This window comes from Homarus americanus, unplaced genomic scaffold (genome assembly GCF_018991925.1).
Source record: "Homarus americanus isolate GMGI-L3 unplaced genomic scaffold, GMGI_Hamer_2.0 scaffold59495, whole genome shotgun sequence".
NCBI classification, from domain to species: Eukaryota; Metazoa; Arthropoda; class Malacostraca; order Decapoda; family Nephropidae; genus Homarus; species Homarus americanus.
The window spans coordinates 419,416-644,734 of record NW_024732415.1 but is presented as its reverse complement, the minus strand read 5'-3'; the positions used below and the strand labels follow the sequence as shown (position 1 = coordinate 644,734).

General features: G+C 42.3%; 15 protein-coding genes and 1 long non-coding RNA gene across 29 annotated transcripts in view; 5 read left to right on the top strand and 11 right to left on the bottom strand.

Annotated features, from left to right (window-relative positions):
• Window positions 1-2,531, top strand: part of LOC121868534 (electron transfer flavoprotein subunit alpha, mitochondrial-like) — a 9,672-nt gene extending 7,141 nt beyond the window's left edge. The window contains exons 6-8 of the mRNA XM_042369229.1: window positions 976-1,113; window positions 1,472-1,612; window positions 1,803-2,531. Of these exons, the coding sequence (XP_042225163.1) occupies window positions 976-1,113; window positions 1,472-1,612; window positions 1,803-1,868 (345 nt within the window). The 3' untranslated portion in view covers window positions 1,869-2,531. The remainder of the gene's footprint in view (window positions 1-975; window positions 1,114-1,471; window positions 1,613-1,802) is intronic.
• Window positions 2,532-8,342: 5,811 nt separating this feature from the next.
• On the bottom strand, window positions 8,343-17,919 carry LOC121868533 (probable inactive 1-aminocyclopropane-1-carboxylate synthase-like protein 2). Its single transcript, XM_042369227.1, has 10 exons — window positions 17,611-17,919; window positions 15,517-15,717; window positions 14,920-15,084; window positions 14,336-14,496; window positions 13,878-14,013; window positions 13,356-13,497; window positions 12,610-12,786; window positions 11,173-11,292; window positions 10,491-10,589; window positions 8,343-10,342 (listed from the first exon to the last, which is right to left on the bottom strand). The coding sequence occupies exons 1-9, from the start codon at window positions 17,875-17,877 to the stop codon at window positions 10,525-10,527; spliced, it is 1,434 nt and encodes a 477-aa protein (XP_042225161.1). The 5' UTR covers window positions 17,878-17,919; the 3' UTR covers window positions 8,343-10,342; window positions 10,491-10,524.
• Window positions 17,920-20,648: 2,729 nt separating this feature from the next.
• Window positions 20,649-41,084, bottom strand: LOC121868532 (galactosylgalactosylxylosylprotein 3-beta-glucuronosyltransferase S-like). 8 transcript variants are annotated; one of them, XM_042369222.1, is made up of 10 exons: window positions 40,947-41,084; window positions 38,737-38,800; window positions 34,853-34,975; window positions 34,553-34,612; window positions 33,430-33,525; window positions 32,188-32,371; window positions 31,766-32,028; window positions 31,566-31,664; window positions 30,179-30,367; window positions 20,649-21,465 (listed from the first exon to the last, which is right to left on the bottom strand). In XM_042369222.1, exons 2-10 carry the CDS (start codon window positions 38,749-38,751, stop codon window positions 21,454-21,456), a joined length of 1,041 nt encoding a protein of 346 aa, XP_042225156.1. In that variant the 5' UTR covers window positions 38,752-38,800; window positions 40,947-41,084; the 3' UTR covers window positions 20,649-21,453. The 8 variants fall into 8 exon arrangements, with proteins under 8 accessions (XP_042225156.1, XP_042225153.1, XP_042225154.1 ...); XM_042369219.1 differs by lacking the exon at window positions 20,649-21,465 and having other exon boundaries at window positions 29,777-30,367; XM_042369220.1 differs by lacking the exon at window positions 20,649-21,465 and having other exon boundaries at window positions 29,777-30,367; window positions 32,188-32,368.
• A 148-nt stretch (window positions 41,085-41,232) lies between these two features.
• Window positions 41,233-47,981, top strand: LOC121868531. The gene is made up of 5 exons (XM_042369217.1): window positions 41,233-41,465; window positions 42,375-42,616; window positions 43,017-43,109; window positions 43,597-43,782; window positions 45,694-47,981. Exons 1-5 carry the CDS (start codon window positions 41,396-41,398, stop codon window positions 47,161-47,163), a joined length of 2,061 nt encoding a protein of 686 aa, XP_042225151.1. The 5' UTR covers window positions 41,233-41,395; the 3' UTR covers window positions 47,164-47,981.
• A 371-nt stretch (window positions 47,982-48,352) lies between these two features.
• Window positions 48,353-61,644, bottom strand: LOC121868530 (ribosomal RNA processing protein 1 homolog). 2 transcript variants are annotated; one of them, XM_042369216.1, is made up of 10 exons: window positions 61,482-61,644; window positions 60,148-60,227; window positions 59,540-59,683; window positions 59,055-59,300; window positions 58,407-58,549; window positions 57,897-57,982; window positions 57,168-57,367; window positions 55,246-56,380; window positions 54,677-55,215; window positions 48,353-51,516 (listed from the first exon to the last, which is right to left on the bottom strand). In XM_042369216.1, the coding sequence occupies exons 1-10, from the start codon at window positions 61,633-61,635 to the stop codon at window positions 51,241-51,243; spliced, it is 3,003 nt and encodes a 1,000-aa protein (XP_042225150.1). In that variant the 5' UTR covers window positions 61,636-61,644; the 3' UTR covers window positions 48,353-51,240. The 2 variants fall into 2 exon arrangements, with proteins under 2 accessions (XP_042225150.1, XP_042225149.1); XM_042369215.1 differs by having other exon boundaries at window positions 54,677-56,380.
• A 4,923-nt stretch (window positions 61,645-66,567) lies between these two features.
• On the bottom strand, window positions 66,568-72,553 carry LOC121868489. The gene is made up of 5 exons (XM_042369153.1): window positions 68,859-72,553; window positions 68,390-68,559; window positions 68,151-68,298; window positions 67,585-67,788; window positions 66,568-67,432 (listed from the first exon to the last, which is right to left on the bottom strand). Exons 1-5 carry the CDS (start codon window positions 71,993-71,995, stop codon window positions 66,568-66,570), a joined length of 4,524 nt encoding a protein of 1,507 aa, XP_042225087.1. The 5' UTR covers window positions 71,996-72,553.
• Window positions 72,554-74,208: 1,655 nt separating this feature from the next.
• Window positions 74,209-80,106, top strand: LOC121868528 (docking protein 5-like). 2 transcript variants are annotated; one of them, XM_042369214.1, is made up of 5 exons: window positions 74,209-74,262; window positions 78,075-78,201; window positions 78,596-78,840; window positions 79,455-79,619; window positions 79,699-80,106. In XM_042369214.1, exons 2-5 carry the CDS (start codon window positions 78,075-78,077, stop codon window positions 79,873-79,875), a joined length of 714 nt encoding a protein of 237 aa, XP_042225148.1. In that variant the 5' UTR covers window positions 74,209-74,262; the 3' UTR covers window positions 79,876-80,106. The 2 variants fall into 2 exon arrangements, with proteins under 2 accessions (XP_042225148.1, XP_042225147.1); XM_042369213.1 differs by lacking the exon at window positions 74,209-74,262 and adding an exon at window positions 75,014-75,272.
• On the top strand, window positions 75,446-76,162 carry LOC121868488 (basic proline-rich protein-like). Its single transcript, XM_042369152.1, has 2 exons — window positions 75,446-75,615; window positions 75,763-76,162. Exons 1-2 carry the CDS (start codon window positions 75,446-75,448, stop codon window positions 76,160-76,162), a joined length of 570 nt encoding a protein of 189 aa, XP_042225086.1.
• Window positions 80,107-82,320: 2,214 nt separating the features above from the next.
• LOC121868527 (trypsin-1-like) lies at window positions 82,321-83,940 on the bottom strand. Its single transcript, XM_042369212.1, has 3 exons — window positions 83,832-83,940; window positions 83,474-83,700; window positions 82,321-82,993 (listed from the first exon to the last, which is right to left on the bottom strand). Exons 1-3 carry the CDS (start codon window positions 83,920-83,922, stop codon window positions 82,460-82,462), a joined length of 852 nt encoding a protein of 283 aa, XP_042225146.1. The 5' UTR covers window positions 83,923-83,940; the 3' UTR covers window positions 82,321-82,459.
• Window positions 83,941-89,732: 5,792 nt separating this feature from the next.
• LOC121868523 (chitooligosaccharidolytic beta-N-acetylglucosaminidase-like) lies at window positions 89,733-94,012 on the bottom strand. Its single transcript, XM_042369204.1, has 9 exons — window positions 93,929-94,012; window positions 93,213-93,401; window positions 92,812-93,055; window positions 92,438-92,683; window positions 92,168-92,325; window positions 91,807-92,041; window positions 91,555-91,665; window positions 91,139-91,285; window positions 89,733-90,899 (listed from the first exon to the last, which is right to left on the bottom strand). The coding sequence occupies exons 2-9, from the start codon at window positions 93,380-93,382 to the stop codon at window positions 90,126-90,128; spliced, it is 2,085 nt and encodes a 694-aa protein (XP_042225138.1). The 5' UTR covers window positions 93,383-93,401; window positions 93,929-94,012; the 3' UTR covers window positions 89,733-90,125.
• A 591-nt stretch (window positions 94,013-94,603) lies between these two features.
• LOC121868487 (adhesive plaque matrix protein-like) lies at window positions 94,604-96,327 on the bottom strand. The gene is made up of 3 exons (XM_042369151.1): window positions 96,321-96,327; window positions 95,194-95,673; window positions 94,604-95,106 (listed from the first exon to the last, which is right to left on the bottom strand). Exons 1-3 carry the CDS (start codon window positions 96,325-96,327, stop codon window positions 94,604-94,606), a joined length of 990 nt encoding a protein of 329 aa, XP_042225085.1.
• A 944-nt stretch (window positions 96,328-97,271) lies between these two features.
• On the bottom strand, window positions 97,272-101,956 carry LOC121868524 (chitooligosaccharidolytic beta-N-acetylglucosaminidase-like). 2 transcript variants are annotated; one of them, XM_042369206.1, is made up of 9 exons: window positions 101,940-101,956; window positions 101,223-101,411; window positions 100,784-101,024; window positions 100,353-100,577; window positions 99,987-100,144; window positions 99,622-99,856; window positions 99,370-99,480; window positions 98,938-99,087; window positions 97,272-98,433 (listed from the first exon to the last, which is right to left on the bottom strand). In XM_042369206.1, the coding sequence occupies exons 2-9, from the start codon at window positions 101,390-101,392 to the stop codon at window positions 97,651-97,653; spliced, it is 2,073 nt and encodes a 690-aa protein (XP_042225140.1). In that variant the 5' UTR covers window positions 101,393-101,411; window positions 101,940-101,956; the 3' UTR covers window positions 97,272-97,650. The 2 variants fall into 2 exon arrangements, with proteins under 2 accessions (XP_042225140.1, XP_042225141.1); XM_042369207.1 differs by having other exon boundaries at window positions 98,938-99,084.
• Window positions 101,957-119,250: 17,294 nt separating this feature from the next.
• Window positions 119,251-125,687, bottom strand: LOC121868525 (venom carboxylesterase-6-like). 2 transcript variants are annotated; one of them, XM_042369208.1, is made up of 12 exons: window positions 125,623-125,684; window positions 124,423-124,669; window positions 123,967-124,119; window positions 123,418-123,559; window positions 122,841-123,026; window positions 122,323-122,534; window positions 121,939-122,089; window positions 121,410-121,585; window positions 121,032-121,188; window positions 120,627-120,756; window positions 120,236-120,350; window positions 119,251-119,893 (listed from the first exon to the last, which is right to left on the bottom strand). In XM_042369208.1, exons 2-12 carry the CDS (start codon window positions 124,666-124,668, stop codon window positions 119,684-119,686), a joined length of 1,878 nt encoding a protein of 625 aa, XP_042225142.1. In that variant the 5' UTR covers window position 124,669; window positions 125,623-125,684; the 3' UTR covers window positions 119,251-119,683. The 2 variants fall into 2 exon arrangements, 1 of the variants encoding a protein (XP_042225142.1); XR_006089413.1 differs by lacking the exon at window positions 119,251-119,893 and having other exon boundaries at window positions 120,564-120,756; window positions 125,623-125,687.
• Window positions 125,688-127,506: 1,819 nt separating this feature from the next.
• On the bottom strand, window positions 127,507-167,166 carry LOC121868526 (transmembrane protease serine 9-like). 3 transcript variants are annotated; one of them, XM_042369209.1, is made up of 12 exons: window positions 166,988-167,166; window positions 162,327-163,055; window positions 135,373-135,438; window positions 134,301-134,376; window positions 133,864-134,045; window positions 132,941-133,128; window positions 132,573-132,712; window positions 131,275-131,528; window positions 130,898-131,032; window positions 130,381-130,605; window positions 129,190-129,341; window positions 127,507-129,091 (listed from the first exon to the last, which is right to left on the bottom strand). In XM_042369209.1, the coding sequence occupies exons 2-12, from the start codon at window positions 162,444-162,446 to the stop codon at window positions 128,968-128,970; spliced, it is 1,662 nt and encodes a 553-aa protein (XP_042225143.1). In that variant the 5' UTR covers window positions 162,447-163,055; window positions 166,988-167,166; the 3' UTR covers window positions 127,507-128,967. The 3 variants fall into 3 exon arrangements, with proteins under 3 accessions (XP_042225143.1, XP_042225144.1, XP_042225145.1); XM_042369210.1 differs by having other exon boundaries at window positions 162,327-163,023; XM_042369211.1 differs by having other exon boundaries at window positions 162,327-162,930.
• Window positions 167,167-173,431: 6,265 nt separating this feature from the next.
• Window positions 173,432-182,370, bottom strand: LOC121868486. Its single transcript, XM_042369150.1, has 12 exons — window positions 182,168-182,370; window positions 179,255-179,423; window positions 178,198-178,309; window positions 177,746-177,893; window positions 176,384-176,726; window positions 175,963-176,114; window positions 175,732-175,868; window positions 175,203-175,346; window positions 174,762-174,902; window positions 174,375-174,498; window positions 174,085-174,267; window positions 173,432-173,925 (listed from the first exon to the last, which is right to left on the bottom strand). The coding sequence occupies exons 2-12, from the start codon at window positions 179,398-179,400 to the stop codon at window positions 173,432-173,434; spliced, it is 2,124 nt and encodes a 707-aa protein (XP_042225084.1). The 5' UTR covers window positions 179,401-179,423; window positions 182,168-182,370.
• A 24,337-nt stretch (window positions 182,371-206,707) lies between these two features.
• Window positions 206,708-217,015, top strand: LOC121868522. Its single transcript, XR_006089412.1, has 3 exons — window positions 206,708-206,992; window positions 215,299-215,359; window positions 216,858-217,015. It is a non-coding gene; the product is annotated as an uncharacterized LOC121868522 (long non-coding RNA).
• Window positions 217,016-225,319: the final 8,304 nt, after the last annotated feature.

Below are 225,319 nucleotides of genomic sequence, written 5' to 3'. Positions count from 1 at the left end.
CACCCAAGACTATAGTCTTGGTGTCATTTTACAGTCAAATTTGGGTGTTTCAAGCACCCAGGAGTATAGTCTTGGTGTTTTTCTACAGTAAAATTTGACTGTAAAAAGACACCAAGACTATAGTCTTGGGTGCTTGAAACACCCAAATTTGACTGTAAAAAGATACCAAGACTATAGTCTTGGGTGCCCATAACACCTAAATTTTGATGTTTTTGACACCCAAGACTATAGTCTTGGGTGTCTAAAACATCCAAATTTGGGTGTTTCAAGCACCCAAGACTATAGTCTTGGTGTCTTTTTACAGTCAAGTTTTACTGTAGAAAAACACCAAGACTATATACTCTTGGGTGCCCATAACACCTAAATTTGGATGTTTTAGACACCCAAGACTATAGTCTTGGGTGTCTAAAACACCCAAATTTGACTGTAAAAAGATACCAAGACTATAGTCTTGGGTGCCCATAACACCTAAATTTTGATGTTTTAGACACCCAAGACTATAGTCTTGGGTGTCTAAAACATCCAAATTTGGGTGTTTCAAGCACCCAAGACTATAGTCTTGGTGTCTTTTTACAGTCAAGTTTTACTGTAGAAAAACACCAAGACTATATACTCTTGGGTGCCCATAACACCTAAATTTGGATGTTTTAGACACCCAAGACTATAGTCTTGGGTGTCTAAAACATCAAAATTTAGGTGTTATGGGCACCCAAGACTATAGTCTTGGTATCTTTTTACAGTCAAATTTGGGTGTTTCAAGCACCCAAGACTATAGTCTTGGTGTCTTTTTACAGTAAAATTTTACTGTAGAAAAACACCAAGACTATAGTCTTGGGTGCTTGAAACACCCAAATTTGACTGTAAAATGACACCAAGACTATAGTCTTGGGTGTCTAAAACTCCCAAATTTGGGTGTTTTAAGCACCCAAGACTATAGTCTTGGGTGCTTAAAACACCTTTGGTTTATCATTGCAGACCGTTATCAGCGGAGGTCGGGGGATGAAGAATGGTGAAAACTTCCAACTCTTGTACACTCTTGCTGACAAACTTAATGCAGCTGTAGGAGCTTCCAGGGCAGCTGTTGATGCAGGTTTTGTTCCTAATGACATGCAGGTACAGTATAGTTAAAATGATGTTCTGTATGGTATACAGTAGGAAGATGTACAGATTAAATAGAAGAATCCTCCAATCGGCTTTTTATAATTTATCTTGTATCGATGGTAAAATTGTTAACTATGGCTTTTCATGCCAAAAACAAATATACAGTACATATTGCTATATATATTATAGTATAATTTGATAAGAATATGTGATGTAAAAGTGTGCATAAACACGATAAAACCAACAAGTTCAATGTATATATGAGCATTACTTTGTTATAGGTTACAAATTGCAGAGTTAATTTTGGAGCTACATACTCTTGCAGAATACAGAAATTAATATTTTTTTTGTCAATGTTTTTCCTTTAAAGGTTGGTCAAACTGGAAAAATAGTGGCCCCTGATATGTACATTGCTGTTGGCATCAGTGGAGCTATCCAACACTTGGCTGGAATGAAGGATTCAAAGACTATTGTTGCCATCAACAAAGACCCCGAGGCCCCCATTTTCCAGGTTTGTGCCATTTTATCCTGTCAATTGTGTGTTTACTAAGGCATGCTATGGATAACAAGAAAATTAGCACCCCAACTTATTTCACCAAATGATTAAATATCCAAATAATACCTGAGGGGTTAGGTTGACTTCAGTTAGGTAATGTTACCAGAAACTCTTTGTCAGCTAATAAAATGTTTATCTTTTAAAGGTTGCTGACTTTGGTCTTGTGGCAGACCTCTTCAAAGCTGTTCCAGAATTAACAGAGAAAGTTTAGATGCAGTATGATCGTGAATGCTCCATGCAATGACTAACAACAACAAGCCGTGAAGAAAATTTTTCCAAGATCAGCATTCTAGAACAGCAAAATGATGTTATAGAATGTTTTACAAAGTTACAATAATAATACCTACACATAACACACTCATTTTGGACAATTATGAGTTTTGTTATGAAAAGTGTACAGTACATATTTGTATATAGATTATTAAGTCTGGGAACCCCTGCCCTAGTATTGTGTTTGGGCAGTGAGGATAAGTAATTTATACAGAACAGCCTCCATTCTTTGTAATGATGACTAATAAACTTAATGGGAAATTATGTCTGTGATGGCAACCTTTCTTTGAGAAATTATTCTGCCATGAGAAGGTCCACATAATTTAACCACCAAATGCCTCTACACCTTCACATGTCAGACACTAAAGCAATAAATTAGGTCTAAAACCCCACATTATTTATTGCCTAACCTCTTAGAGGACAACTTGGATAATGCAAATTACATGTGGTATGAGGAGTTTGTCATTATGAAAGTTGCTGCTCTGATAATGGAAGCTGTTCATAATATTGTAAAGAAACCCTTTTCCATGTATGGTTTCAGTACCATGTGAATCAATGCAATACATTTATATTTATAGTTTACATAATAAATATAATCAACTTCCACACTGTCTTCCTGGACACTCCCACCTCACCAGCTATCTTTGCCATTGCTTTACCAGCCTGCCATACCCCAATGAGTATTGCTTGATTGGCAATGTATATATTATATGTATCACCCAAACACATCCACAATGATGAATGCCAAGCAGTAGAAATACTGTATGCAACTACAATTGTTAAGTCCCGGGCACTCCTTGGTAAAGCTTAACTCTGCAATATCCATATTATTTTATCAAATGTTTAGTCTCTTCTGCAAATATGAAAGTTTCTTACTATATTTCTTTAGTAAAGATGGACTTGAAAACATGCATCTAGTTTATTCATAGCATTCCAAGAATTACAAAGACATTCTATCAAATATTAATGTCCATCTTCTGAGGAAGCTTAGTAGAGGTCCACAAACATTTTAAGAAACATGACTACAGTACAAATTACAACATAATGAGAGCATGTGCCTGAGGTATTAAGGGGATAAATTAATTACAAAAACACCAAAATTGCACCTTGGAAACCCATAGTTGGCGAGTATTTAGTATTGAAAAATGTTATTTAGATATTCCAAGCATCCTTACAGCCACTAATTACCCCGCAATCGAATTGTGGACCATAGATTTGGAATCGGCATGCTCAGGAGTATCTATACTGTACTGAGATCTTCAATAAAATAAAATTTTGGCCAAAATTGCCAAGATCGAAATATACTTTCATCTTGGAATTGGAATTAAAGGAAGTTTAACTAATTAAGTACTTCCAGAATAACACATTAACACCAAAACCACACCTCGGAAACCCACAGTTAGCGAGTAATTAGCAATGGAAAATGTCATTAAAATCTTCCAAGCGTCAATACGGCCACAATCGAATCGTGGACCACAGATTTGGAATATAATCTTTTCTCTCAGAATTGAAATTTAAGTGATTAATGAATCATATGGCATTAGCAATAAAAATGTTAAAAGTAGTGCCCCTGTTGTGAAAGTATTAAATGGGTTACCGGCAATGATGGAAAGAACTATGACACTTCTAACAACTTACAATATAGATAATAGTGATTCTTTAGTATAATTATTTTACTTTACTATACTGTACAGTGATATCCCTTAAGCTGGAATAATTGATGCTAAGCTATTCTGGGTATGGAGATGAATTTCACATCCCTTGAATTTTTTCAGGTACTGGGTTAAGTTTTACATGTCTAAACCACTCATGTTGTACAGACAGACACTGAGCTGTATTAATTTATGCAAAACAATTGTACACATAAAATATATTGAAAATAAACAAAATATATTACTGTATACACTACAGTATACTGTCCTTACCAGCAGATGCTGTCGTCTTGGGCCTGTGATGCAGACAGACCAAGTGGTGATGATATGATGCCTTTGTCCTGTACCATCCACTAAGCAGGTGTTACTGTCACTCTTCTCTTGCTCCACGAAGGAGGGTTTGTACATGCACTGCATACAATACAGTACCCACACCTTTAAACACAAGCCTACAGTAGGCATACACTGTCCACTCTACTATATACAGGTATCCCTTTCTATAAGAATGGGTTAAGTTCCTGAAAAACTACTCGTTAGGTGAATTTTCATATACGTACTGTAATTAATACAAGAACGTATGAGAAAAATAGGGTTCAGTTCTCAAACAACCTACCTTACTGATACAAAGTACACAACTACTATAATTTACTACATAATACACTACACTAAAAACAATAATAAAATACTATTTAGATGAAAATATGCAGCTACAACCATTACGGAGAAGCTAAATGAAAGTTTAACGGCTACCATTTGGATAGACAATGGCTGTGACACGAGTGGCCACCCTCAAGCCTCGCCATAACAACCCAGCCCAGCTGGGGACACCGCCCCTCCCAACCCTTAGTAAGAAAAATAATTACTATACAGTACTTCAACATAAAAATAATCAATTGTTTATGAGAAAATGTTAGATAATTAATATGTAAAACTAAACTTGAAGTTATGAAGATGTGCAATTACAATGAGACTAATGATGGATGCAACCTATTTGAACCTTGACTAATCTACATATCCACATCATCTCCACTAAACATCCACATTATCTCCACTAAACATCCACACCATCTCCACTCCACAACCACATCATCTCACACTACACAACTTGGGAGTCACTCAAACAAATGTACGTCGGGACTTGAAAACCTTGAAGAAGTTTTGAGGGGAGACTTGTGGTTGTCCGAGCTTGCCCGTCCACTCGAGATTTTGTCTGTGATGGAATGAGAAAGTGTCCAGGACCGACCCTCTGTTCAAGAATTGCAGGGTTCAAGAGATAACAGGGGATGTGTTGGGGAGGGTTTACTGTACAACCTGCATTTCTTTTATATCTTTTGTTGGCCACACTATTATCAACCAACATTAACCAAGAATAGTCAGGCCAGATTATAACTTGAAATCATCCTGCTCTCTCACCTTCTACCGTGCCTCTCCCTCCCCCCCTTCACCTCACACGTCCTTCCTCCCTCCTACTTTACACTTTCCTACATCTTACGAACTTTCTAATAAATATAGTTCTATTTTAATGATAAGAAAAACAAAAACATTCACTTACCACCTCAGAGTAAACTGCCAGCAACGTTGATCAGGAATTAGCACCACCAACTGAGCAGATCAAGTCTCAGCACCAGCAACACACAGGCTTATCAGTGGCCACCAACATATAGAGTAGATCATAAGCTCAGCAACAGACACAGAAAGAAGATTTAAAAGACTCATAACCAATGTCCATAATCTGGAGAGGGAGTTTAGGAGTTAATTCACAGATAGAGGTATAATGATACAGGGGTCAGAGCCTAGATAGAGAGAGTTCGTCTAACCAGGTGTCATGTTATTACTCAGTGGGTGGGAAGTCTTCTCTGGCTGTCTTCCACTTACTTTGTAAACATGCTTGTCCAATTATAAACGTGTACAACAATTTTACTGAATAAACAACATCACCATCATCATCCTCTACAGTATGAGTGCAAATTTCTTCATCAGCTGAGTAACAATTTTTTTTTTTACGGGGATTAGCCCACCCGGGCACAGGTCACTGACCCACATCGGGGCCTGGGGGCGAAAATGTAATAATAATAATAATAATAATAATAATAATAATAATAATAATAATAATAATAATAATAATAATAATAATAATAATTCAGATAAGTAAAATAAACAAAATAAAAATAATAAATAATGATAAAAATAATAATAATAATACTGCAATAATAATAATAATAATAATAACACTGCAATAATAATAATAAAGAACCATAAAGAAAAAATAAAATAAGATCAAGAGTGAGAAGCAATATACTGTATATGTATGTTGTGTTGTCAATGTTAAGAGAAACAATTGAGACCCTGCAATTGTGTGTAAATGAGGCAGAAAGTCAGACCAGCAACCTGGGACTTGGTCACAATTTATGTGATGCCCTTTTGCAGCAGGGTCTACCATTAGACAACACATTATGCTTCCAATATCTTCCCAGGCGGTAGTACCTCCCTGTTTGGTAGCTGCCTGCTACCTACTACCTATTACATGGCGCCCAGTTGGCCGAACTCTCTCATCTATGGCTCTGACATGGGTCGAAACAGTGTTATATGGCAGTGAAACATTATAGGCAGTTAAAGAGGACGACTTAAGTAGACTCGAGTGAGCTGAAATGAGAATGGCGAGGTGGATGTGCAATGTGACACTGAAAGACAGAGGAAGCACTGTTCAGAGCTAAGAGGGTGGCTGGGTATGAATGTACAGTATAGTATTGACGAAGTTCTCCGTAAAGGGAGGCTGAGATGGCTTGGGCATGTGGAGAAAATGGTTGATTGATTGATTGGGTAAAATATCTGGCATAGCAGCCTGTGGCTATTTGATGCCAAAAATGAAAATCGTAATTTAAAACTATGATATAAATATTTAGATTAAAATAAAATAAAATAACGGTACTCATCTAAAAATCACACGCGGTTAAGTACCGTACGCCTATTGCGATTAAAAATGCAAAAAGTCCATAATCAGTGCTGAACTTCTTCCACTGAGCACCTTTGAGATGGAGAAGGAACCATCCCCATGCTGGCACTCGGCCTGAAAACGACTCTAGTCAAAATGACTGGGACACTACCAGCAAGTGTACCACATTCAGTGGCACCAGGCAGTCACCACAATAGGGCTGTGGTCCTCTGGCCATAAAGAAACTGTGGGTGAAGTAAGTGCGGCCAACATGTAGATGGATAAGGGCAGTCTCAGAGTGGCGGGGCAACCGAGGATATTTCCACGGATTGATTGATTACATCCTGGCTTATTCCCACAGACAGATCTTCGTCGTGATCGCTCACAACTTGTTGGGTATGGATAAATTATCTCACTGTAGCTGCCAGGAGGCCCAGATGGCTGACCTGACTGTGAGGAAGAAATCTCTGTGAGGAGGGGAGCACAAAGGAGAATGACAAGAGGCAGCAGAGGTGGTCACCTTATCAGCCCATTTGTTTCCTAGTACGCTTAGGATAATAATAAACAATAAAAGATATACAAATTTACTACATCATGATAACAATAACTTGAACAAAAAATCAAGTGAACAATCACCTGTTATTGAAATTGCAAACTATTATATTATAAAAATAACTCATCCCATCTTTTTTAGGATATAATTTCGTAAAAGCATGGAATTGAAGGGCTATCACACATTATATTTGGTCAATTACAGTTCCTCGGGGCGATGAGGACAGCGTGTATTGCTGTACTGTGCCTTGCTTCTTAGTCCCATCATCGTAAAGTTTTCATTAATTTTTTTAACTTATACTTTTACTGTGTTACTACCTTGATAAAATATCTCACTACCCATAGAAAAGCTCTAGTTATCTTTCAAGTGTTTACCCTCATAATACTGTCAGGTTTTAATTAGAGAGCACCTTGGCCTTCATTCTTTTTTATCTAGGTGAAACATTAACCCTTTTGACCCAGAAAATTGAAATAGAAACCATTTTTGTAGGTAAGACTGATCTCTCCTTATGTGACTCTTGATTATGTGGGATTTCCTATACAGTGACCCCTCGGTTAACAAACTCAATCCGTTCCAGAAGGTCGTTCGTTAACCGAAAAGGTCGTTAACAGAAACCATTGTTTCAATGGGTTTTTGGGTAATTGGTTCCAGCTCACCGAAAATTTCCTAAATTCAACAAAAATGGTAGAAAAGTTCATTTACTTTGAGGTGTGTATGTAGAAGGCTCCTGGATGATGATGATGGGAATTACAATGGGGGTGGAGGAGAAGGAAGAAGAGAAGGCATTGGGGTGGAAGAGAAGTCACCCCATGGCACCATTTCACCCATAAAATTTTAGTTCTCTTGGTGTATTTCAAGATTATTTTCTTTAAATCAACACTGTACTGCATTATATATTGTCAATATGTAAAATATATTTCAAAATGACCAATAATTTGCTTGGAAACACAGAAAAAAACGTTTAGTTGAAGAGAGTCTCAAGCAAGATGTTACCTCCAGTGAAAACAGAGAGACTAACGCCTGTTTGCTGTGTTAAGAGGCTGGATGCTGCGCTTTAAACTAGTCACTTTACCTTCAATTATGTTCAATAATTGTTAAAATGACTAAAAAATTGAATATTAAACTTTTAAAATTATTGAATAGAATAAACTTCTTGATATTTACTAAAATAGTTAGGAATTTAAGCCCTAGAACCGATTAATGTATTGGCGGACTGATACTAAAGCTGGTTGCCCGGCCAGTGCAAGCGAAAACATGTTGAGGTCGGTTCGTAAGAAATTCGTTAACCGAATTGAAGATCCTTATGGAAGGCAGTTCGTTAACCGAAATTTCGTTAACCGAGGCGTTCGTTAAACGAGGGGTCACTGTAGTGGGTTCTTGGAAATAGTGGTACTTTGTTATTGGTGGTTATGGCCTTAAAGTCCATCTAATTTAGGGGAGGATCTTACCTAAAAGTGGCTCCCCTATGTATGACCACCGCTTTTAATATAAAGAACCAGAATTTTTGAATGCGCACTTAATTTTGACCAAGGTCGGACATGTTGACACCACATGAAAAAAAAAAGATTGGGTCATGACAACAGCTCCTGGGTGTGCCGTGGAATGTTGGTAGGGGTGTTTGTTGGTGCACCATTTCTTTGTTAGCAAACCAGAACAATGCCAGGTACCACCAGTTAGTGCCTTATATTTTGAGTTCCTCACAAGGTCCATTTCATCCATGTTGCAGGTCAGTCTTTAGCTTGTAAAATAAATGAATTCATCACACGACTGGTCTCAAAGAATAAGTAGACTTAAAGATTCAAGTAGATTTCCTCTCTACTGTATTCTTCAGGTCAAAAGGGTTAAATTGCTTTCTGATACACATTCTTTGAAGCATTTTCTTTGATACAGAGACTTGCAATATCCCTGGGAGGTGGAGAGTGCTGGTGCAGAGTTTCAAAGCATTCTATTATGTCATCAGCGAGAAAAACTTGTTCACAAATGGATTTTGAGTTTTTTTAAATTCCAGATGATGTGCATTATTCCTTGGAGGTGGAGAGTGCTGGTGCAAGTTTCCAAAGCAAAAAAATGAGCCTTTTGACAGAGGCTGATGGACTTAGGAACAAAAGGAGGTGACAGTAGGTTCCATAAGCCCGACAGACTGTTGTGGCAGTAGGGATACAGCACACTGAATGTTAAGGCTTCAGTACACTAGGAAGCAGAGTGGCTGGCACTACACTCAATTTCATTAATCCAACTATAAAGTTGGGTACAGTACCTAGCCACAGATGGATGAATTGGGGCTGCCCTTGGTGTAAATCTGTAACTCTGACAGGAGTGTTGTATACACTTGGTTGCATGCAGCAAGACCTTGGCTTATTCACTCATAGTTTTATTCATATGGTAGATCATTATCTGCTATGAAAAACTTAGATGAACAGTACAGTACTGTACTTTTTAAAATCTGTCATACAGTATATACTGTATAGAGTCTTGTCTCTCATAAATTATTTAATCGTAGTTACTAGCCTTTTAATGAACTAACAGACCTTGGTTGTTGAAGCAGTCATAACATCATAACATCAATGTTCCAATGCAGATTGCATTAAACATAATAATACTCATTAGAATTAATCTTTTATAACTATATAAATATACAGCATTTTTGGGACCGAATGGACAGTTTTTCACTTGGTGGTGATGTACAAAGGCCAATAAGTGATATTTTGTAATCTGAATTGATAGTTGTAAAACATGAATTGAAAAATACAGCAACAGATGATGTAGGAGACATACTTTGAGTTTGAGCATTCACTTTGATGAGTGTCCGAGTGAGTGCTCGCACTCGAAGTATATGTCTCCTAAGTAATTTTTTGCTATACTTGTCACTTCATGTTTTACAACTATCAATTCATAATGCAAAATACCATTTGTTATCCTTTGTACACCCCCAAAAATGCTGTAGTGCAAGAAAAAACAAAAACAGTGAATAATTTGAATGAATTACATATTGTACCTGTAAAACATTTCAAACCCTTTTGATACAGTGTGCAATCAAATGTGTAAGAACCACAATGCAAAAAGACACTCAATACACTTTACATTTTTCAAACAAATAGAGACCATTCTGTCAATATGACCAACCAATATTCTTTACCTTTTACCATTTTAAAGATGTGCTCATGTAGGATTGACAGGCTGGCCATGCAGATTTTTTAACGTTGAACATTAACCCCCTTCCCGAAATGGCAGGACCATGGGATAGCACCGCCCACACCCCAGACAGTTCACTGGACCACCTGGGGAAAACTCATCTTTATCCTCAATAAGAAACACCGACAGATATCCAAATAACCTCCCTAGTACCCTACATAACTTAAAAGTGATCCTTGGGAGCTTATTCAGGATGTCAATCTACTTACCGGATATTGAAAATCAACTACGTACTTGTTATAGTAAATCATTCAGTTTGTGATGATTACTATGAAGAATCTGACTCGATATTCTTCTTCCAAACATATAAAACAACTTCAATCCTCGACAGTCCTGTAAGAAAGCACATATAAAATTATACATGTGCTGTACCTTAAAATACAGTAATTAGATTAGTTTCCCTTGTGTATAAACATAAATGGAAGCAGTTATGTAGCACCCAGCCTCCTATATTAAGTGCACAGGCACAAATGCAGTCAAATGTTAAAGAATTTGTTTCTATCACTGCCTTTTAGAACAACAGTATCTAAAACAGCTTCTGAAGTACAGTATAACGGAAGACCACAAATCAATGTTCCTCTGCTATCTTATACAAAACATCTACAGTAGGAAGCTAACTATATGAAGGTCATTTGGCTGCTCAAACAAAGTAGCTTAAGCAGATCACACACTTGTTCATACTAACTATTAATTCACATACACATTATTCTGGCATGGCATAGTGACTTTTCTTCATAATAACATTTGGTGTGTGTTCTTAATCTGGAGTGTGTCTTTTTAATCCAAGTTTTAGGCCAACATACAGATCCATCCATACACATTATAACTCTCCATCTAAAACTAAGTGGTATGGTAAACACGTCCTGAAAAATTACTTATACAGTCAATGAAGACCTATCATGTATGTTTGTCTCACCTTCTTCTAATTCTTCGTCAGGCACCGCAAATATAATCCTAAACCAGCCAGGGTTGACACAGTATAACTTCTTGCCTGGTAGTATACACACACCTCCATCTACCAGAGCCATGAACAGAGCTGTGGATGAAGATCAGTGACAAATAATGTTAACCTTGTAAACATATTTTTATATGGTGTATGATTTCCTTTTATAACTCATGAAATATAACAAGACTATAAACACCAAGACACTGACAAAAAAAATGAGTGTGATTCAAGAGCAAAGAACAAAATAACACTTATAAAATATACTAAATACAGATAAAATAACCAATATTCCTTATATACAGTGGTCCCTCGGTTAACAAGCGCCTCGGTTAACGAGATTTCGGTTAACGATTTACCTTCCATAAGATTCTTAACTTCGGTTAACGACCAATCCCTCGATTAACGAGTTTTTTACGAGCCGACTTCAACATGTTTTCGCTTGCATTTGGCGGTCCACCAGCTGTAGTATTAGTCCGCCAATACAGTACAGTAATCGGTTTTAGGGCTTAAATTCCTTACTATTTTAGTAAATATCAAGAAGTTTATACTATTCAATAATTTTAATAGTTAAATATAATTTTTTTAGTCATTTTAACAATTATTGAACATAATTGAAGGTAAAGAAACTAGTTTCTGGCGTGCCATCCAGCCTGTTAACACACCAGACAGGCGTTAGTCTCTCTCTGTTTTCAGTGGAGGTAACATCTTGCTTGAGACTCTCTTCAACTAAACGCTTTTTTTGTGTTTCGAAGCAAATTATTGGTCATTTTGAAATATATTTTACATATTGACAATATATAATGCAGTGCAGTGCTGATTTAAAGAGAATAATCTTGAAATACACCAAGAGAACTAAAATTTTATGGGTGAAATGGTGCCATGGGGTGACTTCTCTTCCACCCCAATGCCTTCTCCTCCACCCCCATTCTAATTCCCATCATCATCATCATCCAGGAGCCTTCTACATACACACCTCAAAGTAAGTGAACTTTTCTACCTTTTTTGTTGAATTTAGGCAATTTTCGGTGAGCTGGAACCAATTACCCAAAAACCCATTGAAACAATGGTTTCGGTTAACGAGTTTTCGGTTAACGAGCAACCTGCTGGAACGGATTGTGCTCGTTGACCAAGGGACCACTGTACAAACAATATATTGTATACCTCTCAGTAATATGAAAATAATGAATTCAGCTACAGTGTTTGTGTACTTCCTTTTATTACAATCCAATTTCTAGGAATTAACTGTTTTATAAAGTTTGGGACGGCATTACAAAGACCTTTAAAAGAATCTTGCAATACAGGCAATATTGTATACCGGTACTAGAGTTCATATACATAGAAATCATATCTTGAATAGTAAGCTCCCTTATCAAAATATAGGGCAGTACAGTATCAGTGTTAACTCACCCATCTCACGTTCTTCAGTACACGGCTGCAAGTAGGCCTGCAGGTTAGCCCAGACATAAAGGCCACCCTGACCTTTGCAGACCGCAATCTCCATCTCCTGTAGACGTTGGCAGATCTTGTGGTGTGCTTTAGCTAGCCTCTCCTGATTAGTAGGAAGGTAGAAACCATCACACCATTCTGTACATACAAATTATACCAGGATTTAGGTAGTGGCAAATGACCCTGTGGTATTGCTGGTTAAATTATATACAGTACAGTATATCATTCATCATAATGTCATAAACTAAAAATAATGATAGAATTATTATTTTTTTCTTAAATACTTTGAAATGTTTTTTATTAGCTGTTTGGAAGATGATCTTTTATTTATTAAATCCCGAAATCACTTTATTTACATGACTTCTATTGAGTGGAAAGGTAACACATCAGATGACAGTGTGTTTATAGATTAACAGATGCTAATTCCATTATGTTTACAAAGTCTGACTATCTCTGATTTCTATACCATCTCAGTCTTCAAGAAATGTACAGAAATCTGGCTTTTTCTATGTCTTTGTCAGCCTCCAGCCATTATATTCATTGAATTTAAAAGCATATAATTTTAGTCTTAATTATGGTATACTAACATAAACAATATTCATGACAGTTTTACTTATAATATACAGTATTTCATGAGTCTTGTACATTATTTCATGACAGTTACAGTATTTTCTAAACCTACAATATACAGCAAAATTATGTCTTACCTTCGTCATTAATGATAGTTGCTGCAGCATGCTGAATAACTTGAGGGCAGGAGTGGTAATGAGACAGAGTTGTGACACACGACAGAACCCATGGGTTGAGACTGTGAATTACTCCCAGACGGAACCCAGGAATTGAGAAGTCCTAAAGGAAAACCTAACTATTAATTATGACTACCATCTTTATCTAATGATTACACATAGATTAAACACCATGGCTTATTTCATTAAAGTTATCAGATAACAGTATTGCATTTTTTGTACAAGAGAGAGCATTTTTCCCCATACAGTACTTGCAAGCCATTTACTACTATGATGTAAGGTGGCCCATACACACACATTTAAACATCTCAGTCTTGCTTTCTGTTCATTCTTGTACTTAGTAAAGTATATAAATCCTCCATAAGGTGCCATGTTCTCTGACAATGGAAAGACCTAGTACCCAGTATGACAAATCCCCAGCAGGTGACCAACTCCCTAGCCTAACTAAGATCTATAAAAAATACAAATTGAGTTTTTGCTTACCTTACTGAACCCCCAAAGAACATGTGTACGTTGTGGATCAGGCAGAGACTCAAAGCCAAGGACACTGTTGAACTTTATCTCCTTGTTGTATATTGAAAAGGCATAAATCTCATCAATAATCACGTGGACCTCATGCCTGAAATATCACAAGACTAAATAACTGTTTGTACCTATTGAGAATGAAATTTGACGACTTATGGACCTTTATGAATAGAAATATGCTGTGAATTGATTATTTATTCTTCAGTTACCCAAGGCAAGACTAGTGAAATGACAATACTGATGAGCTGAACTTATAATGAAATCTCAAACCAAAACCTAATACAGTAAGCCCTCTCAATAGCAAACTTCTCAATTACAGATATTCTCAATACCAGAATCCTCCCAATAATGGACAGGACTTGTAAGGATTAAATCTGGTATTGGGAGGGTTTACCGTACTGGCAACAATGACTTACTGAGCACATATTTCCATGATGCTCCTTAATTGTGCAGTAGAGTAAATGTGGCCAAGAGGGTTGTGAGGATGAAGGAGGACACACGCACGCACACATCGGCCCTCACTCTCTGTCTTCTCGATCAGTTTTTCTAAGTCTTTAACATTCAGAGCAAAGTCGTCCTAATTAGAAAGAAGAGAATTTTTATCTATAGTGAAATAATGAAACAATATAAGAATGTGTCTGGTATCATTCATAAGTCTGTGGTTCGGTCTTTAGGTATTAACATTATGGGGTGATATCTTCTGCTTCATAATAATTTCTGATGGAACCTGACATCTAAGCTTTAAATGAGCTTGTGTGACCTGAACAGTGATTTTATGAGTTGATTGCCATACATAGAATAATTAATCTTTAGTACTTGGCTATATTTCAGTAAGATATCCTTGAGTTCCTGTATCCCATGATCAACTCTAAACAGACGATTGACAGAGAGGAACACAGGTCACGCAATAGACACACACTGTACTATATATCAGAACCTTGGCCTTAAATACCCCTGTATACCAACTTTATATAACCCAGGAAATAAATCATTAACTTACCTCTTGACTGCAGACAAGTGGTATTACAGTGGCTGCTGAACGGTCATGAAAGTTTGTATAGATGCGACCATACACAGGGGTAGGGGTAATGACCACATCGTCGGGATCACAAAGAGTGTGGGAGAGTGCGTCTAAACAGGCCGTTATCCCATTCATCACAATTAACTAGGGAGAGTTCGGTAATTAACAAAATAAAGGTGATATCGAATCCTTAAATAAATTACTGTGTCAATATTATCATTTAAGTACTCAATATTAAGTTCTTGTTCCCTTTATTGTGCCCTTTACACATACACACACACACAAACACCACTCATTGCAAACATTACAATCAAGTAAAATTCCTATAATATATATGAATTTTCAGAAACTATGATACCTGTATTATTATTATTGGAACACAAAGTGAGATAGGTACTGATTTTGTCTAGCTAAATTACCATGTTATAATCAATAGTAAAACTATATCACTTGACAATTGATATACAACTACAGTTATAATAGGTAGATTTAAATATGTAACGTACTTGTATATATTTGATGAAAATATATCCAACTCTTATTCCTCTCTATTAAATTATCACCTTTGTGTCTTACATTATCAGGGTTGATCGAATTCTGTGGTTTATGGTGGCGGGTTAGTAGTTTTGCTATGGCTGTCCGTAACTCAGGAATACCGTTAGTGTCGGAGTAGTATTGGTGTTTAGCTGTAAGAGTGAGTGCATCAGCCATGTTCAGCCTTGCTAATACTTCTTCTTCCATGAGCCGGTTGACAGCCTGGGCCAAGTTGATTATTCCCTGGAAAAAAAATGTTTCACATACAATATAGTTAATTTATGATAATAAACAATACCTTAAATGAAACTGAGCAAATTTTAATATACCTTGTATATACTGTGACACTAGGCCGCCACTCTCACACGTAAAGGAAGGCCAGAAAGACGTGACTGACATTCTCATTTGTCAACATCCATTTATTCAATTTATGCATTCAAGTTGTAAATGTTTAGTACTACGTTGCTCCCTTTCCACAAGTCCCAGGGATTTCTAGATTGGGATTACCCCCGTCTTATAATGCAAGTGGTAACATGCTTATCTACCATTACTGTGTCATGGGTTTGAGGAATGGTCCACCGGGCACACGTGAGATGGGCAGCAAATAACAAACAAACAAACAAAGAAAACGCCTGAAAGACTCGTAAGCTGATGTGATGAAATGATATAATTTATACAAACAGCATACGTATATCACGAATCATCAGCACGCCCACCCCAGCTAATCTATTTACGATGTTTATTTAGTCATTATCAACTACAGTAATCTATTTCAATATTATTTGTTTGAGGAGAGATTTATACATCGGTCAGCGGGGATGTGGGAGATAAGTGGTGGCGCGGACTTCCACCCCTAATATCACATCAGACTATAAATCTAGAGATAAGATGCTATGAAAACTATTCCCAGGCATGGAGTGACATGGCCACATCTGATACTACTGTCAGACCACTAACGCAAAAACTATAAAAAATAAGTTCAAATATCTACAGCGTTATAAATACAATATGGATAATTACAGTATCGATCTCCATGCCACACTACAGTATGTTTGATGTACAGTAAATCACCCTAGATATTAATGCGCGTTCCCTACTCTCTATAAGGATAATCTATATCTTGTTCTACGTAAGGTAAAGATGTGTGAATCCTACGTTATTACTTACTGTATAGCAAAGCATGCAAACACCGGTTATTTATCTCAAGAACGCTGCAACTAAGTCATGAATAACTTACATACAATAAATATTTATACAGGAAATATACCGTATACCAAGTAAGCACATTTTGTTTATTTTTGCTTTAAGAATAGTTAAGAGTTTATATTAATATTAAGGTAGTGTTATATTATTATTATTATTAATTACTGTACAGAACGCACTATCAGTTTATACCGAATTATCAGCCTGAGAATATGCGACTGAGACCTAAATACTTTTATACATCAAATTATCGAAACTAAAATAAAAGGTAAATTATTAATATTAGTTTACACGGTTATTATAATTAGACAAATATACCTTTGGGTTAAAAACGCAATTAAAACAATCTCTCGGGTGATTCTGTATATAGCAACAGGTAACAAGTCTAGAAACTGTAGAGAAGCGAGTTTGAATGTGTGTTGTATGTCAGTATAAAACAAACCCTCATAATATTGTTATCTGTAACGTGTGCTTGGGATGGGCTCATTAAAAATTGTAGTCATTTCATAAGATATCGGTTTAAGGAGTTACATGAATATTTAAACACGATTATACATCTTACCCAACATATAAAACACATCTCAGAAATATTAATAGTGATAGTGTTAAATGTAATGACAGGAACAATAGAAAAATAGACATACAATATACATGAGCAATTTCAAGAGGATATTATATCAAATATTTATATATATTTTTATTATTATACTCGACTTCTTCAAAAACAGCAAAAAAATCGACTTAATTATACCTAAAAAATAAGGCTAGCGCTTTATCATGCCATTGGCGGGAAAATATAATGCTCATAAAATTCTTGATGAAAAGCACTTGTGAAAAACGATACTGGAATACTTTCATCTACACTATAAATATCTCAGTTTCCAGAGAGCAATCAATATTTATGAGTAGTGGTGGTGACGGAAATTAACTCACCTTAGGGTTGGTAAGTTTATCGTATAAGTTGGCTTGAATCATCTTGGTGTAATTTGAGGAAAATGTCGGGAAGGCTAGCGTTTGATGAGCTCTCTGGGAAATCATCCTGGGTGGGGGAAGCTCGTTCATCTCACTGTGATTTTGGGAGTGTGTGTCAGTCTGGGTGGCCATGGTGGTAGTAGTGGTGTGTAGTGAGGTGTTCATTCCTTCCTCAGTGCTGGGTGTTGGTCCCTCACCACCACCACTACCACACATGTGACTCAACATCACATTTGACCACCTTATCCACCAAGGAAAATTTATTTCTTCATTTATACAGCTTTCTGTACAAATAAAATCCCGTCAATACTCACGTTAATTAAATTATATATTTCATTTTTATTGAAGGTGTTGTTATAAACTGCCTCTCTACGTGGGAATAAATGGCAAGAATAATAATTTTAGGCATCTCTGTCTCCATCGAGCTGACAGTCAGTTGCCGCCGTTCAGTTTTTATCACAATTATCGGGCCATTGACATTAATTTCCATGTACTCTAGGAGTTTTAGAAATATTTATCATTAATTGGTAATACATCATTTCAGAGTACATGTATATATAATGGTTAAATGATTGTTAATTCGAGCTGTGTGTTTTTTGTACTTGTATTTTCATAAGGTATTTTCCGCTGATGGCCAGCTGCAACAAGTCACACCAATTATTATTTGTTGTGATTCGTATAATTCCATTTTGTTCATAGGTGTTGTAATCCATCTAATGCTTCACACAATTTGATTATCACGTGGATCAAGTCTGAACACTGTATCATGTCCCAAACTCAAAATAAAAAGGAAATCAACGTGTTTCAAATATGATGCTTGCAGCTGAGAAAAACTCGCCCAGCCGCATTGTTGGGGGGTTAATATACTAACAAGGGAGTCCCTGCCCTCACCACCACACCTCTGGCATACGAGTCCCTGCCCTCACCACCACACCTCTGGCATACGAGTCCCTGCCCTCAGCACCACACCTCTAAGGGAGTGCATGAGAAGGCATACGAGTCCCTGCCCCCTGCACCACCACACCTCTGCATACGAGTACCCACACCTCTCATGAGAAGGCATACGAGTCCCTGCCCTCACCACCACACCTCTGCTAATACCTTCTCTATAAACTAATGAAAATGAACATAAATCGAAATCCACCATGAAACATTAATTTAAAGCAAATATTTAACCCAGCTGAATAAAATCGATTATCGTTTGTCTGAATAAAGTACCTAAATGCGACATTACTTTTAGGGTTAATTAGTTGACTGTTAATGCCACGAACACACACACATATATACACCTTTCATTTGACGTCTAAGTCACATACTATGACAAAATTCAACAGGACATAAGAATTGCGTATTTTTTTACTGATTAATTCAATTGTGAGAAACAGGCCCAGATTATGGGGAGGTCGTACCGGGCACACGCCCAGGGCCCCCCACATCTAGGGCTCCCCACAACATTGTAAAAAAAAAAAAAAGTTTTAAAAACCTTTACCACAGAGCGATAAACAAGTGGAGCAGAGTGCCTAACACTCGCTGTGCACCACTTACCTTAACTCCATCAGGCTGCCACAAATATTTCCTACTAAAACTCATGTTTGGTGAACTGATATAACTTATTTAACACAGAGATTTTAATAAAAAATAATAAAAACGCTGTATAAATAAGTGAACACTACACCACACAAACTCCAAGATCCAAAACTAATTCTTAAATCAGCAGTAAATTCGCTGGTTTCCTTGAAATGTTCCGTTGAAAGAAAGCGAGCCAGTTTTGACGCCTATGAGGAAAAAACAAAAGATCTGGCAAGAAGCACCGAGTTTGTCCATTCAGGTCGTAGAGGCGATCAAACGTACGGATCTCAGTCCAAGAGACAATTTCCAAACAAAATGCTTCCTCACAGTCATTGATCACCAACCCGGTAGTGGTGTCCCTAAACAAAAGGATTTCTTCATACACGTTTGTAAAGGATCGCTTCGGTTTTTTAAGCAATCTGGAAACCATGTCAGCCAATGCCATTCGTTCTGCTTCAGAAAATCTTCTGCAAACTTATGGAAAGATATTGATGAAAACATCTCCAATGAAATGATTCAATTCTCGTCTCTGGTAAAGTTGTATGCAAAAGCCGCGGATGAGTCTAATGAGCCGTTTTATTACAGAATTATAAAGGAAACTGATGGCTTACAATCAGCATTTCCAAATGTAGAAACGGTTTTGAGGATATATCTGGTGTTAATGGTCTCTACCGGGGAGCATTCCTTCACAAAAATGCATTTTTTGAGACACACTGTATATAGCATTGACAACATCATGCCACACATAAACGAACTTGTAGCTATGAAATGAACATCTCAAACCAAGTATAATGTGATAAAGGAGTGGAGTTTTATACACACGGTACTACACTACATATGTGAACAATATAAAGTACATTTAACCTATCTTGCAATTGGAAAGCTAGTATATTTTAGGTTAAATTTGGATGGGTTAGGATAGCTTTGGTCTGGGTAGGTTGTGTTAGGGTAAGTTTGGGTGGGATAAGACGGAGATAGGTGAAGTCTGCTTATGGTAACTTTGTTCTAATCATATTGGTGAGATCACCAACAATAACACATGGGCATATCCAGGAATTTTCTTGGTGTGTGTGTGTGTGTGTGTGTGTAGGGGGGGGGGCATGGGAAGAGGCAGTGGTCATGTGCGTGTTTGTGATCATTAATTTCACAGCGATTACATTACTACACTAACCTAACCCGACCCGACCCGACCTACCCTTATCTAAACTAATCTAACCTAGTATTGTTATGTGGAGAATTTGCACATAATTCTCACAAATACGAGACTGCTTTACATGTGTTGTAGTAGTTAGTGACATATATTGCATTTACATTTGAGTGTTTTGGGTGAAATGAATATTATATACACGTAACCATTTCCTACAGTTGTTATGAGAGTCAAAATACTTAAATTTTAGAAAAGAGGTTAACTTAATGTCTCTCAAGGAAAGTCTGTGAACTCAGGGTTTAATTGTAAGTACTGTACAGTGCTAATATCTACTGTGTATGTTGACAATGAACTGAATTTCTAGGACTATAGTGGTAAAGCAAGAAAATAAACAAGAAGGTCTTATAAGAAAGGCATTCACATACCTTTGTCCATCCCTCAAAACACTATTCAAAAGTGAGGTGCTTCCCTGTCTGGAGTACTGTCACCCTGTCTGGTCCCTGAGATATGCTGGAGACTGTCCATTGATTGAAGATGTTCAAAAGAAGGTCCAAAAAGTTAACAGACCAATCAGTGGTGAAGAGGACAAAGTAAAGACAAGATAAGTAAAGCTGTGAGTACCATCCAATTGAGGTGGGATGATATGTCTTTGCTCCAGGAAGCACAGAACACCTACCAAATCTCTCTAAGGCCTGAAGGGAAGAGAGATGATTTATCCCCACAATGTTTATGTATAAATATTTACCTGTACTGAATAACTACTGTATCATAATTATCTTCAGGTGTACACCGGGGGTTTAATTAACATTGATACAGTGAGAACACATGGTTAAGGTGGAAAAATTTACATTATCTACACAAAACTAAATAGTAAAAATGTTCTTCTTGTAAATTTCAATATGGAAAATGCCCACCTGTTAAAATCTCAAAACATCAATCTTCTCATTTAGTTATTAACACTAAAAGACTTGAAAAAGAGGATCTGGACGTTGATATACGTAAACAGCACAGGAAAATAATAGATGATTGCTGGAGGGTCCTACACCTGTGTGGGTATCCTTTCACATCATGACTCCAAGTTATGACCATCATGGCTCACACTGCCAAAGAAATAAGGGAGAAGGTTAACATTTGTTCAAACAGGAAAAGGAAAAATTTACAGAAATTTAAGTCAAGAATAGTTTTAAATACTCTACTACTGTACTACAATATGCCAACTATAACCTGTACTGTGTTAGATTGATATACTTGACCTCTCTGTGTGATTGTGGAATAACTACTCAAGAAGATAACATTAGAAAAAGATATCCTTATTTTGCATCAGTGAGAGAGACATTATTATTTCTGGTAAACATGTGTCCAGTTGCCTGTACTTATATACCTGGTACAGTGGCTGGCATGCTTTGTGAGATGTGACAACTCTGTAGGAATGCTTATCTAGTATCCTTAGTCTGGCTACTGTTGCGAGGTTCCTTAGGGCCATTCCGGGAGTTTTAATATGACATAAACAAACACAGAGTTGTCACATCTCACAAAACGTGCCAGCCACTGTACCAGATATAACCGCAGGTGACTGTACATATACATTTGATTTTCTAAACGATTCTACGTAAGGGCAAATAATTCTGACAGACCATTCAGTTCTGTATTTATCACTGAGGTTAATAGTATCAGAATATAGCTCACAGGTTCCTGGGCCACTTTGAGAGATCCAACACTACATCAGAGGTGTTCCCAAGAAAACTAACTTACCAACACCAGCACATAAAATTCAATTATTTTTGCGACCATTGTGATTTTTTTACCTACTCAAATCTGAATACAATATCAAGGAACACTATATCTTTAACAAACTTTACTGGTAGAAGTTTTACATGTAAGTACAGTATAAAAATATATATCTCAAAGGTATATTACAAGGACACAGTCATATACAAACCATTTATTTCTCATGAGTTACAAAGAATAAAGTTATACGAGGTCAATTGGAAAATATGACATAACAGCCTAATCAAGTACCAACTGATAACAAAAAATGAGTATATGTTTTCGGTAGTTGTCCTCATCCATACTAATGAAGGCGTAATGGATAATTTTCACCGATTAAAAAAACAACATCAGATGGTTACAGGAACCTCTTTAGGACAACATTCATTTATTAGTTATGTTTCACGTTTAAACATCTACTACAAATGAATGTGAATGAACACTATCTACACACAGGTAAAGAATGATAGAAAGATGAAGGGTAAGAAATATTCTATAAGGACATACATAAAGAATGAATTATACATAAACATTTCAGGATACATATTACAGGTAGTTGTAGATCATTTGATGTAATAAGTAGAAAGCAAGAGATACTCTTATACATACATATTTAATCAATCTTACACATATACATTAATACACACATACACAACAAGATGGCCTGATTATCTGCTCACAAATGAAAGCACAGAGTAACACCAAACCTACACACTCAACAACCACACACACACACACAGTGGTTTGAAATATTCTTAAAACGAACTTTCTTTTATTATATTCAAAATAATTAACATGTAACCAAAGTATTTTCTTCATTCATCGCTCATTTCCTTATTGTAGTGTTCACCTTAGCAATGGGTAACTGATTTAATATCTTATGTTTGTTTTTTGAATGGAATAGTTACAGTCTCTTCCTAATGTCTGTAGTGGAGAGGAGAGCAGAGTAATGCTTGATACAGTGGACTACAGTACAGTCTCTACTCGACTTACGATGGGGTTCAGTCCCGACGACCAGGTCATAAGCCGAAAAGGCAAAAATAATACATAGAAATTCTAAAATGGGTGTCTCTTTTTCTTCTCAGCACCACGAGAACTCTCACTTTTACGCTTGCCAGCCATTTTAAAGGGAATTACAAACGAAAATTTTGTCAGTACACAGAACGATTACTAACGTCGGAACTCGAAAATACATGTGAAAAATATTTTATACGACCATGGCCGTCGTATGTCCGGGTTGTCGTAAGTCGAGGAGACTTATGCTTGATGCAGTGCACTACAGTAATGCTTGATGCAGTGCACTACAGTAATGCTTGATACAGTGCACTACAGTAATGCTTGATATAGTGCACTACAGTAATGCTTGATATAGTGCATTACAGTGCATGTTCGCTACAGTGAAGTACTAAATGACTCATATTACAGTAATGACTAGTTTTCAATCATTAAATATAAATATATAATGTACGTCATCATTAATTTATCGATATTCAAGGATAAGATTTAAATTACTTTATACAAATCCTAATACAGTACTTATTCTTTTATATAGATGTACAAATATGATGATTTTTTAAGCCTTTAGTTTCATGTTTTATTTATTTTTCAACTCTGATCTTTATGAAGAATTATCACTATTGTATTGACTTGGTATGAATCAAATTTAATGCATTTATATAACAGACAGGATAATAATAGAGGAAAATACATAATACTATATCATGTATATAGTCTGCATCATACAGTTTCTGCCATGTATCATACAGTAATAGTGGTGTAGTTAAGGGGGTAAATCATAAGAGTCTTAGCACTACACTTTACTCCTTTTTTTTGTCTCTTCCTTGCACCAATATTTTTCCTTCTAATTTATACATGTAAAGTCCTTTTTCATAATAACAAAAGGTAACTGATTAACCCATTGAGTTGTGAAATGTTAAATTATTGTCCTTAAAGGGTTAAATCATCACCATAAAAGGGTTAAATTATCATCAAAGGGTTAAATCACTGTCGACAGTGTTGAACCATCATCATCAAAGGGTTAAATCATTTTTTGTCAAAGGGTTAAATCGTCATCATAAAAGGGTTAAATCACTGTCATCAAAGAGTTAAGAGCAGAACATATCCTTACAGTCCATTCATATACAGCACAGGATCCATAAAACTACACACCCAGACCTTAAATTCATCCTTGTACATAATAAAAACATTCCTATCTTGCTATGAGTATCAGAAACATAGAAACACTACAATATATACAAAATTCTTAACCTTCCTTTACACAAGTTCCATTGAGTTTGAAACCAGCTAATCTAGATAAGACTCAGAAGCATTTTAATGTTTAATGTATCTGGATATCATCATCACCGCCATCATTGCTTTGTGGCCATTTTCCACATTTAGGAGATTTGGTCTTTGGGAAAATAACTTTACAGCATTTAAAATATAACAAGATCTTCTAAAGCATACCGGTATGTATGGCCATCAAGTATACTGTATAATAAGTAACGTTCTCATCAATGGATGGAATGTTACCTATAAAAAGTAACAATCCGGTCAGCAAGTGAATGGAATGTTACCTACAGAAGTATGGCCATCAAGCATAAGTAACATTCTGGTCAGGAACTGGATGAAATGCTACCTACAATCACAATGAGATGAGATTGTGTGAAGGAGGGAGTGATAACTGATAAACTCGTACAATATACAATAAAATACTCATTCATAAATAAAAATCTACCGTAAACAATTGAGATATTAAGACTAAGGTGAAACCTCCATCTAATAAACTATATTGAGGGTCCAAGAGACATGAAACCCCTCATCTAATGGATTATATGGAGAGAAGTGCAATATATGAAGGTTTCACTGTACAAACAAAATATATCATGGCCATATCTAAGAATAGGTAGGTCAACAATACTGAAAACAATATAGATCTGAAAACAAAAATAATCTTCTAAAAGGAATTTGTAAAACATCAACAATAAAAACATAATGAGTTTGTGTTTTTATATTGTAGCTGGGATAAAATTTGACCCTGTTTTTATTCCCACAAGAGTATGTAACCAGAAAGAAATTAGTGATGGATAGGCTTTTAGTTTCTTTTTAAGTGCCTTTATGAAACACACTTATCCATCAATACAGCTGTTATAGTGTTAATCCATATTCTTACACACAAAATCATCACTGAAATATTTGAAAGATCCGCAATAAAAATCCTCCTTACAAAGCACACCGTATTTTTTTTTATTCGGGAACCCTAAAATAATTACCAGAGAGTAATTTCGGGAAGTGCGATGAACAGGCTCCTAATAATCGGTCGCAAGAAAGTCCGATCATATCCTCGTGAAGACTATCAATGTAAAATCCAAATATCAATACAAAATATAAGCTATAGGATGAACAACTAAATCCCAACACGATAATTTCCTTCCTAATCTATCAGTACCAACATAAGAAGGGAGGAAACTGCAGCGGGCAACATTCAAGTTTATTTCATCTTAAGGTGGAAATTTGAGCACCATGGAGTCTACTGGCCTATATCTCTCTATAAATGTCTTCAATCAACAGTTAAATTACCTAAGGACCTGACCTGACTTAGAGGGTGAAATAACTAAACTGTACAGTACTCATAATCAAGATCTGGGAGAAACATCTCACGCCCCATTGCTACATCTGGGACCCTTAATTAGCCGCCCTCTCTCAATTCCTAATATCTTCTTCCCCTTAAGATATTCCAGTTAATTGATCTGTTTTTATTAGCTTGAAAGCCACTTCAATATTGCCTTAATATCCGCTATACTGCACTGCCAATGCCCTTGTGTACGGGCTGCCCTCTGAGCTGAATAAAAGGAACTCACTTTTCTGGCTGCAAAAGAAACAATAATACATGTATTTCTTTCTCCATTAAAAATTCTTTTAAATATTTTTCAAGTTGATATATTTCGTATTATTATTTGTTTACTTAAAAGGAAGCATTGTTGGTATTGTGAGAGAGGGAAACATTTACTAGCACCTTATGAACACCTCCCTCCAGGGCTTTGGTCTCAGTATACAGCCATCTGACTCCTACACCTGTATACTGCATAATAACTAAGAGTACTGTACTGTATAAGAATATACAGTATATTCCAAAACAAATATATGGAGGGAAATACTACAGAATAAGATTCATATATTAATCTCATACGTTACATAACGGACATAAAAGAAATTCATCAATAACATAAACGTTAACATTTAAATAACGATACCTGATAGAATAAGCATAACCTTAGTACATATCATATATATTCTTGATTTAAAAACACAGTCAAAAGTAGTATTAACATTAGGTGATCTTGACTCAAGGGCCAATATGATAAGAGATAAAATAGTGAAAAGCTTTACAACGCTTCATCATAAGAGCCTTCGCGGTGAAGGATTCTCAAGCAACATTTATTGGTATAGACGAGGACAATGCAGTATTTATCGTCATTTGCAGTGAAGCTAAGATCAGGCATGTGCTCACTATGCCATCTAGTAACCAACTGTGTAACTAATCACTTGCTTACTTACACCCATCTTGAGCAGATACTCCTGTGCCTCATTTGCTTGACTGGTGACTTGAAGTTTTTACACAGTTCGTACAAGATTGGTAATCTTGTTTTAAAATAAGGATTTGTTGGACTAATTGGGTGTTTGAAGATCAGAAAATGGGTGAATGAAGGTGAATGACAGTACAGTAACACAATGGTCATATAAATCTATGGCACTATTTCCATAAAAGCTAAAAACACCGAGCTAAGACACACACATACTCACCCACCTACACACAGACACTAACATTCAAAGACTCATGTGAGAGAATTCCATAAAAAAATGAAGATATTACAATGGAAAAAGAGAGTTAATTGTCAGTCATCGCGCTCTAGAGTGGATACAAGAGTCATATGTTAGGTCACGGTCAAAAGTTCACTCCCCGCCGTGAAACTGAGTCAAGGGAATGAGTCTCCGAACTTAACTTATCCTGACTGTCATCTAGTGTGGTTGTGGCATTTTATCTCATTAGGGTTTCAACACTGCTTCAGTGTGGGAAGGAGTGAACCATTGACCCTGTGTGTACCTCTCTTACTACACCACACAGAAAAAGTAAATAAATAAGAAAGAAATCATCACTGAACATGTGATTTACCCACTACCTAGAAGGACTTGAGTAAATTGCTGAAATTATAACGTGTCTATAAACCCAGGATTCTAATATTTTATCCACATCCCCCTCTTACAAACACACGCACACACACCTGCAACACTATTTCCAACAGCTTCAGAGTATTCAATAAGATTCATAAATGGTTTTACTATTAAGTTAAGGAAGCAAAATACCTGTAGTTAGTACCTCTCTGGTAATGAAAGGGAGTTGGCTGTTGCAGGGGTGATGGGGAGGGTAACAGGAAGACTATGATATTTCTTGTGAAGTAAAAATTATACATTTCTGTTTCCCTCATTCTTACTACCTGTACAGGATGGTCAGAATAAAGAGGAGCTAAGTACAGTAGATAAGTGATTTAAATAAGACAAAATATTCATTTCATGCCTAACACTCTGTAAATTAAGATTATCACAAGAAATTAATTCTTTTCTACTAATGATGTTTTAAGAGTGGCTGCATCTCTGTGAAGTCTGTAATGCCTCTGCTATTCAATGATGGGAATCAGGTTCAATAAGGTTTTGTGATTAAAACAAGGTGGCACATACCCGTATATAAGACCTTGAAAACATGAAATTAATTATCCCAAATCTCTGGATAATAGTCAAGGGGTTTATGTTGAGTAATCAAAAAACAGAATTTTATGAACAATTCAAAATCAAAAGTTTGCCCAAAATACCCAGCCAATATTGTCTCCGTTCATAACACTTAGATGGCACTCTTTCCATCAATGTATGAAGGCACCGTCTTATTGCAACAAGATTGCAGGTGAACCGTTGATGATATGAACAGACACATAATGCTGGTTAGGGATTTTTTGGCAAACTTTTGATCTTGATTATCTTTGAATCTCTTGAGCTGTATCTGATTATTCAGGATATGACAAAAGGGTGGAAGGCTCAAGTGTTTGATGAGCGAGAGTCTTGGTCTGATAATTTGAGACTAATACATTTTAATAATTTGGAATTGGGAAGGACGCTGATTCAACAATGAAGGTGAACGATCTAATTCAGTTCTTAGATAGAACTCTTAAACCTCAGGAGTTTAACGCAACGGTGTAACTAACTTTAATACGCGCTTAAAGACCTTAGTTGTTGAAGCGCAGGTAATAACATTATACCAACAAACGACTTCAAAATCAAACGATGCCCAGTACTTAAAGACGCCTTACATTCCGAGCTTTTCACTATTATTGGATAAAAAAAAAAAATCTCTCTCTAAGAACAGTCAAACTTCCCACATGGTCTGGGGCTTATGGTACATGGAAGAACCTTGCCAGCCCTAAATTCTTAAAGTTTCTTCAATAATACTTCTTCATTAATGCCAGATGTCTTCTCGGTTAAGAGATCATCAAGATTTTCAATGTACGTGATACTCAAACTACTTGACTCATATATTTAGACTAAATATATTCGAGCTCATGTTGTTTTTACCATAGGCAGTAAATAATTTCAATCCAGGTATAAAATAAGACAGCCCATATGTCCGTTGAATAGGTCAGCTCGGACACTGGTTAGCTTAAGATATGGTTAGGTTAGGTTAGGTTAGGTTTGATTTGGTTTGGTTAGACATTTCGAGAATATATGACATTTTCTAAGTAGATATAATGGAAGTTCACAAAATGGACATAAACCGTAACATACATACCTTACCCTGACACACACAAGTACCAAATTTACCCCCACTTGTCGACTGTTTGAAAAATGGTTAAAATACAGAGCAAAAGACAACCGGTGTAATGAAGAAAATGAGAAAATAATAAATACCCAAAACAGCCCTTCTTCTTGGGGGGGGGGAGAAGAGCAATAAATTCAGGTGTTAAGAGAAGCTGAAAATGACCAATCTAACTCCAGACCTTAACAGCAAGTACTGATGTTATGTGTTCAATAATATCTAAGATGTTGAAATCTTAAGTAGATTATTTAATTCCACAATATATTATAAGAAAAATATAAGCTTTTTTGGTGGCCATATATCTGGAGAGAGAGAGAATCACAAAACATTTACACTGATGTGGATGTCAGCTTTACCTTAATAAATGCTTGTGTTTATTACAGTGAGTTCTGCTATAACGCGTGTTTTGATAACGTGAATTTGCTCTAACGCGATTTATGAATTAGGAACGATATTTGTATAACGCGAACGCTTGTTTGCTATAACGCGATTTTTGCTTACTATTTCTCCAATTTTGTGGTATTAATTGTGAATATGGTAAAGAAGAATATCTCCAAGAAGCGTTCTGGTGATAGAATTCCCGGTGATGATCGTAAAAGAAAGGATATAACACTTGAAGAGAAGCTCGATGTTATCAACCTCAAAATCACCCTTCTCTCCCATCAAGTAAAGTGTTACATTTACTGTATGATTTCATTATTAGATATGAATGTAACATTTATTTAGACTGTGCTATCCTTTGTGCTAGGCTAACTACTAAATTTTTTCGATTTCGAGTAATCTGCACCTAACCCTATTTTCTCCATAAGCCCTGTTATTTCTATTACGCGATTTTCTATAACACGATATTTTACAAGAACACAATTATCGCGTTATAGCAGAACTACCTGTACTCCTGTTTTGATTTTCATTTGCAACATATTTTTGGCAATTCAATGAGATCATCAGTATAGAAAGACCTTATTTTTTTCTTTAAATACAATACTACAATATGAGAAGAGACGTTAATAAACCCTACAATAAAAAATACATTACTGTATCAATAGAACTACAGTACTTATCGCTGATCTACCCCGGCAATACAATACTACTACAGACGACTACTGTAACTCTCTTTCAACTGTACAATATAACAGGTGAAGCTACTTAATCATCCCCAGGTGTCTCATGTTATCAGCCAGCACCTTGATATTGTCGTTCTGGTGGGTTTCCATGTTCAGGGTCCGTATAGGGTTCTTGGCCGTGCGGGTGTGCCAGACCAGGATGTTCGTGCACCTGTCTGCTTTTACCTCGATGTTGCTTATGCTCAGATTCAGAGACTTGAGAAAACCATCTTCCTCATGTCCAGCTATGTAAGGCATCGTTACTTTCCTCTGTAAAAAAAAAAAATAAATAAAAAAATAAAAAAAAAAATAAAAAAATAAAAAAAAAAAAAATATATACAGTACTTTCATATTATAAACTGAAATGATATGTTACATGGTTTGATTAAGAATCACTAATTAAGGAATATTATCATGATATTTACTCAGATATATGAAATCATTTGTAAGATAGAAATTCTCTCCCTCTCACACGAACAATGGATGGAACAGGTAGTGCAACGTAGATACAGTACAGGTATCCTCGTTATGTGAATGGGTAGGTTAGGTTAGGTTAGGTTAGCATAGGTTCCTTGGAAAGCAATCATCAAGTGTATATTTGTGTATCGAATAACACAACATAAAGGGAAAATAAAGTTTGATTCCCCAATGACAAGAAAACCATTATCATACAGTACTGTACCGTACCTTAAAAACTAAATTGGTTCACAAACAACAACAAAAAAAACTACTTAACTACTTTAAATTATTTCCAAATTAATGTAAGTTATTTCCTGACTATTGTATGGAAATTGGGGACACCATACTATCAGGTACTCCACAAAAGCATGCCTGGCTGTAAGGCGGTGAGGGTGACAAGACGGAAACAGCAGAAGTGTGATGATAATGGTCGTCCTTTAAGGGTGAATGAGTGGTAACCTGTGCACTCTCAGACTTCTTTTCTAAACCATCAATGTTTGGCCAACACAAGCAGCATAAATCTTCAGCTCTGGTGACTGAACTGCATAAAGTTACTATCAGTTAAATATTGTTAGGTTAGGTTTTAGGCTTGAGTGTTTGGGTTGAAATATTTTGGACTAGAATGCATATCAGTTTTTAACAAGAGTATTCTATAGGGAAATGAATTCCACTTAATAAAAATTCAATACACAAACATTTTCTCCAATACACAGGTCACTTGTTAGGTAAGATCTCACTGTACAAAGTATTTATAATGACAAAGAACATGAATGAAATAGTAGGTAAGACAACACACAAACTTCTCATTTTTCCTTACGGACAGTGAAGTGTAATCCTATTGCAAGCCCAAAGAATACATGTGACTTTCCTATGACCTCTTTAAGTTACCCCGCATGCAAAAGGCTTAAAATCCACCCTAGATGAACTCTTAATTGTAATAAGTTATAAAGCAGTTAGTGTTTCCCCTTCAAGGATAAACAAACAATAATATTACATTATTAATAGTCACCTGTTTCTTCATATAACCAACTCCAACAGCAAATCCAGCCATGTCTACCTGGAACTTTCTGCCAGCTGGCCACCCATCGTAAAACCCAACCACCTTTCCCTAAATAGAAATAGAAATCTCACATCTTGGTTTATCATTTATTTAAGCTATACCATATATCAAGATCACAGAGGCCAGATATACAAAGTCATAGGGTTTACCTCCTTGACTATAGGTGAACTGACAGTGTACTCTCCAATCAGCCCAACAGGCCACATTGAAACTGTTTTCGTTGATCTCATTTCTTCAAATAGTCTGATGTCCACGGCATTATCGTCGTCCAGGAAGAAGAGGACGCCCGTGTTCTCGCCATTCGCTTGCACCCACTGCAAGGCGGCTCTACGGTTGGAGACGCCACGCGGGACAAATTTCTCCCTCCGGTATATTTCTGGCATTGGTGTGGCCAAGTGCGTGTAGGGAAGACCTGTTAATAGTAATGACTAAATGAATTTATAATACCATTAGTTACAAATTCTGGAGAGGAAAGGCTTATAGCTTTAGCCAAAATGGATAATATATCACTTTAACCAACCTATAGGGAGATTGTAAGTGACATGTGAAGCAGGTGCAAAGGGTGTGTTACCTAATCTCTTGAGAAGACTAGTGATGGGAGCTGAGCAAGTTGCACTGTCTTCTGCTACAATCCAGTGTATCCTCTGTACCATAGTTAGAGTCTGACCCAGTCTAGTTAGTTCTGCCACCATCTCTGGTCTTTTATATGTAGGAGTCACTACATATATTACAGGAGAACTCTCATTTTCTGCCTGCTAAAGAAAGGTTTGTCAAACATGTATCACTATGTTAAAATGGAGGCAAACAAAGTACAAGAACATTAAGGAGAGTACACAATGAAGTACAGTACTTGCTACTTGCAATATATCATCGTCATCCTATGTGCCTGGACAAAAACAGATCAAAATCCTCCTTAGAGAAATAGTAGTAGGATGACACTGTTAAAACCCACAGTGCTTCCCCTCCCTCCCTCCCTCCCCACTGGATAAGAGAAGTCTAGTAACCATAAGTACACATTCCACACTACTCACAGTTCACACTCCACAGTAAAGGGGACAAATAGAGTACAGTATAACAACCAGGAAAATATAGCAGTGATATTGAATACAAAATGCAATACAGTGTGTGCAATAATAACAGGATCTAAAATTCAAACAACAACAACTAACACCATCTCTTCAACAATCAAAAGAAATGAGCATAAAAAATTAAAAATATTTTAAGCAAGTAATGAAATACATAACCAGAAATCAGTGAACCAGCACAAAGGCATAATTTACTTTACTTTAACCTCAAACAACTGCAAGGAACAACCCTCATTTTAAGGTCGTATTTCCACACTTGCTGATCTTTAGCAGCTTCTCTTGTCAGATTCTTATCTATGAGGTGAATATTCGTGTACAGGCACTGTTTATGTTCCAGTGTGAACCTGAAAGATGATTTTTACTACATCAATACCTATCTACTTATCTCTCTCTCTGTCTGTGTACTTATCTATCGTCATCACACTAATCTCTTTTTCATTTCTGTTTTCCTCCATTGTCAACCTTGTTTAATACAGTTCCTAAAGACCTACTGTACATACATACATGCATACATACATACATTACATACATACATACATAAGTTATAATCTTCACCATTCTGACAATCCAAAATGGAGACTACAGTATGTTCCTACATGCCTTTCTTCTGAACATAACCATATTCCTGGAAATAATCATCATTACACTGAAAGATATCACATGAATTCCATTAGGATAACATATTTTTTTTTTGCTAATGATGACAATTGTAAAACGTAACAACTTACCACGAGGTTGGGATTTTGCTTCGCCAGACCTGAGCAGAATTTCCGCACCTCTGGATGTGTGGGTTCACCAGGGACTCTGCCCAACATGTGTACAGCCTGCAATGACAATTTAGTGTTATAATTTATGATTTTCCTGTGAATTACATATATTCCTCCATTAACCTCTTCACTATGAGGACATCACTTGTAATATCTTATTTGGCTGAAACCAGACAATTTTATTCAGCTCAGAGGCGGCCCCGTATACAAAGGGTTAATGTATAATACTATATATGCATTCAAAACACAGAGCAATAGTATACTTTATGAATTTATTTTTTTACAAAGGATTATTCACTCAGAAATCTATTTGTTCATCAGTCTAAGTAAATATAAGTTATCCCAGTAACTGTTGAGAAAAATATTAATCTCAGGGAAATAAGATTGGATGAACAAACACACACTCAAGTGATGCCTACAGTACATGACAGCTAAGGCATATTGTATTACTGAAAATAATAATATGTTCTTCATGCACAAAATCTTCAACATTCTTAGTAGGCAATTTTAATAGTTAAGAAATAAGAAGACAAAATAAAAGTTTCATTAACGTGGCATTATCAACCACAATCCACAGTTAATGTACCACTCACAGGCAACACGAGAAATGTGGTGAGGAGATATTTGAGTTAAACACACACACACACACAACTGTAGCTGTGAGATAAAAAATATATATGGTAAATAAATAAATAAAAAATATGAACTCAACACACGTGGATTGGACCTGGAAAATGTAAGGGCAGTGAGGCCCCGACTAATGACAAGACAATGCAACTAAGTTGATAGTCCATTCTGGTTTGTATGACAGCAAAGGAAACACAGGGTCAGAGACGACTTTACTCCTGGTGTTTTGTCACAGAGTAATGAACACAAGGAGTACACCGTGCATTTATAAAGAGGATCCCGTGACTGTGTTCCTCCCCCTTTGGTCCATTCTCTATCACCCATAACCACACGGTGTACCTCTTACGCTCATTCCTTTGAAAAATTCCTTAATGATGAAACACCAGGAGTCAGGTAGTCTCTGTGTTAACCTTTCCTGCCATACAACCATCTGTCCAAATGAATACGTATTACTCACTCTTCGTTTTCGCAGTGCCAACTCAAATTCTGTTGGACCTTGAGTTCTCACCACTCTCTCCTATGAATATTAAATCATAAGCAATACCTGCCAAGTAATGATTGTCAGAAAATTTTCCATCAATTTCAATACACATTCTTTCGTATATATGAAGTAGAAAGACACATGCATTAGTTTCTTAAGCATATCAACAATGGAACAAATTTTTCCATCCCTTAAATCCTTCCTTCACTAAACCCAAAGATAGTACAGGGAGTCTGTTCAACAACCAATAACATGGTTGAACAAAAGATGCCTCACCTGTGTTAGGATGATATAAACAAAGGAGCCCAGTAAGAAGACCGCCATGATAACTCGCTGCCTTCGGCTCATCGCAAATTTATGGAAGTACTGCGGTGTGTGTTCCTTCCACCACTGCCACGACTGTTTATTCCAAAAACTTAGGCATCACACACAATTTATCACCATGTTGATAGATCACATAAATCACCTATAATGTACAGTAGCTAAAACAACTATCTGTGCACACTTTGTGGGAAACAATATGTGACCATGGATGATAAACTTTGGTATATGAGGGCTGTCACTAGTCACATGTAAAATTTTGGAGCATAACGACCCCCACCTGCACAGATGGGTATTTTAGCTACTGTACATGAAATATTTAAACATAATAAACTTTGAATCACAAAAAATTATGAGGGAAAAGACAGGAAAAATGTAACTTGTATTATATATTTTACTGTTTATCCAACTCAAAGTAAAAATTAAGTTTATACAAGATGTGAAAGCCATTTATGAAATGACTTAGAGTAAAAGTTTGAGAAAAATTACCTTAAAAATATTTTGTATTCATTTACAGGGGCTCATCAGGTATTGTGCAGTGTGGCAGCCCTGTGTTTGTTTACTCCCAATAATCTACATACTATGGAATTAAAGTAAAACCGTACTAAAACATATATCTCAATGTAATGATTTGTAGAATGTTTACATGATGATGAGCCTCAGTAAACACACTAGTGCAGGGGACTGTACATTGAAATTATTGTGTATGTAGAACTGCATTCCAGAATTCAATACTAATTATTTCCATTCTATAATTTTTCTCTCAAATGGTGCAGGGATACTTGTGTCAAGAGCAACATACACTCCCACCATTTGCTCTTATTCACTATACATGCTGTGGCGGTCAATACCTTCTTCATAGAGCGAGGATGTGTGTGTATGTCCTTTTCTCAATCTTTCAACCCCTCTGTCCAAAAATGTTAAGATTTTCAGAAACACAGAAGCACACACTGTACAAACATTTTTCCCAATACTCCCAGTAAATTATTCTGATTGCTGTAAAAGATGTGTTCTGCCTCCCTTCTGTAACAATGACTAAGTTCTAGCTTTCACAGTAACTCAGTACAGTACACAATAAGGACGAGATTAACAACCCCAAATTGAAGTCATTTCCTGCCAAGATAGTGAAGATAATTAACAGGATGCTTCTCTCATGACTGGTTTAGTTTACTGCTGGGTGAAAATAAAACTCATGAAATGCTAATGTAATGTAATGTAATGTATCCAAATAAAAACTGATTCTGTTACCACTTAATGTCTTTCTTATAATTTCCACCATTTATCAGCTTAGTAGTTGGTCGAGTAGTCAGACTGTTCTGTTCTCTCATCCAACCCAGGATTCAGCTTGAGAGGCAAACAAGCTTACCCCTGTACTGTGCCACCAATACCCCTAGATGTATTCTATTGTGATAAGCTATTAATATGGCCATTACAGAAACAGTAGCTTTGTAGCTTTCTATGTGAGACAATGAAAGATTTCAATAATATATTCTCTAACAAATGGAACTATGAGGTCAGGGGTCAAAAGTACGAGGAAAAAGCTTGCTGTGTGGTAAAGACAAAATCAAAATGGAGAAGACAGTAGACGGATATTGAGTAAAATGTACCTAATGACCCTAAACACTTAAAAGTCAAAAAAAAAAAAAAAAAATGTGATGAATGAAATCTTAGGAGAATATGCAAGGCACTAATATCCCATACTACTGAAATTAATCCCTGAATGCGAAACAACACCTAAATTTTCACAATAAAACTCCCGGGTTGGTCTGGCTAATTTTTTTTTTTGGGTAGGTTAACTTAGGTCAAGTTAGTTTGAGCTAAGTTAGGTTAGGTCAAGTTGGTTTATGTTTGGGTTAAATAAGCTTAGGTTAAAATTGGACAGGTTCCTGGTTTGGGGACATAAAACAGAGATAGTCTTTCAAGTTCCTGAAAGTAAATGACAATAAAACACACAGACAAGCAGATATGGACCCATAAAGACACACAAGCATGGAGCACCCCCAGATCCCCACACACATTGTCTATCACATTAGCATTAAGCATTTACAAAAGTGACATTGCTTTATTAATTTTTTTTTATGATAATCATCAATATGTATTACAATCACTATAAGTAGTAACTATGACAATTATCAATACAATACAGTATCATCATATACTGTACAGTAAGTGAATAGGTACAGTACTCAAAATTACAAATACAGGTTGAAGATTCTTTATCCAAAAGACTTGGGCCCAGTTATGTTCTAGTTTTCCTATATTTTCGCTTTTGTAATACTTGACTCACTGACTTTACAAAAGTCTACTATACAGACCCAGACCCAAGCTAAATAAACGACTGATGTAATTTTTCTACTTGCTTCACTGCTTCTCATTGATCATATTTGCGATATTTTTACAGTAAACATAATTTTCCTGAGGTAGTTTTCAATACTTCAATGTTTTAGTAATGTCTGGTTTGATCTACCTCTGTAACACTGTAGAAAAAACATTGAGTAAATTTTGACGATGACTATTTTCTCATCCACTAACACCACCCCTTCTCATCATCACACGCGTCAATTGCTGTTTTTTCGTATTTATAAACTTTGGATCATTTTTAAATATCATAAGTAAAAAAAAAAATTGCAGTGGCCAAGAGTGAGGACAGAAGTTTGTGGGATACATTTGCAGTCAGTTCAGATGACAGCCACAACCAGCTGCTCTGCGATTTCACCTGCATCTTCCTAGGTACACAGTAGTAGAGCATCTTATTGCACCAGGAATATGTTTTATTTCAATCTTGTTTATAGCTGTGAGTTTAAAATATAGAAGGGTGGGGGGGTAGGGGGGTTCAGACTCATCCCGTGATATAAAATAACGGTGAAAATGTAATCCCCAGTTTTATCAATCTTATCGGGTTTCAGAATTTCAACTTGTATTGTACTGAACTATAAAACTCAAAACTTAAAAAAAAAAAGTCCAACTGAAGTGAAAGTTATAACTGAAAAGGTCACGTGAAAATTTATCAGTTGAGAAAAAGTTCCAAGTGTAGTGAAACAAACTACAGGTAGTTCTGCTATAACGTGATAATTGTGTTCGTGTAAAATATTGTGTTATAGAAAATCGCGTAATAGAAATAACAGGGCTTATGGAGAAAATAGGGTTAGGTGCAGATTACTCGAAATCGAAAAAATTTAGAGTTGGCCTAACACAAAGGATAGCACAGTCTAAATAAATGTTACATTCATATCTAATAATGAAATCATACAGTAAATGTAACACTTTACTTGATGGGGGAGAAGGGTGATTTTGAGGTTGATAAAATCGAGCTTCTCTTCAAGTGTTATATCCTTTCTTTTACGATCATCACTGGGAATTCTATCACCAGAACGCTTCTTGTTGATATTCTTCTTTACTATATTCACAGTTAATATACCACAAAATTGGAGAAATAGTAAGCAAAAATCGCGTTATAGCAAACAAGCGTTCGCGTTATACAAATATCGTTCCTAATTCATAAATCGCGTTAGAGCAAATTCGCGTTATCAAAACACGCGTTATAGCAGAACTCACTGTATACTATAGGGTAAAATACAACATGTGCATGAATAAAGAATGTGTGAGTGGTAGTGAAAGTGTTCCAATACTATGGCATACAATTCAACATCAAATCAATGCACTAACTTTGATGAATACAAGAATTTTCACGAATGTATAAACTCCCGTGGATACAATGTATAAAACCCAATGAAAAAAAAAAAAAAAAAAACCTGATCCCATTGTGGCATTATACTGCGGCCATTGCTGGAACACATTCACTCACCAGTGTATAAATGTGTTAAAACAAAAAGCAATACTTTATCTGTCGCCATCTTTGTCTTTATTTGGATTCTTAAAACTCCGTGTTCATAACAGGTAAAACTGAAAAAAAGAAGAAAACTATGAAAAAAACGTTGGTTCATTAATCACATCTATAAGGTATAAACAATATTCTAAACACAACACCTGATATAAGAATTAAGTTATGAATTTTATAACTCATTAATTTATAACTACGATAGAATAAGGAAACAATCTATAACCTCAGATGAACTCCTGCAGAAACTTAAAATAAATATTATACAGTAACTACTATCTAGTCTATCACACACACAATGATTCACTAACATGACTGAACAAATCAATTCACAGTAGTTTAATAGCTGTTAGAGCGGTTGGCTAGTCTATCCAGTGTTAGTCAGGACACTGGGGTCTAGGAAACCTGTCATGCTTGATAGTGAGTCACACTGGATAACACCCTCCTCACGTGTGTCTGGGCCAAGCAGGACTTAAACCTTGAGAAATTTGTGAGATACACCTATTACTGCTGTACTGTATATAAATCACTGTCTGTCTGTCATCCACATCTACTGTTTTGAAGGCAGAACTGAAATTTGACAGGAAGATGCAAATGCACCTCGCAAGCACCTTTAAGTGAGGGAAGTGTAGGAATTTGGGGTTCTGGGAAGGGGGGGGGGGGTCAAAACGAGTGATTTGTGGTAGAAGCAAATTCCAAAATTGTCTGAATCGCAACAAGAACACATTACACAACAGAAATTCTGTTATTTATGAAAAAAAAAATAGTAGAAATAATAGTTCTATCGATTGTGTGTTCTGAATTCCCGGTACTCTGTACTTGATAACTTATACAATATAACCAAACTAAACCTTACCTAACCCCCCTAGCCAGGGGCTGCGCCGCCGGACCTCCGGTGGCCCTAGCATGGGGGCTTTGCCCCCGCTCCCCAAGACACTATGTAATAACCCAGAGTCGCGTGGTCAGCCTCCACGAGACTATAAATAGCCGTTACAGTACTTGTGCGACCCAAGTACGAACACAGAACACACACAATTTGAGAAACAGCGTAGGGGCAACAGGTGCTCTGATTTTATTCTTTTTTTAAAATTCAATAACTTCCTTATTATCAATTTGTGATTGAAGTGCAATATAAGAAAATTATCATAGAAAAACAGTTCTATCGATTTAGTGTAGGAAATTTCCAGAATTCTGTGGTTACTGTTTACTGCAATATTTACATGTAAAGTTGACTATTTGCTCTAATGAGGAAATATGAAGGCTTTAAAAATAAGTAAGAAAGCATTTATAACTAATTGAGAGTTTTTATTAGATGGCTGACTAACCAGGGCAACTGTCCTTAAATATTGCTAGTTAAAAACACAATAATTTTAACTCAAAATCATTCACTTAATTTAAAGTATTGTATATACATAGTATAAAGGACAGAAGGGTGAATTTTTCTTTATGCACCGGTTTTTCTCTTGCTGTTATTAATATGTATTTCTTAATGTTTAGACAATTCTAAGAAATCTGAGTTAATAGATCAAGTGTATGTACCTAATCTAATCTAATCTAATCTAATCTAATCTAATCTAACCTAACCTAACACAACACAACTCAGATTAAATTAAGTTTACCAATTTCTTTTTACTTTATGATACCAAATAATAATCGAGAAGTGATTCACAGCCCAAATTAAGCTTGTACGACCATCATTTGACTTCATTGCGGCTACATTTGGGTAATTAGTCGGACCGGTGCAACCCTGTTAGGTTAGATGATTCGTTAGATCCAGCCCCCAGCTTTAGGTTATATTGGGTTAATTAGGTTAGGTTTTGTTAGATTAGGTTTTGTGTTAGGTTAGATGATTCGTTTTTGGTTTCTCCACCACACAAAAAGCCCTAATTTCCCAGGCTTCCCCCCTATTATTATGGGGGAGGAATATAAAAAAAATAGTTAATTCCGCCGGTAATGAATATCAATTCGTTAGAAACTCACCAAATATCACCGGAAAAACATTGTTAATATCCAAACAGAGACCGGTGCATGAGTAACAACTGACCGAGAGAAGAACATTTATTCAACTAAGATTTATATTAGCATGGTGATGTTAGGGGCGTAAATAACAACAATGGCTGGTGGTACAGAAAACCTCCACCAAAACTTTACCTCAATATACATATACAATATATTATACATATCTGTGTAAATATAGCAATAGTGACTTACAATTAATAATGTAGATATACCGTAGACCAACTCTGAGGCCCAGGTAAGAGGTGAGAGGCGAGGGACTTCATATACACCTCCTGGCCATGGTGCTTGTGACAGCCTCTTCAACAATTAATCCAGATATACCAATTTGTCTTGTAATATTTCGTTATCTCTTCTTTTCTGTCTTATTTTAGTATACGTGGTGATTATATGTAGGTGTACTAGGATGATTACAGGTGATATTTATCCACGAAAAGCGAGTGGGTTGTTTAACTGTCCCCAACTACTGATGGTGATTGGTCGGTTAACTTCAGCAGCAGGGAGGACGTTTTCTTTTAAATTAATACCATACATACTGTAGTCAAGACTCATTTAAGATTTTATTTTTACTTTTTAATTAAACAATGTAATTAATCACCCCGGATAACTTATTGGGAGTGATAATTGTCTTTGAGAACTTGAAGATGGAGGATCAGATCATGGACTGGCTTTATGAACATGGTATCAAACATGAATTTAATAACTTGTGTAATAGTAAGTATAGTTAATGGGGTTATATTATGCAGAGTGGTAATAGGATGAACTTGTATTTAATGGATATGTGATGATGATTTTCTATAAAGTTGTTATTTAGTGTTGTTGGTTATTATTCCACCAACTCCAGCTTAGGGTAGGTTAGGTTATTTTAATTTATGGTCAGGTTAGAGTATTGAGTATGAAAAAACAAAATTATGCTTAAATTATATGCTAGTGTTTGTGTGATAATTATCATATTCTTAATTATATTCTTTGTAGTAATGACTATTGATACAGGTTATATGCAGGTAATTAATTTAAGGTGAAGTAATACTGTACCAGTAATAGTACAATCAAGGTAATATTTTACAACACTGACTCATGGTAACCAGCAACTTTAATTTGTCCTCTTCACTATTGGAATAATTGGAACTCTTAATGCTTTTGGTCGTTATTTATCTGGTCACGGACTTTTATTTCCGCCTTTTTCCGGCATTTGCCTCGTCGGTTGAAGCTGATGACGATGATCATAGATAACTGAATTGAATCACTTGCAAACCTAACTTAACCCAACTAAACTAACCTAACCCATCGTAACCCAACCCAACCCAACCTATCTTATTTCACCTTAAGAATCTCCACCCTAACACTAACTAAACATTACCTAACCTGACCCAACCTAACCTAACCCCCAAGTAACATTAGGGTGTTTAATCAAGTGAAATAAGCTAGGGTGGCTAATCTTCATCTGATCTTATATTTCTTTGGTGGTGTTCTCCGAGGTAGGTTGACATGAAGGATCTTTAACCCCTTCACTATGGGGACACCACTTTTTAAGATTTTATTTGGCTAACACTGGACAGTTTTATGTATTTGTGTATTTAAAAATTCATAATGCTAATATATATATTTTTTTTTTTTTTTTAGAGATTGAGGCAGATTTTCAGGATAGGAAGAGATTCCCAAGTATTCCACAAGCATCCTTTCTTTTGCTGCTAAGACATCTTCAGATTATCCTCTTCACCCTCACCACCACCAAAGTAATGAAGACATTTTATCTTGAGGAGATTATAGAAGTGTTGGAAGAGGTCTTGAAATTAAACAAGCTACACCGATCAACTGAGTTCCATACTTCTGTTATTAGATTATATATAACAGCCAAATTACTGGTAAGTTTATATTTTTTCACATCTAACTCCCCTTCATTACAGGGACACCACTTTTAATATTTTATTTTGCTTACGCGAGATGGTTTTATTCAGCTCAGAGGCGACCCCATACACAAGGGGTTAACACAATGAATACATAGCAGTTAGTAGACCCTCTTTTGATAGCAATACTCTTTATTATGTCCCCAGGAGATAAAACCAGTTCTCGAAGCAGCCATTTATCCATATTGATGCTCACTTTTGTGGGCCCAAATGGTTCATGGAACCAGGTACTGTACAGGGAACTTTATGTGTGTGACTGTGCCTACTTATTGAGGTTTTCCCTTGGTATCTTATTGCATATTGAGGTTTAATAGTATGTGAGTTTATATTGATGAGTTTTTCCTTCCTTTTCTCTTAGTTGGTTGACGATGAAGAGTTACAACCTGACAGTGTGCAGCGGCATCTGACGTATTCGAGTTGGGACGATGTGAAACAACGATTGAACTATCAGGTGACTAAGACAGGGTATATATATATATTCTACTGCTAGTTAACCTCTTCAATACATCATGGAAAGTGACCATAAAACATTGATGATGATGGATGGCAGCTTCCTTTTTGATATTATGTTGGATTAAGTCACTTACCTATAATTACTGTACACTGACATAATTTTACCATTGAATACAGTAGTTATGGTGAGTCTTGGTGTATAATGTTGATAAAGAACCACTAACTATGTCATACCACAAGATGGTCTTTTTCGGTGTATATAAGTCATTCATGAAAACCCACAATGCATTTATATTTACTTGTGCTGTATGCCGGGCAAATAGATATCTACTTTAATTCATACTGATAATTTATTCAGCATACATCATGTTTATTTAGAATTATGATAAGTTATTTGATTATCATATAGTGCTTCAAATTGCATGATTGTATTTACTGTAAAGTTTATTGATGGTACAGCTAACTTTACACTGTTGTTCCCTCAGGATGATAAATACAAGTTCGATCACGCCGAACTCTTGATTATTGCTCTTTGTGCCGTCGAGCAAAGAGATTCCCCCAAGCACTTGAATCAAGGTATTCATGATGATGCAGAGGAGTTCCTTCGTAGTCAACTCCCTTGGGTAAAGGATATGTTGATGCGAGAGCTTCCTCCCACGGCGCTGCACAAGGTGAGAGGAGGAAGATGTTTTTACACATGTTCCCATTTTCACTTGACCTTTGCCTGATTTCATTTTATAATCCCTTAACCCCTTGTGTATGGGTGTCTGTCTGAGCTGGATAAAATTGTCTTGTGTTAGTCAAATAAACTATTAAAAATGGCATCCCTGAAGTGAAGGAGTTACGGGTGTTATGTGCAATGAAAGGGTAAATGTGTGTGTGTATATTATAGTGTATAGTGTATTGTACAGTACTGTACTGTACAAGAAGAGGCTTGAGTAATTATCTAACATATCAAAAGACAGTGAGTTCTCATGAGATAATTATGCGGTACTATATACTTTCTGAATTACAGAATAACATATTTTATTTGCATGAGTCACCACTTTAAATGACTCTCATTCCTCCACCAGACAAGTATTCTGATTGGCTGTCTGCTTTTATTGTCAAGGCTAGCACATCAAGTTTTGTGGTGAAATATCTGCCACTGTTACATTCAGAAACAAGGACATGTAGAAACAATTATTTTGAAATGCATGAAAATATAGAGCATAAAATCTTTAATGAGCATTGAAGGTAAAAATATTAGAGGTGTGTGTTGTCTCATCAATAAGAATTACTGTACATAATTATCTGATCTCTCTAGTTCTGTAGTTATTGTTTTATATCTTTGCTTTATCCCCTTTGTCCTCACCCCCCCCTTCCCAACATACCAACTGCAGTACCCTTATAACCTCCCTTTCTCATCCTAATCTCTGGTCTCTTCCTTACTTTATTTACCCAATGGCCATGCTGAGTGAAGGAGACCTGTGTAAGGTCCCTCTGTTGAAAATTTAGTCAAGGGTTATTTTAAAGTTGGGTGCTGTTCTTGATTCCACAGTTTGGGCTGGTAGTAAGTTCCATAGGTCAACCACCCTGTGTGAGGATGTATTTCCTTATGTTCGTTCTGCATAACTTGACGAGCTTGTAGTTATATCCTCATGCGTTGGTGGTGTGTGACATCACAAAGAAATGATCTGGGGTCAGGTTTCCCATCCCTTTCAAGATTTAGAGTGTTTCAATGAGATCTGTCATATTGAATCCTGTATGAAGGGTTGTTAGTCTGCTTGGATAATGAAGTTGACTTAGTTCTGGAATCATCTTAGTTGCTCTGGGTTGCACCATTTTCTGGGCATGTTAGGTCTTTCTGGAGGTAGGGTTTCCGTGCCTGTATATAGTAAACCAGACTGTGATGTAGGTAAGATTTATATAGTTGAGGGAGAATTTTCATATCTTTGTATTCGAAGGTACGTTTCATTATTCTTAAATCTCAGTTTGCTTTTCTCACTGCTGCCCCCACTTGTTGTGCTGCCTTCGGTGAATGATCTATCACAATGCCTAGATCTTTCTCCTTATTGACAGTATCTAGGAAAGTATTATTAACTGAATAATGTAGTTGTGATTAGTGTTGTTGTGTCTGACATGTTCACACCATCTCAGAAAACCTGTCTTTAATCTTTTTACCTCTCTATTTCCTATCCTCTTTCTCCTTAAGCCATACCAAATCTACCTCACACATCATCATCCCTTCCATTCTATAAGCACGAGATGCACTTGAATTTTCAATCACTGTGGCTCACCCAAGTCCATCTTTCACTGCCATGTATCAATTTAGAAATAAAAAGGGACAAGCAGAGGAAAGAGTAAATGCCACAGGATGGAGCCATTGCATAAAAAAGGCTACATGAACGTTGAGATAACTGTCAATGGCAAATAACCGAGCAAGAGTGATCACAAACCATTGAAGATGGAGCAGTTACTATGTTGATGCTTCCACTTGTGACGGAGTCTGGTAGATAGGGTGCAGTACAGTACAGTACAGTAACACGACAGGTAGAAGATTATACCAATACTGTACTAATTCACTAAAATTTTTCTTTCAGTTGATAAATGCAAAAGATTTGCAAGAAATGCTTCCCATACCAGACATTGTGGACTTTAAAATTCTCTTAAGTAATTTCGGCAATAATGTACCAGTAAGCGAAAGTGACTTAATAAAGATAGTGGAAACACTTGTGATAGACAAAAGTAAGTATTTAGGACAATTGGTACAGGTAGATGATGTGAAAGAAGGGTCAACTACCGGTAATGCAAACGGCAACAAAGAAGAGAATAGTCATAAGGACTCGGTAATGGCCGAGCCCAAATTAAAGACTCGGGGAAAAAATAGAGCCACGTCACAGTTGCTAGATAAAGTGAGTGTTCCAAGCCAGAAGAGAAATATTTCCCCAGCACACACAAGCAAAAAGGATTCTCGTGACTTGGATTGTGAAGAAATAAGTGAAGCCGCGGTTGATTCGCAGAGATGTAAGGACGGACAGACGGGTCATTTAGATAGAAGCCATCCATTTAATAGTGAGACCAGTTTATTTATATTGAAGCCAGGTCAGTCCCAATCGTTTACTTATAAACCACAAGAGCCAAATACTTCTCAGAGCTTAGACCTCTCACAAAATATTGACTCGGAAAGTTCCTCAAGTGAAAACTGTCTGGAAACAGCTGTGCTACTTTCACCAGATTTTGAAACTTGTGAATGCAGAGAGAGTCGGTTACAAAATTTTATTACAGCTACAGAGTGTAACAGTGATGAAGACACTCCACGTTTGTATTTAAGCTGTTCTTCACCGGAGTTGCAGTTGATACCCAAACCTCAAGATAACCTCCCCAAAAAAACCCACAATAAGAAATTTGAAGATAAAATAGAGAGTTTGTGTCAGGGGAATACGGAAGAAAAGTCTGGAAATAATGTAGTTAGTAAGAAACCACCACAACAGGCTGTAAGTTCTCAAAAGACTGAAATTATTGAAATTACAAGCAGTGACTCTTCTCTAAGGTATTCTCCAAATGTAAACAATGAATCCTCCTCACCCACTTCCACAATTATTTTGTCCACAACACAAGACATAATTTCCACAACTGACAAAAGTAAAAAAACATCTGCAAGAAGAAGTAGCAAACACAAGCGCTTACGTTCAACTAGAATTAAAGAAGCTGTTAACGAAAGTCACAGCAGTAAAAGTTCGTTATCTTCTGGCCAAGATGAGATCCCAGGCAGGAAAAGAACCAGGGCAGTTCTTAAAAGTTTTGAAGAACAAATTAAAAAGAAAAGGGCACGATTGTCTTGTGATTATGATGACTTTGCATCTTCGACCAAATCAAGAGTTAAGGCTCAAGGAAAAAAACAAAAATCTACCGGAAAAAGACGATCTATAAGGTTGCAGAAGATGAACGTCTCCGAAGAAGATTTAGAAAGCGTGTTATCATCAAAACTTTCTACAATTAAGGTTAGTTCCTCTAATTCTGATGAGGACGAGGCATTCTTCACGCCATTGAACAGCCCGGAACCAAGGTGACCTATTCACATACAGTAACGACCTTTGCCAAAGGGACTTAACAGTTTTGAGCGCAGGAAATACTTGCCAGATGGACCTTGTTGAATAATATTTTTGATGTATTCAGACAACCAAAATAAACACTCAGGCTGTGACAAAGGTGCCAGGTTATATACAGGCTGTGACAAAGGTGCCAGGGTATATACAGGCTGTGACAAAGGTACCAGGGTATATTTTTATAGTCAAACTTTTACAGTCAGTCCTCCTCTTTTTACAGTTCCATTTGTATAGTCCAGTAATTATTGCCGTTTATATCCTTTACAAAGTCTGCTTTCACTCGTAAATGCTTCGGCTTGGTTGCCTCCATTGATGAAGTACTGTATTCAACTCTTAACTGACCGTAGCGACTGACATTATTGTAAATTAATTAACCCTTGTTTGTGGTACACCGTCGTTTATGTGGGTGACGATGTTAATAACTTTATCCTTATTTTCCTCTATTTTATACCTGTACAGCGATACTAATTAAGTTATATAAAATAAATGGATTCATAGGTAATGTGAGAAAATTGCCTCATAGATGAATATTTTAAATTTCTTTGAGTCTTTTGCTTCATGAATCTTGGTGGTTCACTGTTTGGGATCATTGTTGGTGTGTGGCTGCCCAGGTATGTTGAGTCACTTAGCCGGGAGCTACTCGTAAGTTTTTGTGCGTGTGGCAAGTCATTACCGTGTGGCTTATGTGTCGCCCTACCCCACTGCCAGCCTGTAACTAGGCCTATGAACTGTGTTGATAAACCATTGTTGTAAATTACTCAATATATGTATACATGTTTTAATTATTTTTTCATTATCATAGTGGAACCTGATGATAGTGTAAATCAGTTGAAAATATCTAACAGAAGTAACCAAGGAAACAGAATCTCTCGACTGATAATCTTCGACGACGACATAAAAAATAACTAGCCATTTAAAGTACTGTATATACATCAACTCTTGCCCATACAGTGGTACCAGATCACCTGCTTCATATCATACAGCTTGGGTCAAGACAAAGATCTGTTGTCTGTACCATACATGACAAAAGACTTGTTTGGGAGGGAGTAAGGTATGAATGGGCAGGGAGGACTTACCATGAGTTGGTGTGAATAATTGTATTAAAACAATTATATAAATACCATGCATGCAAAAATGTCAAATAAAAAAATCATTAATTACTCACATAATTATATTTAACAATTGTACAAAAATACTTACACCATTCACTCACGCAGCAATAATATTTTCCAACAAAGATGAATATTAAACATTGCCAAATTTCATGATTCTTTGTACTCTCCTAACCATGATTTTACTACATTGAAAAAAAATCTAGTATTTCTCGATTTATATTATGTACAAATGTAACAAATTATAACTAAGAAGTTTGCATTACATTGTGGTGGACAAATTAACCAAAGCCCAGTCTGAATCAAAAGCAGTTAGCACTAGTACATTACTGTAATGTTTATGGAAAATCAACAAATGTTTTCAGATATGGTTTTAAAGGCAGTTCTCCTTTATATAAGATACATAAAATAATGTACAGTGAAGGTGAATGTTGTTCCTAAAGGCTCATTAGGAACGGTGTATACCGTTCCTAACGAGCTTTCAGTACACAAGAACAGCCAGTATTATACTTGACTACCTTTATCTCCCTCAAAAGTAATGTTAGGTACACATTTACAGGTACAGTACACTCACCCCAATAGGTATCTTTACAGAAGGGCCCTATGAATATAAAAATGAACACTGTAAAGGCGGTGGCACACTGGCCACTTTCCTCCCAACATGTTGGCTGTTTTCACAGACCACTGACCTGACGGCCCAGCAAGCGGCAGGATTCCAGCGATGACCTTTGCTGGCCGGATTATTGCTGAATACTTATGTAAAAATTGAAATATGTAAATCATGAAACGATATTAATTTGAAATATATCACATAAAAGTGACACGTTTCTATTTATTCATTACTTTAAAACCTCTGTAGTATTATTAAATCATTATTCAGGGTCTTCTTTGACCAGCCAGCCACTGCCACTTTGTCTTCTAGGAAGGTTATGTAGAGTTGTGGAGAGCAGCACCAATTAATGGAGAGCTCTAGGGATTACCCTATTCTGTGGGACCACAGACATGAGCACTTCAGCAAAAACCCCTGAAGAAAGACAAAGTGGAAGGAACATCGCCCCAGAACCACAACAGGAATTCTCAGTGTGACGAAAATGTCTGTTTTGGTGGCCAGACTGTGTTGAGAGGAAAAGTGCCCAGTGTGCCGCCACCTTGACCCCTGTTGTCTCGGTAGGGTTGTCAAACCCCCTCGCCCATTGTGTTATGTTGTCTTGCACAAAATCATAAAGATGAATTAAGTTGGGAGTCAGTGACAGTACTTGGTCGTGCTTTTAAAGTGAACAAGTGAATTATTCATATAATTTAAAAGAAATGCAGAGAAAATTAAAGCCACCTTCACTGATAGCCAAGGCAATAAATGAAAAGCCTGCTAGAAAAAAGTGACGATATTTTAATGTTAATTCTTACCATTTTAAGTTTGAATCAATGAGAATTTTAAGGGTATAATTAGCTCTGGAACATATCCTCTCATCAAGTAGAAGAGAGTTTGTTTCATGGGGATTTAACATAAAGTAGTACAATACACACTTCCAGGAATGCATCCCTAGTTTAAATAGACGAACAAGTACTACAGGTAAACTGGTGGTCAATTTCCCAGAATATATACAAAATTGGTAAGACTAATTGAACGTTCATTTTATTTCAATATTATCAACAGAATATTGAATCACATTTACAAAGTTATTATGGATAATGAAAGTGGCTGGCACCGAAATTGGCAAAGTTTTCAACAAGCGCACACACGTACAAAATTAGTCTACCATCTCCTTATTTAACACTAATCGTTTTGAAATGTATCCATGACAAATACTCTAACATTTGGTATTACTTCAACTCTTCAGGATGAAAATAAATAAAAATTCACTTTAAAACAGATGAGGGACATAGAATAGCAAGAGCATATGTCTGAATATCTCAACTTGGCTCAATTTTTAGGCTATACTGCATGATTTCTGCCCCTTGAGTTGTTACGGGAATTGACTGCACCATGTTGGAAGCGTATCCACATTGCCTGCCATCTGATAGAGGAATGTTGGAGCTGTGGACTGACATGGGAAAATGAGAAACCTGGCGATACGTTCTTGCTATTGTAAACGCCTCGGATGCAAGTACAATGCCCTATATGAAGCTTAAACCTAGGACTGAAAGATGAATGTCAAGTTAAAATTATGTAAGTATATAGGTACAATACATCAGTTATTAAAATAATAATGTCAGTACTGTGCATATGCAAAGATACAATACTGTATGATGACGTATAATTGAGATTTTCTACGTTATGACGGAAATTTTCATTCAACGACATATGTACAGTCACCCACACTTATACCTGGTAAAGTGGTTGGTGCATATTACTGTATTATATGTGGCAACGCTGTGGAATGCTTATATAACATCATTAGTATGGCTACTATTGCGACGTTCCTGGAGTTTTAATACCATGTAAACAAATACAGAGTTGCCACATCTCACAAAATGCACCAGCCATTGTACCAGGTATAAAGTGCAGGCGACTTTACCTCCAGGACCTACAAAAGTGTGGTACTGTATCCTGGGGTTGTGACACTAGGAAGGTGGCCAGATTTAGAGGAAAAAAAAAAAAGGGGGAATGAAATAAGAATGAGGATCGACAATCATATGTCATTTTTTTTTTTTTTAAAATGAAGGTTATTAAATTATTTTGGACTCCAGGATGAATACCATTTTTCAGTTCCTGTGAATCTCAATAACACTATACACTTGATGCAAGATGACATAAATGATGCCTTGATACCTAAACATAAAAGTGACAAATTATAAGTGATGTCTCTATACCTACCATACCTACACAATCTGTGGAAGTAAACACAACTCCCCACAAGCCAGGGGTTTATGCTGGTAATGGTGGTGATCTTGTTTGGCCTGGGACAAAGTTAGTACTAATGATCATGAATTAGAAAAAGTCCATTGCTATTGGCCTCTTGCCTCGTCTAAACTTTGGGGATGCAGATGATGCCATTGACTTTATCTTCTTTAGTAGGGGCTTCCTCACTAAGATTGGGGATGGAGATGGCTTAAGTACCGGGGCCTTTGGCTGTAAGCTGGCATTAAAAGGAATGCTCGGACTGGCTTTCAGGGTACGCGCATAATCACTATAATCGTGTTCTTTATTCTCCCTCAGATTAATGCTTATTGTGCGCGCCTTCTCACAACCTTTTTTGGACAATTTCTGTAACGGAAAATAAAGTTCATTAAATGCGAATCACTGTTTAGAGAATCTGATGAACTTAAACTTATAATGAGAAATGGAAATATTAAGCATAAGCAAGTGACTCCAGATTCCACCTTGACTGTTAAATATTATTGTCTCGGTATACCTGACAGATGAAATACCTCGCTAAAAAGGTGCCCTTCTCTTACACACAAGGGATACCTGGTACAGTGGCTGGCATGTTTTGTGAGATGTGGCAACTCTGTGGAATGTTTATCTAGCATCCTTAGTCTGTCTACTATTGTGACATTCCTGAGGGCCATTCTGGGAATTTTAATATGACGTAAACAAACACAGAGTGGCCACATCTCTCAAAACATGCCAGCCACTGTACCAGGTATAAAGTGCAGGTGACTGTACTGTATCTTAAAGCATTGCAACATTAAGGGGAAATATTACTGTGGGAGTTTATAGTTTAATTCCTGATAAATAACTACAAGACCACAGGGCCAATTATCTTGATGTGTGAGCCTCTGCAGATTCAGCATTTATTATTGGAAGGTTGTAACCAACACATAGTTCCAGTCTAAGCAACTAGTAATGTCTATAAGAATGTTGATTTGGTTTTAATTAAAACATACAATAATATAATCAACTCAAAATCTTTATTAAATTACTTTATCTTTTATCCATAACTGAAAACTGTTGATGAAAAATAACCTTTGTCAGTGTACAGTCAAGAGCCAAAAGCTCGCTCCCTCCCAAACTGAAGCAGCATCGACTCCAAACACTAACTAGATGACAGTCAGGGTAAGTTTGGAGACTTGTTCCCGACTCGGTTTTCTTTATTGAGGAGAGCAAACTTTTGACCCAGACTGTACTGTACATCAAATGCATTTATAAATATCTTGAACTTGGTCCCCACCTGTCATATTCTCCTCCTAAACTTGTCAGAATGTAAGAAAGAAAAGACACAGTATTATGATTTACTATGGTGATTTATGTTCCAGTGAAGCCTCTTGTATAATGACTTCTCTATCCATATAAACCATTAGATGAGGGGTTTCATATCAAATGGACCCTCAATATAATGGACTTTCATCTCTATATAGTTCATTAGATGGAGGTGTCATATCTAATGGACCCTCGATATAATGGACTTTCATCTCTATATAGTTCATCAGATGGAGGTGTCATATCTAATGGACCCTCAATATAATGGACTTTCATCTCTAGACAGTTCATTAGATGGAGGTGTCATATCTAATGGACCCTCGATATAATGGACTTTCATCTCTATATAGTTCATTAGATGGAGGTGTCATATCTAATGGACCCTCAATAAAATGGACTTTCATCTCTTATAGTCCGTTAGATGGAGGCGTCATATCTAAAGGACCCCCGATATAATGGATTTCCCACTTTATAGTCCGTTAAATAGAGGTTTCACTGTAACACTCAGAAATACATCCAAGACACAAATAAAATACAGTACAGTACAGGTGATCAAGTACATTTTCAAGTCATCCCAGTCTTTCACAGTAACTTCTGATTTTACAATATCAACCAGATCAGGGGCCAGACTCGCTAACATGGCTGTAACTCTGATCGCACCTTTTCCCTTTATCTCAAGAGGCCACGGAGACTGCATGGTACATTGGTAATGGGTGATTCACCGATGGTTTGTAAGGTGCCCGAATGGAAGTTTAGTTCAGTAAGCTACCACCATAGAGTTTTGTGGTGCAGTTGTTTCAATTCTTCGCTAGACCAATCACTGTGCCCGGTACAAATACTCTGAAGGATATTAACCAATCACAGGTTACACACGGTAGCAGATGACGCATAAACAGTCCTACGTGAGAAGAATAATGGCTTGACATGTTTCAGAGGAAAAAGTGGCTTAATTTCTCTGATGAACAGATTTTTGTTAATGTTAAAAATATAATAATAATATAATAAAACTACTAATAATAATACTATGAATATTATTACCATTATTGTGAAGAAAATGTCACTTTATCATTCTTGACACCGCTGATTGGTTTAAGCTAGCAATGTCATCAACTACACTTTGGAAATTATCACTTGTGTAAAACTTCAAAGCTATAAACAGACATATCCGGTGGGACTACACAAGACCACCTCCTCACTCGACCAATATCTAGCCAGAGTACTGTATAACCTTATGTAAAATCTGTAGTACCAAAGCAGTAGGCGGTCATCAATTTGTAGAGGGGCCAAAGGATCCTTAAACACCCTTGCCCTCTGGAGTGCACGATCATGAGCTAAAGCATTCATTACTTTCATCCTCACAGCTTCACACTCATTGGTGATGCTTGAAGTACATTTACCAGCTGTGTGTGTTTTGGTATGGGTTGTATAGTAAAGAAAATGGGAGTTATGCGATCTGATTTCCACTACCGGGAAGCTTACGAGTGCTCAGGGGCCACCGTAGCGTTTGCTGTACGATAAGTTCGACTATGGGTGTCGTAAACTGTCAGTAAATCTGGCCCCCTATCTTTAACACTTGACATCAGGACTCACAGGTAAAAACATTTCGGTGGGCATTAAATGAAAGAGATTGTCAACAAAAACTCCTGACAAATTATTTCATTAACCAACATGACAACTGATAAAACACCAGTTAAAAATGAGAACTGGCTATTACCAAAACACAATCTGCAAAATGAAACATTACTGATTTTATAAAGCACAACAAACACGATACAGTACTTAAATACCAAGTGTGCCAGGTTATAGGTACTAGAATTCTACTTTAACAATACTGTACTTACTTTATCAGTGTCCTTTCCCCTTTAAATGTTAGATTAGTGTAACTATATACTAACCTTCTACAGCAAATTATTTATTAGCCACTTGATTACTGCCAAGCATAGCTAAACAGTGCATATTAATTTGATTTTTTAAGTAAGTGTCTTATCCAATGGGTTAACATACACATAGTCAAGATGTAAGTGTAAAAAATATGGATGAGGGGTGGGAAGGGTAATCTGGGGGGTAAACAAAACCATCATTTTCAATCTTACTTTTACAATTACATCAAACTAATTGGCTACAAGACTAAACAGTATTAATTTCCCCCACATTTCAGTAAGTTTTCACTAATGGAACTTGTCTCTTCGTGGCGATAATTCTGTAAAGTTTCACTCTATCTTACCTTTTTGGCCTTTTGGAGTTTCTCGTGTTTATCCCTCTTCATCTGTCTCTTGCTCCTGACGAAGATTTCAAATTCTCCGTCCTGCAAGGGTTCATCCCAAGGAGATTTCTGGCTGGATTTTGTATCGTCTTCAAATCCTTTCTGTTGGTTGGTGTCTGAAAAATTAAGCACTAGACTTGTGTCACCCGTCGAGTTACTTTCGGGCGACGACGCGTTGTTGGGTGCTGTGGCTTTGACGTCCATATCAGGTGTTGATGTTTGAGTCACCGTCTTCTTAGTCTTACCAGGTGTTGTTAATGTTTGAGTCACTGTCTTATTCTCACCAGGTGTTTGAGTCACTGTCTTCTTATTCTTACCACGTGTTGTTAAAATTTGAGTCACTGTCTTATTCTCACCAGGTGTTGGAGTCACTGTCTTCTTATTCTTACCACGTGTTGTTAAAATCTGAGTCACTGTCTTATTCTCACCAGGTGTTTGAGTCACTGTCTTGTTATTCTTACCAGGTGTTGTTAATGTTTGAGTCACTGTCTTATTCTCACCAGGTGTTTGAGTCACTGTCTTATTCTTACCAGGTGTTTGAGTCACTGTCTTCTTATTCTTACCAGGTGTTGTTAAAATTTGAGTCACTGTCTTATTCTCACCAGGTGTTTGAGTCACTGTCTTCTTATTCTTACCAGGTGTTGCTAATGTTTGAGTTCCTGTCTTATTCTTACCAGGTGTTACTAATGTTTGAGTCACAATCTTCTTATTCTTACCAGGTGTTCCTAATGTTTGAGTCACTGTCTTATTCTTACCAGGTGTTGCTATTCTTTCAGTCACTGTTTTGTCACTGCTAAGAAAAAGAGGTGATTCGCCATTAGTAGCACAGGGTATTGCAGGCACAGTATTTTTACCGACACTTTCTGAAAGTTCACTAGCAGATTTCTCACTAGCTTTGGGGTTCGTAGATATGCCGCCTTCTTTAGATGACGTGTTCTGGCCTAAATTCATGTTCTTGGAAGCGTTGTCATTGCTCATCCCTGTACTACACTTCTTCTCTTCACCTTGTGAGAATTTATTATCTGAATGTTTCTTTGTCTGTCCTGCATTGAATTTTCTAGCTTCTGTTTTTAATAAGGCCTCATTTGTTCCCTTGTCTATCGAGGATTTTTCACCACCGGTTCTGACTCTGGATGGCGATTTGAAATCAGTGACGGTGAATGAAGATTTTTTTTTCTTGAAGGGTTTAGTTATTATTTCTGTGTTCTTTCTTTTCTTTCCAGGATGTAACGATTTTGTGGATTCTACCTCGAAGCCATTTTCTTCAACCGAGGATGTGGCACTTGGTTGTTTAGCCTTCTGGGTTACGGGAGACACTGCAAAACCCTGCACAACTCCCCCTTTTGATATTTTTTCTACAGTGGCTGGACTACTGGCGGTGATGACATTCTTAGGTATACCAGCTGCTTTTGCCACAAGTTTCAGTTTGTCTTCTACAGCTTGTTTCCTCTTTAGGGCCAATCCTCTCTCACGCTTATCCAAAACCTTCCTCTCCTTTCTTGAGAGACGTTTTCTCCCCCGTTTCTCAGCTTTCTTGGCAGCCAGTAATTTCTTTTTCTTAGATAACTTTTTCTTTTTAGAGTAACTCTTCTTGGTGATTCTCAGGTCTATGTCTTCCTCATCATCTTCCACTTGATTAGATTTCCCCAAGTTTTCCTGAAATTTCTGAAAAGACAAATTAATACATATTAATTACAATAAATGAAAAAATTTGAGATTCAACCTCCTCACTGGAACCACAAACAGCTATGGCATAGACTTGAAGGAACTTTTTCGTTTGGTATCCGTTATGACACTGTGCAACTATCCTTTACAACAACACTAACACCTGTACGTAAAAGCTACCTACCTGGCTGTACTATTAAATCATTAACAAGATTGACGGCATCATCAGAGAAAAGAGGAGTTTTAGGATTTTTTTCTTTCAAAGGTCGAATATTCCAATATACAGTACATAGTAAACCTTCGCCAACTGTGGAATCCATGTATCCCCAATTTTCACTCTATACCATTTAACCAACCACGATATTAAGTTTTATGTACCTGCAGATTAGCACAGCGTATTTATCCCTCCACACAGTGTCCCATGGCCCACCACCTAGCCCCCTATTTCCCATAAGTCTTTAGTGAGGGACTACTGTATGTTACTATGATTATGACAACAAATTCCATATTGACATAAAGGTGCCAGTATATATTTTCACATGTCAGTGAAAAAACAAAAACAAACTGAAATGGATATTTTTCTGAATGAGACAACATTATTCTTTATGAAGTAACACACACATGGAGAACTATAAGTGTTTCCATGAAAAAGTTGGCAGTTTGATGTTCTGGGTTAAATACACAATTATAATTACTATGGGGTAAATGTGGGTGTAGTGTGTACTGTTGAAAGTTATCTTAGGGGGAGACGTCCTCATGGTTTTGACAAAGTTAAGGAGGAACACACCTGCAGCCTCTCCATTGCCTTCTCCACTTCACTATCAGGAACTTCGACGTTGTCATCTACAAATTCCGTTGGGACAGCCAGGGGATAAAACCCTTGTCCCACATCCCGGAGTTGACTTGCTAGTCTGTAGATTCGTTGACGATTCACCTTACGCACTTTTGCTACGGCTCCTACGCTCTGAAGTGCATCAGCTAATAAATCTGTATCAAAGGGAGACCAAATTAGTCAATGATAACTGTACACAAAAGTGACAAAAGTCAAAGTCATATTATTATTAAAGTTTCTTGTTTACCTACCCATGGGGGCATTCTTTCAGTCACCAAAGATTTTATGATGCAAACTGAAGCTCAAACCAGATAAAAATATGAAATTTGTAGTTTAGATTACAAGCTGAAGATATGAGAAAAAAGTGTGTGTGCAGGTATTCAATCAGCCCAAAACTGTGAAATAAAAATAGATTGATATGAAAAATAAGGTACAGATATAGAAGCTTAACTCTATACACTACACCCTACTGCTATTTATTAAAGCACCGCATAAAAAGATCTGATGCTAAGAGACTGCTATATGAAATGAATGATAAGACAAATACGAAGAAAAACTAGAAAATTATGTGAAACTATTATTGAGAAATGAGAAAACATGTGAAACTATCATCGAGAAATCACAGTATTATTGAGACAAAGCTACAGGCAACTGACAAGTTCTGAAACATTTGTGGACGCTTACTAAAATCAGGCTTGAGTTGAGGTATATAAGCGTCCACATGTCCTGCCCTTGGGTCCAGAACGACATCCTCCTCTTCCTCCTCACTCCTGTAACACACACGAGCGTTTCAACGATCAATAAATTCAAATGCACGAGTGACCCGGCCTCAATAGCGTGAAGCGAGTTATATAGGAGATTAAAAAACTCTTAATAATTTCATAACTCCACAGGCAAATATAAATTATGTACTGCATGCAAGAACTATGACTGGTTCCAAATTCCTGCACTGAATACCGTGTTTGTTGCCGACACATAGGACAGTAGACATCTCTTATGATAAGCCGTACAGTACATGCCAACACAAAAATAAAAAATAAATTCATAATGACGATAATTAAAAGTAAAAAAAATATATAAGAACTATTATATGGAGGTTTCATTGCCGTGAAGTCCTTCAACGGGAATCCAAAAACAACTCACTGCACAGAGATAAAGATGCACACTAAATACAGCCAAGAGCACAGTTCCTACCCATCATCAACCTCCATGTCTGCCTCTCCATCATCCAGACCCTCGTCGTGTTTAACTCCCACGATGCTTTGGCGCATCAGATGATGAATGATTCCCTCGGTGACGCGATTCAAATATACTTTCTGTTTGGACAAGGCCAAGACCTGGGGAAATAAGATAAAACAAAATACATCCATCTACTGGTACTGTACACATCTTTACTTGGGTTTAATTAAGGCCAAATCACAGGAAATAAATGTTCCATGACTACTGACTGAGGAACCTTGTCGGGGAAGTGAATCATACTTGTAGATTGGCGAAGAAATCCCACACACCAACTGGGCCCTATGGTCTGTCTTATATGAAGTGACAGTGGTTAAAAAATAAGTATTGTAGTGGTATATGAAGTGACAATGGTTAAAAATAAGTATTATAGTCCCATATAAAGTGACAATGGATAAAAAATTATTGTTTTAGTGGTATATGAAGTGACAGTGGTTAAAAATAAGTATTGTAGTGGTATATAAAGTGACAATGGTTAAAAATAAGTATTGTAGTGGTATATGAAGTGACAATGGTTAAAAATAAGTACCGGTATTGTAGTCCCAAGCGGCAATTTAAACAGATGGAATTCCCAGCACCAACGCACTTCAAGAAGCTCGGACTCACCTTGAAATATGGCTGTAAGAATATGAGGATAATCCGGTGCTCCAGCTTCTCTCCGCCGATCTTTGCCAGCTCCTCCAGAATGATGTCACACAGATGAAGCTTCAGTCCCATGGGAGTCTCATTGATCTCATCGTCGGGGCAGATCATAGTCGTCTCCAGAACTCTGACGAAGAAGGTCACGGCAATTAGAGACCATTTCCGATCGCGTAAATAAACGAACACTTGCCGCAGCACCTTCCGTATAAACTGCAAGAGAGAGAGGGAGAAATATCTTCAATTCTACATTTAATAAAGTATTCAAGAAAAAAAATGCAATGATTGTGGAATTTGTTTCCTGTAAGAATAATTGAAATAATGACTGACTAATGCCTGTCATACTATCTCTCATTGCTGTCATATTGTGTCTCATTTTTGTCTCATTACATCTTTCTCCTCAAATGCCTTATCTCGAATCACAGAGACAGACAGTGCTGTACTGTACTTACCATCAAAAATTTATCAATACGGAAAATGTCAATTCCATTCCATTCACGAGTAAACGTGACAAAAGACGCTTTAATGAAACACAGACAGTCCTTCTCGTTGTTGAAGACGTGGAAGAAGCTGCTTATGTCTTCGGCCAATTCCTCCTGCAAGGGGAAGGAATTTAGTTATTTTTAATTAGATATTTTCCCAATAACCCCTTGTGTATGGGTTTCCCTCAGAGATGAATAAAATTGTCTGGCTCTACCGGGTAACCAAATGAAATATTAAAGGTGACAAGAAACCCAACACCCAAATGTTTTAAAGTTATGATACTGTTTAGGTATCAGGTATTGACCTAAAAAAAAATGTTGATCTGACCAAACCTACATTATATATGTCCATGAGAGAAGTGGGACATCCTGGAACATCAGAAGATGATTAAAGAAGACAGTGATAAAGCATTCAACATCATACACGATCTCCGTGAATCCTGGTAAAATAGCCGATGGTTATTCGGACGGCTGACGCGGACAAAGAACCACTTCGTATTAAATTTCATGGAATACACATACTTGTTAATGACGTCAAAACTCCTTTATTAAATCTATCTCGAACAATAAGTAGTTACCTGGACGAGAGGTTTGTCTGCCATGTACATACAGTAGAAGAGGCCCTTCCATATCTTCAGTGCATCATCATCAGAAAAACCTGGAAAAAAAGGTTCAAAATCAGCATTAGTTATCGTAATAGCAAACATATCATAAAGGAAAACCGGGGGGGGGAAACAGGATATGAAGAGTTACCTTATTCTTACGCCTGATTTGGCTTATTCTTGAGGTAAAGAATAAGTTTTCTTAAGTTATATTTTGGGGTAATACAGTACTTTACAACAGTGTGTGGAAAAAGATTATTATAAAAAACTTGTTTCTTATCATTTCTATATCAATAAAACTTTGGAGGAAATACAACTTTTCTAATTTTTTTTTGAAGACACGACTTAGTGGAACAGCTACCTCGGTGTGGCCATCATTGTCATCTGTTTACATGATCATTAAAGACAAAAATCTCAATGACTGTTATTGTTTTCTTCCATATACGGTACAAGAAAAACTGGCTGCAATATCTTTTAAAAATTGTTTTATATACAGTACAGGTATTCCTCGGTTTACAAATGGGTTAGGTTTCTTAAAACCATTCGTTTGGTGAATTTTCATAGAGCGAATACTAAAACATACCATATGGGAGAAATAGGGTTCAGTTCCCCAATGACAAGAAATTGGTTCACCCAAAAACAAACAAACAATCTAACTGATGATAAAATGGACACAACTACTGTCATTTACTACCTAACATAATAAGAACATTAATACAATACTATAGAGAAGAAAATATGCAGCTAAACCCACCATGGAAGAGTTTAATGAAAGGTTAACACAGCTGCCACTTGGTGCCGACTGCATCACGCGTAGCCACCCTCAAACCTTACCCAACCTAACTCTTTTAGGATGGGAGTGTATGGGGTTAGGTTATGGTGTTATTTTGTTATTCACAGCTTATGTGGAATATTCGTTGGGAAAGACAGGTTAGGTTAGGTTCCCTTCTTCACTGGCAAGTTTACCAAAAGTTCATCCTTAAACATAACAACCAACACCAAATTTCCTCGTAAGAAATACTATAGAAATTTTTTTGTTTACAATTATTCCAAAATTTCTTGATATTTAAAAGGTATAAACAAACAACTATTTCTTCAATATTTTTCTTCTTAAAGTAACTTAAAATAACACGACCCTTCCATTAACCCCTGTCCTTAACTATTACTATTTACATTATTACTCGAGTACCGACTATCTGATAATGAAGTATATTATATGTAAGTTAATTGTATTTTACACTAGACAAAACAGCAAGAATTTTAAACATCAGTGACACATAACATTGAGACCTCATGGGTGATGTTCTTACCACGTCCAGAACTCGACCTCACTGATAAATATTTCTTTAGTTTCTTTAGTGTTTTGTCTCTAACTTTCTTCTCGTTGTCGGCAAGGCGTTGGGCAAATAATCTCTCCATCATGCTGCCCACGCTGGCCGGGCCTGCCATCGCTGCTGGAGCCATGCTGGGTGACCGTACACCTTCACCACCCAATAGTCTTTAATAATTTTAACGTATAAAGTAAATAAAAAAATACTTAATACTAATATAAAATATATTTTTAAACCAATGATTTATGTATATTTTGATTATAATGAGGAAATAAATAAAAATAAATTTATTATCAACTTTTTGAAAGATGTCTTGTTGTTTACAATATTGTTTCTAAAAGTGTTCTCAAGTTGCCGATATTCTTATATTATATCAATAACCTTCACAAGCCGCTAATATTTTAAGTCAGAAAGAATCGTACTTAATGAATAAATTATTAGGGATGACTAAATTCATAATTTAATTCATCTTTATTTTGTACAAAAATCCAATTATGTCCACTTTTAGTAATCTATAAATATAATAATAATAATAATAATATTAATAATACGGTGTATGCATGGGTTCAGGTTAATGTTATGTTACGTTAAGGTTGTTTGCTTAGGGTTATGTTAGGTTAATATTTTATAGTTTTATTACCAAACAAACCACTTATACGACCCAACACAAACACTTCCATACACCTGCCCGTTCCTCACATCTGAACTGGTTCCCGTTGTTGGTCCATGACGGTAACTCCAAATTAACTTTTACTTTTACTTTTATCCTCTTCGCCACTGATCGGCTTGTTAGCCGCTTGGGCGATCGGTCACGTCTCTGATTACTTTTCCTTTTCATTTATCTTCACCAAAAGATCGGCTCGCTAGCCACCCGGGCGATCGGTCACGTCTCTGTCACGCACTGTTGGCGAATACTGGGCATGCACCGGCTCCTGAATGTACCTGAACCCGCTCCAGTGTTGGTCAAGTCTTGTCTTGAAAGAGCTCACACTCAGTGCCGTCACAACACTCTCTGGTAGATTGTTCCAAGAGTTTACAACCCTCACGGTATTCTGGACTTGCGGCTTCTTCAATCTTGAGCTGTGACCCCTTGTGGGGCGAGCGTCCGCCAGCTCCAAGTAAGGACACTCAACTGAGTAGTGCCCCCTGAGATGCTTATACACCTCAACTAGGTCCCCCCTTGCCCGTCTGTAGTATAAGCTAGGCAAGTTCAGGCGCTCCAATCTCTCAGGGTAGCTGAGGTGCCGAAGTGCAGGCACCAGTCAGGTGGCCCTCCTTTGAACATTTTCAGCTTTTGACAAAACATTTTAAGAGTCTATTCATTACTAAGATTCGATATTACCACATATGTTAAAATAGAAGACGTCAATGGAGACTACACTACAACACTCCAATCAAATCAATTTACGCTTCCTTAAATTCAATAGTAGTTTAAACCAAAATAATGAAAGACAACGTCTGAGATGGAAAAAATATCCACTTTGGATGACAAGTGTCTGTTCATGGTCACAACTGTCGAATTTGTTTAGTTATTTGTCATTTTAACTGGTGAATTATTGAGTCAAATACTATATGCCGAAGGTTACCTTTAATATTTAAATAAAACTATTTTACGTCGTTTCAGGCAGTAACTCGTCTCAACGCGAGAAATCAAATTAAAAATATCGAAAAATTTTTCAACTTGGGGATGTTTAGTGAAAAAACGTCGATTCGGAGTGAAAACACAAAGATAGATGTACAGCACAGTGGTGATAATAAGAGTTTGAATGCTAAGTATAATTAATGTGTTATGACTCTTCCTACCCTGTCAACTTGAGGCTTAGAAGTAGAGGGAGAATGTGGAATAAAAACAAAAAATCCGGTAAATTTGTATAAGTGCACCCAACTCTGTTAGAAAGTCAAAAGCATATTTTTCTAGGGTATTATTGCGTTTTCACACCACACATTCCTACCACTAACCTATTATCATATTCGAATAAGACGTCTAAGTATAAGATAATTTTCTTCAATTATATTACCGTCGCAAATGTATAATAACGGAGATACGTATCCAAATTTTTCTCTATTTTCTTCCATTAATCTAACGCCATTATCGTCTACCTGACCTTCCACACTGCGCGTCTCCTTCATAAATCATCACGCGTATGCATTCCCGTACACGTCACGCGGCCAATCATAAGCGTTTTTTTTGCAACCAATTAAATGATTTTTTTTATATAATTCGCGGTATTTTTGGACCAATCAAATTCGATTTTTATTTTCGGTCTCGAATCAACATCAGCAACCTGTAAGAATTTCAGAATCCAACGACAAACAAGAACCAGGCTAATAAGGTAAGAAATAGGCGAGTCCATCATATGGCGAGCGTCAGATAGGTTAGGTTAGGTTAGGTTTGGTTTTTGTTTTTCTAGTGTTTTTTGGTGTATTTTTTATTCGCTTACTGTATGTAACTTTACCAAACTCCTACCCTACCCTACTTTTAATCCCAAATTAAACAGGCCAATGTACAAAATACACTAGTGAAATCTTGTATTTTGTTTAATTTTGTAATGTTTCAATATGTTAATAGTTGAGAAGCTTTTGTTAGTAGGGTTCGTTGGCTTAGAGGCTTCATAGGGCTTCGAGTATGTGTGTCTGAGCTAATCTAAAGTTTACACTACAGGGAAGAAACAAGAGAGTGGAGAGCAGGTGACGGTGGTTTAGTTGTGGTGTCTGTGATGGATGGTTGTGTTGTCTGAGTCCTCCGTCCTGTCTCTGCTGGTGATGAGTCGTGACCGAGGTTTGGGTGACTAGTGTGTATACCCCAAGGGAGATGCTCGTGTCTAAAGGCGGTGTGTGTGTGTGTAAAGCATTACTGTCGGGTTGTGTTGTAGAGGAGGACACCGCGGCTCCAAGCAGTGACCTCCATCGTGCCACACCGCAGCAGTCGGGTCCAAGCTGAGTACCAGACCATTCTCTTTTGTTAATTTTTTGGGGCAAATTATTAATATATTTCACTATTTAAACTATATTGGCCTATTATTCTGGAAACATCAGCCCACTAGCCTAAATCATATGCCAGCAAAATGTTAAGGTAGGGTAGGGTAGGATTTTTTGTTCTTTATTCCACATTTTCCCTCTGCCACAAGTTGACAGGGTAGGAAGGGTCATAACACAATAATTATACAGAGCATTAAACTTATATTATCGCCACTGTGCTGTACACCTTCTTTCACTCCGAATTGCTGACGACGAACAAGATAAAAAACCGAACACTCATTGTCTGAACTCCTGACACCTCGACTGTCATGTTCTTAACACTCGTACAATCTTCTTAATTAAAATGTTTATAGACATTCATTATTGCCACGATTATGGAATGTTACTGAATAAAATATACCAACTGCAGCATCTCTGGGAGGAGGAGGAGAAGGAGAGAGTTGAGGATCTAATGCCTGGCGCTGGCTGCCTTTGCATTTACGAACATATTTTTACCAAGACTCTGATTACCAAACATAGTTACTCCTAGAACGAAATATTACGTGTCTATGGTAACCTTCATGGGTGTTATGTTGAATATTAATAAATTACATCAGTATGATGCCTTGGTAAGCGTTAACCTGCACCCAGCCATAAGAGGAGAGGCTATCGCTACTGATCAACCTGTGAATGAGAGCAAGTGAAAACCAATGCATGAATAAACGATCATTTACTAAAGGGTCCATTACAATAACTAATACCATGAATTGAGAAGAAGTTGGACCTCACTATAAAGTCCAGGTACTGAGATCTGAGTTACTTATAGGGTTAAGGAAACACAGAAGGAAGCAGGTATTTTATTCCTATACATTTCGGTGTTATGACTTCCTGAGATTACACACACACACACACACCTCAGAAACCAAACTCATTTCTCATGCTCAAGTGGGTCCTGAATGCTTGCGAAAACACAGTTGCCTTTGTATTGGTTTTGACGGTCATGGGCGCGTTTTCGCTGACTGGCGCTGAGAGAGAGAGAGAGAGAGATCTGCATTTTCATTCTCTATATAATAGTACAACAAGAGAAATTAGACTCGTTGTCATTGGCTGGCGGGCAAAAGTACTCAGTGATGTCTTCATAATCTTCACCTGTACGTACGTTGTTATCACGGTTGGGACCCCTGAGGTAAATACTGTCTTCATTGTTACCACTGTTGGGACCCCTGAGATGAGGCCTATGGTCATTATCACGGTTGGGACCCCTGAGGTAAATACTGTCTTCATTGTTACCACTGTTGGGACCCCTGAGATGAGGCCTATGGTCATTATCACGGTTGGGACCCCTGAGGTAAATACTGTCTTCATTGTTACCACTGTTGGGACCCCTGAGATGAGGCCTATGGTCATTATCACGGTTGGGACCCCTGAGGTAAATACTGTCTTCATTGTTACCACTGTTGGGACCCCTGAGATGAGGCCTATGGTCATTATCACGGTTGGGACCCCTGAGGTAAATACTATCTTCATTGTTACCACGGTTGGGACCCTGGAGATGAGGCCTATGGTCATTATCACGGTTGGGAACCCTGAGGTAAATACTATCTTCATTGTTACCACTGTTGGGACCCCTGAGATGAGGCCTATGGTCATTATCACGGTTGGGACCATTGAGGTAAATACTATCTTTATTGTTACCACGGTTGGGACCCCTGAGATGAGGCCTATGGTCATTATCACGGTTGGGACCCCTGAGGTAAATACTATCTTCATTGTTACCACGGTTGGGACCCTGGAGATGAGGCCTATGGTCATTATCACGGTTGGGACCCCTGAGATGAGGCCTATGGTCCTTGTTAATAGACCTAGGGTGATTATGTTGACCTAAGGTTAGATAAGTGTAATCTGTAGGGAAGTTTTTTTCACACATGATACCGTGACAGTCATGCCTTGGACCGTGACAGTCATGCCTTGGACCGTGACAGTCATGCCTTGGACCGTGACAGTCATGCCTTGAACCGTGACAGTCATGCCTTGAACCGTGACCGTCATGCCTTGGACCGTGACAGCCATGCCTTGGATCGTGACAGTCATGCCTGGATTGTGACAGTCATGCCTTGACCGTGACAGTCTGCCTTTGGACCGTGATAGTCATGCCTTGGACTGTGACAGTCATGCCTTGACCGTGACAGTCATGCAGAACTGTGTGACAGTCATGCCATGGACCGTGACAGTCATGCCTTGAACCGTGACAGTCATGCCTTGAACCGTGACAGTCATGCCTTGGACCGTGACAGTCATGCCTTGGACCGTGACAGTCATGCCTTGGACCGTGACAGTCATGCCATGGACCGTGACAGTCAGGTCTAGAATCCCAGGAGTTAAACTGGCCATCAGTACCTCGTCGGCAACGCCAGTAGGAGGTTAATGATGGTTTTGGCTGCAGATATCCTCGTGACTTCCTGCTTGGTGGCGGGAGGACTGGTGGCGCCCGTGGTGGGTTGACTTGTGCCCTTCGTGGCGGGAAGGCTGGTGGCGCCCGTGGTGGGCTGACTTGTGCCCTTCGTGGCGGAAGGGCTGGAGGCGTCCGTGGTGGGCTGACTTGTGCCCTTGGTGGCGGGAGGGCTGGAGGCGTCCGTGGTGGGCTGACTGGTGGTCGTTGGTGCAAGGGGTGTACTGACTCTGAAGATACACGTTGTTGTCCCACTCTGTCGTTGTGGTCGCTTATAAACCCCTCCGACACCTTCACACCAGTACTAAGTGGAGCTCCTGGTAAGAGAGGAGGCAATTCTGTATAGGTTGAGTCAGGTACGGAAGAGGCGTTTCCTGGGTGGATATATTTCGTCAGTTTGTTATCGAATTCTTCCTCCGTTTCTGATATAGTTGCCGGTATGTCGAGTTGAACTGGTAGTTTGTCGTATTCATGTACCTGTTCATAAATGGATTCATCAAACCAAATATCGTCCTCATCGACCCTGTCAGTTGAGAGAGAAGAGAAAACAAAAACTCAAAATATAAAAGTTGTCCTTAAATTTCCTTTTGAATTTAAAATAAACATTGAGTCTCATAAACATTATTTTTTTTCCTCAATTATGACTACTTAATCACCAAGAGATGCAGAACTTACTTAGAGAATGGGCAGTTGAGGCGACTGAGGACGAGTTCGTTAAGTTGTAAGACTGGGGTATATGTTAGGGCTGACGACGCTACCATCAGACCACCGCTCCTCCCGCTGTACACACTCACACCCAGCTGCTGTAGCCCCTCCGTCAGTGCGTCTAGGCCTTCCTCGGTGACTGTACTGCGTGCCAGATTTATGCTTGCGAACTTACTGGTGAGAGACGGAAGACATATTAATTTATCTCTCTCTTTCTCTCGCTCTTTCGCGCACGTTCTCTCTCTTTCTCTCGCTCTTTCGCGCGCGTTCTCTCTCTTTCTCTCGCTCTTTCGCGCGCGTTCTCTCTTTCTCTCACTCTTTCCCGCGCGTTCTCTCTCTTTCTCTCGCTCTTTCGCGCGCGTTCTCTCTCTTTCTCTTGCTCTTTCGCGCGCGTTCTTTCTCTTGCTCTTTCGCGCGCGTTCTCTCTTTCTCCCACTCTTTCGCGCGCGTTCTCTCTCTCTCTCTCTCTCTTTCGTTTTCTATGTATGTGTCATTAAGTTGTGTTGAGTCAGTTCAGTTAACTCATAATGACTCACGATTCTTGGGGAAGGAGCGCCTGCGCGGCCTGGCACGCCCACTGGACGTCTTCGTCACCCACGCCCGACAAGTAGAGGCGCGGGCGGAAGTGAAGGCGCGGGAGGCGTGGCAATAACTCTGAACACACGCCCACCACCACGTGAACCCCTGCCAACACAAACACCTCTCGTTAAACTGACAGATGTAACTCGTGACTGACAGATGATGTTACTCATGACTGACAGATGATGTAACTCACACAAATGGCGCAGGTCAGGGAAGAGGGTGCACAATGCTCCAGTTATTTTCTGCCAGGCAAGGGCGTCATCATCGTCAGCCAGAGCAATGTGAAGGTCCGTCAGTGTGTTGGGTAGAAGGTCTCTGGTTGTCTGTGCCCCAAACCGACCCAACGCCTCCGTCAGGTAGCTCCTGCAACAGGATAAACCGCATTATATTATGTAGATCTCCTTAGCATTATATAAATCAATGGTATAAATTACATTATTTTTATCCAGTTATATACAATACGTATTCTGTATCACAGCTAATATTATTGTTTAATATGAAATGATATGAGAAATCTTTTGTTATATTATACCATTTAAATGATGAGTTAACTCTATGATTTAACCATTAAGGATTGTGGTTTAACCCGTTGAGGACGATGGTTTTAAATCGTCGAGGGTTAAAGAATGAACACCAATAACAAAAACAGATTGTTATCTTACCTTCCTTCTCTGAGTGTCGAAGCCCTGTCACACAGATCATAGTTCGAGTTAGTGTGGTTGACTGCCAGGTTATTGTGACCTAAGGGACCATCTCTTGTAGTGAGTAGATCTTCTGGTGACCCACTGAGTAGCTCTGTCTGTGACCCACTGAACAGGTGTTCCCGTGACCAGTGACCAGAGTAGAGGTCGTCTCTAAAGGTAGTCAGGTCTAGTGATCCGTGAGCTGATGGTGGGTCCTGTGTGTGGAGGTCGTCTTGTGACCTGTGATCTGAAGGTAGGTCCTGTGTGTGGAGGTCGTCTTGCGACCCGTGATCTGATGGTAGGTCCTGTGTGTGGAGGTCGTCTTGCGACCCGTGATCTGATGGTAGGTCCTGTGTGTGGAGGTCGTCTTGTGACCCGTGATCTGATGGTAGGTCTTGTGTGTGGAGGTCGTCTTGCGACCCGTGATCTGATGGTAGGTCCTGTGTGTGGAGGTCGTCTTGTGACCCGTGATCTGATGGTAGGTCCTGTGTGTGGAGGTCGTCTTGCGACCTGTGACCTGATGGGAGGTCCTGTGTGTGGAAGTCGTCTTGTGACCCGTGACCTGATGTGTTGACTGGACGTTTGCCGGTTACCAGTATGCTGAGGAAGGAGTCGGATGAGCCAGCGTTTGGGTATCGCCAGTGATGGTGAAGGTACAGCTGCACTACACAATTGCACCGTGATGTTGCCTCCATTAAGCTCTCCAAGTGCGCTATTTGGTTTGGGTCGTCCATTATGTCGATGATCAAACGACGGGGACTGTTGAAGCAAAGAAGACTGGCTGCTGCTTGAACGTGTTCGTTTGTGACCGTCCACTCCTTCTTTGGGAGAAATTTAGACACTTCCTTTGCCAGATCCATGTTACAGTCAGTTTCAGTGAGAATGTCCACTAGTTGTTCAAATGACATGTTCGTCGACTTCAAGAGTTCCACGGCTTCCTGGGCGTGTTGTTTTATGGCATCAGGACCGTCGACTTTGAGAAGTCCAACAAGGTGGTGCAAAACATTTCTGTATATGCTGATTTGAAAAGACTGTTGGTCATCTTTGTGAAGTTTATTTAGAATCTGGCGGATGGTACGTTGCTTTCTATGGTCCGCGGTGCTGTTGGGCATCTGTTGAATTTTATAATTTGACAAACCCACTTTTCTGAACAAACTTTTAAGTTCACCCAGAATGCTTCCATCTCCCTCGTAGAACGTATTTCTTATCAACTCTATCACATGGTTGGCGGCATAAAAGTCATGGATGCCCTTGTGAGGAAAGCTCAGCTGATTCACGTATCCGCCGGGTGTGTCGATCAACACAGACACCAGGAAGGTTGAAAGTACTTCCTCTGGAGGCAATTCTAGCCTCGAGCACTGATCTGAAAGCTTGTGCGTAATTTTCGGATCCAAAGAAATTGCTTTCCGCCACACTGAGTTTAAAGCTGCTTGATACAAGACACTAAGGAGCTGTTTACACTTCTCCTGTATTTGTGTAATGGGTAAGTGTTGTGTTATGGCGTTTTGCTTCAGTCTCTCGTACATCCTCTCCTTCAGAAGTTCGTGAATCTCGATATATAACATTGTGCTTGATGTTAACTGACTTATCTTTCCCTGCACTCTGACCCAAAGGAAGGACAACAGCACAAGGTTTAGGGGATGTGTCAAGAAGTCTTGTAAGTGTACTGGCGCCTCCCCCACGAACTGTACGAGGCGCTCCGTGTCCTGGTCACTCAAACGTTTTTGTCTCAGCTCCTCGTGATAAACTCTCACAAAGTCCTGCTTCTTCTCCCGTGGTATCCCCTGTATCTTTAAGCGCACGATGTTTACTTTGTCTGACACAATTGTTTTGATCTCTTTAATCTTCTCTGGTCTTGTTGTACAGATCAGGGTTATATTAGAAGAATTCATAACAGCGAGAATTTCTCTGAATATTTTCTCCGAGGATTGACTGAGCTCGTCCAGGCCATCCATTAAGACTAAAACTTTGAGGCTTAATAGAATCTGAAGTAAGTCATACTCACAAAACCTCGAGGCCGTCTCAGGCATCTCCAGCGTGAGCAGCTTGGTGAGGGAGTCTGTGGTGGAGTCGCTGCACTTCACGTAGAACAAGAGGTCGTAAACAGACAGACCTTTGACGGCTCCTGATCCTGTGATCCACTCTGACATGACCATCTTTAACAAAGTGGTCTTCCCACTCCCTACACGACCCTCGAGGAGAAGTACCGAAGCTTTTACTACATCATCAGGCACCTCTCTAATGCTGTCACCAACGTAGTCCTCGTCTACAGGAGTAACGCTGAATGACGGGTCACAGTAATCCAACAAGTCTTCAAAGTTAACCGATACGTGTCTTCTGTTAGCCCTGACGCTCTGAATGAGAAGGCCAGTGAAGATGGCCCTCACATGAAAGTGACACTGACTGTCATTTATGAGTGAGAGAGGGTTGAGGTAGACCTTTTTACTGTGTGTTCTCCCTAACTCTGTGGTTCCGTTGTCACACATGACAGATCTCAGGCTGTCGAACAACACGGCCTGGCGATACTGATTTATGTTGTCGTGTGTGAAGGGTTGGTCTCTTATATTGTTGAGGTTGGTGTTAATCTCAGACGTCAGGTCTTTTACTTCCACAGGATCAACACCATACAGTTCTCCGCCAATTTTCACGGTATTCTTCAGTAGGTCTCTCAGTTGTTCTATCCTTTCCACCATTTCCGTTTTATTGCACTGTGTGACGCCGTGTGCCAGATCGTTGCGGGAGTTTTTTATACAAGTTAACAGAAACTCCAGTCGTGTGGGGTCGTCATCAGTCCACTTACTGTCATAGAATGGAGCTAGTGAGTGACATGCAATTTGGATAATCTTATACAACAGAGTTATGTCAAATTTACTGCCAACAGGATTAGATTTAATGCTTTCTTTTTGTTTTCTGTCTAATCGTTTGTTGTATATGTTACGAGCAACACCCAAATCATTTATTATATAATCCTCAAAGGTCTGAGTTTGGCTCTTCTGACAGCCCCACCTGAGGATGTTGTGCATAACTAGACGAGCCTCAGTAACATGCGCCTTAAGTAAGCGAAAGATGTTGTGGTCGTTTACCTGGATCGCAGCTCGAGGGCGACTGAACGACATGGCTGCGACAGGGTACGACTATGGCTGCAACAGGGTTCAGTGTGGCAAGGAGTCGTGTTGAGGTTCAAAGGTCCTCGACTAAACCAATAGTATTTACGTGGGGACTTAGGTTATCAACATCAGGGCACTCACATCATAGTAACACCATAGCTTAAGTCATCATCCTCTTGCTCATCACACTTCACCACTATACTCATAAATACCGTAGCTTGTCATCATCCACTTGTTCATCGCACTTCACCACTACTCATAAACACCGTAGCTTGTCATCATCCACTTGTTCATCACACTTCACCACTACTCATAAACACCGTAGCTTGTCATCCACTTGTTCATGGCGAGTATGAGTTTCTCAGTTGGCCGCAAAAGAACTTTAAAATTCAGACCGACAGAGTACTGAAGTTTCCTTGCCTCGACTATAAGGGATCCATATTAGTTTTATCGCCCTGTAGATGATGAGTGGTGGGCCTGAAGTAACGAGGGCCATGATTGACGAAGCGTCCAGTAACTCTGTCTTGTAGGGAATGAGTGACGAGGTTAAGATAACGAAGGGGGGAGGAAAGAGGGGGATATATATCCTCTTCCAACCTGTGCCTTCCTCTCCTTTCTCCCCGGCCGTCCCCCCCTCACTCGCCTTCCACTGTGTTCGCTAGTGATGGTCTTCGTTCAGTCTCCTCTCTCCCTGAAAACATTCCACGTTCATTTAAGTGAGTAGTCTTAATGAGGTGTTTAATTAAATCCAAATATACATAATTAGTACTACATAATTCACGAACTAAAATATATTGAACGTAGATCTTGAAAAAACGTTTGTCGCGGGGTTGAGGTTTGGGACAAGTGTTAGGATATTAAATGTCACGGTTCAAGTAAGACACTCAAGATAACTCCAAAATAACGGGACAAAATAACATCGTAGCGTAACATGGAGTCTCAAGTGCAGTCTCCTTTTCATTTTCATTTTATCCTCTTCCACCACTGATCGGCTCGTTAGCCGCTGGGGCGATCGGTCACGTCTCTGTTACGCACTGTTGGCAAGTACTGGGCATGCACCGACTCCTGAATGTACCTGAACCTGCTCCAGTGTTGGTCAAGTCTGGTCTTGAAATAGCTCACACTCGGTGCCGTCACAACACTTTCTGGTAGATTGTTCCAACAGTTCACAACTCTCACTTCGAAAAAGTTTGCCCTCGCAGTTTTCTGGGCCTGCGACTTCTTTAACCTTGAGCTGTGACCCCCTTGTGGGGCGAGCGTTCGCCAGCTCTGTTCCGTCACCTGAATAAGCTAAATCAAAAGGAAATTTCGGAACTTTGAGAACTTGGGTTAAAGATTGTGACAAGTAATTTCAATCACTTGAGAATGATAATTTAATTCTGAGGACGATGGTTTAATTCTGAGGACGAGGATTTAACCTCTCTAGACAAAATGACATTGGGATTCTCACTTAGCTACGTTATATTAACATTAATTAGTGGACAAAATTAAGTACAGAATCTTTGTTTCAGTAATAAGGTAATGTATCTCTAAATAAGGTTATTTCTAGGCGTTTTCAGTTTACGTTAGTAGGACTTGCCAAGGATAGAAATGCGCCTTTAATGGCGAAATCAATTCTCATTATATAGTTGGTGCATATATTACTCATGAAAATACAAAATCGGAAGCGGTAATGAAATGGGATATTTAGTGTAGGATTTTATAATGAAATTTTTGCTTACACGAAAGTCTTATATGAGTATATGCTGTTAAGTAAAGTTTTCTATGAAAATGGAAAGTTTTCTGTGTTTATTTTCTGTATGGATATCAGCAATAACTTTTATTTTTTAATTTTTAATTTAAGCTAATGCTACCATCTTCAATACCGTAATGCTAACTTTTTCTTTCGGTTTTTCTTGAGGCATTTATTCAGGTGTTTCTTAAGGTCTTTTTTGCGGTGTTTGTTGTGGTGCTTGTTGTGTGCTTATTGCGGTCTTTTTATGGTATTTTTTGCCGTCTTTCTTACGGTATTTTTTGGCGGCCTTTTTTGCGGTCATCATGTTTAAGAATGTACCAGTTATATAGTGGGAAATATTCTTAGGACAGCAGAGCACCAAACCAAACCAAACCTTCTCTAATCCCTGTGGAATCCCTGATGTTTACTATCTCGTTTCCGACAACTTCATAGTTACATCCTGTGGGGGAAGCGTGTACACACATACACACATACACACACATACACACTCTGGTGGCTTGGTTGGACTACACTGGGACAAATCGACTTTCTCTTTATCATTGTTCGTATACCTACACTATCTTTGTATATTGATAACTGCGTTGTTTACATTAACCTGTTCAAAGTTAAACCCATTGCTCAAAGAGTTCAACTGTATTTTATCCAGTGATTGGTTTTAAGTGACCGTATCTAAGTTAAGGTGGAGTCCCTGTGTAGTTTTGTCCAGTGATTGGTGTTAAGAGAGCGTGTCTAGGAAGAAGATGCAGCTCTATAAATGTACTATTCTATCCTATTTGTCCACTGTCACATGCTTAATTAATATCAAACTGATTTCGAAGTGCAGTCAACCACAAAAGTCCAATCACCTCTCCTCCTGAACCCCGAACCCCGAGATTCAGACTCGTGACCCCAAAGTGATGTATTATTATATCCATAAATGCTTCAGCTTCATGAGTCTGAATCTCTGGGAGTTCGTGGTCCACGAGAGACGACAGAACTTTTGTGGGTAGTGACCCAAGTACTGTACATGTCCCATCCGGTGATATGCTTTCGTTTTTACAAGCACATAATATTATTTTGATGTGACTAGTTTTTACCTCATGACATTAATTTGGGTCATGATCTTAATTGTTATTTCATGAACTTCGTTTGTGTCATGACTTTAGTTTTTTCATGGGGTTAGTTTTTTTATTTCATAGGTTTTGTTTTGATTTAATGACGTTATTCAGAAATATAAGAAGAATCGTACGTCTGGCAGAAAGGCTCTCACACACACACAGTGACGCCAGTAACTTCCGATATAGTTCTCATACAGAGTGGACAATTTTGAGACAAGAAGAAAACGGCTATATAATCGACGAAAGCATAGATAGATGGAACTATATCAGTAACAAACCAGAGAGCGGATGTTTGATTTCCGGGGCTTCTGTCAGTCTTGAAATGGTAGATTGATTACTTGTGCTATGTGTTAGTTACGACAACTAGCGGACGTAGAGGCGGCACGGATGCAACCCCTGAAGTACAGCATTAGTTGGGGCTGTGTTAAGGCGTACAGTACCTTCAAGTCTTGTGGTAAGGAGACCCAACAGCAATGTTGTGGTGGTGTCATGTACTGTGTCTTATATAAACCAATGCAATGCTGTGTTTCGGTGTTCTCTGCTGTGTTCTGATGTGGATGTGGAGTGTTGTGATGTAACGTATTGTGGTGCTGACGGTGTGACGTGCTGTGTTGACGAGTGAAGTAAATGACTCGCTCGAAGACCATAGTTGAACGTGTAGGCTTATACAGACCACAGCTTCCACAGACCGAAGCTTCCACAGACCACAGCTTCCACAGACCGAAGCTTCCACAGACCACAGCTTCCACAGACCGAAGCTTCCACAGACCACAGCTTCCACAGACCGAAGCTTCACAGTAATTGTTTGATAGAGCAAACGAAACCACGGAAATGAACCGCCTACAACTACACAGGACCGCAAGACCACCGGTGACCACCTAAGACCTCTCAGGGGTGTTCAGGACCTTTCAGGATTGCTTAGGACGTTTCAAGGCTATATGCAGGAACGCTCAGGACCCCCCAGGACCTCTCAGGACCACCCAGGACCTCTCGGGATCCCCCAGGACCTCTCGGGATCCCCCAGGACCTCTCAGGACCTCTCGGGATCCCCCAGGACCTCCCAGGACCACCCAGGACCTCTCGGGATCCCCCAGGACCTCTCAGGACCTCTCGGGATCCCCCAGGACCTCCCAGGACCACCCAGGACCTCTCGGGATCCCCCAGGACCTCTCAGGACCTCTCGGGATCCCCCAGGACCTCCCAGGACCACCCAGGACCTCTCGGGATCCCCCAGGACCTCTCAGGACCTCTCGGGATCCCCCAGGACCTCCCAGGACCACCCAGGACCTCTCGGGATCCCCCAGGACCTCTAGGGATCCCTCAGGACCTCTCAGGACCACCTAGGACATCTCCGGGCGTATCCAGAACCTAGTTTTCACTTCCTGTTTTCCGTTTAATCTCGATATTTTTTTCCCACTTTGTTGTCTTTCATATATTGTATTTTTTCTACAGTAATTTGGATTTCGCTAGTTGTTGTTGCTTTGTTAGTGTTGTTATTGTTGCTTTGTTGTTGTTATCGTTGTTTCGTTGTTATTGTTGTTTTGTTATTAGGTTAGGGTAAGTTAGATTGGATTAAGGCTAGGGTAGGTTAGACTTGCGTAGGTTAGATTGGGTTGTGTTAGGTTAGGGTAAGTTAGATTGGATTAGGTTAGGTTGGAGTGTTGTAGCACCAGTGTGTATATGATGGGTAACAAAGATAATCTTTAAACTACTCAATAACCCTTAATTACAACATGGCCAGTGGTTGTTGTGTCTGAATTAATTAACAGATGTATGTGTTGTGACAGTATGGTGACTCCTTAGTGAACACGGGAACGTTAACATTGGTCAGAGAGAACAGTTCAGTACATCTCTCTCTCTCTTTTCTCTCTCTCTCTCTCTTTTCTCTTTCTCTCTCTCTCTCTCTCTCTCTCTCTCTCTCTCTCTCTCTTTCTGTGTGTGTGTGTGTGTGTCTGTCTGTATGTCTCGCTCAAATTAATATGTTACAAATAAAGTTAATATCAAAACGATTTAAACAGGAGTAGGTTAGGTTAGGTTAAATTAAGTTAAATTAGATTAGATTAGGTTAAAGGTAAGTTAAAACTGTACTACTTCAATACTGACTTTATCGTAATTGTTTTTTTCTCCCAGGAAGCACTATCATCTGGGACACGAATTCTTTCCTTCCGCGGATGGGAACGAACGGGTTTATCCTTTGAATTTATATATACATCTCCCATTTCCCGCGTTCTGTAGTGGTCTGTGATGTGTTGGGATGTTGGTGATGTGTTGGGGGTGTTTTGTGATGTGTTGGGATGTTGTGTGATGTGTTGGGGGTGTTGTACACGACTGCTGACAAAAGACTATATGCTTACGAACGCTGACAGACAAGATGGAAAGGTCACGCTGATTCCCAGCACTACAGGACAAAGGAAAGCGTTCACTTACTAAGATATATACAAACAATATCTCACTAGTCGGGAATCGAACCCTGGATCTCTGCGTGTGAACAGGGATCGCTACCGCTGCGCCACACGCAGAAGTCCAGGCTACGATTCCCGACTAGTGAGGTATTGATTGTATATGGAAGTCCGCGTGTTTATGGACTATTGAGATGTACTAAGATATATACTCAAACTTAGCGGCCTCGAGCAGGGTGATGATGTCGCCTACTCTCTCATGACCTCCCACCCCCTCTCCTTGTCGACTGTGATGGGTCTGTTGTCACGCTGGGCGGCGCTGGTGCAGCCGTGTGGATCCCTGAGCGCCAGGTCCGCAGGAAAAACCAGGGTCCATGATTGGGCCTCCTCCATTAACACTGAAAGCATAGCCATCCTTGCGGGCATTCGTGAAGGCGCGACCTATGTCTGCACTGAACGCCGGAATCCCCTTATCATCAGTGACAGCACTTTTGCGCTAGCAAGGATCAAATTACCCTCTCCCTCCTCCCCTGCCGCCCAAGTATGAACTATGCATGCTTCCCTGTTGGGCGCTGTAAACGCTTTTGTGCTTCGCCTTGCACAGGATGCAAGGGAGTGCTCAATAAACTTGCCCCCTTGTGGGGCAAGCCTGAAATCTGTTCAAGTACACACCAACACTCCCAGAGAAGGAAAAATATTCACGTACGCTGCACTTCTACCAGACGAGAGAAAAATCACGGTGACTCGATTGTCACCAATTACGAAAAAATCACGTACAGTACGCATGAACGTCATTTGAACATGATCAACATTGACAAAAAAAAATCTTAATTCAATATCAATGTTTTTTTTTCCAGATGCCTCAATACTGTTACACGAACGCGCCATGGAGTCGAGATGATTTCAGTGCCACGAACGAACACTCTAAAAGGTTCAGAAGAGGGTTGGAAATCTCTTTCAAACCATTCCCGATGCCAGAACAAGGTGTGTAGTGAAGATTAACCAGTTCCCAGAGTCTATAGAATAAATGTGGGGATATTTTTTGGTTAAGAATGAATGTGTTTCCAGACCTGACTATAGTTGAAATGGGTTTCTTGACTTTGTGTACAGTGTGTTTCAAACTAAACTAAACTAAACTAATGGAACTTTCTTGACCTTACACCTGTGTGAACTACCCTTGGTCGAATCGATTTAGCATTTACTGTTGTTTGTACACCTACACATTGTATACTTGAACAATAGACAATGTTTGTATACCTACACTGTATAAATACACTGTTTACCTGTACTCAGTATGACACAGGCTTAAGCAATGTGAACTTTTTTTGACGATTTTAACTGATTCTGTCTGTCTGTCTCTCTCTCTCTCTCTCCGTAGAAGAGTTGCAGTTACCTGTCACAGTAAGCCGAGACGGGGGAAAACGTCTAGGTCTGGATAAAGCTGAAGTGCTTACTCTACTGGTTAAAGATGGCCATATTAGCCTGCTGAAGGGTAACTGTTCATCGTACAAGTGGGCATTTACCGTCATTCGAAAGTTTGGCTTCACCGAAAAGTTATTCTACTTCGAGGCTGGACGCAGGGCCCCGACAGGAGAAGGAATGTTCATCTTTGGTACCGATAGGGTGAGTGGGGCCGACCTCGGGCGTGTCATAACAGTAGGAGCGTTTAGGTTAGGTTAAGATTTATAGTAGGGGGTTATAATATAGAAAGGGGTGGATCCAAACAGCGTGTGTGTGTGTGTGGGGTGTGTATGGTGGGGGGTGTGTGTGTGAGGTGTGTGTGTGTGTGTGTGTGTGTGTGTGTGTGTGTGTGTGTAAGGTGCGTGTGTGTGTGTGTGTGTGGTGTGTGTGGGTGTGTGTGTGTGGGTGGTGTGTGTGTGTGGGTGTGTGTGTGTGTGATGGGTGTGTGTGTGTGTGTAAGTATGTGGGGGGGTGTGTAGGTAAGATGCCACATTAGATAAATTAATTAACGCAGTAATCATAAACAGGTTGGGGGAGGGGGTGTGTTGGTGTATGAGCGAGGGTTCCAGGTATCTATTTTCTGAAAAGGGGGGTTTCCGGACCCCCTGAACCCCCTTACTGAACATCCCTGGATCCGCCCTTGCTTGAGCTCTGCGTTATTATTGTTATTTTTGTTATTATACTTTTTTTGTTATTATTATTGCTTTATTATTATTATTATTTTTGTTATCATTATGGTTGTTGTTGCTATTATTATTATTATCCTCTCTCAATAGGGTAAACGTCTTCACAGTTATATAATGGGTATAAAGGAACACATCCAGTTCGACTTGTTGTGCCAGAAGGGAGAGTCACCCGAGAGAATAACCCAATTGGCGCTTGGTACAGTGGAGGTTGACCATACTGCGTCACTCAGTCGAACTCGCAGCATCTATAACAAGGTCAGTGTGTGTGTGTGTGTGGATGTCTTATCTTACACAACTAACATAATAAAATACATATATATTTTTTCCCCTTCAGATTACCGTTGGCCACCGCACCTCCCTCCCAGAACTCGGAAGGGTAAGACACATCTCCCAGCCAGACCTCACAAAGACGAGCCAAACTTCATTACTGAATCCTATCAAGTCCAACCATTCCTCACAGCCAGACCTGACCAAGGGGTTAGCAGCTATGGATATACACAAGAAGAATTAGTTTCATGGTACTGTATAGTGTATTGGTATGTACAGTAGTACGATATACTGCATTAGAGAAGAGATCTGCTATTCACACATAAGGAAAACTCAAGTAGTGTCATCATCCTGTGAACCCAAGTAGTGACATCATCCTGTGAACCCAAGTAGTGTCATCATCCTATGAACCGAAGTAGTGTCATCATCCTGTGAACCCAAGTAGTGTCATCATCCTGTGAACCAAAGTAGTGACATCATCCCATCCCAAGTAGTGTCATCATCCTGTGAACCCAAGTAGTGACATCATCCTATGAACCCAAGTAGTGACATCATCCTGAAGTAGTGTCATCATCAACCCAAGTCGTGACATCATCCCAGAACCCAAGTAGTGTCATCATCCTGTGAACCGAAGTAGTGACATCATCCTGTGAACCTAAGTAGTGTCATCATCCTATGAACCGAAGTAGTGACATCATCCTGTGAACCCAAGTAGTGTCATCATCCTGTGAACCCAAGTAGTGACATCATCCTGTGAACCCAAGTAGTGTCATCATCCTATGAACCCAAGTAGTGACATCATCCTGTGAACCCAAGTAGTGACATCATCCTGTGAACCCAAGTAGTGTCATCACTTATGTTACTTGTATATTATTTGAAAATCGAAACCCATTCCCCCATTATGTAACTGTATATTTTCAGCCTTCTGGCTGCTATGCTCCTTCAATAAACCGTTAATTATTAATATTATTAGTGTAACTGAGAATTGGCCGACCGTCCCACTGGCTCGTGAGATGACCAGAAGCACAGGGGGATTAAGTAAGTCTTCGTCAGTGGATCTTACCATCGTCAGGAAGTTCTTGTCTTTAACTGAGGTGTCTGTGGCTCGTTGTATGCCCCCAGGTCCTCCCCTTTTATCCCAGCAACCATAGATAGTGTCACCTCAGTGTATTTCCAACCATCAACTTATTTACCGTAGCCATCTCGAATCATGGTGGTATTAAAGTGTGACAGAGTGAAAAATACATTTCCTTTATTTTCCTCGTCGGTGTTTTATCTAGTTCAGGGTTGTAGAATAAAGATATAGTTGTCAAGTTATTACTCTTCCCAGCAACGTATGGGACAGCTAGAGGTGAGAGGAACAACAGGTGTCTTTATCCCATAGTCTAATCACATGTTTTACCTTAATTTACGTCACCAGTCGTAGTTTTAGGCTTATTATCGACGCTCCGATGACTGAACCTTTATAGAAGACTTTAATGTATTATCCAAAAATATCAGTAAAAGATCAATGGTTTTAATAATGCTTTACGGGTACAACATGGCTTTAACTTTGTTTATTATTATTAATCCTGATAGAGGGCTGTAGTCTCCAACCCTCAGACATGAAAAATAACACTATGATTAATTGATAACCTAACCTAACCTATAGGAAAAATAGTTTAGGGATCTGTGAATAATAATGGATAAAAAAAAATAATCTCAAGTATGGTAACGTGTCCAACTCTCTCTCTCTCTCTCGGGCTGATGAAACAGTGGCAAGGTTTGATGTATCGAGGTAGTGACGCCAATAGGAGGGAGAGAGAGAGAGAGAGAGAGAGAGACGTGTTGCCATGGAGAGGAGTAATGTAACGTGTTGTCTTGCGGGGAAGGAGTGACGTGTTGCCCTGCGGGGAAGGAGTGACGTGTTGCCCTGCGGGGAAGGAGTGACGTGTTGCCATGCGGGGAAGGAGTGACGTATTGCCATGAGGGATTGGGGGAAGTGCAGTTACAGTATACGAATAGAGTCGATAGATAGATAGATAGATAGATATATTGAGTGATCGACATAGTGACTGCCTAACCTAACCAAATCAAGAGCCTTGCCAGTGACGTAAGAGTACCTAGCCTTAGGAGGAAATTATAGGATCTTATTTCATGGGTGAGAAAAGTACACTGAGAAAATGAAATAATTGACCCTTTTTCTGGGTGTTTAATGCATTGGTTGTGTGGTGAGGTTAGGTTTTAGTGTATCGAGTCTAATTTATCAAGAAATATAGCCGGGGTTTCATAGCTAACACTTTTTAGCTTAAGTAGCGTATTCCCACTGACACCTTCACTACTGGGATGCTACTTTTAATGTTTTATTTGGATAGGTTAGGTTAGATGAGGTTAAGTTAGGTTAGGTTAGGTTAGGTTAGGTTAGACGATGTTATTCAGCTCAGATGGGGTCCGGTACACAAGGGGTTAGTATATTTAGATGATCTTCACTAAACAACTTCATCTACAACTCACAGAATATTGATCTTCACTGAGAACTATTTCAAGGTCATGCTACATCTTATTAGCTGTTGTAGAAAGTAGTTTTTTTTTCTCTCAAGAGCTGACTATAGATGTTGAGTTGGGTGGATGAATGGTGAGCACTCTTTCCTCTTGTGTGTGGTCGTAGGGATGGTGTGTGAGGTCACATTCAGGTTAAATAAAAAACACGTTAGGTGTATTAATTAGAGACATTCTTGTTTCAGTATACCATAAAAGTCTCCTAAAAAGAGCACAGCAGACGGACTCTCTCTCTCTCTCTCACTCACACACACACACACACACAGACACACACAAAGAAGCAGGTCTCCTCACACGGCGTGACTGTTGATCCAATCCACGTAGTGTGATACCTTAGTGTACACGCCGGGGAAGCCTGGCTGGCCGCACCCATACCCCCACGACACTATACCGGCCAGGTACCTCTCGGGTAGGTCGTCACAGGCCAGGGGCCCGCCAGAGTCACCCCCACATGCGTCCTGGCCTCCGTCTGTCACCCCGGCACAGAACATACCCGCTTCGATTTCGTTCGGGTACGCATTACCACAGTCATGATCTGACCACACCGGGAGAGTGACCTTCTGCAGGATTTCTGAAGGATCGCCTCCCTCGGTCGTGGAGCCCCAGCCTGACACGACACAGTCTCCCTGGGAGTTGTGGTCAACGGGAGGCAGTGGGAGGGGCTGCACGAACTCGTTGAAGGTAAGAGAACTTGAGAGCTTCAGGAGGGCGATGTCGTTGATGATGGCAAATCCATCGTAATTCTCATGGATAATAATACGGGAGAGGATGATGACTTGCTCTGATGCTTCGTTGACTACCTGGTCCACCTCCCCCGCCACAGCCTGCAACACAACCCTGGTCAGTATACCACGAAGTTTCCCTCTTCCTCCTCCCTCACACAATGCTACTCGGATGTAATTTCTTGTGAGGAAAAATTACGAGGCTATGGAGCGATTAATTCATGACCCATCCATTCTTGGTGTATAGTTTGCCATAACATGATGTAGATGGTCATAGTGTGACGAGTGACTGTGTGGGTAGCGATGGTCTGATTGGTTGTTGTTGGGGTGGGTGGTGATGGGGATTGTGGTGTGTGTGAGTAATGATATGGGTGATGATGTAATTGATAGTGTTGTGAATGGTGATATATGGTTATGAGTATGAATGGTGTTATATGTTAAGAAAAACAACTAATTAGTGTGTAGAAGTGGGAATGTTTCTGTCTAACTACGTATAAGATTACCAACCCGTAATAATACATTCAAACCACCTTAACACATCATTAACGTTAACATCAAAACAGTAAAGCTAAAACACTTAACCTGGATAAAATCGGGATTGTTTGCATCAATATCGTCGACACAATGAGCCGCCGTCACCACCCAGAGCTCGGATTTGATAGATCCGCCGCAGAAGTGGTATGGAAACCCGTAGGAGATATCCTGAAGATTGACTTGGTATGGTAGCTCTCCCAGGGTCACGTTGTTTCCGCCTACGATCGTCAGGGGGTGGATGGGACGGTGTGGACGGGAACGAGTCGAAGGAGCCGCTGTGGAATATGTTAAAATAGTGTGTTAGAATGCCTGTCGTACCTAGCTCTGGCACCTTCAGCAGTACCATCCTGATAGCTCCATTACAGCAATACCCCAACTCTCAGGTAATTCCGAGACAGTTACTTACCAAGAGCTCCTCCAACCAGCAGGACAAACAACACATGGGTCTTCATGGCGGCGAGTGTGTGAACCGTAGCGTGTGATGGCCTCATATACATAGTTGTGCTGGCTGGGGGACTTGGACCCCCTCAACACACAGTCACCGCATCTCTCTCTCACTCTCATTCCGTTTTGTATGTTTACCCAAATTTACATCAAAATACTGAAATTATTATTGCCTTATTTTGGGCAATAGAAGCGTTTGATTATTGTAAGTTGATGAATGTGGTTAATTTAGTGTTGTGAGGTAGAGGTTATTGTTGATATGGCATCGCAGGTTAGTTTATCGCAGATGGGAATGATGCCACCTTGAAAGAATCAGATGAGTTTTCCCACTGTTCCTTCGATGATGTAACCTTTTCATGGTGCAGGGCGACTGTTGCTGTCTGTTGCTCAAAGGGAAAATAGAGAAGAAAGTTAGTCGTGGTTTCATAGACAACAATGAAAGCAAAAAAGAATAAAAAGTACCTCACATATATAGAAAACTTATTGTTATGTTTCCCCAGATTTGTAGTTGGTCAAAATCAGGCCTCTCTACATAAGACATAAGGTGACAACAATGTGCTTCTGATACGTTGATAACATGCCTGAACAGTTTCACTTTTCCAAACCTTATATTCTGTAATTTCAAGTAACTCCGTCTTGAAAAATGGAATAATTTACTATCAGTCTTGGTTCTCAGATATAAGCAGCTGCCACAGTGAACGTCTTCAGATTTTTGTGTTTGCTTAATTTTTATATCTGTCAAGGTTGTGGTCTAGACCTGAGATAAACACTGAAAATACCGCTGGGACAGTCCACATATGAGAGGTGATAAGACGTGATTATTTCTCAGTTTCTAACGACGATAATTATGGTGGTGGCGCTCTTGTCCACTGTTTACCAATATATCAAACTTCAGGAATGTTTGTTTGTGAAAAATTGAGTATCCAGGAAACAGCTGCTTGTTATGGTAGCCGAATAAAAAAAAATGCAATGAAATTTCTGTTGTAGTTTAATGAACACTGATGGGAAAGTACCACGAGTAGCCTTGATAAGTATACATATACTAATGTTGTGAAAATAGACGAAACACTATATACCAGTGTAAATCTACCCATATTAACTCTAGGGTCATAAGATTAGGTTTGATTGGGTTGCCTGAGGTTTGGTTAGGGTGGACCTAGTTCGGTGTGGTTAGGTTAGATTTCGTCAGGTTAGGTTAAGTTTTGTTAGTCTTAGTTCAGTTACTCAAAATCATTCCATTTAAGCGCAAACTTTAAAATTTCTCATATAGATACCACTATCTTTATCCTCTTCGCCATTTGTTAGCCAACTAGACGATTAGGTCAGTCTGTTTTTCTTTTATATATACTGTTAGCAAGTAGTGGACATATAAAGTATGGGCTCTTGCCTGCATCTAGTCATGTTCCAGTGTTGGTCAAGTTTGGACTAAAAATAATTCTTATTCGGTGCCTTTACAACATTCTCTGGAAGGTTACTGCAAGGGTTCACAATATTTACTGTACAGAAGTTAGTTCTGATCGCCAGTAGAATCTTCATCTCAGATTTCTGTACTCGTAACTTCTTTAATTTAAGGCTGTGACCTGTAGTGTGGTCTCCTATATATACGAATTAATTTTAAGAAAACGTGATTTTTCTACAAATGAATTTATTTTACTTCACACTGAATACAGAGAGCTATGTAAAGATTATCTATACGAAATATTTTACTTGATAAAACTATAAAATTATTGTTTTTATTTACCTTCTATTGTTTAAAGCCTTTAAATGTGATTAATCAGTTACCCTTATAATATTTTCTATGAGGTTATGGAAGAAAATGAAATAATTATAGGGTCAACTATATTACTATGGCTGCCGCAGTTTGTTTTATAGTTTACTTATTTTAAGTCCTTCTTCCCCTTACCTCATAATATCCTCGACTTTCCTTTGATTTGAATAATGAATTTATGAATAATTAATGGAATTTGGTAATAAAGTACTGCACTTGACGACACTTGCGCTCATGAACCTCATATGTTCTATAATAAATTGAAGCCAACTTATTATCTCAGGAAAATTACCGAGAGTTTTATTTGTGAAATATTCATAAATTTTCGGGGATTTTTATTATAGCTGGAGATGGAGAGTTGGTGTGGACACAGTATGTATAACACTCAATAGTGTACATGAGGACGAATAGTTGAACATGATCATCCTCCTTGAGTCCTCTGTGTGTAAACAGTGTTCGTGATACAGTGAAAACAATGCATTTAGATGCAAATATAGATATTTATTGTTATCAGGTGACTATAACTGAAAGTAGAACTTGGAATTGTACCAATAAAACTGAAAATTTGGTATATTAACTAGTCATGACTAAGTAAGTAATGGGACAAGCAAGAATGTTTAGGTGTACTCCAGGGAGAGTTGCCATTAAAAATGTCACTCATTTCCAAAGCAGAAAAAAATATAAGCATATATGAATGTAACCTTTGCCGTACAGCAGACTTGACAAATGTGAAGAATGTAGTGATATGTAAACAGAAAATTAGAAATGTAAAATATGAAATATTTGTGTGTGAGTCAGCCAAAATTACCGGGGTTTGATACCAGATGTCAGACTTGATATTTATCTACCAGTTACCATCGGCTGAAGGATTGTTGATACTGGAAGGAGTCTTAAAGGTTGGTGTTGGTAGGACTTAGAATTGTTGTTGATAACTCATATTGAAAAAAAGAGTTCAGGTTTTGGCTGCAACTTGGGTAAATGGTAATATTGCAATTTCAGCCAATATGCCTAAGTAGTTTATAAATTAGTTAATCCTGTTTATTTTGGTCTGATTTAATTGAAATTGACCTTTATTTCCGGGAGAAAGTACCCGTTTTAGAGTTATTCACCCCCCCCCCCCTCAAAAAAAAAAGGAATCCCATGGCTTGGAAGTTAGGTAAGGTTAAGTAGGTTTCTTTGGTTAGGATGGTGCAGTCTGCTAACAACTCTTTGGCTGCTTGTGTTTCTTATCAGCTAAGGTTAGTTTAACTGCCGAATGGTTCGACAGTTAGACAACGTCACATCTTAAGGGTGAGAGAAACCCACAACGTGAACTCACTCAACGTTTATTGATTGATATGGTCAAAACCTGTAAAAGTGAGACACTCGTTAATTACTGATTCCATTCCATTCCATTATACATTATACGTCAGTTAGTAAGTGCACTGTATGGTTATTATCCGAATTGCGTTACACTCTGCACGAATGTAGTTCACAACATTTCACCATAATACAAACAATCACTGTGTTAAAAGAGTCATGAAGGTAAAACTAGAGAGAGTTAGGTAATTCTTTGTCAGGAAGTAGTCTGGCAGTGTGGCTCCATGATAATCAGATATATTAGGTAGAAGATTGAAATAATAAAGCAGGAGAAAGATTATAATTATTTGGGAGTGATTTTAAGTAGAGATGGTATGATGGAGGATTAAATTGGTGAAAAAATAATACATAGGAGGAGGGAGAGTGGGCAGCTGGGAAGTACCGTTCAGCTTATAATGTTTGATCACAGAGGGCTCATGTCAGCCTTGTGAAGTATTATCATTGATGCTAAACGCCAACAGTTATTCACCAGCAAATTTACTATGATCAGTGTGTAATATGCGTCTTCAATTTTGTTAACATGTTATGGTGAAGAACTTGTGGGCTTATTAAGTATTAGTTCACATCACCCACTAGTTGTTTACATTATGAATTGAACTTAAAATTGTATATTTATTCATTACATCAACTAATAATAATATAATGCTTTGTTATATGGATATGAATAATGACTGCTACTAAACTAAAATGCTCTGTTATCCATATGAACATGTTATCAGTACCATGCATTTGTTTTCCTCTCATAAAAACAATAGCAGGTATCTCGTTAAGTTAGGTTAAGTAAGTTTGGGTAAAGTTATGTTAATATGTTATGCTATTATATTAGGTTAGGTTAGGTTAGGTTAAGTTAGTACAGGTAACTATAGATTAACAACAACAATAACAAAGTCAACTTGTAGAATAAATTGAAAACCAAAATACACGTAAACCTTAAAAAAAATGTATAGAATATTTTGAAGGGAATGTGAACAATGAAATAACACCTTTATCTATTCCTTAATTAATACATCCAGACAGGTGATAGAGAGAGGTACTGAGTGAGTGAGTGAGTGAGTAAGTGAGTGAGAGTTGATGAATACACTGACTCATCAATAACCACAAAGGAAAGCTGGCTAGGTTGGGTTAACAATATTGTATGACTGTAAGAATTATATTTCAGATGCAAGGAAAAAATAACCTGAACAATTTACGTTTTCATGGGAATAATTCCTAATATTATTCAGTATTCTCTTTTCATGTCTAAGAAAGTGATGTGAGGGCTGAGAAGACACGACACTCACGTCATCTCGTTATAATCACTTCTTTGTGTTCAGAACCCCCTAGTCCACCCAACTATACATATGTACAGTCGCCTGCACTTATACCTGGTACAGTGACTGGTGCCTTTTGTGAGATGTGGCATATTTGTCTTTGTTTACATCATATTAAAACTCCCGGAACGGCTCTAAGGAACCCCACAATTGTAGCAAGGCTTTGGGTGATACTGCTAGATAAGTACTGTATTCCACAGAGTTGCCACATCCCACAAAACACACCAGCCACTGTACTAGGTATAAGTGATGGCAACAGAACGCTCTCTCCAAAGGATGTCTTCTCGATTTTGCGTTAGATAATTACGACACAACGGACGATAGGTTTTGACAGCCCTACCTAGACAACAGGCCCCTCCGTGAAGATACTTTTTGGGGTGTGTGTACCTACGTAGCTTTACAGTTGGGGAAAGAAAGAAGTTCAAGTGCAGTGCTGACCGTAGTCAGTCCTTGGATGTGGATTTTTTTTTTACAATTGTTGAAAGAATTTGGCAATGCTAATAATTTATATATTAGGTGATAATATTGTTATAGGTTTAGAATAGAACTGGTTTATTGTTTATGCTGGAGTGCTCTATCCCTTATAAGAGGTACTAAAGAATGTCGAATCCCTTATAAGTAGTGTTTAAGAGTTTTGGATCCCTTGTAAGAGGGTTGAATATTATAAGTAGAGTTGTAGTGTTGAATCCCATATAAAAAGTGTTGTATAGTGCTGAATCCCTTTAAGTTTTATAGTCTTAAATTTCTTATAGTATTGTAGTATTAAATCCCTTATAAGAAGTAATGTAGAGTATTGAATCACTTATGAGAAATGCTGTAAATATTAAGTTCCTCATAAGAAGTATTATAGAGTGTTAAATCCTTTATAAGTAGTGCTGTAAAGGGTTCAATCTCCTACACTACCTTATAGTTTTATTGAATCCATTAAGTTATACAGAGTGGTCGATCCCTTACCAAAGTGTTATAGAGTATTTCATCCAATATAAAAAGTGTTACAAAGAAGTTATACCTAAAGTTGGGTTTCATACATGAATTCCTACAGTATTTGAGTCTTTTTAAAAGGTTTTTAGAGTGTTGGATCTCCTTGAAATATGTTCTATAGAGTGTTTGATCCCACTATGGAAAGTGTTAGTGTTGGGACTCTTATTGGAGGTGTTATGTAGTGTTTGATTCCATATAATAGGTGTTAGAGAGTGTTGGGTTACTCACTGATATTATTATGGTGTTATATTTATTATAGGAGTGCTATTTAGTATTGGATTCTTTGCTGGGGTTGTATGAGGTGTTGGGGAGAGGTTATAGATCAGAGGAAATGATTCAGTGTGGTGAAAATCATGGTCAGGAATTTCCCCTTTTCTAATTAATATCATATAAACCAAACACAGGCGTTTATTATATTCAAAGTTTTGATAATGAGAAAAATACGTAATTTTCAATCTTTTTATTATTGAAATTGCATCACATCAGATTCGATCTTTGGTGAGCAAATTGTTGATGAGTGATGTAGTGACCAGTGACCCATAAGAAGTGAGTTATTAAGCGACAATATTTTGTAATCCAGACAAGGTCATTTACTGCTGTGAGTGTAGAGGAAGGAGGACACACTGTATACTGATGCTCTACACAGACGTCAACAACAACATACATGTATTATTCCCTCGGTCACAAAGTAAACATTTTGTACCAGATTTTTGTTCATATGGCTGCTAACCTCAAGAGGCTAACCCACTCTGAGATAACTTACATTCGAGATCCAAAACTTGTTCTTGCATGGAGAATGGAATGTTAAAACAACGGATTAAGTTGCTTCAAGCGCCTATTAGGCGGGGATGGTTGAGCGGGCGAGGTACTGCTCCTGGCTGTAACAGGCACTCTCGTCTTGCATGCAGTACTCTGGCTGGATGGGGTCAACGTGAATGCCGCGGAACACCATACGCTGGCGGTGGGTGTTGAGACGCTTCTGGGTTGTGTCAAGACCTTGGACTGGCAGGGTTGGGTCAGACCACAGACGTTCAGCCATGGCGGAGACGCGGGGCCAAGTCTTGGCCTGAAGGCCATTAGCATCAGTCTCGGAGCTCCACAGTGTAGCTTCTCCTCCAAGTACCAAGTCTCGGGGGTTGACGTCACTGGTCTGTTGTTTAACATCACTGCGGGCGTTGGTCAGGCCCAGATTGTAAAGTATATCCAGTGGGCTGTTGTTGTAGAAGTGCTCCCAGGTGGGGATGTCTTGTGCACAGTTCTGAGTCTTGTCTCCAACCCAGATCGAGCCAGAGCAGTCCAGTCTCCACTGATCTTGGTTAGAAAGGATAATCCTGTGACCCTTATTGACGTAATCAGCAATTATTTTATCAGTGGCAGCCTCGTTGATCTGGATGATGTAGCTGTTCTTATCGATGTATTGGCTGGCGAAGGAGGAGGAGTGGATGATGGGAGTGATATTTTGTGCCTGACCAGCTGCCTCCTGCAGCTTGGAGAAAGCGTTGTTTTGGTACAGGTTCCACAGTTCCATGTATTGCTGAGTGCTTGGTTCACGGGCGTTGGAAGCCAAGTATTCCTTGATTTCGGTGGCACCTTCCCAGCACTTGAAGCTCACCTGAAATATGGAAAGAGAAAAAAAATTAACTTTGACTTTTTCATCGTTATTAGAAGCTAGTGTTAGTCAATCCCAAAACTAATAAGAAAGGCATTATGTATATAAACGCATTTATCCATTATTGTTTTCTGTATATTTCACCAAGTCCATTGTATTCTACTCCTGGGTAATCATACACACGCAACCCCTGTGTGTTCGGAGTGCGACATCACCGTTACATCGAACAAACTTATACTTACATCATCACCTCCCATGTGCACCATCTCGGGGTCGAAGTACTGGAGCATGTCACTGTACAGTTCTCCGAGGACGTTGTACACTTCGGGGTTGACGGGGTTGAGTTGACCGCTGGGTGGCTCCGTGCCCAGGTTGAACCATGGCTCCTCCTGCCACCACACAGACACATTAGGCTTTAGTAAACATATTTGATAAAGGACGTAACGTGATATGGCAACAGAGTAACTGACAAACAAAACAGTTATTGAAGAAGTTTATATCGCAGATTATCAAGTAAAGTAACAGAAGAATGGTATAGCTAAGGTAACAAATACAGTAGAACATTTATAGTGTAGTTATAAACAAGAGGTTTTCTATTTTGTATTGATTGATAATAAAAAATTCTACATTATGATGGTAATGACACAACACTCCTCACCTTGCCGGTACACAGGACCAGGTTGCCCTTGCCTTCCTTTTCGCCCCATTGCCAGCCAGCAGAGGTGTGGGCGGGACCGTCTAACTCAGGGATCACGCTGATACCGCGGAGCTGCAACACAACAACACAAGTTGCAACATATGGCGGCAGAGCTTAACACTTTAGTATTATTTTATTGAAAAGATGTTTAATAATACTGTTGGAGGTGAGTTAGTGGAACAGTAAAGTAATAATAATGTAGCGGAACCTGACCTTGGCGTACTGAACGATCTCGGTGATGTCTTCTGGGTAGTAGACCTTTCTTGGGGAGTAGGACCCGTAGTAAGCCATCTCTGGGCGACGGTTGGAGTACAAGGGGAAGGAAGCGGCGTCGGTGATGTGCCAGTGGAAGTAGTTCATCTTGTTGTAGGACATGGCGTCCATTAGACGCATCAGGTCCTCCTTCGGGTAGAAGTTACGACCAGTGTCCAACATAAAGCCGCGGTACCTGCCGGATGAAGGTCCCTGTCTTAACACTACTGCCTGGGCATCAACCTTATGTTATTAATTATTTCAGTTGATGTTTTATGAACAACTTCATGTATCACTAATGGTGTATAAACTAAAGTCTTACTTGAACTTGGGTTCGTCCTGGATTGTGGCCTTCTGGACGATCTGGAGAGCATTGTTGACATCGTCGTAGGCGATGAGCTGAGACACAGACTCCAGGGCGTGGCGGGCACCATAGTAGGTCGTTGCTTGAATCTTAACTTGTGTTTGTTCCCCAGCAGTCTATCAGTGATAGATTGTATTGTTTAGTAATGTAACACCATGATGATGGTGACATGTAACTCTGTTGACATTTATCAAATAATCCAATTAAAAGTAAATCACGATAACTCACCTGAATGTCCACAGTGTACTTCTCATCAGTGTCGAGTGTGAGTTTGTCTTCTGGGGATGTGACGGTGATCTCTATGTTGACTCTGTGGCGCTCTATCCTGGGGCTGCTCCTCTCCTTCAGGAAGGGAGAGAACTTCACGTACTCTTTTGGTGTATGTATTATGGCGGAAGCGGTGTTATGTTCGTTGATATCTCCGGGTTTGTTCTCCGTTTGTTGACTGAACTGCTGCTGCTGCTGCTGTTCATTCTGGAACAAGAGACAATATATTTACATGACGTAAGTGTCAACAACATCTAGAGAGTCTAGAATGGCTGATGATGGCAGACCAAACATCGTAGATTTAAGTGTGACAGAACTCACAGAAAGTTACGTACATAGCCACCAATGTTGATGTTAGCGAGGTGTTCCTTGGTGAGCGGCCTCTTCTTCTCCTCAGGGAAGTCTGGGTGGAGGAAGTGGATGTTGCGGGTGAAGTGTCGGGTGGCCTCTTCCAGCATCTCTGACACTTTCTGTCCAGACACCGTGAGCTTGGTCACCTTCATGTTCCTAGGGGTGAAGTGGACCGTCTCTGGCGACAGCTGGACCTCCCCTGTGGGCTGTGGCCACAGAGAGCCATACCTGATACCAAGGAACCACAGTTATATTTGGAGGCATTTCAATTGAGAAACAAAATTTGACATTTCTTTGCCAAGGTTTTAGATTAGCTGACGTTGTGTAGCATTCTTACAGAATAATTATTGGTGCAAGGCTCCTTTGTGAGGAATAAGGTACTCACTTGCCACAGGTCAGCTGGCATTGCTCCAGGGAACGCTGCTCCCTGGCGTGGCTGCGTTCCTCCTTGACGCAGCGGCTCTCCTTACAGGAGTAAGTGTAGGGGGAGGGGAGACGGTAGAAGTTCTCAGCCGCCGCCGCCACCACCAAGGTAGTTACCACAAGCACCCTCATCTTGACCACAGCCACTCACCTGCCGCCACCACACCTGGTTATTATTATTATTACACACACACACACCAACATATCCATAATAATGAGGAACTTCAACTAACAAAAGTCACCCTATACATAACCATAGGAACATTTAGTGCTGTACAAGGTGATATATATGTATGTGGAGTCGCTCTGAGCTGAATAAATTCGTCTGACATAAAGCGAATAAAATAATAAAAATGGCGTCCCTGTAGTGAAGGTGTTACGATGTTCTGGGACAAAGCAATCTGCCAATCACGTTGAAGAACCACATGAAATTAGTTCTAAGTCACCCACTAGGGCTAACTCGACACAAATATTTAACAGAAGATATTGCAGTGGATTTAAAAGTGAACACTGATTAAAAACAAAGGCTAGATTGCGTTTGTAGTTTCTGCAGAGAATATGGATAAAGGGATCATGTATGTATATATATAAATAGTGTATATCTATCAGAGAGTTACCTGAGCCAGTGGGCCTATGACAGACTGGCAACAGGTAGACAGGTGGGAGTACTGTACTCACCTGATACGGCCGGGAGACTGGTACCTGATACGCGCTGTTCGTGCCTTATATACCCACACAAAGACTCGGTGTCGTAGGGAGACATTTACTCCTCTAGTTTCTTGCCACAATCGCCTCAGAGAACGAATTTAATGAAAACCCTTTAAAGATATGATCAACAGACGTAAAGCAGTTATCAATACCACCTTGACTCCCTGACTGTAAATAAATTGATTCAAATCTCACAACAAAAACTTTTCAAGGTTTCAAAATCATTCTTTAGAGACGGAGGAAGTTGGAGTTGATAGTTGGGTCTAGTATTATGATTGGGTTTTAGTGCATATTCACCGGTCGCTTTACAATCCTGGAAAAAAAAATCTTGAACCTGCAACACTACCCCACCACCACCACCTCCACCACCACCACCACCACTACCACCACTACAACTACCACCTCCACCACCACCTCCACCTCCACCACAACTACCACCTCCACCACCACCACCCAGGTCAACCACCCACACCCTTGATGCCTCAGGCTATATGCTCACTCGATGGACCTTTTTGCCTAGTAACTGGACCTAGAACATTCACGCTAGCTGGGACATCATCTAGAACCTTCTTACTAGTTGGGCCATCATCTATAATCTTCACACTAGCTGGGCCATCTTCTGGAACCTTCAAACTAGCTGGGCCATCATCTAGAAACCTCCACACTAGCTGGATCATCATATAAAACCTTCCCACTAGCTGGTCCATCATCTAGAACCTTCACACTAGTTGGACCATCATCTAGAACCTTCTTACTAGCTGGGCCATCATTTAGAACCTTCTTACTAGCTGGGCCATCATTTTGAACCTTCTTACTAGCTGGGCCATTATCTAGAACCTTCTTACTAGCTGGACCATCATCTTTAACCTTCTTACTAGCTGGGCCATCATTTTGAACCGTCTTACTAGCTGGGCCATTATCTAGAACCTTCTTACTAGCTGGGCCATCATTTAGAACCTTCTTACTAGCTGGGCCATCATTTTGAACCTTCTTACTAGCTGGGCCATTATCTAGAACCTTCTTACTAGCTGGACCATCATCTTTAACCTTCTTACTAGCTGGGCCATCATTTTGAACCTTCTTACTAGCTGGGCCATTATCTAGAACCTTCTTACTAGCTGGACAATCATCTTTAACCTTCTTACTAGCTGGGCCATCATTTTGAACCTTCTTACTAGCTGGGCCATTATCTAGAACCTTCTTACTAGCTGGGCCATTATCTAGAACCTACTTACTAGCTGGACCATCATTTTGAACCTTCTTACTAGCTGGGCCATCATTTTGAACCTTCTTACTAGCTGGGCCATTATCTAGAACCTTCTTACTAGCTGGACCATCATCTTTAACCTTCTTACTAGCTGGGCCATTATCTAGAACCTTCTTACTAGCTGGACCATCATTTTTAACCTTCTTACTAGCTGGGCCATCATCTAGAACCTTCTTACTAGCTGGGCCATCATCTAGAACCTTCTTACTAACTGGTCCATCATCTAGAACCTTCACACTAGTTGGACCATCATCTAGAACCTTCTTACTAGCTGGGCCATCATTTTGAACCTTCTTACTAGTTGGACCATCATTTAGAACCTTCTTACTAGCTGGGCCATCATTTTGAACCTTCACACTAGCTGGGTAATCATCTAGAACCTTCACACTAGCTGGGTAATCATCTAGGACCTCCACATCACTAAGCTTATCCTCTATAGCCCCCACACCTTTCACCTTTAAGCTTCACAACTAGAGTCTTTACAGCTTTCATAAACAACTAAAACGTCCATCCTCGTCCAGGTAACAGTGGCTGGCGTAAAACAAGTGAAGAATGAAAGGAAAGGGTTGGAATACCTTATATAAGCATTCAGAGAGAGTGTTTTAGTGTCTATATCGATTTGTAATTCATATCAGTTATACTTGAGGTGATAGTTTGATGTATCTTGCCTGTTGTGTTCTATTGTTAAGTTCTCGTTCTCTGCGCCAGGTGATGCATCATATCTTACGTTTTAAGTTGTTGTTGTTCTTTGGTGCTAACCTAAACTAACCTAACCAAACCTAACCTAACCTATCCCAATAAGAGTTCAATACTTTAGCTGTACATAAGGCGCATCCGATGTATAAATTATTCCGAGTATCCACGGCGATCAGTTTATGTTAACAATAGTTCCTGGAACTTATTTAACATTCTGGAACACCTTGGGTTTGAAACCACTAAAAGTCGATCTTATAAAGGAGAGTACGACACGATGAATCAAAGAAGGTACAGTCGCCTGCACTTATACCTGGTACAGTGGCTCATGCGTTTTGTGAGATGTGGCAACTTTGTGTTTGTTTACATCATATTAAAACTCCTGGGATGGTCATATCTCACAAAGCATGCCAGTCACTGTACCAGGTGTAATGCAGGCGACTGTACATATACACCTCTCAAAACGCCATCTTTCACCTCATATTGGGACTATTACATTAGGTACGGCTGAAGTGAGTGAGGAAATGACTTATGTGTTGGTTGTCATGTAACGGAGAAGAAAAAAGAAAAAGACTCAGATGAAATTTCCGAGACAGTTGATGTAATTTGGTCTCTACTTATGACTGATAACTTGTATTTGGGTAACAGAATATTAATCATCAAGAAATTAATAGACGAAATGATGATATTTTAGTAGTGTATAGAAAAGGTAAGGCATTGACTATTACTGTATAAGAAGAGGACTTAATATTGTATTAGAATTAATGGATAAAATACCTGATCCTATGTAAACTACTTGACCATATGTACTGTATCTGGACTGCTGTTAACACGCACGTTTATATGTGATATTTATCTTTGGTGGTGTATAGAGTAATATTCAAGGTTAATAATGTGATAAGTATTAGTTCTCAATGATGATGTTATTTGTATTAGTTTTAAATAGTAGCGTCACACATACACTCGCGCCAAAAAGTATCTGTACGGAGGTGATCGATGAATTTCAAAATGAACACTGCGACGCCTGTTGTCTCGGTAGGGTTGTCAAAATCCTTCGTTCGTTGTGTCATATTGTCTCACATAAAATCGCCAAGATACTTTTTTGGAGTTATAACTGGTGTAATATGTACTATTTTTAATCGGTGGTGTGTACTTGTAATACCTCGTGTCGCAGTGTACTTGTAATACCTCGTGTGATGTGTGGTAGTGTACTTGTACTGTTTAGTGATGCAGACAATGCTAATCATTCAGTGTGGAACTCATTTTCATTGATTTTTCTTTTTTGTTAATTGGGGCAAATTAAGCATACAGAGGTTAATCTCTACAAGAAATACAGATTGGAGAAACAACATCTGGAGGTTTTTTATATTTTATTGAGTTAAAATGTTATAACTCGTAGGGTGAACAACAACGTCACCCAGGAATGGAGTGGTGCAGAGAGGTAAAGAGTCGCTCTGGGGGAAATACTGATCTCAGGTGAGGGATAATAACCCAGACCTGGATGTTTGTATTATCATGTAAGAGGACTTAATGATGATGTTGATGTTGGTGCAAAACATCCCCAGTACAGCAACAAGTACTATTATCTTGTACATGATTTGGGTTCAGAAAGATTACCTGTATGAACAAACTGTCACCTAAGGAGAGCCTGTAAACCTCTCCTCATGTTAACTTGCTAAGGGACAAGATGCAGTCATTTCTTCCATCACGGATGGGATGAGCGGTCAGGCGCCTACTGGGCGGGGATGGTTGAGCGGGCGAGGTACTGCTCCTGGCTGTAACAGGCACTCTCGTCATGCATGCAATACTCTGGCTGGATGGGGTCAGCGTGGATGCCGCGGAACACCATACGCTGGCGGTGGGTGTTGAGACGCTTCTGGGCTGTGTCATGACCTTGGACTGGCAGGATTGGGTCTGTCCATAGACGTTCAGCCATGGCGGAGACGCGGGGCCAAGTCTTGGCTTGGAGGCCATTACCATCAGTCTCAGAGCTCCACAGTGTAGCTTCTCCTCCAAGTACCAAGTCTCGGGGGTTGACGCCACTGGCCTGTTGACCAGCATCAGTGCGGGCGTTGGTCAGGCCCAGATTGTAGAGCATATCCAGTGGGCTGTTTTCATAGAAGTGTTGCCAAGTGGGAATTTCTCGTGCACAGTTCTTAGCCTTGTCACCAAACCAGGTAGAAGTAGAGCAGTCCAGTCTCCACTGATCCTGGTTAGAGAAAATTACCTTAAAATCTTGTTTGATGTATTCAGCAATTTCGGTAGAGTTAACGTCCTCGTTAACCTGAATGATGTAGGAGTTCTTATCGACGTAGTTACGAGCGAAAGAAGAGGAGTGGATGATAGGGGTGACCTTGCGTCCAACCAGCTGACCCGCTGCCTCCTGCAGTTGGGAGAAGGCTTTGTTCTGGTAGGTGTTCCACAGCTCGAAGTATTCTCGGCTAGTGGATTCACGTCCATTAGCAGCGAGGTGTTCACTGATCTCAACTGAGTTCTGCCAGCACTTAAAGCTTACCTGTCGAAGTAAGAGGTGCTTGTATGAGTTTGTGGGAGTTTTATATATAGCAGAAAAACATATAAGGAGTGAAACACTCAGATCAATATAACACGTCAATATTTCCCCAGAATAAATTGGTGTGTGCAGGATTCTGTAGGAAAATTTTAAAGAAAGTTAAGAGTATTCTGAGGTTCACAAGTTTAAGTTACAGTTTAAAATTATTACAGTAAATATAATTCCTCAAATGATGTTTCATTTTACTCAGTTCCTAATCTTTTATTTATGTTTGCAAATTATTTTCTAAGTAGACTGTGACCGACTGTTTATTTTCGTGCCATAGATAATGTTTACACAAACCCTCCCTTGACCCTATGTGTTTACCCAGGTCGCTTCTGTACGCTTTTCTACTGTACTATCAGCCTTGCTTATAACATACTAACATCGTGGTTTCTAAGTGTTCCAGTGTAGAGCATTGTGTATGTTTACCTGTCATGTGCACCAAGTTAACGATTATATACTTACATCATCACCTCCCATGTGCACCATCTCGGGGTCGAAGTACTGGAGCATGTCACTGTACAGTTCTCCGAGGACGTTGTACACTTCGGGGTTGACGGGGTTGAGTTGACCGCTGGGTGGCTCCTTGCCCAGGTTGAACCATGGCTCATCCTGCTGTCACCACCACGAGAGATAAAGCAATTAGTTTTCTCTCCACACTGACATCAAGAACTTAATGTATATAAGTGCTTAGTGACTTAGTGGATAGTGATATCATTGAACCCTGATGAAGCTGCCGTTTCTACGTGAAGAAATAGTAATTACCTCATTTAACTATACTGTATTATATAGATTCACTCGTAAAATTAATTCGTTTGTGTTTATTTTTCTCACTAGGAAAAGAGTTATGTTTAAAATAACAAAAAACGACTTCGAACAACACACAACACTCCTCACCTTGCCGGTACACAGGACCAGGTTGCCCTTGCCTTCCTTTTCGCCCCATTGCCAGCCAGCAGAGGTGTGGGCGGGACCGTCTAACTCAGGGATCACGCTGATACCGCGGAGCTGCAACACAACAACACAAGTTGCAACATATGGCGGCAGAGCTTAACACTTTAGTATTATTTTATTGAAAAGATGTTTAATAATACTCTTCGAGGTGAGTTAGTGGAACAGTAAAGTAATAATAATGTAGCGGAACCTGACCTTGGCGTACTGAACGATCTCGGTGATGTCTTCTGGGTAGTAGACCTTTCTTGGGGAGTAGGACCCGTAGTAAGCCATCTCTGGGCGACGGTTGGAGTACAAGGGGAAGGAAGCGGCGTCGGTGATGTGCCAGTGGAAGTAGTTCATCTTGTTGTAGGACATGGCGTCCATTAGACGCATCAGGTCCTCCTTCGGGTAGAAGTTACGACCAGTGTCCAACATAAAGCCGCGGTACCTGCCGGATGAAGGTCCCTGTCTTAACACTACTGCCTGGGCGTCAACCTTGCTTCGCTAACATTAAGGTCTGGCCACAATTAATTCATATCAATATATTCTACAGGAGGTACTTGGGCTAGAAATCTTACTTGAATTTGGGCTCATCCTGGATCTTGGCGGTCTTGACGATCTGGAGTGACTCGTTGGTGTCGTCGTAGGCGATGAGCTGAGACAGAGACTCGAGGGCGTGGCGGGCACCATAGTAGGTCGTGGCCAAGATGGTTGCGGTGGTTTGGTCATCAACAGTCTGCGGAAGATCAAGTCATATGTGAATAAAAAGAAAAATTTTATAAGAATTTTGGAATTTTTCAGACATCAAGCCCCCACCCCGCCATCTTTTAATAGTAATAATACTCAGTTGTATATTAATCTATTTATGACTTATTAATTTACTGCGTTGGTTAGTCTTTGTATCAATTTTTCCCTTTGTTATTATTATTGTGAGTGATTCCTACCTGGACCACCAGATTGTAGCTCTCGTCAGTGTTGATGGTGAATTTTTCATCTGGGGAGGTCACGGTGATCTCAATGTTAAAGTTCTGACGATCAGTAATGGGGTTGTTCCTCTCCTTCAGGAATGGGGAGTACTTCATGTATCCCTTGGCTGACTTCCTCTTGACGAAATTTGGACGCTGTTCGTCGAAGTTTTGTTGTTGATCAAACTTGTCGTATTGGTTGTTCTGTGGGGGAAGAAACATACTTTAGAGGGAAATACATTACTTATAAGACGCACGTGTGTTAGTTTATGATTCAAGTATTATTGGAATATTGGTTTGTAATTTGACGTCTTTTTATTAAATTAATCAAATATTCTTTATGGTTCATTAAATACCTTATTGTTAAGGTACACACATACACGTTTAGGAGGAGAGGCACAGGGACTCACAAAGAGGTAGTTATCGACGGGGTGCTCCTGCTCCGTGAAGGGCTTCTTCTCCTCCTCAGGGAACTCTGGGTGGAGGAAGTGGAGGTTACGGGTGAAGTAGCGGGTGGCTTCCTCCAGCATCTCTGACACCTTCTGGCCAGAGGCTGCGATCTTGGTCACCTTCATGTTCCTAGGGGTGAAGTGGACCGTCTCTGGCGACAGCTGGACGTCGCCTGTGGGCTGTGGCCACAGAGAGCCATACCTGATACCAAGGAACCACAGTTATATTTGGAGGAATATTGCTTAGAAATAAAATAAAAGCTGCTTTATGTTAAACTGAGTTATACGATGATTTTAAGACTGCTTCTGCCAGCTTAAGTTACAATATGAAACTTTGTTTTTACATTCTTATAGAATAATTATTGGTGCAAGGCTCCTTTGTGAGGAATAAGGTACTCACTTGCCACAGGTCAGCTGGCATTGCTCCAGGGAACGCTGCTCCCTGGCGTGGCTGCGTTCCTCCTTGACGCAGCGGCTCTCCTTACAGGAGTAAGTGTAGGGGGAGGGGAGACGGTAGAAGTTCTCAGCCGCCGCCGCCACCACCAAGGTAGTTACCACAAGCACCCTCATCTTGACCACAGCCACTCACCTGCCGCCACCACACCTGGTTATTATTATTATTACACACACACACACACACACACACCATACACACACACACACACACACACACACACACACACACCACACACACACACACACACTATTAAGATTCAGATGAAGACTTTAACCTGTGTGTGTGTGTGTGTGTGTGTGTGTGTGTGTGTGTGTGTGTCGTTATTGTTACGTCATACTCAGAAGTAAACAAACACACAAGATTCAGCAATACACAAATAAGTTAGGTTAGATTAGGTTATGCTCTGTTAATGCTCCCCCTCAATATAAGACCACACCATATGGGGGTAAACACCTTGATACTTAACCAAGGAAATAAAACTTAAAATAAACTTGAATCCTTATGTTAAGTTAAAGTCTCCATTTCTTTTTTACTTATACAATATATTTAAAGTTTTTACTGTGTACAAAGACGATGAATAATGTATAAAATCTAGTTATTCATACAAGTTTAAGTTAACACAATGATATATAGAGTCTCGTGAATAGCAGTATCACTCACCTGTGTCGGCTGCTAGACTGGTACCTGCCTCCTGTTCTCACCGCCTTATATACTCACACAATACCTGATGTCAAATGGTGATATTTACCTGAGGCAAAAGGTAGACACAACTAGTTATGACCGTACGAGGCTATACGTAGAGGCCATCGATCCGGTTTACGTAAGTGGGATAGTAAATACTATTCACATCTACAACAACACTGGACACGTTCTACAGCATTCTACAAGATCAGTTTACTTGATAATGAGTCTTTATCTTTAGTTGTAGCTTCCTCACACAAGGGGGCGCCACTTATGAGGTTAACATGAGCTGGTTTTATTGAGCAAAGAGTCTCCAGTACACAAGGGGTTAATAAACTAGAATTATATAAGACTAGTGAACGGGATGTAGTAACCCTAACCTAACCTAACCCAACTTAACCTAACCTAACCCAACTTAACCTAACCTAACCCAACTTAACCTTCTCTTAATACAATAACAATAACAACAACGATAACAACAAGAATAAAAATAACAACAACAACAATAAAAAAAAATCTTAGATAACTAGACAAAATAGATTAAATACATCTTGTGTACGTGTGTGTGTGTGTGTGTGTGTGTGTGTGTGTGTGTGTGTGTGTGTGTGTGTGTGTGTGTTGGCTAAATATTGAATGTAGTACAACAAATGGCAAGTTTTATATGACTATTTTAGAGATAAATAACATTACCTAATAGTGTATGAGATTCATTGCCCAAGACAGATGGAGTGTGAAATGTTTAATAAACCTCTGATAAAAAGTATGGATACCAGAATGCTAAATACCTCTCTTTCACTTGAGAATAGAATGATTTTGATAGAATGATAAAGAATGATTCAAGAAACTTCATCATTATCCTTTGGGAATAATTAAAAGATAAGGAAGTAATTACAAAAAAACCAAATACGAGTTTATTTGAGGATTTTTTCTTTTATTTATTTACCTTCTTTGAGACGGTGGTGGTAAGGGGTGACTAAATCAGCGATGTGGTGAGAATATATTAATAGACGTCTAGCATGGTGAACTTGTTGATGATTTTGTGTAATTTTTATCGTTAATCATCGACTCGACTAAATAAACTAAACCTTCTCACAGCAACTGGAGTATAGAGTAATGTTCCTGTTGTTATTTCTGGCTCTTGTTATTTCTCACTGTTGCAGATGTTCGTTTCCAGCTGCTTCTCTTAGGGTATCAGAGGACATATGGGTCTCCAGCTGCTCCCTCTAACAGCAGCTGGAAGAAGAAGATGATCTTGGAGGCTGTTTCTTCTCACACCACAAGACGCGACCTTCCAGCTGTTGTACTTCACACAGTAGAGAGGATGCTGTGGTCACCTCAAGTTGTCCTTCCACCATAGAGCCTCAGTTCCTGTCCCTCTGCCTCTCTCTCTCCCGGTCTTGGTGTGATGTTTGGTAACTTAGCATCGGGCGTCTGGTGTTAAGAGCGCCTGAAGTGATGTTAACCTGTAACTTACCCTGGTGATGTTTGTTACTCGGCGTCATTACCCACAACACGGCGCCACTCTGGGGGGAGGGGGCTCTAGTACCCAGCACACCTTAGGGAAAATTACGTCTGCTTCATTTACATATTTCGTGTTTGGTGGAGCGTAAAAAAAAATGTAATTTTAAGTTTCAAACGAAAGATACTCCATGTTGGAGAGGGACGCTGTTGTATAATCTCACCAGGTAATTACAGGTAGTGACAAAAAAAAAAAACCTGCCGGTTTATTTACCTTGTTAAGGCCTGAAGCGTTGGGACCAGCCCATAACTGACCATCTGAGCGTGTGGGATTCTTACCGCCACAACTCACTCACCTCCGCATTTTGCCCTACACAAACACACACACCTAGAGATATTTAATGCCGTGGATGACATGAATAAAACATGACTAAAGAGAATAATCATCTTTCTAGTGACTATTGTAAGTAAAGGCGACTATATAATGGAACAGAGGCGGTGAGTCACTGTATGAGCTATGGTGAAGGCTGAGTGTGGTGATGTTATTGTTGCTATGGTGGTGATCTGGCCTCCAAACTCCCTCCACTGCCCCTCCACCTCCCTCCCTCCCTCCCTCCCTCCCTCCCTCCCATCATTACATTTTTCTCACAAAGTAAACAATCCCATCCGAAATCATTACGACAAAAGATACGACCTGTTTACCCAAGGAAGTAGACAGGAACTTTGAACTAGACAATGAGAAACGTGTTATGTAACCTGATATCACGCCGCCTCTCTCTCTATCCTATTGATATACTCATGATAGCTTAATTACAGAATATCACGCCGTCTCTGATTCACCCTGACTTAATGTAATGTAATGTGTCGTCCCCTCCCTATGTGTTTTCCTCTCCCTGTGTCCTCCCTTCTTTTCCTGCTGCTCACACTTTTCCGTTTCCTCTCCCATACGTCCTCATCTGTACTTCCTCCCTTCCTTCTCTCTCTTTTTTGTCCTGTTCCCCACACGATCATCCAGCTTTGATACAATGATAAGAGTTATTGAAGATGTGACCTTCGTTGGTGAGTTCTGAGGTGACTAAAGAGGCCGATACCTGACCGGCAAAGTCGTTCATGGATGTTGCACATGTGGATGGCTCCATCTAGTGCGGGAGGGGCGGTGGTAGCGTCTTTCCGGCACTGGAGCTTGTCTGCCTCGGTTTGCAGTCGGGCTAACTCGAAAGTATTGACATTTTCTTGTGTGGTGATCCTCCAAGCGTTACAGTGTGGAGTAATTGTCTCCCAGGTGAGGGGGTCGATTTGGCACTTTTTCAGGTTTGTCTTAAGACTATCCTTATACCTTTTCAGTTGCCCGCCAGCGTTACGTTTACTATTCGTTAGGTGACTGTAAAGTAGCTGCTTTAGCGGTCTACTGTCCTCCATGCGGGTAACATGGCCAGTCCAACGTAGTTGTTCATGGATAATGGTAGCCTCGATGCTCCTACAGTTGGTGTCAGAGAGAATACTGACATTTGTTCTCTTGTCTTCCCAGCGAACTCTGAGGATGGAACGTAGACTACGTTGGCGAAAGTTTTCAAGTGCCTTGAGGTGCCTCCTGTATGTGGCCCATATCTCGCTGCCATATGGCAGGGTAGAAAGGACCACTGATCGATACACATAACGCACACACACACACACACACACACACACACACACACACACACTATTCTAATAACAAATAATTAATCACATAATCCCGTACGTTGTGTCTTGGCGGCCATTTTGTGTTCGCCAAGTTGAAGCGTTGAGACCAGTGTGTGCTTGAGACCTGTGTGTGCTTGGGACCAGTGTGTGCTTGAGACCTGTGTGTGCTTGGGACCAGTGTGTGCTTGAGACCTGTGTGTGCTTGGGACCAGTGTGTGCTTGGGACCAGTGTGTGCTTGAGACCTGTGTGTGCTTGGGACCAGTGTGTGCTTGAGACTGTTTACCTTTGCTTTCGTACGATTGAAAAAGTTATCGTTTGACGGTTCGATAATTTGTTGTGTTACTAAGGTTCATTTAGTGTCTTGTGTTGGTGGATTGTGTTGGTGGATTGTGTTGGTGGATTGTGTTGGTGGATTGTGTTGGTGGATTGTGTTGGTGGAGTAGTTGGAGATGTTTAATTGTTAGTCTCATTCTCTTCTTCCCCTGCCCAGCTAACAGTCCCTCCTCCCCTCCCCAGCTAACAGTACCCCCCCTCCCCTTCCTCTTCCTCCCTCTTTTCCTGCTCTCTCCCCCAACTAGCGGTGTCCCCTCTCTCTCTCCAGGCTGAGTGTGAACTGAAACTGGTGAGTTACATAAGTTGGGTTGACCAGAACTGACAAACCTGACCCCTCTCTCTCTCACTACCACGAGAGAGAGAGAGAGAGAGAGAGAGAGAGAGAGAGAGAGCACTGCATTTGGAAGACAGTAAGATGGAGTGAACGAGTAAAAAATAAAGCTAGAAAGAGAGAGAGACAGAGAGAGATAGAGATAGATTAAATTAGGTCAGGGTGGCTAATGTTCAGGTGATCCGCAGTGTCATCAAGGCTCTACACCTGTACTGAGGTTAGGACAGGATTAACACTATAAAAAGCTGCTGGACTGTTCTGGGAATATTCAGGAAGGTGTTACGGTACATCAAGGTGATGGGGTGTATGGTTGTCCTACGTCATGCTAGATCCTGTTCATAGGGACTAGGATCCACCACCCACTCACACGGACCAAGATCCACTACCCTCTCCTCCTCTCACATGGACTAAGATCCACTACCCTCTCCTCCTCTCACATGGACCACGATCCACTACCCTCTCCTCCTCCTCTCACACGGACCAAGATCCACCACTTACTCACTCATAGATCTCTGTAGTATGAAGAAAGTACTCGTGGAAAAGTACTCACAGAAGAAAGTACTCGTAGAGGGTTGTAATGTTAAAAAAGTACTTGTAAAAATTCATCCTAATAGTAAGAAGATGCTCGTAACTTCCCAATAAACATAATCAAACACATCAGTAGTAAAATCATCGAGGTGGCCAGTGCTTGAGATGAAAAAAAACCCAAACACCGATGACGGTAGATTCTTTGGGTACGAGAGGTGAACGACGTGGACTCAGCCAGATCGACGACTCCAACCATCAGGAGTTGCAGAAACAGACCTCCAGGGTGTTCATAAGGTATGCCACTTAGGTTTTAGGTACACAGAATGAGTTGGTAAAGCCAGAATGAGGCCTTGAGATGAGTTGGTGACTGTCAGTGAGTAAAATCTTATTGTCTTGCCTCTTGACTGTGACTGTACATACTTGGTCATACAGTCAGTCCCACCCAGTCTTGTACACTCTCTTTCCTTGCTTGTTTGCTTGTTTCCTGTCTAGAGTTAGTCTCACACAGTCTTGTACACTGTTCCCTTGTTTGTTTGCTTGTTTCCTGTCTACAGTCAGTCCCATACAGTCATGCACACCCTTTCTTCCTTGTGGGTCATTACAGGGATAGCAAAATTGTCCTCGGTGACCATAACCCGTAAAATACCCTACAATTTAAAGCTTAACTCTAATATCTTTTCTCTTTCCAGATAAGTGAGAGTTAATGGCTCCTTGAGGGATAATAACAGATACTTCAGGTGCGTTTGTGTTGTGTTTTATTATTATTATCAGTTGGTCTTAAGTTAATTCTGAATTCATGTGTCTCAAAGGTTGTAAACTGAGTCCTCCCCTTCATTTAGATGCTTGTGTTCAGTCTTTACCCATAAGCTATTGATAAACATGGTGCCCTTCCCTCATTCGTGTTCTTTGAGGATTATAAATTCTTCTATACTGATTTAATGCCTTCTTCAGTGTCTTCTTCAGTGCCTTCTTCAGTGTCTTCTTCAGTGCCTTCTTCAGTCTCTTCTTCAGTGTCTTCTTCAATGCTTTCTTCAGTGTCTTCTTCAATGCTTTCTTCAGTGTCTTCTTCAATGCTTTCTTCAGTGTCTTCTTATCCGTAAACTTTCTGTATCGTTTGGAAATGTCATGATGTGTTGCGGTATATTTTCGTTCTTATCGTCTAGACTTAAGATGACAAACAGATTAGGTTCTATGGTGGCTCCTTGTGGAACTCCTCCAGGTAGCGTTGGTGTTACGTGTTATGTGTAGGTGCTATGGCGTGTTAAGGGATTATTGAAGGTATTAAGGGTATTTACTTAAGTGTTCATGTGTGCTAAGGTTACAGTGTAGGTGTTAGGAAGTGTTAATGAGAGAGGACAGATGTTAAGAGGTGTTGAAGTCAGAGTACAATTGTTAAGGGGTGTTGAAACCGGTCTACAAGCGTTAAGTGGTGTTGGAGCCAGGGTACAAGTGTTAAGTGGTGTTGGAGCCAGGGTACAAGTGTTAAGTGGTGTTGGAGCCAGGGTACAAGTGTTAAAAAGTATTAAAGCCAGAGTACAAGTGCTAAGAAGTATTAAAGCCAGAGTACAGGTGCCGGAAAGTACTAAAGACAGAGTACAAGGGTTATTTTAGGTTCGTATAGGTAGGAGAGTGTCGTGACGCTGGGATAGGTAGAGCAGGTTCAGGGTGAGGACACTGGACAGGTACCCCAGCCACCTCTGATGATATCCAAGGTGACGGCTTCGTTCTGTAGTTTGATGTCAATCTGTAACATAAAACCCTTACCTAACCTAACTGTATCGATCCCTGTGGCGTTGTGGTGAGGACAACTCGACACACACACACACACACGAAGAGGTCCTCAGTTCAGATCTCAAGTGAAGTTTGGGTGTTTGGTCAAGTTCCATTGGAGATTAAGAGGTGTTGATATAAAGTGATTAGGGTATTGGGTTACGTGGTATAGAGTTAACATGAGGGAAAAGACGTGGTATAGAGTTGGCACGAAGGAAAAGACGTGGTACAGAGTTAACATGAAGGAAGAGACGTGGTATAGAGTTAACATGAAGGAAAATACGTGGGTACAGAGTTAACATGAAGGCAGCGTTATAGAGTTAACATGAGGGAAAAGACGTGGTATAGAGTTGGCACGAAGGAAAAGACGTGGTACAGAGTTAACATGAAGGAAGAGACGTGGTATAGAGTTAACATGAAGGCAGAGACGCGTTAGAGGGATGGCGTGAACAAAGGAACGTGGGATACGGATGGTGTGGTCACGAGAACATATTTTATGAGAGGAAATGTAATTGCTAAAGTACCTGTTGTGTGTGTGTGTGTGTGTGTGTGTGTGTGTGTGTGTGTGTCGTTATAAGGTCACGTGTTCTTTGTTTACCTTGCGCCAGTCACGTGTTCTTTGTTTAGAAAATAAGAACATAAGAAAATAAGGAGTCTGCAATAGACCGGTTGGCCTGTGCATGGCAGCTCCTGTCGAGAGTTACTACCACTCTCTATCGTCCATGAATCTATCTAGCCTCCTTTTAAAACTTTCCAGCGTTCCAGCACTAACTACAAAGTTGCTAAGCTTATTCCACTCGTCCACCACCCTATTTGTGAACCAGTTCCTTCCTATCTCCCTCCTAAACCTAAACTTATCCAACTTAAATCCGTTGCGACGAGTTCTATCCTGCTCGGATATTATAAGAACTTTAACATGTGCCAGTCACGTGTTCTTTGTTTACCTTGTGTCAGCTGATCACGTGGTGGTGCTGGGTATACCTCACCACTCAGGTAATCTTGACTCAGTACCTTGTCACCATATAATGTACCTGGTTATAGTGGAGATGTTCCTGTGTTTAGTGGTGATAATGGTGAGGGTCTGGGGTGAATGGTGAGGATCCTATGATGTTCTTTCTGTCACCCTATGAGGTATAAGGTCCCACGTCCGCCATATTGTCTTCAGTATGTGTGAGTAAGTAAGAATTCAATGGTTTTTGCTGGGTAGCTTCTGTCTAGTGGTCAGTCATCAGTGTGGAGGAGAGACGGGTAGACACACGGACGTACAGACAAAGCAGGAACCTAACATACATGGATACTGTTGTTCAGGAACACTTCACTTGACATTAGACAACAATAAAATAAACTACATGCAACATTTTCAATTTTATCGTCTCAACTTTTTTTCAGCAATCGAATTCCATAACTGATTTGAACCTCCATGGACGTCAGTTATATATTAGTCAAGAACTAATACATATATAAACATTCAATAAGGAAGTAAATCAGTGTTGGTCAAGCCTATAGGAAAGGAGCATCAAGATCGTCTGCCAGGAAGAGGATCGTGTGGACGTAATAAGGTGTTTTAACGCTCTATGTCCCTTTAAAATGAATGAGCATCGCATCAACACTCTCCCAGTCCACCATTCTCGCTTCAATCTCGATATTTTTTGCTGCATATTTAGGAAACATGACTTTATATCAGTATTAATTTGTAGTTCATTTACTTACCTGGAGTTGTTGTTCATAATGGTAATTGGTGCATTAATGTGAGGAAGGTGTGTACAGGTATAAGAGGGTGGGTGGGGGTAGTGGGTGCCGGGTTGGTTGGTAGGGTGGTTAGGAAGGATGTGTGGGTGGGTAGGGGGTGGGTAGGTAGGATGGGTGGGTTGGTAGGATGGGTGGGTGGGTGAGTGAGCGCAGCAACCAACTAAAAGCCTTCAGGCATAAGTTACGTAAGAGTTCCTATACGCCAAGGAGCCGGCCCCTCACCACTATCGCCGCCGCCGTTGCTACAGACGCTGCCGCTGACGTTCAAGTCACCGCCCCTTCCAGTGACAATGAGCCTGACTAAACACTCTATTGTCCGCTGTTACTAAGGTGACCGTCAGTAGGCCAGCTCTCCTACATCATCGTCAAGGGGCCTAAGGTGAACGTATGATTTGAATATAAACAAAAGAATCTGATGTTTACTGAATTATTCACGAATTACTTAATGTTTATGGTAGATTCGTGTGTATTGGACAACATAGCGCCGTCCAGGTGATAATGTTACCACCTTCACCACAACCACTCTCTTGCTTCGATAACGTAAATTTTCTTTGTGTATTTCATTGAATATACTACAGTAAATTCACCAAAGATCATCCATACATGTTTCTTATCTAATAAATCAGATTAATCGGGAATTAATTAATCACATTCAGGTAAATTTGATGGAAAGAAAGATTAGTGTGAGCCTCAGGTGTGGTATGGAAGGTGACTACTGAGTGCTGTTCGTTCTAGTACCTGCAGCAGATGTTGTTGTTCTCACTACACCTCCCCACCACCAGGGGTACACCAGGGCTTGACAGGTCTACAACATTCATTAGCCTACATCAACAACAGCAACAACAACACTAATAATAAATACAACAACAACAACAACATGCAAAAACAACAAACCTTTCCTCCCCCTCTACCCTTTCCTCCCCCTCTACCCTTTCCTCCCCCTCTACCCTTTCCTCCCCCTCTACCCTTTCCTTCTACCCTTTCCTTCCTCCTCTTTCCTCCCTCTCTACCCTTTCCTCCCTCTCTACCCTTCCCTCCCCACCCTTTCCTCCTCTACCCTTCCCTCCCCTCTACCCTTTCCTCCCCTCTACCCTTTCCCCCCTACTCTACCCTTCCTCCCCCCACCCTTTCCTTCCCCCACTTTAAGATATATTTTTTAATAATTTACCCGCGAGGAGGCTAGTTTATTATGCACTCCCTTACATCCTGTGCAAGGCGGCGCAAAGAGCTTTACAGCGCCCAACAGTGAATCATGCGGAGTTCATGCTTACCTAGTAGACTCATGCATTAAGGGACGTAAGTGCCTGGAGGACCATAGATTTCATCGACAAGTTACATAGCGACAGGATGAGTGTGTGTGGGGGTGGGGGGGTTACCGATACATTACATCTGTTTATGGCAAGGCGTGGCAGGTCCCTAATAAGCCAAATGCCTGGCCTCTCTGATTTACAAGAGAGTTTGCCCTTGACACGACCTGGAGATACGAGAGGCAACACACACAGCGTCCCCCCGGCAACACCCTCGCCTTCTCCCCAAGACCCTCCCCCCCACCTGACACCTTCCCGCCCCCTGACACGTGATGCAGACTCACGTACAGGCGAAGCTGGTCCATCATACTGAAGTTATACATGGCCACCTTACGTTATTAGGGTGCTATACAAGGGCCATTCAGGTTGTGTATGGCCATCTCAGGTAATACATGGCCATCTCGGGTTACTAGGATGTTATGCATGGGTCATTCAGGTTATACAGGGCCATCTCAGGTTAATTAGGGTGTTATACATTACCCTCATTAACCACTTAATATCTACCACCACCACTACCCATCTACCAGTACTAACCAACTACCACCACTAACCAACTACCACCACTACCCATCTACCAGCACTAACCAACTACCACCACTACCCATCTACCAGCACTAACCAACTACCACCACTTACCAACTACCACCACTAACCAACTACCACCACTACCCATCTACCAGCATTAACCAACTACCACCACTTACCAACTACCACCACTAACCAACTACCACCACTACCCATCTACCAGCACTAACCAACCACCAGCACCTACCATCTACCTGGACAGCAAGAGCATCACCGTACATGAGGGTGTTGGTGGTCACTACAGGAAGCAGGTTGTGTCGCTATCTGATCATCTCGACAAAAAACCTGAACTTAGTTACTCTCGATAGATTTCTACAACGATTCTCCACTGGGCAATACCGGGTGATAGGAGGAGGAGGAGTAATAGAAGGAGGAAGAGGAAGATTAGGAGAAGGAGGAGGAGTAGTAGTAGTAGTAGTAGGATAAAGAGGAAGAGTAGGAGAAGGAGTAGGAATAGTGGGAGTAGTAATAGTAGCAGTAGTAGGAGTTGTAGGAGGAGGAGGAGGAGGAGGAGGAGGAGGTGGTGATTAGTTAAGGGAGCCCCAGTTCTGATAGGCTCTAACCTAACCTAACCTAACCTCTGCAGGTAACTCTCACTATGTGTGGCTTGAATAGTTGTGACTCCAGAGGTCCTACGCCTGTCATGGTTGACTTACAGAGGTTCTACGCCTGTCATAGTCGACTTACAGAGGTCCTACGCCTGTCATGGTCGACTTACAGAGGTCCTACGTCTGTCATGGTCGACTTACAGAGGTCCTACGTCTGTCATGGTCGTCCTTTGAAGAATTAACATAGAATGACAATGCTATACCACCACTAAGATGATCCTGTGATTGGTCAAGAGGGTGAAAATCCTACCTGTGTGTAATGAGCGTCTCAACCCTTCCGGTCCTGAGGGAGGGTGAGGGGGCGGCGATGACCCAGGTCCAAAGGGGGTGGGTTAGGGGGTGTTGGGGGGGGGAGATGAAGGTCAGGGTTGGTGGAAGTTGTTGCTGGGCAGACATTTTGGAGGTGGCGAGGGGGTAGGAGGGGGGTGAGGGGGCAGGGAGGGAGGTAAGGGAGGAAGGGAGGGAAGGGGGTTGCAACTCTCCCACCATCACCGGCACAACACTCCATGGTGTAACTAACTCACTCACTCACATAAGAAAACTCGCTTAATGGGAGATGGAAATCAGGGCGGATATATATCATACTCGAATCCGAATCCCTAAATCACGAACCCATTACGGGGGTTCGTGATTGGGGGGGGGGGGCATTTGGATTAGGAGAGCATATGGATTGTTGGAACATCTGGATTGTTGAACCATATGGATAAGGGAAGCCTATGGATTGGGGGAGCATATGGATTAGGGTCCTCTACGATTGGACACCAAACTGAATTGATAAAATTGGAGCTAAGACGGAAAATGATTAAAACTGGGGCCAATTTAATCCACCATTCTTGGATATTAACAGAAAATCTATTTGTTGATATAGAACTGTATTAACATCTGAATGGGCTGACGTATAAAACAGACCCTGGAGGCCAAATAATGCATCTAAACAGCTGATTGTAACGACGACACAGGAACTGACGGCCTAAAGATCGTCAATGATGTTTTTTAGGCATTTGGAGGGACACTAGATGCGTTTTTTGTCCTCAGTCACGACAACAGAGGGAAATAAACGCAGGAACGCCTTGGAATGAGGAACCTGGTGTGTGTGTGTGTGTTAGTGAGAGACATATTACTGTATTCTGCAAAAATATCACTTGTATAATGTATTAACACGTGTGGTGTAAACAGGGATGGGAGGGGTGAAACACAAAGGAAGGAAAGGAATGGGTGGGACAAAGGAAGGAAAGGAATGGGTGGGACAAAGGGAAGGAGGATGGAAGGGAGAGAGGAAGGTAGGGAGGGAGGGAACAGGTGAGGGTATCAGGGATGAGGGATAAGAGAGACAGTTGTAAGGGTTAGGCTTAGTGCAGGTAGGAGGGCGGATCTTGCACGCCAGGGTGGAGTACAGGTATGTGCCAGGCGAAGGAAGAGGCTTAGTTTTAGTCTTCTGGTTCCTATATTTGTGGGGGTGGGGGGGGGGCACGCTGGGAAAGGAGGAGGTGAGGGGGGAGATGTGTGTTACGTAAGAGTGCGTTTGAGTATAACCTGCGGGCCACACACATACACACACACACACACAGACACACAAGCAAACACACATACACTCACACACACACACACACAGCAAACACACATACACTCCACACACACACACACACACACACACACACACACACACAAGCAAACACACACACACATACACTCACACACACATTGCGTTGCTTCGGTTTCTTCTTCAATAAATCCATCGCGACAAAAACAAAATTCGACTTTTCAGTTGTCCTGATCTAATTTGCCCTTTAGATAACCTAACCTAACCTAACCTAACCTAACCTAATCTAACCTAACCTAACCTAACCTAATCTAACCTAACCTAACCTAACCTAACCTAACCATTAAAAGGAGGACCTGGCCATCGAGACGAATTCTTCATTGTTTTTCTCAGGGTCTTGTGTCTCATAAAGGTTAAGGGAGACGACGGAGGCAACAGGTAAGAGGATAAAGTTAGCTGGTGATGCTCCGTGATGCTCCGTGATGCTCCGTGATGCTCCGTGATGCTCCGTGATGTCGACAAAACCTTAACTAAATGAACCTTCCATTTAACCAGGATTTTAGATTGAATGGTGAGATTAATGATCATGGAAGCTGTGAGGTTAACTCTGACTGACATTCACACTGTCAGCTACATTACCGCCACCGTTGCTGACTTTAAAAATGGCAAGAGGATATGATTAAATCTATCAACATGTGTAGCCATCATGAAACAAGTATGAACAAGGTAAAACACTCATTATTTTGTAACTAAACCACCAATTTTGGGCAAAGGTTCTAAACGTGGGAAGCAAAAACTTTGTGTTTACGACGACAGGTCCGGCAAAACCCTAATGGGATCCCGTGTTGCTAGGACGAGTTTTGGAGACCGTGACCCTCTGCCGGCAACGCTGACGTAACAACTAAGGAGAGGGAGGTAGAGAGGGAGAGAGACAGGGAGGAAGATAGTGAGGTAGGGAGGGAGGGAGGGAGGGAGGGAGGGGTTCGTTTGGCCTGGGGCGTTGAAGAACCTTGAACTTGGCAGCTCTTGATCACAAAGGCCCACGAGAGGTAAGGAAGTACGAGCATTTGTTTTCGATTTCCATTGTCCTTCTTGGCGAGGATGAGACAAAGGTGCTGGGGTGAGAGGGGAGGCCCACTCAGCTCACGCCTTCAAGAGCTGTAATGAGGAACAAGAGACAGGTTAATCCAGCTGTTAAATCTCTTGTTTATATACCAACTCTCTTATTGTTTACTTCTATTGTTGTTATTATCCATAGTCTCCCTTCATCATCTCCTTGTACCTTTCCTTTGGTAGTGGTTCATGATAGAGGAAAGAGCATTATTTCTGGAGGGCGTCTGAGGGGCGAGTCAGTGTTGTATATGAAGCTCTCTGTTGTGGCTTTTGTCCTCAGCTTCGTGCGATCTCAACAACCCGGCATCCTAACACCCCGAGGTAAGGACCTCTCTGGATGTAACTAGTAATGCTACACATGTACCTGCAATAATCTGTTGTTTTACACCTGTTATCATCCTCTAGCAGCGTTGGGAATCATAATTAGTTCTCCTATAAGCCTTGAAACTAATCAAATTAGTCTCATTAGGTTATATTCAATAGGGTTATTTGAAAAAAAAACCCCACAATCATTCCTTCATCAAATCATCACCAAGACGTTAATATTTTGTCCTGGTGAATGATTCTCCGGCGTCCTCAGTGGCCTTTGAGGAGGATACACGCCTCCCATTGGCTCGTCTGACCCACCACTATCCACCAATCACACACTCGCTACACCACCACCTTACGTAACCCTTATTTACCGTCACCCAAATATCGATGACGTTATTGTGTTAAATCATATAAGCGATCCAACCAACCGGAGTGAAGGACATTATGCTGGAGGGAAGATAAAACCACGTGATAGGAGTACTTGGACAGGCACGTGGTTAGGGAGGTGTAGATCTTCAGGTTTAAACACGTGGTGGTGGGAGACTGAGGCTAGGAAACACGTGACTAGTAGAAGGGAGTGTTAGAACGAGAGACAGGGATAGAGAGAGATAATAAATATAGAGATAATAGGAGATAGAGACAAGGAAGAAGACGCGCAAGAGATGTGAGATTAACACGAGGTCTGTGATACCATGTGGTCGCTTCAGGGGTTCTTATGGATGAATGACTGTAATCATCATCATGATCATCATCACCCACAACAACATCCTTTCTCTCCCCACAACCTCTCTTCTCCCCCACATCTTCTCTTCTCTCCCTCACAACTTCTGTCCTCTCCCACAGCCTTCCTTCTCCCTCACAACCCCCCCTTCCTCCTCTCTCCCTTTCCTTCTCTCTCCCAACTTTTCTTTAGGGTACAGTGTCTCTCATACACTCCACTGTTGTCGCCAGGTAAACATCTGTCAGAAACTCACAACAATAATATATATTACACAGTTCCTTTTAACCTCTGCTCTTGTTGTCTTGAAGTTCCTTGGGCAAACTTTACCTATGGAGAGTTGGGAACTTTTTATATGAGTTATGTGTGTTCCTAGATGGGATATAGGTGTCATCTGCTGTGCTGGGTGTGGTGTTGAAAGGCACTTGAAGGTTACTCGATTTGGTACACGTCAGGTTAGGTTAGGTTACGATTTAGGTCAGGAAAGTTAAGCGAGACTCGAGTTCTTCTCGTTGTGGTACAGAACTGTACTACTGAGTAACGCCTAACAACAAATGGATGCCTTCTCAAGTCTGCCGCCACACGAGACCTGAATAGTAGTAGGCCAGCAGTTGTCTCTGGACCCATTGTTGATGATTCAGGTTATTTGTTATATACAGTATCAAGGGGGAGTATCAAGGGGAGTTTCTAAAGGGAATGTTAAGGGGTAGTGTCAAGGGATAGTGTCAACGGGAGTGTATAGGGGAAGTGCCAAGGGAAAGTGCCTGATATAGTACCAAGGGAGAGAAAAGTGCCAAGGGACTGTACCAGGAGAAGTACTTGGGCCCCATCTCAAGGAGAGGGACACTGTCGCCGGCGGTACTTTCTATACTTACATAAGATTCGAGAAAGGCCGTCGACCCTGAGTGACGGAAGGGGGGGCAACTGTTGAACCTAACCTAACCTAACCTCAACTTTAACCTCTAGAGAGCTATAGGAGGTCAAGCAGGACCTCTAAAAAAACCAAGGAATTTTTCATCTTATAAATAATAGTTTCTCTTTTCGTTTCTTAATTTCATCTCATATAATTACTGTTATTATCTGAGTCATTTTGTGGTTATTAAGATGTGTCTGTAGTCTTAAACTCGATGGTACAACTTAAGGTAATTTCAGATACGTGGACTGGCTCGTTAAATACAACATTCATAGGTAGTAGATTTTAAGACCTTACATCTATTTTGTCTCTCTCTTTCTCGTTCTCTGTGTATCTTTTTCTTTGCCTCTCTCTCTCTCTCTCTCTCTCTCTCTCTCTCTCTCTCTCTCTCTCTCTCGCGCGCGCGCGCGCCTGCAAGCACCCGTACCCAGTGCTTACTCTCTAGTACGAGGCAGGAAGCACCAATGACGGCGGAGGTTATGTAACTGATCACAACATTGATCAGGTTTGGGTCATTGTCCTCTACGAAACGCCAGAGGCTACACGGGAGTTGATGCTGTTGTGGAGTTTGGTACCGGATAGCCGCATGGACAAGGGGCCCGTGAACCTAACCTAACCGAACCTAACACTGTTTTGGGGGATGAGGTTAGGTTAGGTTAGGTTAATTTAGTGTTAGGGTGGTTAATCTTTAGGTGAAATTGACGTACATAGTTGTTCTTTGTATTGTATCGTGAGAGGGATGAGTCTCGTGCACACACACACACACACACACACACACACATACACACACACCTCTTAAAGAACATAATGGCGTGGTTTTTAACCTTGACCATCAGCAGGTGTTGCTAAGGAGGTGCTGGAGAGAGAGAGAGAGAGAGAGAGAGAGAGAGACCATGAATAAAAATGATTGTGGGAGGGTGGAGTAGGAGGTAGGGAGGGTGGAGTAGGAGGTAGAGAGGTGGAGTAGGAGGTAGGGAGGGTGGAGTAGGGGGGTAGGGAGGGGTGGAGTATGGCGTAGGTTGATGACCCATACAAATTATATATCCAACGATTACGGTAGAGGAGGAGAGAGATGGGGGGGTATGCTTGGGGGAGGGAGGTGAGGATGTGACGCTGGGGAGGGAGGGATGTGGGGGATGAGGGGGAAGGGGTGAGATGGTGGGATAGGTGAGGTGAGGGGGAAGGGTGGTGGGATGGAAAATTAATGGGAAATGGTTGACTGAGGATGGGACAAAGAAGTATATATGGGAGGGGAGGGAAGGAAGGAGGGAGGGAGGGAGGGAGGGAGGGATGTGAGGGAGAAACAGTGCTGGAGAAATTGTATTGAAAAGGGCAACTATAACGAACAGAAACATACATACATGCATACGTACATACATATTCTCTAAAACATTTGAGGAATAAACATTTAACACATGGCCATATATCAATTAATATTCACTTCAGACTGTAAAATTCTTCGATCTATGTACCCTGTATACATGCATAGTCCACAAGCATGACTGTCCAATTGTAAACCTGTATTTAATATCTGTATGTAAAGCGTTGTCATAATATTGAAAAGTGTATCATAGTTATTCATCCAAATAGTAACGTTTTCTTTGGTCTGAGCGTCTAGAAGTATGGCAATGACTAACTCTTGTATTTTTGTATTCTCTGGCGTTTTCTGTTGAAATAATGTTAAACTGTGCTTACATTAAGATAATAACAATAATAATAATAATATTATTTAATTAATAAATTTACCATACAGATTTTAAATTGGATAGGCATGTATATGGACTTTGAAGGTATACAGTTCAGCATGTATATAGGCAACGCATGTATACGGAAGTTAAAACACCTGCCAAACCTGTAACACACAAACACCTTTAATGTAGTACAAGATATAACGAATTGTGTGAGAAACATCTGAGGAACACAGACATCTCATGCTAGCTCATCTGTAGTCGGAAGTGGGGAAGAAGGCGAGTCTAGCAACATGAGGAAGGGCAAACTGCGTCGTATTTTGGTTATTATGATACACAATTAACCCCTTTAGTGGTTAAGAATAAATAAATATATAATAGTTCATTAAATAAGTTGTTTTTTAATAAATTTATGGATTAAGATACCTATTATCGTTGGTGGTTGCTATCAGTGGGAGTTAGCTGGAAGGACGGTGGTTATCAGTGGATGTTTCATGTTCTTTGGGTAAAATATTTGCACGTATGGGGACAGAGTTGGGAATCCTCAGTTTAATATTAAGAAATGCGTCTTTCTCTCTGTCTCTCTCGCCAGGAAGAAGAATTTCCCAGGCAATTCCTTCACGTAATCATTTAGGATTTAGTGAAAAATTTATAAGTACCTGTAACAAAAATTATTTATTACCTGTGGATGCCGGTGCAGACACATTGAATAAGAAGTTGGTGCTGAGTGATGGGCAGTATCAGGTAACAAGGTCTGATAATATATACTCACTTTATGTATACAATGAGGGGGATACTCATAGTATCTTTGAACTAAGTGAAGGGAAGTGAATCTACAGTATATATTTGGAGTGTTTTAACGTGGGAGTGAAAGAAAAACAAGTTGATATTCTTTTCTGTGCTAATTCCTTGAGTAGTGAAGCAGGTAAGTGTAGGTAAGGGTAGGTAAGGGGATGTAAGGGACGGGTAAGGGGCAGGTAAGGGGCAAGTGTTCCATCGTTTCTGCATAAAGTACCCTGAGTGTTAATGACCATAGGTACAGCATGTGGAGGAAGACGTAGGAATCAATCGTCCAAGTTAACACAAGCACTATATCCACACTCCTTCTCCACGATAATGGTGATGATGGTGATGACTAGGAGGATATCTCAGGTTTGGGTAACGACGACGGAACCAGTTAATGAAGTCCCTCCTTGAAGGCTTGTTTGTGCGAGGTGGCTGCTGTTGGGAGGGTCTCAGTTGCTTGGTATAGAGGATGCGATTCTGTCTCGTTGGTAGACTTGACCAGAATTTCCTCACCTAGAGAGAGTTTAGAAGTAGTTGTAATAGTCTCTCACTCAAGTTTTTTTATATGTGATTGGCCAAGTTAATTGATATACGATCTTACAGGAAATATATAATGGAAAAGGGCGTTGACATGGAGAACGCTCTAGGACCCTCAGAAAATGTGGGTATAATTTTTTAATCAGAATGAAATGCTGAGATTACTTGCTGGAGTAGAGCTATTGTAGTGTTTAGTGAGGAAAGAAGGAAGATTTATCTGAATGAAGAGAGTGAACACCACAGAACACACCTACATGAGCACAGGGATGAATGATAGGTATAAGTAACACACAACACTGAACACCACAGAGCACCTACCTGAGCACGTGTGTCTGGCAGCATGGTCAGGTTAGGTCTGAGGGCCAAGTAAGAGAGACGATCGGGAGAGGATGACACCCACCTCACCCCTAGAGTCTTATCAGGGGTCGGGTTCCTGCGATAAAGGACTCAATAAAATACAAAACCAGACCCAATATGGTAACTTTAGACACGTAGCAGTTATATGGTTGTGTTTTGTGTTTTGCTGTAATATGTCAACAAGAACTTTAGTTAGTGTGTTGAGAGGATTTACGTACTGACAGACGGACATAAAGGATAACATAATACGCGGAGAAACACGAGAAACACAAATACAGACTCGAGTTACTATAGAATGAAGTTGGTGAAGAACGTGCGTGAAGTTTGTGTCGAAGTTGTCAAAAGATCTTACCCAGTGGCGGCGAAGTTGGTCCACATTGTAAGCATCAGCTGGCGGAGTTCGAGGTCCTGGGGGCGCTGTAGGGGCGGGAGAGACGCCGCTCCATCGAACAGGTACTGTAGGTCGTCAGCGTGGCTCACCCCTACAAGAACGTGACCCATCTTGACCGATTATAAAGTTTTCAAGAGCTACTGACTAGACCTAAGTTGTAGCATTATTACTGTAGGTTTGTTTACCTCTGTTGACTTGTCTTGGCTTGTGATTGGCCAGTTAAAAAAAAAACTTATGCTGTAGATTGACAAAAATAGTTGCTTCTATAGAGGATACTACCACATTATCCAATCACAAGCCCATACGTCATATTGGTGGGCGGGGCCGAGTGTGATATTTCCAGACGAAGTGAGAGTCGGGACTTACAGGTGAGGGCGAGAGGGCTGTTGTAGACGTCGGCGAGGCTGTGTTCTCCGCGGTGTACCAGGGCATAAGCGACCACATTCTTCCCTAACACGGTGTCTCGACTGTGTAAACTCGTCGTCTCTTCGTGAGGGACGTTAAACCATCGATCACCGAAGAGCTGCACAGACACATATGAATTATTATAGTGAATGTATTGACAGCTGAGTGGAATTGACTATGAGAAGCATATTAATTGGAATTTTCTGTCTGTTTTATTTTCTTATGGTTTAAATGATTAGTTTTCTCTGTCTGTCTCTCTGTCAACCTTTGTCTCTGTCTCTATTTATTTCTGTCTCTGTCTGTCTGTCTGTCTCTGGTTTAAACATGACCTGTCCTGACCTCGACTAGTTCTTTAGCAGAGGCTTCGGTGATGTTGAGGTCACCAAGGTAGTACTTGAAGACGCGGCGAGCCAAGGAGAGACCAGCATCCTCGTCCTCGAAGTTCACAGCGACGGGGCCGATCTCGCCGAAGTCCTGCGTCAGAGCTTCCTGTACCTCCCGGCTCGTCAAGATGGCTGTGTGGAGAAGACTCGAGTAAGGAGTCTTATCTCGGAACGTGTAAAGAACAAACTCGGTTCTATAATACATGTACTTTGAATTTGAGTCTTAATAGGCCCCAATGTTTATGTTTGAGGTTAAGACTGAAGCCTATTATGAGTAAGAACTCTTTCACATGAACGGAATTTCTTGTAGCGCTTCACGTCTCGCGCGACTTAGAAAACAATGAAGTTCAATGGACGTCCCTATGAAAGGTTCGATTGAAGTTTATTGATTTCTCAATTGCATCACGCGACAAAAACCACTCGTATGAAAGAGGCCAAAGGTTCATCATGGCCACCCACATAAGCAGTGTATAAAAGGTACTTACGTAAGGCAGCCAGGGCGCCCTCATGCTGAGTGACGCCAGAGATGAGGTCCACCTTATTGTACCTGTTGGACCTGAGCAGCCTGGCGGGGTGATCCGGCAGGAAGTCTCCGTCCACCCTCGGTGTCATCACCATCGGGGTGTTGAGCCACACCTGCGGGAAAAGCCACACCCCCCGTCAGTGATCTTGACCTGGAAGAACAACTCATGTCCTCTCGTATAAAGTTTCAGTTAATGTCATTACTGAGAGGAACATCTGAGCTTGTTTTAATTGTTTTCTTCAGGAATTGTCAACCAAACATTACCCGGAGGAGGAAGAGGAGGGGGAGGAGGAGGAGAAAGAGGAGGAGGAGGAGGAAGAGGGGGAGGAGGAGGAGTAGTACTAACTGCAAAGGCTGAGGGGATGGCCACCAGGTCTTCGAGGGGTAGTGTCTGGAGGCAGTAGAGGAGCGCCCTGCTGTTCAGACCTTGTGGCGTCGTCTTCACACCTGAGCAGTTGAACGCCTGGCCGATGGTAGTGGCCACCTGCCTATGGTCGGCCCGCGTGGCCCAGGGGCTGAGTGATGAGCCGGATTGAAGGATGGCCCTCTGAAACAACCCTGTGGAGGAATATAATACAATAAGTCAACTTTACCAGAAACACGTATGAAATGAAGTCCAGTGCTCCCCTCTCCCCCCCCCCCACCAAGTCCTAATGGATCCGTATTATTTGCCAGGTGGAGATTTGGTTAAATTACGACCTTTAAGGATTGACTGTAACAAAAGTTTTGAGAATGATGATTTAACCCTTTGCCTATGATGATTTAACCCTTTGAATATGATGATTTAACCCTTTGATGACGATGATTTAACTCTTTACGGACAATAATATATAAACCCTTTGAGAACGAATATCCAAAACCAACCTCTTGCATGTGGTGACAGAACTTGCAGGTGAACTGAGGCGGCTCCGGCACTCTGACCAAAGATAGTGACCTTATTGGGGTCACCACCGAGGTCACGAATGTTGTCTTGCACCCAACGTAGGGCCAAAGTCTGATCCTTTAGCCCCAGGTTACCAGGCAGTGTTGAGTCTTCCGTCGAGAGGAAGCCTGAGGAGGTGAACTGTGCTGAATACATATTTTTTTTTGGGGGGGGGGGGAAGAAAATTTGACCTTGACGCTTAAAAGAAGTTTGTAGATTTTGAGATGATATTTTATACAGTATAATTTATTCTTTAACTTCATGATGTTCAGAAATATCCTAAAATATCCTAAAATAAGGTCAAATATCCTAAAATAAGCTCAAGTATCCTTAAAACATCCTTAAATAAGCTCAAATATCCTTAAAATATCCTAAAATAAGCTGATATATCCTTGAATAAGCACAAATTCTCTTAACTTGTAAAACTTGTTGTCTAGCGTAAAAAAAAGACCCAGTAAACGGTGCTCAAAGACCTTGGAGATTCACGCATCTTAGATCCACCAAACAGCAGGGTCTTACCTAAAGTCCCTAAGCGGTACTGGATGGTGACGAGGACGATGTCTTTGGTGAGGAAGGGCAGCGGGGAGTAGTGATGGGCGGCACCGAGGATGAAGGCGCCCCCGTGGATCCACACCATCACAGGCAGGCCAGGGTGGAGGGGCTATGATGCCAGTGATTGGTTAAATGAGTTCATGTGCTAATATATCCTAACATAACCTAACCACACCATTAATGCTTGTCCAATCTTAATAGGCCTCCAGTTCCAATGGTTAGGTTAGGTTGTGTTGAATGAGGTGAGGTGAGTTTAGGTCAGGTTAGGTGAGATCAGGTTAGGTTGGATTTTATTATGACTGGAGACCATAGGACCGTCCAAATACCTGGACAAACACTCACAGATCCTGACGCCAAAGATGAACTCACTCAAACTCCTCTATGACATCTTATTCTACACATGACGATAGAGATTACGTTTAACTATACTTCTACTGTGACGTATTGATGACGTATATAACTGTGACGTATTGATGACGTATATAACTGTGACGTATTTATGACGTATATACTGACGTGTGGGGTGTAGACGTTGAGGTAGAGGCAGTCTTCTTGGCCCAGAACCTTCACCTCACCCTCCAGGAAGGCGTTAAACTCCAGCTGAGGGCATGCAGGAGACACCACACGTCCGTCCTTAGTGCCCCTCCATCCCCCTGCTGGCACTGGATCCTGTCAACACACACACCGATCCTTATTCTGTAGTCATACATATCTGCCACACACACACACACACACACACACACACACACACACACACACATTCTTACTCTATGCCATAAACATCTTCATATAGTAAGTATGCCAAGACACTTCCTAATAGAACATAAAAAAATAATACACGTGGACGCTGTCACAACCAATAAGTATCGGGACACTGATAGAAGCGTTTAGTATATTGAAAGTTAGGTAAGGTTAAGTGAATTGTTTTAGGATATTGATGGCATTTGTAAGTCACGTAAACACTCCACTTACCCTAAATCTGAGACCATCTACTGGAGGCTGAGCGAAGGGAATGCCAAGGAAGCTGTAGAAATACTTGTTGGCCACCCCAGTTTCTTCCCGGAGACCAATGATGGTACCTTGTTTGAGTCGAACTTCCAGGGTAACCTCATTCTGGGCCAGTGCCACCGTCCACGCCATCACCCATACCACTGCCCATATCCTCCACCCCACCCATTTCCCACACCCGACCCACAGCCTGCACACCTCCCAGGTCATCCTGTTAAATAAGAAAACTAGGGTAATTTTTCTTCAGTAGAGTTTAATTTAAAAATGGGTTGAGAAATGATTTATATAAACAAGGGAACAGGGAGTTAAGTTTCCGCCATGAGACACACACAGTAGTGAGGTAGGAGATGGGAGATGCAGTGTAGTGTTTGTGGTCTAGTTGATCAGTGATGCCAGAAGGGTGTAAATTTAGCTAAGTCGCCAAATCACATGCAGTATTACCAACTTCAGGGTCACATACAGTACACGTCAGCTCATTCACCTTCTACCTGCCTGTCTTTCTGTCTATTTGTCTGTCTGTTCCTGGCCGTTCTGGAGCTACAGGTTTAGACAATTGAGAGGAACCAGGATATGAAGGCCAGGTTATCAGGCAACATCACGGTGTATGGTCACTAGTACGCACACACGAGTACATGCTATACCTAACCTAACCCAACCCAACCCAACCCAACCCAACCTAACCCAACCCAACCCAACCCAACCTAACCCAACCCACGAGTAAATAATCTGAGTCTTGCTAGTCGTACATGTTCCTAAAAAGTATCGTATTCACAACCTAAAATATACACGATCGTATTAAAAGTGTAGTATGGAGTCAAAACAGCTCGCCACGACAACAAGGTCTAAGCCATGGGCGTCTCTTGGTGCCTAAACCGTGTAGTGGAAATAATAAGGTAATTTAACGATATTCATGACACTTATATATACACCGTGACCAAAGGTAATTCGATGAGTAATTCACATAAGTAATCCACATGATAGGTAATCCACATATAAGTAATCCACATAAGTAATCCACAAAAGTAATCCACCAAGACTATACACAAACATAATAAGTAATCCCCATAAGTAATCCATATAAGTAATCCAAATATAAGTAATCTATATAAGTAATCCAGCGAGACTTTAAACAGAATAAGTAATCTCTTGATAGATTTACTGTACCTGGAGGTGATGAGTAACTGGAGAATCACACAAGAGCAGGAGAGAGAACCTACCTGAGGGTCTCACCACCACGAGGGGAGGAACAACACTGACTGAGGGATTATTACCTTCGTCACCCAAGTGTAGGTTGGCTAGGTACCCTCCCACTCCCTCTCTACCTCACTTCCCTCTCCTCCCTTCCCTCTCTCCACCAACACCATTGTTGGTTTCCTCCCCCATCTCCCACTACCACTATCACCAATCTCCTCCATCACCAGCACCACCCATCACTCCACCACACCACCCACCACCATCACCAGCACCGCCCACCACTCCACCACCACCCACCACCATCACCAGCACCGCCCACCACTCCTACCACCCTGCCATCTTCCAGCACCGCCCCACCACTCCACCACCACCCACCACCATCACCAGCACCGCCCACCTCCACCACCACCCCACCATCACCATCACCTTACCACTCCACCACCACCTACCAACACCATCACCGCCCACCACTCCACCACCACCCACCACCATCACCATCACACTTTGCTCCACACACGCCCTGCTCTACACCACCCACCACCATCACCATCACCGCCCACACTCTACCACCTACCAACACCATCACCGCACCCTCCACCATAAACCGGTCATGTATGTAGCAGCAGTCATAACCTTGGGGTGAGTGGCCACACCCACACACCTCCCCCACACCGTTATATTAGTCACCAAAATTACAAGTTAATCCGAGTGTAATGTTACCAGCCATAGAGACGAGTATATATATAGTATACCAAATCTCTAAGGTACTTGTTTTACTTCTACTGGCTGTGGGACAGGTGAATATTAACAGGTAATTAGGTATTGAAATATGTCAAGTCATCGTGACGTGGCAGTTTTTACACTGGTATGGATCGCGTGTGATGAACAATTTTCATTTACTGTTTCAAATATTATGATGATTATCCACGACCGGATGTGAGGAGGGGGGGGGAGGGGGTGGGGTTTGAGGGGTGAGGGAAAGGGAGAGGTGAGGAGTGAGGGGGAGGATAAGGGGTGATACTGGTTACCTTTGTGTTATGGAACGTTGCAAGAGAAAACTTTATGGTCATTTCCTCCGTTCCCGACGATAAACGCTGACTCATCGTGACTCATCAGAATTGGCCAGTGTGACCCTATTATTATATAGGACAGGGGAAGCTATAGGACAGAGGAAGCTATAGGACAGAGGAAGCTATAGGACAGGGGAAGCTATAGGACAGGGGAAGCTATAGGACAGGGGAAGCCAGGTAGATGTAGCTTTTATAGGACAGGGAAGCTAGGACAGGGAAGGGGAAGCGATAGGGCAGAGGAAGCTATAGGACAGGGGAAGCTATAGGACAGGGGAAGCTATAGGACAGGGGAAGCGATAGGACAGGGGAAGCTATAGGACAGAGGAAGCTATAGGACAGGGGAAGCTATAGGACAGGGGAAGCTATGGGACAGGGGAAGCTATGGGACAGGGGAAGCTATAGGACACCTCATATAATACTGTATATCAGAAACAATGATAGACCTGTCACTGCCCACGGACCATATTTGATCAAGGACAGTACTTGATCAAGGACACTACTTGATCAAGCAGAGCATTTAACCAAGGACAGTACTTGATTTAGGAAAGTACTTGATCAAGGACAGTAATTGATCAAGCAGAGCATTTAACCAAGGGCACTATTTGACCAAGGACAGTACTTGATTTAGGAAAGTACATAACCAAGAACAGTACTTCACTTATATCAGTACATGAGGATGGAGGGTTACTTATTTCACATTATATAACTCATTATTATTATTATTATTATTATTATTATTATTATTATTATTATTATTATTATTAGGGTCAACAAAACACATTCGTAATTGATCAAAATTTTATTAAAAAAAGTACAAATGACGCAGATAACAATAAATACATTATCTCATTTTATATATGGCACTAAGTTATCAAGCTAAAATAATCACATTAGTATGTTTATTTATATAATATATATATATAACAGCAACACGTACCAAGAGTATTATCCTTCTAGTATATAATATATCACTATTATCCTATAAAATCTAATCAGGTCACATTGTCATGATAAACTTCAGAGAGTGGCAGATGTGTAGCAGATGTGTGGCAGATGTGTGGCAGATGTGTAGCAGATGTGTGGCAGATGTGTAGTAGATGTGTAGTAGATGTATTGGTTTGTAGACTGTCTCCACTAACATGGGACTTGTAACTTGTCCTCACTGTCAGCAACACCTTAACACAGTATAAATCATTTGTGTTCCACCACTTGATGAATGACAAAAGGTTAAGGTTCAGTTTTATCAGGTGGCCAAAGATAACCTGTCACTGTCACAAGCACTGAAGTTATCATGAAGTTTATAATATTGTTTGTATGTGTGTCTGTGTGTCTCTTCGTGTTCGTATTTACACCCATAAGACAGCCGCTACAGCTGTCTCCACTACCGCTGTTTTCTGAGATTTGGGGACATCTGTGTATGTTGGGACACCTCAATCTCCTCTGTGTCAGTCAACCAGGAAATTTAGGATATCACGACTGCTGTACACCACCTACCTCCTCTCTCTCACCCTCACCTACACCAACTACCTCTTCCTTGGTCGTGATAAGTTCCATCCCGTCTTAACTGAAGCTCAAGATCCACACACACTTATCCTGGCCATGAATTGAGAGTTCCAGCCTCGTGGTAATTCTTGAAGCTCTACCGCGTGTCACTAACTAAAAGTCTTGCACCGTATGACTTGATCCTGACCTTGAATAAAGTTCCAAACCCTCTGTAGTTTGGTCTGGCCCTTGACTAAAGTACCGAACCGTTGATCTATGGATACTTCCCCTCCCATCCTGGTGTGAGTGCCTCCCTGGTGTCTCCCTGAAGTACACACGACTAATCAGCCTTACATTCAGTGGCCTCAGACAGCAATCGGAGGTAGATGCTAGCGTTGAAGGGTAAGGGGCGACGTTGAAGTGTAGGAGGTAGCGTTGAAAGATTGGGAGAAGCTTACTATGGTAGGGATTTGTTGTTTAAGGGTGAAGGGGTGTTGTTTAGGGGTAAAGGGTGTTGTTTAAGGGGAAGGGAACGTTATTTTGAGCATGAGGTGTCGTTAAGGGGATAGAAGGCTTTGTATATAAGAGGGAACATCAGTCAAGGGGATAATGGTCATCAATCAGGGGAAGGGGATGGCATTCAGGGGGAAGAGGAAATTATACACGGGTAGGACACTTCATTCAGGGGGAAGTGGACATTATTCAGGGATAAGACACTTCATTCAGGGGGAAACGAATATTATACAGGGGTAGAGGACACCAATCAGGGGTAGGGCGAAGCAATAACACTCTGTATCCAGTTGCGGTAGTTGGAGACACGAGCATAGATACCGAATTTGCCTCTCTTCCCACATCCCTCACCGAAGGACGTGATGCCGTGGATGTACCTGTGTGTGAGAGAGAGAGAGAATAAAAAAGAGAGAATGAAAGAGTGAGAGAGAGAGAGACAAAGAAAGAAAGAGAGAGAGAGAGAGAGCTAACTCACCATCGGCCATAGCGGTGACACAACAAGGGCCCACCGGAGTCTCCAGCACACGAGTCTACGCGACCTTTACGATAGCCCGCACAGAACATATTGGAGGTGATGTAGTAGTCTTGGTACACGGACTCACACACCTTGCTGGCGATGATGGGCACCTGCAACACCGCAACACTGGTTAATGTGATAGTGACGCATCTGCAACACTGGTTAATGTGATAGTGACGCATCTGCAACACTGGTTAATGTGATAGTGACGCTTCTGCAACACTGGTTAATGTGATACTGACGCTTCTGCAACACTGGTTAATGTGATAATGGCCATTTGCAACACTAGTTAAGGTGAGATTTGGGCAGTGAAATATCTGCAACACTTTTAATGTGATAGTGACGCTTCTGCAACACTGGTTAATGTGATAATGACGCTTCTGCAACACTGGTTAATGTGAGCTTTGGGCACCTGCAACACTGCAACACTGGTTAATGTGATAGTGACGCTTCTGCAACACTGGTTAATGTGAGCTTTGGGCACCTGCAACACTGCAACACTGGTTAATGTGATAGTGACGCTTCTGCAACACTGGTTAATGTGATACTGACGCTTCTGCAACACTGGTTAATGTGATAATGGCCATTTGCAACACTAGTTTAGGTGAGATTTGGGCAGTGAAACATCTGCAACACTGGTTAATGTGATAGTGACTCATCTACAACACTGGTTAATGTGATAATAGCCACCTGCATAACTAGTTAATGTGATAGTGACGTATCTGCAACACTGGTTAAGGTTTTGATGGTTACCTGCAACATCACACCACAGAGAGCCAGGTGTTCATTAACTAATTATTCACCAGGTGTTCAAACTTTACGGTAAAATCAGACTCCTGTCTTTTACCTTCAGTCAGTGTTGGCTCTCTCTACTGCTTAGGATGTAAACAAGGATAATATGGTTAGTTTCTTATCTATCTATCTATCCATCTATCTCTCTCTCTCTCTCTCTCTCTCTCTCTCTCTCTCTCTCTCTACCCTCCATCTTTCCCCTTCCTCCATCTACCCCCCCTCTATCTATCCCCCCTCCCTCCATCTATCCCCCCCTCCCTCCATCTATCCCCCCTCCTCCATCTATCCCCTCCCTCATCTCCCTCCCCATCTTTCCCCCCCCCCAAGACACTCCCTCTCCTCCACCACCACAACTACCTCCGCCTCGTGTAGAACATCAGTGCCGAAGATGTGGGTGTTCTTCTCCTTGCCCCAGCCTATGATGGTACAGGTATCCCCGACGGGTAGCGAGGCGCCCTGCTGAGGTAAACACGCTGGCGCCACACGGGGTCCGGATTCCACAGCTTCAGGGAGTTGCAGAAGGGCTACGTCGTTATCTACCGTCGTGGAGTCGTACTGGGGGTGTGTGACTGTTCTGGCCACCTGTTAATATTTAAGACAGTTAGTTGGGTTAGCCAGTCTGTTGATGGATACAGTTAGATGTTAGTGATGGGATTAACTCATAGGTTGTAATTAATATTGTTTTAAAAATTACATTGATTGGAATTTACAGATATTGCGTTTGTGATTTGAACATACAGTTAACAAAGACAGTTATACAGTTTCAACCTCCTTTTAGCCTTACCTGGGGGTGACAGTTACCTTACCTGGGGTGACAGTTACCTTACCTGGGGTGACAGTTACCTTACCTGGGGTGAATAATAATGACTCGTACCTTGTATTCAATCTCAGGTCCCTCTCTGATGGCTAGATCGTGTTCGCCAAGACGGACGTAGAGTTTTCGCCTGACGCAATGGGCAGCCGTCAAAACCCACTTGGAGGCGACCAATGTTCCTCCACAGAACGCTTCCTGTAGGAGTTTAAGTCACTGTAAAGCCTAGCCTGCTGTGTTAGGGTAGTGTGCTGTGTAACTATCGCAATAAAGGCCGTTCAATTAAATTCATACAACAATTAATACAATACCAAGCCTAGTTAAGTAATTTCCCATACGTGTTATCGGGGGAAAAAGTAATTGTATTAATCTGTAAGAGTTTAGTTATCAAGAACGAGTCAACGTGGTGTAGATAGACGATGTAATCTTGGTGTACTTACGTGATAGCGATTTAATATGACGACTTGCCAAGGCCACTCCCCAGGCTGCGCAGTTCGCCCTCCTATGATTCGCAAACTCCACCCTGGCGTCGTTACGTTGCTTACCCCACACTCCCGAGGCAGTGTCCGTTCCGATGATATTGATGTTGATGATGATGTAGCTGTTGTGGAGTGATGATGTGATGATGGTGATGATCCAAATGAAGGGGAACTTGATGTTGAAACAGAAGGTGTGGTCTCGTTGTCCTCAGCGTCTGTAGAAGGAGAGTGAAATAAAGTCATCATGATCATCTTAGACACCTGTGCTAATCCATACGATAGTTTCACCTGAGGATAGTCTGTGTTTTTTTGTGTGTGTAATTTTTTGTCCATTTCGTTGTGTCTCTGTGTTTGTCTTCTGGTTAATAGATTCATCTGTGTTTATGTCGTGAATTTTACGTTTTTGTCCTATTTTGAATGTTTCTGTCATTGAAATAATATATCTGTCTGTTTTTGTCAATCAAACTCGATGTTTCCTAATTATCTGTTCTCCTGTCTGTTATACCGTCTTACAATAATTCCGTAGACGAGAAAAACCTTAAAAGAATATACAAATTATACTACACTTGAAAAGCAAATGACTATACAGATACGTAAAGGAATTAACTTTGTAACTATAAATTATCTTATTTGAAATGTTGATCTTTTAGGATAATGTATCATAGGAATTTATGAATTAAAGGATAAATTTGAGTAAAAGTGGATAAATTTTTTCGTGGTTCGTGATCTGTGGATGTTGTTCCTTGATAACAGTCTTAAAATTCATCTCATGGGACAACTGTGTGATTTATGGGACAACTGTGTGATTTATGGGACAACTGTGTGATTTATGGGACAACTGTGTGATTTATGGGACAACTGTGTGATTTATGGGACAACTGTGTGATTTATGGGACAACTGTGTGATTCATGGGACAACTGTGTGATTTATGGGACAACTGTGTGATTTATGGGACAACTGTGTGATTCATGGGACAACTGTGTGATTCATGGGACAACTGTGTGATTTATGGGACAACTGTGTGATTCATGGGACAACTGTGTGATTCATGGGACAACTGTGTGATTTATGGGACAACTGTGTGATTTATGGGACAACTGTGTGATTCATGGGACATTTGTTTGACTCACAGAAATAGCTACATGACTCACAGAAGAAAAGATGACTCACAGAAGAGAAGATGACTCACAGAAAGAAAATCCCACATGACTCACAAAAAAGACGACTCACAGAAGAAAGAATTTAAAACGTAACTTACCATGTCTGTCTCCTGGTTTGTGCTTACGTGAATTTTGTCTGTTGCGACGGTACCACTTCTCACAGAGGGACCCTTCGATGTAACAGTAGGCCTCCTCGTGAACCACACTGCCTCCACAGAACAGCGGGTACTTGCAGGACCTGGTGAGGGCAGTAGAGGTTTAGATGATGTGTCTAGGGGATTGGTTGAGTGGTTGAGTGAGTGAGTGGTTGAGTGAGTGAGTGAGTGATTAGTTGCTTCATTGATTGGTTGATTTGTTGAGTGAGTGGTTGAGTGGTTGGTTGATTGAGTAAGGAATAAGTTAGGTTAGGTCAGATATAATTATGACAAGTCTTCATATCAACAAAACAAGAAGATGGAAGACCAACCTGTAGCGGCGGGTGAGACAAGACCTACTGCAGGAGGACCAACGGGACCATCTTGTGTAGAACATGGAGTTGAAGTTGAGTAAGACCCTCATGTCGTTTCTGGGAGGCTGGCGTGAGAATTCCTCCGGCCGGATGATGTGGAAGGGACGCCGCCCAGAACACCGTCCTCCTGTACAGCTTCGTTCTTCCTGTAGGCGGCCCAGGGCAGGGTTAAAGTCAGGTCGTGTTACTACAGTGTGAAGGGTGATGTCTGGGCAGGTCTTAGTAGGTTAGGTTACGTCAAGGTAGGTTATGTCAGGGAAGGTTACATACGTTTAGGAAGGTTCCATCAGGGCATGGATCACATTAGGGCAGGTCACATTAGGGTAGGTCACGTCTAGGCAGGTCACATCAAGGCAGGTTATATAAGGGCAGGTCACGTCAAGGCAGGTCACATCAGGGCAGATCATGTCAAAACAGGTTACTTCAGGGCAGGTCATATCAGGTCCGGCGACATTAGATCAAGTTAAGAAGTTCAGATGTCATTTGATTCCCACAGACAAGGTCATTATATACATCTACAGGTGATATAAGGTCCTTTACAGAGCTATGAGGTCACTGTAGGTCAGGCAGGGGTCTTACGTACGAAAAATTGAAGGTATTTATAAAAGTCATTAGTACAGATAGAGGTCAATTAATTAAATCTTCCGTGAACATAAATAATTAAGGGTAACAACAACAACAACCTGAGTGCCAACAAGTCCTGGGTGCCAACAAGTCCTGAGTGCCAACAAGGGCCTGGGTGCCAACAAGGGCCTGGGTGCCACAATGAATCCCGGCACCACTTAAGACACTAGATACTAAACACCACTCCAGTTGTCAACAAGTTCCAGGGTCCCATATGATCCTGGGTGTCATAATCACACTGGGTGCCACACACTAACCTTGAGAACAGCAGTGCCACACACAGCTTGAGCTCGACAGGACCTTCTTCGTCTTTGTTTACATCGCATGGAGCAGCGTGACCAGTTAGTCCAGTCGTTGTAGAGGCCGCCGCTGAGATCCGCCAGGTCATGGTGGATGGTGTTGCTTGCCTCTACTGAACCAACCAACTTAGAGCGTCCACCTGTGAGTGTAACAACATTGTACTACTACTACTACTACTACTACTACTGCTGCTATTGCTACTACTAACAATTGCGTCTGTTTTATGAAATACTGCAGACGCTGGATATAGGAGCTAGTAAAACCCAAAACGAATTAATTATATTTTCATAGAGCAATTACTGTATAGACTGATGCCTTTCAAGGAAGTTTTCAAGGCATTTTTTTTTAATTCGTGTTTGTGTTTGTAAGAAAAACTAAAGGGGGTCATACATACCTCTGCCAGGGTTACGGGAGTGGGATGGGCGGCGGTGGGATCCATGTGGGCGTGGTCTCTGGCTGGTCTCCCCGGGCTGTACGAGACAATGATAAAGTATTACGAGAGATATACCTGAGTGTAGTACCTGACCTGACCTGACCTGACCTAACCTGACCTGACCTGACCTAACCTAACCTAACCTGACCTGACCTAACATAACCTACGATAATTCTGGCGCCTGTGATTGAAGACTTACTCCTGTTCTTCTTATGAGACTCTGTAAGAAGTCTCTCTCTCTCTCTCTGCCTCTCTCTGTCTCTCTCTCTCTCTCTCTCTGTCTGTCTGTTTGTCTCTTCCTTCCTCTTCTCTCCTCCTCTCCTCCATCCTCCCTCCCCTCCTCCTCCTCCTCCCCTCCTTCTCTCTCTCGTATCATGAAGAAGTCTCATATCTTCACAGGAAACACCCAATTACTGAATTAAGAAAAAGTGTTGCATCATGAAGGCTTTAGCTGTGTCGGGGAGTTGTCTAAGACTTTTTTATTTTATAATTTATTAAAAAAGTTGTTACTAAGACCAGAGTAGATTATGTAAATACGTTGTTTTGTTTGGTTAGGTGAGGTGAGGTTAGGATAGGTTAAATCTGGTTAGTTCAAGTCAGGTCAGATCAGGTCAGGTCAGGTCAGGTTAGGTCAGGTCAGGTCTTCGTGTCAAAGTGTCGTGAGGTTGAGTGAGTCACGGGTAGATCATCATCACAACAGCATCACACATGACAACTTAAATGACTGGTTATTTCCTCCTCAAGGTCGCTGTCAAGGAGCCATTGCAACAGTCACAGGGCCACATTAACAGTCGGAGGGCCATAGCAACAGTCATAGTGTCACATTAACAGTCGGAGGGCCATAGCAACAGTCATAGTGTCACATTAACAGTCGGAGGGCCATAGCAACAGTCATAGTGTCACATTAACAGTCGGAGGGCCATTGCAACAGTCACAGAGCCACATTAACAGTCGGAGGGCCATAGCAACAGTCACAGGGCAACAGTAATAGTCACAGGGCCACAGTAACATGGCCACAATAACAGTGACTTACATGTTGTTCCCACCAGCGGCGCCACCCCTTCCATGGCCGCACCTCAGTTCCCTTCGCTTCCGTTATCTGTCAACAGAGAGCAGATAATTACCGTTAGAATACTTTGTGTTTATGTCACCTGCTGAGGCTGATGTATCACTCGCTCCAAAAAAGTATCTTTACGGAGACGATCGATGAGTTTCAGAATGAACACTGTGACTCCTGTTGTCCCTCTGGGGTTGTCAAAATCCTTCGTCTATTGTTTCATATTGTTTAGCAGAAAATCGTGAAGACAATTTTTGGAGCGAGTGTATAGTACTTAATAATAATTATAATAATAATAATAATTGAACCGGACTTAAAACTATAGTAAGTATATAATAGTAACTTAACACTACTTAACTGGGGTACTGTATAAGAGTGATTTTATAAATAACTGTGTGTAGTGACTAAAGTAACAGGAAAACATCCCATATTGACTTATATTGTGTACATGTTAGTTTGTGTAAGTGTGTACGTATATATAACATGTAAGTGTGTACGTATATATACTGTATGTGTGTATGTATAGTAACTAGTCTTCAGCAGATACTTGGTTACCCAGCAGTGTGGGAAGCTTGGTAACAAAGAAAGAGGTTGCGGGGAGGTTAGGGAGGTCAGTGGCCTCTAGTGGGGAGAAGAACTTGTACTCGTCAGACGCTAGAACAATAACCAAGTGAGGGGGAGAGGAGAGGAGAGGGATAGGAGAGGAGAGGGGAGAGGGAGGAAGCAGCTGTATCGTTTGGTTGACACGTTAAGTTCATCTCTTTTTTCTGTGTAGGTAAGAACAGACACAGACACACACACACACACACACACACACACACACACACACATAATAGGCAGGACATTACAGAGGTATATCAAAAGTTTCTAAACAAATCGCCTTTCCAGAGTGACTATCGAGGCTACTATGCAATACACGCCTCCATAATGTCTCTTCCTAACCCCCCCACCGTGCCTATCACCTTTCTCCACCCCCACCGTGCCTATCGTCCCTCCACCTCCACCGTGCCTATCGTCCCTCCACCCCACCGTGCCTATCGTCCTCCACCCCCCACCGTGCCTATCGTCCCTCCACCCCCACCGTGCCTATCGTCCCTCCACCGTGCCTATCGTCCCTCCACCCCCACCACAACACAGTGATGAGGCTGTGGATGAAAACGTCGATGAATACAAATGTAAACATGACCTTTTATCCCCTTCATGCGGTATATAAAAGTTCATACCAAGACCATAAACAAAGTCGTCTGGGAAGCCACCACCTGTTGCTGTCTGAGGATCTACCATCAGCTTTTGTTATTCACTGAGGAGCCGCCAGAAGAATAGAATGACTGGTGACTCATCTACAGACAATATGGATTGGTGATTTGCCAGGCGTTAGTGATTGGTGACGACCCAAGCTCCGCAATCACGAATATTTCAACGTAAGAATTTTCCTCTTAGGTGAACAAAAGGCATTCATTAGTTAAAGCATCTTGGTGAAATTTTGGTGCCATTTTCCCCACTCTCTCTAAGACTCATACAATAGACGGGTTGTTACGTGACCTGAAGAAACTACTTAATATATAACACTTTACATTAATTAGTTATGAATACATTTTTATCCACCAAACCTGAGAAGAATTTAACCAATGAAGTGTAGTGAATTTATTTAAGTGCCTCCATACACTACAAATTTTCAATATAACCTGATATAAGTACTTTCACACCTCCAAAAAGTATCTCTAAGAGTTTGTATGAGACAATATGACACAACGGAGGAAGAATTTTGACAACCCTACAGAGACAACAGGAGACACAGTGTTCATATAGGTAATTCAACGAGACCCTACCGTATAAATACTTTTTTTGGCGCGAGTGTTACATACTAACTTACATCTCTTAAGGAACTGACGCGAGGAAAATAGTTAGGTTTAGGTTAGGTTTAGGTTAGCGTGTTACATCATCATTTAGGAGGAGAAGAATTTGACGTATGTTGAGTTGCACGGGGATCGAGGCCGTGGTTAGTGAACGCTGCGCCAATGTTGTGAGACCAAACACGAGTCGTCTTCCTGGTTCAACGTGGCGGAGGGAGGGAGGTAGGGAGAGGGCTAGAGGAAGACTGAGGGAGGAGGAAGAATGAGAGGGAGAGTGAGGAAAAATAGAGAGAAGGGAAAGTGAGGGAAAGGACGAGGTGGGACTGAGGGAAGAAGAGGAGGAGGGTGAGGGAAAATGAATAGGAGGGGGAAGACGAGGGGGAGAGTAGAGAGAGGGCGAATGAAGAGAGGGGATGTAGGAACGAGAGGGAGTGAGAATAGATAGGAGGGAAGTAGGGGGAAGGGAAAGGAAATGGGAAGGGGAAGGGGAAGGGAGGAAGTAGGGAGGGAATAAATTTAAGTAGAGAGAGAGAGAGGGAGAGAATATTTACAGAGACAGGAGACGCTGCTATTGTAAATAAACATTATCCGTCACCATCAGTGTATGTGTACCGTCAATCTATGTGTACCACCATTATGTGTACCGTTAGTCTATGTGTACCACCTGTGTATGTGTCCCACCTGTGCATGTGTACCATCAGCCTATGTGTATCCACTGTATAGCCCTCAGTCGTAAACAAAAGAACATCACAATAGACAAAAGAACGTCGACACTGTCCTAAAGATGGCGCACTTAACCTAGATTATGATGGAACTGTTCCTATCGCCTCCTTCTGGCTGTGACAGACTGTAAGGGAAGCCAGGAAGGAGGCTGAGCAAACACAGAAGCAGACTGAGAAAAAACGAGTCGAGGTAGTCTTCGTGTCGCTTCTGTTCTCGCCGCTGCACTTAGGTGAGTCACCCCTTCCATTCCTAACCCTGTTTCTTTATTATTAGCATTCCTTTGTTTTTTTTCTTTTTTATCGTCTTTTATTTGTTTATTATGCTGGAACTGAAGGAGTTATTGCTTCTTTTCTGTCTCTTGTTTGTTTTTGTTATTCTTGCATTGTTCGTCTTGTTTGTATTATGTTTGTTGTTTTGTTGTTTTGTTTTTTATTTAGTTTTTTAATTAATTTCCTTGTTTTTTTTTGTTTCTCTGGTTGTTTATAAGGGTTTTATTCTTCATTGTTGCCTTATTTTTTACTTTATTACATCGGGTTTCGCTTTCGGTGACTTCTTGTTGAGTTAACCTTCCATCTACCTCCGTTTTCTGTAAGTACACAATTTTCCTTCTTTGCCCTCCGTGTCTCTCACCTCGTGTCCCTCACTCCTCACCCCTGTCTCTCACCCCATGTGTCCCTCACCCTCTGTCTCTCTCACCCCCTGTGTCACCCACCCTCTCTGTCCCTCACTCTCTCTAGGATCATCTTAACAGGCCCATGGTAGGTTAGAGGTCCTCTCAACAGGCCCATGGCAGGTTAGAGGTCATCCCAACAGGTCCGAGGCAAGTTAGAGGTCACCCCAACAGGTCCGAGGCAAGTTAGAGGTCACCCCAACAGGTCCGAGGCAAGTTAGAGGTCACCCCAACAGGTTCGTGGTCTAACAGATCTAAACACCCTTACTTTGACCCCAATTAAGAGCCATTTACTGATATACTGAAACAGACGATGAAATTTCCATACAACTTTTACAACCATTCCCACCTTCACCTGTGAGTTAATTAAGACATCAGGTGTTGAGCCAAGCAAGGGTCATAGTTATACAGTTGTTACCCCTTTTTTCAGGTCAATTCGTCGTGACAATAACCCAACTAGGATCTATGAGGAAATGACTTGAAACCCAATACATTATAAAGATATTCAAAGAGTTGTGAGTGATTGGGTTATGCGATTGACTTACCACTACCAAAGACTTGTTTATGGTTCTTGTTATGTAAACTTGTAGTGGTGGTTGTAGTGTTGTTATTGGGGTAGTAATGGTGGTGGTAGTAGTGGTGTTAGTCGTGTTGGTAGTGGTGTTGATGTTAATAGTGGTGGACAACGAGGCGTCAACACTACACCCTCATATAAGCGTGGAGTGAACCCTGACGTTTGGTTAAGTTAGGATACTATGTAGTGCAGATGCGTATACGGCCTTTTCCTTTACAAGTGGAGTTCCTCAGGGCATTGTGTTGGGTCCTACGAAAATTCATAACTTAGGTAACAACTAATTTAAAACTACAATTCGACTCATAAATAATAATAAAAATTTTCTTGATATTAAAACCACAAAGATACATAATTTTAACTCAATGTATATATATAAATTCAGTCAATTTCTCCTGCTCGACCTTCGTTGTAATATATATATATGTAAATTCGGTCAAGGTTATATACTCGACCTTAATCTCAATATATAAATACGGTCAAGGTCTGGTACTCGACCTCAAGTAGATGAGCCCCTCATGAACACTGAACCACTCCACTCTGTGAATGAAACTAAAGTGATGAGTGACGTCCTTGGCACATGACCGGAGAACATCAATAACTCATTGACCTGCTGCGATTTTCCTCAACTAAGTGACATGGGTAACGCACCTAACTCACTCTACGTTACAAATATAGCGGCCATGTTGTAGTGCCAGTCCTATACGGTAACTGGTTAACGAAATTCGCCCTTAACACAGGTATTGGTAACGCACATAACTGCCTACCTACAACTGCTCCTCTTCATACCTGTCATTATGGGGGTTAATTACAGGTGTTACCAATAGGTCTATGAGTTCCTAGTGTCTTTAGGTATTTTAATAGGATTTAATTAATGATATCTTCAGTAATAAGACACTTGGTGATGGTGGCGATTTCTATTAGTTAAATCAGGTGGAAAGTAATGGTGGTGGTGGTGATAGTGGTAGTGGTGGTGGTAATGATAGTGGTGATGGTGGTAGTAGTGGTGGTGGTGGTAGTGGTGGTGGTGGTGGTAGTGATGGTGGTTGGTGCATCAGGGGTCACAGTGTGGTAATCATGTCTTGACTCATATTGTTGATAAACATTACAAGTTTCTTATAGACAAGCTTCAAACACCAGCCTGTAAACACACACCTTTTACACGAGAGTTTAAACCTGTAACTACACTCCACCACCACACTCCACCACCACACTTCACCACCACACTCAAGTCTCATCTTTACACTTCTAATCCACACTCCAACGTCGCCTCCACACTCCTCCACTCCCTCGCTACTCCTCCAACATCATACTCCACCCTATTATGCGTCATACTAAACACGATTATGAGTCAGTATGTCTTTCTCTGTGTGTCTCTTTAAATGGTCAACGATTCCATTTAAAGAGATCTACTCCCCGAAGACCATCTGGTTACCTCCCTCCTCCGTCTACTACTGAGGGAGGCACCTGTGGTCTTCGTCAGCAGGTAGAGATGTGAGTGAGTCATGGGTGAGGGGGGAGGAATGGTGAGGGGTGAGGGGTGATAGGGTGATGGGGGTGATGTTATGGGGGGAGAGGATGTGGGGGAGGTTGAGGGAGTGTGGGGGAGAAGGGGTGGGGAGGTGAGGGAGTATGGAAGGTGAAGGAGTATGGATAAGAATGAGGGAGTATGGGAGGGTGAGGGAGTGTTGGCGAAGGTGTGTGGTGAAGAGCGAGGGAGAATGACGACGAAGTTAAGATGAGGGAGGAAGAATTACGGTGGGTTAAGTGAGGGTGGAGAAAGTCAGGGTGAGGGAGGGAGGGAGGGAAGGAGGGAGGGAGGGATTGTCCTAAAGTAGCTTGGGAGGCACAGATGTTAGTTTACCTGTTGACCGAATATGGCGACTTTTTCCGTGCTCCTCCCTTCACTCCCTACCCCTCCCTGACCCTCCCTGATCCTCCCTGTCACTTCCTTCCCTCCACACACCTTCCCTTCACCTCCCCTTCCCTCCACACACCTTCCCTTCACCTCCCTTCCCTCCACACACCTTCCCTTCACCTCCCTTCCCTCCACACACCTTCCCTTCACCTCCCTTCCCTCCACACACCTTCCCTTCACCTCCCTTCCCTCCACAAACCATCCCTTCACTTCCCTCCACACACCTCTCCTTCCCCTCCTCCACACACCTTCCCTTCACTCCCCTTCCCTCCACACACCTTCCCTTCACCTCCCTTACCTCCACACCTTCCTTCACCTCCCTTCCCTCCACAAGCCATCCCTTCACTTCCCTTCCTTCCACACACCCTCTCTAACCCTCCTCCCTCCACACACCTTCCCTTCACCCCCCTTCCCTCCACACACCTTCCCTTCACCTCCCCTTCCCTCCACCTTGCCAATCACTCACCCTCACTACCTTCCACAACCAACACACAACACACCTACGATGACTACTGGAACCTCACTGATTTATGTTTACAAATAGAACATTACTTTAGTCTCGTATCCTCTATAAACAGTTTACTCTTTAGGCTCGTCCTCCACTAAATCAAGGTTGTGGGAAAATAATATCACTGGAGAATAATTATTATTTCTTTCCTATTAATTCTCTTATAAATTTTACTTTCTATTTCAGTAAGTAAATATTATGTTCAATGTTGTATAAATAGTGGATAGATTTACTCACGTGTGGAGATTGTGTGAGTCATTATGAAGTAACTGGTGGCTTGATGACGTGTGTGTGTGTGTGTGTGTGTGTGTGTGTTTAGTCTGGGAGGTGCAGAGACGAAGGGAGGGATGGAGGGAAGGAAGAGGGGGAGAGGAGTGAGGAAGGAAGAATAGGAAATGGGTAGGGAGATAGGGAATGAAAGGAGGGAGGGAAGGAACTACGGATAGGGAGGGAGGGAGGACGGAGAGAGAGGGAGGTAGGTGCCCTTGATGTAAGGATCGTGTTGACAGCATCCTGTACACGAGGACGCCATATTTACTCATATATAGATCTACCAGTCGTATACGTCAAGCTTGGCCGCCATCCTGATGCTAAACTCAGAGTCGTACGTCAAACCTTACGTCAGTTTAACCTAACCTAACCTAACCTAACCAAATCCAACGTTACCAGCTACCCACAAGTCTAGCATCGACCACATACAAACCAACCCAACCCAACCCAACCCACAGTTAATACCTACACACCAGCCAAGCGTCAAGTTGTATGATAAAACACATGTTTGTTTGCTCTGTGCTCCAATTTGTTTGCTTGTGTGTTTTCTTGTTTGCTTAACCCATGAGGGGGAGGGTGAGGGGCGGGTTGACTCTGTTTACATATGGTACTAGCGTGTGTGTTGGTGACTGTGTGGGTGTGGGTGTTTGTGTGTGTGTGTGTGTGTGTGTGTGTTGGTGACTGTGTGGGTGTGGGTGTTTGTGTGTGTTTGTGTGTCTGTCTTTTCATTGAGAATTTGTTAAATTGAAGGAAAATAATTCATTCTATGTATGTATAAAGAGTAAGTCATGTCCTTGTGTTGGTCTGTCAGTGAGGAGATGTAATAGTAATAGTGATGTTAATAGTAATAGTAATAGTAATAGTAATGTAGTGACCCTAGCAGCTGGTGGTGAAAGTTAATGTCCACTCTCGGTACTGGGGTGTGCGCAGACCTGTCTTGATCTTTGAGGGGAAACTTGTGGAAAGTCATGTGTGTGTGTGTGTGTGTGTGTGTGTGTGTGTGTGTGTGTGTGTGTGTGTGTGTGTGTGTGTGTGTGTGTGTGTGTGTGTGTGTGTGTGTGTGTGTGTGTGTATTGTCCATGAAAAAGTTACAGGTTCTGATACAGGGAATATATACAAGTACAGTGACCTACAAAAAGTCCTGTTGTCTGTCATGTTGTACCACGAACCTTGAGATTCAGATTCGTGAACCCGAAGTAATTGACACTGATGCTTCGGATTCACGAGTCTGAATCTCTCTCTCTCTCTCTCTCGGGGTTCGCGGTTCAAGACTGTACCTGAATTAAGTTACAAATTATTCCTGTTAAGTTAAGAGTCTCACCTGTGGATTATTTCGAGGTAAATTGATTAAATATTCGAAATATTGAGATAATTTTGTCCTCTGAGTACATTAATGTCTGGCGTTCCTGTCGTGTCTAATAAATTATGCCAAAAACCTTCACAAGTCTGCCGCCAGGGCTGGTGTGTGTGTGTATACCTTACACCAAAACACCGACATATGTTTATGTTTACACGAGTCAACGCGTTCAAAATGGCCTCCTGGTTGCTATGGTGATTTTTTGTACACGTAAACAAAAACATGCGCACACAACTTAGACGATTAGCTTTTGTTTTTCCTTGTTTGTTTTTAAGAAAAGCTGATACAAAAAAAGGAATACTGTTTAAAATGTGGACAGAAACCCGGATCTGTCTGTGAATCTATTTTTGCCAGAGCCCTGAGTATGTAAAGAATGGCTTGTGTACAAATTAATATACAACCTCCGCTTACACAAGGCCGATTCACTCATTACGTTTAGGGTCGTGGTACCGTCAACAACATTAGTTATAGGGGCTACGATGATAAACTATTTGGCACACCAGAGAGGATCCAGTTGAACTTAATCTAACCAAACATAACATAATTTTCTTAGGTTAGGTTTGGTTAGGTTAGGTCAGGTACGGTTAGGTTAGGAATTTAGGAGCCGTTGTGGATGACCTTGTGTTAGGAGTCTCATGGGAACTAATGGTAAGAACACCGGATGTTTCTGTATCTTGTTACTGGTGTCCATACTGTTCTGGTCTTGTGTGTGGAGAGAGAGAGAGAGAGAGAGTACAAGTATGTTTAGAATGTTGCTGATGTCTGCGTTTGCGTTTGTGTGTGTGTGTGTGTATGTGTGTGTGTGTGTGTGTGTGTGTGTGTTGTGATACCTTTTATACAGCAGTCAGAACGAGGAAGGTTTTGAACAGGTGTTTCAGGTTAGTGAGACTTAATGAGAACCACCTGTGTTTAGTGACACCTGACCTGACCTCTTACACACACACACACACACACACACACACACACACACACACACACACACACACACACACACACACACACACACACACAAACACAAACATCCTGGTCATATTCTCTCTCTCTCCTCTCTCTCTCTCTCTCTCCTCTTCTTCTCTCCTTCTCCTTCTCTCCTCTCTCCTCCTCGCCCCCAGAGGAGAAGACTCCCTGCTGTGTCTTGGAGGAGGAGGAGGAAGGAGGAGGAGAGAGAGAGAGAGAGAGAGAGAGAAGAGCTCGTCTCCTTGACCTCATCAGTCTCCTGGACAGACAGACAGACAGACAGACAGACAGACAGCAGTGATCGAACTTATCATTTTCACTATGACTCGCCTCCCCCACCGACCTCTCCCACACCAACCCTCCCGACCCCTTCCCCGACCCCTTCCCCGACCCCTTCCCCCTGACCCTTCCCCGACCCCTTCCCCCACGACCCCTTCCCCGACCCCTTCCCACGACCCTTCCCGGCCCCTTCCCGGCCCCTTCCCCCACAACCCCTTCCCCGACCCTTCCGACCCCTTCCCCCGACCCCTTCCCCGGCCCCTTGACCCTTCGACCTTCCCCGACCCCTTCCCCGACCCCTTCCCCACAACCTTCCCCCGACCCTTCCCCCGACCTTCCCCGACCTTCCCCGACCCTTCTCGACCTTCCCCTCGACCCTCACGACCCCTTCCCCACGACCCTCATTAGAGTATCACCCAACGACTATTGTACGTTAATGGTAATGGTAGTTAGGCTAGAAATAATGGTAGAGTATCGTAGAGATACATGTATGGTGTCTATGTGGCGAGAGAGTACAGTCGAGAATAGTGAGAATGGTACTAAATGTTCCTTCATATCCTATTAACTGAAGAAACATTATTCTTATGGGGACAGCAGACACTAACTGGCTTATGGGGACAGCATTGGGTACACTAACTGGCTTATGGGACAGCATGGGTACACTAGCTGGCTTATGGGGACAGCATTGGGTACACTAACTGGCTTATGGGGACAGCATTGGGTACACTAACTGGCTTATGGGGACAGCATTGGGTACACTAACTGGCTTATGGGGACAGCATTGGGTACACTAACTGACTTATGGGGACAGCATTGGGTACACTAGCTGGCTTATGGGGACAGCATTGGGTACACTAACTGGCTTGGAGACAGCATTGGGTACACTAGCTGGCTTATGGGGACAGCATTGGGTACACTAACTGGCTATGGGGACAGCATTGGGTACACTAGCTGGCTTATGGGGACAGCATTGGTACCGCTGGCTATGGGGACAGCATGGGTACACTAGCTGGCTTATGGGGACAGCATGGTACTAGCTGGCTTATGGAGACAACGTGGGCACACTAGCTGGCTTATGGGGACAACATTGGGCACACTAGCTGGCTTATGGGGACAGCATTGGGTACTAACTGGCTTATGGGGACAGCATTGGGTACTAGCTGGCTTATGGGGACAGCATTGGTACACTAACTGGCTATGGGGACAGCATTTGTACACTAGCTGGCTTGGACATTGGGTACACTAACTGCTTATGGAACAGCATTGGGTACACTAACTGGCTTATGGGGACAGCATTGGGTACTAACTGCTTATGGGGACAGCATTGGGCACACTAGCTGGCTTATGGAGACAGCATTGGGTACACTAACTGGCTTATGGGGACAGCATTGGGTACACTAGCTGGCTTATGGGGACAGCATTGGGTACAGTAGCTGGCTTATGGGGACAGCATTGGGTACACTAGCTGGCTTATGGGGACAGCATTGGGTACACTAGCTGGCTTATGGAGACAGCATTGGGTACACTAGCTGGCTTATGGGGATAGCATTGGGTAACTCTAGCTGTATGTACGTATGCAAGCATGTATGTATGTATGTATAAAACCTTCAAACTGGCCTCTTGAGTGTAACAAGACATGATTCAAGTGTGTGTTTACATCAAGTTAACCTGTTAGTCTCCTCTTTGATCTGAATGTCTGTCTGTGTGTTTCCCCGTCTCTCTGTCTGTCTGTGTGTTTCCCCGTCTCTCTGCCTCTCTGTCTGTCTGTGTGTCTGTGTGTTCCCCGTCTCTCTGCCTTTCTGTCTGTCTGTGTGTTTCCCCGTCTCTCTGCCTGTCTGTGTGTTTCCCCGTCTCTGTATCTGTCTGTCTGTGTGTTCCCCGTCTGTCTGTCTGTCTGTGTGTTTCCGTCTCTGTCTGTCTGTCTGTGTTTCCATCCTGTCCTGCATCCTGTCCTGTGCGTGTTTCCCCGTCTCTCACCTTGTCTGTCTGTCTGTGTGTTTTCCGTCTCTCTGTCTGTCTGTCTGTGTGTTTCCCCCGTCTGTCTGTGTGTCTGTGTGTTCCCCCGTCTCTCTGCTTGTCTGTCTGTCTGTGTGTTTCCCCGTCTCTCTGTCTGTCTGTCTGTGTGTGTTTCCCCCGTCTGTCTGTCTGTCTGTGTGTTTTCCCGTCTCTCTGTCTGTCTGTCTGTGTATTTCCCGTCTCTCTGTCTGTCTGTCTGTGTGTTTCCCCGTCTCTCTGCCTGTCTGTGTGTTTCCCCGTCTCTCTGTCTGTCTCTCTCTGTCTCTCTCTTTCTCTTTATTTATATATATGTGAAAGAAGAATGAAAGAGAATCATAGAATAAATGGATAATGATGGATAAGTGGATGTAGGCAGCTGGTGTATGCGTGACTGTCACACACACACACACACACACACACACACACAGGGGCAGTTAACGTGTTCATTCTGACATATGTTAATGCCAAGACACATTGGGTTATATTGCCTTCAATCCTTGTAAGAGATTCTGTTTTTATCTTTTGCTGTGAACGAGTGGATGAAGTAACAAGTTGATAAAGAGAGAGAGATTGACCACTGGCTTTGTTTGGTCCAGGAAGAAGCAAGTTGTATAGGTAAGGAAGGTCATCTGAGCTGACTTACACGCCCCCGCCCTTCCTCTTCCTCCTCCTCCACTCTCCCTCTTCCTCCTCCTCTTCAGCTCTCCCTCTTCCTCCTCCCCCTTTTCCTCTTCCTCCTCTTCCGTCCTTCCTCCTGCCCTTTCTCCCTCTCCTCTTCCGCTTTTCCTCTTCCTCTCTCCTCCTCTTCCGCCCTTCTTCCTCTTCCTCCTCCGCGTGTGTGTGTGTGTTTGTGTGAGTAATACCCTCACTCACTCGTGCTATACCGAGTAACAGTATATGTTACTATTGTTAATTGATACCGAGAATATTGACAGTAAAACAAAAGTTATTAAATCTGATACCACTACTAATCTCTATGACGTCAGACCCTCGAGCCATGACCAATAATGTTACGTCATTGGTGGCTGGCTGAGGTGTCATCCATTTAGAGGAAGTTTATTTAGTCTGACGTCACGAGTGTCTTCGGTGTCAACCAGTAAGAGGAAATCGAGGTTTTTACGTCAGTAGAACAAGACCAATAAGAGGAATGCGGGGATTTTGACGTCATAGATCACGACCAATAAGAGGAATGCGGAATTTTGACGTCATAGATCACAACCAATAAAAGAAAGGCGAGGAGGGGTCAGTGACTTAGTGTACGTGCAGGACTATGTGGATACACACACACGGACATCCCCTTCACGAACAATACAATATATCTATAAAATATCCATATACGGGTCAATTATTATATTATACCTCTGTGAAAATCAATCTAATCCCTATACTAAGATCATCTCGTAAATAATCCCCCAAGTCTCGAATTCTCAAAATATCTACGTTAATTTACACCTTTTAAATGACTTCCAGATAAAAAACAAGTACCCTATCCCTTGAAGTTACAACTCAAAGACGGATTCATAAAGTTTCGTCATCTAGACATCTTAAGTGAGGATAAAAATGAATCATCTCAACGGCAACATCAAGGCATCAGATTCTCAAACGACCAGACATGAAACAGTAGACTTAGTGTGTATATATAATTTCTAAGTTATTACAACAGAGTCCAGAAATGTTATCAAGATCACCTTATGTTTTCGTTGTAATGTGATGGTTGTATTTATTATCTTTGGTTGAGGGAAGAGGCGGGTTTGCTCACGAGGTTCTGAGAAGGATGAGACTGACGTGATCTCTGGCTCTCTCAGTCACTGTGTTGATGTGTTGTGGGAAATGCAATTGAGAATTAAGTAGCGCAAGGAACTATAGGAGAGGGATATGAGAGAGGTAGAGGAGAGGGGAGGAGAGGAGAGAGAGGGGAGAGGAGTGGGGGAGGAGATGCGACAGGATGAAAGGAGAGGGGAGTAGGATAGGGGAGAGGGGTGTAGGAGAGGGGTGAAGGAGATGGGAGGGGGCAGAGGAGAGGAGAGTAGGAGAGGGTGTAGGAGTGGGAAGGAGAGTAGGAGAGAGGAGAGGAGAGGGGAGAGGAGTGGGAAGGAGAGGGTACCAACCAGCCTCCCGGTGACACTGATGAGGAAACCAAGACGTGACACCCAAAAGACTTGAGCACAAATTCCGATGACCAAAATACCACATGACGAATAATTGGACAAAATCCCCCTCTGGACAAAATCCCCCCCTGGACAAAATCCCCCCTGGACAAAATACGGCTTATCTAAATCTGACTAATGATAAAATCCCTCTGGACAAATTACCACCTATTATAAAAATCCCCCTAGATAATATACGACCAATCTAAACCTATTTCTTACCTACAATAAAATCCCATTGGGTATAAAGGTAAGCATCTTGATGGGCGTGAGGGGGCCGACCTACTGAGGCAGTTGGCTTTAGTCACGTCACCACCCAGAGGGGAGAGGGGGAGGGGGAGGGGAGGGGGGAGGAGAGGGGCTACCTGGTGACGTGTTATAGGGGACAGGTGAAGGCAGGGTTAATTGGCTACAGGTGACGTTATAGGTAGTAGGTGAAGGGAGGGCTAATTGATTACAGGTGACGTGTTATAGGAAGCAGGTGAGGGAGGGCTAATTGGCTATAGGTAATGTGTTATAGGTAGCAGGTGAAGGGAGGTTAATTGGCTACAGGTAACGTATTAGAGTAGTGACTTGCTGGTGATTGGTTAGATTAACCTTGTGTGAATGATTGAGTGTCCAATCACGACGAGACCTGATCTGATTTCATCCTATTTCTAATCTTTTCCAATCTTATTTGATTTAACTAGAAGGATTGGGGGCATTCCTAATATATCTGATTAGTGTTAATGGTGATGAATCCTGATTATAATAGGCACCAATCTCACCTCATCACAATTATCCCTATTTAGTATGATGGAATAGGGTAACTGTGAAGGGGTTATAGTGGTGGTGTAGGTGAAGGGGAGGAAGTGGGAATGAGGAACACACACACACACCCAAAAAAATAAGTGACCCGCTGAAGTAACAAGGAACTAACTAAACAAGGAGCTTATTGTTCCTTCCTGGCAACAAGTATAACTTCATTTTTCTTTGTGTAAACCTAACCTAACCTAACCTAACCTCACCTAGCCTAACCTAACCTAACCCCACCTAGCCTAACCTAACCTAACCCCACCTAGCCTAACCTAACCTAACCTAACCTAACCTCACCTAACCTAACCTACTAAACATCGTTAGTATACACACAGGTCTCGGGTCGTCGACCTCCTGGGATACAGGTCTTAACACCTTCTCTCTGTCACCAGGTCATATTGTTACCAGGTCACGTGGTATGAAGCTTGGGTAAAGCTTAGGGATGTATAAAGCTTGATGATGTATGGAGCTTGATTAATGTGTAAAGCTTGGTTAATGTATAAGACTTGGTATTGCATAAAGCTTGGGTAATGAATGTAGGAAGCTTGGTAATGTATGATGCTTGGGTAATGTATAAAAGCTTAATTCATTTATAAAGCATAGTTAATGTATAAAGCTTATTTTCAGTGCCCCATTAAGCTTTGGTTACTATGACAACAATACTCGTCTACGAATAAACAAAACATTTTATTTGTCAGACTCTTTGACCTTCACCTTTGACCTTTCACCAATTGATGCTCTAACCAATAGGTCACTTCCTCTCCCTGGTGACGGGGTACAGATTCAACATTGTGATCATTTATACGCAGGAAATCAACGTGCATTATTGGAACCTTTGTTTACAGACGGAAAGATGAAGTCAGAATTACATTTTTGGGGGTAATATTGATTTTAAACGTTGATCTGGAGTTTGGAAAGATAATAGTAAATTTTATAAAGGTATTAGTAAGTTATTTAAGGAGTTATGTGGTTTTTAATAAGTAGGAAGTCAAGTATAAAGTTCGGGTGGATTTTTTTTAGAGAAACTAACGATATGTCAGTTGGAAAATAAGATCAAAATTCACGGTGATATTAACAATAAAAAACATTTGATATTTTCTTCTTTGTTAATCAAATTTACGTATGATATGTATAGAAACGTAAATATGTAATTTTATACAAATTTAAACACTGTGGAATTATAGCCGACTTATATACAGTAGTAAGGTGAATAACGGAATAATCTGTAAATTGTATGTAAATGCAAATTATGATATCAGGAGTATAATTGTTGATAGAGTGTAAGATTATCATTAATACAAATAGAGATGGCTAATATAGTGTTTTATATAGTGTATAGATTATAGAGAGAAGGTATAGACGATGTTGAAACTGTGTAAGTAAAGGCTTAGGCCACACACACACACACGACTACACTCTCCGGTTACACACATCCAGGAAGCCATGTACACAAGTCAGCAGTGGTGTATGATACTCACACACACACACACACACACAGTACCTCCTCCTCCTTGCTGAGTTACACGACTCCAACACTTGTGAATGATTATACAGGCGTCCCAACATCTAATGACGTCATCACCACCACTATTACCACCACCACTATCACCACCATTATTACTACTACCACCACCACTATCACCACCATCATTACTACCACCACCACCACCACCATCATTACTGTCACCATCACCACTACTACCACTACCACCACACCACCAGCACCTCCTTCAATGCAACACACTCACACACACACACACACACACTCACACGCACAACACTCACACGCACACGCACACACACACGGTACTGGTGGCTTATTGGCGCTATCCTCAACGTAAGAAAAACTGAACGCCATGAAAAGTTCAAGTCCACATTTTACCACCACCGTGAGGCGACACTCTTCCTGTAGTGGTTCCTCTTATACCCGGGTGATGCTGTGTGTGTGTGTGTGTGTGTGTGTGTGTGTGTGTGTGTTTATTGTGATGGAGTTTTGGGGTCGTGATAGGGTCATGATGAGGTTCGTGATGTAGTCGTGATGTGGTCGTAGGATCGTGAAAAGATCGTGTTTGGGTCATATGGGGTCGTAATAGGGTCGTGATAGGGTCATGATAAGGTCGTAGGGTCGTGATAAGATCGTGTTTGGGTCATATGGGGTCGTATAGATCGTTCTCGAATCACAGGGTCGTACTATAAGGCAGGAGACAGACACCTCGACACCTCAACTCCTAGACGAGCAAGAACTATCTGGGGGGATTTCCCTTACACCGTTTACCTGTCTTCAGAAGGTAGTAATTGAAGACTTGCGTGTGGAGGAGTGGTTATCATATTAGTCTTGGCATTCTATTGGTCATGGGTTCGAATCCACATCGAGGAAGGAACGCGTATAGTATAATCCACAGTGTTTTCCAAGTATATAACGAGTATGGAACGTGTTTTGGTTTCCTGCTTGTTGTTGTTGGGTTTTAGTTGTTAAGGTTTGTTCTTGATTTAGGTTTATACAGGTGGTTAATTAATGGTGTGGTCGTGAGTGCTTGTGGTAGGGGGTATTAGTGGTGTTGGTGTGGTTAGTGGTGGTGTGGTAGTGGTGGTGTGGTTGTGTGGTAGTGGTGGTGTGGTAGAGACCTTGACAAGGGTGGAATAGTGGTTGGCGACTCCCTGGCAGGCAGACTGGAGGAGTCGGTCACAACCCCTGCATGATGATAATTGTAATGAGGTCCTTTGTCGCCACTCGTCAGGCCACCACTTGTCTTTCGTCACTCGTCCGTCACCACTCGTCCACCCCACTCGTCCACCCCACCCATCCACCCCACTCGTCCACCCCACTCATCCATCCCACCCATCCACCCCACTCGTCCATCCCACTCGTCCACCCCACTCATCCATCCCACCCATCCACTTCACTCATCCACCCCACTCGTTCGCCCCACAGGTCTCAAAATCACCTTGGTCGAATATTTTTTTTAACCCAAACCAGTGAAGCAAAAACGACAATAAGCTAAGAATCTTTAACCATATACACAAGACAGATTCTCAGAGACACGTAAGTTGAAAAATCCTCGTAACTAAATCAACTAATTCCCATAAAAGAAAGTAAATAATCTCGTAAGACAAAGGTAGATTCTCAAAGGTATATTATTTAAGTCCCTCCCTCTCTGACGTAACTAGACACCATTGCCTTCATTAAGATGGGACTACACGCCTAAGACAATGTATTTGTGAACCATGAAGTGTTGCCTGCTTGGAGTCTTGAGTTCTGGTTCGTGGGCGCCATTACTACTACCACCACTACCACTATCACCATGATCACCATTACTACTCCATTACCATTATTACCACCATTACCATCATCACCTCACTACCACCACTCCTACCATTACCACCACCATCATCACCACCGCCATCACTACTACCACCACCATCACTCAGTCTACCTGGGGTGTTCTCACCTTCACCACCACCACAGGGAGTCAGAGACGTCCTTGTGGCAGCGGCAGCGACTTAGTGGTGGTAGTGGGGTGGTTAATAGGGGTGGTGATGCTGGTAGGTGGTAGTGGGGGAGGTCGTGGTGCTGGTAGGTGCTCGTGGGGAATGGTAGGTGGCAGTGGGGGAGGTCGTGGTGCTGGTAGGTGCTCGTGGGGAATGGTAGGTGGCAGTGGGGGTTGGTAGGTGTAGTAAATAGTAGTAGTAGTAGTAGTCGTAGTAGTAGTAGTAGTCGTAGTAGTAGTAGTAGTAGTAGTCGTAGTAGTAGTAGTAGTAGTAGTCGTAGTAGTAGTAGAGATCATAAACACAAAATAATAAACAATTCAAGGAAAACAACAAATACCTCAAATCAAAACATCAAGACAACAGCTTCATCAACCACCATTCACCCTCACCCCGACAACCATAACATCTCACCCCAATAACTCACTCAGAACTTATATTGATCTTCTAAATACTAGTTCCTAAGATGAAGAGACTTAATTGAAATTTAAATAGACTTCAAATAACTTTACGATAATATACAGCCATAAAAAGGATCTTAGTTTATAGCCATTCAAGTCCTCATGTCTCGTATCTCACAACACTGATACTGAAGTCGATGTTTTGTGGAGTTCTTAAGTAAACAAAGAGGTTGAATGTCGACTTTAGATGTTGTGTTTACTGTGGTTGTTTCTCTCTTGAGTTAAGGTTCCCCAAGGGCAGCCCAGTAGCTGATATTATATATATATGAATATGTCTTTATATATCTTGGTGGCTATAAGTGAGGAATAGTTAGAGTTTATTCTTTCATAAATTAAGTGAAACGAATGTGATGTACCGGAGGAGTGAGTAATATATTATTAGTGTCTAAGCCAGTCACTCCCAGGCCCTCAGTCACTCCCCGGGGCGCTTGGTCACTCCCCGGGGCCCTCAGTCACTCCTCGGGGACGCCGGTCACTCGCCGGGGCCGTCAGTCACTCCTCAGGGCCCTCAGTCACTTCCCGGGGCCCTCAATCACTCCTCATGGCCCTCAGTCATTCTTCAGGTCCCTCAGTCACTCCCCGGGGCCCTCAATCACTCCTCGGGGCCCACAGTCACTCCTCATGGCCCTGAAAGTTTCCTACGTGGGATTTTTCTCTCCTCTACAATAATTGGTGCTGCAACAGGAGTCATATAACTGGATGTGCTTGAGCTGACGACATAAAAAACGAATTCTCAGATGTTCGTAAGTCGGAACTAGCCTTTAAATGGGGGATAATTGAACGTATTTTACTATTTCAATACAACTACGACATAAAGATGGATTCTCAGAGAGCCATAGTTTAAAATTTCTCCTAAAATTGTAAATAAAATAACATATGAGACTCTACCTTCGATTGACGTTTTCTCTCCCTAAATGTTTTCTCTTACTTAGGTAGATGTTTCTCTCACCTAGCTAGATGTTTTCTCTCACTTAGCTAGATGTTTTCTCTCACCTATCTAGTTGTTTTATCTCTCTTCAGACTTACGGGTGAGGAAAGACTTATGAATGTGTGAGACTTGAGAAGGTGAGAGTTAGTTATGTGATATTTTAATAGGTACCTTTAGTCCTCTCATGGTGCCGCCTGTCAACAGTGTCTGTCTGTCTGTCTGTCTGTCTCGCCATCCCCTGACAATTTCCACCATAAAAAAATACCAAGTTCAAGAGGCAAAGTTTACAACCTAATAAACACAACTTTCTCCTAGTCACCAACTTTCAAATAATTTGCTTCTCCACACTTATCATGAATACCCTTCCCGTGTGTGTGTGTGTGTGTGTGTGTGTGTGTGTGTGTGTGTGTGTCATCACGTGGGGAAGCTTGCATGTGTATATAATTGTGTGTGTGTGTGTGTGTGTGTGTGTGTGTGTGTGTGTGTGTGTGTGTGTGTGTGTGTACGTAAGTCATCATGTGGGTGAACTTGCATGTGTTATATAATTGTGTGCGTGTGTGTGTGCTTGTGTAATTACGGGACAATTGGGTTGGTTTACTACAGTAGGCTTGTATATGTATAGTGTATTGTATATAATGCATTTTAATGTATTACCTGTAGTCTTGATCCATTACATAGCATCTAGTAAATTGGTAGAGATTTTGTAGCGGTTCACACTTCCAGGTTCACTGATAAAGCCAACAGAATGACACACTCAAAACAAACGCTTCCAGAGCTTCACAAACAAACACACTCAAGCGCTTCCAGACCTTCACAAACAAACACACTCAAGCGCTTCCAGAGCTTCACAAACAAACACACTCAAGCGCTTCCAGAGCTTCACAAACAAACACAGTGGGAGGAAGCCCATCTTGATGAGGAAGAATCACCATTGGTAGAGAGAGTTTACAACTAAGTACTGAATGCTCCTTGTGGTACTGAGAGCTTCCTACTGGTCATCTCAAGGTTCCTACTGGCCATCTTAAGCTTCCTACTGGCCGTTTCAAAGCTTCCTACTGGCCATCAAGCTGATCTTTCCAAAGCTCCATCTGTCCTTATCCCCAGTGAGTAAAATCATTTGTAGAAGAGATAGAATAATATTGCGTCCATGCCTTCGTCTGTGGCACCTCCAGGAGATGGGGGTTTTCGACACGACTAAGTTTCACGATATCACATTAATCTTTATTAGTATTTTTTTGTTAGAGAGATAACTGCAGCTTTTTTTTAGACCTGATTACTTCATTAAACGCCAACACATGATCACTGGAGCCTTTGAAGTATTTTAGTAAATTTGTGAAAACATTATCCTGAATTCTTCCCAAACAAAGAAGCTGTGTCGTTTTATGTAGTCCAAAAAGTAATGTGAGTATTCGTGGTTAATGTGACCTTCAAATGATTCGCTGTGACCTAGGATAAACCAGCATGATATATATCAACCCAAGTTAACCTTATCGAGAATTAGGATGACCCAAAGTGTCTCAAAATGACCTAACATGACCTAATGTGGTGTGTGTGTGTGTGTGTGTGGAGGAGGGGTCATCTTGTGGACTTTCTTGTTATGATGCTATGAGTTGGATGTCACGTGACCGCCCTGAGTTGCCAAGTGCCTTAGATTACACCGTTTTATATCAATGCCTCCGTCACAGGGGAACACATGCGGGCCCTCCTGTGTGTTGGGTCTTGTTTTTTGTGGTCTTGGCATACATAGCCTACGTGATGAGAGGGAGTTGTATGGTAATGATGTAAGCAAATACCTTTTGTTATGGAACCTTTAATGAATTACCTGGTGTTATTATTATGAAAGGGGAAGATACCTGTCCTACCTACACCTACCTACACCTACCTACACCCACCTACACCCTCCTACACCCACCTACACCCATCTACACCCTCCTACACCCCCTCCCACACACCCACCCACACCCATCTACACCCCTCCTACACCCCACACCCACACCCACCTACACCCTACACCCTCCTATACCCTCCCATACACTACACCTACACCCTCCTACACCCTCCTACCCTACACCCATCTACACCCTCCTATACCCTCCTACACCCACCTACACCCATCTACACCCTCCTATACCCTCCTACACCCACCTACACCCTCCTACACCCTCCTATACCCTCCTACACCCACCTACACCCACCTACACCCACCTACACCCTCCTACACCCACCTACACCCTCCTACACCCACCTACACAAGGTCAACTACCATGTTTTTGCTCCATGTATAGTCAGGTTTTTCTGTCCCTGTTACTGTGTTATTATGGTGGCGGGTGTAGGCGGGTGTAGGCGGGTGTTGAGGATGATTGTACTCTAACTGGGGCAGGTGTGTGGTACAGGTGTGTTGGTGGAGGTGTGTTGGTGCTGGTGTGTGGTACAGGTGTGTTGGTGGAGGTGTGTTGGTGCTGGTGTGTGGTACAGGTGTGTTGGTGGAGGTGTGTTTTACAGGTGTGCTGGTGGAGGTGTGTTTTACGGATGTGTTGGTAAAAATGTATGTTACAAGTGTCCTTTTACAGATGTCAGGTACAGGTAACAGATACAAGTGTCTGGTAGAAGTAGCTAAAAACAGGTAGAACAGGTAGAACAGGTGGGTAGAACAGGTAGAACAGGTGGGTAGAACAGGTGGATAGAACAGGTGGATAGAACAGGTGGATAGAACAGGTGGGTAGAACAGGTGGATGGAACAGGTGGACAGAACAGGTGGGTAGAACAGGTAGGTAGACTATCCAGGTCTTTGTAATGTTAATAGGTCCAAATTTTCCTCTTGACTGAAGATGTGAGGACGTATCAGATTAGTTCACCTGGAGGCATCGTCAATTTAGTGTGTTTCACTAACTAATGGACAGATTCTAAATGATTCGTACATTTAAATTTCCTTATAAAGATCTGAAAACACAACCTGACTAATTAACTATAAGGTATGATACAATTAATGAACTTTAGATTATATGAAGACTCAATGATAATTAATTACATTCACTTAGTATCAATTAGAAGATAAAATTAAGGTAGGATTTTGGGAATATTTCGAAACTTTTTTTTTCCTATCTTGGTCTGTTGCTAAGTGAGAATATCCAGTTAAGGTCGAGTCTTAGTAGAAATTTGATGCTGTTCTCAGACTCTCTCTATGTTTTTTAGTTTAATGTAACCAGATAAGTACATTTTAACCTCTTAAGTCAGGAATCTTAGAGAAATGTGATGCTTGGGTGGTAGCAGTGTGTTTGGTCAGCGAAGCGTGTGACTCTAGCCATGGCGTGTATCAGATCTTGCATAGTATTAGGAAATTACATGTTGGTTTGAAGTTCTCATTTGACAAACGTAGAGATGGGACCCAGTACACAAGGGGTTAGTAGTTTATCTCTGTTAATATCTTCACTACAGGGGACGTCAGTTTTAATATTTTATGACCACGTGACCTAATCTGACCTAACCAAACCTAACCTTAATAATTCATGGTAAAAAAAAATATTAGTTGATACTGATTATAATATTGAAAGAATTTATTTAACCAGAAAAATATGGATACAACAAAAACAACAACAACAAAAACAACAACAACAACAATAACAACAGCACTTGACATGGTTGGGTCAAATGAGAGCCTGAACTCTCTTAGTGTCTATTGATAAAATCTTTTGCAAAATATATATATAAAAAAAAGAACAAAATATCTAACTACATGATAACAAGGCATTCAGGACTCACCATTTTTTTCCTCTCAAGTCACAACAGAGATTATTAAAGGTTCCTATATTTAATTCTCCCGCTAATTAGAGACGAGAGAATTAATTTACAACCACACTTAAGATACGAAAGTGGGATGACAACCTAATTGGCAGGAAAATTGCCCCAAGATTCAGCAGCAATAAGATATTTTTTCCTTTGTTGATTTATTAAACTATATAATTACTGTTTGTTTATTTATTAATTTAACTATAGAAGTATCATTTGTTTTGGTAATTAGTGAAAAAAATTAATTACATACTCGATGTAAATCACTGAGAAATGTATGTATGTATTTATGTATACAGAAACGTATACGTACATACATACCCTATACATACACCCGATGTGAGTTAAATACTGGTGTACACATGTGCTCATAAATTACTGGGACATATGATAGAGAAAAACTTACATAAACAGACAGTCTAAAACTCATATGTCGATGTACACATACGCACACACACACGTACACACAGAGATATAAACATACATACAAACACACAAACACACAATCTACCCTTCACCGCACACACACACACACACACACACACACACACACTATAATCCCTAGATAACCACGTTTTTATGCCCCGCACTGAGCCCTGGGGCACGTAGCGATCTGGCTGGCTGGGGTGGTGGGGGGGTGTCTTTTTTATGTCTGTTGTTGTTGTTGTTGTTGGTTGTGTCTGTCTGTAAGTTGAGTTCATTTTAATGTGTTATATTTAGTCACAAGGTCAAGGTTACGTTAGGTTAGGTTAGGTTAGGATGCTATTGGTGTCACTCATTTACCACCATCTATTAACACCTACCACCATCTACCACCATTTGTCAATATTTACCTATACCTACCACCATCTACCACCATTTGTCAATATTTACCTATACCTACCACCATCTACCACCATTGGTCAATATTTACCTATACCTACCACCATCTACCACCATTTGTCAATATTTACCTATACCTACCACCATTTACCAACATATGCTATCACTTACCACCATCTGATATTACTGTAACCGCCTACCACCACCTATCATCATAACCTAACACCCCTACCACTATCAGTACCATTACCACCACCACCACCACCACCACCATCACCGTCACAGTGGTTGGTGGTTGTGGGTGTGGTAGAGAGATCATGTTGTCCCTGAGCTGACGCCGCGCCTGGTATGTGGGTGTGATGGTAGGTGGGTGTAGGAGTGGGTGTAGAGGGTGATAGGAAAGATATGTGGGTGTAGAAGTGGGTGTAAAGAAGGATATGTGGGTGTAGAGATGGGCGTGTGGACGAGGAACATCTTAGACTGAACCTCTGATCAGAATCGAACAATTGCACCTCTAAAATGAACCAGTGAGATGAATTACACCATCTACATTAAAACTAAGAGTAAAAATTAAACCTTTGAACCATCCAAGAACCCAAATATATTACCCAATTATTACCAATTATAACGTCTTATCTCCAGCTGTGAGCCTCTGAGTATGTTTGACCTCTCACTCTTGAACTTCGTCTCTGGGGCTACATACAGAAAACAACACGCTGGGTGTGTGTGTGTGTGTGTGTGTGTGTGTGTGTGTGTGTGTGTGTGTGTGTGTGTGTGTGTGTGTATGTGTGTGTGTGTGTGTGTGTGTGTGTGTGTGTGTGTGTGTGTGTGTGTGTGTGTGATCGTGACCGGGGAGAGGGGGGGGGTGTAAACTGTGTGACCGTGTGATCGTAGGCCAGAGGGGGTGAGGAGTTTAGGCTACTTGAGAGAGCAGATAATAGTGCCAAGTGCCTAATGATAGTGAGGAAGTGTCATGTCTTATAGTTGCTTAAGAAAGTTTTATTGTGGAATTAGATTACATGATAAGTCTGGGTGATGGTGTGTGGGGATGGTGATGGTGTGTGGGGATGGTGATGGTGTGTGGGGATGGTGATGGTGTGTGGGGTGGTGATGGTGTGTGGGATCATTGGTGGATGGTGTGTGGGGTGGTGATGGTGTGGGATGGTGATGGTGGGGATGGTGATGGTGTGGGGATGGTGATGGTGTGGGGATGGTGATGGTGTGGGATGGTGATGGTGTGTGGGGGTGGTGATGGTGTGGGGGTGGTGATGGTGGGGGTGGTGATGGTGTGTGGGGATGGTGATGGTGTGTGGGATGGTGATGGTGTGTGGGGGTGGTGATGGTGTGTGGACTGGTGATGTGTGTGTGGGGGTGGTGGATCGTGTGTGTGGGGGTGGTGATGGTGTGTGGGGATGGTGATGGTTTGTGGGGCTGGTGATGGTGTGGGGTGGTGATGGTGTGTGGGGTGGTGATGGTGTGTGGGGATGGTGATGTGGTGTGTGGGCTGGTGATGGTGTGTGGGGTGGTACTGTGTGTGGTGGTGATTATGTGTGGTGGTGATGGTGTGTGGGGTGGTGATGTGTGTGTGGGGCTGGTGATGGTGTGTGGGGCTGGTGATGGTGTGTGGGGCTGGTGATGGTGTGTACAGATGGTGTGGGCCTGGTGATGAAAAAGGGGATGGTGATGGTGTTTGGGGTGTAGATGGTGTGTGGGGTGGTGATGGTGTGTGTGGGGCTGGTGATGGTGTGTGGGGCTGGTGATGGTGTGTGGGGCTGGTGATGGTGTGTGGGGGTGGTGATGGTGTGTGGGGGTGGTGATGGTGTGTGGGGGTGTGTAGTGATGATTTTGTGGTGTCTATAACTATCACCATTATTTACCACAACTACCACCATCCACCATCACCTAACCTACCTGTTAATTAAACTAATGATTCACGACCTATAAAACACCTCGCTCACACCTGTAGGTATTATGGGTTAAGCTAATTAAACTCTGCCAGATGTGACTTGACTGACGTGTGTATTCTTGCGTGAGGATGGTTTTGGGGTTTGTCTTGATGGGAGTGGTAGTAGATTATATAGTTGTCTTTGTGTACGTGTTAATGATGATGGCTTGTATACCTGTTCATGTCTTACCTGTTTGTGTGTGTGTGTGTTTATTCCTGGTGGTGGTGGTGGTGGTGGTGGTGGTGGTGGTGGTGGTGGTGGTGGTGGTGGTGGTGGTGGTAGTGGTGGTGTGGTGGTGGTGATAAAATGGTCAAGAAGAAAAGAAAGAAAGAAGACGAAAGGGAAAATGTGATGATGAAAAGAAGGAAAAAATAGAAAAAGAGTAAATAAAGGAGAAATTAGAGACGATTAAAAGTGACGGAGAGAAGCGCTAGCTGGAGAATTACGTGTGATGGTCATTCCGGTAGTGTGGTGGGGTGAGGGTGGGGGGGGAGGAGGGTGCCAAGGTGAAGATGAACCAATGTGAGATGTTGATGACGATGTTGATGATGATGATGTGATGATGATGATGTGGTAGTGACAACGACTACCATTACTAATACATATAGCTCTACCACCACAACTACCACAATCGATACTTTTAGCACCATCACTACCATCATCACTACCACCATCACTACCACCATCACTACCACCATCACTACCACCATCACTACCTACCATCACTACCATCATCACTACTAATACAATCTAATGTATATTTCGCAACAGCATTAGTATATCAATCAAACGGGAAGAAAAAATAGTAGAGAGACATAGAAGGAAATACAATAAAGAAAAGAGACAGACAGACAGACAGACTGACAGATCTAGGCGACCCGGACATAGTGAGGAATGCGGTAGAGGAAGCGTGTAATAGGAGAAGAACAACAAAAACGCAGATGGTAAAAAGGGCAGGAGGAGGTGATGAGAGAGAGAGAGAGAGAGGAAGTTGGATCTTAAAAATACCAACTTAAATAGATTAACACAATATAATCTTTAAATTTAATTCTCACCATACATAATAAAGCCAAGTATTTATTTTATCTGTCAGTCAGTCTGTTCTCTGTTACGATTATTTGGTAAACATTGGTGAAACTTCGACTTTGGATGATTTTTGTAAACATTGGTGAAACTTCGACTTTATGGGATGATTTTTGTAAACATTGGTGAAACTTCGACTTTATGGGATGATTTTTGTAAACATTGGTGAAACTTCGACTTTATGGGGTGATTTTTTTGTAGTATCGGTGAACGTTCGACTTCGTTTGGTATTTTCTTGTATATATTTCTTAAAATCCTAAAATAATTAACAAAATCCTTCTGCTGAAACAAACAATAAAATATAAGAAAAATATCCCATTCATCTTATTCAGTAGCAAAAAAATAAATAAATAAAATAAAAAAATAAGTACTCACCGTCTTTTTCTTAAGATGTCGTCTTCGGTGTCGTGGAGATCGTCGACCTCCTTCCACCTCTTCCACCAGCACCACACCTACCACCACCACCACACCAACTACCACCAACCACAACCTCATCTTCGTGTTCCCGTCTCTCCTCTCTTTTACACTAAACTCTCACAGCTCTCTCAGGACCCCCAAGGATCTCTCTCAGCTCACCCAGCACCAGATCTCTTCAACACTGGATGGAACACGACAGAAGGTAACTTTGTGGTTGACGGTGGCCCAGATGGTGGTTAAGTGAGACGTTTGCTGATGGTTGTCTGGTTGAGTGGCCGAAAAAGTGGTGGTCGTAAGAATCAGGTGCTTTTAAGGCAGGGAATGGTCGATTTGGTACCACTGTTTTGGTTAAATTTTTTCTAGTTTTGGTAACACTGTTTTTATACAAAGTACCTATTGTATCGGTACCACTTCCTTAGTACCTGGTATTATGGTATTCCTGTTAGCCTCACTGTCGAGGTACCAAGATTTCCACTAGTACTTGTACCTAAACCAATACTTCTCAAGTTTTGGTATCACTGTCCAAGTACCAAAGATCCACACATATACTGGTATCTCAATCCTGGTACCAAAATTTCACATTAAAAAAAAACTGGTACCAGCCCAAGTAACAAAACTGGAAGATTCTTGACACTCAGAGTACCAGTACCAGTACCTAGTACCAATCAAGTACCCTGTAATCACTCACTAAACAAGCAAAAATATTACAACATCAGATTATATTCCATTATTTCATATATTTTTGTAATTATCATAAAAGTACATAATTTTAGACAACTTTTAACTTATCAGGACGTGAACTTACACTCAAACATCAGATTAATGGATGGGTCAAGTAGTAGGGAAAAGTGATTCTCAAAACATCGTAAGATAAAAGTTTTAAGCTGAGTCACAAACCTATTCTAACATCACCCATGAGTAAGTGATGTTTTCATTCACTAGGTGGGGCTCTCGGTGAGTTGCTGCCTGACGTATGATTATTTTTTTATGACTTTTTACATCGTTTTCTACACATTCAGATTATTATACATTATAGTTATATGAAGTAGATATATTATTAAGTATTATTATTGTTATTATAATGGCTGCATGAAGGAAGTATTGTAATTGGGAAAGGCATTAAACAGTACGATATCTTCAACATTAACTTCCTTTCCTGTTAGTCTCTCCCCTGTATCTCTCCTGTCACCTCATTTCCTTCACATTAAACTCCTCTCCTTCCACCACAGTAAGAGAGAGATGGCCTGGTGCTAGATGCTGTGTGATATACCAAGTGACAGCTTCCTGCAAGGACAAAGTGAGGTGTTACTTCCTTCCACTTCACCCCGACCTACTTGACCCAACACACTCTCATATATCTTACCTCTTATCACCCTGACATTCCCTCATTATTCACTGCCTCAACTGACACAACTGCTCCTATCTAACCCATCAGAGAATGTTATTAAGACATCCATGAGAGACTCTTAGCTACTGTGCCAAAACTACTCATAACCAAAGTATTAAATAGTGTTACTCAGAAAGTTTGTTTAATTTAGCATATTCTACTTAAAGTATTTACAACAAAAGTATTGTATTATTTTGAAAGTTTGTATATTTTGACCTACCATATCACAAGTATTCATGACTAAATATTTTTACTAAGAGTCTTACAGTATATTACATTCGTCTTGATTCCACAAACAACTCACAAGTAAACAACATTAATGGCGCTTCACATTCAACAACATTTCTCACTAATCGATCTAAAAGCTGTAGAATATCTCAGCTGTAGTGGTTGTTAGTTTATCAGCTGCTGGCAATAACAACATAATATATCAGGTTAGCTTTGTGTTAGACCTTAGCTGCGGGGTAGTAGGAGCCGTGCAATCGACACCGGGTAAATGTCAGGTAAGATTCAGGTGTTTATTCAGTGAGTGTTGCCAGTAAGTGCCTCCACCTGTTGACTACACCTGTTGACTACACCTGTTGACTATACCTGTTGATCACATCTATTAATTACACCTGTTATCCTGATAAGAAACAAAAGAATCCTCAAAAACTATACTGTGGCGAAGTGGTTAGCATACTCGACTCCCAACCGTGTGGTCCTAGGCTCGATTTCCGGGCAGGATAAAACTGAGTAAATTTCTTCATAATTTCCGTATATCTACCGAGCAGTAATCAGTAACCAGGATGTTAAGTAATTAGTGGATAGTGTTCCGGGGTAATGGTTAGCCAGTGTAGTTAATAAAGTTGTCTGGTCATCTTGGAGTTTGGCCTTGGCAGTGAGTCATACAGCTCGTTAACTCCGGGGTGTGATTGTTGTGTTGACGATAGCTTCACCAAACACGTGTCTAGGTTGATGGTCTCAAACATGCAGATTAACCAATATTACAAGTCACACTGTTTCACTCCGTCTGTATATCAAGTGATGTGACGTGTTTCCTCAGGTATAAAATAAACTAACGTGTTAATGTACATTGATCTTGCTTGAGTATTATAAACTTGAAATATCTGTACTTGTAATTCTACCATTGCTGTATCTACACTTGTATATCTGTAACTCTATTTTTGCTGTTGTGTTTGTATTTGTAGCTGTATCTTTTCTTGTTTGTGCCTTTATATGTGTTGGTCCTTGTGCTGTATCCTGTATATGAAGTTAACAATAGGAAATGAACAACACAAGTCTGCCATAACCTTTACCTTGGAGAGTAAAGGATTATAGATACTTCCTGTTGTGTTCCTCAGGGCGTGTTGCTGGGCCCCGCCTTGTTTGATATGTCAACCTGACCAGCTAGATCGAGTTGGACCCCACCACTTCCACCACTGTACTACCACCACTACTTCCACCACTATCTCTACTGTACTACCACTACTACCACTACCCCCACCACTACTACCACTACCTCCACTACCACCACCACCAGCTCAAGGCAATCACGACCTCAAGGCCTGTTTGTGTAGCCTTATATTCCTTCCTAACCTAGCAGGAAGTGAGGTTCTGGGATGTATTTATAGGATTAGGTTTGAGGAAGGAAGGATGAGGGCTTAGCAGGGTCAGGAGAAGGGTCAGAGGAGGAGGGGAGGAGGAGGAGAAGGAGGAGACTGGAGCTGACCCTGAATTGTCTTGTTACTGATAAATTATAGTGCTTCATAAGGCTCTTGTACAATTATTATTATTATTATTATTATTATTATTATTATTATTATTATTATTATTATTATTATTATTATTATTATTATTCCCTCCTAAATGACAGACAGAAATTATGGTCCGTGATGTTCTGACCTCGTCTTGACAACCCATATGACCTTACCTCTCACCTGGCACTATTCCTGACACCATTCCAGACTTCACGCTTCACCTGACACCATTCCTGACATGACACTTCATCTGACATCATTCCTGACACCATTCCAGACTTCACGCTTCACCTGACACCATTCCTGACATGACACTTCATCTGACATCATTCCTGACACCATTCTGGACATGACATTTCACCTGACACTATTCCTGACATCATTTTGGACACATGACTCTTTGCCTAACACCATTCCAGACTTGACACTTCACCTGACACCATACTGGCACCATTCTTGACACTATTCCAGACTTGACATTTCACCACACATCCCACTGTCCTGTCCCACACCACACCCAAAACCTCCACCTCCCCACACCCTTGCAAACCCTGCACACCACCTGACAAACGGGCAACACTAGTAGGTCATTCACCTCCTTTCCCCTCTCCCTCCCTCTCCCTCCCAACTCATCCTAATGTACTGCTTAGGATTCAACCCAAGACACGTACGTTAAATAATCTCCTGTAATTCTCTCTCCCTGTAATTCTCCCTCCCGGTACATAGCCAAACATGGTGTCAAAATTAACCCGAGACTCTACTTTAAACACTGAGGTTAGGTTAGCTTAGGTTAGGTTAGGTTAGGTTAGGTGAGGTATTTGCTCCAACAGTAGAGTCATGTCACCTTTGAAACTGTGAAATGACCCCCAGGTTGTGAGACAAGATTCTTCCTACCCAAACCCACCCACCAACCTGTTCTCCTCTTCCTCGTTCTCTCCTCCTATTTCCTACTCCTCCTTCTTCTTCTCATCCTCCTTCTCCTACTCCTCCCTCCTCCTACTCCCTCTCTTTTTTTTTTTACTCTTCCTCCTACTCCTTCTCTCCTCCTCACTTTTAAATATTTTACTCACGATACACAAATGTTATTACTTTACCAGAAATATAAAACCAATATTCAGATTTGTATTATTTTCGTCATGAACAACAAATGTCTATGATTTTTCAGACGAATCATATGTATAAAAATAATATAATGTGCTGATAAATGCCCTTCCTCCCCCAAATACATATACATATATACAAACACACATTTTAAACACTGATTTCTTATTAAACTCAAAATTTACTCTTCATTTCTGTATTGTATTAAGTCGCTGTTTATAGATTATTGTCTATTTCCATATAAGATTATAAACTCATCTTAATGGACGTTGTTTATCATATATCAAGTGTATGTTTACATTTGTTTTTGGTCAACACTCAGTTATTGTTTGCATATTAAGTAGAGTTTTTCGTTTTTTTTTTCTTCAACAAAACAAAAAAACACTTCTCACCACGTCCAGATTTAACACACACACACTATTTCTCATTCACACTCCGCCAAACACACGATAGGACTGGCGATGCTGTATGTGTGTGAATGAGCGAGAGTGAACGTGTGTGTATGTATGTATGTGTGTGTGTGTGCGCGTGTGTGTCTGACTGTCGGGAGCTCAGTAGTACACACACACCTCCACCACGCACGGCTGCCACCACCAGACTGAGGAGATAAGAGACTGAGGCTGACTGACCCTCTCTCTCTCTCTCTCTCTCCTCTCTCTCTCTCTCTCTCTCTCTCTCCCCGTCTCTGTTCCTACCACCACCACTACCCCCTGCTACTACCCCTCTGCTACTTCTTCTATCCTTATCTTAGCTATCATCCTTCTTCCTACTCCAGCCACTTCCCACCCAACTACCCGTGTTCCTGTTCTACCCAACCCGCCCATACCTTTGTTGTTCTCCATGCCACTGCCCCCTGCCATCTCCCCGCCACTACCCCTGCCACTACCCCTGCCACTACCCCCTGTCCTCATTTTTCCACTATCCCCCATCCCGTCATCTCCCTGCCTAATATTCCAACTCTTACCCCTACCACAATTTTGCCTCTACCATCATCGTTATCCACACTATTACTCCCGTTGCTAACCTAAGCTTAGAAATGACTCCCGTATAAGCAGGTAGGAATGAGGACGTCAGTGGTTCACCTAAATAATTATACTTGATCGATTCACCTGTAGTCACCTGTGCATTATAGCCACACCTGTGTCATTTTACCAGGTGCAATGTTGCAATATAATCACGAGAACGTAATGAATTAATGACTGTGATTTATTTACATTATTTTAGGCAATAAATAATCTAACATGGTAACTGAAGACATTCATAGTATGGTTATAAAACAAGTGAGCATCAGATGTTTGTTACCGACGCCACCTTAGACCTGATGTTTAAACCATCCTGTACAGTAACTAAGAGAAGTGTTGACCAGAGTTTTAGGAACTTATGATATTGGGACATGGTGTTTATTCAGCTCAGAAGTTTTTTAGTTTAACAAATTTATTGACGAAGCTTGGAGTACAGCTCAGAGGGGACCCAGTACACAAGGGGTTAGTAGATTATCTCCACTAGTAGACTATCTCCACTAGTAGACTATCTCCACTAGTAGAATATCTCCACTAGTAGACTATCTCCACTAGTAGACTATCTCCACTAGTAGACTATCTCCACTAGTAGACTATCTCCACTCGTCGATTATCTCCACTTAGGATTTGTTGGTGGAGACGTGATGATGCGCCTAGAGACATAACAGTGAGGACACAACCCACACAAGGAGTCAGCGTTAACGGCACTGTACTCGACCGCCTTCACTTCCCCAACTGAACTGTCGGGTACTCACAGCTAGGGGGAGGGGTGGGAGGTTAGAGGTGGGGGGGTAGTAGTAACCCGGGAAGGAACCAGCGACCTTTAGGACAGGAGGCGAATGCTTTTATCCACCCAGCCACCACACCCCTTTTGTTGATGGGACCAGACTGAACACATCCAAAGTGGCCTTCATCTATGATACAAACCTAGACATAAGGAAGTCCTGGACGGTGAGGACCAGTTAACCTGACGAGACATAACATAGCAACACTGATGATTTTTCTCTCAGGTTTATAAACACATCCATGTGAATTATATTTCCTGTTATATATCTCCATAACCACAACCGGAGCTACAACCATCACAACTTTTGACTATAAACCTCAAACCAATCAACCAATCAACCAATCAATCTTCCTCACCTTTCTTTTTCAACCATAGAGACGAGTCTTAAGCCCATATCAAGGTACTCCCACGACACGCCAGGTAACACGCTCTAGGTACTAATTCTCTACAGGTTAATAGTGTTGTTCACCATAAGATATAAGTTCTACTGACGGAGGAGGTAATGGTTGATGGTGACTCAGGGTGGAAGGATGAGGAGGAGGAGAGGGTGGTGGTGACATCCCTTGGTTATAGATGTTGTCAGGCGTGAGGACATGGTGGTGCATATACCTACACCTTCCTGCTTATCCACACACACGCACACACACACACACACACACACACACACACACACACACACAAATGAGACATCCCGAGCGCTAAAATGAACGATGGGGGATCAGTGCCGGGGTGACAGCTATCAGCCTTCACCTACGAGGTTAGAATGCTTAATTAGGTGACTCGACTGGACTGGCAACTCAGCTGATTATTCGCTCAGAGAAAACGGAGACTCGTCAAGGATAAGCCGAAGGAAACTGATGGTATCGTAGGCGGCAGTGGTGGACCCGACGCTTGGTGTGACTTATGTTGGAAAGATATCACGAACGTATTTGTTTAAGCACTGGTTTTACTTTTATGGCAGACAGTCTAGATCTAAGCTACTCTAGCCTAACCTGACCTAACCTGACCAGACCTGATCTGAGCTAACCTAACCTAACCATATACAAGAGAATTAATAGCTACAACACTCGTTTCCTCTCCTAAGGATCGCTGGTTCGTACCTTGATCACCTCCTTCACCACACAAAGCTGTAAGTAGGCATCTAACTATACCATTGAGGAAGTGAAGTGAGTCGAGTACAGTACCGTGTACGAAATCCACACTGCCTGGAATATGGGATCCCTTAATAGTCCTGAAAGTAGTGGTTAAGTTAGGTTAGGTTAGGTTAAGTGAGATATGCTGTTAATAATAAAAGATTGAAGCGATACGTCAATCTGTGATCAGTCGTGGATAACACATTGAGCACATGAGTACAGGCGACTTTCTCGCCTCTTGAGTTCCAACCTAGAGAAAGTTTTAACCCGTGTCAATGTTTCTTTATTTTTTCTCTCCTTTATATAGCCTACATCTCCACCAGGAGGCCTTGTCACGTTGGGGTCATCAGAGACATTGATCTGTCTGATAACCATTATGAGCTTTAGTTCTACGGTTTATTTACAAAGTGAGATTTTGTTGACATTCTACTCTACGAACATAAAATAATTATAATAAAAAATACTCAAAACAAAAAGATAATATTAGTGTGAATATTATTTTATTTACTAATTACTAATTTAATAACCCTACAGTTATTTATGGTTAAGTTAGGATAAAAACTTTGGTTAGTTTTGGCCAGAAATAATGAATGGTAGTGTCGTCCCGTTTTTGGTATTTTTTTTTAACATGGGCCATTTTTGTGGAGCCGACCCGACCCTCACTCACTCACTCCACCAGACGCCGTGTTGTTGTTTTTGGCGCGGTATTCTTGACTGCCAGCCTTCCTGTGTACACTTTGCTGGCCATTACCTTCATGTACTGCTAAGTGTACATATACTGTACACACACACACACACATGGGCTAAAATTAACTCATATATGTATGTGTGTGTGTGTGTGTGTGTGTGTGTGTGTGTGTGTGTGTATGTGTATGTGTGGTCATTACTGCACATATATATTCCAATTATTTTTAACTGTATATGTTTATGAATGGAAGGTAAGAAGTCCACACACACACACACACACACACACACACACACGTCTGACCTCTTTGATGATTTTGGCACAGGGCCGAGGTCACTAAGTGGCGCTCACGACCCCCTCCTCCTCCCTCACCGTGACCCCCTCCTCCTCCCTCACCGTGACCCCTCCTCCCTCACCGTGACCCCTCCTCCTCCCCCTCACCGTGACCCTCCTCCTCACCGTGACCCTCCTCCTCCCCTTCCACCGTGACCTCCCTCCTCCCTCACTGTGACCCTCCTCCCCTCACCGTGACCTCCTCCCTCACCTGCCCTCCTCCTCACCGTGACCCCTCCTCCTCCCCTTCACCGTGACCCCTCCTCCCCTCACCGTGACCCCTCCCTCCCCTCACCGTGACCCCTCCTCCTCCCCCACCGTGACCCCTCCTCCCTCCCTTCACCGTGACCCCTCCTCCCTCACCGTGACCCTCCTCCTCCCCCTCACCGTGACCCTCCTCCTCCCTCTTCACCGTGACCTCTCCTCCTCCCTCACCGTGACCCTCTCCTCCCCTCACCGTGACCCTCCTCCCTCACCATGACCCTCCTCCTCCTCACCGTGACCCCTCCTCCCTCCTCCCCTCACCGTGACCCCTCCTCCCTCACCGTCACTCCTCCCTCCCTCACCGTGACCATCCTCCCTCACTGTGACCCTCCTCCCTCACTGTCACCCCTCCTCCCCCCTCACCGTGACCCTCCTCCTCCCTCATCAGACCATCCTCCCTCTCTCATCGGGACCACACATCTACTCTCGTCTTCTATATTATCTATCATTATTTCATCCCTTCTAACCTTCTTTCCATATACATCAAACTCAGACACATATCCCACATTATTCCTATAGGTTCTCTTACACCAAATATATAAATTAATAAACAAACTCCAATTCATGAAAACTATATATTTATTAACACTCAATTATGGTCAGTTAATCTTCTATATACAATTAATTAAATAATATAAGTGATTCTGCAACGTCATTGTTTATAAAGATTCACCATTAAAGTCAAAACAACAACAGACTGTAAATTCCCCGCCAAATTTACTCTTTCGTCACCTGAGCAGAATGTAAACACTGGCCTCATGGTTTTATACACACGATGCCTCTGTAACATCCAGTGTATTTACAATTATTTAAATCACCTACAAACTCAACAAACTCAGATTACTATTAACTTCTTTATATAATAATTAATTCCTTTTCATATATGCAATTTCTTATATATTTTATATATCCAACAAACCAAATTATTTTATAACTCATTCAATTTTATATATTAAGTCGTAATATTCTACGTACAGTTAATTGAGCTAATTATATAACTCAATAATAACTAAAATAACTCAGTGATTATTACTTGACATTTGTTTTATATTATTTATTAAGTAACAAAAAAGTACCATGTAAGTATATTTCCCAAAACAGTAAAAAATATAACAGAATCTCCTTAATAAAACCTACAGAATAGACAAACACCCAAATCCTGAAGTATTAAGACAAAAAAATTTATTAGAATTGTGACGTCATCATGTATTTCGTGACGTCATCATGTATTTCGTGACGTCATCATGTATTTCGTGACGTCATGTATTTCGTGACGTCATCGTGTATTGGAATTATGGTAACTTATGGCAAATTAATTTATCACTGTTTTACACTTGTTATTATTTTCGAGTTGAAATTGTTACTTTTGTTTATCAGTTGTGGGTTGATCGTCAATCTTTGTACTGTAGTGTTGGTGGGAAGAGGAGATGGGGGAAGAGGGGGTTAGGTTAGGTTAGGTCGGGTCAGGTCAAAAATTACCACGGCCGTATCAGTGGAACAACGCCTCGTACGTCTTCATTCTTTGGGAACTGAAGACTCTCTGTGTGTGTGTGTGTGTGTGTGTGTGTTACATAGTATGATGAGTGTGGTTATTGTGGTGTGCGTTGAGGTGCGTGGCTGTGTGGTTGTCGTGGTTGGGTAGTTGTGGTAGGTTGTTTGCTGGTGGTGGTAGTAGATTGTCTGCTGCTGATGGTGGTGATTGTAGTGGTAGGTTGTATGCTGGTAGTGTTAATAGATTGCTTGCTGGTGGTAGTAGTGGTGGTGGTTGTGGTAGACCATCTGGCCCAGAGGAGGATGAACCATTACTGTTATGTTCATGGTGATAGCGGTTGTCTGTGTGTATGTCTGGGTATATGGGCGGGGTGTGGGTGATGGGTGGACTAGTGGGCGTGGTCTGGGTGGTGGGTGGACTAGTGGGCGTGGTGTGGGTGGTAAGTGGACTAGTCGGCGTGGTCTGGGTGATGGGCGGACTAGTCGTCTGGGTGATGGGGACTAGTGGCGGTCTGGCAGGGTGGACCAGTGGGCGGGGTGTGGGTGATGGGTGGACTAGTGGGCGTGGTCTGGGTGGTGGGTGGACTAGTGGGCGTGGTGTGGGTGGTAAGTGGACTAGTCGGCGTGGTCTGGGTGATGGGCGGACTAGTGGGCGTGGTCGTGGGTGGGCGGTGGTGGTAAGTGGACTAGTCGGCGGTCTGCGATGGGCGGACTAGTGGGCGTGGTCTGGGTGATGGGCGGACTAATAGGCGTGGATTGGGTGATGGGTGGACTAGTGGGCGTGGTCTGTGGTAAGTGGACTAGTGGGCGTGGTCTGGGTGATGGGCGGACCAATAGGCGTGGACTGGGTGATGGGTGGACCAGTGGGCGTGGTCTGGGTGGTAAGTGGACCAGTAGGCGTGGTATGGGTGGTAAGTGGACTAGTGGGCGTGGTGTGGGTGATGGGCGGACTAATAGGCGTGGACTGGGTGATGGGTGGACTAGTGGGCGTGGTCTGTGGTAAGTGGACTAGTGGGCGTGGTCTGGATGATGGGCGGACTAATAGGTGGACTGGGTGATGGGTGGACTAGGTGGGCGGTCTGTGGTAAGTGGACTAGTAGGGCGTGGTATGGGTGGTAAGTGGACTAGTGGGCGTGGTCTGGGTGATGGGCGGACCAATAGGCGGACTGGGTGATGGGTGGACTAGTGGGCGGTCTGGGTGGTAAGTGGATTAGTGGGCGTGGTCTGGATGATGGGCGGACTAATAGGCGGACTGGGTGATGGCGATTAGTGGGCGTGGTCTGGGTGATGGGCGGACTAGTGGGTGTGGTCTGGGAGATGGGCGGACTAGTGGGCGTGGTCTGGGTACTAGAGACAGAGGGACTCCCATCATAACCCTGAAGGTAGTGAACATGGGGTGTATCCACGAGCTCACTAGGGGGGCCCTCATGGTCTTCTTCAGGGTCCACGGGGCCCATGGGTAAGGCATCGTGAGCATGGGCGTGGGCGGCAAGTGGGTGCGACCTGAGGACAAGATCAGGAGCCGCCCGGAGCATATCGTGCCAATGGTGACGACCCTCCTCCCCCACACACCCACCACACCCCAACACACACGACCCCACCACACGACGACCACAACCTGTAGAAGGACGACTTTAATTAATGGCTCAGGTGTACACAGGTAACTAAAATATATACATAATTATGAGTATATCAGTATTTGATTTTATTTATGTGTTGGAGAGATGAAGGATGTGTGTGTGTGTGTGTGTGTGTGTGTGTGTGTGTGTGTGTGTACCTGGTTTAGTACGTAGCCTGGCACTAAGTACGAGGTGGGTAGCATCAAGGTCCAACTCGGGCATGTGAAGGGTGAGCTCCTCCTGAAACACGGTGACCTGACCCTCCAAGGCCCTGGGTGAGGTCCTTCTCCAGCACAGGATGGTGTTGTTTGTGTACACGGTCACCTTTACATACACCTGAGCTGTAGGTTAGTTAGGTTAGGTTAAGTTAAGTAAGTCAGTTTTGAGGGTTAGAATCTATCCCAGAATTTGCAACACCTGTCCAGTCCAGTGACCTCCAACAACTCACCAATATCATGCAGAGGTAATTGGTGCTGGAGGTGGAGGCCGGTGAGGTTACAGATCCTGATGGTGAGGTCACTGGTCTCTCTCTCCCAGCCGAGGCCGACCTCCACTTGACCTCCTCCACCCACCTGTAATATCATAATACTGGAGTTAATTTTTATTTACCTCTCCACGCGATCCTCTTCCTCCACCTACCCTCCTCCACCTGCCCTCCTCCTCCACCTACCCTCCTCCACCCTCCCTCCTCCACCTGCCCTCCTCCTCCACCTACCCTCCTCCACCTACCTCCTCCTCCTCCACCTACCTCCCTCCACCTACTCCTCCACCTCCTCCACCTAACCCCCTCCTCCACCTACCCTCCTCCACCCTCCTCCTCCTTCACCTGTCTTACCTGCTGGTCTGGGGCGCTCTCCTGAAGGTGTAAGGTGAGAGGTCCAGTGTCCAGGTCGTGTGTGAGGCCAGCTCGGAGGCCAGTGGAGGCCAAACCCACAGAGGCGTATCCGACCACCACACGTCGGCCACAATCAGTGACCTGCAGTATACAACACGTCATCGCCACGTCATCACCACACAACACGTCACACTACACCTCATCACCACACCGCACGTCATCACCACACCACACGTCATCACCACTCAGCACGTCACATTACACGTCATCACCACTCAACACGTCATTTTACACGTCATCGCCACGTCATCACCACTCAACACGTCACACTACACGTCATTACCACACAACACATCATCAACACTGAACATATCATCACCACACGCCATCACCCCGTCATCATCACTTACCTATGACTCATCACACCTCCCTAGCACCCACCTGGCAGACGGAGAGCCTGAGGGTGGCGTGAGCGAGGCGGGAGGGGCGGGCGGCGTGGGTGAAGGCGGCGTTGAAGCTGGCGTTATCGGTGGCTGCTATAACACGTGTTGTAAACCTCACACGCTTCTCAGGTAACAATACTGCCTGGTGATGGTTTAAGGGGGGTGAGATTATGTGGTAATTGTGGTAGAGGCCGTGGTAGTGGTGGTAGAGGTAGTGGTAGTGGTGTTAGAGGTGGTGGTGGTGGTGGTAGAGGTGGTGATAGAAATGGTGGTGGTTGTAGTGGTGGTCGTGGTAGTAGTGGTTGTGGTGGTGGTGGTAGAGGTGGTGGTGGTGGTGGTAGAGGTGGTGATAGAAATGGTGGTGGTGGTAGTGGTGGTTGTGGTAGTAGTGGTTGTGGTGGTGGCAATAATAGAATGTTTCATGGTAATTAAATGTTCAGTACACTCTATCTTAACAGCATGACTTCAGCATTTCAGCGCACGAATGACACACACACACACACACACACACACACACACACACACACCTTGGTATAAGTGTCCACGGGGTCAGGACCTAGTCTGAGAGGCAGTTGGTCAGCAGATAGGACGGTCAGCCGCAGGAGCCGAGACCTTATTGAGTACCGTAACCGCACCCGCAGCTCACCCAGCCCGCACCCTCCACCTGCGGTAATGAATAATATAATAACAACAACAATAACAACAATACTACTACTACTACTACTACTACTACTACTACTACTACTACTACTACTCACCTGAACCAATACTGGAGGCGGGAGTCCACACAGGTCCCCAGCCATCGACGGAGTCTGGGGTAGTGACATCACCGGGGTCAGGACTTAAGGGGTCAGAGGTCAAGAAAGGATGTTGGAAGGCTGACCTCAGTTCCTCCAAGCCCTGGGTGCCTCTGTGAGAAGAAAGGGAGGGAGAGAGGGAGGATAGTAGTGAATGGTCATGACTAAGAAAGATGATTGGAGTTATCACTGATATAACAACTTGTTAATGAGCTAATTAGCCTCCAACAACATTAACAGTAGATGGACATGTATATCTCACTCAAATGACCTCGTATACATATAAGTATACAATATTAATTCATTCACATTAGCTTGGGTAGATTGTAAGTGTGGATACATATCTCACTCACACATTTTAGCGTGATGGGTAATGACTTACTTCCTGGCGTAGAGATTCCTGGGGAGTAGTGCTGGGGGTGTACCTGGGGAGCATTGGGGTCCAGGCCACCACCTTCTGGACCCCAAGGGCAGGGAGAGGGACGGGGTGTGGGGAGAGGTCCGTAGGAAGCCGTGAGGTGAAGCTGAGCGAGGGCGTGCAGGGGACACAGAGGACAAGGGTGAAGTAGTAGTGGTGGTGGTGGTGGGTAAAGGGGTGCAGGTGGTGAGGTGGAATGGGGTGTAGGTAGGGGGGTGGAGTGGGGTGTAGGTGGGGGGTAGGGAGAAGGTGACGGGGAAGGAACTGCTACTGAAGGTCGAGGCTGTAGTCACCCCTCCGTCACGTACTGTGGGGGGTGACGCGACACGTTTATTGTTACGTTACACCTGCTTAAGGGAACACAATAACACAGGTATATAATAAGTACAGATACACAGGTAGCACTTTGCCAGGTAACAGAAGAACATGTGCGTGTGTGTGTTGTTCACCCACTGTGCACTAACCATAGCTCATCAGAGAAGTATATTAATATCATGTAAATACTATAACAAAAACTAACCTCAGAATATTATAACATTAACACAACACATTATCTATGCCTTAACGTAACAACAGCGAGCCATCAGCCAATCATAACTCTTGATATAACTATCTTGACAATTTACTATAGTTACCCATCTCATTGGTTTTCTCTGGTTCATTTTTATTTTAATTTATATTCCCTCCAATTATCTCAAGTTTAAGGACGCTAACATGTAATTTGTATGTATATTTATTTTATATCTTATTATTTATTAATAAACACAATATCTCATACACTGTTTCCTATTTATGAAAAACTCTTATTCATAATGTATACATTTATCACGTATGTAACCCATTTTCCTTCAACAATAAATTAAACTTATTATTGGAACTTATGTCAAGAGTTAGATGGACACAACAAAAGGAGAGAAAGGTATTTGTTTACTTTAGTGCGTCTAGTGAGAGTGTAGGGACAGGTTGTGTGTGTGGGACGTTGGCGGGAGTGATGGTGATGCCTTAGCTCAACTAACATGCAACTGTTGATATATTGCTTCCTCTAGGCTTTGCAATTGCCAAGATCAACTGCACTGAAGAATCCCAACGTGCACACAGACAACAGACGGCAGTACAGACGAATAAGTAAATCGTAGGTGCCATTTGGATGTATTCATTGTAGTTAGTTACTAGGCATTTCAAGGTGTGTGTGTGTGTGTGTGTGTGTTGAAGTACCGTAAATTGCTATTGTCGTTATCACTAGGAAATAGCCAACCATTCAGCCAGACAGACAGACGGATAAGGAGGTGGGGCATTAAGCTAAGCACTGAACAATGAGTTACTCACTGGGACAATATAAGCCGTGGTGTTCAGGGGTGGTGGTGGGCGTGGGCGTGGTGCTGCCTAGCCCCTTACTGCGCTCTGTGGGCGTGGGTGAGAGAGTCATGGTGGGTGGAGGTGTGCGGGGCTCACTGCCGGCCTCACTGTGGGTGATCTGTAGAAGGGAAGAACACTACTTGTATTCTAACACGACACGATACGACACAACACAGCACATTTTATCTCGTTTACGTGAATCAATTGGTCACATATCTTCTAGTCAGAGAGGCCAGGAGGTAGAGAGGCCAGGAGGTAGAGAGGTCAGGAGGTAGAGTGGTCAAGAGGTAGAGAGGTCAGGAGGTAGAGAGGTCAGGAGGTAGAGAAGCCAGGAGGTAGAGAGATCAGGAAGTAGAGAGATCAAGAGGTAGAGAAGCCAGGAGGTAGAGAGGTCAGGAGGTAGAGAGGTCAACAATACTCACAGTAGGCATAACAAACGCCATGGGGTGGTCAGGGGGAGCGTAGGGGCCGGGCTTCCTCTTGGAAACTAAGAAGGTTGCTGGACTGGGGTCACCCGCATGACCTCTCAGTCGCCTGTAATAGGAAGCTAGGTCATCCCAGGGTGTAGTTTTTGACCTAGGATGGCTACTGGTCAACTCTACTCCAGTCTTAATCAGTCTAAAACTCACTTATTAAGACTGGGACATATTAGGTTAAGTTGGGTTGGGTTGGATCAGGTTAGGATTGTTTGGGATAGGTCTGGTTAGGTTAGATCGATTGAGTTGGGTTACATTAGATTGGGTTAGATTAGGTTAGGTGAGGTTAGGTCGGACTGGGTTAGGTTGGGCTAGGCCAGGTTAGGTTGGGGTCTAGTCTATCTGGGGCCCATATGAACGACCACCAATTAGTGTAATGTTTTATGATTTTTCCTTATGGGTGAAATAAATAAAGCCAACTACAGCAGCGTGATTATACATGGTGATTATTGTATTTACCTGGACTCGAGAAAAGGACAGGTGTATGTACAGGTAAATTAAAGTTGTTTATATACAGGTATAAAAAAAAAATAATAATTTCCAAACCACTAGACACTTGTGTTACCGCTTGACCTGCTACACCACCTACACCACCCACCCCCACTTACACCATCCACCCACTTACACCACCACCCACTTACACCACCACCCACTTACACCACCCACCCCACCTACACCATCCACCCACTTACACCACCACACCCCACACCACCCACCCCACCACACCACCACCCACTCTACACCACCCACCCCACTCCTCACTTACACCACCACCCACTTACACCACCACCACCCACCCACTTACACCACCACCCACTTACACCACCCACCCCACTTACACCACCCCACTTCACCACCCACCACCACCCACTTACACCACCACCCACTTACACCACCACCCACTTACACCACCACCCACTTACACCACCACCCACTTACACCACCACCACCACTTACACCACCACCCACCCACACACCACCACCCACCCACACCACCACCCACCTGCACCAAAGACCAAGACAAAGGGCGGTGCAGAAGAGCAGGGCACCAGCTAGTGATACGCCCACCACCAGGCCGCCCATCATTGCTGGGGACATGGTTTCGTGGGCGCCGTCCCTCCAGTGTGTTTTCTCATGAGCTCCCAGCATCACGGCCCCAAGGAGCGAAGGAGCTGTAGAGGAGAAGGGGAGAAATTGTTCCGTATTTAGTCGACTGTAAGCGGTTAGGTTAGGTTACGTTAGGTTAGGTTTGGTTTGGTTAGGTTAGGTTAGTTTAGGTTAGGTTAGGTTAGGTTAGGTTTGGTTAGGTTAGTTTTTTGTGTGTGTGTGTTTTGTTTTGGTTTGGTTTAGGCTAGGGTATGTTTTTTTTTAGGTTATATTAATCTTTCTTTAGGTAAGGTTAAGTTAAGTGAGGTTAAGCTCGGTTATATTTAGTCAGATTTTCTCAGTGTCACGTCACCTGTAAAGTAATTAATTTAAAATACAGGTGAAGTTGAGGAAATATATTTATAACTCTAATATACATATATATATATATATTTTTTATATTTCAGGGTTAGTCATGCGAGGGTTTAGACACGAGAACATTAAAGTGTTTTTAGATGTGTGTCATGATTGGTTAAGATACGATATCTGATTTGTTTTACCTCATTTTCGGCCAATGAGGGACGTTGTTTTATTCAGGTGCTTTAAGATGTGTATTATGATTGGTTAAGATACGATATCTGATTTGTTTTACGTCATTTTCGGCCAATTAGGGACGTTATGTCATTGAGGCGTTTTAAGACGTGTATTATGATTGGTTTAAACTCAACTACTTGTTAGTTTGATCTCAATTTCGTCCAATCACCGACGCTTGTTTTATTCAGGTGCTCTCAGACGCGTGTTATGATTGCATAAGGCTCGCTTATTGGTTAGTTTCATCTCATATCTGGCTAATCAGCAACGTTATATTATTGAAACACCTGACTTGCCTTTCCATGCACGCAATCGAAAATAAACAATAATTACTTACCAGAAAACGTAGCAACGAATTATTTACAAAAGAGACGAGAATAGATGGAAGAAGACGAATAATTGATGTAAAATAACGATGAATAAAGGATAATAAGTGAACAAATGAGGTAGATATAGAAGTTATAAAAGAGGGAGATTAAATCGCTGATGAGACAGTAAGAGTTGACCACGGAGAGTAACCGATCACCTTCCTTTACGTGTGAATAACCCGCCAGAAATCACGATGAATTGGAAATATAAATCCCATGAAATTCAGTCGTTAATTTCAGCCTTTACACCCAATAGACACGAGGGCACTTCATTTGGATGACACCTACACACACACAGACACAGATACAGAAACGCACACACACACACAGGCAGACACAGACACACGCACATAGAAGAGGGAAGTAGGCAGGAAGTATAACCTACATTTACAGACAGATCACTGCCCTGTCCACACACACACACACTCACACACACACACACACACACACACACACACGTGATTGACTGAGTAGTGTTATAAGCGGATAAGTTTCAAGTAATTTCTGAAGGCTGTAAAAAGCTATTCACTCACTCACTCGAAATTAGAACCACACAGAAAAACCCACCACATCCGGGTAAGTAGCCACACAGGTGACATAATTAGGAACACCTGTCGCCCACCTTCTCATTAACACTACATACGGCATTATCCACCATTATCCACTTCTTAATCCTATCCACATATTTCAAGAGATGGATAATGTTTCTTTGGCTTACTTTATCGTTTTATAAGAGTAATGGATAAAGTTGTGAGGAAGGTTTGTTACTGAATGGTTATGAAATGACTTAAGGTGAGGTCAATTTGGTTTATGTTGAGTATAATTGATTAGGAGGAAGTAGGTTTGGTTTTAAGTTCACTGATGAATGGATTTTAGGTATACAGACGTAGATACATACAGAGATAAAGATACATACAGTATACATACATACATACACGAGATGTATATATATATAGATTTATTGTTTATAGGTGTGTGTGTGTGTGAGTGAGTCATTGTGTTAAAGAGGACACAGATGTTGACGTTATAGACACACACACACACACACACACACACACACACACACACACACACACACACACACACACACACACACACACACACACACACACACGTCTCGAATCAAAGTTACAGATACAAAAGCTACATAAATTACTAACACACAAACACACAGGTAAAGTTACAGCTATAATTACAGAAACAAAATATGAAAAATAACAGATGCAAGATCAGGTGTGACAACGGTACAGAAACGGTTACAAGAACAGAACATTAAATTACAAGTGTTTATACAGGTATCATAAAACAGTAATTATTGATACACCTACAAGCACAGGTACAGGTGTAAATACAAAACTGCTTACAGTACACTCGGAGATATTAATCCAAATACAGCATTAATACAGTCATAAATGCACGTATAGTTACAGGTAAAATTCAAGTCAGGTGAAGCAAATACAGACAGGTACAGAAATAAGTAGTAGTTAAACGACATAACACACACGTATGTACTCTATGTAATTACAGGTAGAACGAGAGTACAGGTAGATACAAGTACAGGTACAGTAACACTACAGGAATATATATATATATAATTAAAGGTACAGCAACACAGGTTAATTACAGGTAACAATTGTACAGGTATATTATAATAGTAAAGGAGCCATAATAACTTCCAAATTACACTGAGACTAAGTGAATTAGTTTGGTTTATTTGCTCACTATTTCTCAACCATAGAGTTCCATTATGTAAAATATCTTTTCATTATCTCTTCACTAACCTAACTTAACGTAAACCTAACGTAAACCTAACCTAACTTAACGTAAACCTAACGTAAACCTAACCTAACTTAACTCTACAGTATACTCACCGCCTTTCTTTGTTTTTCACCCATTATTCATCTCTTCAAAGTTTTCTATTATAAACCAGTGGCGACTCAGTGGGTTAAATCCTTCTCACGAGATTAAAACGCAAACACCACACCACGCTAACACCACACCACGCTAACACCACACCACGCTAACACCACACCACGCTAACACCACACCACGCTAACACCACACCACGCTAACACCACACCACGCTAACACCACACCACGCTAACACCACACCACGCTAACACCACACCACGCTAACACCACACCACGCTAACACCACACCACGCTAACACCGCACAACGCTAACACCACACCACGCTAGCACCACACCACGCTAACACCACACCACGCTTAGATACAGGGATGGAAGCGAGGTGCAAAGGGTGACTGCGTGTGTGAGGAGGAAACGGCACTGTGGAGGATTGTGGCAGGTGTGTGTGTGTGTGTGTGGCAGTGTGTGTGTGCAGCAGTGCTCAACTCTCCTCTCCCCCTTCCCTCTCCTCCCCCCTCCCCCCTCACCTGCAGACCACCCCTGTATAGAGGCAGGTATACGTATTAAGGTGACTAACTTGGTCTTCGTGCCACTAACCTAACCTAAACCTAACCTAAACCTAACCTAACCTAAACCTAACCTAACCTAAACCTTAAAACATACAGTAACACTAAACCAACAATAACACCATATACTAAAGCTTATCCAGTTTCTAAACCCCCAGATGATTAAACCTAGAAAAATAAACCCTCCCCCAAATTAACAAAAAATACAAGTATGATGATTGAAATTTATGATCAATATATATAAAAAAAAACCACGTATATAAAAATAATTCATGTTTTTTTTTTTTTTAATTTTCATAAAGTTTCATTTGTTTTATTATCACTACTAGAGAAAATATCAATAAGGTGATAGGGGTTGATATCTGATAAGACGGTCAAGAAGAGATAAGGTAGGGTAGTGTCATATGTTTTAATGGTTTATATGTCAAGGTTAATCACGTTATAATCCCAGGTAATAAGACGGTTAAAGCCTTCCAGATGCACCACATTACACCACTACACCATTAAACCATCTGAATTTACACCATTAAACCATCTGAATTTAGATAAGGAATTCTTGATTATTTAACCCGTATTTATTTTATTTTTTTTCACCTTATATCGGCGTGTAATGAGAGGCTGTGACGTCACCATTTCAGGGTTCCGTTTTGGTGAATGGTTATGGCGTAATGGTGAGCGGTGATGACGTAATGGTGAGTGTGTGTTTGGTTGTATGGTGAAGATGGTGACCTTTACCTGTGTGTATTAGGGAGTTAATTAGGTCTTATTTACCTATGGGTGTAGCCTAAAGGTCATAAACAGTTTACACCTGGTGGTTTACCTTACACTAAACAGGTAGAAGGGGTTAAGATGCAATATAATGAGAGTTTACACGTAACTAATACCATGGCCCATCTATGTAACCCAACTACCAGGTCACCAGGTCACCGGGTCACACGTCAATCACTAAATCCAAAGTTTCAAAGTTGTGAAATTTCTGTTTCTAATTGTCAAATACATTGTTTACTACTGAAAGTTTTGGGTAAATAAATATAACTTGTTTTTATTTGGGTGGGGGTAAGGTGTTTATTGTTTATCTGTCTTGTTTGTCTTGTTTATATCATCATGTTTACTTTGTGGTTCCTCAAGGGCGTTCGTCTTAAGTCTTCCTGCTTGTTTGATTATCTCGTTCAATGTAACACCCAAGGTCTTCGTTATATCACTTGATAAGTTTCCGCATTGGTGTCTGCTAAGTCGACTCTTCCTTCCTTAAGAGTGGCGCTATTGGCACTATGAAATAATCTTAGTGCCACCCTTATGGACCAATCACAGTGCCACCCTTATGGACAAATCACAGTGCCACCCTTATGGACCAATCACAGTGCCACCCTTATGGACCAATCACAGTGCCACCCTTATGGACCAATCACAGTGCCACCCTTATGGACCAATCACAGTGCCACCCTTATGGACCAATCACAGTGCCACCCTTATGAAACAATCGTAGTGCCACCCTTAAGCAACACGCTGGTAATTCTCATCATGTGTGCCTAATGATACTCAGTTAATGTATGTAAATAGATTCTGGTGCTGCCTGAGTGTAGCGATAAGTGATATCCCGGAATTGTGTTGCTTGGGGTAGGATTTCTGTTCGTCACATTAGTGGAGATAGTCTACTAGTGGAGATAGTCTACTAGTGGAGATAGTCTACTAGTGGAGATAGTCTACTAGTGGAGATAGTCTACTAGTGGAGATAGTCTCCTAGTGGAGATAGTCTACTAACCCCTCGTGTATGGGGTCCCCTCTGAGCTGACTAAAATCATCTGACGTCAACCAAATAAAATATTAAAAGTGGCGTCCCTGTAGTAAAGATGTTAATAGTTTTACTTGATTGTGTGTCTTAGGAAGTGGTTATTTTTTGTTGATACTATGAATGTCTTTTGTTACGTTGAGACTGACACCAAACTCAGCTTCTAGGTACACGTTTATTGCTCTTCCTCTCAGACTAACATGAGTACAGTTGTCATTTATCAGAACATAGAGAAACAATAGACTACGTTTTATGAAAGATGTTATTGATCATATTAAGTTAAAATTTATAGGAAATTAATAAATTGAGTGGTAGTTTTCAATATGTTTTGGTCTCATTTGTGTATCTAATTACAGTAAATATTCAACATTACAGAGTGGAGAACGTGTGGAGCTATGGAGGATGTAGCAGGGTCATGACACACTCGAACACCAGGATCCTGTGTCGTAGAAGACCAGACCAGCTGACCCGAGCCTCATCAACCATAAGATAAGAAACTTTATTTTAAGTTTTTGGTTAGGTTAGGTTAGCTTAGGTTAGGTTAAGTGATAAAGTACTTAACGTCTTGAATACGATGACTTAATCCCTTGAATACGATGACTTAATCCCTTGAATACGATGACTTAATCCCTTGAATACGATGACTTAATCCCTTGAATACGATGACTTAATCCCTTCAATTACTGGGTATATGAACGTAGGAACAACACTAGTGGTTTGTGATTGATTGATTGAATATTTTGATTAGGAAATACGTATTAGTGAGATATGAACGTCACTCGTGTGTGTGTGTGTGTGTGTGTGTGTGTGTGTGTGTGTGTGTGTGTGTGTGAAAAACATAATATATAAAAGTAATCACACATGGATACACATTTATGTATTTTCTTCATTGATAAAATCCTAACCTAACCTCATTCTCCCAAAACAGTATGAGGGTAGTTGATTTTTTAGGTTTAATTAGCTGAGATGATGATTCTTCAGGTGAGCTCCTTTAAAAATATTCTATCTATAGGTGTATTTAATCATGCTAATTAATGTATCATTAGACGTGCATATGACCTTCAAGTTAATTAAGAGTAATTACCTCGCCTGATTACCTGGTATTCACATCTCAGAGTCTGGGATCCATTAATTACCATGCTGGAAGTATAAGAGGTCAGATTTTCCCCAGTTTCCACTCCCCCTCTCTGGCAGTGAACCATCACTGTTTATAATCTCTACTGCTGTTATGGGCACAGGTGTACTGGTAATATTCTCACACCTGTACTTATTCATATTAAGCTCCGACGTCTATAAAACATGTTTGAAATGAGTGAGTTACCCCTAGAGAGAGATTTGTTTTCTGTATTGCCCCTGTCTCGTAAATGGTGAATTATTACCTGACAGTAAGTGAAGTATCAAGATTCAGTATGTATATGTATATGACTTCCCAGCCACATCTGTGATAACTGTTTTTGCCTCTTGTCAAGTTATGAGTTATCCATTAAACTGAAGTTACCGTATACTGTATGTCTCTGATTCGCAGCCACCAGAGAACCTGATGACTGTAGTGAAGTATCGTCATTGATCAGAAAATGTTAAAGCCTCCAGTCTGGTCGGCTAACGGCCATGGGTAATTCATTACATTACATTACATTAAAACAATCTGTAAGAGAGTAAAGAGAAATATAATAAATATAATAAATTTAATAAAATAAAGTGATAAAGCCCACAATCCCCCCCCCCCCCGCGACTGCCACCCTATACCCACAGTGGCGTTTATAAGCTTGTGAAAAAATGGCAGGGGGAGGGGTGAAAGGGTAAGACATTTTTGTTTGTACTGTTCTGATTGTTCTCACTCTTTCCTCCTCCCTACTTCTAAGTGTCCCTTCTCACTTGATTTACTTGACGTACACTTGGTAATTTACTGAGGTAACCTGACTGCCACAGATATATTACACGTGGAGATTTGAAAGTTTAATTAGTTTCTAGTTTTGAAGAGACATTAAAGAATTGTTTGGGGTTTAGTTTCGTTTATTTTAGTTGGAGATGATTTTAAGGTTGCCTAACTATCATAAGACCTAACCTAACCTAACTTAACCAAACCGTATCTAACCGAACCCAATCATAAAACAGTTTTGGTGAAATATAAACAAATACACGAGTTACCCCAATATATTTACCATTTTCTTCAAAGCAAACACAGAGAATGTAAAAGGGTAAACAAAAATATTTTTGAAGGTTTATTGTTCGTGTTTACATAATGGTTCACGTTACTTACGATACTTACTGTTACGTTTAATACTACAGAAAGTCATTGATATATAGACGTTAGCTTTAATATTGTAAGGCTTCCCTCAGTTATATATATATTCCGATGTTTTCACTACCACATAAGCCCCAGACCATCTTTTTATACTCAACACAAAATGGAATAATTTCTTCACTGCATTCATGTATAAAGTTCTAATACATAACTGAAAATATATAAAAAGTGTTTAATAGTTTCTGGATAATATGATCTCTGTTTATTTGGGGTATATCAGTATTGTCTAATTAAGCTAATGTTCTCCCTTAATCTTTCCCAATCAATAATAATTTACTCTTTCTTATGTTGTCTCACTTTTTTAACTGGCTTGTAAAATTGAATCGTCTCACAATGGCAAACAGAGTAAGACACTTAAATTTGCACGATGATGAATAAGTGTAGATGTATTTTTCGAAGAGGAAATCAGAATTGAGTTACCTGATATGTATAGTTAATCGTTTCAGTGAATCTATGCCTAAATCCCTAGATATTGTCCATCAGATTTCACCTAGAGATTAAATTATCCTAACTTATATACTGTATTTCTGAATCTTTTAGTACTACAGATGTTAACAGTATATTTTTTTCCCTAGGTGAAATCATTAGTGTGTTTCCCCTAATTTGTTTGATTTATTACCGTCAACGGGTCATTGGTCCTGGTGTGTATAAATATATCTTGAAAGTTGCTCCATGGCTGTTATGGTAAGAGGCTTCTTAGCTCAATCATACGAGGAGTCGAAATATATTATTAGTGTGATTGTTGTTGTTATTGGTGTTGTTACGTTGTTGTTATTGATGTTGTTATTGATGTTTTGTTGTTGTTGGTGTTGTTATTGTCGTTGGTGTTATTGTTGTTATTGTCGTTGCTATTATTATTGTTGTTGTGGTTGTTAATATTATTGTTGTTGTTATTTTTGTTATCATTGTTACTGTTGTTGTTATTATCGTTGTTGTTATTGCTGTTGTTGTTGTTGTTGTTGTTGTTATTGGTGTTGTTATTATTATTGTCGTTATTGTTGTAGTTGTCGTTGATAGTAACAGTAATTAGTATAAAATGAAACAACAACTCAATCAAATAAACACTAATTATGGAATATTTTAATCGAATTTAATAAACGAGTTCTGCCAGGCGACGTAATATACTTGGTAAACTAACAAGGCAGCTCCACCACGTAAGAAATACCTCAGTTTACTATTAATAGACACTAAAACTAGCCACATCACTAGCACCCTCATCACCCTGCCATGTTTTGCTGTCAGGTATAACATATGTCTATACCCTTGAAATATGGTGTAGCATAATTTGCATATGTAATCACTTTGCCTCTACTTTTCCATGTAATTTTTTAAAAGATGAACGTAATATATAACCAAATATTATAACTAGATTATATTTAGATATTTTTTTTCGTATATAGATATTTTTGATAGATATTAGTGTTTGATTTATGTAAACAGGAATTATGTGACACAAGGGATTTTATAACATGGTCTCTGGGGATGATATTATAGGTTAGTACTGGAAATATTAAGAGTATAAGGTACAGGTTTTATTAATATTCGTTCTTGTTCAGTAATAGTTAATGTATATCATTGTTAATTATAAAGAAACAATATTATAGTCTATTTTTTTATCATGGTGGCAATAGTATCATGAACTTCTCTTAATTTAGGCAGAAAGCTAAGCAAAGTCTATAACTTAATGTGATATTGGTATAGTTTAAGGTCATTTGTTTAGGTCTGGTCAGGTTGAGTGAGTTTAGACCGTCATATGATAGAACTTAATGAGTAAAACATATTTCTTCTTTAACGTTTCTAGAAAAAAAGTATTTTCATACGACTTAAAATCAACACTAACTTGATCTTCGTGGCTATTTCCTTCGATATTAACGTTTAATTATTGTTTAATCTTGTATTCAAAGCACTATAGTGGGTAAAATGTATAAACTATCCCGTAAACGTTTTCTATTAAAAAGAATCAGAGAAAATGGAAATGTTTTTACCCTAACTATGATAATTCTAAGTAACTTTATTGTTTTTTTTTATTCAGTTACATATTATTTCACCACTTATCACATTACTAGCAATATGGAAGGTTAAAAAATAGTCGATTTATTTATTTTAATCACTATTCATTATCCAACCTCCTGTCAGTGTGAGTGTCACTGTGTCCGTGTACTACGTTTGTCTTACTAGTTCTCTGTACCTCTGTTGTCTTCGTTCTATTAGTCAGTGTGTACTAGCTTTGGTCTTGTCGTCGATGCTGGTGAACGTGCGTCTGGAGGGGATCGTCAGGCAGTGTTGATTGTTCGGGCTGGCGTTGGGTTGTTTGCGGTACGATACAGTTTGACTGATAGGTAATGAGTGACTGATGATGAGCAACGGGTGATGATTGACGGGTGGTAAGCAACGGGTGATGAGTGACATGATTAGTGACGTATGGCGAGTGACGGATGACAAGTAACGGATGACAAGTAACGGATGACAAGTAACGGATGACAAGTGACGAATAACAACTAATGGAAAAGCGAGTGACAGACATCCACAGTAGCTCACTCTACCAATACACTCTACGAGCCTAAACATCCCACCTTCATCAGCTAAAGTGAGTGTTATATCATCTGGGTCAAGTACGCCACATTTCTCCTACAGTTCACTTGTCTTTTCATCTATACAATGACTCTACAATGCTTCGGGGAGTTTGGGCTGATGTATTGAGGTTCCGGCCCTTTGTATAGGCCTGTAGGATGTTCCTCACCAGTACACGTCGTCTCTCAAATGTCCCCGATGCCATTTAGGTAAACAGGGCGGGTCGCTTCTACAATGGGCGATTCTCTGTGACGCATATTGTTGATGTTTTTTTTTTGGTATATAGGGTGATTCTTTGCTATATAGGGTGTGTCTGTTATATAGGGTGTGTCTGTTATATAGGGTGTCTCAATACTACACAGGGCGTCTCAATACTACATAGGGCGTCCTGTTATCACATACACAACCCCCCCCCCCCAATGCCTTAAGATACTTTACGTGTGTCATACTAAATCTTTCTGTGTCACTTGTATGGATCTGCTGTTTTTATGAGTTAGTGTGTAGTTAAGAGGGGAGGAGGAGGAAGAGGAGTATCACATTAGATTTATTTATGATTCGAGTTTGTAAGAGAATTTAATACTTCTCAATCAGTCTAATTTTGTTTGCTATTAATGTATTTTTTTTTTAGGAGTTTTAATTATTTTTGGTTATGTGTTTTGTTGTTATAGTGGAAGGTTATAATTAACATTTTTTATATATTAACACAAAATTCGGAAAGAAAGAGGAAAACAAATCTGCACGTCAGCTACCAGTTGTGTCCCTGATAAAAGACCCTGGTGGAATAATCTCATAAACGATACTTCTTCCCCTCCGCGACGACACATGTACAGCAGGGGTCGAGGAGGCACCCAGGTCCCCTTCCTTGCCCGAGCTGGTGTAATGCTCTCCAAACTTTATCACATCAACCAGTGCGTTTGTGTGTCCTAAGGAAGGCTCTCTCTTGTGTATAGTTAAGATTAATCTGACCATAAATCCTGCCCGTCGTGCTTTTAGGATTACTTATGAAAGCAAACAGTGGAACAGAGAGAGAGACAAAGAGAGAGAGAGAGAGAGAGAGAGAGCGTAAACACATGACAGATTGGGTCGCCACTGTCACACGGCGGGGTAGAATATTTTACAGAAATTCATCCCGCCAAAAATCTCTGCAGCTTTCACGGGCGAATTTTTTCTTCACTCTTCCCTCTCTCATGGCTGACTCTCCCTCACACAGGAAACACATCAACACCACACTATACCCCGTTCCTCCCTTCCTCTCCCTCTCACTAGCAGCACGCCCCCCTCCCTTCCTCTTTCATTCCCTCCCATCAGCATCATATCCCTCCCTTTCTCCCACCTCCCTCCCTCACCCTTCCATTAGCACCACACCCCTCCCTCCCTCCCTCCCATCATCATCATCACAACATCTCCCCTCCCTCCCATTAGTACCTCCTATCCTCTATCCCATCAGAAACCCCCAAACTCCCATCCTTTCTCCCCTCCCTCACCCCTCTCAGTCATCCTCACTTAATAATGGCGCTACGACTCCCTTCCCCTCTGACTTTCTTTATATCTTCCAGCTGTTCCTTTCGACTCTTCTCCCTCCCTCACTCCCTCCCTCACTCCCTCCCTCACTCACTCCTTCTTCCTTTCACCCTCCCTTCTCCCCTTTCTATCTCCCTACCCTCTCCCTTCACTCTCTTTCTATGTTATCCTCCACTTTTCTCTGTCATCACCCCCTGTTCTTTCCTCCTTCCCTTCTATCGGTCTTCCCTCACACTTCTTCCCTCTCTCTCTCATTTCCCTTTCCAAAACTTTCGCGAGACTTTTCACTCTTATAACTCTGTATTAACTTGTATTCTCACCCCTTCCCCCTTAACTTTATACATCATTAACTCTTCTATCTGCAAGTTTCCCCTTCTCTGTGGGTTAAGGCTCTGTTTTTGCCACACTAACTACGATCACTTTATCAACAAGACGTTCCTAATGTCTTCAAAGATTTGTTCGTTTTCCACAGCGGAGTGTCCTTGTTGCTGAGATTATAGAGCTGCTCATCCTTCACTGTCCTACTCCATGCTACGCTATCCTACCCAATCCTACATTGTCCTTCCCCCTCCCACACTGACCTGCCTCCTTCCTACAGACCTTCTCTAGCTTCCTGTCCTTTTCTTCGTGGCCTGCTCTTTCCTTGGTGTCTTTCTCCTATCCTAGTAACATACCTTCCTTCTTCCATTCTTCCTGCCCTTCCTCCAGCCTGCCTCTCCCCCAGCCTGCCCCTCCCCCAGCCTGCCCCTCCCCCAGCCTGCCCAACAACATCCCCGGTCTGCCCCTCCCCTGGTATGTCCTCCCTCGACCTGCCCCCTCCACCGACCTGCCCCTTCCTCGACCTGCCCCTCCCTCGACCTGCTCCTCCACTGGCCTGCCCTGCCCCCGGCCTGCCCGCCCCCGGCCTGCCCGCCCCGGCCTGCCCCTCCCCGGCCTGCCCCTCCCTCTCCTAACTTCCAGTCCAGCTCCCAGGCCCCGCCTAAAAATGTTGAGGGAAAACAAGGAGTGATGCTTACGATGGTCGCCCCAGGTGATCTAAGATGTAAATAGCAGATTTGTGCGGAAGATGGTCGGGTTTATGGTAGTGATGTACCATTGGGTCTCTCCCCCGCCTCACAGACAGCGGAAGGCGACCATTACCACAGCTCCGACGCGCGCTGTCGCCGCCCGAACTCTGGCAAAAACTGCCACCACTACTACCGCTGTGATGTGTTGTGTTGTAGGGCCAAGGCAGTTTAGCAATCAGGAACACAGTTGTCTGGCTGTTGTGTTGTGTTGTGGTGTTTACAGCTTGTGGAAGAATAAGACTGGGCCAGCGGAGGCGCCTCGGCCTGCTGATGGCTCCGCCAGTGTGGCGCTGCTCCACCAGTGTGGCGCTGCTCCACCAGTGTGGCGCTGCTCCGCCAGTGTGGCGCTGCTCCACCAGTGTGGCGCTGCTCCATCAGTGTGGCGCTGCTCCACCAGTGTGGCGCTGCTCCACCAGTGTGGCGCTGCTCCACCAGTGTGGCGCTGCTCCACCAGTGTGGCGCTGCTCCACCAGTGTGGCGCTGCTCCGCCAGTGTGGCGCTGCTCCACCAGTGTGGCGCTGCTCCATCAGTGTGGCGCTGCTCCACCAGTGTGGCGCTGCTCCGCCAGTGTGGCGCTGCTCCACACTTTTCTGATATTTCACAAACTTTCTCAACTATTTGACATGGCTCATATCCTTCCCTGTCTGCCAGTCAACATATCTGGGTAAGCCAACCCGTCTCCTCAATTGCTTGGTGACGCGGCGCGTGTCTGGCTCCAATCCTCAGCTGCTCACCCTTACAGTGCCAAGTGGTGCTTAGCATATTCCTCTGTCGCATCCAGGAGGACGTTTTTCGTCACAGCAAGCAACTCGCGGCCTTATGTCCATGCGTCGCACCACGGAGGCTTCTCGCTGCTGTAGGCGACGGTGTTGCTCGTGTAAGTCTCGTCATGCGGATGTGGTAACTAGTTCACCCCAGCACCGGGCACACCAGCGTCATACAAGTGAGCGGCTGAGCCTAGAATCTCTGTCAGTCTGGTTCTAAACAGATGATGCCTCTCTGAGTCAAGTCAACTGGAGCATCAGCACTGTCAACTTTTGTCTTGGATGGCTGACATCTAGAAAGGTTAAACTCGTTAGAGCAGGGGTATCAAACTCATGGCCCGCGGGACAAATGTGGCCCTTGGGATGGGCAGGTAAAATTTATCATCCCGTGAAATTATGAAAGAAATAGATATAATCATGTGTATTTAGTAAAGTGAATTTTACATACTTAAGATCAGACAAACCCAAATGAGATATTCCTGGAAAGACAGGTAAGGCAATGTGTGAAGCTGTAAACTTCAATCCTGCAAATATGTGATATAGGACTTGCGTTGGCCCTGAAGAGGGTAACTAAAATAAGAATTGGCCCTCGAAAGGTATTAAGTTTGACACCAGTGGTGCAAGACTTACATTTTTGGTGGTTTTTGGCCAAAAATTAGATTTTGCTGAAAATCACAGTGTGGGTACTCCCGAGCTTGCTGATTATGACTATGTGGTCCACGGTTCGATTTCAGAGTAATTAGTGGCCAAAATAGCCCTTGAAAGATTTTACTGACATTTTTCAAGGCTAATTACTCATCAACTATGGGTTTCTAAGGTGTGATTTAGGGTTTGCGTGTTATTCTGACTGTACTTAATTAGTTAAACCCCTTAAATTTCAATTCTGAGAAAAAAGTATATTTTGGTCAAAAATTTTGTAAGGTATTAGACTTACTTTTTTTGGTGGTTTTTGGCCAAAAATTAGATTTTGCTGAAAATCACAGTATGGGTACTCCCGAGGTTGCTGATTATGACTATATGGTTCACGGTTCGATTTCAGAGTAATTAGTGGCCAAAATAACCTTTCAAAGATTTTACTGACATTTTTCAAGGATAATTACTCATCAACTATGGGTTTCTAAGGTGTGATTTAGGGTTTGCGTGTTATTCTGACTGTACTTAATTAGTTAAACCCCTTAAATTTCAATTCTGAGAAAAAAGTATATTTTGGTCAAAAATTTTGTAAGGTGTAAGACAGTGATGTCAAACTCTTGGCCCGCGGGCCAAATGTGGCCCTTGGGATGGTCAGGTGCGGCCCTTGGGTGGGTCAGGTGTGGCCCGCGGGATGACGGTAAAATTTATCCTCCCGTGAAATTATGAAAGAAATACAGTAGATATAATCATGTGTATTTAGTAAAGTGACTTTTACATACTTAAGATCAGACAAACCCAAATGAGATATTCCTGGTAAGACAGGTAAGGCAATGTGTGAAGCTGTAAACTTCAATTCTGCAAATATGTGTTATAGGACTTGTGTTGGCCCTGAAGAGGGTAACTAAAATAAGAATTGGCCCTCGAAAGGTATTAAGTTTGACACCACTGCGTTAGAGCATGCCACTGTGGGTAGTGGTAGCTCCTCAGCGGGTCATGAAGGTCCAGATGTCTTGTGTATATCTGGACTACTACCACTACTCCTTCTTAACTACCACCACTCTTTCTTAACTACCACCACAACTAGCCCTCCCCCCCCCCTTATCCAACATCTCTAACCCTATCACTACCACCACTATCCTACAACTCTTACGTAACCTTGATTTGTGGTATAAGTGACCTGGAGACAAGAGTACATAGAAAACGGAACACTACTGCATGGTAAACTAAAAGCCTTCGGGCGGACTCTTATATCTTCCTCATGTGTGTTGTCAGAGTTGAACAAAGAGAAGAGTACGAGAGAGGGGAAAAAAAAAGAAAATATATTCATGAACAAAAGAAGAAAGGAAACATCAGAGACGCCATTGAACTGTGAGGGTTTAGTCCATTTTCTGTTTTCTTTCATAATTAATTGTTTCTCGCAGAGTGTGTTGGTGAGTCAGGTTGGCGGCGGTGGTGTGTTGGTGAGTCAGGTTGGCGGCGGTGGTGTGTTGGTGAGTCAGGTTGGCGGCGGTGGTGTGTTGGTGAGTCAGGTTGGCGGCGGTGGTGTGTTGGTGAGTCAGGTTGGCGGCGGTGGTGTGTTGGTGAGTCAGGTTGGCGGAGTGGTGTGTTGGTGGAGTCAGGTTGGCGGCGGTGGTGTGTTGGTGAGTCAGGTTGGCGGCGGTGGTGTGTTGGTGAGTCAGGTTGGCGGCGGTGGTGTGTTGGTGAGTCAGGTTGGCGGCGGTGGTGTGTTGTAGTCATTCTTTCACCAGACACAAACATCTGTCTTCATTCCTTGTTATCCTTCCAGCCACCAACACCACACATACACACATACAGTATACAAGTCCTTTCGTATCAGCTTCCAATACTACACTTTCACACACGCACTTACACCAACATGAGGGCCTTGGACGTTACATACACCATCACGAGGGCCCTGGACGTACACATACACCATCACGAGGGCCCTGGACGTACACATACACCATCACGAGGGCCCTGGACGTACACATACGCAATCATGAGGGCCCTGGGATCACTATACCTGGAGGTAAAATCACCACATTTGTCATCTACGTCTTAACGAGCAACACTTTCTACCGTATATATTTATCATCCGAGTGAACAGTGACAGGAGAAGTGAAGGGTAGGAGGGAGGGGTGAGGAAGGAGTAGGGGAGGGAGAGGAGTGAGGAAGGAGTAGGGGAGGGAGAGAGTAGGGGAAGGGAGTAGGGGAGGGAGGGAGGGTGAGGGGAAGGAGTAGGGAGGGAGAGGGAGGTGGGGAAGGGTAGGGGAGGAGAGAAGTGAGGAAGGCGTTGGGGAGGGAGAGAAGTGAGGGAAGGAGTAGGGAGGGGAGAGAAGTGAGGGAAGGAGTAGGGAGGAGAGGGTGAGGGAAGGCGTTGGGGAGGGAGAAGTGAGGGAAGGAATAGGGAGGAGGAGGAGTGGGAAGGAGTAGGGAGGGAGGGAGTGAGGAAGGAATAGGGAGGGAGAGAGTGAGGGAAGGCGTTGGGAGGGGAGAGAGTGAGGGAAGGAGTAGGGGAGGGAGAGGGTGAGGGAAGGAGTAGGGGAGGGAGAGGGTAGAGGAAGGGTAGGGGAGGGAGAGAGAGAAGTGAGGGAAGGCGTTGGGAGGGGAGAGAAGTGAGGGAAGGAGGGGAGGGGAGAGTGAGGGAAGGGTAGGGGAGGAGAGGAGTGAGGGAGGCGTTGGGGAGGAGAAGTGAGGGAAGGAATAGGGGAGGGAGAGGGTAGGGGAAGGGTAGGGAGGGAGGAGGAGTGAGGAAGGAATGGGAGGGAGAGGGTGGGGAAGGCGTTGGGGAGGGAGAGAAGTGGGGAAGGAGTAGGGGAGGAGAGGAGTGAGGAAGGAGTAGGGGAGGGGAGAGGGAGTGAGGGAAGGCGTTGGGGAGGGGAGAGGAGTGGGGAAGGCGGGTGGGGAGGGGAGAGGGTGAGGAAGGGTAGGGAGGGAGAGGAGTGAGGGAAGGAGTAGGGAGGGGAGAGAGAGTGAGGGGAAGGCGTTGGGGAGGGAGAGGAGTGAGGGAAGGCATTGGGAGGGAGAGGAAGAGAAGAGAATAAGAGAAAGGTAGGGAAGGCGTTGGGGAGGGAGAGGAGTGAGGGAAGGAGTAGGGGAGGAAGAGAAGTGAGAAGGCGTTGGGGAGGGAGGAGTGAGGAAGGGGTAGGTGGGGGAGAGGAGTGAGGGAAGGAGTAGGGGAGGAGGGTGAGGGAAGGCGTTGGGGAGGGGGAGAGGAGTGAGGGGAAGGAGTAGGGAGGGAGAGAGGGTGAGGAAGGAGTAGGGAGGGAGAGAGGAGTGAGGGAAGGCGTTGGGGAGGGGAGAGAAGTGAGGAAGGAGTGGGGGAGGGGGAGAGGAGTGAGGAAGGCGTTGGGGAGGGAGAGGAGTGAGGGAAGGAGTAGGGAGGAGGGAGTGAGGAAGGCGTTGGGGAGGGAGAGGAGTGAGGGAAGGAGTGGGAGGGAAGAGAAGTGAGGAAGGCGTTGGGGAGGGAGAGAGGAGTGAGGGAAGGAGTAGGGAGGGAAGAGGGTAGGGGAAGGAGTAGGGAGGGAAGAAGTGAGGAAGGAGTAGGGGAGGGAGAGGGTGAGGGAAGGAGTAGGGGAGGGAGAGGAGTGAGGGAAGGAGTAGGGGGGGGAGAGGAGTGAGGGAAGGAGTAGGGGAGGGAGAGGAGTGAGGGAAGGAGTAGGGAGGGGAGAGGAGGAGGAAGGGAGAGGAGGAGTGAGGGAAGGAGGGAGGGGAGAGAAGTGAGGGAAGGAGTAGGGGAGGGGAGAGGAGTGAGGGAAGGAGTAGGAGGGAAGAGAAGTGAGGGAAGGCGTTGGGGAGGGAGAGGAGTGAGGGAAGGAGTAGGGGAGGGAGAGGAGGAGGGAGTTGGGGAGGAGGAAAATACGCGTGTATTTAATTGTTCTTTCATGTTTAAGTATTAAGAAAAGCCTTGTTTTTTGTAAGGTTAGAAGACGTTAAATACATGCAGGTGAACCATTCAGGTGGGTCGTGGTAATTAAGCGATGGTGTGACTCAGGACAGGTGAGAGAGAGCCAGTCGTCTAATATTTAATAATTACTACGAACACGACTGAATAATTCGTTTTGCTTTTAACGCTGTGTACCTAACCTAACCTAACCTGACCTGACCTAACGTTGGCTGTCATAGGGATGGTTGAACTTATATCGTCAGGGAGAAAGAATATTGGCTTAGTAGTCTTGTTTTTAGTATTACTTTAAACACCGATTATATTGTGGTGTGTGTGTGTGTGTGTGTGTCTGTCAGTCATGGTTTGCCAACACCACCTCAGACACATGACAGACAGACAGACAGACAAACAGACACGACTTTTACACACATATAATCACTACCATTAAAGTTTATTCTTAGACAACTACACAACATCACCTGAAATTACCTCCTTTTACGACTGTTGTGAGTAATGTTAGCGTACTCAAGGTCACCATGAAACAACACCAGGGAGTAGAATTAATGGCCTAAGAACTGTACTCTCCGTCACTGGTGTCTAAGGCTATACTCTGCTCTGTAATCTATGTCACGGCAAGATGGACGTCACAACAAATATATGATCTGGTTCAAATGGTATGGTGTGGTGTGGTGTGGTGTGGTGTGGTGTGGTGTGGTGTGGTGTGGTGTGGTGTGGTGTGGTGTGGTGTGGTGTGGTGTGTGTTGTGGTGTGGTGTGTTAAAGGAAAGGAAAGGGGTTAGGCGAGAAAATTAGTTTATTATTATTATTATTATTATTATTATTATTATTATTATTATTATTATTATTATTATTATTATTATTATTATTATTATTATTATTATTATTATTATTATTATTTATTTTATTATTATTATTATTATTATTATTATCATTATTATTATTATTAAGGGTTCAGGAAGAATCTTAGTGATTTACCTTTGAAGGGAGATAAGTAGGTAAGGTAAAGGAGTTTATAGTTACCTTAAGGGGGTAAAGGGGTTAAATTTTGGGACAATATTTATATTAAGCGGTGGTCAAATGGATACAATACTCACTTCTTGTCATAAGGATCCCTGGTTTGCATATCAAGTAACCTCATTCTGCCAAGTTATAGAGAAAAAACCTTCAGCCCGCAGTGTACTATATCCTCATCACCTCTAAAGGGTCTCAGAGTCTTACACGACAAACTTTCAGACCCTGAGATTACATGACAGACCTTGATCGATGACGCATGCAGTAAAACAACAAAAAATAATCAGGTTAATTATAAGATTATATCCAGGTGGTATTAAATTACAGCTTTGAGTTAATTTACTTTAGTTTATATAATTATCAAGGCATAAACCACGGTAATTATAATTTATGATAACATATTTTGACCCTAATATATTTTTATAATTATATAGGTCAATGTTAAATAGTTGTGTACTGTATATTCCAGGTGGTTAATGAGGGTTAAATAGTTAAGAATATGTTTTTATCTCACCTGTGGTCATAGTCTTGCTGGTTAATTAATGTATGCTGTTTGGTGAGAGGTAAAGGGTTAGGGAGTCTTAGTAGAATGTTGACTCATAATTGGGTTGTGTTTTCGTTTCCAATCAGGTCTTTGTGTGTCTGATTTCAGGACCTGTCTGTCTGTCTTTTCACCTCTCTCTCTCTCTTCTCATTTCTTCTGTCTGTCTGTCTGTCTGTCTGTCTCTGTCTCTCTGTCATCCTGTCTCTCATTCTCTCTCTAAATCTCTCCAAGTCATGTTACTCTATTTATAACACACCTGGAACAGAGACCAACAGGTGAGACTAATTAATCGTCTTCAGGTAATAATCAACATTCTACCTTGTTATTTACCCACACAAAGAACCAGGTAAGAGTGTATGTGTGTATTTCTTCACGAGGGTATAACTATGACACTAATATCGGGTTGAATAGTGACAAATGCAGGGTGATGTATTGGAGTGTACTGGGGTGGGTGGGTTACTGGGGGTGTTGTGTACTGGGTGAGTGGGTTACTGGGGTGTTGTACTGGGAGGCTGGGGGTAAGTGTACTGGGGAGTGGATTAATGGGGGTGTTGTGTACTGGGGAGTGGTTGGGGGTGTTGTACTGGGAGTGGGGTTACTGGTGTTGTGTACTGGGAGTGGATTACTGGGGTGTACAGGAGGGTGTTGTGTGCCCAGGTGTGAGCTCATTATAGGTCAAGGTAATGACAAGCCTCTGTGTCTTGATGGAGAGGATGGGTGATGGAGGGTGATGGAGGAGGGTGGTGATGGAGGGGTGATGGAGGAGGGGTGGTGATGGAGGGTGATGGAGGAGGGATGGTGATGGAGGGGTGATGGAGGAGGGGTGGTGATGGAGGGGTGAGAGAGGGTGGTGATGGAGGAAGGGCTTATAGAGGGGTGATGGTGGTGGTGGTGGAAGAGACAGACAGACAGATAGACAGATCAATAAACAGACAGAAATATAGTCAGCAACAGAAGACAGGAGGAGGAAGGAAGGCTGTCACACACACACACACACACACACACACACACACACACACACACACAGACACACACACACACACACACACACACACAGCACACACACAGACACACACACACACACACACACACACACACACACACACACACACACACACACACACACACACACACACACACACACACACACGACGGCGGCGGCAGTAAAGTGGGCGAGAGTTCGATGGCGTGATAACTTTTTGAGTGGCTTAGCACTTTATTGCTGTGGTTTATTGTCGAATCTTTCTCAGTTGTGTTGAAAAAGGAGGAAAATAAATGTGGTTTTATGTTATTAATTCATAAGTGAGATTTCAGGTGAGTTTACAGGTATAGATATTGAAAGAGTTTTGTTCAAGAGTTGTTTTTCATGTTATATAGGAATAGCAACGCCAGTACGAGCTATCACTAACGCCTGACATTCATTTTTATTGTACGGTGATAGTTTTGTCTTCTTGTGAGGTAAAATTCTAAGAGTTATATAAATGTTCGTATTTTTTTGTTTCTCTGTCTCTCTCTGTCTTTGTCTGTCTGTTTTATATGTATGTCTGTCTGTCTCTTTCTGTTTCTGTCTGTCTCCTTTCCTCAATCTTTATCTCTCTCTCTCTCTCCATCACACGGTTGTCACAGCGGCAGGAAGATATGTATGAGTGTGTGTGTGTGGTAGAGGAGGAGATTATCGCGGCAGTCACCTCAGCACCACCTCGTTGAATGACACTAGTGACGGGCGTGTGATAAGCCAGGGGGCGAGGCAGCATCCACAGATGACCTGAAATAGCGAGTGTCAGCCACTATTGGGCCTGAAAGGTTTTATGGAAGGTAATTGATGGTTTGGGAGGAATGACCATTGAGAAACATGCTGAGGGAGGGAGGTGGGGAGTGAGGGGGTGAGGGGTGAGGGGAAGGGGTAGGAGGAGTGCTGGAAGAGGCGGAGGGCAGACCCAGGAAGGGAGAGGGCATTTTGGGAAGGAAGGGGGATATAGATGGTGGGGGGGGAGGAAGGAAGGGAATAAGAGTAGAAGGGGAAGGAGGAGGATGGGGGGGAAGGGGGTACCAAGGTTGCAGGGGAAGAAAGGGGAGAGAGAGATAGGGGTAGTCAGGGAGGCGAGGTGGCAAGAGGCAGATTATAATTTACCGCCTTGCCTCGCCAGACGTTAACTTGCTAGCCGATAGTAGGTTGAATATTGTCTTGTCAGGGAGAAAAACTATTTACGAGAGAGTGTTGGTGTGGAGGGCTGAGGCCACGCTGTTTCACAATGTGTCTGATTGTTTGGTGTGATTGTAAGCGGCGCCCCGTTTCAACCTCCTTCTCTACTCTCCAAGATTTTAAGCCGAACTGAACCTAGACATACAGGTCGCAATGTCTAATCCGTAGTCTTGAAAACGTCCCACGATATTAACTTGTTATAAGATCAAGTGTTGAGGTTTATACAGAGAAAGTCGTCTTATAATCCTCATGTAAGTTAAATCAGATCATTCAGGAATCTTGGGTTATAACTCAGACATTACGACATACTAAACCAGGAGTCTTCAAGCTGCATTCTAACCCCAAGCTGGATACATTTTGATACATTTTATGATCAGATTTAAAGCTTATCAAAATTTCTGCACGTTTAGGATCTCTGGATATTTAAGCTTTGTGGATAGATGAGTAATGTAAACAGAGAAATCAGAATATCCACTACAGATGTTGATAGATATGATGGACGTGTTTACGGGTAAGTGTCTTCCCTCTGAACCATGGTGGAGGTGTGGTGTTATAGTGAGTTATGGTGGTATATTATCTCACCACACCACAGCCCCTCACACACACTTCCTCCCCACACAACACAACCCCCCACACACACTTCCTCCCCACACACAACCCCCCACACACACCTGGTGAGAAAGACACACACACACACACACACACACACGTAAACAAACACAACAAAACACACACCTGGTGGGAAAGACACGCACACGTCACAGGTATACACACACACCCACGCACACACACAGGTATCATCACAGCTTGAGCACGGTTTTCGTGGGTCACTGATCATAACTCGTTGGTATAAACATCACCCGCTTGTCTACCTCATCGGGCGAGAGGACTCAAGCCGAGGCAGATGGTCTGATTGTTATCGTGTAAGTCGATCCTGCAATTGAGTTTTGTTGGTTATGTTGTCGAGAGGGTGATGGTGGTAGTAGTGGTAGTAGTGGTGGTGGTGGTGGTAGTAATGGTGGTAGTATTGATGGTGGTATTAGTAGTGGTGGTTAACAAAATGGGACAATAATAATTCTACATGGATAAAATTGTCATGTGATATTTTTATTGTTATTTCTACTAATTGAATCCAGAGAGAGAGAGTGAGGGAGAGAGAGAGAGAGAGAGAGAGAGAGAGAGAGAGAGAGAGAGAGAGAGAGAGAGAGAGAGAGAGAGAGAGAGAGAGAGTGAGTGAGGGAGAGAGACAGGCAGACAGAAGAATTGAGAGAACCAGATAGAGACAGACAGAGACAGACAGAGGAGTCACCTAGATTATAAAACAAACAAAATACATGCGAAATCTTTTCCGATATTCCTAAGTCATGGACAGGGAGGCGACCAATGTGACCCTAGTAATGGGTTTTAGCGATTGGCGTCTTGGCTGAGAGGTATAAGCCGTTCCCAGAGTGTACTTGAGTGAAGGTGAGGGGGGGTTCGATTCTCCCTTCCTCACCTCCCTCTCTCCCATCTTTTATTCCTTCCTTCCCTCCTTCCTTCCCCTTCTCTCCCTCCTTCTATCCCCCCTCTCTCCCTCTCTCTCCCCTTACCCCCTCCGCCCTTCCCTCTACACACCCCTCCCTCCCTCCCTCCCCAAGTAGTAGAGGTGCCTCGTCATGGTCGTGTTAATAAACCATTGTTATATGTGTATTGCTGGACAATTTTTTGCCTTTATTCCATCTTGGTATAAAAACGGGTCTGTCTGTCTGTCTGTCTGTCTGTTTGTCTCTGTCTGTCTGTCTGTCTGTCTGTCTGTCTGTCTGTCTCTCAACAGCCAAGGACCCAATTATCCACTGTTTACCAATATAATCACAGTAAAGTAGAAATATAAAACCTCAACACTGATTCATCTTTCCATCAAGTTCTTTGGTGATTGCAGGCAAGGAGGGGGAGGCGAGGGGGCGAGGGGAGGGGCGAGGGTGGGGGGGGTCAATAGAGAGGAGGGGATGGCGAGGGGAGTGGGGCGTGGTGGGGCTCAATGGAGAGGAGGGATGGCGAGTGGGGAGGGGGCGAGTGGTGGGGGTCAATAGAGAGGGAGGGGGATGGCGAGGGGGAGCAAGGAGTGGTGGGGGCCGAATAGAGAGAGGATGGCGGAGGGGAGGGGCGAGGGGGGGGTCATTAGAGAGGAGGGATGGCGAGTGGGGAGGGGGGGCGAGTGGGTGGGGGCTGGGCTTAGGAGAGGGAAGGAGTGGGGGAGTGAGGCGAGTGGTGGGGGTCTGGCTAGGAGAGGAGGGGCGAGTGGGGAGGCGAGGCAGCGGGGAGGGGCGAGTGGTGGGGGTCAATAGAGGAGGGGATAAGGAGTGGGGGGAGGAGGCGAGTGGTGGGGGTCAATAGGAGAGGAGGGATGGCGAGGGGGAGGGAAGGAGTGGTGGGGGGTCAATAGGAGAGGAGGGATGGCGAGTGGGGGGGAGGCGAGTGGTGGGGGGGTCAATAGAGAGGAGGGGCGAGTAATAATGAGGGAGGGATGGCGGAGGGGGAGGCGAGGGGGGGAGGGGCGGAGGGTGGGGGTCAATAGAGGAGGAGGATGGCGAGTGGGGGAGTGGGGCGAGTGGTGGGGGTCAATAGAGAGGAGGGATGGCGAGTGGGGCGAGTAGTAGGGGTGGGGGTTTAAATTCGCCCTTAAGCAGTACATTATACTCAAGTGCTGAGAATAACTACCTAATAATAGTTAAAGGTTGAGAAGTCATTGTGCTTTTTCCTTGTGATTGACCTGATGTTTTTATTTATGTTTTGTGGTTTGTTTACAGGTTTTAATATCCATCCTGTCTGTCTGTCTGTTTGTCTGTCTGTCTGTCTGTTTGTCTGTCTGTCTGTATCGTCCTTTTCCTCTTTTTTATTCCGTCTCTCTCTCTCTCTCTCTCTCTCTCTCTCTCTCTCTCTCTCTCTCTCTCTGCCATAATTTCCCACCACAGAAGGTGACACTCAGGGAAATATAGTCCCTATCACCACAACACATACGTCATATATTAGAAGGAAAAAAAATACCAGGGTTCCCACACTCTGTCCTGTGAGGTTCGTATCGGATTTAGTGGTTAGGTTGTTAACGATCCTAACGAGGTAATTACTGCCGGTGGATCAAGGCAAAGTGCGGCTCTGCAATTAAACGAGAACAGTAAAATGGATCCCCTTGAAAATTGCCAGTCAATGCTAATGAGTCATTTGCATCTAAAAGCGATTTTTTACTCGCCCACTAATCAGTCTCAACCGGAATTAGTGGTGACTGCTTTGTGTTACAGCTTAATATACATCAGGTTTATATAGTATATATATATATATATATATATATATATATATATATATATATATATATATATATATATATATATATATATATATATATATATATATATATATATATATTGGTCCAAGAGACAATTAACTAAACATCGAGCATTAGGTAAGTGTGTTCACCTGGGCTACATAATTAACACTCATTAAATCAGATGTCTCAGGTAATAATCTCAGGTAAGGAGATTCTCATTATCGTGTTTATAAGAGCTGAGGTCCAGACTATTTCTGCGGTGTAAGAGAGAGAGAGAGAGAGGAGAGAGAGAGAGAGAGAGAGAGAGAGAGAGAGAGAGAGAGATATTCGAATATTTTACGAAGAATTGTTTCTGTGTACTTTCTCATTGTACCTCCTGCACCTCTCATTGTACCTCTTGCACCTCTCATTGTACCTCTTGCTGTACCTCAAGGTAATAAGAGCCTCTCTACACCGATATCCTAAATACTCCTTCGTCTTTTCCAGGAATTCTCAAAGCCTTTAAAAATTGTCTGGGAAAAACAGCACAAGAGCGTGTATTGACATGTTGAGGGGAGGGAGGGAGGGAGGGAGTTAAGGAGGGAGGGAGGGAAGGAAGGAGGGAACTAGGAGAATCTAGATGGGGAGCTAACTCTTTAATCAGTCTTAAGTCAGTTTTTGGTCAGTCTTAGGTCAGTCTTAGGTCACTCTTAAGTTGATTGAAGGTAGTGATTATTACCTGTGTTTCTTATCGATACAGGTGTGGGTACACTGATTAATTAAATACCTGTATTATTGTGACTTAATACACAGACGCACGCACCAAACACACACACATACACACACACTTACACGCACCTAAACACACACACACACACACCTAAACACACACACACACACCTAAACACACACACACAATATTTTTTCTCATTTCCATTCTCAGTCTCACTCACATCAAGTCTATTCAAACACCTCCTCAACCAAGGGAGGAGGAGGGAGAGGAGTAGGAAGAGGAGAAGGAGGAGGAGGAGGGAGAGGAGGGGTAGGAGGAGGAGGAGAGCAACAGGGATTCAACCTTTCTGGGAATATTAGAGTCAGTAGTTCCGGGTAGCAGAGGATACAGACCCACACACACACACACCTGCCTCTTGCACCCCCTAAAAATTCCCAGAACTTAGCGACGAACACCCAAGCTGGTCAACATAGCTCTCTTGTCATGTACCTTGGAGGAGATGACTGAGACGGCAGCCTTAGTGAGGTATTTCATATATATATAAAAGAAAGAAGAGCGAGTGGGGGGTAAAATAGCGACTTGAACTTGTAAACAATAACTTAAAGGTGTGGTTTGTAGGTTACCTGGATCTTGTTTACAGGTACACGAGTCTTGTTAAAGGTGCGTTTTAACAGATACCTTGGGGATCGTTTTAACAGTGCATGGGTCTTATTAAAAGTGCATTTACAGGTACATGGGTCTTATATACAGGTACCTGGGTCTTATATACAGGTACCTGAATCTTGTTTACATGTACAGGTACTTATCAACAAATACCTGGCTCTCGTTATGAAGTACAAGTTTCAGATTACCCCTATACGAAACCACCTGTACATAAACAAACTAACAGGTGATACTGTCCATACGACCTACCTGAGAGTGAGTCATAATCACTTATAATGGGAGCTACGTGTCACCTACCTGCTCTCCCTCACTCTCAGGTGTTTTAAAGACAGATAGTTATGTCATGAGAGAGAAGATGAGATGGTGAAGCAAGAGAGGATTGCCAGAGGTGTGTTATGGGTGGATCGCTAAGAGATAAAAATATAATGTGAAGGAACAGGAGTTTGGTGAGTCTATGAGGTGATGTTGTGTGCTATGTGGGAGTATGTGGATGTTGAATGTTGATTGGTGTTGATATTATGTATGTTGGTAGTATATGTACGAGTGTATTGACAAGTATTTATGTGCTGAGAGTATGTATGTGTATATATGTGTGTTGGAATTTTGAAGGTATACAGTTTAATAAGGTCAATGGCAATATTCCTGAGGTGTCATGGTATACATAAGACAGTCTGGTAACCTGGTAGCCTCTGTGGGGTCGTTGGTGTGTGTCTAAATGCAACAGAGAAACTAATTAGCCGATTAAGGCTCTCAGGTAAACACGACTGACAGATTGGTAAGGTATCGTGTGGAGAGAATTACTGTTACGATATATTTAGGGATTGACTCTCTCTCTCTCTGCTTCTCTGTCTGTCTGTTTCTGTCTGTCTATTTCTCTGTCTCTGTGTCTTTCTGTGTGTCTGTCTGTCTGTCTGTCTGTGTTTATTTATCTTTTTCTCTCTCTTTCTATCTCCCTTTCTGTCTGTTTTTTCTGTTCTGTCTCTTTCTCTCTCTTTCTCCCTTCTCTTTGTCCGTCTGTCTCTCTCTCTGGTCGCTTTCCTCTCACAAAATAAACACCTTTCTCTTGTTACTGTATCTACCTGTCTCGAGCCGTACCTTTGTCATTAACCTGTTGTATTACCTTACTGTACTTGCATGGTAATCTTCACTGGCAGCAGAGGGGATATCCTGCATGAAAAAGGACGAAAAAGGACGAAAGGGGACGAACAAAAGGACGAAATGGACGAAAAATGGACGAGAAAACCTACAGTTTCTCTTTCTAATTTTTGAGGTTAGTGATACTCGATTCTTGTCATGGTTGGTAGTGTAGATGACCTGTTAACTGTTGTCCAATCACTTGTGTCAATACCAGGTTAAAGTTATATAGTTTTGCCTCGGCTTAACCTACCCTACCCTACCCTACCCTACCCTACCCTACCCTACCCTACCCTACCCTACCCTACCCTACCCTACCCTACCCTACCCTTCAACATCAAAACAAATAATGACACAAAATCTAGTCACCTTCATCCTTCATCCTCCTCTTCCCTGTTCCTCTTATGTTTATGATGTTCGATTAAATTCCTCCATCAAGAAAGAAAGACACATTTTTCCCTTAATTTTCTGCTTTTTAACGTAACTCATTGAGGGACTCGAGATGTGGCCAAGATAGACGCATATGTAGTGTCTCTCCGCAGGTAAAAGACTTCCCTCCATCAATGATCTTATCTCCTGCTGGGTCTTTAAAGAAAATTCTGTTGTGTTTAGAGATGACCACCAGAGGGAGAAACGAAGGCATGACATGGGAGATAATGATAACAGGGAAGGGATAAAGAGAAGGTAAATACTCGGTAAATTTATCACAAGGGGGATGACGAGGATTCAGTGCCATGTCACATCAAGCTCTGTTACCCCGTCCGTAATGCAACACACACACTACCCAAGCTAAGATGGACATTACAGAAGGCTACTCTTCATCCGTCTTATCTTCACTACAACTTAATATTACACGAAAAAAGAAGAAAAAAAAACCCTTGTATAATTCTTTCTCTGTATTGTTTACATAAAATAAAGTATGTGATCAAACAGTCGATACAAGATCCACCACACGCACCAAAAACCAACCCAGAAGAAAGTGAACATAGTGTTGCGTCTTTTAAGTTGTATAATTCGCTAGAAATCACATACTTTCATCTTGATTCCTTCACAGTCGCAAATTTTAGAACATAGATTGCAAGGTTTATTGTCCCTGATGAATAAGCAGAGGGAAAAAAATAGAGGTAACAAGACAGATATTAACACAGACAGCGTATTAACTCTCATTCCTTCATACCACAACAACAATGACTTTTATAATTAACAAGAACATTCACTAGAGTGTAAAGACAAATATTTACCTTTTATCTACAACAGTTAACTAGGTATGTCGTCTTACAAAGTCATGACAAGGACAAAATACAAAGAAAATAGACCCAAACAGCTACAATAACAACACCAGGACAACAATACAACTATTTCAAGACACACAACTAACATACAGCACTAGACACGTTTTCTATGATAAGTTACATCCACTAGGGAAGGGATGACTAATGCATTTGTCGTACCATATAGTTAATTGCCTTTTGCTATTTTCTTATCAAACTGTGAGTGAATATTAACTTCTCTGATGAAACCTGAGACGCGGATTACCTAAACATACACAAAATATATGAAGTTTGTAAATAAATTGTAAAAAAAACAACACGATTTACAGTACAATGCGTCTTGATTGTAATAATATAAATGTAAATGAATATCTTTTTGGGTATACATTCACAAAGTATATACGTCATCCAGAGTATACTCCTGAGACTGTACAGTGTATACCCGAGCTGATCTAGGTTAAGGGACCCCACGTATAACAGGCACAATCTTAACCTATACTTAACATCATTGTCTTGACTATCTCAGTAGCGAAGATCTTTGGTGCGTTGAGTTGGAGGATGATGGGGCAGGGGGAGATAAGAATGAGAGGGAGAGAATAATGACTGAGAGGGAGAGAGTGAAGAAGACCAAAATAGGGGAGAGAGGTGGGAGAGGGAGAGAGGGGCAGTGAAAGTGGTGGAGATGAAACTCTTTGATATAGAAGTGGGTGTGTGAGTGTCAGTGAGAGGGGTTGAGGTGAGTGGGGTTGGAGAGTGGGAAGAAGAGGTTTGGGGTGAAGGTTAATGGGATGGGTGGGTGGGGTGGAGAGTGGGAAAGAAGAGGTTTGGGGTTGAAGGTTAGTGAGATGGGTGGGGGGGTTAAAGATGAGGGGGTTGAAGGTGAGTGGGGGTTGCAGGTGAGTGGGTTAAGGATGAGGGCGTGCGGGGGAGGGCGTGTGGTGGTGGTGGGTGCAGGGTCAAAGGTCACTGAGGAAGGAGTGGTCCACGGTGATAGCTATAAGGTCACTTGCTGCGTCACTGTGCCTTCCCCCAGAGTACTGCCATCTTCATCATCATCGTCATCATCATCGTCATTATCATCATCATCATCAGCACCACCATCATCATCATTATTACCATATTTAGCACCATATCAATCCTTATTTCTCCTGAGGTGAGAAAGAGGAGAAGAAGAAGAGGAGGAGGAAGGAAGAGGAAGGAGGGAGAGTGAACGAGCCACTGACCCAAATGAGTAGTGAGAAACCTCCTGCAGTATGACTTTCCTCGCCCTGTCTCACCTCTCACTGCCTTCCCTCCATCCCCTCTCCCTCCCTCCCTCCTTCCCTCCATCCCACCCCTCCCTCCCTTGTTACACCGAGATATAGGAGATCCAAAACCTTCCATTGAAGACTAAACACCCTTTAACATGGATTCTCCTCTCCTCCAAATCATGACCTGACCTGACCTAACCAAACTTCCACCCTCACGCATGACCTAACACGACCCACACACACACACACTCACCAGCATAACAGCGTGTGTACATAACAGCCTCTCGCTTATGTCACACGTCAAATGTCAATCAGTTAAGAAGATACACTGGGTTATATGCCTTTACATGTACAATCGGCTCCAAGTGTGTTGTTACACCGCACCTTGTTCAGAATCTCACTATAGATCTTCCTCAACATGTTTATTAAGGTTCTATGGCTGGAAACCTAAAAAACAAAACACTTTAACACTTTAATTATATAACAAACATGAAAAACAGTTATTTATTGAAACTTAAATAGAAAACGTTAAAGTAACTAAATTCTACTCGGATTTTTTGTTCTCCCGACTCTACTCTGGGCAACCCGAGAGACGAAAGGCTAACATACAGTGATCTTTGTTCCCGGTAATTACTGCAGATTAAGATACCAGAACACCTGCCAGTAAACTGCGGCGAGAGAACTGACAATTGTGTGGCGGAGCTGATAACCCGATCATTACCTTCCCTCACCTGTCACCTGTACTTACACCTGGGGCTGATTGTACCGCCTTCACCCTGGCTTGACCGGACCCGCCCTCCTGCCCTCCCGTGCCTCCCTCCCTCTCACCAACACTTAGTGGGCTCGGCTTACGTAAACGAACAGCTCACGTGAGGTCAAGCCACATACACGACCAGTTTACAAGCATTCTGTCTATACGAACAACCAGCGTATACGAAATTGGCCCATACGAACGACCAGCTCACACGAGATCAGTTTACACTAATACTCAGATGGACTGGACTAAATCCCTCCCTCCTTACCTAAGACCAACTCAAAAGACCATCTCTTAAGACCAGCTCACAAAATGATTTAACTGAGCCACACTAAGACACCTAAGACACACACAACACCTAATACCTCCCCCTCCTACCCCCCCCTCCTCTTCCCCCTTCTCCCCCTTCCCTCCTCCCCACCCTTCCCCTTAAGAAAAATGTCATTGTGTGACTTCCTCAAATTGGATTAAATTTTAGTGAGAAAGACACCAGATACCATGGTCTTTGAGGTCACTGGAGGTCATCTTGGAGGGTCATGACCTTTACGTTAGGTTTGGGAAGTGAATACGTGTAAGGTATTATATAATGAAATACAGACTGAGTTTGTTTATTTATCTGAATATTTACGAATAATCTTTCTAATTTGAATATTTATTATAACTAGTTTACCTGAAGCACAAAGTATGATGATAACGCTGAACAGAAAATAGTTTTGTTTTTTAAGTTATGGAAGAATATTATCAGTTTCTTCTGTGAGTTTGAAGATATTGAAGAGATATTCTGTTTTCTTATTATCTATTTTATAACATAATATAAGTGAACTTTTTTTCTAAATGATTCGTGTAGCTTTCTTTACATCACTATCATCACCACTAATACCACCACAATCATCACCCATACCACTATCACCACCACCACAACATCCTTCCACCCTTTCCTAAACACCGAAAACATCACCCTTACAAAACTGAACCAAAACTCACGGAAAAAAAAATATTAAGACGATACTTGGAACGAATTTACTACCTGGTTCTTGTGTCACACTGAGGCGAAAAACTTGACTTATGAACTTATCTGACCTATCTTGGGTAAACTATAGGTGTTGGGGCGAATAGGTATGTTGTGAGTTCCTTATTTAGTAGTGAGGTTCCTTGTTCATCTGGCAGGGTCTTCACGCTCTCGTCTTCCTAGTCTCTTCACGTACTTATATCTAAAGGCTCTTCACGCACTCATTTCTCTCGAGTATTTTCACACACTCACCTCACAAATCTTCACGCACTCACCTTGCAAGTTTTCATGTATTCATCTCCCAAGGCTCTTCACGCACTCATTTCTCTCGAGTATTTTCACGCACTCACCTCACAAGTCTTCACGTACTCACCTCTCCACGCACTTATTTCAACACCCAACATATTTCGCCTAAAGATTAACCACTTTAACGTTAACCCAACCCACATTATCCTAACCTAATACAAACTACAATTCTCTTAATAACCAATTCAATAACATTACAATACTATTAATTACAAAACAAAAACAAAACTAATAACACAATGTAATTCAGAATAACATTACATATATCATCTCTATATGATTACACCACCTGATTCCACTGACCGAGATTTAATGAAGGGAAGAACACGTATCTTACCTGTTGTCTTAATTACAGGTCATTCAAGAGGCCTCGTGTCTGACCCCCATTGCACCTAGAGTGAGATGGTATCATTAAACTGGTGGTGTTCATCCGTATAGTGTCTTAATGCATGAAGACTGAGGAGGTTATTTAAAACTGGGCCTTTTTTGGTTGCTTCCATTTCTCAGTGTCTCTCTAGTCTACGTGATGCTGCCACTGAGAGAGAGAGAGAGAGAGAGAGAGAGAGAGAGAGAGAGCACACTACTTTCATCTCATCTACTAACACTAAGCATCCGTCACAATCATCCCCAGTCTAACCCACCTACATAGACATCCTTTCTGGTCAACACAGTCGATAATCATCATCCACCTCCTCCTCCTCCTCCTTCTCCTCTCTCTCCCCCGCCTCCCTTACCTCTTTTGCTTCCCTCCTTCTCACCTTATCTCACACACGAAGTCATTCATCGAATTTGAACACGTATTATTTTACACCCTTCTTTGGTACAATCACTTAGTTGATGTTGTTATTTGGTACATGGTTCTCGTGCCAAGGTTTCTTTATGTGTGTCACGCAGGAACACACACACACACACCCTCCACACACCCCGCCCACCCCACACACACACACACACACACACACACACACCTTCCCCCCCACACACACGCCTCCTCCCCACACACACACTAGCGCCTTCTACCCATCGTCCCCTTCACCTATTTCTCTTTAACCTCTTCACTACAGGGAAGTCACTTATTCTATTATGATCATCGCCAGACGATTTTATTCAGCACAGAGAGACCACCGCACACAAGGGGTTAAAAGAGTCATTTCAGGGGTTCTTAGGTGACACGATACTGCTTTTTGCAGCTCGTGTATTGAATGTAAACAAAGTTATCAAATTGTGTTTATAGACTCACGAATCATTTTCATGTCATCTATTGTCTCCTGGAGGTAAATATACAAAACAAATGCAAGTGGGTTTAGGGAATTAGATTGCATTTCAAACCTCCTGAAGTTATATGTGTCTTTGAGGGTCTTTCATGGGTTTCGAAAGACGACATTGGATTTAGGGGTCGAAGACAAACTGTAAATGAATATCCTGCCATGAAATTACTCACTTATAATCCCAGCCAATTTTTACTTTCATACAACATATTCAAGTGATTTTGGTAAATAAGGTAAAAATAACCACTAGATTTTCGACAGGTAGATTTGGGAGTAAATAATCATGGAGTTTCAGGTATGCAAATTATGTTATAGTAGTGACTCACCTACTCTCTACCTGGCCTGTGACTCACCCTCCCACCTATACCAGGCCTGTGACTCACCCTTCCACCTATACCAGGCCTGTGACTCACCCTCCCACCTATACCAGGCCTGTGACTCACCCTCCCACCTATACCAGGCCTGTGACTCACCCTTCCACCTATACCAGGCCTGTGACTCACCCTCCCACCTATACCAGGCCTGTGACTCACCTCCCATATACCGGGCCTGGACTCACCCTCCCACCATACACCAGGCCTGTGACTCACCCTCCCCACCTGCAGGCCTGTGACTCACCCTCCCACCTATACCAGGCCTGTGACTCACCCCTCCCCACCCATACCAGGCCTGTGACTCACCCTCCCACTATACCGGGCCCAGACTCACCCTCCCACCTCCCCAGGCCTGTGACTCACCCTCCCACCCATGGGCCCTGACTCACCCTCCCACCCTACTCTCACCCTCCCACCTATACCAGGCCTGTGACTCACCCTCCCACCTATACAGGCCTGTGACTCATTCCCCACTATACCAGGCCTGTGACTCACCCTCCACCCATACCTGCCTCACCCTCCACCCCTCAGGCCCAGACTCACCCTCCCACCCAGGCCTGTGACTCACCCTCCCACCTATACTGGCCTGTGACTCACCCTCCACCTATACCAGGCCTGTGACCTCACCCTCCCACCTATACCAGGCCCAGACTCACCCCCACACATACCAGGCCTGTGACTCACCCTCCCACCTATACCAGGCCTGTGACTCACCCTCCCACCTATACCAGGCCTGTGACTCACCCTCCCACCTCCACCAACAAGCGTGTGACTCGTGCACTCACCATAAAACTCTTGACTCATCTTGTCTTCATCAGATCTGTGACTCAGCCAACCTTCACTAGACCCGTGACTCACCTACCCTTCACTAACTCACCTTTCACCTTCACCTACCACTCACTACCGTCATTCATTACAGCAACAACACCTTTCACCCCCCACCTCTCACCACCTACTCACCCACCCACCTAAACTCTCACCTCCACCCTCTCTACCCTCCCCCCTCTCCCCTTCATCATCACCCACCCTTTTCTCTCCTCTCTCTCACATGCAGTCTCCACCTCACTACCCTCCCAGCCAACAGCCTGTACCCCTTCCACTTTTCACTTCTCTTCCAGCCTTTGAGAAGAGAGCTGGTGGCGGGGCGTGGCAACGGGTGGTAGGGGCGTGTTACGGGTAGTAGGGGCGTGGCAACGGGTGGTAAGGCCGTGTTACGGGTAGTAGGGGCGTGGCAACGGGTGGTAGGGGCGTGGTAACGGGTGGTAGGGGCGTGGTAACGGGTAGCGGGGCGTGGTAATGGGTTGTGGTTGTAGGAACGAATGATAGAAGGCGTGGGAACAGGTGTAGGGCGTGCCGGTAGAGCTCATGACACGCGCCCGGTAAAGCAAGGCGCCGCTGACCCCACTAACAGACAGGTAAAAGTGGAAAGGGTTTACAGGTGACAGACGCTGGACAGGACGAGATGCCTCTAAGCCTCGTGAGTGAAATTTTACCACATAAGAGAATTCTCCATGATTCTTACGTGCGAATTATCTCTTAACCTGATCTGTCCTGATCTGACCTGACCTGACCTGACCTAACAAAGAAATAAAAACTAATATAGTCATAATAAAGGGACTGAGAAAACAGATGTCTGTACCCGGTAATAAATCCATCTTGGAGGTATACAATTTTGGCGCGAAAAATAATGTAAACACGACAGTGAATCAGGGACTCCAATGATAAAAATCACTGAGAGTGTAAGGATCAATTGTACGTTGTGGATACTAATCACAGCTAATGTAAAGGTAATTGTGATTGTTTGTAATCATTGTGTTTATAATATGAACCCAAATTGTAAATGGAAAATAGATTATACGGTAAGGGTGAATTATGGATATGAAGACTGGTCGCTATATACTGTACATTCTCCGCCTTGAGGGAATATTTGCACCTGGGACGGAGTGAGATTTCTTAGTTTGAATTTACTTTTAACTTACAGATGTCAACAATAATATGATGGTGTAGTTCAGGAGTCATTTCATATATAATCTCCCTGTGACTAAAACATATATAAACAATATATATTTGTTTTATAGCCTTACATTTCTTCTCCAGATGTTTGTTATATTATGTTCATATAGTCCCATGTGTTCTAAAATATGTGGCAGTGTTTATATTTTCACATCCACAGGTAAATGGCTAATTATATCGTCACCTTTATTTCATTCCAGTTGCTGTTGTAGCCACGAGTGATGGAACTATGGCTGACTTCCTACACCCAGTACATCATTCGTTAGTGTTTAATAAAATATATAATCTCTTTGTTTTCTTGAATCATGGAACTTTGAAACAATTCTTCTAAACTTGGTGTAAAATTTGTCTAAACTTGCAAGAGTGTGAGAGACTTAATGCTTAAAAAAAGACCAAAATTAACACCAAGTAAAAGATTTTGTTTTTTGGTTCCAGAAATATATCCTGGTACTTGACTGTCTTGCCTACACACTTCCATAGCTCAAGATCTTCACTTTACAAATCCTCTTAGTTGCAAAAATCATCAAGAGATATTTTTTCTTCAGCAACTATTAAATTCTTATGATTCTATTTTGTTCATTATTGATCAAAGTGGCTGTGTTGTAGGATACACATTGTCGAAGTTTCGTTCTCGTGTCTCCAGTTGTTCCACTCCAGATAACGTGTCCACAGAACCAGTTGAAATGATGTTACCCCCACCTCCCTCTCCCTAGTATCGTAACACTTATTTACTAAACAAATACGACAAAAATATCAAGAAAATCACCAACAACTTATTTATTTACTGAATTATAGTATTGATAAAGTATTTAACTATACAATGGGGGAAAAATACGGCTTAAAATAATTTGATTTAGGCCGTATGAAGAAGGATTTTCTTGTTGTTAGTAAGTATAAACGATTCACTTTCCTAATATTTTATCTCCTTGTGGCAGGGAAGTATAACTATTAGTTTTATCCCATACCTATTGGGACTGATCTATCCACTAGCCTTCTAGGTGGGTGGGGGGGGAGACTACCTTATAATTTCACCATATAAATCAACCATCGTGACTGGGGCTTATAACAGACGCGAGAACAGATATAAATTGTTCCTTTATTCTTACTACTGAACTCTGTGTTATTTGCGGTAGATTTATGTTATCAGAATCAAAGAATATTATGATTTGTGTGAAAGTTTGGGGTTGACAGGAATTCTACCGTCACCTATTTATTAGACGGAGCAAAAACACGAGAGCATAGTTCCGTTTATATATGCACTTATATATACTTTTTTTTTTTTTTTCTCCCCCCCTCTCTCTCTCTTTTTCTCTCCCCACCCCCCGTCTCGCTCTTTTTCTCTGTCCCCTCTCTCTTTCTCTCTCCACCCAAACTCTCTCTTTTTCTCTCCCCTTCTCTCTCTCTAAACAAGTACGGTTTTGCTTAAAATAACAGTAAAATATAATTAACTGTCATAATTGTACCATAGATTATGAAGTTTTAATAATTAATTATGCTAATTGATATGAGGATAATTAATTAGTAGCTCAAACTCTTAGTATAGGTTGTCCTTGTAATAGCACCTTTGCGTTATATAAATATACACCCAAATGAATAACACCAACTTATTCACCAAGATATTCAACAATGATTCGGTTGTTGACGATTATTCACGGCTGAGCTGCAAGTACCACAGAGGTCAGGCGTAGGTCATCTGTATGTCAAAACCACTTCATGTCTTGCCATATCCTCTCCCACGCGGCTCTCTCCTCACACACAGGTTTGAAGGAGGGACAACGCTCGGAGAGAATTTCAGATCATCATCAATTTTTCAAGGGTGAACACGTAACTTAAGTGTTCTCCAAAAAATTGTACTCATAACACTTCCCTGGAGAGATACGTAACTGTGTATGTTGATGCTTCGACAATAAAAGAAAAACCAACAAGAAGTGTTTACATCAAACCCTGCCACTTAAGAGTTCTAGATCTTATTTAAAAAAATTAATGTGATATACAAATACCTATCACACGCTGATTAAGGATCTGTGGTCGAATTGTTAAAATTGTATCATTGTATTTGAAGGTTTAGCAAAATCCTGCTAGTGGGTGTGAAGCCCGTGTCACTAGACTTCCTGACTTGAGTCATACCTCTGTCACTCACACTCTAGAGGGAGACCAGACGACCATGGCGGTCAGGAAGCAGCAAAGCCTGTCCAGGATGGCGATTTCACTGCACCTCTACCGGCTTATTCCTGTTCGCTGGTACCCAGTGAAATCCGACGGAGAATGACGGAGTATCGCTGTCAGCATGCCGGACGCAGAGATGTCCCCAGCTGGGATCCTGTTATCATTGTTCCAGCCAGGCCGATAGCCAGATGACACCATCTGCAGAGCCACCAGGGACCCTACCAGGGGTGGCTATAGACTATTCTTTTAACCCACAAATTACAGCCAATAGGAGAAGAGAGCAGTCAGTCAACACAACAGGTAAGGTCCATGGGGGCCGCCCTTGGGAGAGTCCTTGGAGGCGCCAATGTCCCTAGGATGGTCCCTGAAGATACCGTTGCCCCTGGAAGAGCCCCTGGGGGCGCCACCGTCCCTCAGAAAGCCCACAGGGATGCCGCCGCTGCTGCGAGGGCCACTGGGGGTGCGACCACGCCTTCAAGGGCCCCTGAGGGCGCTGCCGCTATTGAGTGGGCCCCTAGGAAAGCCACCTTTCCTGGGATGGTCCCTGGGAGGGTCCCTGGGGGCGCCACCGCGCTTGGAAGGGTCCCTGGGGGCACCACCGCCCCTGGGAGGGTTTCTGGGAGAGTCCCTGGGGGCGCCCCCAGGGTACCTTTCAGAGGCGGTGGCTTCAAGGGGCGGCGCTACCCTCAGGGGCCTTCCCAGGGGCCCTACCAGAGGCGTCCCCTACCTGGAGACCTATAGCTTTTAGTGGTAGTGTCGTACATATTGCATACGTCCAGCAATCCCTTAGTTAACTGTGATTGGTGGACTAAAATGTAAATGCAAATATCAGCCAATAGGAGAACAGAGCAGTCAGTCAGCACAACACCCCAACTTATGCTTTGCTGTTGGATATTTATTCTCGTTTCACTATTTAAACTCTGGGAGATATGACGTTAAATAAATACACACTGCCCATAGCATTTTCAGTATTATCGCAACCTGAACAATGAAAAGGAGAATAAATATCCAACAGCAAAACATAAGTTGGGGTGTTGTGCTGACTGATTGCTCTGTTTTCCTATTGGCTGTAATTTGATGACGTTACCTCTTATTCCACCAATCACAGTTAAGTAAGAGATTACTGGAAGAATGCAATAAGTACGACACCACTATCCATTGTTTTGGGGCGCCTCCTCCCCTATTAGGACCTATTGTGAGCCACAGGCCTTGGCAGGGTCCCCGGGAGCAGTGGCGCCCTATAAAGAGGCCTGGGGGGAGCCACCGCCTCTGGAAGGGCCCCTTAAGGCGCCACCGACGCTGGCAGGGCCTCTGGGAGCACCACGGTCCCTAGGAACGTACCTGGAGGTGACCCCGTCCCTGGAAATTCCCCAGGGATCAGGCTGTTCCTGTGAGGGCCGCTAGGGTCGCCCGTGCCCCTAGCAGGGCCCATGGGGGCGCCGCCGTCCATGCGAGGGTCCCTTGGAGCGTTGCCATCCCTGAGAGGCCCATGGAAGCTCGGCTGTTCCTGGAGGAGCCCCTGTCGACGCCGCCTTCCCTGAGAAGGCCCCTAGGATTATACCTGTTCGTAAGACCGCCCCTGGTGGATCCAGCCCCACTGACAGGTCCCCTGGGAGCACCGCCGACCCTGTGAGGGCCCTGGGGGCGCCTGCGTGCCTGGCATGGCCAAGTGACCCTCACAGGGATAGCGGCGATCCCAGGGTCCCTTACAGGGACGGGGGCGCCTTCAGGGGTGTTCCCAGGGACGTCGGCTCCCCCCAGGGGCCATTCCACAGTGGTAGCGCATTCAGGGGCCCGTCCAGAGGTGGAGTCTCCCCCAGAGTCCCTGTATGGGGCGCCTCTGCTCCCAAGGAACCTGCCAGGGGCTGTGGCGCCCCCATGGGCCCTCTTAGGGCCGGCGGCGCTGGTATGGGCCCTCCTAGTGGCAGTGGGTGCCTTTCCAGGGGCGGCAGGGTGTCTCCCAGGGGCGACGGTGTCCCCAGGGGCCCTTCCACATGCGGCATCGCCCCAAAAACTTCATAGATTTGTCGTACATTTTGCATTAGTCCAAAAATCCCTTACTTAAACGTGATTGGTGGAGTAAGATGTGACGTCATCAATTACAGCCAATAGGAGAACAGAGCAGTAGATCAGCACAACACCCCAACTTATGTTTTCCTGTTGGATATTTATTCTCCTTTTCATTATTCATGGTGTGATGATACTGGAAATGCGATGGGCGGAGTATTTTTTCATATTTTCCATTGTTGTAAATATGCAAAAACAACTGCCCCCACGGTCAATACAGTGATAGTGCGTCCTGGGGCCCTCCCATTTGCCCTACCAGGTGCGTCACCCTAGGGGCTCTCCCAGGGGTGTCGGTGCCCCCAGGGGCCCTGGCAAGGGTGGCGGCACTGCCAGGGGCGGTGGCGCACCCAGGGGCCCTCTTAGGGCCGGCGGCGCTGGTATGGGCCCTCCTAGTGGCAGTGGGTGCCTTTCCAGGGGCGGCAGGGTGTCTCCCAGGGGCGACGGTGTCCCCAGGGGCCCTTCCACATGCGGCATCGCCCCAAAAACTTCATAGATTTGTCGTACATTTTGCATTAGTCCAAAAATCCCTTACTTAAACGTGATTGGTGGAGTAAGATGTGACGTCATCAATTACAGCCAATAGGAGAACAGAGCAGTAGATCAGCACAACACCCCAACTTATGTTTTCCTGTTGGATATTTATTCTCCTTTTCATTATTCATGGTGTGATGATACTGGAAATGCGATGGGCGGAGTATTTTTTCATATTTTCCATTGTTGTAAATATGCAAAAACAACTGCCCCCACGGTCAATACAGTGATAGTGCGTCCTGGGGCCCTCCCATTTGCCCTACCAGGTGCGTCACCCTAGGGGCTCTCCCAGGGGTGTCGGTGCCCCCAGGGGCCCTGGCAAGGGTGGCGGCACTGCCAGGGGCGGTGGCGCACCCAGGGGCCCTCTTAGGGCCGGCGGCGCTGGTATGGGCCCTCCTAGTGGCAGTGGGTGCCTTTCCAGGGGCGGCAGGGTGTCTCCCAGGGGCGACGGTGTCCCCAGGGGCCCTTCCACATGCGGCATCGCCCCAAAAACTTCATAGATTTGTCGTACATTTTGCATTAGTCCAAAAATCCCTTACTTAAACGTGATTGGTGGAGTAAGATGTGACGTCATCAATTACAGCCAATAGGAGAACAGAGCAGTAGATCAGCACAACACCCCAACTTATGTTTTCCTGTTGGATATTTATTCTCCTTTTCATTATTCATGGTGTGATGATACTGGAAATGCGATGGGCGGAGTATTTTTTCATATTTTCCATTGTTGTAAATATGCAAAAACAACTGCCCCCACGGTCAATACAGTGATAGTGCGTCCTGGGGCCCTCCCATTTGCCCTACCAGGTGCGTCACCCTAGGGGCTCTCCCAGGGGTGTCGGTGCCCCCAGGGGCCCTGGCAAGGGTGGCGGCACTGCCAGGGGCGGTGGCGCACCCAGGGGCCCTCTTAGGGCCGGCGGCGCTGGTATGGGCCCTCCTAGTGGCAGTGGGTGCCTTTCCAGGGGCGGCAGGGTGTCTCCCAGGGGCGACGGTGTCCCCAGGGGCCCTTCCACATGCGGCATCGCCCCAAAAACTTCATAGATTTGTCGTACATTTTGCATTAGTCCAAAAATCCCTTACTTAAACGTGATTGGTGGAGTAAGATGTGACGTCATCAATTACAGCCAATAGGAGAACAGAGCAGTAGATCAGCACAACACCCCAACTTATGTTTTCCTGTTGGATATTTATTCTCCTTTTCATTATTCATGGTGTGATGATACTGGAAATGCGATGGGCGGAGTATTTTTTCATATTTTCCATTGTTGTAAATATGCAAAAACAACTGCCCCCACGGTCAATACAGTGATAGTGCGTCCTGGGGCCCTCCCATTTGCCCTACCAGGTGCGTCACCCTAGGGGCTCTCCCAGGGGTGTCGGTGCCCCCAGGGGCCCTGGCAAGGGTGGCGGCACTGCCAGGGGCGGTGGCGCACCCAGGGGCCCTCTTAGGGCCGGCGGCGCTGGTATGGGCCCTCCTAGTGGCAGTGGGTGCCTTTCCAGGGGCGGCAGGGTGTCTCCCAGGGGCGACGGTGTCCCCAGGGGCCCTTCCACATGCGGCATCGCCCCAAAAACTTCATAGCTTTGTCGTACATTTTGCATTCGTCCAAAAATCCCTTACTTAAACGTGATGATTGGTGGCGCAAGATGACGCCATTTACCAGAGCTGGCAGGAGAACAGAGCAGTGACCAGCACAACACCCCAACTTATGTTTTCCTGCTGGATATTCCCTCCTTTCATTATCTGGCGGTGATGATACTGGAAATGCGATGGGCGGAGTATTTTTTCATATTTTCCATTGTTGTAAATATGCAAAAACAACTGCCCCCACGGTCAATACAGTGATAGTGCGTCCTGGGGCCCTCCCATTTGCCCTACCAGGTGCGTCACCCTAGGGGCTCTCCCAGGGGTGTCGGTGCCCCCAGGGGCCCTGGTAAGGGTGGCGGCACTGCCAGGGGCGGTGGCGCACCCAGGGGCCCTCTTAGGGCCGGCGGCGCTGGTATGGGCCCTCCTAGTGGCAGTGGGTGCCTTTCCAGGGGCGGCAGGGTGTCTCCCAGGGGCGACGGTGTCCCCAGGGGCCCTTCCACATGCGGCATCGCCCCAAAAACTTCATAGATTTGTCGTACATTTTGCATTAGTCCAAAAATCCCATACTTAAACGTGATTGGTGGAGTAAGATGTGACGTCATCAATTACAGCCAATAGGAGAACAGAGCAGTAGATCAGCACAACACCCCAACTTATGTTTTCCTGTTGGATATTTATTCTCCTTTTCATTATTCATGGTGTGATGAAACTGGAAATGCGATGGGCGGAGTATTTTTTCATATTTTCCATTGTTGTAAATATGCAAAAACAACTGCCCCCACGGTCAATACAGTGATAGTGCGTCCTGGGGCCCTCCCATTTGCCCTACCAGGTGCGTCACCCTAGGGGCTCTCCCAGGGGTGTCGGTGCCCCCAGGGGCCCTGGCAAGGGTGGCGGCACTGCCAGGGGCGGTGGCGCACCCAGGGGCCATCTTAGGGCCGGCGGCGCTGGTATGGGCCCTCCTAGTGGCAGTGGGTGCCTTTCCAGGGGCGGCAGGGTGTCTCCCAGGGGCGACGGTGTCCCCAGGGGCCCTTCCACATGCGGCATCGCCCCAAAAACTTCATAGATTTGTCGTACATTTTGCATTAGTCCAAAAATCCCTTACTTAAACGTGATTGGTGGAGTAAGATGTGACGTCATCAATTACAGCCAATAGGAGAACAGAGCAGTAAATCAGCACAACACCCCAACTTATGTTTTCCTGTTGGATATTTATTCTTTTCATTACGGTGTGATGATACTGGAAATGCGATGGGCGGAGTATTTTTTCATATTTTCCATTGTTGTAAATATGCAAAAACAACTGCCCCCACGGTCAATACAGTGATAGTGCGTCCTGGGGCCCTCCCATTTGCCCTACCAGGTGCGTCACCCTAGGGGCTCTCCCAGGGGTGCTGCCCCAGCCCCGCGCAAGCAGGCACAGTGTAAGGCACCCAGGGGCCCTCTTAGGAAGCCAAGTGCTGCGGCGGCCCTCCTAGTGGCAGTGGGCGCCTTCCAGGGCGCAGGGTGTCTCCCAGGGGCGATGAAAACTCCCTAGGCCTCTTCCACATGCGGTATCGCCCCAAAAAACTTCATAGATTTGTCGTGACATTTTGCTTAGTCCAAAATCCCTTACTTAAACGTGATTGCGAGTAAGATGTGACGTCATCACGGTAATAGAGAACAGAGTAGCAGGACAAAGTACCATCAAATTCCAACTTCATGCCTGCCGATATTTATTCTCCTTTTCATCATTCATGGCGTGATGATACTGAAATGCGGATGGGCGAGTATTTTTCATATTTTCCATTGTTTCGTAAATATGAAAAACAACTGCCCCCACGGCTCGCTTACAGTGATAGTGCGTCCTGGGGCCTCCCATTTGCCCTTCAGGTATGCCAAATCAGGCCTCCTAGTGGTGCCTGAAAAGGCACGCCGGTGCGTGTGAAACCCAGCCTTAGGCCGGCGGCGCTGGTATGGGGCCCTCCTAGTGGCAGTGTTCAGGCAGGTGTTCCCAGGGGTTGTTTGTGTCCCCAGGCTCCCACAGTGACGCCTCAAAAACTCTCATAGATTTGTCGCATTATCTGCATTAGTCCAAAAAATCCCTTTACTTAAACGTGATTGGTGGATTAAGATGACGTCATCAATTACAGCCAATAGGAGAACAGAGCAGTAGATCAGCACAACACCCCAACTATATGTTTTCCTGCTATATTTACTTCCTTTTCATTATTCATGGTGTGATGATACTGGAAATGGAGCAAGAGTATTTTTTTTCATATTCACAGCAAAATATGCAAAACAACGCCCACGGTCATCATACAGTGATAGCGCCCTGGGGCCCTTACCAGGTGCGTCACCCCAGGGGATCTCCCGTGTGGGTGTCGGTGCCTCCCCAGGGGTTCCCGCGGTACTAGGGCGGTGGCACCCAGGGGCCCTCTTAGAATGGCGGCGCTGGTATGGGCCCTCCTAGTGGCAGTGGCGCTCTTCCAGGGGCGTGCAGGTGTCTCCCAGGGGCGTGATTTTGTCCTGTGGGCCTTCCACAGTGCATCGCCCCAAAAAACTTCATAGATTTGTCAGCACATTTTGCATTAGTCCAAAAAATCCTTACTTCTAAACGTGATTGGTGGAGGCGATGTGACGTCATCAATTACAGCCAGGAGGAACAGAGCAGTAGACGTTACCAACACCCCAACTTCCATGTTTCTTTCCTCGGAAAGTCATATATTTATTCCTGCCTTCATTATTCATGCGTGACATAATGGAAATGTGATAAGTGAGTATTTTTTCATATTTTCCATTGTTGTAAATATGCAAAACAACTGCCCCACGGTCAATACAGTGATAGTGCGTCCTGGGGTTCTCTCCCACAGCTCACCAGTGCCACCCTAGGGGCCTCCTCAGGGGCAAATGAAAAGGCCCCCAGGCCCTGGCAAGGGTGGCGGTACCGCCAGGCGTAGGAAAACGCAGGGCCCTAGGGCAAGGCGCTGGTATGTGGGCCTCCTAGTGGCAGTAAGTGCCTTCCAGGCATGTGTGCTCCCAGGGCGACGCAGTGTCCCAGGAGCCCCACATGCGGCATCGCCCCAAAACTGGTAGTGATTTGTCGCACATTTTGTTAGTCCAAAAATCCTTACTTAAACGTGATTGGTGGAGTAAGATGTGACGTCATCAAAATAAGGTCACTAGAGAACAGAGTGTAGATCAGCACAACACCCAACTTCCTTATGTTTTCCTGTTGATATTTGGCCTTCCTCCTTTTCATTATTCATGGTGTGATGATACTTGAAATGCAGTTAAGCGGGAGTATTTTTCATATTTTCCATTGTTAAATATGCAAAACAACTGCCCCCATTTGGGTCAATACAGTGATAGTAGCGTCCTGGGGCCCTCCCATTGCTCCTACCAGGTGCGTCACCACCCAGCTCTCCCCAGGGGCCGGGTGATTGTGCCTCTGGGCAAGCGGGCGACGCAGTCCCCAGGGCCCTTCCACATGCGCGGGCATCGCCCCAAAAACTTCATAGATTTGTCGACATTTTGCATGAAGTCCAAAAATCCCATACGCAACGTGATTGGTATAAGATGTGACGTCAATAATTACAGCCAATAGGAGAACAGAGCAGTAGATCGTAAGCACAACACTTCCAAATCGGCGCTTTCCCTGTTGGGTATTTTATTCTCTCTTTCATTATTCATGGTGTGATGATTGAAATGCGATGGGTGAGTATTTTTCATATTTTCCATTGCTGTAAATATGCAAAACAACTGCCCCCACGTCAATACAGTGATAGTGCCTCCTGGGGCCCTCCCTACTGCCCTCACCAGGCAAGCCACCCTAGCCTGAGTGCAGACTTCAGCCCCGGCAGGGTGGCGCACTGCCAGGGCGGTGGCGCACCCAG

Coding starts and splice junctions, on each gene's coding strand:
- LOC121868526 (XM_042369209.1), bottom strand. CDS start 162,446: ATGAGGTTGTGGTTGGTGGTAGTTGGTGTGGTGGTGGTGGTAGGTGTG. Junction 134,377..135,372: donor GCCGCTGGTGGGAACAACAT/GTAAGTCACTGT, acceptor TGTCTCGTACAG/CCCGGGGAGACCAGCCAGAG. Junction 129,342..130,380: donor ATGTTCTACACGAGGCGGAG/GTAGTTGTGGTG, acceptor GCGGTGTTGCAG/GTGCCCATCATCGCCAGCAA.
- LOC121868489 (XM_042369153.1), bottom strand. CDS start 71,995: ATGTCGTTCAGTCGCCCTCGAGCTGCGATCCAGGTAAACGACCACAAC. Junction 68,560..68,858: donor TCGACACTCAGAGAAGGAAG/GTAAGATAACAA, acceptor ATCCTGTTGCAG/GAGCTACCTGACGGAGGCGT. Junction 67,789..68,150: donor GCGCTCCTTCCCCAAGAATC/GTGAGTCATTAT, acceptor GTCTCTCACCAG/TAAGTTCGCAAGCATAAATC.
- LOC121868523 (XM_042369204.1), bottom strand. CDS start 93,382: ATGAGGGTGCTTGTGGTAACTACCTTGGTGGTGGCGGCGGCGGCTGAG. Junction 93,056..93,212: donor TGCCAGCTGACCTGTGGCAA/GTGAGTACCTTA, acceptor CCTTGGTATCAG/GTATGGCTCTCTGTGGCCAC. Junction 91,286..91,554: donor TGGTCCTGTGTACCGGCAAG/GTGAGGAGTGTT, acceptor GTGTGGTGGCAG/GAGGAGCCATGGTTCAACCT.
- LOC121868531 (XM_042369217.1), top strand. CDS start 41,396: ATGGAGGATCAGATCATGGACTGGCTTTATGAACATGGTATCAAACAT. Junction 41,466..42,374: donor ATTTAATAACTTGTGTAATA/GTAAGTATAGTT, acceptor TTTTTTTTTTAG/AGATTGAGGCAGATTTTCAG. Junction 43,783..45,693: donor CTCCCACGGCGCTGCACAAG/GTGAGAGGAGGA, acceptor TTTTTCTTTCAG/TTGATAAATGCAAAAGATTT.
- LOC121868532 (XM_042369219.1), bottom strand. Junction 34,613..34,852: donor TTTATATCATCCTAACACAG/GTGAGGCATCTT, acceptor TAATATTCATAG/GAGAGAGTGGTGAGAACTCA. Junction 32,029..32,187: donor TAGTCTTCTCAAGAGATTAG/GTAACACACCCT, acceptor TACTATTAACAG/GTCTTCCCTACACGCACTTG.
- LOC121868525 (XM_042369208.1), bottom strand. CDS start 124,668: ATGACCTGGGAGGTGTGCAGGCTGTGGGTCGGGTGTGGGAAATGGGTG. Junction 123,027..123,417: donor GTACCGCTTAGGGACTTTAG/GTAAGACCCTGC, acceptor TCACCTCCTCAG/GCTTCCTCTCGACGGAAGAC. Junction 121,189..121,409: donor CTGCTAAAGAACTAGTCGAG/GTCAGGACAGGT, acceptor GTGTCTGTGCAG/CTCTTCGGTGATCGATGGTT.
- LOC121868528 (XM_042369214.1), top strand. CDS start 78,075: ATGCCTCAATACTGTTACACGAACGCGCCATGGAGTCGAGATGATTTC. Junction 78,202..78,595: donor ATTCCCGATGCCAGAACAAG/GTGTGTAGTGAA, acceptor CTCTCTCCGTAG/AAGAGTTGCAGTTACCTGTC. Junction 79,620..79,698: donor CTCGCAGCATCTATAACAAG/GTCAGTGTGTGT, acceptor TTTCCCCTTCAG/ATTACCGTTGGCCACCGCAC.
- LOC121868487 (XM_042369151.1), bottom strand. Junction 95,107..95,193: donor TCAAAATGATGGTCCAGCTA/GTAAGTAGGTTC, acceptor ATGATGGCCCAG/CTAGTAAGAAGGTTAAAGAT.
- LOC121868488 (XM_042369152.1), top strand. CDS start 75,446: ATGACTCGCTCGAAGACCATAGTTGAACGTGTAGGCTTATACAGACCA. Junction 75,616..75,762: donor CCACAGACCGAAGCTTCACA/GTAATTGTTTGA, acceptor GGCTATATGCAG/GAACGCTCAGGACCCCCCAG.
- LOC121868530 (XM_042369215.1), bottom strand. CDS start 61,635: ATGGCTCCAGCAGCGATGGCAGGCCCGGCCAGCGTGGGCAGCATGATG. Junction 59,301..59,539: donor GTATTGATAAATTTTTGATG/GTAAGTACAGTA, acceptor TCTCTCTTGCAG/TTTATACGGAAGGTGCTGCG. Junction 51,517..54,676: donor AACTCCAAAAGGCCAAAAAG/GTAAGATAGAGT, acceptor TTTCCGTTACAG/AAATTGTCCAAAAAAGGTTG.
- LOC121868527 (XM_042369212.1), bottom strand. CDS start 83,922: ATGTATATGAGGCCATCACACGCTACGGTTCACACACTCGCCGCCATG. Junction 83,701..83,831: donor GCTGGTTGGAGGAGCTCTTG/GTAAGTAACTGT, acceptor CATATTCCACAG/CGGCTCCTTCGACTCGTTCC. Junction 82,994..83,473: donor ACAATCCCGATTTTATCCAG/GTTAAGTGTTTT, acceptor GTTGTGTTGCAG/GCTGTGGCGGGGGAGGTGGA.
- LOC121868533 (XM_042369227.1), bottom strand. CDS start 17,877: ATGTTGAGTCACATGTGTGGTAGTGGTGGTGGTGAGGGACCAACACCC. Junction 14,497..14,919: donor CACTTGTCTGCAGTCAAGAG/GTAAGTTAATGA, acceptor CTTTCTAATTAG/GACGACTTTGCTCTGAATGT. Junction 11,293..12,609: donor TACTGAAGAACGTGAGATGG/GTGAGTTAACAC, acceptor CTTCATCCACAG/CTCTGTTCATGGCTCTGGTA.
- LOC121868486 (XM_042369150.1), bottom strand. CDS start 179,400: ATGCTGGGAGCTCATGAGAAAACACACTGGAGGGACGGCGCCCACGAA. Junction 177,894..178,197: donor TGGCGTTTGTTATGCCTACT/GTGAGTATTGTT, acceptor TCCCTTCTACAG/ATCACCCACAGTGAGGCCGG. Junction 175,869..175,962: donor CGCCTCCAGTATTGGTTCAG/GTGAGTAGTAGT, acceptor TCATTACCGCAG/GTGGAGGGTGCGGGCTGGGT.
- LOC121868524 (XM_042369206.1), bottom strand. CDS start 101,392: ATGAGGGTGCTTGTGGTAACTACCTTGGTGGTGGCGGCGGCGGCTGAG. Junction 101,025..101,222: donor TGCCAGCTGACCTGTGGCAA/GTGAGTACCTTA, acceptor CCTTGGTATCAG/GTATGGCTCTCTGTGGCCAC. Junction 99,481..99,621: donor AGATCGTTCAGTACGCCAAG/GTCAGGTTCCGC, acceptor GTTGTGTTGCAG/CTCCGCGGTATCAGCGTGAT.